This window comes from Drosophila gunungcola, unplaced genomic scaffold (genome assembly GCF_025200985.1).
Source record: "Drosophila gunungcola strain Sukarami unplaced genomic scaffold, Dgunungcola_SK_2 000066F, whole genome shotgun sequence".
Classification (NCBI taxonomy): domain Eukaryota; kingdom Metazoa; phylum Arthropoda; class Insecta; order Diptera; family Drosophilidae; genus Drosophila; species Drosophila gunungcola.
The window spans coordinates 1-279,554 of NW_026453229.1; the positions used below are offsets into that span (position 1 = coordinate 1).

Consider the following 279,554-nt stretch of genomic DNA (forward strand, 5'->3'; position numbering starts at 1 on the left):
CTGGCTCCTTCAAGGGAGATCCCCGCTTCTTCGGCTTGGACGCTGTGAGCGAGGTGGCCATGGCCATGGCACCACCGTAGCCACGATCATGCCCAGCCGGAGGCAGCTGGTGCTGCTCCAGACTCTGCTGCATGGCACTGGCCTTGAGGGCCAGCTTCCTGGCCGCCGAGCTGACCACCGTTGCCGCAGCTGCTGCCGGTGGGGATCCCGCTGTGGCACCCGGTGTGCCCATCACTGCTGTGGTGATTACGGAGGCAGTTGCTCCTGCTGCTGCACTTACTGGTGCTCCCACAGTCGAGGCCATTGGCGAGATGCGCTTCTCGAACTCGAAGGGCTCCGTGTCCTTGAACTCGTAGACATCCGAGGAGAGCAGCTTGCGCATGCTCAATCCTGAGCCCGCCGGAGTTCCTCCACCTCCACCTCCGCCTCCGCCACTGCTGCTGCTGCTGCTGCTGTACTTGGACTCCTTGGCCAGGCTCATGGGCGTGGCATTGCCGGCTGGCTGGGAGGTCGTCTGTGGAGCTGCCACAGTGCCACTGCTGATCTCCAGCTTACTCATGTCGGGCAGCGATCGGGTGGCCGAACTGGAGCTGGCCGCGGATGCACTGGAGCAGAAGGAACTGGAGGACGAGGAGGAGGACGAGGGCGAGCAGGCTGCCGGCAGCTCCACCTTCAGGCTGGCCACCGGCTCGGCAAACTTCTTGGACTCCTGCGCAGAGCCAGCTGTTGCTGCTCCAGCTCCAGCTCCTGCTCCTGCTCCGCCAGCTTGCTTCTTGATTAGCTCCCCCTTTTTGGGCACATGCTGCTCCGCCACAGCCGCTGCCGACTTCTTGCCGCCAATGGTCAGAGGCTTCTCCACAATCACCGACGTGTATTTGGCCGTGGAAGAGCCACCAGCTGATGAGCTGGCTGCCTGGCTGGCTGAGGTGCTGCCAAATCTAGCCGGGGCAATCAGAGCGGTGGGTTTGATGTCCGCCCCCGACAGGAAGGGCTTGCTGCTCTTGGAGCACTCCTCCTCCTTGGGCTCTGCCTTGGGCTCGACTTTCAGTGGCTCCTCTTTGAGCGAGAGCTCCCTCTTGGAGACTGGTTCGTGCTGCAGCTTGGACTGTGGGGGCTCCTTCTTGCCAGCTCCTGCTCCCGCTTTTGGCTGCTTGCGGTAGTCGGAGGACTGCGAGTCCTCGTCCACGTACGACTCCGTTTCCGAGGACAGCTCCGTGGAGCTGCTCTTGGCCGAGGACTCCAGCTTGGGCTCCTTCTTGATGTCCGGTAGCTCGGCGGCCGTCGACTCCTTCTTGGCCGCCGACTCCTTGCGCTCCTCGCCTGCATTCGTTGGGTTGAGCAGCTTCGGCTGGAATCCCTTCAGCTCCGAGCGAATCTCGCTGAGATCGTAGTCGCGTCCCTTGGCGGAGGCGGCGCCACTGCTCATGGCGCGATTGCCACCGGCGCGGGAGCCGCGCACTGAGGAGGCCTGCTGTGGCTTGGCCGGAGCAGCTAGCTCATCTTCGTCCTCCTCCTCCTCGGACTCATCGCTGGCATGATGGGGCATGGCTGGGGCCGTGGAGGACGCCCTGCTTGAGACGCGTCCCTTACCCTGCTGCGCCTTGCCCGTCGCCGCCTTCTCCTTGGCACTGCTCTGGCGCTTGGGCCGACGCACTGGCTCATCGGAGTCCGAGTCGGATGCGGAGGCCATCGAGGCGTCGGATACGCGACGCGGCGTGGTGGCTCCCGGAGCAATGCGCGTGGGGCGCTTCTTCATCTGCTGCTGCTGGAGTTGCGACTGCGAGGCAGCTGGGGATTTGGTGCGGCCGGAGTGGGCCACCGCCGCCGCCGCCGGCACCACCACCGACGACGACGACGAGGGTGTGGTGGAGCGCGGCGGCATGGAGTCGCTGCGTCCGCGTCCCCGCTTGGCCCCTCCTCCTCCGCCTCCTGCTCCTCCTGCGCCTGCTCCCGTCGTGGGCGTCTTCACCACACTGGACAGCAGCGAGGGCGTGGAGCTGGCGCCACCCAGCGATCCTCGCGAGGGTTCTCCGGGTCCAGAGTTATGACCCGCCGAGGGCGGTGGTATTTTGGAGCCACCCTGGGGCACTCCTGGCGGCAGCGAGCCCTGTCCCGAATGGGAGCCTCCACCACCGCCTCCTCCGCCGCCGCCACTGCCACTGTTCGCACTGCTGGTGCTTATGGTGCGCGTCTTCTGCTTGGAGCCCTTGGTCAGGTTCTCGGCAATGCGCTCGCGCGGCACCCACTCATCGTAGCGGTTGTTCCAGCCCGTGTAGTGCACCAGGTACATGGGCACGCCCCGCTGCACACTGATCTCGATGACCTTGGCCTCGTACGTGCTGCCATGCGAGCTGGGCGACTTCTTCTCGTGGTAGTTCACCTTCAGCTTGTCCCCGATCCCCACCACAAAGTCGCCCGTGTCGATCTTCTCCACGCTAATCTTCTCCTTCTTGCGCTTCCCGCTGCCCGCTTGCTTCTCCTCCTTCTCCTTATCCTTTTCCTTATCCTTGTCCTTCTCCTTATCTTTGTCCTTATCCTTGTCTTTATCCTTGTCCTTATCCTTGTCCGCCTGCTTGCTGCGCTGGTGCTTCTCCTTCTTGGTGGACACCGGTTGTGTGGCGACTGCTGGAGAGGATGTGCTTGCGGCGCTTGGAGGCGGTACCGCAACTAAAACGATAAAGAAGGCATAATGTTCAGGGGGAGTTGCTTAAATAAGATTGTGAATGATTTCTCTGTTGGGATGCATTTATGTTTCCAATTTAGTTATATTCAAGTTGAAAGGCGATGAGGGTAGTACATTTGGTGACCCCGATTTGCTGAAAAACCCTGATCCCAAAACGATCTATATTGAAATACGATTTTTAAGCGGTACACTCAAATAAGTTTATGAAAGAATTCTCTATTAGGATGCACTCATTTTTTTTGTAATTTAGTTATATTCAAGCTCAGATGCGGAAAGGTAAGAATGTATATTTGGTGACCCCAATTTGCAGAAAGATCCTGACTAAATCGGCCAATATTGTAATTCAATTTTTGAAAGGTATACTTTTATAATTTTGTGTCTCTCTGTTAGTCTGCACTAAATTATTGTTTAAAATTTGATATTTTGTTTTGGTGATACCGATTTGCAGAATGTAGACCCTAACCAAAACTATTCATATTAATATTAGATGTTTAGAAGTTATACTTTTAAAGGAATGATTTCTCTGTTGGTATGCACTTAAAATTTTGAATATTTTGATATTTAAATTTTATGATGCTTTATATATAAAGATTTTGAACTTCTTTTGTATTTCTGTGTTCACCAATAACTTTATTTTAATGACAAACAGAACGGTAACTAAAAAAAAATTCAAAAACCTCAAAAGCAGACAAACAAACACTCAAAAAAATTAATATTTATTTACACATGCTTTTGCGCACTTTTGCATTTTATTTATAATCATTTCAGAGATATCTCGGATCGAAAGAGAAGGTAAACATGAAATTTACGAGAATGAATAACCGAAAAACATAAAAGCATTATCGGCATATACTACTATAGGGAATTTTGAAAAGCTCATCTAATTAGAAAGAGAAGGCATGTTAATTAATAAGAATTTCCTCCATTAGAGAGACTAAAACAAAAGTTCATAATAAACAGGTGGTTATAAGATGAATAAAGTATCTATATAACCTATCTATGTATATAATAAGCAGGAGGTAGCTTATTTGCTTTATCTATATCATTTCAACATAATACCTCGAATTAGAGTGAGAAAGAAAGATAATGTCTTCCCTTATCAAATATATTCATTGTATCTCACACAAAAAAAAATAAAAAAAAAGCAACAAGTGCTTTTGTCAGAGCTTTTTAGCTACAGAACTGAGTAGATTAACGAGCTTAATTCCTTTATTAACTTGCATATTTAGTTAGTTACTCTTGGCCGACTGTTTTTGTTGAGGTATCGATACTTGTATCGATACTTGCGGTTGTGATGCCGTCGTGTGAGTACTTTCTCTACATCATGCATGCTAAACCGAAAGAAAACCGAAAGAAAGTCGAATTTGATATACCCTTGCAGTTATAACAGTAATTTATATTATGATTTATACTTATTTGCTCACTTTTTCTGTTTAAAAAAAAATAATTTTTACTATTAATTAAAAATTAATATGAAATTGTGTAGACGACCTTACAAAAGATTTGATCAGGTAATATTCCAAAATAAGGAATAACAAAGTATTATCCGCAACAATAAATTTAATGTTTTGATTTAAAAATGAGCCAACAATACTAAAATAAAAGCTTAAATAGTTTTGCGGAAGGCGTTGTAGTTTCTTTTGCTTTTAATGTTGAAGAAATGTTTTTTTCCACATAATTTGTAAAGAACTATATTCATCAAAGCCAACATTTTGAAAGCCTCAACTCTTTAAGAGAATTATAAATTACTTCAGAGTAATAAGCTTTTGAACAAAATGTAAAAACCCTAGCACTAAATATCGTATGGGGGATATGGTCTGTTCTGCTGTCAACAAATTTTTGTGTACCCTCTGGAAGGGTATTAAAAACAAACTATAGCAGGGTTGCCAAATTCCCCAAATATCGTATGGGGGCTATGTTCTGTTCTGTTCGGTTGTCAACAAGCGGCTGGTAAACAGTCGAATTAGCGCTTTCTAAGATTGCTTATCAATTAAACCAACGCCGATTTGGGGGGCAGAGGGTGCCGGGGCCAATGTCGCCACTGGACAAATACAAGACACATCAATATAACTAAGGGGGCTACATAAATCAACCGAAAATCAGATTCGCGGGAGCGGCAAGAAGCAGAGAGCAGAGCGAAGAAGCTTGAGATTGGATTGGATTTGGATCTATTTCGAAACGAGTGTTTTGCCGGAGTTCTCGGTTACATAATCATGCGCTTGCTGAGGCGCAGCTGGGCGGGATTGCTCCACCAGAGGCATCGCCTGCTCACAACCACCAGTTCACGGCGGAGCAATGGGGAAAGGGAGAAGGAGAAGGAGCAGCAGCAGCGACAGAAGTGGACCCATACGGGCAGCAGAACCGAGCGAATGCTGTATGCCGCCTTTTGGGCAGGTGGCCTGACTTTGGGCTACCACTGGCTGAGCCATCGGAGCCACCTCACCCAAGTGCTGCTCGAGGAGCAGAAGGAGGAGCAGAAGGAGGAGCAACAGGAGGCAGTGGCTCGACTCTGGCATGCCACCCTCCGCCCGGAACTGCCCACCTACAAGGCCGACCAAGTGGAGCAGCACAACTGCCCGGAGAATCGCATTTGGGTCACATACGGCCTGGGCGTCTACGATGTCACGGACTTTGCCGACAATCATCCGGGTGGCGACAAGATCCTCATGGCCGCCGGCAGTGCCATCGATCCGTTTTGGGCCATCTACCAGCAGCACAACACGCTGGAGGTGCTCGAACTTCTCGAGGGCTTTCGCATTGGCAATCTGGAGGGTCCACTGGTGGCCAGTGTGGACGATGAGCTGGGCTCACCATGGGCACAGGAGCCGCCGCGCCATGCCCTGCTCAAGCCCGCCTCCAAGAGGCCCTTCAACGCGGAGCCACCAATTGGCCTCCTGGCCGAGCAGTTCTACACGCCCAACGAGCTGTTCTATGTGCGCAACCACCTGCCGGTGCCTGTGATTTCGCCCGAGGACTACGAACTGGAGATCGAGGGTGGCGGAAAGGAGCAGACTCTAAGTCTGGAGAGGATCAAGGCCCTGCCCAAGCACTCGGTGACGGCGGCCATCATGTGCGGTGGCAATCGTCGCTCCGAAATGACCAAGGTCAAGGCCGTAAAGGGTGAGTTTGCTTGGGTTGCTCTTGAATGAGTGAACAAAAAAGAGTTGTTCACTTAAGCGAGTAAACTGAACATGTTCACAATAATTGATCTTTTTTGCTCACTTGTTCAGTTAAACAGTTGCTTAAAGAAATTTCTTCATTCAATTGTTTTATTTGCTAACTAGTTTTTTTCCTTATATTCCTTAAATAAATATGTATATGATCTCAAATTATACGCCATTTGAAATTGATTTACTGAACAACTAAAGAAGTCAGCAACTGAACAAGTGAGCAACTGAACAAGTGAGCAACTGAAGAATTGAGTAACTAAACAACTGAACAAGTGAGTGGAACAAAGTTAATGAACAAGTAAGTGAGTTTGTTCACTCAATAAAAAGTGAGCAACTGAACTTGTTCACCAAAGTGAGCGAGTTTACCCAAGACTAATCCATATTGCCCCTTAATTTCAGGACTTTCTTGGGGCGCTGGAGCCGTAGGCAATGCCAAGTGGTCGGGCGCCCGTCTCTGCGATCTTCTGCGGCAGCAGGGTGTCCAGCCGGACGAGGCCAAGCATGTGATCTTCGAGGGCGCCGATCTGGATCCCACCTCGCATCCGTACGGGGCATCCATACCGCTGGCCAAGGCCCTGGATCCACGCGGCGACGTGATCCTGGCCTACGAGATGAACGACGAACCGCTGAGTCGGGACCACGGCTATCCCATCCGGGTGATTGTGCCAGGCACCGTGGGCGCCCGCAATGTCAAGTGGCTGACGAGGATCGTGGTGGCGGACCGGGAATCGGACTCGCACTGGCAGCAGAACGACTACAAGGGCTTCAGTCCCAGCACGGACTGGGACACGGTGGACTTTGGCAAGTCGGAGGCCATCCAGGCCATGCCGGTGACCTCGGCTATCTGCACGCCACAGGCGGGATCAAGGGTGAAGGTGGAGCAGGACGAGGCCAAGGGTGAGGGCGAGGGCCACATCACGGTGCGGGGATACGCGTGGAGCGGCGGCGGCCGGAAGATAGTGCGCGTGGACCTCACCAACGACGAGGGTCTGAGCTGGCACGTGGCCGAGCTGGAGCAGGAGGACAGCCCGGATGGCAGGCACTACGGCTGGTCGCTGTGGACAGCCCGCCTGCCCGTTTCCCAGGCCCAGAGGCGCGCCGGAGATGTGGAGATCTGGGCCAAGGCCGTCGACTCAGCGTACAATGTGCAGCCGGAGAAGTTCGAGCACATATGGAATCTGCGCGGTGTATTGGCCAATGCCTATCACAAAGTCAAAGTGAAGATTGTCTAGACTCAAGGAGGAGCCCGAAGATTGAACAAATAAAGAAAAGACAACCTATCTAGCCTAAGCCTAAACTTTCACTTTGCTGGGACTTACCCGAGGGCGAGGCATCGCGACTGCGCTGCATCTCCGTGGAGTTGGCCTTGCTGGAGGCGGAGGCACTGCTGCCGGAACTGACGTTGCTCTCCTTCTCCATGCTGTGCTGCCTGGTGGAAGCGGCCGCCGCAGCCGCTGCCTTAATCTTGGCCAAAGGTAGATCCGATTCGGCATCCTTGTTGCTTGCAGCAGTTGCCAGGGCAGCAGCAGAACCTCCAGACGTTGCTGAAGACGAGCTGGCCGACGTGGAGAGTGTGGCCACTGCAGTGGTTGGTGTTGCGCCTGCAGATGATGATGCACTGGCTCCCGATCCTCCAGTTGCTGCTGCTGCTGCAGAGCTCTGCGCTGTTGTGGAGCTCTTCTCCTCGTACTTCTCCACCAGACTCTTGACCTTGCCCTGCTGCTGACCGCTGGCCGCCGAGCCCTTGCGCTGCTTCTTGGGTGGCTCCACCATCACGCTGGACTCGCTGGTGTTGCCCGACTCCTCGGCAGCGGACTGCGAGGCGTTGGACACGGCTCTGGCCGGAGTAGTTGTCGCAGCCGCTGCTGCTGCGGCAGAGGTCGAAGTTGAGGCCACCGCCGCCGCATTGGTCTGATTGGGCTGGGCCAGCTTGCTGATGCTCTCCGTCTTCGTGGTCTCCATGGGCTTGGGCGAGGCCACCGAGTTGGCCCGCACCAGGCTGCGGCCCTTGCTGCGATTGGAGTTGCGCGAGGTCATCAGCATGGAGCAGCCCAGTTTGCGGTGGAAGTCGCCGTACGGCTGCAGGAACTTCTTGTACGCCTGCTTCACCAGATTCATTACGCTCACCGTGCAGGGCGTGAAGCCCAGGCGCATGGCAATCAGCTTCCACTGGTTCTGCGAGGTGACGCGGTTGTAGCCGCCGCGCTTCTGCACCGCCCGAAAGAGCCGGTAGAGATCCACGTCCCGGCTCTGGATGGAGGGCACCTTGTTCAGCGGCGTGCCCCGGTCGTCCATGTACTTGTACAGCTGCGCCACAAAGCGATCCTTCTCCTCGTGCGGCTCGTCGTCGGAGGAGTCCGAGTCTATCTCGCCCTCGTCGTCGCTGGAGATGTTCGACAGGCCGAAGAGCGAGTCCCTGTCCCAGTGGGCCGGAAGGATGCTGCTGTCCAGGAACTCGAGGGCCGCCTGCACAGCAGGCACATCTTGTTTGCTGGCCACTTCGCGGGTGAACTCGGTGGCCTCCTTTTTGGGCACCGTGTAGTAGCGGCCGTCCTTGAACGAACGCACCAAGTACTCGTCCTTCACACGAATCCGCACGGTGGCCTGAAAGGTATATACATATACGTATACTAGCAGTTCTTCAGTGATGCTACCCCCAAAAGACAACGCACCTGTGCCGTGGGCGCCACTACGAGGGCGGGAAACCACTTCTCCTTGTCCTTCTTCTTGGACTCCGTCTCCACGCAGACCACCTTGCCGATGTTCTCCTCCTTCTCGTTGACCACCTCCTTGGCATCGCTCTCGTCGTCGTCGTCGGAGCTGTCCTCGTTGAGGTGGCCCCGTCGCCGGCCCCTGCGTCCTCCCACCACGGGATTGCCAAAGTGCTCCGGATGGGTGAGTGGCAGCTGGTCCAGCGTCTCGCTCTCGTTGAAATGGCGACCGCTCTTCAGGCACAGGGCCGTGCGCCTCAGCGTGGTGATGTCCCCGTCGTCGAAGACCACCGTGTATTGGGAGCAGTCCTGGATCTTGGTAATGGTGGCCTCCACGATCTCCTTCCGATCCGGATGGCGCACCTCCACGACGGCACCCACGCGCAGTTGGCCCGTCGGCGCCTTGATGGCGTCATCGGAGACGATGCCAGAGCCCAGTCCCTGCTTGTAGGCCACCTTCACTTTGATGTTGCGCACCACCTTGCTGACCTTCGCCTCGCAGAAGGCGCCCTTGTACTTGGCGCTCACCTCCGTGCCCACGGGCAGCGATGGCGGGTCGTCCATTTGCTGGAAAACAGAATATAGCTTTCGTTAGCTGCTTTCGGCAATGGGTGTTGATCGGGAAAAGCCCAGTCTGCATTGGTAATATGCCAAAAAGGATGGTCATTATTCCATTTCTATAATCACCTTCATTTTGTGGCTCCGCTTATAACGATATAAAGATGATATGATAGTTTAGTGTTTGGTGAATTACTTATCAAAACTTAAGTAAATGAGTTGTCAGATTTCAGAGGATTTTAATGTAAGATCTTAGAAATCTGAGCCTACTATGCTACAATTTGCAATTAAAAATAATAACCTCCAAAGCTTTTATTATAGATTATACCAGAAATAACCTTCTATCTAAAAAATCACCTAAATATTTTTACCTAGTTTATAGTAAAATATATTTATAAATATGTTGATAGTTTATTGTTATTAATTAAGCATTTACATTAACAAATGAATGTCTGACTTAAGTAACTAGATTTCAGAGGAAGATCATACAATTGTCCATAGGCATTGTATAATATTATAAGATATTTCGTTATAATGCTATTAAATATGAATCTTGTATGCGCTGTACTAAATTCAATTAAAATAAAATGAAGTGCAATTGCTAGCAGCTGCCAATGTTTTGTTTTGGTTCCGCCCACTTACCTGCATCTTAATCTCGGGATTCCTGTGTAGCTGGCTCAAGTGCAAAGCTGACTCTCACTTTCTCCAGGTAGACATCCTGTCCAGTGGCCGATGGAATCCTATTTTAATGCGCTTTATATCCTTTGTTTATGAAATTGGACTGCAGCGTTGCAGCTCTTCTTCTTCTTGCGCTGCTGTACCACCACCCACAAGGTGGAAGTTGCGTTTTCCTTTCCACGCCGCCGCCGCGCAGGATGCACCGCCGCAGTTCTGGAATCTGGTGTCCCCGGTCTCAGTTGCGCCTGGCGCTGCACATGGGCAGTTGGGTGTCCTTGAAATCGCAGTAATTCCAATAAAACTCCTTTAGTTTACGTTTTTGGCGCATGAAATTTTCGCTAGAGACGGTAGATGAATAAACATCGATGCCAAAATCTATGTCATCGATGTTTTCAAAATATCGGTCCTATCGATGTTTGACAGGGATTATCGATATTTACCCGTGTTCTCTGTTAGTTCGACGTATCGCTAACATTTCGCTGTTAGTTCGACGTTTTGCTAACATTTCACTGCAAAACACAAACCCACCACAAACACGCAAAGTCACCGTTAGAGGTGGGGAGACATCGATGCCAACATCGGTGTCATCGATGTTTGGCGGGGCAATATCGATGTTTTCCCATCTCTACTCTGCTATCAAAAATGTTAGGAAACGGCTTTACTAACATGGAAATGTTAAGAAAACGATGAACTAACATGAAAATGTTACTGCAGGTATGACTCATAGGTGGCGCTGTCAAAAAGAATTTAAATTGAAAAATGCACTTTACGGATTTTGAAAACACTTTTAATACAAGTCTTAATAAAATGTAGAGAATTATTGATTATTTTTAAAAACTGATTTTTTTTATATATTCTCGAAATCCTTTTCTTATTAATGAAATATATATTTGTCTATTAAACTTTCTCTGCCCAAAGTTTTCGACAAGGAGTATATATAGTTATTTAGTATTATTTATATATAGTATTAGTATAGTAAAAAAAAAACACATCTTTTTGAATTAATAATTCAAAACTTTGTCTGTATTTTCATTACGTAAACTTATATCTAACATTTTATACAAAAAAAAAATGGTTACGCACAAATGAAGTACGGCGAATTGTTGGATAGCATTAAGTTTGTGGACAATTAATTTGGGATAATTTAAAACTTAAACAAGCAGAAATAAACAAATGTGTACAAGGCCGCGAAAAAGTAGATGGCGCTTAAAAATTAATATAAACAAATGAATAAAAATTAATTAACAGGCGTTGCACAGAAATCTCTTGAAAATGTGTCCAAAAGTTCACTTCAATTAAGGCAATAATTTTGGACAATTTTTTAAGTGATAGCAAATCTTTAGAGATTTCGGTGAAACACCTTAAAGTTTTTGACTTTGTGCCGCTTATGCAAAGGGGGAAATACTGTAAGTTAGTTTAAAGGGTACAGTAGTTACAGCCTAGGTTAAATCGACAACTATAAATATTATAAAGTACATAGGCAATACGCTTAGTGCAATTCTTGGGTATTTTCTGTTTATCAGTACTCGGGAATTCCCCTCTAGGAAGCTGGCGTTTCTCCTTCGTACTCCTTGATGTCCCTTAACTGCCCTCACACACTGTACAGGGTGGTGTTATCGGGGTCCACCTGTACGGCCTGGACAATGAAGCGTTTGCGGTCCAAAACATTGATGGGTGCGGCTGGCTAATTTGGGAAAAAATCAATAAATACAATTAATAGACCAATCAATTCAGATATGCAATAATTCAGGCATAACATTACAAGCGGGAAATCGGGAAGGGCGCAATCGAAATAATTACATGTTTAGTTAGCTAAGAGAATGTTAGACATGCAGATATAAGAATTATTAATTCTTTGCGGGTTCAATAAGCATTTAAGCAGGACAAGTACTCACACAATGCAACTCCCATCTCCCTTTTTTTGCCTCAACTCAGCTATAATTTACATTTTTGCTTTTTTTTTTTTATTGTATCCTTAACCAATTGCTAAATAAAATATGCTAATTTTTAGTTAATTTTCCGAGAAAGTTAATTTAACAATATCACAAAAAGTTTAGTTTTCAATCAAATAAATTTGTGTAGTGTGTGCTTTGTTTTGTGGACTCTAAGTATAATACTCGACATTTTTGATCTAAAATGAAACACAAAAGAAACAGAAGTAAAACATATAAAAAGTGAAAAGTGACAAGACGAAGACAAACTTAAATTAAGTGGAATAAATGAAGTGTGGATTGGGTTGTTTACCTTAGTCCATAGACTTTCAACAGTTGGTCGAACAAATGAATTATATAAACAGTCTGAGTTAGATTTAAACACTTGAATAAATACAAACAAAACAGTTGTAACAGTTGCGTATACTAATTGAAACATGCTTAATAATTTACCGAAAAATTACATAATAATAAAATATTATTCAATGGATTTAAACTATTTATTTTTGCATTTAACTACATTAAAATTAAACCTATAATCTACCTCTGAAATTGTAAGAAATGGGTTTCTATACGGTTGAAATCAAGGACTGCTAAATTTTGTATGTACATATATTCTCGAATAGTTTTATTAATATTAAATACAGCTAATTCAACAGAACAACATTTATATGTTTTCAATTTGAAAATAATACTTTTACGAACGAATCGAAACTAATTTAATTGGCAAATAAACTATATGAAAAGTAATTTTAAACCTAGCTTAAGAATTCGCGTTTTATTAAACTTTAATAATATTATTAACTATTCTTGTACTATGTTCAGATTTTCTGATGAATTGACAAAAAAAAAAAGAAGTTGAGTACCATCCTGAATAAAGAAAAATAAATATTCAAGGAACTCGTGGAGCCTGGCTTGGTAGTGTGTAGAGAAAGCTTAAGCTAGAGAGCCACCACCAGGTATCAACCGCAAACCAACCAAGGACGAGTACAACCGATCCCCAGACCAGACCAGACCAGACCAGACCAGGACCAGATCGAAACCAATCCTAATGGAGCCTCAGGGGAGTGGAGTTGGAGTGGAGGTGGAGGTGGAAGTGGAGTCCTATCGGGAGCCACTCACGTCGGTGCACTTGCACTGCGTCTCGTCGAAGACGGTGCCGGTGGTGCAGCTCTGGTTGTAGCGGCACACGCAGGTGCAGTTGTCGTCCACCCAGTACTTGCTGTCCGCCTGCTCCAGGCACTTGTCCCTGGCGTCCGTGTTGTGGCACTCGCAGCGGCACAGGTCCTTGATGTACGACTGGTACACGTTGCAGTCCTCCGCCTTTGTGCGGCAATCGCAGCGGCACGCCGTGTGCTGCTCCACGGTGACGATGGTGAACGGCCTGCGTCCGCTGGTGGCCGCCCGGTCCACCTTGCGCACCCGCAGCTGCACCTGCTCCACCTCCGTGGGCTGGCAGGAGATCAGCGTGGAGCCGCAGCAGCCGTTGCACCGGCTGATCCGCGTGCAGGCGGGCATGTAGTAGTAGTTCGCCCTGTCCTCCGCCGGCGGCATCAGCTCCACGATCGTCGGTTGCGGTGAGCAGCTCGCCGGCGTCGCGTTTCTCACGGCGGCTAAAGAAGAAAAATATAAAATCAGTTTAAATATGTTTAAAATTGATTTTCATTTATTAGATTATAAAGGATTACTCATCAGCTAAAGAACCTGCGTTTTGGGTACTGTTTTAACACAACATTATAAAATCAGTTTAGATATATTTAAAAAATTGGACTTTCTATAATTAGTTTATAAAATTCAAAGTACAATTTAGCTGTCGAATGAATTCCTCTAGTGCTAAAGAATTCGCGTTTTTGGTGTTGTTTTAACACAAGGACGAATAATCAAATTTGGCAACAGAAACGATTAAAGAAAAGTAATATAACTTTGTACTAGTTCAACAAAAATCTATACAAGTTAGGCCTCTGTTTTATAACACCACAATGAAGCTGAAGAATTCGCGCTTGCAACTTAGTTCATAGGTAAAGTAAAAATTATAAGGTTTTCACTAGTCAGTGCCAAATGAAGCTTAAGAATTCGAGGTTGCAACTTTGTTGATTTGTAAAGGTAAAAATACAAAATAAGAAATTATTGTATAGGTAAATATATAAAGGTTTTCATAAGCTACATTATCCCCGCTACATAAAATTGTTCAACAGGGCTGAAGAATACGCAATTATTAAATATTTCAATCTGTTAAATATTTGTGTTGTTTGCTTACATTTCGTGATGCTGCGCTTGAAGTTTTCTGCAAATAAGAAAGATAACAAATTACAATATTTATCTGTTGGCAAAGACTCCAATCCATTATCAATATACCTTTGGAGGACGGCATCTCGCCGGACACATCGTAATCGGCGGTCACGTTGCTCAACTCGGCGGACACGGCCAGTGGAAGCTGTAAGACAAATTATCGATGGTTAAGCTTCCACCAAAACATTCATTTGAACTTAGTCATAGGCTACTTCTATTCCCCCTTTTATATCGAATTCCGAATCGGACGTCAACTGCATAGAAATGGTTTAAATAAATATATATATCAACGCCATCGTGCGTCACCTATGTAGGTATTTGAACCGTTTATAAATGTGATTTTGTTGGCCAATTCCAAGCGGAAGAGGAGCAAGTGAATCGTGCCCACGTGCCGAGTTCCCGGCGCCGTCGCTTTGGTTTCGGCCAATTTGCACGTAGATGTGACGGTAGCCACATATCCATGTTCTGGCCATGATTCATTAGCGGCATTTGCGACTCAAAGCCGTTAATTGTCCGATCTGGGGAATCAGGCTTATAATAACAGCAACAACTGCGTCACAAAACGGAGAAAGTTCAAGCGCAAATGACAAACGATCGCCGAGGAAATGGCATATTTTATAAGTTAATTAGCTTCAGTGATAATATTAATCACAAAAAAGAAGCTAAGATATGTACATATGTGTGCGTATTATAACCTGTCTGTATCGTTAGTTGGTTTACAAAAATATTTGGAGAACAAATTCATGGAAAATATTAATGCTCCATGCAACTTCCTATTTTATATTCATTCAAACCATGATATGAGAGTTTTAGATACATAAGTACTTTTATGTATCGCTGAAAGAGTAATTATAATTTATTGTATATTTCTATAGCTAAAATTGATATTACAAGAATATGAGTACCCGAATTTATAGATATGTACATATTTATAGAACCCATCTGTTTCTCAACTGATAATCGTAATCGTAATCGAGTTTTCTGTTCCAGGAAGCGAATCGCATTTCTGTGAAACAACAATTGGCCCAACACTAATTGCCATCCGGTATCGAAACTGTTATTGTTTTGACTTCTGTGCAGCTATTTGCCGAGTACCCACAAACAGATCCCGATTTTGATCCCCCCACTTGTTTACCCAGCCAATATGACTCCGTCGTAATGCCGAAACCCTTCCGCCGCAATTTTTCTTCGCTTTCTTTGCCGGCAAAGGAAATCTTGTGTTTATTTTGGCACTGACGCAAACAAATCTTCTGGTCGGTGGGTTAGAAAGTACTGCATGTGGATGCGGGGGCCGCTGAGTAACGCCCAATTAAAAACGTAATGCGAACTATTTGTTTTGGAATCAAGGCGATCACCGCTATCAATGCCAAAGACGCAGACAGAAGCACAAAAAGGCACTGGGAGAAAATTATTACTATTTTAAAATACAAAATAAAATAAAAAGGAAATCAAAGAGTTCTAAAATGTTTATCATTTTAATTAATCAACAAATTAGTATTGCATAATACAATTTTTTTTTTAAGATATCTTGATATTCAGAAGTGACACATAAATCTCTTCAGTTGAAATTCGTTTTGAATGTACACACAGTGAGTCACAAAATTATTCGTTGCCTCTTAGGATTTCAGAAAAACTCAACATTTAATCAATGAAAATCCAAAAAAATTGTATTTTAGTATACTGCATAAAAGAAAAATATCAAAATATGCTACCATTTTGAAACTACAGATATAACTACAAGGCAAACAAGATTTTAATTCATTATTTTGATCATTTGTTTGTATTGTGCATCATTTGATTTTGTATACTTCAGCGAATTTTAAGCAGATATTTCTGTTTATTTGCCAAGACCAAGTTTAAATCAAAAATTAAATTAATAAACGTTTTCTAAGGCATAGATTTGCTGATATTTTCGACATCAGTGTTTTAGATGTGCAACCTTTTTTCGTTACGTGAGAAGAGGCTGAGACAACGGCGTCTGTCCACGGGCTGCTCCCGATCTTGGGTGGGGGATTGGGGATTGGGGTTTGGGGGCTGGGGTCTGGGATCGGGCCACGAGTTGGGGTTGTGCAGTGAGACTGCGCCTTATCAAACTGCAAACAAAACAGCGGCGATGACGCTGACCCAAATATGCAATGTCTCTAGGCGGCACAGTGGCGCCATCTGGATGCAGCATGAGATGGGATCGCGTTAGATATTATAAGAAATATTTTGTAAATAAAAGTCTTCAAAGGGTTTTCTCAAAATTTAACGTAAGCCAACATTTAAAAAGAGGTTTTGGTAATGGCATCATATTTTTTTGTTGGAGCGAAATTCATGTATTAACAATATTTCAATAGGTTTGAAATGATTTGATTCATAGAGTATTTTTTATTGTAATGCACCTCTAATACAGAATTCTGTATTCAACCACGAGTCATGTTTCTATTATTTCGTTCAAACTTTGAAAAACCATTTCCTAGTTAATACTGTAAGGATCTTTTTTATCCATTCTTTCAAAGACTTAAAAAAAAAAAAAATTATTTAATAGATGCACTTATTCCAGGAATTTTGCTTAGTTGCTTTAAGTAAGATTGGCCCGTATTCCCACTTACCGCCAGTGGTTTTCCGGCTTCGGCGGCTGCTCCTTGACAGCAGCTGCCCTCCACTGCATCCGGCGCCGTATTGGGGTCGTCCGCCTGGCGGAGCAGACGTACCTTGGTCTGCGAGGAGGAGGTGGAGACTGGGGCGGCGGCGTAGAAGAAGCGCTGCGACGGGAGCCTATTGTTGGGGGATACGAGAGCCACGCCCACTGCTCTGCCGACGAACAGGATTAGGAGCAGCAGCGGCAGGAGGAGCAGGGGCTGTTGGACAAGTTCGTGAATTCGTTTTCGGGACATGGTGAAGCGGTCCTTTACAAAACTGACTCCCAAATACGGTTGATGTCACAGAATCAATTAACTATTGTCTGCAAATAAATAAAAACGATTAGAAATTGCTGGATACACACATATGCATATCTTTTAAAACGTATTACAAATTTAAAATCTATTAATTATAAGACAGCTTTTTGTTATAAAAACAAAAGTTAAAACAGAAACAGAATATTTTAAGCCTTTTTCATATTCTAAGAATTTTGTATCATTAATAACTACTAAAATATGTATGAATGTTTTAAACTTAGGAGTAAACTATGAACTAAATTATAGCTTCTTGTTTCAAATCATTTTTTTTTTTTGGGAAAAAAGTATTTCTGGCATTTGTTATTTCAAGATTAACAATTGTTCTACATCATCACGATATAAGTTATCAAATGCGGAAGTTACAATTTGCGAAAGTAAACAGCAATGAGTCAGTGAATAAGAATTTATGTTTATAATTAAACTACAGTTTAATTTAATTTTACCAAATTCTTTTCAGAACTGAATATTTAAAAGGCAGGTAAACTTTTTATCAGGCTATATTACCCTTTAGAACTATAAAAACATTTTATGGTTTTTCCGAGTGTAAAAAGTGTGAAAACGCATCTTTTTTTTGACTACCCACCGAATGATTTACGACTTGAGTTGATTTACAGGGCAAGTTGGAAAATGTCAGTGTCAGAGATTTGTATTGTTTTCCTAGGCTTTCATCTCATTTGTGTGGTGGTTAATTTGCTTTTCTTCTTCTGGTCTCTCGATTTACAATGTCAATTCTTAGGTGTAGGTGTACAGTGTACACAGGTGGAGGTGGCAGGTGGGCGGGCACGTTTACCATTCGAATTGGGGTCAGTTCGGTTATGAATGCGATGTTGACCAACGAGGCAACAAAACCTCTTTATGGCTAACTTGACATTGATACAAAAAGTCTTATCAAAGCATACACACCACTCGAGGGTACAAAATCGTGCGTCAGGCATATCAATGAGACAATCAGTCGGCCGATTGCATGACAATAATGCGCTTAAGGACAGGAAGCCACACGTTAGTCATGACCAACTAGATAAACATCCTCTTAGCACTATCAAAATCATCAAAGGAAATCAACAATGTAACTGTGGCTGTAAAGGGCCTTTGGCTCAAAGGGGTTACTAATTAAACCAATATTTTATAGCGATAAAACCATATTATTTCACAATAATAAAGAAAAGAACTTAGAACAATATAACTATATGAACAGGTTAACAGGAAGGCACACGTTATTCATAATCACCTAGATAAACATCCTCTTAGCACTATCAAAATCATAAATAAGTCAGCAGTATAACTTGACTTATCTAAGGGCCATTAAATGACTTACTCAACGCGGTTACTAATTTAATAAGCATTTGATACTTACATATTAAAACAACCTTATTCATAATTATAAAAGAAAAAACTTAAAAAACAATATAACTATCCTAACAGTTAACAAATTTAAGAAATTTTTTAAACTCAAGGCGGCTAAAAAAATATATATAAAATATTAAAGCTAGTCATTTATAATATAAATAATCAAAATCTTAAACCATTATAACAGTATATGGGCTTGCAAATGGAAAAGTCTAAAAAATTATTAGTAAGGTATGATGTGTGCCACAAAGTGCATAGGCCAACCAAAATGCCTCACATTTTTAGATGTTTACACGGTATTGAACAATGCACTGCCACTGCCACTGCCACTTTTGGCTATGAATGAACCGCGTTTGTTCGCCGGCTGTTTGCCCGTTTCTTTTATTACGGCCATGCTTTGACTCATAAATCAGAAACAATTGTGGCCAATAAAGCCCACAAAGTCGGCAAAAGGCGACAGACAGGATTCTCGTATAATCAGCGGCAATCAAGGAGTTTCGATTCGGAATTCTTTGGCCAAAGACTTTAGCCGATTTCCTGTCTGCATGAAAAATCTTTGGTTCTTCATTTTGTATGCAGAATGCGTACGAAGTTTAATATTTCCTGTACATACATATGTATGTACATATGGGTTTGAACTTCAGTTACTGATCGTGCACTTGAAATAAAATACGACTGTAATGATTAAAATAAACATTTCAAACTATAAAGGTGAGTCGTCCTCAACTGAAGAATTCGCGGCTATTGTAAAAAATAAAGATGAGTAAAAAAGACAGTCCTAGAAAATTCTAGCTTTAAGTTCTAAAAACATTTTTAAAGGCTCAATTTTTAATCTGAGTGCAGGTTCCACTGTGGCTGTGGCTGTGGCATTTAATGCATTTTATTATTTGTTTTATATTCACTGCATTCCCTTGCGTCGCCCTGTTTCTTATTCTTTTTTGCGTACTGCTTTAATACGAAAAGTCTTATTATAGGTCAGTTCGCATTTCCCTTTCAGCTGCTCAACTTGTTGTTGGGCCGTCGATAACGAAACGCACGCCCAGTTGATAGTGATAGACCCCAGTAGTTGTTGTTCAATATGTACATATGTATATAGCATGGCTATAGCTAGGCCACAAGTGATCAAGGCGCTTTATCAGCTTAGCATAGCTAGCAATAGCAACAATCAACAAAAAACGCAAGAGTAAAATCGCAATTCATTCATAAAAATGCAAAACAAAAAATAGAAGATCAGGAAGCAGAGGAAGAAGCAAACATAGGAATTGTGCTCCCCCATGGAGCAGAAAATAAATAAAGATTGGGGATGAGAAGAAAGGTCTGATTGCGAATCAGAAGGTTAGCATACCCTTGGTTGCAAGTTTAATAACGCGGTTGTAAACTGTTTCTTCTAACATTGCCGGCATGAGTAGCCTTTCTCAGAGGCTAAACAAATTGGTTTGGGGTCACCAAACTCCATATTTACACATTTAACTTGATACGTGTTCTATCACTATTAATCTCAATATAAAATTTATTATCACTAAAAACCGAAGTCGAGGTCACCAAAGTACTATTATTTACTAATCTAGGCTTTAACATAGGCTATTTTTCGAAGCTTATTTCATTGGAATAAAATTTAACAAATTATCACCAACTACACCAAAAGTATTAAAATGTCTTGACTGGATCCATCTGTGGAACACTTTAGCTAAAGAATTCGCGGTTTCAAATTGAACTTTACCAATTTAATGGTAAAATTTTTCTAATTTCTTTCTGTGCTTAAGGGGTAACCGAATAAGAGTAAAGTGAAAAGGGAGTAGTGCAAGCAACAACACAGGAAAGAGGCAAGAGAGAAAGATCGGATGGTGTTAAAAATAGCTTTAAGCTCGCCTTGTAACGGGAACCGAGGAGTTTGCGCTTGTTTTTAAATTGTGTATGTTTCTGCACTTGTGTTTTAGGTGTAATGGGTATAAATACGTACATATTGAGCAGACATGTGTTTATTTGTTGGGTGCAATCAACACACACCCACACTCACGCCTGCTATCATTGTTTTCCTTTCTGTTTTTCTTATTTTTTCCCCCCTTTTTTCTTGGCTCTTTTTAACAGTTAAGCAAATGCCGATTGATATGACAGACCAACAGTTGTTATTGTTTATCTTATTGTTATTATTATGTATGTATTTCTCCCACTGTTTGCCTCTCTCTTTCTCTCTGTTGCCAGGTGTCACGCACACCTGTATGATTCATCTTGACATTCCTTTGCCCTCCTCTTGTTGTTGTGTTTTTTTTTTTTGGGGGTGCTGCACAAGCTTTAATGCCAAATAGCAGCTGTTAACTTAACAGTGGGGAATTTGGATAATTGATTTCCACAAAGAGATCACGTTATTATCCAATTCAGAAACGGGGTTAAAACATTTATAATTTGTCACTGTGCTTTATATACGACTCAGGACTTGCGATATCGTTAAACATATTGTTTAAAAATTAATAATACAAATAGAGTATAATGCTATTGATATTATTGATAACATATACTGCTATATGAAATTTTCAAACTTTTATAAAATCGGTTAAAAATGTATCGATTTTCAAAAAGTAGGTTACACAATATTTCTAAATCAGGATCGGTGGCTAGCTATACTGTCAGGCTAACGATTACACAACCTGTCACATCGAAGGTCTCTTTAACCCGCTTATCAGGGGCTGTTGCTATTCAAGCATTTCGTCAGCCAATACAGATCGACAGAGGGAGACAGGAACAGAGGGAGCGAAAAGGAGAGCGCGAGACATTAACTGCGTACAGATTACAAAATTCAGCACGTTTTTAAATTATAAATACTTATTGCGAAAGCGACAGGCTTTTGTTACTGGTCTTGCTGATTGTTTTAAGTACCCATTACTTTTTGCAGGAAAGGGGTATCTTAACTAATTTAAAATCATATCTACATTGGGCAAAACAATTTTACAAGCATTTTATATGAAAAGTGTACTTAAAATTGTTTTGCCCACGGTATGTTATTTCCATAGACATTTATTTTTTTAGGGTTATAGTTCTCGTTACACTACTAAAGACTGCTTTTTAAAATATTCTACACTTTTACCCATTAAAACCAAGTTTTAAAGCTCGCTTATTAGGTATCATTGAATCGATAAAACTGTCCTTAATGATATAAATTAAGATTGTGCAGGTGACAGGGTGTTTTATTCTCCAAGTTTCAAGGCATTGTTTTCCAGTGCGTCACCCAAAGATGTCGAAAAAGATATGAATAATAATATCAAGGAAGAAAAAGCGAGAAATCGAAAGGAATCATCTCGGGATTTAGATCCCACCACTTGGGCGGTCCACAATTATACGAAGGGAGTGCCCCGACCAGGCAATTGCTCCCTGCGAAAGAATTCCAAAACAAAAGGAAAACTCGAATGCTAATGATAAGCCTGCGACGAGGGGCGGTGGCGGTGGCGGGGGCGTGGCAGATCAGGAAACAGGCCCAGTGGTTGTCTCCTCGTCTGGCTATTCGCTCAGGCAAATCAATTACAATATAGACATGATGATAATTCCACCGCATCCATGGAAAGATGTTGATGGGGAGCATCATCACAACAAACAACAGAAGGCAGAAGTGGGGGCGACAGGAGGGCATTGGGTTCTACAAGATAAATTATGGATTTGAGGCCCCCCAAAGGGATCGGGTTAACAGAGACGTCTGGAATGCGAGTTAAAGATCAACCGATTTCAACTTTCAGTTGGAGAAAGTATTTACAAAAAGTTATATTACCATGCTGCAACGCATATGTTTAGTATAATTGTAAAGGTAACTCGTAGTCAAATCCCCTGCTAAAAGTAGAACTTAATAATGGAAACATTATGAACTTATCTCGTTTCAATTAACTTATTGTACATTGTTTTTTTTACTCAGGCAAAGTAACAAACAAGTTAAATGAACTGTCCGGAATGTGAGTTTAAGATAAAACGACTTAAAATTTCAACACGTTGGAGTCACTTAATTAAAATTGTTTTTTGAAAGCTATTAGAATTATTGAAACGTGATTCGCTTATTGATCTACATGTAACAATTAACTTGAAAACTATAAAACCAATTGACATTCTCAGCCCCGTTTTCATTTGTTTCTACTCTACAATATAGTCGAAATTTAACACGTTCAGTATGAAATCAGAATTGTATAGAAATTTATAGAGCATTTTCTTGCTGTCGAACGTGATTGTTTTACAAAATTAAACCTGATATAAATCTTTATATAATAATCCAATATTGTACTAGATGTGACTTTTTTGAATAAATGGTTTAATAAATCGTAATTAAAAAATAATAAAGAATACACACATACATACAAGCAATAGCGTTCCTTAAAATCATTTAATAATCAATCAGAATAGATAGTTTTAAAATGGTACTAATGAACATTGATTGTCTTTAAATTAAATATTTGTATATTTAAGTACTGATTATTGTAAACTAAAACCGACTGCTTTAATGTACGATTTTATAGGTCAATAGATTTTTGAACTTTATTGGCAGGTTATCCATAATTATTAGTCCATAAGCAAGTTGATATATTGTAATTTAAAGCAGCGAATACATTTTCAGTTAAATTCACTTGGATTAATTAGCGAATGCAATAGTGATTCAGTAATCCCCAACTCGCACGCGATTTGACGTACTTTGATTTGAATATCGATTAAAGCCAGGCTTAGACTTTGTTAATTATCTGTGGGGCGAACTCAAGCGCAACAATTTTCACAGGGGGTTTTTCACAGACCCACTGGAATAACTCAACAGTCACATCAAAAACGTTAATTGCAATTGTACTTTTCTGTATTTTTGTTTTTGTTTTTTTCATTAGTTAATGATAAAACTTTGTTCTGGTTTTGGTCGAAAGCTATTTTAAAAAAAACAAGAGGCTAAACGTATAGAGAGCTTTATAAAAGGCCCGGCTTCAATGGGGCAGAAGTGGAAAAACATATAAACAATAACAAAAAGCAGTTTTAGTTTAAATGTTAGCCGAACTTTAAGGTCGCTGGCTTTTTTTTGTTATTGCTACTAACTTTTGTTTATTGCACGCGCTTCAATAACTTACTGTATGCAAACACGGCTCGAAAATCAAGAAATCACTTAACGATATGCTGAATTAAATTATTTTGGGATCACCAGCACAAAAATCAGTTAATACGTAACGAAAAAACAGGAAAAAAATAAACACACAGAATAATGTTTTTTGTATTTTGTGATAAATATTTGAGCGCGACGGTATATTATGGAGTTAACTTCGCGGAGATCGGCCGCACTGCCTTCCAAGCACCAGCAAGTTCCGTTCAAAACTGTCGTCGCAACGGTGTGGGCCAAGTTACTGTGCCCCTATCACAATCACGATCCCAAATAACAAATAACAATAGCAGTAGCAGTACCGATCGCAGTAGCTTCGCGCTCTCCCACTCTCCCGCTCTCAGCGCTCTCTTCTGATCTGGGGCTGCTGCTGTGGGCCGAATCAGCTGTTAACTAACAGAGATGGGATCCACTGTAAACTATTGGGGCCTACGGTACCGACTTTTCCATACCCTTCTAGAGTTTAAATTTCCCTTGGGCTCCACGAAATTTTAATTATGTTTAAATTTAGAGCTAAGGTAATTCCCAACTACCAATATAAATGACTCTATCGATTTCTCAAGCTTGTTTCAATTCTTAACTACATATAAACAGTTAAGTTAAGAACTTTTAGCTTTAGCAATACCCTACAATAGGTTTATCATGCAGTAGAGGAAAAATGCCTTTCATATCTGTTAACCCATTCATAGTTAAATGATGCAATCTAATCTACAATTAGAAATATCCATCGGATTCGAAGGAAGTTACTAAGTTAGTTTAAATTAAGAGGTAAGGAAAGAAATCGTTAATCTTCTACAAAGCACTTATATTCATAACTGCCGTTAAAAAATCTTATTGCTTGAACCCTAAAAAAAGTTGTATTCTTGTTAAAAAAATAAAAACTTTTTTTTTTCATTAATAAACAGAAGCAGCAGTTTATTTTGTATTTTAAAAATTATTTTTTATCGGTTGTCTTTTGCTTGATATTATCAGTCAGGTTGAGGTAGTTTTAATTTTGTCATAAGCATTATCTTAAATGAATTATAAACGTACTTATGTAATTCGAGCTGATGTATTTTGAAGTGATAATTATTGCTAGTTTAAATGATTAAAGACTTATAAATAAAAAAAAGTTTTTCACAGCTCTTAATTTTTAAAAAGTAACTTTAACTCTATTACGTGAACAGTCATAGAACCGAACATACCTTCAATGTCCGATCGAATGACTGTCTTCTCAATCCTTCTACGGATGCTTCTCGTTGACGTGCCGCTCGAGATCGATGGCCCGGAAGAAGGGCCACAGGCAGAGCTGGCAGACGAACTTGCCGTGCCCGTGGCCGCGATCCGTGGCCATGTGCTGGGTGAGATGGCAACGCTGGGCGAAGCCCTTGCCGCAGGTGGGACACACATGCGGCCGATGGTCCAGGTGCTGGCTGTTCACGTGCTTCTTCAGGTGATCGGCGGTGGCGAAGTCCGCCTGGCAAACGCCGCACACATGGGCGCGCAACAGCACGTGGACACGTTGCAGGTGGGACCGCAGGGCATCCCGGCTGCCATGGCTCTTGTCGCAGTAGCAGCAGTCCAGCGGACTCTTCTCGTGAACCCGCTCCAGGTGCCGCACCAGGCCCAAGCTGCCCGAAAACCCGTTGGCGCAGAAGGGGCACACAAAGACGTTCGGCTTGGTCTCGTCCACAATGCACGACTCCTTGTCCAGGCCCATGGGCCAGCCGAAGGTGAGGTCGTCGTCCCAGTCGACGCTGGGCAGCAGGTCCTCGAGATTCTCCTCCAGCATCTCCAGGTCCTCGGTTTCGTCGACCTGGCTGCCTGCCGCAATTAGGTTGGGATAGTCAATGAGGTATTATAGTTTAGTATTTAACTTGTGTTTAAATATAAGTTTTAAGAAAATTAATTGCAATGGAACTAAGGTTCATCTTCGTTTTGAAAACAATATCATACATATATCACATATACAAACTAAGCTACCCAACTTGTATATCTATTTATTTAAACAATCCTAACTTATAGTTAAAACTAAGAGCTGACAAAAATAGTGGTTAGAGCTATAGCTGCAAGAGGCCTTCAGCTCTTAGAGTCCCTAGGGTCCCTACTTGTATAACTTTAACCTAATCCTGATTTATTCCATAACAAAATATAATGATTTGGCCCGGCCCACCTGTTTCGCTGGCCGTGGACTCCAGGAAGCGCAGGTGGTGCACCTCGTCGGCGTGCTCCTGCAGCTCCCGCATCCCGCTGAAGGTCTTCACGTCGCTGCAGTTGTCGGCGCACATGGCGCAGTAGAAGAGCGACTGCTCGCCGTGCCAGCTGACCACATGGCGGTACAGGAAGGTGGCCGATTTGTAGCGCTTGGCGCACTGCAGGCACAGGAACTGGCCGTCGGCGTGCTTGCGCTGCCGGGTGCCGCTCCAGCCGGGCCTCGTCGCCGTACAGCGTCAGGCAGTGGCAGCAGATGAACAGGCGCCGCAGCCTGGCCGCGCACTGCTCCTCGTGCCGCTTGGTGGCCAGATGACGCGGGAATCCCGCCAAGCAGACGCCGCAGTGGTAGATCCGTTTCTGACCGACCCTCTTTGCAGCCGGACGCAGGGCTCTGCGGTTGCCGGAGCCTGGCGGCTTCGGGCGGATGGCCACCGACTTCATGGATCAACACAAATAGTTATATTTCATTTAAATTTAATTTACCACAACACACTCGCTGCTTATCGATATCGATAGAGGCGTGATATCGATCAACCGCAGGCAAGGCGCCTAAAAATACCAAAAAGCTAGACATTTGTCGCCAAAAATACGGCCACTCTAACGGAAAGTTATCCAAGACTCTAACCCAATTAATCAGTTTTTGAATATCACTAAAATTACTTTTTAAAGCTTATAATTTCAAATAAAATAAAATAATAAAATGATTTTTTTTCCTTCTTTTGTGTAATATACAAAATTTTTAAAAGCAATCATTAAAAACAATTTTAATTTAAGTGTATTAAGATATTTGAGTTGATTTGTAATCACTAAATAGCCTCTGTAGTTACTTTTAAGTACCAATGAAATAAAAAATCTGTATTTGAAGGATTTGAACCCTGTTGAAGCTACACTTTCTGATCGACTTTGATGGTTATATTAATCTAGTAGATAGGGTTTAAAATTGTGGCCAACTATATAATACAAACCCTATCTTGAGTAATTTATCACTTTGTCTATAGGGGAAATCTGCTACATATTAAAATCTAGCGTTACAAATATTTATAATTTTTAAAATATTTTAATTTAGCAAAAAAATTCAATATCTAAAAAAAATTATAACTTTAAAGCAGATAAGTCGAGTATAAACTACAAAAGTTTTAGACAACATATCCCATATCCTTGAGCACATTAAAAATAAGATTTTCCGAATGAATAGAACCACACGTACATTTTCGTCACTTGAATATTTATTGTACTTCATTTAAATCATTTGTATTTGAATTTTTTTTTACATACTTTTATGGTTTTTAATTTCATCAGCATAATTCAATAATATATATTTTTTGTATAGTATAATAATTTTATAACACGTTTTTCTGCACTGTGCAAATAATTTGTCCATCAACTTCTATTCAATTTGCGAATTTCCTTTTAGTTATTTGCGTGATGGAGTGTTGATATTCAATTTTCCTTGAATTCTTTAGTACAGTCTACATTAAATGGTTTTACATTTGATTTTTTTTACCGACTAACATTTTTGTTGTATATTCATTTTTTTTTTTGGGTTTTTCTCAAAATAATTCATGTTTTTAACACTTTTGTAATAGTATAAGCTGTATACACTTATAGTAAATGACTTGAATACATAATAACAAACGCCTCGGTTACACTCTTCACAACTGTATTCATGACCCAGAATTTACATGGCGTTACTAAAAGCTCTGGAATCTTATGTATTAAGCATATTGTTTTGCGCATTCCTGTTCGCTAATCAGTGATATGAGCACTAATTATCCAGAAATTAAAGTAAATACTTGTAGGGCAAATGCCACCCACCTGTCGCGTGATGTAGTACGTACTTATGTAATTCTTTAAACATTAGTTATCGAATTATTTTCTGTTTTGTTTTTATTATCAAAATGACGCTGTGGCGGCTCAATCAATCCATCGGACCCTTTATGGCATTTTAGTTCTATGTTTACCCGGTACTCAAAGAAGCAAATATGGCACAACTAAACACACATTCAACATTCTTGGTTTTTATTCCAGCCACTGTCGGCTCAACTTTTATTTTTTACTTTAAAATGTTGTCCTAAGTTCACTCTAAGCATCAGAAATACATTTATTCTTTTCAGAACCATTTTCTGAATTTTAGAAAGATATTTCTGAAATTTAGGAAGCATACTCTAAATTTAAATTTTTATATTCAGAATTAAATTCTATAAAAAAAATGAAAGTGGTTTTCAAAACATACAAATTGTACCCTAAAAAAATATATGAAAAATATTTTCCATTTATTTGACAAAAAACTTTTTTTTAATAACAAAATAAAAAAATAGTTTAAAAAAACAATGTATTTTAAAAAAGGCAATTTAATTCAAAATTTTAAAAATTACGAACTTCTTATTTATGGCGAATTTCTAATAACTAGGACGATTTTTCAAAGTGCAATAGGTTAGAAAATTGGTAAATGCACATAAAAAGTTCATAAATTAGCCATCGATTTGTAAAGCCACGAATTAACTCGTATAATTTATAATTGCCTAAGTCAACACATATAAAATCAGGTAACAATTGAATACGATCTAATAACAGGTAATTTTCATTAGCTAAACTTGTGATATTATTAAATCAATGAATGATTTGTAGTTTTTTGAGTACCGGGAAAAGTAAAGTAGACAGCCGCTCTTGTTTTATTTGTTAAAGATTTCTGTTTCTGTTTTTGTTTCTGTTTTATGTTTTTGTTTCGGCAAGGATCCCATAAATATGTATGGGAACACTTAGTATAAGCAAGTAGAAGATATTCACCATTGACTACTCAAAACATTCGGAACTTTTCTTGCGATTTGCGTTAAAGTAATTCATATCTTGCCTGCATTTTAATTTTGTTGTAAACTCTTAATAAACTATTCATGTTTGGCATATTTGACTTACAACAACGGTAATACAAAAAAGTAAATGTACATAAAAAACAACAACAATACAATTTTCCTCCGCATATTTACTACAACTTCTTTGGTGTTGTTCTAAAAGCTGCTATTATATTTTGACAACAATTTGGAACTATTGCTGCTGCTGATTTACTTGTTATTTGATTTTTTTTTGTATTTTTTTTTAAATTTTTTGTTGGATTTTTTTTTTATTTGGTTTTAACTCTTTAATTGCTCGGCTCGCATTAAGCAAAGTTAACGGTGGTTTCATGTACATATTTTGTACGCACGCCCTACACTCGGCACATCGTCCCTATTTCTCTAAGTGTACGCCTCGTTTCGTAATATCTATGCAACATTTACTTGGATTTGCTTAGGTTTTCGGCATTTAACTCTCATCTTCTTTGGTACATTTGGTACATATCGTTTTACAGTTTACAGTTTACAGTTTTTGTTTAGCTTTGTTAATTGAAGTAGTTGAAAAATGTTTTTTTGGTTTTTTTGGTTTTGTTTTGTTTTGTTTAGAAAGCACAAAGAGAATTCAGATATCCCATATAAAGATTGTTTACCAGCAAAACGGGTTTCGACAGTAAGTAGCTAATTCATATGCACAATGAAAATATAAATATACTTAGATTGTAATAGTTCTTCGATAAGTTATATCATCTTTCGATTCATATAAAGGTATTAGTCGCGAACAACCAGGATTTCATCTTAATTTGATTTTCTAATCATTTTGTTGTGTGTGTTGTGTGTGTGTTGTGTGTGTGTCTAAGGTAAACACGTTCGAATGGAACAGTACTCTATGTGTAATTTGATCTTAAAGATGCGGGCCATGGCCATCACGGTTCACTCCCATCGATGTTGGCTTTGGGTTGTTAGTGTTCTATGTAGTACAGCATAGCTCGATTTCTGCGATTGTTTGGGCGGGCAGCTCAATACATTTCTAATCAAATAGAGAAAATTACTAGGTAGTCAGTAGGACAGTATATAATTTAAAACGCACAAGTTAAGCGCGCAAGTCAGTTTGGGTTTGAAATAACTCAGGGGCTGGTTTTTTGGCGGCGTATCTATTACGGAAATGAGGGGATTTCTCATAAATATCTAAAATTTCCAACTGTGTGTTTCATTTGCACTGCACATTTGATTGGGGCTCGTGAGTTCTGGCATGTACCCGTGAAATGAAACGGATTTCAATCAAATAAAACATCTACTTGCGCAGCAACTTGTGCATTTAATTAGCCAAGGGACTTTTCGGTATAATTCATAGTGAGTATATGGGCCATTTCACATCTGGTTTAACGCTTTGTACTATTATTTAAATATGTATGTCAGGGGCTTGCAAGTTGGCAAAGGGCAATATAAGTGCTCAAAACACATGATCATCACATTTTCAAATAGTATATGTAGTTCTACTGACCGCCAATCGCAGGTATTTGCAGTCCAATTCAGGTGCTCTAAACAAGAATTCGCCCTTTACCAGCCCCGCTCAATGCCCTTTAGGATTAATTTGCACAGTTTGGCTGGGATAACTATGACTTTTCTTGGCCAAGAATAAGCCATGGCTATCGCTGACAAGTGTGCAAATTAAATATTTAACCTAAACTTTATCATACACTTTTTGGGTCTATTATACTCGATCTTGGCTATAACTTGCTGTGTTTAACTGTTTAGACTTTGAACGGGTCTCTATACAGATAGCTTTGATTAAAGAATGGAAAATGGTTTCTTATGCGCAGAAAGATCATATACATTGTATACATTAAAGTATGTCTGCCGCCGAATCTAAGCTCCGTATGTTTTTCCCTTTTTACAACTGATCAGAAGGCGTTAGTTTTAACATTTCATTTGATTTCATTTAAGTAGCCTCTGCCACTCTGTCGCCGTTTGTTTCGTAATTCTAATTAGCCACCTTAGCCACTTCGGTTTGTAAATAAGTATGTACGTCTCTGTAGATAAAGTATATATTTCTTTTTGTGTGTGTCATTCATAGACCGTTTTTTCTGTTCTGTTAATTATAGTTTGAAGTATTCAGCAATAAACCCACACTGTGCCTCGGAGTTTGGTGGAGTTTGAGTTTCAAGAACATGAGAAGCATTTAACATTTACATATACACTCGATTATAGAAATACTTACATTTACATATAATATGTTTGCATGTACGTATTATAATAGATACTCCGTATAATAAACTACCCAGCTATCCAGCTATCCAGCTACCCAGGCCTTACTTCTTGTACGGCTTCTTCCTTTTCAGCAACTTGTTGACCACCGTCTTGAACAGATTTGGCTTTATTCATAAGTATCCCAGTGTGGCGTATGTCTTCACAAAGGTGCCATCGTTGGTGCTGACATTCCTGGCGAGGATTATGAAAAGTTAATAGGGGGTAATGCATACATACATGTAGTGATAACCTAATGAGTGGAGTCATATTTAAAAAAGGTATGCTTGATCTGATCTAAAACTCGTTTAACTCAAGATCAGTTACGCCTTGCAAAAAATAGCAAAGCGAAAAGAACTCGATTCTCACAAAAGTAACGTTTTAGTGCCCGAAATATTGGGTTAAAATTAATGTCTTCCGTTAAGTCAAGCCCCAAACCGCGAATTCTTTAGAGCAAGGGGCTTACTAATTTGTTTGTAAGTTGCAGTTCATCTTATTTAAAAGACTATACTTTTAACAATTGTTAAATAATAGAATGCCGTATCACAACTATTTTATTTTAACATCTTACCCAGTGAAACCTACTCCACATAATTACTTTATGAGCTTATCTGATTTCTAAAGAATCAAGTATATGAGCTATGAATCATAAGAGTCATGAGTTAAAGGAGTTTCTGTTATAAATCAGATCGCGTATAGATCATGTTAACTGGCCGTGAGGTGAACCTATTCATGGTTAAATACTAACTCGTCTTCCCAGGGACACACTGCATTGTGATCGGCAGCATCCATACTGCTGCTGCCGCCAGCCTTGTCCTTTTCGTCCTGCGAGCTTAGCTTCTTGTTCTCCGAGTTGCGCTTCTTGCGCCGCTTGCGCGCCTCCTCGTTGCTGGATGTGGGCGTGGCCGTGGCCGAGGTCGTGCTGACCACCACCATTTCCCGACTGCTAGTGGCGGTGGGTGGCGGTTCGCATGGCTCACATGGCTCACATGGCTCATCGTCCACCGTGTCCACGTCGAGTTCGGCCAGGGGCGCCATGGAGGGAGCCGGGGTGGGTGCTGGTGGTATGTAGCCAACGTCTATGCTGTCAAAGTCGTCCACTGCGTCCTTGGTATCGCTGCCAAACTGCAGCCCCTCCTGGTACTCATCGGTGGTGGGTGAGAGCTCGTCCAGGATCGGCGGTTCCATCTCGACGAGCTTTTCGGCTTCTCCTTCTGCTTCTGCCTCTTCCGCCAACACGGGATCCTCGGTGGTCTGTGCTCGATCCTGACCTGGATCGGCTGCTGCTCCTGCTGCTGCTGTCGGCTCGAAATTTACTTCCAGCTCCAGGACTTTGATGGTGGGCGGAGTTCCTGCTTCGATCTGCTCGATCAGTTCGATCTGGACCTCCTTGACCGCGGCCTGCGCCTCCTTCGGTTGGGTTTGCGGCGTGTCCAGGGCCTCTGTCGAACCCATGGCCACTGCCACCAGCACCTCGCTCTCGCCAGGCGGCGGCGTGACCTTGGTAACGGGCGGCGGGGTCTGCGTGGGGGTGGGCACTACCAGCAGCGGCAGCTCCGTGGTCGAGGACCCGCCAAGTGACAGCTTGTTGAGCTCCTCCAGCTCCAGTTCCGCATCCGCATCTGAGCCCGACGGCGGATCCTTGGCGATGGCACTGCCGCTGCCGTAGACGGCACTGCGAGCCTGCAGCGGCGCTGTGGAGCTGCTGCTGGTGACCACTGTGGGCGAGGATGTCGTCGTGGGAGTGTGGCCTAGCTGGAAGTCCGGAGTACGGCTGCAAAGGCACACATTATCAGATACAGCCTACTAGAGTAGAAGCCTTACACTAATAAGTAAATGTAGTTAACTCAAGTAAACTCGCTTTGATGTACATTAATTGGGGTTTTTAGTTTTTTTTTTTAGTATTGAAATATTAAATTTTTTCTCAAAAGGTTATTTGACTATTTGTTCAATGTAAAATAAATATTTAATAATAATTGATTGAAATATAAGCCCTATTAAAGTGGCAAATCTTTCAATACATTTATTTCTGTTAAAATTGGTTTTTTTTTTGTGTATAAAATATATAGATATATCGTTAATTAAAAACCATTACCAAACAAAAGTCTTCTTTAAGCAATTGAATAATGCTCTTATATAACACTCATTTCATTTCGATTTTTACTAAATCACTTATAATGATAATGGTCTCTGCCATTGTGATATTCTTTTTTGTTGATTTCAATATTTGAAATCATTAATTAATTGTTAAACTAATATACATTGCGACCGTTCTTAATTGATTCACTAAGATATACAGCTCTGAATGAGAAGCAAAGCTATCTATTGCAATGTGAAACTTTGGTTTTAATATGATTTTTGTTTAATTTGTGTAGAAGACTTACCTGGGAGTAAATGAGACTGATGCCCGACGCTGCTCTGAAAAGTTGGGAATCAGACGCTTAATGCCTGCTTCGCCACTGTCCACGGTGTTCTGATGGCGAATGCCCAAATTGCGCTGCATTCGGTCATTTACGTCGCTGTTGTCCGAGGAAGTGCTGCGCATAAAATGTAATTACTTGCTGGCGGAACTTCCGGTGCTGCCGGTGCTTCCGGATCGGAGCCCCTACCTATTCAACCGCTGTGGCTGCACGGCGGCACTTGAGATCTTCGAAGACGATCCTCCTCCTCCTCCTCCTCCTGATCCACCTCCTCCTCCTCCTCCTCCACCTGCAACGACAGCAGGAGTAGGTTCTATGGCACTGTCCACATCCCAGGGACACACCGATAGCTTCACCTGTGCCGCCGGCGGAGGGGGATCTGGCTCGGCTGGCTCATCCCAGGGGCAGACGGCGCTGCTGGACGCCGGCGCCACCACCAGAGCTGTGGACGACGACGTGGACTCCGTGGGCTCCAGGGCGGTGTTCTTCGTCTTTGGCGTTTCTCTGCGGGTCAATATACACACACATTATGGCAGTTTCCCCAAGCCATGGTCATCCATACACTTAGACGGTGGTTAAAAGGAATGCTGGTGTTCAACACGTAGACTTACATCTAAGCATATGTACAATTGGTAACAGAAAAGGGGTAAGAGGCGCATTGGGAAGAAGCATCCGTAACCATGGTTTTTATTTGTATTTGTATTTGGTTTTTTTTTTTTTTCTTTTTCTTTTTTTGACGAAATAGTACAGAACACACAATATATAACAACAGCAAACATTCGAGCATAGGAACGTTAGAAACTATGTATATGTTCGGAGACAGTTGATGAAGTCAAGAAAAGAGGCGAGGCGAGGCGAGGCGAACAGGATCGCAGCAGTAAAAGTGGTGACACATAGAATATCCGAGGGCAACAAGGAACTCGCTCGACAGATCAAACAGGAAACGACAGGTGGGAAGGGCAAGGTCGAGGGTCCGACCTTTCAGATACCCGGTACTCGATTCGGTTTACACTGCCAAAGTTAAAGCTAACTCTCATTTATAATTATTAATTATATCTTTGAAACAAAATTCAAACTTATAAAGATCTTCTGGCACTCTTGTTTTAAATCAGATGAGGTATTGATCTACTGTTTTAAGGGTAATTCTACAGATATCACTAAGATTTGGAAATAATTTATATGAAACAAAATAACAGAGACGTTGTCGTTTGTAACTAATCTAGACTAAAAGTACATTGAATATTTATATTGCATACTTTTTCGACACCTTTATGATTGTGCAGCACCCACCATATATTATATATGTCTTAAAAGTAAAAAACAAGGAAAACCACCGAAGTACCGGGTTAAGTATAGGATTTGCGGTGAAGTTACACAACAAGTAAATTTTCACGAGAATTTCTTGTCGCCCATTCCACCAGCAATTGAATGACATAACTCTCATGTTGAACATAATTGTTAAAGTTCTCCAGTTACTGTAATAAATTATGTTGTTTGTGGTATAACAATATTCATTGTAACTATTTTTATTCAACTGTTTACATTTTTTCTTTTTAACTTAAAATCAATCAAATCAAAGGTTCAAGGACCTTGTCAAAACAATTGCTCGAAATTGGGTAGAAAAGGCGACAAGGTTGAAAGAAACGGAGGGAAAACGTAAACGTAAATATCAAATGGTTGGAAACAAAAACAAAAACAAATGGAAGGAAAGCAAAAAACTAGCAATACGTTTTAGGATTGGAAAGATTGTAGTTGGTAGAGGTGGTAAGCGTTTCGCAAAACCAATCAATAAACATGTCTTACGGAAGTGCCTGCAAACTACTTTCGCGATTCCCGTAAGCCGCATAGATCCCAATATCCATGATCGCCATGTGGCGCTGTGGCATATCGCCTCGATAAATTGAATCGCTACTGCGGTGCGTGTGTGACGTATGATATACATGATATATAGTAATCAAATCAAATCAAATCAATTGTTATTGTATCAATTGTTCAACTGGGTATCAAATTTCTTTGTTGTTTTCGCTTCAAAATGTCTCGTGCGCATTGTGAGAGATTGAGTAAATTGCAATGCATATACGGATATGTTGAATGTTAACCGAAAATCAAAACGATGTTTTTTTTTTTTAGCTTGGCTCTTTCACTTTCAGGCAAATCAAAACTTGGCGAAAAATCAGCAAAAAATTAGCTCGCTCCAAAATATGAAATCATATATATGAAGCATCTGCGAGAGATCTGCATGAGATCTGCATGAGATCGGCATGAGATGTGCACTTACCTGAAGGGCATTTCGCTGAGATTGCTCTGGGAATGAGAGTGCGGTACCTTGGAGCCGGCATCCTTGTTCACACCGATGACGGCCAGTTCGTGGGCCGATCCGGTGAGGCTGCGATCGCTGCCACGTCGCCGGGAGAGATTGCCGGGCGGCGGGGCCTGCATCATGGAGCTGCCGCCGGAGGTGCCGCCGCCGCCGGAGCCACCAGATCCCTTGGCCGCATCCCCCAGATTTGGCTGGCTGCTCAATGCGGCTGTCATTTTCTTCTTCGCACCGCTGACGCCGCCAAAGTTGAAGAAACGCTTCTTGTACGACGGCTGGATGCCGGTGTCCAGCAGGCGCTTGTAGTGCTCCGATCGTATGAACCGGGGGTAGCAGTCCTTCTTCAGCAGCAGCATGTATATGTGCTCCGACGCCGAATCGAAGGTGAACCGCGATGGATTTTTCAGGCCGCGCAGCACGCTCTCCATTGTCTTGCCGTCAATGTTTATCTCGCAGGGTGCTCCCGGCTTCAAAAACTCCCTGCATCAAGTAGACACACATTTATAGATTGGGTAATAAAATACACTGCAACACGGCAAAGGTAACTGCAATTTGTATTAAAGACCCTGAAAGCTTTTATCAAATTTTGGCTTATCACGCTTTTGAAAGTGAATCAAATTAAACCTTTTTAAGATATATTTAGCGTTTGGTATTAACATACCAAATACGGTTTGGTATATTTTGCTTTGCATGTTTTTAACCATTATCTCCATTAAAATGATGTATAGGCAATTTTTACTTAGAATCTTTACATCTCTATAAAATAAAACGGCGAGCTAAGCCAGAAATAGAACTTTCAGAATCCGAAAGCCACAAAGCAGTTACAAAAAAAACCTAACAATGCAGCAGAGTGTAATGATGAAAAGGTTACGCACTCGTAGATTTCGTTGACCTTTCGCGCCACTTGCGAGTGAGCGGATCGGCGCAAGCGATTGACCGCTATCCAGAAGCGGATGTTCTCGTGCGAGTACTCCTTCTCCAGGAAGCCCGTGAACTCCTGCAGGCCAGTGGGATCGGAGACGAGCTCCTCGATGGAAATGGCCCAGCGCTTCACCCGCTTCTCCGTGGGTATGTCCACGAAGGTGTTGTTCAGCTGCCAGAAGGCGATGTCCTCGGTGACCCACGGATTGGAGGGCAGTGCCGGCTGGAGAAAGAAGTCGTATTCGGTGAAGGTCTCCGAATAGCAGACGAGCGACTCGCACGCCTGCGACATCTTCATCCGCGTCCGGTTGAGCGACTTGCTCAAGTAGTCAACGTCGCGCTGCATGTCATCGACAGTCTTTTTCTTGTTGGGCTTGAGCCCCTGACGATCGCGCGAAGGCACTGGACACGGCTCCAGCGGAGTGAACTGGCCAGGCGGTGGACGGTGAACCCTCCAGTAGGCTCGTTCCTGCGAGTCCCCCACGATCTTGTCGCCCTTCTTGCGCTCCTTGGCCAGGCGCACCTGCTCCTCGGCCTGCATCGAGATGAAGTCCCACTTGCCCTTGAGGTTCTTGTGCAGCGAGGCCAGCGCCTCGGCCTCGTAGTCCTCCAGGGCATGGCGCTGCTTGTTCCGCAGCGAGCGCTTGGCCAGGTAGATGGCGTACTCCACGTTGTCCGGCGCCTTGTGCTGCCAGGGCCAGTAGTAGGGCGTCTGGAACCGGTACAGCGACGAGTCGTCCTTCACGGTCAGCGTCTTTGAGTCGTTCACCGGAAAGAAGTAGCCGTGCAGACACAGCTGGTTGGCAATGTTCAGGGCCTCCGACTCCTCGATTTGCAGGCGGTCCATCAGCCATTCAATCAAATCGTATCCTGAAAGCCAGGCGAAATATTTATGAGTAATGGGCTATTAAGTGTGCTTGCATATACGCTATTTATTTTTTTTTTGCTATACTCCTGTTTTATTTTGCTATTGCAAAAACTAATTGCAAAAAATGAATGACATTTTAAGCAAATTAAATAAGATACTTTCATATAAAATCTTGTTATTTTCTTTTTTTGTATTACCTGCACTTTTTTTTTGTTATTTTTTGGAAACTTATAAAACATAAATCGCGAATTCTTCAGCACATTATGGTCATAAAAACCAGCTCGATCTGGAGGTTTTTATGTAGCTAAGCTGAAGACCTACTTTTATTCAATTCAATTGCAAAAAGTATTTAAACAAAGAAGTATTTGCAAAATTAAATTAAATTTAGCTTGAAAAATATGAATCGCGAATTCTTCAGCTCAATATGTTCGAACCAATCAAATAGGTTTCTATTTGAAGTATAACCAAATCGATCTGAAGGTTTCCCGGAATCTAACTAATAGACAACCTACCCATAAACGCATATGGTATGGATGTGAGGAACATTTTCTGTTGCCGCACGGGCACGCCATGTTCCTGATCCTGCATCTCGCGCACCAGCATTTCCATCTGTGTGTAGAAGAAATGAAAATTATATAGACAATTGGGATTCGCAATCGGTTGACCCACCTTATCGAAGGCCATAGGTCGCGATAGCTTCTCGATGGCCTGCTGCGGATGGGCACTGCCGCCACTGGAGCCGATGAGTCCACCGGCGGATCCAGTGCCGGAAATGGAGCCGTGATGTTGCGTCTGTGACGCTGCAGTGGGCGCCGGATGCGGTTGCGTGGGCTGAAGTTGTGGCGGATGCGGATGCTGGTGGTGGTGCTGCAAGTGGTGGTGCCCCACCGAGCTGCCGCTGAAGGCAGTGGCCGCCTGGGTGGTGGCCGAAATGGCCGTGGCGGTGGAGGCCAGGGCGGGACTGCTGCCGCTGTTGGCATTCCCGCTGCTGCTGCTGGTGGCCATGGCCACTGTGGCATTGTTGTTGCCTCCTCCTCCTCCGCCTCCACCTCCTCCGGCGGAGGGAGACAACTGTTGCATAGCGTGGAGCACGGCATGCGGCTGGAGACTCAGACTAGTTGGCTTGCTGGGCAGCAGTGACGTGGCCGGTGGCTGCGGACTGGCCGCACTGATGGTTGCCCCCGGTGCAGTGGGTGCGGATGCGGGTGCGGGTGCCGATACCACCACGGGCACAAGGGCAGCCGGCTGATTCTGATGACGGAGCACCAGCTGCCTATCCCTGTCCGGCGGCACTCCGCCCGGTGGTTCCATGACCGCTGTGCCGGCTGCTCCTCCTGGTTCTCCTCCTCCTCCTCCTCCTGCTCGTTAATGAACCTCTGGTACCAGTTTGTGGGTAAGATGATTGTTCTATATATTCAAGAGTTGCTTTATCCGGAAGTTGGCATTCATTTACGCGCTCTCCCGTCACTGTAAATAGCTGCTCGCTTCATGATCCTTAACGCGCTTTGATAACCGCCAAATGAGTTATTCGGTGAAAGTGTCCTGTACTTAATTCTCGGTTGCAGTTATCCGAATTCCATCATGTCCTTGTGAATGGAAATATTTGCTGAAACAAAATTGCAGGTTCAAGCTAAAATGCTTAAAGAGTTCACACAAATAAATATATTGCGAAAGTTTCGCATGTAAGCACATTTCAAGAATAAGGCAATGCTAATGTATTTTATTTCCTTATCATTGACAAAAGAGTGATTCCAAGAAAAAGTGCTTTCATTGGAATTTACTCTTTGAATCAAAGCTAAATTATATTTCTTTTATTAGAATTACTGGGTGATGTCAACACATGTCACAAACTAGCCATGTCCCACCTCAAAAGCAATTGAAAAATCATTCCATAGACTAAAAACCCCATAAAACCCCTTAAATAGTGCATAGATATAGCTGTGTATTTTGTTAACTCTTAAATGGCAAACTTACAATGTTTCATGATTCGGTCGTTTTGGCTGCTCCTTTTCTTCCGTCGAAGGCGAAGCCCTTCACGTCCAGCTTCCTTTAGTTTAGCACCCTCCGCAAGATGTTGGGCCGATGTTTGAATGGATTGTTCCTTCTTTTGTCCATATATAGCACGCTTTCATGGCCTCCAAGTGTCGGTTGTTCATCAGCGCCAGCAGGTCTTTAAAGGTGGAGTGTGCAGGTGAAGACCTACAAAAAGGCTAAGTGCCGATTGCAAAAGTTCATCAATTTAAATGCACTTCCTCTTATTACGCATGTTGTTTTTAATCATGTTTGCCTGACTAGTTACACAATTTGCCTTCAACGTTGGTTTTAAATGGAACTCATCTGTATTTAACTCAAAAGCAAATAATTGTATCTTCCAGTTTCGGTGGAAAGAGGTCTTATTGCGCCGAAAACAAATAGTTTAGATTCTAGGAAAGCTTGCAAGGGGATTTTTTAATTTAATAAGGGAGAGTGAAAATGCAGTTCACTGTTTTCAACGCTAAAGGGCGCATATTTGACCTTTTCAATTTTGTGTTTTTTGATGTGAACAATGTAAGTTAATATCAACAGTATCGTGGATATCGTCTGAGTTTCAACAAAATTTCACGAAAATCAAAAGTCAAATGAAGCTTCGGACTAAATTTACGAGAATATAGAACGCAAGGATAAATATTTAAGTGAAAAGGTTAAACAGAATGAAAATATTTTTTTAATTTTTAAAGTTTTTTCACATGAAAAGCTAATTTTTAGTTTTTTTTTTTTATATTATTCCCAAACAACTCAAGGTTATAGTTTTGTATTTAAAACTTTACCAGGATATTTGGGAACGAATAGAAATTGGACTAAAGCAGCAAGGTTCTTTAAAACTTAATAAAATAGCTTCCAGGGTATTTAATCTTTTGCTTGCTTGAAGTTTGCTTGCTTTCTCGTTACTTGTTTGTGCGTGCCCACCGCGAACTTGTGTAACCATTTTGTCATTAACACACGCACTTTGCCCTATCGACCTCTTTCCGCTCCAGTCAAGTATAAGAATAAGTTGCGTGCGACTGCGATGTGCCAGCTTTACTGGGCCGGGGCGTCCTTTAATGACAGCATTTAAAAATAACAACAAAGACTGGCTGAAATTGGCAGAAATAAGGGCTTTGACACCAATATGGACCTATAAATTGCAAAGAACAACGCCCCTAACAACTAGGTAATAGTGCCATAGTAAGGAGATTAAGGGGCTTAGGACCCTGCTCGATGGTTAGATATTGGCTATTTCCAAGTTCGAAATAGAATTTTTAAAGCAAAACTCCTGCTGAGTGGCCCCACCGCAGGGCAATCCAATCCAATCAATAGTGCACTCTATCCGCGCCGCTTTTCCGCTTTTCCGCATCGCATCGATTCATTTGTCAATCAAACGGAGCTGGGGTCGCATGGAAAGCATTAGAAGAGGCACCTTGCGCAAAGAGTTTTTGCTTCTAGCAAATTAAAAAGGATTTAATTGAATTATGTAATATGTGCGCTGTGTGCGTACTTAGCGAGGGCGAAGGCAAACCACTCAACGGACTGGACAGAGTGCACGTACTCGTAAATACATTTGCATACACCAATTTACCGGGAAACCGTGGGAGGTCTTTCCGGAAAATGTGGACCCTTAAAATTGATTATCTTGTCGTTCCGCAAAATATGTACATACTTCCACTTAAAAGTTATTTTATCTTATGTAAGATCAGGTTAAGCAAAAACTGTAACCGGGGCAAATATTGTTATCTTTTTAATTAAATAACTTCAAAACAAAACAAAAGAGTATAAACACTTTCTACAACCATCTGACATAAACAAACAACCATCTGACTTAAACAAAGCTAAGCTAGGTATTTATGTACTAAAATATTTATATTTATTTTAGTTCTCGGAATTGGTTATTGATGGCATCGCAAATGCACGTTATAATTATAATCCTTTTTTTTTAATCTCTATCTCTATCTCTACCTATAAAAAATGACATAATTCAATTGGAAATGGAAAGTAAAGCTTGTTCACTAACAGATAAGTTTGTTGTAGATTTTTGTACCATTTACTTTACTTAAATACCTTGTACCTTAGGTCCAAAAAAACTAGTACCCTTCCCAACACTGCCAACAATGATGGTATTTAAAGGGATTTACGAATTTCCTGTGCCAGGCCATCTAAAACTAAAGAACGATGAAAAACGTTCACTGTTCGCTTTGCCATATTTAATTTGTTTGGCGAAATTTGCTGTTCTAATTTTGATAAGGGCTTTGTTCAAGCTGCTCCCGATACGTTTTCAGCAAAACCACCCACCTTCCACCTCCCACCTCCCACACACCCCACCCACTCGAACGTCCTTTGACGCCCGCCCCCTGCGTTGCCCACTTTTACTCTCTTTTAAATGTGACTTTTGTCATGCATTTGTCGCAGGCGGCTGCCCTTGTCGTTGTCGTCGTTACTGGGCCGGAAGTTGGTTTCAAACTGTTGGCAAATGAGTTTCCGTTTGCGAGGGAGGTTTCCTGCCTTCGTTATTGTTGTTGTTGTTGTTGTTGAATCTTTGGCTGCCCTTAGGATTTTTTTTGTCCCTGTTCATCGGCTCTTACATACTCGCACAGAAGTTTATTAATTTGCTGCATATCGGTTTTGTTCACATTTATTATATATGAGTTTAAAGTATAGCTTTTCAGTTCCTACTATATTTTATTTATTGATGAAGTTTTCAACTACCAAGCCCGCCCATCCATATTGCTTTGTCTGAATTCTGACCTTTATAATTCGGCAATGAGAATTTTATTCAAGTTTTGCAACAGACCTGATAAATTGCCTAAAAACAATAAACAAATATACGTTCCGTTTGCCTGTCTACACCTGTGAACCTTTAATAACTGACTAAACAAATAAATAAAGACTTAATGAGCTGGACGTTATGCATAGCAATTATTGGAGCAGAGAGTTTGCCGTTTTACAGATTTATTCCACGTGTCACTGTACCATGACCTCATATAAATAAGCATCATAAGTATCATCTCCATGCAATCTTAGCCAACTTAAGAAACGGGTAAACAAGGTAAGTCGGAATTAACTATGAAAAAGTACCATTTTCTTGTAGTCCTAGGTCACACACACAGCACACAGCACACAGTTAGGCATGCGATGCAAATCGACATTGAAGACGCATTTAGCTGTGAAGCCTACAATACTGTGTATTCCGAACACCGAACACCAAACACCAAACACCGAATACTGAGAACTGAGAACTGAGAACTGAGGTAGGTTCGTGGTAGGAGCTTATCTTTGCATTGATATTGATTACCATCCTGTGCAATGCAGTGCGCACGGCGTAGTTGATGCGATTACAGCTGGCTGCTGTGCCGTGCTCTTGAGTTGCCATAAGCAGGGGGCTTTGTTAAAGGATTACTTTAAGATGCCCCATTGTTTACGTTCTTTTGAGGATTTAATCCTCCCACACATTACTTTGGTCAAGGCCACCGAAACACTGACGCCACCGCAACGAATCGCATAGCATAGCATCGCATCGCATCGCATCGCAACGCCCACCTTGTTCTTCAAAGTGCATCAGTGCACTAAAACAATGCTGGAACGTTCTCCTAATAACCGATTAATTAGGCTATTTAGACGTTAATCTCTGAACTACCTGGATAACAAAAGAGCAGATACTGGCAGGTCAAATTGATGTTTGTACACATTTTGGGTGCCTATTAAAGTAAGTGCGTTATTGAAACTACATATATGTACATATGTATGTATATGTTGGAACTTTTCATCATAGCGCATGTGAAATATTTTTCGTTTTACTGCAAACTGTGTTTTCTACTATAGGGGTCATACCTAAGCACCTATTTCGAGGTTTGATAAGAAATTAATTTACACTTATATATACAAAATCTATAACAAAAACTATTTTATTACTATTGTTTTCAAAGCTTTTAAGTTTCGGATATTTATTTTAAACGACACATATGTGCCTCAATAAATGATGCTATATAAGAATACAGCTTTAAAGATTTAAATTTCTCGTGGTACATATAATGAAATTTCCTTAAAAACACTACATTCAGAGATTTTTAAATGATTTCAAATATACAAAATATAGATTTCAAATTTCAACCGATACAATTTTGGGGAACAAGTTTAGAAACAATGTGTATTTCATTTAGGGCCCCACTTGTCATATGATATGGGCGGCAGGGCACTATTTTAGTGAACACGGCTGTCTACACATGAATATGTAGTGGCGATCGCTCCACCGCCTTCCATCATTATCCGGCTGAGTAATTACGCCGTAAATGCGAAAATAACAGTGTGCAGCGTACACTTGGGCATCAACACTTTCAAGTTTGTATTTGGAATGTATGTACACTTGCCGCTGAAGCCAAATTTGTTTGTACTCTTTCGATTTGGATATAATTAGGAAGGACTGTGCCATCAAACATATTGGTTATATTTCAAAAAGATAGTTTAGAAGTTCATAAACAACAAAATAAAAAAGGTAATGTACCTCGACAACATATTTCAGTAATATAGCTATAAGTTTTGGCATTCGTTTGGGATTTAACTTAAAATAAAGAGCAGTTCATATTTCGACTAGACGTCTAAATGATTTTACCAGGAGAGAGTAATTGGCTGTTTCCTATAACTTATGACTACGCACATCATGCACTCACACAACTCAGAATCTGCTGAAAAATATTTCACGTGCGTACAAAGAATAAAAGATAAACAATACCCGATGTGGATCAGAGTGGGATATGGCTAAAAGAAGCGCTACGGGAATGTGATGAGAATTGTTGCTAAAAGTCGAAAATGTCAATGGGAGCTGGCCAATATGAATTTTTTAGGTGATATATAAAATAAGAAATGTTAGATTTTATAATCTATAACAATAAACACACCATGTACCTCAAAAAATGTTTAATAAATTATAGATAAGCACGATAGATAAGCCGATGTATGTACACAAATGTCAGAAATACGATTGACCAATTTGCAGACCACACAGATTATTTTAATTTTTAATATGAACTGCAGTTTATATGCAGAGATAGAATAAAGTTTCTACTTTACTCTCAAAGAGGAAATTCAAACAAAGATTTTTTTAAATATCCTTCAAAATAAATTATCATGCTAACAGGGCTCCACTGCAGATCGAGTCAATAAACATACCGAACTATAAGAAGGTTTATTAAAGCTTCTTAGATTTGAACCTTCGAGACCAGCTGTCTCTTGAAATCCTTAACGCAGGCTTGTTTGGTTTCAGCTGACGTAAGCCGAAAGTCTTTTGTACCATTGACGAGGCTCCACTGTAGATCGAGTCAACAAACATACCGCCGCTCAATTTTACAGACTTTCTGGCCAACTAACACCACTGTCGAAGGGGCATACGAATACAAGCTAATAAACTAAAACGGTACAGTATCAGAGAAAGTATGCCTACAGGAGGACTATATGTGTGTTTGTGTGCGGTTGCGGGTGCCCCTTGCATGTGTATGTGTGTGTGTGTGGGCGAAAAGAGAGCTTTGATAGGCGCAAAGATAGCACACGTACACACACACACTCTCTATGGAGGGGGCGTAATTGATGATGATTTTGAGAGGGTGTGCGTTTGTGTGCAACAAAATATCAACAACCAGCACAACAACAAAGACAGAAAACTATGCGCAAAGCAGTTACTTCACATTGGAAGTTACAGTGGGCCTAATGTTCTTTTAGCTTTGTTTTGTGACTCTCAGACGATTCGAAATTGAGTTTGCAATAATATACAATAAACAAAATCACCATGTACACACATTTCCGTACTTTTATACAACTGTATGTACATATGTACATATTTATATCCAGTGGGCAATTAAATATTTACGTCCACCGAGCAGCTGGTTCGCAACTTCTCCCGGAACTCTCACTCTCTTCTTCTTCTCCACACCATATTGTGTGTTGGTGTGCACACACACGCAAAGACACACACACACACACAAAAGCGTCTGGGTCAAGTGAAAATGTATTATTTGCCACTTTTCATATTTTCCACTAGCAGATATGTAGCTCGACTTTTTCTCTTCATATTTTGCACATTTTCACTGTCAATGTTAGCATAACTAACGGTGTTCGCACTTTCGCACACAAACAAATACATTTTTTTTTTTGCTACCTTATTGCGCTGCCTTTCCTTCGTTTTCGCCTTTCCTTTTCGTTTCGATGGCCTTCTCCTTCGGGGACTCTCGCGATTTTCTAAAAAAATCGTTTCTGCGTATTCCCTTTCGTTGCACAGCACTCTCACCGAAATTGATGGAAAAAATATGAAAAAATCTCACTGAAAAAAAAATGCAAATGCAAATGCATCTTTTCTAATGCACCACTACCACTCTATATCGATTGGACTACGAAAGTGAAGTGTTTAGAGGTGTTCTAGCTGGGGTTTCTTGTTATTCCGCCCCGCCAGTTATGTTTCCATGTTGCTCGATTCGATTCCCTGAACTCAAAAAAACACCGTCAGCGCGAGCAAACGACGCACGCACGACAAGGACGTCCGCAGCACACGGTACTTTGAGCCAGTGTCCGCGTGTAGGAAAATGGAAAATGGATTTTCCTGCGCCAGCAGCAGAAGTTTTCGAGCAGCGACGAGAGAGTGGCGACGACGACGAAAGAGTGCCGACGAGAGAGTGGCGCCAAGCAAGAGAGCAAGTTTTCGCCAGCGCGCACTTGGGTGGAAAAGCTGCGGTCAGCCCTAGAGCATCGCGGCCCGCTGGAAAGCGATGGAGCTCGAATTTTGGCACTGGAAGAAGAAAATTTCCGCCCATCCCTATGGCGACTGATGTACTCGCTACATTACTTCCGTCGAGTTATTACTTATCCTTTAACTTGGCCGTTGAAAATTTGAATGCCGCATTTTTAAACTACTCCTAATGTATAAGAAGTGATAATACTTCTAATTTCATTTCCGGCGATTTGATAAAATTCCTTAGCCACGAAATTGAGTTATTAAAATTGTTATTATACCTAAAAAACCAAAATTTATGCGAAACACGTCTGTGAACTTAAAAATACAGTTCACAGCTCTTTACTAAACCCTCTGCAATCTATTACAAGCTATATCTCTAAGCTTGACCGTTGAAAATTGAATTATTGGTAATCATAAAAAAAACATGTTGACATCTCTATGTTATCTCTAAAGTTAGAGTCGATTTATAGCGAGAGTAGATCTCGTTTCTTTACTCCTGGCGATTTGTTACATATTTCAAACTTTGACCGTTGACAATTTGAACAGTGCTGGGAAACAGGGAAAACCCGCTTTTTCATGGAATGTACGCACAAAGTTTGTAACTAAATTAATTTCAAGCTTTGTTCTTTCATAATGATTGTATTTGGGCTAAGACAAGTAGTAGAAAATGGTTTTATTTTTTTGAAAACACAGCAAAATAAGAAAAAAAAGCGACCATCAAGAGTTGGGAGCAATCAACTTTTCAAACAACTTTGTCTTTCACTTCCGTTACTTACACACGTATATTTTATTATCGGTATCTAATAAAAAGAGTTAATTTGTGATATGTTTTAAAAAGACAACAAGAAATGTATTGAATTAGTACAATAATATAATTTACACATAACATTTGTACATATATTTTGTTAATTTGATACGCTTTCAAAACGAATGAAAAAATACGCTGCTGTCGTTACTTAAAATCCGCCCCTAACCCATAAGACTATGTGAGGATAGGTCTCGCGGTTAATAGTCTAATGTTAAATTGAATATGTTTCTATATGTCAAAATACACTAGTTAGTTTACAATAGTGTGTAGCACATAATCTTCGGTGGACCGAAGTTTCGTTGTTAATTATGCGTTCGCCGAATACAAAACAATTATTCACTTTGGCTTTTCCAAAGGACTAAATTCTACCTACCCGTCAGACTACAAGTGTACAATTAACCTACTTCACAAGTGGACCACAAAATGAAAAACATGGAAATAAATGAGTGGTTTTGCGAAACGCCTTTCTATACTAATCATTTGTGTATTTACATAACGTAACTGCCAATTGTTTGTTACTATCCTTTTTGTCTAAATCTATTCGATCTTTTGAGTTGCGATTTTAGTTGTCCGTATATAATACCAAAGTATTCCAGTGGTTTTCTAACACCCACAGTTGTCTTGGGGAAACAGGATTCCTACATAAATCAATTAATTAGAGAGAAATTTAAATGTAAGTCATGCACGCCGAATTCCTATCTATCTACTAGTGAACTAAGTAAAACTCATTAAAATCAGGTCATGTTTGCCTTTTGCTATTTGGCTTGATATTGTGGTTAGTCTGCTCTAAGGCAGAGACGAGAGCTAGAGTCCCGGTCATTCCTGTAACTTATTTCGACAATATCCTCCTCATCCTCCTCGCTATCGTCCTTTGCCTTTGTCTTTGCCTTTGCCTATCGTACCATGCTCCATGCTCTCCTCCGTTCCCTGCTCCTTACTGACTATTTTATCCGGTTCTGGATTGCGAAGTCTTCTAAAATTATCACAAGAAGTTGGCATTCGTGTGTTCAATGGCGCTTTGTCGGCGTCACATATAGGAGGGCGAGGACTTGCGGGATCGCGAGCGCGGCTTCGAAGGACTCTTGAGGCTGTGGCGCGAGCTGCTGCGCGGCTTGAAGCCCCTTGAATCGTTCCATGGCTCGGAGACACGTCCAAACCAATGTATCAAATCCATAACCTCTAGCTGGAAGGGTAACAGCATGGTTTAAGTAGTATCGATATAGGGAAAGTCTATTATGTGATGCTCACCTGAAGTGTCTGGGGCAATTCCTTGAATATTTCACACTTGGTCAGTTGCGCATGCTGCGAGAGAAAGGAAAGACATTTGGACTTCAGGGCCGTGGCCATATAGCGATCCGCAATGCCCAGTAGGCAGACCACGGAGTCCTCGTCGATTAAAGAGTATAGGGTATTTTCGCACAATTCCTGTTTTGATGAGATGTCTCGATTAGTGATTGCTTAATGGTGCTGTAGCCAATCTCACCTTAAGATCATCTATGGAGTAACGATCGGCCAAGAGCATTAGCTCGCACACCTGCTCGGCGCCAACTGTACGATCGATGGGAGCGCCGTAGAGGTAGAGCAGCAGGCGTCGAAAGATCACGGGCGAGGTGTCCGTGATGATGACCTTTCGATTGATGGACTCCTGCATGCCCGACATCAGGGCCTTTTTGAACCACTCGCAGCGGGCGGCGACTATCACGCGATGCGCCTTGAAGCTGTGCACCTGAAGGACTTTCGCCGCCGAATCTCCACTGGCGGCCTGCTCCGCCTTGCCAGCGGCATGGGTGTGCACCTCGAACTCCATGTCGGCCAGTTGTGTGGAGTGCAGCAAGCGCAAGGCATTCTTCGAGAGATTGCTACTGGCCGCAATGGGTGGCTCACAGAGATGTCGAATGAGATTTAACTTGGGGTGTACAAGACATGTCAATAAGCCTATTAACAAAAACAAAAAACAAATTACCTTAACGCTATTGTAATCGTAATATTGTTTGCGATCCAGATACATCTCCTCCCTATCGCTTAGCCCCTGATTCAGGTTGTTCTCATGATCAGCCACTTTTGAATTGCTTGACAGCAGACTGGAGTCCTCCAACAAGCCCAGCTCAATTACGGACTGTGTGAACTCCTGTTTGCGCACCAGCAAACATATCTGACTTATGGCATCTCGCAGGGCGTCCTTGTGATCTAACAGTTTTGCAATCACTCCATTCTGTAAGGAACACTCTTTGGACAAATTCAGGACAACCAATTACTTAGGCACTCACTATCTGACTGGTGGCCAGCTTGAAACAGAACTTGAACTCCTTCCAGCCCAGTTTGTCGTCCAGCCGATCGGACAGGTTCTCCACGATGAAGATGTAAGCGGGAATGTCCATAATCAGTTGTTCGAGGTTCTGGTTGATTGTGCTGCTTTTGCTCAGAAAATCCATTTCGCAGAATGTACTCCTGCAGAAAAGATGATGATTGATTAGAGCATGATATGTGGTATATGTGGCCACATTCACTCACTTCTTGTCCTTGATTATTTCAAGGGCCGCCACAATCCGGCCGTAGATGTCGCGCATTTTCCGTACCTCGTACATGTACAGCACGAACTTTAGGTCATTCTCCGCCGAACTCAGGCGCTGCTTGTCCGTGAGGTTGTCATAGAGCGTTAGACCCACGGGAGCACCGCGACGAGGTCGTGGCGAGGGTTCGCCCCCGTCCGCTATCTGCAATTGCATGACAATCGCATCGTCTGCCTGCTGTTGTTGTAGGGGGAGATCCAAGTGGGAACACTTAAGGTCCTATAAGATAACAAAAAGTTGTATATTTGTTTGTAAACAAAATATACCAAATACACCAACTCACCTTGCACATGATTTCCAATGAGTTTTTGATTTCCTCTATCACAGCGGTCAATACAAATAAGGTTGATTCGATCTGTAGTGGGGACAAGATATATTAATTCTCACAAGTTCTTCACAATCAGTTGGAGTTGCCCTACTTCAGGTACAAGATAGTTCACCAACTCGGCTTTTTCATCGACACTCAGACCGACAAAGACTCCGAGTACGTTCCGTAGCAGCTGTTGAACTTGGGACATGAAAATGGGTATGCGGGTTCGTATGTACTTGACGATCTCGTTCTTTTGATATCGTGTCATGTGCGTGGCATCCGTAATGAAGATATTACAGAATTGCAGCACCTTGGCGCAGCCTGCAGCGATAAGTACAATCCAATATAGGAGCTTGGAAACTGAGTAAACAATTGACTGATCTCACCAATGGCACATTCACGCAAGGCATCCTGAAAGGTGGCATAGAGCTGGGCTGGATCGCGGGTAATGTTGCCGGGATTTATGCACTGTATAACCCGGTTGAGAATGCCGTGCAGGTCCATGGTAACGTTGACCACAACTACAACGATTTGGGGCTAGGTTACATGCCATACGATTGTAGACCATACTGAATGCTTACACTTTTTGAGTCGTATTAGTCGCAGGTACTTGCGGGTCGGCTCCACCAGTTTGGTCAGCGAGGGCTGCGATTCGGCAAAGCCGATCAGCTTCTCGCACACATCCTCGTCCAGATCGGGGAGCAGGGACTCCGTGTACAGCCAGTGCAGGATGGGGCCCAGCAGGAAGGTGGGCAGGTTGCACAGAACGCCGACGGGCGTGAGCGGCGACGACGGCGGCGTGTCCATGGAGCTGGGAAAGGGCGAGGGACTGCGGGCGCGATACGGCGACAACGGCGGCCTCCGGATGCTGCAGATGGCCAGCCCCGCACTTGGCGGCAGCGGCGTGGGCGTCGGCTGCAGCATCAGGTCCTGGCAAAAGTTGAAAATGTTCTTGCAATGCGACTGCGACGTCTCCAGATGCGAATCCGAGTGCGAGGTGAGTGGCAGGCGGTACATGCCTGCTCCGCCACTGCCGCACTCCAGGCTCAGCAGCCCCGTGGTCCTGACGACCGACGCCTCCGAATCGCCGGCATTGCCGTTGCTCAGGCAATTGAAGCTGCTGCTAAACTGATGCATCCGCTGACCGCCCAAGCCGGCTGACGGCAGGGTCTGGAAGTCACAGGGCGGCTGCAGGTAAATGGGCGAGAGATTGAGGCGCGGCAGGGACTTCTCATGCCCCTCATCGTTGGCCGGCGCCACGGAGATGCGTATGGGATTCGGCGTATTCGGGCCACTGTGACAGCTCCTGGCCGGGGAGCAGACGAGGGCCGCCGATGGCGGGGCACTGTTCACGCACATGCTGCAGTCGAACCCGTTCAGTCGCAGTATGGAGGCATGCAGGGCATACTCCAGGCCGCCGGAGCTCTTCACCACCACATCGCTGAAGTAGGACTCCTGCAGGGCCTCACCGAAACTCAGTTGCTTCTCCTGGCCAGCTGCCTGGCCATCCTGCAGCCGCTTGCACTCCACAGCATACCAGTTCTCGCAGCTGAGCACTAGGGTATCGGTCGGCGTTAAGGTGTTGGTCTGGAAGAAGGGGGGGTTGGGGTTGAAAGATTAGAGTTCTGGAGGAGATCTCCTACTAGGATACTCACGCTAAACTCAATGCTGTGACCGGCAAAGGCTCCGAAGACGAGGCGTGGATTGATCTCGTGGACGTCGAAGGTCTCGCAGCTGAAGAGCACACTGGCCGATTCGCAGAAGGAGCCACAGTCCTTGGACTCGGGCAGCGGACTGACCAGGTCATTGTACCAGGTAATGTCGCTGGTGTCATCCAATCTGAATTTAATACTAAGTGGGGGGAGTAGGAGGGTGGAGGTCAGGCGGTCGGGAGGTGTTTCATGTTTAATGGGTAGACCAACTTACCCCTCCAGGCCGGACAGCTCCCGCTTTCCCTCGAAGGTGCAGCACACAATCTAAGATGTACAGCGGGTAGATACATAGATACATCAGGGTGTAGGTGTATTGGCAAACAAACTCACCTCCCAGGTGCCCAGGAATGTGTGCACCAGTGCCATGGCGGTTTTCAGTGTCCTGGCAGTTGCCTAATCCCGAGCAGAGCCATCCATGTATCCTGGGTCGAGTGGGCGAGTAGTGAGTGTGTCAGTGTGTGCGTGTGTGCTTTTGTGGGTTCTTGCGGCTGCACTGCAATTTCCTGCCCTTGGCTCCTAGCTCCGGCGAGAAGTCACTGGGCCAGCGGGGAACCGCAAGTGACAAATTTCCATGCTCCAGCCCGATCCGACAAGGAGTCGCTTCCACTTTTTCCTCTGCCTCTAGAAAGGACCTCTTCTGGATACGGATATCGATAGCGATGTGCGAGTGTTGTGCATGTGTATGTATTTGTTGTTGCCAATAACTGTAACTGCGCTGCCGCTGTTGCTGCTGCTTCTGCTTCTGCCTTCTCCGCACCTCCCTCTCCACTCACCACTGCCGATTCCAGCGAGTTCACCAGCGAGTCCTCTCTCGCTGCCTTCTCGTTCTCGCTCCTTTCGGCGGTTCTCACATCCTTACGTCCAAACAAAAAGCTTTGCTCCAGCTGACAAAGCTTCGAGGGAAAGCTTCGGGAAAAGCGGTTAATGTGCGTGGGTAGTGGTGGCCACCCACACACGGCATAACTTTAATTTACTCTTTCATGAATTGTTTGGCCTAACACCACGCACGCACCTTATGACGTTCGACGGAAAAATCACTGGCCGTTAGCCATTGACGTAACTGACACCATATTTGATATGAACAAATTTGGCTTCTTTCATTTAGCAGTCCTAATATCAATTAATAATAACCATGCAATTTAGAAGGCATTTATTTATTGAAACTTCCCAAATTAAAAGTCTTACTAAAAGTAACTTCCTTTGATATATGTACACCTTTAATTAATAATCTTTTAGAGGCAGAATTGGTTTAAATATTTTAATTTTGAGTTTTTAACCTATGCCGATAGTGTTGAAGATGTTTGACTGCGACAAGGAATTCCAAAGCCTTAGCCATTTTTTTGTGTAGCCTTTAAAGTTTTAATACAATAAAATTTTTTTAGATTTCCGATCTATACCCATTTAGTTACTACGTATTATTAAATTAAAAATCACGTTTTACTTCAAGTACAATAACAACATTTAATTTTGGACTTTTAGATTAAAGTTTTAATTTTTAAAAACATAACTTCTCAAGCTCGAATATATAAAAGACAAAATCACACTACACGCTCTATAAAAATATTTTGCTTAAAGATTGCATTTACCCTAACCATTTTTTAAAAAATCTGATTTCTATCACCATAAGCTTCTGAATTTATTGCGTTTTTAGCGTTACCATGGAGAAGAGCATTAATTATTTTAACAATTATTAAACAATTTTTTTTTAACGAGCGTGGCGTAAAATGTAAAATTTAAGGCATTTGCTAATCGAGTCGAGAGTATAACGTTTTTAAGCAAATTGTTCGTTGGAATATTTCTAATAATGTTAATGGAAAGATACAGTTTAGGTAATACCAAAATAAGGGGAAACTGTTCATGTTTAATATGGCTGAACTTGAAGTCCTTGTGATTTTGTTTGGTTGGCTCTTCTGAGGCGGTTGCTAGAAGTCCAGGAATGCATTGATGGCACACTGGCTGGTTGACTGATCGAACTGCCTGTCCTCGTAGACCCGAATTCCGTCTCTGGCTATTATGTCTTGGGGCGAAAGCTGGAAAGCAAGGAGTGGGAACAGTAAAGGGCATGCCCACATAAAGCGAAACTTACGCTTAGAAGCTGCTTGGGGCTCAGATTGTAGCCCTTGTAGAGGGCAATCCTTTGGAGCGCCATCACACTGCGGATTCGCTGACGTGGCTCAATGGTTAGGAGCTTGCGAAGGACATCCTTGCCCTCGTGCGGAAGGTCCTTCACCTCGTCCGGCAGAAAATCCTCGCTGTCACTGTCACTGTCCTGCAGACAACCATTGATTTGGGCAATGGAGGGGGCATTGGACAAGCCGTCCTCCGGTTCCAAGCTTTCCCGGCGTCGCAAAAGATGCCGCTTAATGTTTGGGGACTGAAATTGAAATGAGGCATAATAATAGTAAGAATTCACGTAGATTTGACAAAGGCTTAGATCTAGCTAGAGCATACTTTCATGCGGCTCTGGAAATAGTCAAGTCGCAAACCCGGCTACAAGAAACCTTTTGCTAGTGTATACCACAATATAGAAGGTACACAACGTATAGAACCTAAGATCATCGGAAACGTATGGCCTGCATAAAATAGCTGAATACCCAAGGCATCCAACGCGATGAGCCACCTCTGTTTGTTTTCACCGCATGTCAGTTATTCCACAAAAATAATAATTAGCGTCCGGTGACAACACGACCAACCGAACAATGCTAATGCCGGCGCCCTGAATCATATCTAAATAACCAAACAATTTGGGACAGACGCATGAACACGCAAATACGCAAATCACAAACGTCAGCTCATTGACAGAGTTAACCGCATGATGGTCTGAGTTTTTTTTTGCCATGGAACTCAATAAACTAGAATAAACAGAAATGGGAAACGACACTCGGTATACCCTTGTGTATACAAGTTATTTCCCTGTGAGAAATAATTGATTATAGAATGAAATTAAAATACTTGTACACATTAACAATAAAACTATAAGTTTTAAAACAAACTAATACCTAAGATATTCTTCAATTGTAAGTTGAGTTTATGGGTAAACTGTATTATACGAATTAAGCAGTATTCATAAATATATTTCATTGAATTTCTTATAGCATTAAAATCACCATTTTGGGGTTTAAATACTTCTATTTACAAAGTATTAATAATTACAAAAGACTTATATTACAAGTTAATTGCCTTGTTCCAAATCAAAAATAAACAGAAATTGTGCGGGTATTTCTTAAAATTGACACTAAAATTGACTAGCACACAGCTCTAAATAATTTTATAAATTTGAAAAACATGTTATAACACACACTTTACAAAACATGTTATTGCCATGGCTTTTTTTTTAAATTTGAAACAAAAAATTAATATTTAAAACCCAAAAACCGTGATTTTAAATCTATAATTAATTGATATGAATAGTGCCTAAACCGAAATTAAAACATTCCAAGGGAAATTAAAATGGGTTTAATTGAAGTTATATTTTTTAGAGGCACTTTAAAAAATTAGGTTACTCCAGTTATATGGGCTATATAACTAAAAAAGAGCTAAACACCGGATTTTGTTATTTTGAAATTAATTTGTATGGGACTTTTACTCGGTTAATTACTCTCTTATATTTCAAATGACAAGAAATGTACTAAAAATGTTACCAAAATGTGAACCAAATATTTAAATACAGTTTGATGGAGAATAAACCCATTAACTTTAGAACAGGTTAAGTGAAAGCTTTTGGTTTCTTTTCTAATGACCATAACGGTAACTGTTCGGTATCACCGAAACATAATTTAACTTGAAACATATACCGTTAAGCTTTTGGTGTTTTCCCCTGGGAAATCCGGTTTTACAGGGTCTCAATAAATGTCACCTTTCTGATAAGCTTAAGAATAAATGGGAGTCCCCAATTTTCGATTAGTTAATTATTACTTGGCTATATATACATTTCTCAATACTTTTTATCTGCAAATTAGAGAGATTTTAGAGCACTGCCACATAAGACATCCAAAGGGAAGATAACTATAGCACACAACAATCAACTTATTTAGTAATAGAATTCAGAATCACTTATAATGCTCTATCTCAGTCAATGCCTGCAATGAGTCTGCAAAGAAGCTGCAATTACGCTGATTACGAAATGATCCATGGCGGTTGGAAATCTGGATACCTAACTTGGATATTGGATAAGAGCTATGTATGCCTATGTCTTAGATCGGCTTTGCTCAACTAGCCGGGCAAATCTCAGCTCAGCTCGGCTCCACGAACGCTAATGCATGCAAATTGGATTCAATTAGCGGCCGACTACTTTTAAAATAGAAATAGACAATTTTTGTTGAGTTGAGTTGACGTTGCTGAATGCTGAATGCTGGACTTATACTTATTGTCGTTGTCGCCATGCAGAGTGCTGTAATACTCGCACTCTCACTTGCCGAGTACGTTTTTGGTCCTCCAGTCGCATATGTGGATGGAAAATGCGGGAAAGTGGGCGGATGGTTATGGTAAATCGACGGCTAAATACTTATCAAGGCACTTTATAAGAAAATTCTAGAAAGTTGCTTGGTGTAATATAATCTATAGATTATAACCCATTAAAGGGGCGTTTTCAAATGTGTTTTCAAATATATTCAAAGTTTATCATTCTCATTGGTAATGTAATCATTGTATATCATTGAAATCTATAAATAATCACCCATTAAAAGGTAATTTTTCGAATGTGTTTTCTAACATATTCAACGTTTTTCATTGGTTTGGGCAATACCCAAAGTTTTCGTTTGGAATTTCCTTTTTGAAAGCACACGGTATGGGCCACTTCGATAAACAATTTCTGGTGGCTGAATCTACAGCAACTCTCCATTGAATAGAATAGAAAAAATCATGCAAATCTAATTTGACAAACGCAATTGTCATGTAAAAGCCACTTACTGACACTGACTAGCTGCTAATTACAGCGGCTGCACTTGAATACTCGTACACGATTGATGGGTAAGGGGTTGGGAATGATGATGGTGGGATGGATGGATGATGGGATGCCCCAAGTCCGAGTTCGAGCAATGCACGCACTTGAACTTAACATGCACTGCGCTTGCTGAAGTGGGTGTCTCCCCAGGCATGACCCAAAAATGTGGCATTTATGATTCGAGACTGGCACTTTCACGAGCAGGTGGCATTCGGGAAATGTCAGCGAATGCCCCTTAGTCATCCCAGATCCATTCTGGATTCAAGGTGGCCTGCCTGGCCATATATGTAGTATAGGCGGTGTACACAGCATATATCAGACGCAAAGGTTCATCGCAGCCACTAGATACATGTTGGATAGAGAAACCACTTGTGTTTTTTTTAGGATGCATTGACTAGCTGGCTAGCTGGCCTAATGTCGAGAGATTTCGAAAGGTTTGACCTGCATTTGGAGCAACAAATTAAGCTTAATCAATGCGGCTGCGGCCGCCAACTGACAAACAACGAAAAAAGTTGACAAAGTGAAACAGTTTGGGTTGTGCTTAGAAAAATTAAATTAAATCAGTGACTAGACGAGACGAGACGAGTGAGAGGAGCAGAAGTCGGCGGGCAGAGGTCAGAGGGCAGAGGTAATGATCATCGGTACAGCAGGGATGGCGACTGCGATGATGGCCATGCCACCTTCCTGGTTCGTTGATTCGAAAACAAGTTGCGAAATGAGATGAGCGCTCCACTGATTCTGCTCTGGTTCCCGCAGACGCTGCCCATCTCTATCTCTATCTCTATCTCTGCCCCATCCCGTCCATATTACTATATATCTGCTTTATCGCTGACAATGTGACGCATGCTAATTGTAATTGCCGGCACGTGAGCTATACCGACTATACTGGCCTGACCGTCAGAAGGGACTGCCACTGTCACTCCACTAAAAACTACACACAAAAGAATTCCAATTCAAGAGACCATTCGAAAAGGTGACTGAAACGTTCAGAAGCTGTTACTAATGTTATTGTTGGTATCGATATTACGCTTCAAGCTTTATTAACACATTGAAATTATTTTATATAATTTATAGATCACTTGTGCAGATTCACTATAACTCATATAAGTCAAACTTAAAGAGATGACTACTGCACATAATTTTAAACTTGTCCTTCAATGCATTCACTCAAAACTACACACAAAATAATTCCAAAAGGTGACTAAAAAGTGTACCTCTAATTTCTTATGTTCAGATGTAATACTTGATTTTATAGATAGATATCTAACTTTTATATTTACCTTAAAAAGGTGACTAAAAGATGTACCTTTTCTACTTGATATTATGAATATCAATCTAAGTACAATTTTAGCACCTGACATATGTAGACCATACAACTTTTTACAAAAACCCAAATACAATTATTAGTACCCACCTAGAACTAATATTTATGATTAATATTCACATTAGTTCCTTTCTCGCTGTGTATGCAAATAGTTTCGATTTGATTTCTGCGTTTGATTTGGCCAACTAGCTAACTAGACCATAGAATCATGAGTTTTGGTTGGCCCTGGCCCAGTCATGGGTTGCTGGAATCCATCTTTCGTTTGAACCACAATATCATAGGTCATCAACCGAATACCTCATACCTCTTACCTTCTACCTCCTACCACATACCACATACCTCCATTTGCCAGTTGAATGTTGAATGTTTAGCTGGTTGGCCAATTATCGCGGCGACAAAGTTTAGTGCGGGCAAAAAACTTGATAGTGATTATTATTTTTATATTTCCTAGAATTAATGTCCAGAGATAATTGTCTTAATCGACTGTACATCGCATATTGCACAGTCAGCCGAAAAAAAAAAATGAGAAACAATAGTAAGAACCGAAAGATTGACAGCGGTTAAAAAAAACCGAAAACAATCTGCAAGATTTCAATTCAGATGACCATTGCGGTTTTATGAGGGAGCTGCTAAGCAAAATCGTGGCAGGAAGTGCCCTGGATGATGAGCTCTGGACAAGATGAGTTGGCTTTAAAATCATTATCCAATGGCGTAATACCAACGTTGCCCAAGTCCAGCCAACCACCGACTGGCCATTTATTTAAATGCAGTTTTAAGATATGCACATGCACATGCACATCTATTCAAGCAGGCAGTAGCTAAAGGTTTTTCTTTGATCCCAGCCTCCAGAATCCCAGTCTCCAAACCATGATGGGCTAGGCCCTTTTCAATTACAGTCATTAAAATGCGTGTCTACTTTAATTACAAATTTCAAAACAGAAAAGGCGAACATCGCCGAGGTGGAGGATATAAAAGTGCGCATAGATTTTGCAACTCCCCTTAGGGGAATGAAAATGGGAATAAAAATGGAGATGGGCATGGGTATGGGTATGGGTATGGGTATGGGTTGGAATCGCCACTGTCATTGTCCACCAGTTGGCAAAAGCGCTGGACAGGCGGCGTATTATGCGACAATGACCTCTTTTCCGTGCTTAGGACATTCAAGGCCAATAACAAAGAGTTATGTATCCATGAGATACTCGTACAAAGGCAACGCTGCCGCTGCCGCTGCTTCTTCATTGCTGATCGCAGGTCTAGTACTGGTACTGGTACTGGTACTGGCATTGGCACTGGCACTGGTACTGGCACTGGTATTGGGACCAAAAAGAGCCACGAGTATGTATGCGCCACGATCGTGGATGTGGCATGCAGCACACTGGGCTTTGCAGCAAACACTAGGCAACAAGGGAAAGAGTTTGGCAAACTAAGAGGGAATTTACTATTGGCTGTTCTGATCAACTTCAAGTTTGATGGAACATCAAACTTCCCTTTGATACTTTGTTGAAGATTTAAGAATTTTTTATAATAAAACCCATGTTGTCCTGTGAAGATACCATTCCGCATAATAATGACTATAGCTTTGATGGAACATCCAACTTGCTTTTAGTTCTTTCTTCAATACTCCAATATAATGCTCAATAAAAGCCATGTTGTTATGTGTAATTACCTTTCGGGATAATAATAATTAAATTTCGTTAAACTACAGCTTTGATAAAAACCATGTTGTTATGTGTTATTAGCTTTACCGGTGTCGATAATAATAATGCTCCTGCCTCGATCTACGCTAGCTGTCTTTGATACAACTTCCAACATTCCTTTAGTTCTTTCTTAAGGACTCCAATTTAATACAAAATAAAACCCATGTTGTCCTGTGCAATTACTTTTCCAGATGATAATGATAGTTGACTTCCGATTAGCTATAGCTTTAATAAAACATCCAACTTCCCTTTAGTTTTTCCTTAAAGCCTCCAACATAATACAAAATAAATGCCATGTTGTCCTGTGTAATTACCTCTCCGGATGATAATGATAATGATGACGATAATGCTCCTGCCCCGATCTATGCTAGCTCGCCACCAGAGCTCTCCCTTTCGCTTTTGTGTTGACGACCAGGACAATGTTGATTGCAACGCATGTGCATTTTATATTATATGATAGCAGACCAGTATAGCCTGGCCATTCCCCGCACCAAAGCAAAGTAAAACCCAAACCCAAACCCCAACCCGAACCCGAACCCACTCCAACCATATCCACATCCACATTCACATCCACGTCCACGTCCATATCCACAAGCCAACGAGAAGAAGTCGTGTCCACGGCGCACAAATTTATTGCCTTAGTTGTGCTGCCTGCAGAAAATCTACGTCCATATGAGGCTCCCTTTTGAGGGCTGGGGGCTTCGCAAATATTTATGCAAGTCAAGAGCATAAAAATGTCGCAAGAAAATGAGCAGAGACCAGTGCAGCCAAACCATTAACCGACCGACCACTTGGCCCGGCAGGCAAGTGCTGCATGTCACCCCTGGTCCCCCCCCCCCCCCCCCCCCCCCCCCAATTCGGTGCAATTTGGGTCCACTCTGCGATCGCGACACGCGAGGACCGCCGACCAGCAGCCCTCAAAGCAATCGCAGCCCATTTGCCGGCCAATTTTCCACCGTCGACCAAAATGTTGCATTTGATTTGGCGCTGCAATGGAGGTTTCCCCTGAGGATGCCCTTCCGGAACCCGTTCAGTGGGTTTATGGCTGCATTGGCAACTCAGCGGAATAGAATATTCTAGCTTGGGTAGCTTGGGCAGCTTGGATATTCCATTCACAGTTTAAATTTATAAATAACCTATATTACATCTGCCAAAATAGCACTAGCTTAATAAATAAAACATAACATAAATCTTTTGGTTTACAACTATAACTATAGTGGATACAAAATAAGCGGTAATTAATGAGAATAAAAAGAAGGGTATACAAATTTCGGAGGGAAGTTTATGACTACTCTGGCAATTCGTTTGTAATTAATTAATTAATTAATTAAATATTAGGAATTATTGCAAGAGTATACAAAGTTGGGCTTACTATTTTAATTTCTCATTAATTTAATGACATTGCCCACTTTGGCTGGGTTTCAGTGGTCCAAGTCCAGGTGTTCTTCTAGCTTGGTAGCAATCCAGCAGTGTGGTTTTTTTTGAAATGGCTAGTGGGGGATCTGCTGCTGAGTGTGTAAATGGTGGGACTGAGAATATCTATCCAAGGACTTAATGATAGTTTAAAAGTTGCCGAAGTTTGATAAACAAAGATATTAACAGAACATTTTAAGTAAATGAAGATCCGGTTTCGAATTAAACAAAAATAAAAGTAAAGTTTGAGTTAGGAGCACTGTAGCTGCAAAACCATTAAAGTACGTCATCTTTTTCCATGAACACATACCTACATAGTTCACATAGGCCGTGCTGTTGTTGTTTCTCAGCCGTTCATCCATGGAAATCATTGAGCAACTTAATAATTGCAATTATGCATGATTTTTCTAAACGTAAATAACTAAAGATTATGAGATTTATTTTCGTGACGAGATCTACAGCGCCGTAGATCGACCTTCAAAATTGGCAAACGACTGCGGTGGTTATGCCGGTGGGTTGGGTCATAAAGGTTTTCGGGTTCTGGGTATTTGGGCTATGGGTTTTGCATAGAGTGTAGTAGGTACCCGTCGTTGGATCGATACCGATCCTGCCCAAATATAGACACGGAACAGGTAGAACGAACACCGGACAGTCCGATAATCCATAGGCTCATAAAACCGAAAAGACCGAACCCAAAAACTGGTCGTAAATAAACAGATGGGTCGCGTCGCCTTTCGTTGCGTTGCGCTCAAATATACATATTGTTCGACAGCGGACTTAAAGTGCCTTTCCCTTTGCCTATCATTTCCATCTCTGTTACTATCTCGCATTTCACCATTAGTAGTATCATGCCCATTGCCCATTCTCAAATCGTAGTGTTTCCAAATTCAATCAGAGCACGTTTAACTTAAGAGCCCTCCCAGAACTTTTCCGCTAAACGATTGTCTGACCTTAGAGATGTCGACGCAGTCGTATCTTCTATAAGACATACGCTTGTATATGGGTACACCCAAAGAAAAATTATATGAGATGATATATAATATTACAAAATATAACCGAAAAATGAGGTCTATTGAGGTCTAATGATACGAAATTATCTATTAAGATCAAAACTATATTTTATGTTATAGAAGGATGAAAACTATATTTATTGATCTCATTAGATCATATAGTCAAGATCTTTAGCAAGAGACCAATAATTTTTTTTTGCCGGGTGTATAAGTATCTTGGTGGCTGTTTCGCTTGTAGTTGCCCAATTTGGAGGAACCAAAAATGCGGTGCAAGTGGATTTTGTAAGCGGCAATTTAGCCCCTGCTTTCTGCCTTCCGATTTCTAATTTTTGCCGACAGGGAGTGGAAATTTCCACGGGATACGCATCTAAAACGATCCTTTTTGCTGGCACCGAACTACTATATTTTATATCGCATTCTATAAAAGAATCGGCTGGCCTGTTCGGGAGGGGGTGGGGGAGCAGGGGAGCATCGTATCGTATCTGCCTGTCCAAAGGCATTTATCATTCTAAGATAATCAACGATCGGAAACCCCCTGCTTTGATTATGTTAATGATGTTCCTTGGGCCGGATCGAATGCAGACTTGGCTCTTGTCTCTTGCTCTTGGTCTTGGTCTGGGTATTGGTATTGGTATTGGTCTTGGTCCTCGACTTGGCTTAGTCCGTCTATGGTTTTGCTTTTGGCTTTTGGCTTTGGTGTTCCTTTCGATTCGATTGCAAAAGTTCTTGGTGGTGGTGGCGTATGCTGGTTTGCAGCTAGCTGATAGGCAGGCATGTTGGCTTGCATACCGGTTTTGAGCCAACTTCTCCTCCTCCAGCCGCTCCTCCTCCCTCGCCAATTGCAATGAACCACAATTAAGCATTTTTCTTTGGCCCTGGCTGATTGCTGATATTATCGTCCCCACAACTGCATTTGAAAATCGTGCTGCGTTTAATGACGCTTATGGCAATCGATCAGCAGCGATCCTGGCTGGCTAGCTGGCTAGCTAGCTGACTAGCTAGCTGGGAGTTTATAAATAGATATCCATAGGGTCTGCAATGCGGTCTTGGTCTGGGTTTTGGTCTGCACAGGTCTGTGGAAGACTTACAAATTGCATTCGCTTTAAAAATAGACAGCGCCGGTGAACAATTTGCCGTCTATTTATGGAGAAAGGGTTCTTAGAACGTTGTTTCGCTGCGGATGGGTTGACTAAAAATAGGGATCCTTGCGAGCTTCACTCACGTACGCGCATTCCCCATCCGCTGATGCGGATTGGGATTCTGTTGATGCCGCTGCTACTGCTTCTGCTGCTGCTGTTGCTGCTGCTGTTGCTGCTGCGACGTTCGTGCCTAGCACGCTGTCTATGGCAATGGCTATACCTACAATACCTACGATACTTACAATACCTACTATATCTACAATACCTACTATACCTATACCCATACCGCTCTGCCGACGTTGACGTCGACGTCGAGTGTCGACTGTCGGCCGTCGGCGGTCGAGCATTCGTGATCCGTCGCCGAGTGTATATAAACGCCCCGGCGCACTGGCATCCACTCAAAGTGTTTCTTGAAACTGACCGGTGAGAACACGCGGCAGGCCAAGCCAGCAGTGGATTAAGAATACCATACTATCCAAAATAATATTATATATAAATAATATAACCCATATATATATATATATTTTTTTTAAACCTATTTTTTTTGTGCGTGTGTTGCAGGGCGCGAAACGAAATCCCAGAATATTTCTGCATCAAAAACAAAAAAAAACAAAAACAAAAAGAAACCCCAAAACCGTAAAACGATAATAACAAGTGTATCTTTGAGATACACCGCAGTGCAAAACACACAGTTTCTTTAAACCGACGATTTAGCTGCTTCAATCTGAGGTGAGTGGTGGCCAAGGCCAAGGTATCTGGGGTACAACATATATCCTTAAGGCAAGGTCCTAAACCTGCCTTATCTTCATCTGTGGCCCATCAAATGCCGGGCAAAGGAAGGAAGAAAAAAAAAAAAAAAAAAAAAAAACACACACATACACATACACAAAACAAACGGGTGTGTTTCGCAAATCCAGCAGCATAGCATTTCTTAACGAGTTTCGATTGGCAAGTCTCTCTTGGAGGTACCTAAATGCAGTTTTTGGCCAACAAGAGCTGTGCTCGTAAATTATAAAGATCGTATCTTGACTTGTGGGGAGGGGGAGCCGGCTTCTTGGCCACAGATACAAAAACGTTACGCAACACCCACGAATAGTGCAATAGTCGTTTGGCGGCAGTTCAATACAATAGGCTATTTAAATCAATTCATGCATAATACACATATAGATATTATTTATGGGGCTTAAGAACCCCAATTTTTGCTATTCTGGGAAACCATTTAACCGTTAGGCACAAGCTTTGACTTTGACTAAATAAATTAGGGTTTATCGATGCGATGGCCATTAAACGGCCGAATTAATTAGCATAAGGAAATAGCCAGCAGATGGCCGCTATGAAGAGCTAAATTTGCAAATCAGCGGTTTGGTTCTGGTTTCTTATCAGATGGATCGAATGACTTAAGTGATCTTGATGATCATCGCTTAAGTGCCGACACATTTGAATAATTAAGTGGGCCACTTGGGCAGGGAGAAATGAAGAGGAGGAGGAGGCCAGGATGGGCATTATATGCCAGGGTCTACGAACTGCGAGCCACAGCCACGGGTACAGGCACAGCCAATTCAATTCAGAGGTAGAATTCCATTTAATCGAATCACAAAAGAACGTAATTCCGCGGAAGACGAAATGGTAATTGGGGAAATTAGCACGGGAATAGAAAGTCCAGCTTAAAATTACTTTATCACATAGCCCTACTAATTCGGAGACCCTCCCTTCTTGTTGCTTGATTTCCCCCCGTCCGCAGAATGAAGTGCCAACTGCTTTTCGTGGCCACCGTGTGCCTGGCCAGCGTCTGGGCGCTCCCCGTTCCGGACGAGGAGGTGGCCATTCAGCCGGATGGCGGCTCCAAGGCCGAACTGCTGACCAAGACCGTGCTGACCACCGTTGCGGAGCCCGCCTCCCTCAAGCCGGAGTTGGAGAAGGTGCCGGAGGTCAAGGCCGCCGCTCCCGCCGAGATCACTCCCTCGCAAGCCACCGAGCCGGCCAAGGAGATCATTGCCAGCGGCGTGGAGCTCAAGGCGAGTGCTCCGGACGTAGAGACCGCCCCGGCCATTCCGGAGAAGAAGACGCTGCCCGAGTTGGAGGTGCCCAAGCCGCAGGAGATCCCCGTGGAGGCCGAGAAGAAGCAGGAGAAGACCGCCCGCACGGAGACGGAAGTGAAGCCCACTGAGACTCAGTCCCAGTCGCAGGCCATCAAGGCCATTGAGCTGGCCCCCGAGGCCCCGGCCGCCAATGCCGAGGTCCAGAAGCAAGTGGTCGATGAGGTGAAGCCCCAGGAGCCCAAGATCGATGCCAAGTCCGCCGAGGAGCCAGCCGTGGTGCCCGTTGAAAAGGAGACAGCCGCCGTGCCGGAGCAGCCTGCCCGCCAGGAGAGGATCAACGAGATCGAGCAGAAGGAGGCCAAGAAGGAGACTATTGCCACGGAGGAGCCAGCCAAGCCCATCGAAGCCGCTGCCACCCCGGAGCCAGCCAAGTCGGAGACCAACATTCAGGTGATTGCCCCCGAGAAGAAGTCTATTGAATCGGTTCCAGCTGCCGCTGCTCCCGCTTCCGCTCCCGCGGCTTCTCCCGCCGCCCAGGCTGCCCAGGCCAAGTCGGGTGAAGCCCCCAAGCCCGTGGAGCAGCAGAAGAACACCGAGATTGTAGCCGAGAGCGCTCCCGTCCTGAAGACCAATGCCCCACTGGCACCGGCTGGCGCCACCAAGGTCACGGAGCCCCTGAAGGAGCAGCCAGCTGTGGAGACCATTCCGGCCAAGTCCCTGCCCGAGGAGAAGAAGACGGAGGAGGAGGTGGTGGCGCCAATTGCAGTACCAGAGCCAACTGCTGCCGTGCCCGAGGCCAAGAAGATCGATGAGGAACCCATTGCCGAGCAGTCCAATGCCCCAGCAGCTGCTCCATTGGCTGAGCAGCCGAAAAAGTCATCGGAGGAGAAGGGTGACAAGTCGGAGTCCAAGGCCGATGACTCCTCGGAGTCCAAGGAGTCGGAGGAGAGCAGCGAATCGAAGGAGAACTAGGGATAGTCAGAGCTTTACACCCGACACCTTCAACCTACCAACTTGCCCCAAACCCTACCTATAACCAGCACCACTAAAACCCCTTCCGACCATCGCAATCGCAGCAGCGTCTTAATATTACGATCGTAGTTAGTGGTATCCTTAGTTGTAAATGGAGCAGAACGGAATGACACAACACAGCACACACATAAACATGAATATGAAAGGCATGAGATCAAAAAAATAAAATAAGAAGATGCCCGGAACAATAGAACCAAGTGGCGGATCGAAAGGAACCCACGCGTAGGCATAACAATTCCACATAACACACACACACACACACAACAACAACAACAACAACAAACAGGACAAACCGCTAAGATGGCATAAAGTAATACTTATAATTATAATTTAATTAATGTAATTTTAATTAAATCTTAGTCATTGCAAGACAACACACCACATCATACCCCTACCACAATCCTCAATCCAACCCAATGTGTCCATCTTAAACAATCCCCGAAAAAAGCCAGCACTCGAGTATCGCCTACGATGCATTATAAATGAAAATCCTTTTTTTTATTTGAGTTCTAACATAATGAAACTACATTTAATAACGATAGTGTTATAACGTATATATGAGAAGAAGTATATATGATTTTATATAGACTGAGAAAATTCTTAAATAAAAATCGAAAAAACTAAATTATGGTGCTGTGATGGCGGTATGGCTATCAACAATTTCTGGGGGGGATGAATCAGAAACAAATATAGCCCAAAGAATCTCGACTTGGTGGTCGGGTAAAGCAGAAAAACAAAAGAAAAGGTAATGTACAAAATGTATGATAATTCCTTAATTAAGAACTGGGGAGATCTTAACAAGAGACAAACAATCATTGGGTATATTATCCAGTTCCCAAGCTGACAATAGACATGAAACCTTTAACGATGATTTTGCAACAACCTCAACTTAGGAGATTGTAACATCAATTGAGCTGTCACACAATGTCGAGTGTCTGGTCCAATTATCTAAATAGCACCCGATCTTGGCTTGGATTATAGAACTTCATTGTTGACTGGCCAATACCAAGAATCCCCTTCCCATAGATGCAGTGAAGCAAACCAGTTCCAGATCTAGCTAATTCGATTGCCGAGACGGCGCATGCTCGCATTCTGAACGGTTAGATTAGGTTGATTATTACCGATAGCATTACCGACTACTAGACTACTAGACTACCGACTACCGGCTTTGGTCGCTTACCTTCTGCGTCAGCATCTGGCAGGCAATAACGCCCAAGGCCCACCAGTCCACTGCATGGCCATAAGGTTCGCCGCACAGAATCTCCGGGGCTGAAACGAGACGAGAGGGGGAGAACGTTTTACCCACCCGCAAAACAAATGGTGAAGATAGCTCTAGACTCAGAATGGTTGCTTCGGCTTTGGCCGAATTCGGATGATACGGATCCGGGGTATATAGAATATAAATGGTATACCGTATATAGTATAAAGTATATAGTATATGGTATATAGTATATAGAGGTAAATGGAAAACACGGACAACTTGGGATTAGATGGCTGGTCGAAATGATTTGATGGTTTATTGGAGATAATGCTCGAAAGGCCAATTACATTTCTACTTTGAACGTGTGATTCAAAGGATTTATTCTGCTTAATTCGATTTTACAATATTAGTTAAGTCGTAAAGTACATTTATCGATTACTTTTATAGCTTGGACATACAGATAAACATTGATTTACATACATACACATCTATATATTGGATCTCTATGGATACATAGAGTCGGTACTATCGTTTAATCACTACAAGTACAATCACAATCTTTTATACATACATCTCTACCGCTTCACCGCTACGTGCCACGATCTCATAATTAGATGGTTGGTTCATTATGGTTGTTTTTCTCATCGTTCCTCTCTCTTCCCCTCGCACACCGCATATATTCTTAGCTTTCATCTACTTCTTTTCCATTATCTACACTGGCGATTAGGATTAGGATTAGGATTAACACGATATATTTGCTCTGCTGACAGGTAATTGCTTGCTAGTGGAGCTCCAAGCTTGCTTTTGGAACGTTTTGCATGGATAATCGAAATGATACAGCGTTTGTATAGTAGTTACACATGAAGGCTAGTGCTTCACCTTTGACTTGGAGCAAGGAAAGTTTGGTGGGGTCACAAATGGTAGCCTAAATTGACAATTGAACATCCATGGACTGTGTATCCATCTGCCTCTGTCTATACACGGCTATCTACACATCTTTTCGTCCTGCTTTAAATCCTGCATTGGTCCGAGTGTCCAGGACTTAAATTACTATGCCATAACAACTGAACAACAGAATATAGAAATAAAGAGCCTTTGCATATAACATTCTAGTTCAGCAGGGACATGCTATAAATCTTTGACTACTTGGTATGTTATCTTATCACCCTTGTAAATGATAGAGAAATCGCCAATGAAGCTCTAAGTAGCAGTAACTACATTATGCGAAAACGATTGAAAAAAAATTCAAATAAATAAACTCGCTGATGATCCTTTCTCCGCCAGCCCGTCACATTGCGAGCGTCTCCTTGATGATCTTTTTCATGGCATTGCCCATGGACGGAGCAGCCGAGCCCGAAGTGGAGTAGTCGAATTTGAACAGATACGGCTGCACGTCCGGAAAAGATGTGTCGAAGATCAGGTCCAGTTCACTCTGGCTGGGCGTCTTGGGCACGTAGTCGTGTCGGTTCATCAGCTCGGTGATGTAAATGACCTTTTCGGTGAGGAGATCGGAGACATTCTCGCGGCACAGCTGCCGCTCGTCCTCGTTCTCGTGCTTGATCAGGTCCAGGTGTACCGTCCACACCTCCCACGGGATTGATTCCTGCGGGAAGGGCCAGCGGTTCTTCTTCTTTTGGAAGAACTCCAGGCTGATCTGGCCGGAGCCGCAGCTTTCGTTGGAGCGTAACTTCTCGCTGAACGAGTTGATGGCCCGCTTCACCTTGTGCGTGAGGCTGTCCGAGGTGCAGCACACGTAGGTGAAGTCGATGAAGTTGCAGTCGACGTCCGTGTAGCCTACCGTGCCGATCGAGTACTGGGCGTCGCCCGTGTACATGTACTTGCCCAGGCAGCGGTGGAAGAGGACGGTGTGGAAGATGGTGGCCACCGCCTCGTCCACCTGACGACCCTCCATGGTCAGATCGAAGACCTGCGAGCGCGCGTTCATCGCGATAACTTCTTTCGGCTTGTGACAAGGATTGGATTTGGATTTGGGTTCGGTTTGTGTAATCTAGCTATGTACAGTGTTACGTCGGTATTGCGACTCTGTGCCACTTTAGTTCCCCCCACCTGCCTGCTATATAATGCCTCTTTAGTCTGATTTAGGTTCTCTTTCCTCTCTAGTTTACTGATTTTCACGGCTCACAGTTGCTTGCGTAGTTAGATAATCTTTCTCTTTTCAAATGTACATAGTTTTACAGCTTAAATGGTAGTATCCTAGCGTTAACAGGAGGTTATATATATATATATGGACTACTTCCCTATACTGCTCTGTTCCCGTTGCTTCTAAGTTGCTTCTGCTGGGCTTTCTTTTCGAAATGCCTTTGAACGATTTGGATTGCAATGGATCGGCGCGCCGCTTAACAGCTTATTCTATTACTTAAGTGTTTTTGTTATGTTTAAGTTGGATTAGATCGTACCCATGTATTTGAAAGTGCCACACATGGTGCGCGTGTTGGCCCCCAGTTTGAGCCACTTGCTAAGGCCGAAGTCGGTCAGCTTAATGTGAAACTGTTGCGTTAGCAGGATGTTTTCCGGCTTGGCATCGCGATAAATAATGCCGGCGTTGTGCAGGAAATCTGTATAGAAAGCAAAACATTTAGATTACATTTTTAAAAATACTATAAAAGACTGCATTACCAACTGGCTATCAACTCACCCAGAGCAAGTGCTATTTCGCCAATGTACAATCGCACCAGATCAATGGAGAAGTGGGTTATTTTTGAGAACAACTCGCCGTTGGGCACGTACTCCGATACTGCAATGGATGGAAGTGTTTAGTACAGATTCGGAAGGGTCAATGGAATTTCTGCTCAACCTACGTATGTGGAGGTTGTGGCGATTCTGCCACAGATCAATTTGCTTCACGATAAACGGATGATGACCGCAGACCTTCTGTATGTCCGCCTCGTCTTTTATCTGCCGCACGCTGTTATCCTCGATGAGCTGCAATGAACGTTGGACTGTTACTAAATATCCGACAAATGTGTCAAAATATATATCTCTTAACAACCTTTGATTTCTTTAGCACTTTCAGGGCGTAGCACTGACTGTTGTCGCTCTTATTGCAGACCTTGAAGACCACGCCGAAGGCTCCCTTGGCCACCAGATGCTCGATTTGGTACAGATCGTTCCGGCTGGACTCCTTGAAGTGTGAGTTGAAGATTGAGTTGGTCAGAGGCCGGTGCCACTGCGTCTTGCTTCTGCGAGAGCCATGAAGCGAGGTCAGGCTGTAAAAAAACGTAGTTGGTTTAATAATTGTCATTTCAGGGCACTTTCAAGCAATTCTACCTTTTTCGCGTGGCCTTGTTACGATGACGAAACGAGTTGCGAGCCCCGGAGAAGCTCCAGTTGAGTCGTCCTCCGCTCAGGCTGCCAAGACTCCAGGTGGAGAGCTGCTAAAACAAGACGGATTATGAGGATTTGGGATAATTGTGTTTCCCCATATATTCAAGCAAAGCGCAATATTACAAACTAAACACGCGGCGGACTATCTACTAAATGGTCGAAGACGAAGCCAACAAATACAGCCTGAATACGGATTTATTGCGGCTTACCTGCGTCGTCGTTTTTGACGGTTTCGACCCAACCCGACCCGTTTTCGCCGGGAAATTCAGCCAATGAGTTCGCAGAACTATCTATCTTTCTGTCTATCTATTAACGAATTTCTACGGAGGCGTAGAGGCGGATCTGCGATGTTCGCTGGGCGACGACACGTGCGCTATGGCCAGTGAATATTTGCAAACAAATAACGCCATCGATGATCGAACAGCTGGGATCGGATCGCAAAAGAGAGCGAGAGAGCGAATCGTAATCAGCCCATACAGTGGCTACCACAAAAAGTGAGTAGCATGGCGATTTTATTTATTCTATTCATTGGAGCTTTTCAAGAAGAACATCTTTTTTTAAATCAAATTCCTAATTTAGAGTTTTAGTTTTTTTAATGCATTAGTTTTTCTAATATGTATATTTCACATAGGATAGGGCTAGAAAGCCTATTCGCTCATTTACTACTACTACTACTACAACTACTACTACTATATGGAAAAACCTCCTCCCTTAATGGGAAATAATTATATATACCCACAGTTGATAAACTATACATACATCATTGAAAAGCCCTTGTTGATCTGTTAGCCCTGAACATGTTTATCAACATTTATGTCTTCAGCACTGATGCAGGAAGATGATTTTTATATTATATAAATATATAACATCATATACAATTTTGTATTCCACAAAATGCGGTTATGTATAGTAATATACAATTTTAGTCATAATAAGTCATCGATATTAAAAGTTTTAGGTTGTGAAACAGCTTGTCTTATCTCATTAAGAGTGTTGTTATTTGTGGGCATTTGTTTTGGCGGACCTTGTACCAATATTTTCGCCCGCGACTGTGGTCAGTGTTTCTTCGCTTGAGGGTCACCATTCCGTATGGTTACACACACGCGTATGTACAGATGATAGCTCTTTGGATCTGGATCTCCATGTGGGCTATGCGACCCAAAGACTCCGATGCTGCTGGAGGAGCACGCGGGAGGGCGGATTTGATAGCGCCTCTGGTTTGTCATGTGCGTTTTGTGTGCGGGGCGCCAGAATTTGCGCAGCGGGAGGCTCAATTGGCATGGCCATGAAACTATGAAACCCGCACGCGAATGCGGAAATACTTGGGGCATTTGAAAAGTGCGGAAAAGAGCGCCCACACACGTGCTGTTTTTTTTTGGGGAGGGGAGGGGATTGGTGTGAGGCGGGGGGTCAGGGGTCAAGAGCCGCGACGTAATTGGATGGGGAAGAAAATGCGAACCCAACACTAACACCCAATGACGCAGTATTTATTTGTGCTGACAGTGCGGGAAAACATGGCCAACTCTACTGCCTCGATATATACATGTGAACTAATGTGGCTGCCTTATCAGCCTGTCTTATTTACGCCGCCCACCCACCACCCATTCCACTCGTTTCTTCATTTACCTGCTGCGTTTGTAGTGCCTGCTGCTCCGGCTGCGATTGCTGCTCCTCTGGCGGGGATTGGCTTGGATTGGGGTGAATGGGTTGATGCTGCTGCTGTTCCGCCTCCTCCTGATGATCGGCGGTGGCGCCTAGTTGCGCTGCTGGTGCTGCTCCTTGGGGCCACTGCGATGTCCTTCTGCTTCTGCTCGCATTCCGCGGTTGCGAGTTGCCCATCAAAAGCTCCACTAGTTCCAGTCGATTCCCGTTGTTTCGACCGTTTGTTGTTTGTTGTTTAGGCACACACACACACTCACACACCACACCGCACACACCACTCCACTCCACTCTCTCGATCCACTGGAATTGCGCAATCACCGTGTGTGTGGTTGTCTGCGTGTGTGAGTAAAAGCAATAAAAGCGCGCACTTCTCCGCCGGAAAGTGAAAATTCTAATATAAATATTTGGTAGCTGGCTCTATTTCGCTGTTTTCTTGTTCGATATGTTACGCTTTGTTGTTGTTGGCGGGTGCGAATGAGGTAGCAGTGTAGTGTTTGGCAGCACCAATTGTTATCGATATCGTTTAGATATCGTTGAGAGCTGCATCGAGTGTTCCAACACTGAAACGCCTGCGCTCTAGAGATAGAAAAATATCGATGTTTTTGAATTGGCGGACCAAACGATGTTTCGAATAAAATTAACAATTAAAATAAACATAAGAATATTTAAATGTTTTTCATTCCCGCTAATAAATATATACATATTAAGTTAAAATTTTTTTTTATTCTGGATAAATAAATGGATGGATCATTAATAAAATTATATGTGGTGTAGTTGAATTCAGGGGCCGTAAATAATGATCGTTTATTATATTGAAAATAAAATAATTACAATTTAATAGTTATTTTTTGAGTATGATTTAATTGCTTAAAACCAATTATTTATGTTTTGAAGTCCCTGGATTAAATAAAAAACAGAAAACAATAATATTAGATAGTATCAATATTTTCAAAACATCGATAACATAAATGCTTCTTCATCTCTTTCCAACACTGAAACGCCTGCACTCCCAAAATTTCTTTTTGTTACAAACTAAGTAAGAATTAGTCTTATTTAAATAGTATTTTTTAAAGTTGAATATCTCGAGAAAATTAAAGTAATCATTTGAACAATCAACCGGTAACCAAACAAAAAGCCTACCAACGGCCAAATAAGTCCACGGCACTAACGGGTGTTGCGGCAAAATAAACCACAAACTGAAAAAAATAATAGCGTTTCTATTCTCACGGCGTTGATCAGAACGCGCGTTTCAGCAAAAGGCGGGTACCATGGACATCGAGCTGAGTCTGGACGAGATCATAGAGCGGAAGCGCGGACATGGCGGCCGCCCCATTGACAAGAAATTGTAAGTGTCCCTAAAGCGTCAAAGCGTCCATAACATTCTGGAACGGAGTCAATATGTTGATATTGGAATGGATAAGGAATTCCACTGGAAACTGCGCGTCCTACTGGTTCCAGCTGAATTAACACGGCATTTTTCTTCGTTCTTGGCCAAAGAAAATGACACTTCTTACGGACAGCGTGGTAATTCGAAACTATAAAAAAATGCGTTTTCTATTGCAGCAATGCCAACTACACCAAGCCGCGCCGGCTGCTCAACAAGCCCGCCTTCAAGCCCTCCGGAAGCGGAGGCAGAGGAGTAGGTGGCTCCCAGTCGGATCCGCCCGCACAGCGCTCCTTCGACGCCCGCAACAAGATCATCCAGAAGACACGTGCCAAGATTGCCGACGCCCGGGATCTGCTCAACCAGAGCATGCGCGACTCGGGCATCGATGCCCGCCAGTTGCTGCTGAAGCGGAAGAAGGATCGTCCGCTGGGCCCCACAACCAGTGCCTCCGGAGAGCCACTGCTCACGTCGCGCCATGCCCACGGTTCGGTGCACATGGGCCACTTTGGACAGCGCACCATCACCATGTCGAATCGCCCGGGCGGCACTATTGAAACGGAGTGGGACTCGGACGAGGAGCTCGTGGGTCTAGGTGGTCCCAAGCCAACGGGACTGCGTCGCCAATACACCAATTCAAGGCCCAACCAGCCGGGCAAACCATTTGCACCACGTGGCTATGTTGACCATGACAATATGCAGGACCTCGAGGATGGTAAGCGCGTTGATCTGCAACTGTTTTCATCCTTGCATCCTCATTTCTCTTCCTCTGCCCCTTCCACCAGAGGAGATCACGCGCACACTGCACTTTGGCAACTTCACCAGCCAGCAGCCGCCGCCGCCGCGCTACACCTTCGGTGGCTTCGACCTGAACCGCGACGACGACGTGGAGATGTCCACGGCTCCGCTGAAGAACAACATAGCCAGCGATCCGTTTGCCATCTACGAGGTGGCCCGCAATCGCATCGAGCGTCCATCGCTGCCCACCCCGCTGGTGGTTGGGCGCACGGACACCAGCGAGAAGCTCTTCGAGCGCCGGCAGCGCAACATAGTGAACACCACCAATCTGCCGGAATCGCTGCGTGCCCGTCTGTTTGGCGGTGAGCCGGATCGTCGCGTTTCCCATGGGATCTATGCCAACGAGAACAGGGGAGGAGGACAGGCCTTCGGCTCTGGCGGTGCTCTGGCTGGCGTTGGAGGTGGCGGAGGTGGTGGTGTTGGTGGTGTTGGTGCTGTTGGTGCTGGCGGTGGTGTAGCTCACTCGATGGCCCACCCGATGACCATGCGCCGTTCGCCGCCCACTCTGCCGCTAGGGGCGTCGAACAGCAAGGCCGGCTATCGGCTGTTGGTGAGCAACCTGCACGCCAACGTGACCACTGCTGACATTCGCGAGCTCTTCAGCGACATCGGACCGATGTACGATGCCCATGTGGTGCGCCCCGGCACCGCCGAGGTCATTTACAAGTCCCTCGAACACGCGGAGATGGCCGTGGATGCGTATCACCATCGCGAGTTCGATGACCAGCCGATGCACTGTGTGCTGGTCAATCCGCACTCCTCCCACCGCTCGGCGCACTCCGCCAGGTGAGTTGGCTTAGAGACACTTTCAAAACCCTGTAACTAACGTTTTTTGTTCCGTAGCTCTCGCACCGTGACCACCAATTCGTCCGGTGTGGAGGTGGACATCGATGCGCTCCATTCGGTGCTCTTCAGGGATCGCTAGGAGGCGCCAGGAAACTAGGAAATTTTCCAGCTACCGTAGACACCGTGTTTTCTACACATCCTAATCTATGTTCGTCATCTCTTTAGTATTAAGCTCAACAATTTACACTTTGGGCGCGCTTTTGTTCCCTAGAACTCAATCCAACCGTCGTTTTTTTTTTCTTAAACTAGACAAGTTCAAACCGTTTTTCTTTTTTTTTATTTTTGCAACGATGTAAATCCTGCATTGGACGACTTTGAATCCAAATGAATGGAAAAGAGAGTGAAAAAAAGGAAATATTTGTGTAATCTTTAAGGAGATCCCTATTTCCTATAATTTATATTAAATTGAGAAATTCTGAGCAGATCTGCTTGTTTATCTGTCTACACTGAATGTTAATGTGTAAATCTACCAATACTGAACTTTACCCACATTAAGAGTTACACCCCAGTTTCTAAATTCAATATACTGATTCATAAGGGAAGTAGAGTTTTCTATTCCCCTATCCCACTATTCTTCTATTCCTACTGTTCTCCATAGTGCCAAAATAAGCATTGATTAAAAAGTAAGTGAGAATGGAAAGTAATGTTACAATTGCTTGTATAATATTACATAAAATGTACAGTTTTTAAATTTCATAAAATTAATTCATAATAATTAAAGAGAAAGGATCAGAGTGTTTGGTAAGCGGTTGAGAGATGCAAAAAAAAAAAATGTATATAAAGTAACTTGTAGGCCGTTAGTTAGTTATCCCGGATGCCCGTGCCGTAGTTGGCACCGCCGGCCCGGTTCAACGCCTCCCGGAACAGCTCAATGTCCAGCTCGGCCTCCACGCCCGCCTGCAGTTCCACGGCGAAGTTCTGCAAGGGAATATAGGATTGAGTATGGGATTGGATTGGTTTGGATTGAATGGGATTCCCTGGCCACCACTCACATTAAGCACATCCTTGATCAGCGCCTTGTCCGTGGACATCTTGGCCCGCTGGATGACGCCCACCTCCTGGCCGATCCACGTGAGGAAGATGAACTTCTTGCGTTTGGACATCTCGTCGCCCATCTGGATGCGTATGTAGCCGAAGGCACGTTCCGAGTCGCCGAACTGCTGCCGGAACTCCTCGAAGCACTGGCCGCGTCCATGGACGATGATCTGGGCCCCATCGAACTTGAACACCGCCCACTCGGTGTCCGTGAGATCAGAGCGCACATCCTCGTAGGCCTCGCGGATCGAGTCCTTCTCCAGCGACGTGGCCAGCGGCATCTGTGGGTGGGTAAGGAAGCGATCGATGAGTTATGGGCAGACCAACAGGATTACCATATCCCACCCTCCAAGACGGACAGACGGAAGTCATGCATTCCGCTCCGCCAAAGCGAATCGCCATCGCCCATCGCGCATCGCCTTGGCCAGCGATAATGAACGACCATGAATGTGTTTTATGTACTCAGGCAGCAACCAAGTGCTCTCCATCTATATGAGTCAGATCGGAAATCTTGGGGCTTTCGCTTTCAATTTTATATTTTATTCAATTCAATTCAATTTCATTCGATTCGTTTCGTTTCCGTGTCAGGCAACCACAAAAAGGCTAAAATAAAACACGCCATTGCATCGCCCACTTCCATTACGAAAGCAATTTGTTTCGAAAACAGAGAAGTGCCTATACATATATTTCAAATTAGCAATATCCCAGTAATTTTCTTTCATGAAAACCTTCTGGCAATTACAAACAAGTGTTAAAAACTTTATCCAAATCGATTGTATTTAAATATGTGCATAGATAAGTGTCTATGTTGCATTGTAAAGGGGTTGGTTGCTGTGGATTTTTAACGATTATATCAATTTCATATGCATACCCGCATTTGATATTGTTACAATGTTTGTGATAATCATGTTGAAATGGTAGCCAACGCAAAAGCCTTAAAATTATGAGGGTTCCGGTTGGAAAACCAGGAACTAACAGAATGAATGTTTTTTGGGTAACGAAATAAATAAATAAAAGAGTTTTTATTTTGCCAATGAAATATATAAAATAAAAATATATATAGTTTATTTTTATTTATGTTTCTTTTATTTGCCATAACTTGTATATTATTTCATATGTTTTAAAAAAAAGGTTCTTAAAGAAAAGTGTTCTTTTGGGTTATGAAATAAATAAAATAAAAACATATGAATTTAGATGGTCAAAAAATAAAGATTATATTTTGTTAGTGTTTCATCATGAGTTTTAATATAATAAATAATAATAATAAAGATAGTTTTAGGCTTGATCTTATATCAAGTTAAGTAATAAGTTAATAAATAAATAGAACTGGAAAGTAGGAAAATGTATGATGCATTTTTTTTTTATGAAGAGATCAAATAAAAAAATGTTACTAAGACCCCCAGCTTTAAAACTTGGAAAGCGTGGAAAGGGATCGATGCCCTCGATACAATACTATATATTAAACCTACATATGGGTCGGAAAACGCCCCCCTTTCCAATGCCTTCGTTATCTTATTGTCTTAAGCGGATCGTTGTATTAAAAGCAATTTAAGCGTGACAATTTTCAATCAGTAGCCGACAGAAAACAGGTCAGAGATTTGATAAGTGACTTGGTTTCGGAACGGGATGACAACAAACAAAGAGAACAGCAGCCATAACTGGCCACAAAAACGCGCGGGTTTGAAGCCAGGAACAACTGTCTCGACACAAATAAAAATAGACATTGAAGCTGGACCAGAAGATACAGATACATTTACAGCTGCAGATGGAGATGGAGATACAATTAGAAATACAGATACAGATAGAGATACAGATACAGATACAGATACAGATAGAGATAGAGATCGGGTTGGAGTCCGCTCCATAATGCGTTCAATGACCGGAGAGTACGGCGTCTGGTGAGAAAAATCAATTAGAAAAGCGACCGTCGGTTGCCGAAAATCTCTAAAGCCAAACAATTAAAGCCCAAAAGATGATGATTCGGGCGACGACTTTCACAATTTGGGAACTTGGCTATGTCAACTATATAACCACATAGAACTATGGAGCAACTCGGAGCAGCTCCCGTTTCGTGGCTCTGAATTAATTAGTCAAAAGCAATGCGGACGCGAGAACTGTGCCAAAAAGTAATATGCAAAATAAAAGAGCGGATGGTCGACGGAGAAGAAACCGTTGCAGCAAATGACCAAGTCCGACCAAGTGAAATCTCCAAAAAGCCCCTCAGATAGTAGATACTGTATGTAGGTGCTCCTGTGGCCCCCCTCCTGTATGTGTGTTGTACGTGAGCCAATTTGTTGGCTAAAATTAGCTGAAATTAAGTTTCCAACCGATAAGCTTGATAACGGGCGCACCATCAGCACACCAGCACACCAGTACACCAGTACACCAGTACACTAGCCATATCTCTGCTATTCTGGGGACAACGACAAACATGGCAAATTAGATCACACCATCTGTCGGTGGGACGACGACTGCACCCTGAAGATCCGTACGGATTGGCCTGGGATGGCCACAGTTGTGGCCCTGGCCATGGCTGAGATAAGCGAAGAGCCACACTGCTCGAAATTGAAGTATAATGGAAAGTTTATGGACCCAGAACCCAGCCCATACTGTGGAGTAAATCTGGGGCTCGGTTGTTTGGCTGTTCCAATTTTACACACCATAAAAATCCACTAGACGTTGGCTTGGCTCACTTAGTCATTGGCAAAAGGGGTTTGTTTTCAGCGTTAAAAGGGACTAATTCCAAGGAAAACTCAGGTGAGTCATGTTCTAGAGATCTATAAACTGTATCACTGCCACCAAGATTGAGTCAGTCAGCTGATAACCTTGTTTCAATATCGGGTATTTGTTTTTTTTTTTTTTTTAAATATGATAAACGACTATATTCCCAACTTATTAGCCACCTTCTCAGCAGGAAAGCCATCTGCCAGCCAGCTCAGTCGACTGAATTGGCATGCGACCATGTCCGATAGCTACGCAATGAGCCATATATGCCCATATGTGCATCCATACAGCACATTGCATTGCATCGCATATATATTATACATATACATTATATATCCATCAATACTTCATTGCCAGTATGGGGCTAAAACTTCAGCTAAACGTAGCCAAGCATAATACAACTGCGAATAAAAATTGCAAACGAAAACGAAACTGAAACTGAATCCCCGAGCCAGGTGCTCAAAACTGATTTGCCGTGTAATTCATATGTCGATACCCTTGCCGAAGGTATCAAAGTTCTGGGAAATGCATTGCAAACATTGAGTTGAGGTATTTTTAATCAAAATTAAGTCACACTTGGTAAAGCAATTATCCTAAATACAAAAGTATGGTATAGAAAAAATCAAAAAGAAATAGCTAAGGTTTAAAAAATCGAGCAGCTTTATCTACCCTTTTACGCTATTATCTTTTGCTGTGCGCAATGCATCATAATATTGTGCGGTAATATGTCAAAATAACTTTGATTGTTAGCTCATAAACCAAATAAAGCAACTAATGAGGTATGAACCATCAAAGTTAGAGCATTCGGTTGGTCTTCACTGCTCTTTTTTTTTGTTGTTGTTTCGCTTTAGTTATGTACTCGTATATATTGCACATGTGGAATGAAATTGTTTTATGTTGACTAATGAATTTCAGATAAGAGACAGGAAAAATTCCAACTAATGCGATTGAATCAGGGGGCAACACAAAAAAAAAGGAAAAGGAAAAAGAAAAGAAGAAGAAGGAAATAAAGGAGAGGCGATGCAGATACAGTATCTGCATAATGCGGGGAGATATTTTTGGCTGAAAACAGTGACCAAGCGACTGACTCACAGATGCTTTAAATCAAAAGGGGTAATTAGAAAATAACCAATAAATGGCTTCGTATCGGTTAATAACCGCTTCGCCTTGGCCAGACCGAAAAAAAAACAAAAAAACAATAACGATGTAGTGACAAATTGCCAGTTGTCGCAGTTGGCGCAGTCGCAATGACGTACGCTACGGGTCTGGGACCGCCGATATGTCAATGCCTGCTGCTGCTGCGGGTGTTCTTTTTTCTTTTTTATTATTTTTTTTTTTCTTTGTTATTTTTATTTTTTTTTTCTTTTTTTTTAGTTTTAAATACCGATTTGCCTCTCCACAACGCAGGAAACAAAGGAGCAAACTGTTTTGTCGCTGCTCACGCCCCAGTCGGCGTCGGATTTTGAAAAAAAAAATGGAGGGGGAGGCTTTTGAATGAGTGATTCATACCGCCCGAAGGTGACCACTCGGGGTTTGGATGACCAAAATTGGCGCGCCAGGAAGTTGAGGGTGTGTATGTTGCCTACTTCAAGTCCTACCACCTTCAAAAGCCATGGCTCCCACTAACAAATAACCGAGGGAGATTAGGTTTACGAACCGAACTGAAGTGCACATAAAGTCACATGAATTGGCGAGATCAGGTGAAACACAAAGATAAAGCGCTGCAATTGCTTTATGTCTTATTTCCCCCGACTGTTTTTGTCCGCTGAACTGAACGCCGTAATCTTGGGGGGGGAAAAGTATACGTGTTTGCCAGGGAGACGAAGTGGCCGCAAATACCACAGGGCAACGGTGCTGGGTATCGATGGTGTCGGGCAACAAGTGCACCGCACTAACGCACTTGAACTTGATATGCATCGAGTGCGTCGAAGGCGTCGGAGTCGCCCCCGCAATCACCATCTCCATCTCCATCTGCATCGGCATCTTTATCCGCCCCCGCAGTTGTTTTTAAGTTGAGATGATGTCTCTTAAATAAAAAAAAAACAACCCTGCCCCTTCTGCCCCCCATCCATTTCTGGCCCTGCTCCTCTGGGCCGGTTCTTGTGGAGTCGCCGGCCAGCCAATGTCAGAGTTATTTACAGACACTCACGCATGCCCAGAGAGAGATACACACACGCCTGGGCTCCAGCAACTCCAGTCTGTCTCTGTACACAGAGAAAAAAGGATGAGGCATTTTCTATACCAAAAGTTGTCCTTATAGGCTGAGGCCCGAGTTCAATTCCATTGCTGGTCATTGAGTTTTTTTATATTATTTCAGTTTCAGGTAATTCATTTTATTTAATATACCAAGAAATGATTCTATAGGGTAAAGTCCGAGTTCAATCTGGCCACCAGTTATTGAATTTTTTATAATTTTTAGATTTTAAATAACGTAGACAATTAAAAGTCCCAAAATATGACCCAATGGGGTATAGCACAAGCTAAATCCCACCCTTGCTCCTTGTATATTATTTTCATTTTTAAGATTCTTAAATGTTTCAGTTAATTGTTAAGACAAATATTTTTAAAAGGTTAAATTTGAAGGTAATAAATTATAGGGACCATTAGCAATCAAAAGGTTTCAACAAATACGTATAAGATAAAACGAATGGTATGATCTGATGATCCATTTGTTTTACCTATTTACATATTTTCTTTCTGTGTATTTGAAGAGATCTCTCTGGCCGGCTCTCCCAGTCTCCCTGGCTCTCTGACTGCCCCCATCCAATCTTTTATAATTCTTAATTTTCGGTCGTCCCCTGCCTGTATACACACACATTTCGTGGACCCTGGAGCAGGACCCATACCATACCATACCATACCATACTATACCATACTTATATACCCATACCCATACCCATACCCACCCCACTACTCACCCTTCTCGGCTTGCTCTCCACCATTTGCTCGACCTCAATGCCGTCCGACATGCTGGTGTTCGGGGTTCTGTGTTCTGTGATCAGAGTTTGGAGTTCTGGATGTGGATGTGCAACTGGGATGCTCTAAGATCTTCGGATCGCGAGTGGAGTCTCGTAGGAAGAGGAGGCGTTTGGCGGATTATAAGGGGGGGAAACGGCGTAAGTGGTAGTCCGGCGGGGTGGTGGCAAAGTGGCAAAGTGGCAGAGTGACAAAACAACGAAAACAAAAATACACAGCGCCAAAAATCGAAAAAAAAAACAAGCACAAAGACAGGGGGGAAACGGAACCAGCACAGTTCCAGATATCAGAGCAGCCGCTGAACTTCGTCCGACCACCACGAGTTGTATCTCACGAATGCGGCTTTGCCGGCGTCTGCAACTCCAACGAAGTGGCGACCGCCGAACGTCGAAGTCGACGGCGCAGTCGCTGTGGGTGCGAGCGAGAGGTAGCTGATAAAAATCCAGAAGGCGCGACAGGGACAGCTGAATGGGGAGCGAGCGAGAGAGGGAGGGCGAAACTGCGACGACGTCGCCGCATTTGGATTTATTTTCAGTTTCATTTTCAGTGCAGGCCATTCCCGGGAGCGCCAAAAAAAGCCAGATATTTGGCTAGTGTTTTATTCATACACACAAAGAAAGTTTGGGTATGATATGCTGGTTTTGTCATTTTATATGATGGCTTGATTGGGGTCACCAAACCTTAAGTTTGGTAATCATAACTTGGCCAAAAAAGAATCGAGATTGTTGGAACGTTATACACCCCGCATCTCAGCTCATCGAGTGCAATCATCATACTTCCAACCTGTATCGTGTAACTTAAAAATATCAAAATACCCGAATCTATACCCGAATCTATCTCAGCAAGCGTTTAACTGTAAGGCTATATACCCCAAGTACATGCAACGCATGGAATTAGCACAGAACATTTGTACAAATAGCAAACCGCGTTATCCGGGAAGAGTGTTTTTTTTTTTTTTTTTTTTTTGATTTGGATTTAACTGGCGTAGGAATGCGGCTGAATCAATGATTAGCTGGAGCGTGGGCTTGGCAGCGGCAGAAGCATGGGCATAGGCACATGCACAGGCAGAGGCAGAGGCAGAGGCAGAGGCAGAGGCTAAGTTGCAGCCAGCAACATGCTGCTGGCCACAAGTTGCCGAGTTTGGTGAGTTTGCGCCACTCGCCACCCGACACTCACCCACGCAACATGTTGCGGCATCTGCGGATGCCTCCGCCAGTCGTCAGTTGCCCACGACGCGTTACTCGCAACGGTAGCAGGCAAGCCATCTCCTGCCAGCCGCCACCTTGGGTCCTTCGAAACCCACGAATCCTACGAATCCGCGGACTCCTCGGAGCAATCCTCGCCAGCCTGCGCGCAAGCGTCGCCGGTTTTCAACTTCAATTAAGTTACTTTATTTACTAGTGATTAGTTGAAAGTGTTTTTTTTTTTTTTTTTTTTTTTTTGGGTGATCCAAAGTTGGGACATGACAGACTGATTGGTAGGGGTACCGGCTCCCAATTCCGGGATGTTTAGCCAAGAGGAGGGGGACCAGGTGGACCAGGCGGCCAATGCCATTTCGGCTGCCTACCGGGCACTGCTCGACTACTATGCCAATGCACCCAGTGCCTCGGGTCACATAGTGTCCCTCACTGTGGGACAACCATACAACGATACTGGATTTGGATCTGGATCTGTATCTGGATCTGGATATGGATACAGTGGCTTAAGCAATAGCACTCCCTATGCCGAGGACTATTTTGCCACCCAGCAACTGGAAAGCGAGCTGGTCACCGAGGCGGCCAACCTCTACTTCGGCACCAGTTTCAGTTCCGTACCCAGTCCAAGTGCAAGTCCAAGTCCCAGCTCCAGCTCCAGCTCCACCAGCACCACTGGGATGCCCGTCTGGCTGATCCCCAGCTACAGCGTGATCCTGCTCTTCGCTGTGCTGGGCAACCTGCTGGTCATCTCCACTCTTGTCCAGAACCGTCGCATGCGCACCATCACCAACGTTTTCCTGCTCAACCTGGCCATCTCGGACATGCTGCTCGGAGTGCTCTGCATGCCGGTGACCCTGGTGGGCACCCTGCTCCGCCACTTCATCTTCGGCGAGTTCCTCTGCAAGCTCTTCCAGTTCTCGCAAGGTGAGTTCTGGCCCCCTTCCCCAATCCCCGCCAGCGTTAAACGCGCTTAAGGCGCTGGGCTTATGTAACGACCTGTTCCTCTGGAGCACGCTTATATTTGCTTACACACAAAAAGAAAAAACTAGTAAAATCAAGCATTTAATAGTTGATTTATTTCGTAGTTCAAATCAAGAAAGTGACATAGGCTCATTTGATGAAAAGCCATATCTTGTAACCTTACTACAAGTGTAAAAAATCAAAACAGAAAAAAAACCCAAAAAAATATATTCTTTAATTTCCGGTTTCTATCAAATAAAAAAACCTTACATAGAGCTTAAATAGGTAATCTACAATTCAGAGTGGTACTTTTTTAAACAACAATATATGTACATTAAAAACAAATCAAATAATCATAACTTTCGCAAGAAATAGGCCAACAAAATATTTGCACCAAAAAGTAAAACAAAATTATACAAATTTCATAAAATAGAAAAGTAACCATTGTTCCATGTTAATTTTACATATTTTTTTTTGGCGTGTTGTTGGCCCAATTATTGAGCCCCCATCTTCTCCCAACTCTGGTCTTCAATTAGCCGAAATTACTAATATATAAGTTACGACTCCTGTTTATGTCGCATGAGGATTCGTGGATTCGGGGGTTCCTGGATTTTTTTTTTTTGTGGGGCGGGAATCGAGCTCGGTTCCATGTTAGGTGGAGCATTAAAATAATTTTTTACGATTATCGTCGCATGTGTATCGTTTTATTGGCTCTGTCCTAGGGGGAGCTCATAAAAAAGGCCGCAGGAGAACAACAACAAGTTGGTAGGGGGATGGGTACACATTGTCCTGGTTACCCCTTTTCTTTTCGGTGGCCTATTGTATAGCTTTGTGTTGTGCGTGTCGCATTTTCCTGGAAAATAACCAACCTAGTAACGCTCATCACCCACATAAATTCAAATCATAATATTGACGAAGTGCGGACAGGATAGGATACTTTGCATTCAAAAGAGACTTTGATTACGGCCATTACATAACATAACTTCAAATCAGATACGTTGGTAGGACAACAGTTGGACGTGATTAAAAAGACATTTGCAACAGGATATTTTGATGGTAGATGGAGGCGTATTTACAGGCAACAGACAATTAAATGGCCTTTGAAAGCCGTTGGGCAGCTCCACCGCATTGTTTATGTTTATAGGGAAGGCGCATTAGCATCAAGTCCTCTTCATATATATAGTATATGTATATACATATATAGTATAGAGTGTTTTAGGAAATTTTACTTACGCACTGCAAACAAGAAATTGTGGACCATTGCGTAATGTGTAAACTTCCGAGCTCAATGTAATTCTGCACAGCATGGGATGTAGATGTAGATGTGGATGTGGATGTGGCTCTCGAATGGCAAAGGCAACTATGGAATGGAGAAAAAATGTTAACGCAAATGCGTAGCATACTTGGCTGGGCAATTTAAGGCGCAAAAAGCGTAGCATACTTTTGCGCCCAATCGCCACAGTCACAGGCTGGAAATTGAATAACCATTTCCATAGCCACCACAAGGAGGTACTTTTTTTTTTAGCGATGGCAGAGCACTGGTACCCACTGGGGAACATGCAACATGCTGGGGTCGTAGGCGTGGCAAAGCGTGTGCAATTAAAGGTGGAACAAAGCACAACACAACAGAACGGAACAGTGCACAACACAGAATGGTATAGTATGGCATAGTGTAGTTTAGTACAGTATAGTATAGTATAGTACCCGTATCCTAATGGCACCCGGTACCCTTGGGACATGTGGGCCACCAAGTAAACGAGAGTCATTGGGCCGCAAACGATGCGTGGGCATCACTTTTCCGTACCTTTTCTTAAATTGCTGTGCTTAAAAGTCATGGTGGCTTGAGGACAATGTCACATCTACATAAGGTCCGCCTTTAAAGTGGTCCGCTTCGCAATCAGAGCTGCATGTTTTTTATATAAGAATATTTCTAATTCTATATTATTTTAATTCAATGAAACATTAGAGTTTGTGTCTAACACAATTCTAACATCAAAATAAATAAATGAAAACATAAAATATTTACAACCAAATAATAAATGTCATGAAGCAAAATCCAAGTAGATTTCCAATAAAAATATTTATTTATATAAAATAAGCTTTCAAATATGTCTTCTTGAATAGAAGACATTGTCCTTTTCCGTTGTTCCAAATAATGCAATTTTCCTCTCCTTTATTGTCCTGATTTTCCAGTTAGTTAGTCGACAGCACTGTTTGGAACAGTTGTCAGAGGCAATAACATCTGTAAATACTTAAACGAGTTGAAGTTTAACTTCTGGCCAGGACCCATTTGCTATATCAAGGGCGATCGGCAAGGAATACAGATGTATACATATTGGTTTAGCTTGAAGGTGGGGTCACAAAAAGGACACTGGCTGGCCACGTTCACCCCCGAATCGGAGTCAAATTTAATGTTAAGAGCAAAAACCAATTTCGGCGCAACTCGTTGTTTTTATTTTTATGTTTGCCTCAATTTGTGGCCGGTTCACAGGAAACATGTGTTCGACAGCAGTTTTTGTGTACAAAATGCAAAAAGTGTCGTGCGAGCATACGGCATGTGTACAGAAAATAGTGGGCCTCCAGCTGGCCACCTGTCCGCAAAAAGTGTTTGCTGGCCGAAAAGAAAAAATGGGTGGGGTGCCTCCTTATGTCCGGGCCAGCCTGCACCATTTGCCTGATGAGTTTTTAGCCAAGCGGCAAGGGACTCCTGCTCCGTAGTTGGCTAATTTGTCTGATCTGGCACAGGGATGAGTGTTTTCCATGAACAAGGCAGAGAAAACTCCGTTTGGCCTTTGGGCTATGTCTAAAACTTACTGCCTCCACTTTGTCGCTTTCAACGGCTTTGTTGGGGAAAACTTTGCCGCTTCCTTTGGGATTTGTTAAGCATGAAGTTTTTTAATTAATGCACATTTGGCTGCGGCAACAACTTTCATGCCATGTGCACGTGAAGTGGCCCGCAGAGCGGCAAAGATTCGGAATGAATCACTTGAAAACAATATTAATATCACTGAGCTGTTCGCTCGGCTGAATCTGCTCCAGACATGTGAAATTGGACTAAGAAAATGAAATTCTCCAGGATGGGGCTTAGCTAAGTTCAGCCGCCCAACCGCCCAACCGCCCAACCACCTATCCACTTTGGAGTACTTAATTCGATAAAAAGCAAGCGCCGGGCGTTTTACCAACTTTGTTTCTCTTTCAACTTAAATAGAATTTTGGGCAAACTCTGATTTCGTTTTTCGGCAAACTTTGCCATTGACAGACTTTTCAGATAGACCCCCCTTTAGACCATCATTTCACGTGTGGAAATCCCCGCATTAAAACGAATGCATTCGTGAGTAGCCTGAATCATTGAATTTAAATGAGTTTCGCCTTTAACTTGTTAATTAATTCGCTGACAGCGTGCACAATTTGCAAGGGAAATTTGTATGCCCTTTACTCGAAATTGAGCGTTTAAACACCAGGACTCACTTTTCGGTCGGAGTGTGGTCATGTCACAGCCCCGAAATTTCTGCCGTACATTTTTCCGCCTGTCACTCCTCCATCAGCGACCGCATCTGGTTGTCAGTCATTCGAAATGGCGCCATACTAATTTAAAGACTTGGCGGGGAGGGGAATTTAAAATTTACGTAGGCGATTTGAGTTATTGTGGGCGGATTTGTTACATCCCCTAAAGAAGCACTCAATCTGCCAAGTCGAGCGACAGGTGACAGAAGACCGACGACAGGAAGCTGGATCGCCTGCAGCCATCATCACTGAAGCAGCTTCCTTTTTCAAGTGACAAGCACGAAATCGTCCTCTGCACCAGTGTACTATAAATATACGCGTCTCCATATTTACTCCACTGCAATACTTGGTCAAAGCAACATTTTGCGGTCTTGTCAATGTTTTTGCACACCGAAAAAAAAGTATTTTAAAATGTTAAAAACTAATTATACAAATTTAATTTACTTATAAGTTTAAGCGTTCCTTTTTATATAATTGAAAATATGTACCTATCAAGAAATGAAATACAAATTTTTAGTTTTTTATTTTCTTTTTAAAGGAAATATATTAAACAAATTGAAAATTTGTACCTTTAACATTATTTCACAAATATTTATCTTGTAATTTTTATGTATATATTATCTCGTCAAGGATATACCAGCTTTTTTGGCAGCTGGTTGAATTGAAAGAAATTATACTTCTCAAAATAGTTCAAGTATTTAGCTATTAAGCCTTAATAACAATAACCAATTCCATTTGACAACGAATACGGCTTTGTTAAAGAAGGGAAAACCTATTGACTGAATACGTGGGGAAAAAGCCCTGTTACCAGAAATGAAGACAAGAGTATAAGAATATTTTTTGGTGAGTGTGCCCCTTTTATTTGCGGCAATCAAATTTTATCACCCAACTGACGCTTATAAATTCCGGCCTGTCAGAGTCGCATATTTATGCGGGGCTCGGGGACTGCGAGTCGTATGCGTAATATGCTCAACACGTCTGGTCCCCTCGTTCCACATCCTCATTCCCCACGTCCTTTTTCTGGCCTTAAAGGCGTGCTGCTGCCCGTTCTCCGCACAAATCAAATTCAATCAGTTGCCAAAAGAAAACCAGCTCGGACGTGAGCAGGGGGGTGGCATTGAATTCAATTTGGGTTCGTCATTTGCCGTCAGTTTTGCATTTGCCAATTGAATTACGCACTCAATGGAGGGGTATGTGAAGTATGCCAGCCCAGGCAAAGCTCTTGCGGATTGTATTGGCATCTTCAAATGATTTAGTTGGCGAGACGTTTCGCGGCAGGCGGCAAATCAATCAAAATGCTTACCAGAAAAGCCTCAAAGTTGACTAGAAATCTGAATTTGTGTTGTTTATTTTAAGGTAAAAGCGTGCAAATCCAAGTATATCTGGCTTTATGTGTTACACACTGACGTTAATCGAAAGTACATTGCAATTTCAGGGGGTTAAGTCAACCAATCCGCAAGTCAATTGTGGCAAGGCTCTTTGGGGTGGACCTTAGTTGGATCAATAAAAAAATAGATTTTAGTTCCTGACATTTCATTAAGCTTTCACAGTTTTTTAACTAATATATCTTATACATCTACAGAATTTTCAGAAATCCATCACTATATTTTGGAACCAAATTTAATGGATATTTTATCATAGTTAAATTGGTCTTCTATGGCAAACTGATTTTATTTTATAAGATTTAAAATTTGCAAATTTTAATTTTTAAAATTTAATTAACAGTTTGTTTTTTTTTTTTTGAATATGAGATACAAAATCTTGCACTTCAGAAGTATAATTACTTAGTATATCAGTTATCTATGTACATATCTATTATTTTAAAAAACAAAAATATTTTCTTGTAGAGGTTAACCCTATTGCACTTGCATATACAAACGCACTTGTTTACGCATCATACCATTAATACTTGCCAGTTGAAATCACACCCAGAGGACCTTTAAATGTGGGTGTAAATTGCTTTATGATAGGGTATACCCTAATAGATATATATATATATATATATATATATATATTTATATATAAGTATATATATATATATATATATAGTAGATGGTAGAACATGAGAAGCAGACTGGGCAGGAAGAAAGGGAGTGCCGAGGGAATTGTTTAATTGCTGTTTCCGCAAATTGCATCGTGTTGTGTTTGCCACACTCTCCAGCCGAGGAACGCAGAAGTGTGGAGGTGGGCCACTTGTCTGGTCTTAATATGCAAATTGTGTAATTAAAATGCAACGAGTGCGGGTGCAAGGACTTGCTAATGAAGGCGATTTGACGTGAAGCTTGTCTGAGTGTTTTCCTTGTTCCTTATCCTGTTTTTTTTTTTCTATTTATATGTTCTTTTAGCCGCCTCAGTGGCCGTTTCTTCGTGGACCTTGGTGGCCATCTCCTGCGAGCGCTACTATGCCATATGCCATCCGCTCCGCTCCAGATCCTGGCAGACGATCAGCCACGCCTACAAGATAATCGGATTCATATGGCTGGGCGGCATCCTGTGCATGACTCCCATAGCGATCTTCAGTCAATTGTTACCCACCAGTCGACCAGGTGAGCTCTTAGGCTGGGCAACCTTAGAATTAAAATTGTTGTTATCCTGTAACCCCCATTTATAGGCTACTGTAAGTGCCGCGAAACCTGGCCAGACCAAGGGTACGAGCTCTGCTACACCATCCTGCTGGACTTCCTGCTGCTCGTCCTGCCGCTGCTGGTGCTCTGCGTGGCCTACATCCTGATCACAAGGACCCTCTACGTGGGCATGGCCAAGAATAATGGAAGGATTCTGCAGCAGTCGGCGCCCGCAGTTGGTGGAAATGGAGGAGGAGGAGGTGGTGCAACCACTCCCGGCACAAGTGGCAGTAACAACTGCATCCTCGTCCTGACCGCCACCGCAGTCTTTAATGGTGGGTCTTTTGCTATTATCCTTGGACTTTCCTTGCCATGTCTTTGCAGAGGGTGTTTTAATGTCATTCATAAGTTGGCAGTGAAAAAAATATACTTATATTATATTCATGTATTCTGAACCAGCATATCTTTGTCCGTTTGTTCGCTTGTCCGTTTGCTATCTGAATGAAACCTTCGTTGTTTTCAAATTTTAACCAACATACTCCAAGATACCATTTTATAATTTTAGTTTTAGTTGTAATCGTTCCTGTTTACGATCAAAAAATTCTGCAATACTTTCTAAGAAAACTTGAGCTTACCTAAATTTGCTTACTTTCTGGTTTTAAATCCCATCAACCACAAAACAGAGAATAGTAACAACAACAATGGGAATGCAGAGGGCTCCACGAATACAGCAACGACAACTTTGACAACGAGAGCGGCGGCACCAACTGTGATCACCACCACGACCACGACCACGGTGACGCTGGCCAAGACCTCCTCGCCAAGCATCCGTGTCCACGATGCGGCCCTTCGCAGGTGAAGAGCCTGGATCAGTCCCAATTCCGGACTGCCAATGACCATGCCTTTTCATCCGCAGATCCAACGAGGCCAAGACTCTGGAGAGCAAGAAGCGGGTGGTCAAGATGCTGTTCGTCCTGGTGCTGGAGTTCTTCATCTGCTGGACCCCACTGTACGTGATCAACACGATGAGCATGCTGATTGGGCCGGTGATGTACCAGTACGTGGACTACACGGCCATCAGTTTCCTGCAGCTGCTGGCCTACTCCTCCAGCTGCTGTAATCCGATCACCTACTGCTTCATGAACGCCAGCTTCCGACGGGCCTTTGTGGACACCTTCAAGGGTCTGCCCTGGCGTCGCGGCGGAGGAGGAGGAGGTGGTGCGGGTGCTGGTGCCGGTGCCGGAGGACTCTCCGTCAGCCAGGCGGCTGGCTATCCGACCTATCCGAATGCCACCAACATCAGTCTCAATCCCGGCCTGGCCATGGGTAAGGGCACCTGGCGGACGCGGTCGCGCCACGAGTTCCTCAATTCGGTGGTGCACACTACAAACGCCGCCGCCGCCACCTCCACCGACAGTCCTCAGCTATAACCTGTAAAGGATTCACCAAGGTTCACCATGTAAATATGTACCATATACACGAATTGTGTTTCACGGGAAACATGCATTTTTTTTTTACCTACTTGTGATTATCATCGTACTCGTAATTGTTTTAATTGAACTTCCTAAGGTTGCCGCAAATAAACAGAGTCAAAACTTAAAGAGTTTCGCTGGTTGTATAACTATGTACTTTGTACCATAAACGAAATGTGTGTTTTTGCTACTTACTTGTGATTATGAACTTCCTTGGGAAGCCACAAACAAGAACATAGTCAAAACTTATAATGTTTTGCTGGTTAAGGCTGGAGTGTTTATTCTGGAGGTTAAGTGGTTGTGTACCATAAACTAAGTGAGTGTATTTGTAACCTAGTTCTGATGATAATTATAAGTCTATCGGTGTTTCAATTAAACTTCCTAAGGTTGCCGCCATTAAACAGAGTCAAAACTTAAAGAGTTTCACTGGTTAAGGCTGGAATGTCTTATCTGGAGGTTAAGGTAAATGCAGTTCGTTTCAACAGAGCAAAACTTATATAGTTTCGCTGATTAAGGGATACTGGAGGTTAAGTGGATCTTGCTCAAGGCTTTGCCATCCACTCCACTTAAAGTGCTTTTCCACTCGCAATTTATAGGGCTCAAGTGTGTATTTTAATTGCAGGCTGGACGACAGCACCGAAAAGGCGACAGTCAAGATGAGCACAAGCCGCTTATGTCCTGGCCACCCGCTCGTAATTATGGAACTGCCCTGCATGGGGAGGTGGTCTCGGTTCGACGCCTTCTCGAGTACTCACTGAGTACAAACTGAGTCGACAATTAAGGCCCAAAACCACCAAAAAAGAAAGTGTTGGCCATCATGATGGTTATTTAAAAGTGAACTTACTGGCGAACCTTTTTGTCCCTTACAGGGAAAAACTGTCCTTTTAGTAATCCCCCACCTAATGAGTAGTAAATTTGGTTGCTAATAGCAGTAACCATTTTACCCTATATATAAACATTTTTTTTATTAAGTTACCCTTATTTAACTAAATAATATCTGAAGTTTCCTTAAATTTGTTTGTATTTATTTATTTTATGTTTTTAGCATAACAAGTTTGATAGCTTATAAATTGTAATGCTAGTCAAGATTTATTAAAATATTCTAACATTCTAGTAATACAACCACTGGTAAAAAAACTTAGTAAATCCAAATATTAGTACTCAATTTAAATTTAATTTTCATCCATTGCTGCTTAGATTTATTTCAAATATGAAAATGGTTAGTAAAATATGCTTAAATATAAAATAACAGTGTACAAAGATTTTTTAATACCAACTGACAACTAGATTTTTATAGACACTTAAAGCTAACTTCGATATTTCTTTTTATAATTATTAAGTTGCTCTTTTTAGCCAATTAAGTTAACAAACAATTAAAATAAGCTTTTGATTTCAGTTCCTTTAACACTTAGATACAAGTTCATCAAATTCTTTCTTATTTATATTATTTAAATTGCATTTTCCTTATATTATAGTTGCTCTTTTAAAATGTTCCTAATTAAGACAGAGATACGAAATGGACTTCCTAATTAATATCGCATTAAGCAGAGACGTGCGTTAGTATATTCCGGCCAATTTCTCATGATGAAAAGCTGGCAGCCAAGCTAAGAAATTGGCCGAAAACGTAGGCGAAGAGTAATGAAGCGTGGCGAAAAGCTGCAATTTGTTTTATTCATGCACATAACTTTAACTTTGGCAAGGCAAATGTGCACTGACAGTCGGCCAAAGTGCCGTCGTATGCAGAAAAGTCCCCCCAAAGACGACTTCTGCCCATTGCCCCCCCCCCCCAACTTCCCCATCCGCTCTCGTGAAATCCGGATGGCCCCGAAGTTCCGGAAGATGTATGGCCCTAAACGAGCTGTTGTCAGCCAAGTCGTAGGAAATCTGCTTTGGGTTTTTGGGTAATTTAATTTATGGCAAAGGCTGGCTGGCTGGTCTGGCCCGCCAGCCCAGAAAACATGCGAGACACATCCTTATAATCAAGGCGCATCCCTACAAATGTCCAGCCGAACGACTCGAATCTTGGATACCTAGGAGAGAGCTGTATCGTACAACTTGGCGGACTTTTCCTATGCCTGGGTAACACTGCTGACCAGATACGTATGATTATGTTACCGGACCTCGCGTCTAGCCTGGCTTTTATTTAATTTATTTTATATTCTTGTGCGGCGACTTTGACATGAACCAATCTCATCTGATGACGACGATGTGGATGTGGATGTGGATGTGGATGTGGAAATGCTTCATGACTTCTTGTGCCAGAGCGGCGTAAACTTCCAGAGCTCAAAGGGATGTGTGTGTGTGTGTGTGTGTGAGTGTCAAACTGAAACTGGCAGCCTCCAAGAGTTTTGACAGAGGATTAATCAGTCAGCAAACTTTGAGGTGAGTAGCTGGTCTTGACTCTTGCCAAAAAAAAAAAAAAAAAGAGCATATAAGATGACACTCCAAGCGACATTCGCCAAGTTGAGTCTCCCCAATTATAGTGTCCGTTAAACGATAAATTTTGTGTGTTTCGCCAGCAGCCAGGGAGTTGATCCAATCAAACTTGCAGATGTTCGGACATCCAAACTCCTCCTGCGAGACTCTAATCAAATACGTATAAATATTCACGACACGCTCTTGACCTGCCCGGATGGATGGCATTTGTCCGGGGCACAGACAAACACTATGGGCGTCCATAAAGTGGCTCGGCCGCTTGTTTTGATGATCCATGTGGGAGGAGGAGGCGAACACGAGACAGCAAGCGGAATGGAAGTGGCCCACCCACCCACGGCGATGAAGGTGATGATGATGATGATGACCAAGGGGTCAAGGGGTCAAGGGGTGCAAACAATCAAAACCGCACGCAAATTTCACTTTCGATGGGGCAGATGTGTTCGTGGAGACCCTGGGGATCCGGAATTCTCGACTATAAAGAGCTGATTAGGCCCCGCCAGGCGGAAAATGGCAATGGCAACTCGTGCTGGAGGAGATGGTCATTAAACTAGTGACAAGGCTCGACAAGTGACGGCCATTCATTGCCCATGAGAGCTTGGGGAGTGTACATCTACCCCACCCCCCCCCCCCCCCATCTCTCGACTAGTTGTGCGTGGAACATTCGTTATCATCTTCCTGACTGGCATCATTACCATTCCTCATTCTGGCTACCCCACACTACTACAACTTATCTTGTTTGAGGAAATAATGACGGGATAATCGTTGACGTTGCCATAATGAACTAAGCAAATGATTGAATATTCATTAACAACTCCGAAGACAAATGATTGGGGACCTCTGGCCCAACGAATCTCACAGCAGCAGTTGCAAATCGATGAATTTATCATAAGGACTTGAAGACTTCTCTTGCTGATTGCTTTGCCCAATAACGCCCACTTCATAATTCGTCTCTCAATGAGGCGACAACCAGTTCTATGGGCATTTCTCCTCAAACGCGCTATCTGGCCTGTTAATTTATCCTGAAGGGGGGGTCGCAGGAGGTCCTTGGCGGTCCTTGGCGGTCCCACGTCCGTCTGTTTGCCGGCTCATTGTTCCGGATGTGGTGGCTCTCGGCTGCTTATGGCATTGACGTGTTTGTGTTTGTCTTCCCGGCACAGCACGCACATTTCTTCTAACCCCCTCTAGCACCTCTGCCCACTATTCCCATACAGGAATCCTCCGAGGAGCCACAGCTGACAGCCTATGGCCAATTTGAAAGGCAATGGCAAAGACGAAGGCGACACAGACAAGCGGGGATTATGTAAAGCCAAAGCCTAAATAATGCGGCCTAATGTCTTTGGGCTGACACCACGACCGTCACAATTGTCGGCCTCGAAACTGTCTCATATCTAATAATAAATAGAATAAACTCAATAAAATAAAATGGAATAACTATAGGGCTGCGGGCGGGGACAGATGATTGAATTCAATTGGAACAGATGTGCCACATCCTGCTGATCATTTCACGTCGGGTACCGATTAATTGCTCTAACCTTCCTGGCAAAAGGACTCTGACCTAGGGACAGTCAGTTTGTTGAACCGATGCCGCTGATGAACTCCAATTGTTGTCGCACTCCACCACATTGTCCTGGCTGACCAAAATCGACCATGTGCCCCGTGGCCGCTCCTCGGGCATCGACGTCCATGCAATTTGATTCGCATTTGTTGATTGTGCACTCGACTCCCGGCCCGCCCATAATGAGGGGGTTTTCCACTTGAGAGGTCACGCCAGACATTGGTTTTTAATTTACAATCTCAAACAGCAGCGGCATCCTTTCTTTAATTTTGTCAGCAACACGCGACGCTGTCACTTGGCAATAAAAAACAAAATTACCCACTTTTGAATCTCATTTATTTCGGCTTAACCAGATTGTCAACACGGCATGAATATTTCATATCAACAATTTAATAAGGCCTACAATTGGATCAAACCTTCACAAGTTTGGGCCAAATAATGCGATTTTATTCAAAGTTTGCAACTCTGTGTCAAAGCTTCCGGTCTGAGCATAACCTGCCGATTCCAAATAGTTTAGCCCCCGGCACTTTTCGTTAGTTTTTTGGGATTCTGCCTGGCTAGCATGTTGGTATGAGGAGGCCCACAGCCACAACAAAGTAGAAGTCAACAGAATAAATGAAATTCCAGTGCGAGAAATTTATACCAAGATTGAGTTGCTGTGGGCGGTCTAGAGATGATGGGTGCTTTTATATCTCCACTTGAGCATATATGTCTACACATATGTGTATGCACAAAGGGAAAGTAACCTGGGCTTGGTGAAAATTGTATTCGATTGAATTGCCTTTGTTTTGTGGCGCCACATGTGACTGCAGATTAAATAAAGGTTATTGGCCATGTTATTCACCATAGGAGACATTTCTATACGTAAGTAGACTAAGTGATGGTAAAATAATTGTAATTATGAAGCTCAAACTTGATAAATGTGACTAGTGAATGAAAAAGTAAATAAACCGTAATTAAAATGTTCGCCCTTTATACTTACACATGTGGGAAAGTGAACTGAACTATTTAGTCACACATCTTCCAGAGAACATGACTTCCGGATATGTGGCTATGTGGCTAAGTGGCACGTGATATATTTGACAATCTAGTGGTCATATCATTTCTAGATAACTTTTACCAAGTGGTCATATTATAAACGAAGTTATCGATCCGACAAATTAAGACGAGTTCAACAAGGTAAGCCGACTATTATTTCTTTGAGTTTTCTTGACATTTGAATAAAAAGTTCTGATGGACTTGACAAGATGGAACGCAATCTCTTCCAAGTCTTTGCTCATTGATTAATGATTATTAAGGAATGTTATAGCTTCCAAATCTCTGCTCATTGACATCAATTATGTGACTTGGTAAAGGCAATTGCAGACTTTTAGAAATTAGAGCCACAAACTTTTAAAGGCACACCCATTTAAGACTTGAGACTTAACTTGGCCAAGTTAGGGCCTAAATTCCGCTATCGCTGGGATGGAAGTCCGTTTGTCATGCTTATGTCACGTTGAACGAATTTAGTTGACGTTTCCTTCCGGAGGACACCCACTCACACACACACACACACATAGGGTTTTCGGTTGGCCGCTTTGTTTTACAACATTTTTATGTGCGTGGCCGAAAATATATATTTCACACAGTCGAAGCGCAGAGTGAAAAGCAGCGATGCGGAAAGGGAATTGGCCAAACAAAGTCGGCACACTTGGCCAAATCCAGCGAAATAGTTGTACTTCGGTACTTATTCGCACACTTTGTACTGGTTTGTGTGCGCCCCATTTGCAAGCAGATACAGGATGTGGTGTTATATCCTGATTTGTGTTAACTTGGCAGTTTGTTTTCGGGGTTTTATATGACATGTTTATGTATTTCCTGGGGGGGGCTGAACCAATGTGCGGCTTCCTGGGACATTGACCAGGGGAAGTCGCCGACGCGGCCGCTTTGGGCATTTGACACAGTCCAGCGGATGCTTTGTGTGCCCCGGGACGGGACCAAGGCGATAAATCAACATCAGGACCATCATCGGCCTGCCTGGGCAACATCACCATCTCCATCAACCAACAACCAACGACCAACAACCAACAGCCAACAACCATCAACCATCAGCCTCAACATCATCGTTAACATTGTCTGCAAAATCAAATGGTGTCGATATTTCTCATTTGCCTATCGCCAGTCGCTCGGCTTTTCCTCAGCTTTTTGTTTCTGGTAGCAAGGAGGTTTCCATTCACATTCCCATTTCTGTTCGTTTTCATTTTCACTTGGCAAAACTTAAATGCCAAAATGTGTTGTATAGCATGGCAGCAGGACTTTCAACGAGTTCTTCGCGGGCAACAATTTATTTTCATTTATTGCGAGCAAATGGTCGGGCAGCCTGCGGCTACAAAAAACAACAAGAACGGAGAGCTGCACTCTCTGGCAAATATTTTTTATAAATTTATTGAATTTTTAATGAGATTCGCACACAGCAGCCGCACGAATCCGAGATAAATGGATTGCGAACCACTCTCACTTGGCCATCCACAACTTTTTGGCGGATGGAAAGCCGTTTAATTGTGCGGCTTTCTTAATTGCTACAGTCCTTTGGCAGTCGTTATATTCAATGCTGGGGTCATAAAGAGATTGAACTCCGGGTATTGGACCTGTCACCTCACATTTCACTCACTCGGAGCGCAATTAGTTTTGAAAATTCCCTGCAAATCCGCACAATAACATATCAAATTCAACATGTGCCACACAAGAACAACAGAAAATACCTTTTATGTTTAGATATACTCGCACATTCATACATATATACATTGTGCACGTTGCCCTTGGGAATGTCGACTTTGATTTTGCCATATAGGCCTTTCTATTTATTATATTTACAATATAATAAATATTTCTGGCAACTGCCCACGGCTGAAAGTGTGCTTTGCTTTTCCTTTTGATTTTGCTTTTTTCGTTTTATTTAGCTATTCAAGCAGAAGCGGTAAGACCAATAGAGAAAGAAAAGTATATCCGTCAAGAAAAAACCGGGGTCAAGGAATGTTTATTGCCATGTTTGTCTAGCTGTCGATGGCGACAGTTTCATTAAAGTTTTTAATGAAATCGAGAGAGATCCCGAACGCACTGGAATGGAAATTAACTGACTTGAGTGGGCGACACGGGGAATAAACTCTTTAAAATAATTCAATTTAAGACAACATTTAAATGACTGAAAAACTGAAAATCGAAGACACTCAAGTTTCAAATTAAACTACACACAAATCTAAATCATAGCCACACAATCAAAAAGAAAAGCCAATTTAAATTAAATCGAAAAGCGTTTATTGGATACTCTTTGCTGCGTATCAAATTTCAATTGGCAAATGGCAAATGGCGAATATGCGCACTTCAGTGTCCAAGTTGTGTGAAATATCAAATATTCCAGAATGTGGCAATTCTATCAGCATGCCGGCTTAAATCGCTGTTTTGAGTCAGACATTCGCTTAATTGGCTTGTTGTTGTCAGCACGTGTGTGAGCTTGTTGCTTCCGGATCCATGACCCCATGACCCCGGAGCCCCCAACCCCGGAACACCACCCACACGCATAAAAGCAAGAAAAACAAACTTTTTGGCAATTGTGTGCAGAGCAGCAGCAGCAGCAGCAGCAGCAGTCAGCGACAGATAAAAATATGCGATTTTGATTTTAATATTATTAATACAGCAGCCCCACAATTTCAATTTCCAAAAAATAAGTGGAATGTGCTCTGCTCATCCCACCCAGAAGCCCACAATTATGCCGAAATTACAAACTTGTTATCTCATATTTAAGGCGCCAGCTGTGAGTATTTTTGATTTCCTGCCCCTGGATTTGGATCCCTTATTAAGTCCCTCCTCCCTTTTTTTCCCCCAGGATAGTCAACACTTGCGGGTGAGCTTTGTTACATATTTATTATATATATATATATATATATATATATATATATATATGTATACATTTATATAGATGATTATGTATGGTAAATATAAATACATTTTAATTTGAGTGGTACCGATAAATATAAAACTTAAGCTACTTTCCAAATCATTGTTAATCTCTTAGTTAATATTCGCACACATGCTGTACGTTCTAGAAAATAAATTATTAAATTCCAGCCAGCAGTTTTGCGAAGTATTATGAAAAGTGTCATTTTTGATTGTCGCAAAGCAAATTTTGTCCTTGTTATGTTTGCTCAAATTGCAACGAGAGTCGAACGGAAAAACACATTGGCAACACCAAATAAGGCACTGAACAAAAAAAAAAACATTAAAATAAAAAAAACTCAATATATGGATCTTAAAAGTAGCATTATTTTGAACATAACTAAATGAAAGTAATAAAGTAATATTTCTACTTTATTAACCTTATATTTCATTCTATAAATAATATGGTTACAGGACTTTAAGTCTTAGTTGCATCTCCAATTATCAATTACATGTTTGTTTCTCTGAGTGTAGGCAGTCGATGAGCATTCATGTGGCCTATGCCCCGTTAGCCCTGCAAATCTTTTCACATGGGCTGTTAATGAAATTGGAACCAATGCAATCGAATGGATGAATTTCTGGATTTCCGGCCAAATGCTTTCGCAATGGCAGCCAAATTTCCTGCGAGCATGCAACTAGATTAAACACCATTTGCTGTGAGTAAACATTTCGCAAGCCCTTCGCCAGCTACACTCGAAAAAACAATTTTTTTCTTTTTTAAAAATTTATTCTGTTCTTGAATTAATAGTTTTATAATTATATCACTAAGTCTGTCTGCTCTTTAAATTTGAGTATTAAAACTAAGATGCTTAATATATATAAAGGGGAATCACAGAATTCACTGGGGTCTTAAACTAGTTAAAACATTTATAAAAGTTTGCAAAAATATATTTTATGTTTAGAAGTTCTTTGAATTTATTTCGAAAGACGAAGTGATTTCAACGTTATATAAATTACTAAGGCACATCACTTTAATATTTGTTTTATTTCTTTCTTATCGAATATTATTTGCTTAATTAATATAATTTTGAAACGTTGTGCTTTTATTGTGGGTTTTATTTTTGCTGGCTGTACCTGTGTTTTCCCCAGCGTTTTGCCTTTTTCCCCACCATGAGATCAGATGCCCAGGATCGGAGGCCCTTTCTCCACTTCCCTTCTGAACGGAATCGCAATAAGTGTGGCCACGTGCGGGGCGAAAGGGACCCCACTCCCCACCCCCCAATGATGAGTCGAATATTGCCACCCGATGGCAACAAATGGTGGTCGTTAGGCCAACTGGGTACTGGGATTCTGTTTGGCTACTTGTGGGCAGGACCTTATTTACATGCTGGGCCAACAGATGTGGCCGGACGAGTCGCCTGACATTCGACCATCAAAACTCAATTACCGGACTGGGCACTTGCTCCAGCTTCAGCCTGACTTTATTAAATTTGCGTTTGTCTATTCGGAATTCGGGGGCAACAAAAAAAAAAAAGGGAACAGTATGCGCAAAACCTGGCGGTCAAATTATTAACCAAAGTTGTAGCTGAAAACTCGAGAAAACAAAAATAGAGAAGTAAAAGTTTTCCAGCGCTTAATAAAAAGGCCAAGACTAAATGTCGCTTGTCAAACTGGAATTTCCTAATAAAACGCTACTTAACTGCGTAACAGGACTAATGAACAAGAGCATAGTTTTTGGCTTAAAAGTAATTTGTTTCACTTGCTGGGGTTTCATAATATTGTATTTCATAGTTTAGATTAATGGTTTTTGAAGTCTGTTAGCTTTGTTAAAAAGGTATTTTTGTATCATAATTTCAATAAACCCTTCTCAAGTTGAATGTCTGTGGATTTTTGCAATGCCCTTCCTCATTTTATTTTCATTTAAATTTAAAGAACAATATTTTCTGTTGTTGTTATTGTGCATACTGAAGTACATAATAAGGGGAAGTAATTTTATGCATTGAATTTACAGCGCTCAAAGATTCAGTAAATAACAATTTTGATTGCCGCTCTTGTTATTTAATCTTCTCAGTCATAAAATTGTTAATTTTCTAACGAGGTGAACGGTCTATAAAAATAAAAATAAATGAACATGGTGGTGCTGGTGACGGTGATGTAAGACTGCCTTAAAGATCATGCTTAGGCGTCGTTGTCGTCCGTTTCTCTGTCATAGGATGGCGGCGAGGGATCGGGCTCCAAGTCGCCAACAAAGACGCCCGATTCTTCGGCACTGCAGGTCGATGGAGTCAGAGGTCGTTCGTTGTCCCCTCCCTTGCTCTCAATGGATGGACTGCACAAAAAATGGAATAGTTAAAATAAATATGTGGTTGTTGAATCCCGAATTTTATACTTCATATTAAAATATCAAAAAGTATTGTAATATATTTCATATATAAATTAAATTTTAAAGTATAATATTATGCATAACGCTTATTAAATTGCATAAGTTTATATTTAAATATTTGAATTAATATGGAATATATTCTATTTTTAATGGGTTCTTTATGTCCTAAATTTAATATGGTTTAAATTTAAACTAAAATCTATTCCAAATGTAGTACACTGAAAAATTAAAAAAAACTGTAAGTTTCCATATTTAATAAAGCGACAAATACTTAATGATTTTAATTTAAACGAAATACTTTTGATATTAAATGTAAATCAAATGCATTGAATGAAATCAAAAGCGAAAAATATTTAAATTGATTATTAATCACTTCAATTTAATATATTGTTTACCTGCGGCTGTACAGCGACGTCGTCTCATCTTCTTCATTGAGCGGCACAACGTCCTTGAAGCTATAATCAGGCGGCACCGCCGTCAGCATGTTGACGGAGATGATCAGTGGATAAACCAGCTTTGGATCGAGCTCCATCAGCGGCACCTCCGCGTTTTCGTCGCAGCTGAGCGAACAGATTTGGGACGACTGGGTGAACACTACTTTGCCCTGGGCGTTCAGTGAGGTCACCGTGGCGCGGATCATGAACTGGTTCGTCTTGCGAAGGTTGAGCATATGCTTGTAATCGGGCCAATGTTGGCGACGAACCTTCAGTACCCTTGAGTCTATGGCCATGACCAGATCCATGCCGTAGTTAAAGTCCACCCATCGCCATCTTTGGCCGCAAAGCTCGCGCAAAATGAGCCCGTAGCGCATACAGTTGTCAAGGAACTGTTCTTCGTCCAGGTGCTGGGCACGGCTGTGAATCAAAATATATAAAATAATATTTTTCGACCATTGCAGAGAGTGTTACAAATAGGAGCGACCCAATGAAGTATCACTGGGAGAGTCGGCATGGCCATGTCCGTTTGTCCGTTTTTCTGTCCGTTTCTGCGCTAACTAGTCCCTCAATTTTAGAACCTTTTCAGAATTCTTGCTTTTATAGCATGTAACTGTATAAGTATCGTTCAACTATATCATAAAGCTCCCTTGGGAACCATCGGAAAAATAAATGTAATCTATCTATAACTATGCTGTTTCTTAGTTTATACAAACATACTTTGAGATGCTGTAATGGAATACTGCTTACCTTTGAATCTTATTATAATTTTTATGCTTTTTAATTTTTCTAAATACACTTCGGAAATTAGAAATAAAGTTTATTTTTGTATATGTAGTAGCAGCAAAGGGTATGCAAACTTCGGTTTATTATTACTGCTCAGTAGCTTCAAAAGGACTCACTCTTCGCTTGACCCTTCATCGAACCGCAGCAGGGAATGCCAGTGGCTACTGATGTGGCGATCGACCCACTCCCTGGGTATGATGTTGTCATCGTAGATGGCCATCAGATTGCGATAGCTGTTGGTCAGGTACTGGGTGCGTAGCTTCTGGAAGACCCCCACATACGGCTGCCCCATGGGCGTGGCCAGAAACGAGCACTCCTCGTCGCGGCCCTTGAAGTACGCTGAGCTCGCCATATGGAGACCTTCCCTGGCCTGGGGCAGTTGATGGTCGGCATCGTCGTCGGGGCGCAGCCGAAGGAACATCCAGTCCCGCAGCAGTCTGTACAGCGTGAACTCCGCCTGGATCACGTACAAATCCGGACTGGCGGTCAGCTCACACATCAGCTCGATTGGGATGGGCTTTAGGAAGTCCGAGACAGCCTGACTGCTGGTCAGCACAGTGTAGGTGATCAGCAGATTGATCTCGAGCCACTGGATGGTGGACATCTTGACGGGCATCAGGCCGTATTGCGAGGCGGCCTCGTAGTACTCGACAACTGTTGTCACACTGAGATTTTCCACCATCAGCGCGGCACACTTATCGATGATGTCGTCCAAGTGGAGCAGCGTGCCCGTGGCCAGGTATGAGATCACATCATCCGGCACAATCTCAATCTCGTGGCAGTACAAGGACCCGAGGACGGCATCCAGGCATTCAACAGTGACCCGTTCGTCGGGTATCCCAATCTTGATGAGATCCTGATGCGCCTCCACCCACGGCCCATTGAACATGGCCTTGAAGTAGGGACTCTGGCTGAGGTAGATCTTGTGCAAATGCCACACTCTCTCCAGGGCCATGATGGCCACATCCGAGCCCTTCTGCTCCAGGAACAGCGTCTGGTATACGTACTGTGCGGTGGTCAGGCGCTTCATCTTATTCCTGGGCTGACCGTCTTTGGTGTCCAGCTCCTCATCCTCGCGCTGCCGCTTCAGCCGGTTGCCAAACATCTCGGCCACTTTGCCCTGCATAGAGCTCACAATCTGACCCATTACTCAGCAAAAAAAAAAGGGTTTTCACTTGTGTGTAAGTGTGCAGTCACAGTTCCGATTTCGGTTTTGTCTAACAATTGCAATTGGCACTTCACGTTAAGCGGCTAGGTATGTTACAAGCAAATCGAAAATCCACACGGAAATGCTCAATTTAAATGATTTTTCTTGCCGACAAATTTAACTCAAGTGACTTGAATTAATGTGACATCTCATGGAATTTCGATTTTTCTATCGGAAATTGACAAGCGATTAGTCTAATTGATTTTGACAACTGAATTTCTCCAAACGATATTCTCCTTTTAATCCGCTTATAGAGTTGCAACCGCAAAATTCAAAAATCGCTTTGAATTTACATGTATGGTAATTAATTGGAAAAACTAAATCTGATGTTACTATTTACGCTTGTTTGTTATCAATGAGTTTTCCTTGTTTCTCCTTACCAATTCCAATCGAATTTTCAGTGGGCGGAGTGGGTGGTGCGCAGCCACAGGTGGCCAATTAAGACAACTTCACGCTCCAAAGGAAGCTACATTAATGCATTTTGAAAAACCACGCAACATTTTAAATCCATAACAAAAATGCTGTTGTATTTTATAATTTTAATTTATTTGAACTCAAATTAAAAAAATCTACTTTTATCACATCGACAAGAAATTTTAATTTTCTTACAAATATTTGTTTAATTACTTTATGTTTTTAGTGCCCAGCTTTTGTTTAGGTGTATTATTTCGAAAAGCTGTGCGTCAAATTTTCTTAGAGCTGTGGCCAATAAGCGGAGCGATGAAATCAAATGCTGTGAGTTTTCTCCGCCTCATCGGCTTCCATTTCCGGACTGTTGTTTGGCCAATATTCATCGTTGAATTATGCAAACGTGCGAGGACCAACGCCAATTAGTCCTGATTACTCACGTTCGTTAGGCGGCACAATTGCAAAATTCGAAATTCTCCTAAACAAGTTCGCTCTTTCCATTGCTTTTCTGTGTGTCTAATTGGCAAGCACACACACGCACAGTTTGTTTATTTAAATTTGCCATTAAGAGCGTAGCATTTGCATTTGACGAACGACATGGTGCGGATCGAAATGCCTCAACCCCTGCCATTTCGTGGGTGTCGGGGAGCCACTGCGACACGGAATTAATTAAATGCCGGGCTCACACCCACGAGACATCGACCAGTTACCGGACACGGATACGGACGCGGATACGGACAGGGAAACGGACACGGACACGGACACGGACACGGACAGGGACACAGACTCGTATCCTGTCCACGTCAATGGAAGAAGGACAGCTGGGCGTTGACGGATTTGGCCTGGACAGCGATTTAATTTGACTAGAGTTGCCAAATCCTGTGAGCCGTAGAGATGCGGGAGTTTCTAATTCAAAAGTTTCAGCCATACAAAATAGCATCTATGTTTGAATGTTTTTGTTTCTTTGTTTCTTCTTTAGGACAAGCCTTTTCAAAGCGTAATTAACTTTTAAGGATTTTTCAATTAACCTTTTGACTTTCAGGTACAGTCACACTAGCGACTATCGAGTTTTGGCAGCAGCAACTAGAGATGGGCAAAAGTAGAGTTACCAAGGTGTGAAGTTTCAGCCAATTTATTTAAGAGAATAATCGATATTTTGGACATTCATCGAATTTGAGTTTTCAAAAAATTTAAATTAATTTTAAATTTCTCTCGTAGAATTACAAATTTGATCCCTAAGATGAGAATTGTATAATTCTGTGCATAGTTTATAAAACAGCAAGAAAATCATCACGGACTATAAAAGTTTTATATATTTGAATTTGATTCTTCCAAGAAGCCGAAAATCAAGCAAACTTCACACGTATATGCGCTTTACACATACTCGTGCCACTGAGTTCTATATTTAGAATTCATTGACCTTGCATTTTCGACAAACGTCGAAATGCCTTCTGGATTTCCGTTTTTGTCAACTTGATATACGAGGAACAATACTAAGAGGTGCATTGTGCGCGTAGAATGCAATTGGTTGGTGGCGCATCGCCTAAGTTGATTGGGTCTTGGGTGAAAAAAGGGCCCGAGTTCGACTTCTGCTTGAATGCATTACTTATTCTATATATATAAATTTTTATACCCTTGCAGAGGGTATTATAATTTCTGTCAGAAGTTTGCAACGCAGTGAAGGAGACATCTCCGACCCTATAAAGTATATATATTTTGATCAGCATCACTAGGAGAGTCGATCTAGCCATGTCCGTCTGTCCGTCCGTCTGTCCGTCCGTTTCTACGCAAACTAGTCTCTCAGTTTTAAAGCTATCTGCATGAAACTTTCCCAAAAGTTGTCTTTCTATTGCAGGTAGTATATAAGTCGGATAGAGCCGGGTCGGACGACTATAGCATATAGCTCCCATAGGAACAATCATAAAAATAAATAAAAAAAAATTATAACTTTTGTGTTTTTTAATTTTTTTTTTGTTCTTCGAGATATAGTAATGGTTAAATATTTCAAAATTACGGTTTAAATTTCATCTAAATCGGACGACTATAGCTTATAGCTCCCATAGGAACAATCATAAAATAAATAAAAAAAAATTATAACTTTGGTGTTTTTTAATTTTTTTTTTAGTTCTTCGAGATATAGTAATGGTTAAATATTTCAGAGTTACGGTTTAAATTTCATCATCATCTCCCATAGGAACAATCGGAAAAAATAAATGAAAAAAAATTATAACTTTGCTGTTTTTTAATTTTTTGTTTAGTTCTTCGAGATATAGTAATGGTTTAATATTTCAGAATTACGGTTTCAATTTCATCAAAATCGGACGACTATAGCATATAGCTCCATAGGAACAATCGGAAAAATAAATGAAAAAAATTATAACTTTTCTGTTTTTTAATTTTTTGTTTAGTTCTTCGACATATAGCAATGTTTAATTATTTCAGAATTATGGTATAAATTTTATCAAAATCGGACGTCTATAGCATATAGCTCCCATAGAAATAATAAAATATATAAAATAACTATCTAATAATTGAGCTGCAAATAATCATAGTTTCAATGTTTTTTTTTAGCACATACTCAAGTAAATCATAATTTAAATGTTTTCAAAAGTATTTAATTAATGCAATAGCTGCAAGGGTATATGAACTTCGGCTTGCCGAAGTTTGCTTTCCTTCTTGTCGTAATTGATTTAAAAATCCAAAAATTTTATTTTTATTTAAGCAATAACTAAACCACTGTTTAGTTTCTTTGTCAACGAAACAGTCGGGAATCTTAGCAACTTCCTTCTGGGCGTTGTTGCCACTTTCGTGCCATGTCCTTCCGTTCCTGCCCCGTTGGTTTTGTGGCAACTTTCATGAGACGCACTTGCTTCCTTTTCCTGACTGCCGGGTAAAGTATGCGGTTGCCACATTCTGATGTCTTTGAGCCGCCCGTTCCGTTGCACTATGCGAATGCACTGAGGCATGTGAGTGATGGCATTTCAGCCTCCTTCACTTTGTCTTGCCGCCTTTCCTTTTCCTCCCTTTTTATATACCTACCAGCCAATTTGCACTCTTCGAACATTCGAACAATGACAGTAAGAGCAGACATACTTTCAAACTTAATGTTATTAGATGGTTTCGGTCAGGGTTTGGAAATGCTTTCAATGCTTTTCATTTTTTATTGTGCTGTGCTGTTGCTTTGAGCATTTTGAAAGCCGAAAGCAAAGCTACAGCAATATCAAAAAAAGCAGATGCATGTTTCTGAATTTGCTGTAGAAGAAACAGTTGATTTTTGCTATTGCTGCGAAAGAAATTTAACAAAAACATATAAAATTTCAAAAAAAGGTTACTTTTATGTTTAATTTTAATTTTAAATTTGCCTACAGCAACATGAAAGCTTTTTTTTTCGCTTTTTTCTTGAAATGCTGCTTTTCTATGAAATGCTGTTAATAGCTTTACTTTCCAAAATCTAAGCAAAATATGCTCTTACAGCTAAAAAAAAACAAATAATACATTATATTTCATGTAAATTTGTTGGCTTTTGCTTTGCTTTCACAGCAACAGAACAGCATAGTTTAAGGTGATGTTCCTTACTAGATAACAGTTGTTCGAAGAGGCTCTGGAATACACTTCCTTTCAAAGGACCCTCACTCAAACCGACAGCTCCGAAATGATGGAGGGACGACGTCTTGAACAGCAGCGCCGCTTATTGGCCATGCGCGCAGCCGAATCCTCACTGCCCTCCAGCCAGGAGGATGACTTCAATCTGCGCCTGGTGAACCTGTACAAGGAGCAGCCCTGCCTGTGGAACACCTCGTTGCCGGAGCACTTGGATGCGGAGCTGAAGGGCAGTGCCTGGGAGAAGATCGCCGCTCAGATGGGCAGCCACCTGACTCCCGAGTTCGTCCGCTGCCGAGTGCGCAATATGCGCTACCATCTCAATGTCTACAAGCTGCAGAAGATCGAGTACGACATGGCCCCCGGAGTGGGAAAGGAACCGAAGAAGCCCTTCTACGTTGACCTCTTTACCTTCTTGGACTCCAACAATAACAATGGCAATGCAGGGGAAGAGAAACCGAAAGCTAATCAAAAGACCGAAGCAGAAACTGATAAGTATACCAAGCTCTGGTCGGGATCGAAGCTGACATCCATGGCCAAGAGGGAGTCGGGCGCTGGGAATCCAGAGGAACGTCGCCCGGGACCGAGCATCTTTGGAATGGTGAAGAAGCGTTTGGAGGAGCAGATGAAGCCACTCGAGTTCAGCATGCCGCGTCTGGCCATTCCGAAAAGGCAGAGGGGCATGGTTAGAGATCGGGTGCTGGACCAGAGCACTTCGGCCAGTTCTCTGGGGTTTCTTTCCGAGGCACCGCCAGCATTGCAGGCTCGTCCGGGTGACTCCGTGTCCAAGACAAAGTTGGCTCAGAAGAAGCCACCTGGGGAGCGGGAAAGCGAGAGGCCCACAACCTCGAAGATGGCTCAGGTTACCCACGATGATGATAACCAGTCGGAGGATGAGGAGCTGTACAGAATGCACTGGAGTGTTCGCAAGGAGCAGCGTTCGCGTCGTCCTGGACAGGATCAGCGCCAGAAGTTGCCCTTGAGCCTGCGCTCCTTCAGCTCCAACGAACCCACTCCACATATTTTTTAGGAATTCTAGTTATGGATCTTGGGATAGGGAACCTAAACCTACAGGAGGAGCAAATCTATCAATAAATAAAATCATTGTTTAAAATTTTAGTTCTTAAGTTACAACAAAATTGTTTAATTAATATATGACAACGATATGCAGCTCTCTTCAGTCGTTGATGTTTATTCGTTTTTCAATATTGTTCTTCAAGAAAATCGAACATAAATCAAGCCATTAGCAAAATGTTAGGTCTTAAGCTACAACTAAATTCAAAACTAATACAAAATTCTGTCAATGATGTTTATTTCAACACTATTGTCCATGAAGAATATTTAGCATAAGCCAAAAAGCCAAACATAGACTACATAGCAAACATATCTACTAAACTCACCTAATGGAACTTAATCACATCCAACATTTGCAAATTTCAACTAAATTGTTTAAATCAAATATTATTATTGTCATTTATGTTTATTTTAACATTATTGTCCATCAAGAGAATCAAACATAAATCCAAAAGCAAAACATTGACTTATTTTATATAAGTTGTGTTTTATTATGTTCTATTTACGTTGCTGTATAAGCAAACATATCTACTTAACTCAAATCATACATTATTATACAAAACTGCAGTTCCCTTCTCTCAATAATGTTTATTTTAACATTATTGTCCATTAAGTAAATCGAACATAAATCAATTGGCCAACCATAGACTTGTTTTATTTCAGTTGTATTTATGATGCAAACATATCTACCTAACTCACCTTATGTACTTCAAGCATCTCAAGCATCTCGAACATCTTCGGAGGACATCCCTTTGGCCCCAATGGGTGCTGAGAGCTCCTTTCAACTTTGATTAATTCCTGGACCTGGCCAAATGAGGCGGAAAGATACGGGAGAAGCGCCCCGAGTCCGGTCATGATTTATGAATAAGCCAGGATGATGATAAAAAGTCGATGCGCCAAAAACGTCCCGAATTTGCGAACTCTTGCCGCAAATCCGAAATTAGTTCCTTGCTGCCAGAACGAATTACGAAATTACACCCGAAACTAACACACGCACCCAGGTTTGGGGAACAGATTAGCCCCACAACCGCAGAACCCACCCACTACCAACCACCACTCCCCCTTTTGCGATGCTCATTAGCGTGAAATTGTAATTTAATTTCCTCCAATAAGCCCTTAAGTGTTTCCCTTATCTTTTCAATCGACTTGCCCCACGGCTTTCGCTTAATACTTTTGATTAATTGATTGATTAAATGAGTGACGAGTATCGGCAAAAAGGACACGCAGCCACAGGACCTCCGATTTGCGGTCAGGTCGAGTCGCTTCGATACCAGTAATTACTATTTAGACGACGGCCCACTTTGGTTAATACTGTGCTGTAGTTAAAATGGCAGTTCTTCTCGAATTTGCTGGTGTAATGGTCCTGCAATTGGGCGATTGTCCTTCACGCCACGCCCACTCACAGCCCACTCGGTGTGTCCTTAATGAAATGCAAAATGGTGTGAAAATATGCAAACTGCGTGCGCGTTGTCAAAAACTGTGAGCACGTCCTGTCGTCCTGTATCCCATATTCCATATCCCAGTATCCCATATCCCATATCCCAGTATCCTCCCACTCGAAAAGCAGCATTACCATTTCCACCTGTCTTTCGCAAAAGGTCGTTAGCATTCAACTAGCATTTGGCGAGTGGGCGGACCCACCACCCTCGATTGGCCCTCGTCCTGCCAGGCAGACATTGCCATTAAGACTTAATTAAAAAATAATATTTTTGCATTTTATTATTTCCGCCTTTTTATGGTAAACATCCAGAGAATCATGGGGCATTTAAGACAATAGATAAAATACAGGAAATGCAATCTATTAATCTGATTAATAACAAAGATAAACTATTACTTGCTGACTTGCTTTTATTTCAATTTGTTGTATAATTACAAACTAACAATACACACATTTCAAAGTGTTTAAGTATGGGTACGATAAATTTAAAATTAAATTTATTTAAATTGGTTTTAATATTCCAAAATGCAGTGATTTAAACAAATTTGCACATCATGTTAATAAACCCAAACTTAAAGCACAAACTAAACAAACACAAGGCTTATTTTCATTTATTTTACTTTCATTTATAAACATACACAACCTGAGAACAAACATATTCAAGTTTATGCACCATGGATTTATAAACCTAAGTTTAAAGCATGAACAAATCTTTAACAGGGCATGTTCTATTCGAATATGCTACATAACTATTTGACTACGTTTTTATTTAAATTATTAAGAGCTTATATTAAAATTAAATGCATATACCTATAATATCGTAATAAACGTATTAAAGTATTAGTACTACATATTTCAAGGCATACAAAATACCAAAACAGCGTGTTTCTCATTCGTATATTCCATCGGTACTTTCTTTTTTGTGCCTGGCATGTAGATGACTGCAAAAGTGGGCAACTGTCGCAGAAATTTGACGACGAAAGAGACTATTTCATATGAAAATGGCAAGGATGTGCGGAGGAGGGTACCCACTATGTGCACACATACATGTAGTGGATAATGTCATGCTTATGATGACTGTAGTTGTTCCGTCTGCGGCAGTCACTAAACTTGCCGTGTCATCAGCATGTCATTCATTTGCATACCAGCAAAAGTTGGCAACGGCACAGAGCACCTATCCCAAGTTGAGAAAATGATGTGCCAAAAAAAAAACCAAAAAAAAATGGGAGCGAATAGTTCGGCACATATTCGGATGATATTCATGAATACAAATGAAAAACGGCTGCCGTCTTTTTTCAGCCATGTTGCGCCTTTAATTGCTCCACTGCCATTACATTTTGATAAGCCTCGCTGGAAGTTGGCTTGCGAAAAGCCCAATGAACTCTATAAATGGACCAAATAGCTGCATAAACTGAAGGACCACTCGAATATCGACAGCCATCTGTTGAGTCCTTGTTGATTCGTTGCAGTTGATGGCTTATTTCAGGGCGATTAATGTATTTAGTGGCAGCGAGTACGCAATAATCACCGCTTGTGTTAATGCGCTTGTGATACACTTAATCGCATCCGCAGGCAATGCGACACTTATAGAAAAAAAGTTAAGTTTAAAATAAATTTCTTACATGGTGTTATTATTTAAATTGATTGGTTATTAATAATTATATTATTATTATTATTATATATAATAATTATAAAAGCACAAATTTTAAAAATTTTCTGACACGTTGCTACAAGTTTATTCTGAACTGTATCTTTTTTGTTTCAAACTTTTTTGATTCTTTAATTGTCGTAAAAATCTTTTTCCCTTTTGCTATATGAAACTACAAATCCTTGAGTAGCTCTCAAAAAATTTTACCATCTTACCTTATGATAGGAAAATTGTGAAGTACCCAAAAAAGTACCCAACGTTTTTCTGAGTGCATAACCTGGCCTGCAGTTCGTCCTTTGCTCCTTGGGCGTTTGTGGAAATGGGAAACGGTAAACGGATGCAGCCACGTGTGATGGCGGAGGTGCAACTTAAAAGTGCAATCGATCGAAGGAATGTCAATTATAGAATGCCCCAGTTGGGCAGTAATTTGCATTGCCGGCCAAAAGTGAAAGCTGCAGCTTTAAGTAGTGGCAACCGGATGGGGCATCAATTTGGGTGTGCGAAAGTAGCAGTTGCCATTTGGTCGGAAACTTTTCAAGGACCAAATAGTTGGTACACATATGCCAAACTCTTCAATTCTCTGTGGCAAATGAGTGCTTCTACTTAGATGGCCATGCCACGTGTTTGCTTGTGAAACTATTTTGGAATTGCTCATAAGCACTGTTGCCCAGAGGACATGTTGCCCCTTCTCTTTCAGATCTTTAAAGGCATTCTTCTTGTTCTTAGGTAATCGACTGTATCCCAGGCCCATCCATCCAACTGTCGACTGGCATTATATCTGTGGAGCATATGGCTCCTTTTCACCATGCATTTCGTGAATCGCTAATTGCCGTTCCTCATTTCCCGTGCATCAATTTTCGCACAGACACAGACAACCTTAGGCAAATTTGAATTTCTCGCTTCGCGGAAACGGAAAACCGAAAACGGAAACCGGCGGTAGTCGCGCAAAATAATGGCCAAAGAGCATGTGGATTTTGGCAATCGCAATGGCAATCGCATATATTCGCCTCGCACATCTTGAATTTGAATGCCCGCACCATTTGTGCTGGGAATTTATGAGTTCTAGGTCATTTCAACTAGGGCTTTGATGTCGCAAAACGGCTTCCCATTCGGCATTACGGCTGATGAATACACGAGCGCAGTCAGCGCAGGTCTGATCTAGGTCTGGCCCCCATTCATCGACCCGTGACTTTTATTGTTCTTGCTTCTCCGGTAAGTCTTCAGAAGGTGCAAAATGCTGGCAGCGTTTTCCACGTCGACTGGCGCGGCCAGGGGAGCTTAAAGTGGGTAAATAGCCCAGTGTCGACAAGTTTAGTGAGTTACGTGGGTGGGTAGTGGACTACTACAAGTACCATCAATGCCCAGGTTTTTCACTTATACCTATATACCATACATATAGACAACTTTCCCCGTAAACTTTGCTCTTTTGCCATGCAGCTGGCACAAGTTTTGTGCAGCACCCGTGCCATTTATGCGATCCCGGCCATAAAAAACTCTTCACTTGGTAACGCCCCAAGTGGCAACATGTTGCGGCATCATGTTTCCGCAGGACTGTGTTACCGTTTTTACAACAAATTGGATCGAAATCAGCATTGGCAACTAGCAGGAGCATTACGGTCCTTGAGACAAACAGAAATCATAACCCCTACTTCTTACCGACATTTTGCATACCCTTACTTTCGCGTCGACCAACAAACAAATAGACAAACAATGATATAAATAAAGAAACACACACAAACGAACAATCAACGGCATGCAAAAGTAAAACACTTTAAATAAATGGAAACGGCTGATGGGGGGTGTGCTTTGTTCAGCACAGAAATAATTAAATCAAAAATGTGCTTTTCATTTCGGGGCTCGATCCATTAAAATAGTTTTATGGGGTGGCGGCGTGGGCGTCATGACCTCAGCTCCCTCGTGATTGCTTCGATTGCTTGTTAATCATTCGCATGTTGGTCAACAATGTATGTTTGTCCATAAAGGACGAAAAGGACGAGGCGCGTGAAACGTCGCCTGCCAGCCGTAAAGCGATTTTTATCGCCCAGCTAAGCAGGAGCCTTGGCGGACCTATGCAAAGTACACACAGAAAAAAAATAGTTCCTTCAAATACTGTTTTTTTTTTAAATACTTGAGAACGTTTTCTTCTCTTGTTGATAAGCGAAGGCTTCTTTTTAATAGCCTTTAATGAGACCTAAATGAGGTTTTATGACAGAGGGTTTACCAATGGAAACGAAAAAAAGGGCCTAAAATTGGTTTTAAAACTGTACATTTTTATACGATTTTTAAATTAAAACCAATTTTTCAATTTCCGTGGGGCCGGAAAAACCGGTCAAAAAGTAGTCATAAATTTAAGTTTTAAAGCTATAAAATTTCATAGAGTATCTCAATTAAAAATCTACTTTTTGTACAGTGGGGACGAGAAAACGAACCAAAAGGTCTAGGTTTAAAAACAGTAAATTTCCCAATTTAATGAGTTAAAACCTATTTTTAGCTTATCATGAAGACGAGAAATGAGTCTTAAACTTTTGCAAAGAAATTTTTTTTATTTTGATATTTATTTGTTAACATTTAATATTTAGCTTTTTATTTCTTTTTTTTTTTTGTTATTATATTCATAACCTCCTTAATCACTTTTACCAAACCATTTTAATATGACTTTACGAGTTAAGACTTACTTGCAATTACCGCATAAACAAATTTTAAACAAAATTAATAATAACTTAAGTTGCCATTTTTCTCTGGGTGCTTGGGGTGGATGATATCCTCCTTTCATCAAGGGGGCCCCCAGTTGGGCGACATCCAACGACAAATGTCTTTCATTTACGCGTAATAAAAGGAAATCTCCGTTGAACAATGGCCGCCGGGCGGCTTTAGCAGTGCCAGAAAAGTGGGTGTACATGGGTGTAGACGGGTGTACCATGTACCACCATAGCCCACCCATAACTTGTTGTTCTGCCCGTATACTTTGCGGCTGCCTCAAGTGTGTTTTACATTATTTTTGTATTTAATTTGCAGCACAACCTACCCCAGGGACCTGCCTGCCTTGCCTTCTATTTTCCCGCTGCAAAGAGACTGGAGTGTGGCTCTTAATGGCATAAAAGTATAAGCCATACATGTTGATTACAAGGCGAAAGCGCTTAAATATGCATGAGCCCAGGCCGAAAGCGCATTGAATTTGAAACGCATAGAATGTCTTTGAGGATGCGAAAGGGAGTGTGCTGGATCCTGGGGGCAGGATCTAATCCCCAGAAGTTTTCGAGTGTCTGTAAGTGGAGCAGAGCGGTTGACAACGCGGCTTTGTGAGGGCAAAGTGAATAAGTTAAATACATTTCCACTCAAGACGGATACTCATTCGATGGCGGCACATACCAACCAATATACCGCGGCCACAAGCCACAAGCCACAAGCCACTCACTCAAGGCCCTCAATGTTTAGCCGGATGCCACTTCCGCAGATTAATTAGGAAATTAAGTGCAAGGCAAACGCAGCACTTGAGCATACGAGAGCATGGAATCTTGTGACATTTTCAGACTTAATCGATGGGGAGAGTGTTAAATTATTATTACAAACTGAGTGTAACGAGGTAAAATAATTTAAAGAGTGAAAAAATGTGTCCCTAAGTCTGGGTAACTGGACGGTTGATGTTTTCCGCTCTAATGGACATTTATGTCCTTATTCGTGAGCGCCCCCATTAATACTCATTGCCAGTGGGTGCTGTAGTTGGCTCAAGGCCTGCCCCCCATCCTCCGGATGGACATCCTTTGTGTGCCTGTCAGTCAGCATGTCGTAACTACTTGCCAGCCACACACATGCGCGCACATGTCCTTCTGCTCCTTCGACTGCTCCTCCCCTCAAGCAGTTGGAATAAAATGCAGCATTAATTTTCCCACGAGGGGATCCGATTTCCCCACTCTCTAATGGGCATTGGGCCGCAAAAGGCATTTAACAGCTTTGCATGCAGAAACACGCGCTGCATCCACAGGATGTGCAGGATCCTTCACTCCCCATCGAGCAAAGTGCCAGCAAACAGTTCTAAATTTATCTGTATTTGATTAGCCAGCCCGCAAGTTGGGGCCACGAACAGAAGGCGCTGAAGTCATAAATATTCATGGACCAGTTGCATTGCACTGCGAAAAAATGCAACTCGACGTCTAGTTGACAAAGTTTTATTGTATCACAAAATTTGCAAAAGTTTGAAAATCTTTTGACGTGTCCAACGATGTATGATTTTTTTAATTTATGACCATAACTTCCCAGTGGGTTGATATTGAAACGAATTTTTTAAGGAATGTTTTTGAGTTTCTCGACATAAAAAAAGAACAGATTTCTTCAGTTCCTCAGAGTTTTTTTTTGTTCTAACTTGGTGAATAAGAAAGATTTTTCTAATAACAAATTTTTGTATTTTATCCTTGAAATGAGAGATTTGTTTTTGTGTAACTGGAATAGCATCTATTTGTGCCACACAATATTTTTTTTAAATATAAATAAATATAATCTAAAATCAAATTAAAAAGCTTTACATCATATTAAAGTGCTGAAAATGAACTGGTTCAAACTAATAGGTAATATCATCAGGTGCATTTCTTTTCTTTTCATGGCAAATATGTACTTCCAGTTGGCTGAGCCAGTGGCAATTTAGCGCTTGGGACTTCATAACTAAATTTAAGCATATTCTAGTATAGGTTGCTATTGCTGACTTTTAAGAAATGTATAAAAATGTAAGAAATCTGATAAAAAACTAAGAATAAACTGGTTAAACATGAAGTAGTACCATCAGGTTTATCATTTCATTACGTGGAAAAATAGGAACATTTGCGTTGCTCAAACGGAAATTTGACGACGTTTAGAAGTGCATTCGTTGAATAGAAAGTAAATCCCCCTTCTCCTCCTAACCTTCTGACCCCCTGAAATGTAGTACGGCTTACCACTCAGCCGCCCCATTTAAAATCCTGCTTTGGTGTCGGATTTTTCAGTGTGGCGCCTCCAAAGTCTTACAGTGTCCATCGTGCAGCTCGTCTTTCGTTGCCAAGGGGCTCCGATTTAATTTGATTTCGGCTCGCTTCTAATGAGCCCATTTGGCATATGGATGCCTCTTGAAGCTTGCCACGGGTATCAGCCGTAATTTGTTTTGTCCCCAGCTTTCGGTCCTCCTACTCCGCACATTACTCCATGCCCGGCTAAAAATACTTTCGCCCCAGTTTGCTGCGAGGGAAAAAAGTTTTGGCATTCAGACTTTTATATCTCGTCCATAAATCACGGCCAAGTTGAAAAACGCCATCGCCCCACCAATCGCCCAGCCTCGCGGCTTTCCATATCAATTGACCGTGAAGTCTGGGATTTAATCAAATTGACGAGGACGAGCACGTCACAAGCCTCAATTGCTACACTTCAAACAAGATCTTCGATTGAATGTGCGCCGCGTATTGATTTGGCGAGTTCAATTGGACGGGATTCTGAACCGATTCAGTGGTTTTCCATCTTCTGCTCTCGCCATAAGCTGCAACCGATGTGCAACGTTTGCAGGACATGCATCGTCCTTGGCAGTTGTGCCACCCTGAAAAAAGAGGGGGCAATGCGAGCTAAGTATTTTATAACAAAACTTTCTTCTTTGTTTTTTCCAACCCATTGGTTTTTTGTGTGTTTGCATTTTTTTCAAGTTCTAGAAATTGATTTTCATTTAAAAACAATATAAAATGATATATTTTATATATATATCTAGCAATATAACATGATATTTTTAAACAATCACTTACTAATTTTTTAACAATTAATGAAATTAAATTGAGAAATTTGAAAAAAATTATAAAAAATTATTAAATATATTAAATAAGGAGACTCACAAGAAATTCAAAATCGAAAACATGTTGTCATAAAATTACTCATACGACATGTATAACAGTAAGAACATTGTACAAAAGAAATCGAACTCCCATATCTATCACTGTCAATAAGTTTTTGATGTGGTTTAAATTTTAAATAAAAGTCGTAATTCACCTGGATGAAAATAAATTATTTTATGGGAGGTAACAGTGCGTATGTGTAATAAAGTAAGGCCAATGTTCAGGCGCTTAAAATAATTTTTTGCAAAAAAAATGTTCCGGTTAGCTTTGAATAAAAAGCGTTGAAGAGTAAGGACCTCAACATATCCATTCAAATTTGTACCGCTCTAATTTAAACATTTTTAAAATGGAGACCATTTAAAACAGGACATTTTCCGGTTTCCGAAAAGGGACAAAGGGGCATCACTTGCCTGCTAATGTTATTGCCGTACCCGAACTGTCGTTGCTGCGACTACGAAAATCCGTCATATGCCTGGTAAAAATGTGAAAATATAACGGAAGAGCTGATATCACTTGGCAGGATGGTGGCATGGCTAGATGGCTGGATGGCTGGATGGCAGGATGGCAGGGGAACAGGACTTTGAGAAGGACGTGGCTGGAACAGAAGGGGCTGAACTGGCAACACGGAAAAGCGAGCCAGAGTAAAGTTTTTCAAAAGAGGCGAGCGAAACGCAAACAGAAAGATACAAACAAAAAAATAACAAAAAAAAGAAGCCTCAAAGAGATGTAGTCATAAATTTGGCGCCTCATTTTTGTCCTTTTTCAACACCCGCTTACATACAAAAAATGTGGCAAAATCAAAGCAAAGCGAAGCGAGAGGCAAGGAATCCAAGAAAATCCACGCAAATCTAGTGGAAAATTAAAATTTTTCCAATTTATGCGAGCGTCAGAAGAGGAAGCGTTGAGAAGTGACAGCAAAAGGCATATATATATATATGTATGGTAGTATATAGAATACTAGTAGACGACACGAAGGCGCCTCAGAATGGCTAAAACTCTTCCGTTTTGGCCGAAAAGATTCGCGGCAAATTCGCACGAACGCAGCGGAAATGACTTTACCTTTGAGCCTGGACGGAAATGAAGCTTTTAGTCTGGATATGCATGCAACTACTGTTGAGTTTTAGCTTTTGGCCCTTATATGTTGCAACTCGCAAGTTGCAGAGCGACAAAAGTCCATTAAAAACTGTCATAGCTTTTTCACCTCTTTTATTTTTTGTGGTTTAGTAACCAGCTTATCCCTTGGCCAAAAATCAACACTCCGACCACCATTTGGGTATTACCAGCTCAGCGACTACGCTGATTGAAGCGAATGTGCGACATCTTGTTGGCAATGTAATTAGCCATTGGATGTTGAATGTTGGATGTAGCTGAGCCATTTGCTGGGAGGATCAGTGGGATGCCAAAAACGTCGGCGATTTAACTCTTAATGCGTTTGTCAATGGCCAAAAACTTTACCGTTTTCCGTTTTCCTTTGCAATTTGCTCCGAATCACCACCATGACAAGTCCACTCTCAGCCAGCTAAGCGGATTAGATGCTGGCCAAATCCGAGACAGATGTCGTCGACTGGATCCCGAACCCATTCCCATTCCCATTCCCGTGCCCATTCCCATTCCTGTGCCCATTCCCATTCCCATTCCCACTTTCACCAACTCACCCGCCGTGTTCTATTTAATTATGCTTGTTGTGCCAATGAAATTGAATTTGTTAAGCCAAGTCGAAGTTTGCTGTCAAACTTTGTTGCTTTCGCCCAGTCATCGCTGTGCAAACTTACAAGGCTGTTCGCTGTTCAGTCATTTATGGCTGGTTCCTCATCATTCTCCACTTGTAATATCCTTCCATTTCAAGTAGTTATACACGCAATGGTTGTTTTCCTTGAGGGGCTAAAGGTGGGCTTTACAGTTGGAGCGGCTTTGTGGCAATTTTGTTTTCCTCGCTGGCATTGGAATGGCACCCAAACTGGGCCAGCACATGTCCAAAAACTGCGAGTTGTGCAAGTTTTCTAATTTGAAATGCAAACAACAGCGAGGCTGCGCATTTTGGCACTGCCAATGGGTTTTCGTTTCCGGTAGAACACCACTTTAAATAGTTTGTTTCAGCATATGCCCAACTTAAAGAAGAAGTTAATATGTAGCAATCATAGCTAATAGAAACATAAAGTCTTGTATACCTACAAATATCTACAAGTTCTCTCATTATTAAAAAAAAAAAACCCTGACTTAAATAACTATTAACTTCTTGTGTCTTCACCTAAGATGCCGAGTTTTGTGATATGGATATATGGATATGGGCCAACAGCGCCGCTCAATTACACTTAAATTGGCTCCCCTGCCGAAGTTTCAACTCCTGTCTAACAACGCCAACTCCCTGACAGGATCAAATTGTGTCCGTGGTCCGTCGGGCCATCGAAGATACGCAACAGAAAACGATTACGATTACGAATACGAATATGCTAAGTGTATGCAAAGAGCAGTGACAGGCAGATACGGAATTGTTTTCGTGGGAGGATGCTGCAGGTTTGGGGCCACACTGGGCACAAGCCCGAGTAAATGTGAAAAATATATGGTCGTTGTTTTGCAGTCTTGATTTCTAGGGGTACATCAACTTTTTGAGTGGTAATAGTAAACTAATAAGCCAAAATATGGTGGAAATATTTGAATGCAGACTAGGTTACTTTTCTGGATTTTCGGATATTTTTAAAGGGTTACATCATAAAAATTACAAAAAATGCAGATGTTTAGATAATATAGTCACAAGACTTTAAAGATGTACCACATCCAAATCGGATGTCTGTAGGAAAGGTTATGGACTTAAAACAGAAGGTTTTTGGTCACTTTTCTGCAAGGACGATTTTTTTTTGAGATTAAGAAATCACATCATAAAAATTTCAAAAAAATCGGCCCGAAATTACAAACCAAGTTTTAAATGCAGATTTGTAAAGCACTAAGGCAGAAGACTTTTAAGATATTCCACTGCGAAATTGCATGCTTGAAAGTAAAGTTATGGATTTAGAATTTGTAGGTTTTTGGTTACCTTTCTGCAAAGTTTTTTTCGGCAATTAATTAAGGAGTTATATCGTAAAAACAAAAACTCAAAATTTCAAAACAAAATTTAAATGCAGATTGTTAGACGCTTAAGCCACAAGACTTTCAAGATATAGCGCTTTGAAATCGGAACCCTGAAAAAAAAGTATTAAATATAAAATTATAGGTTTAGGTATACCGAAAATTATAATTTATGTACGGAATGTTTGGTTATGCAGAAAAAGGTTCTTTGCTGTTGGGTTCTTGGGTGGCCCAAGAAAGTGGCAAGTCAGCCCAATGTGCACTGCACGCCGTTGGGGAATTCGGGCGGATGGGGCACCCTTGGTCCGCCAAACAGCCAGACCCGGGATGTCCAGGCCCAGACACTCGTCTGCTCGCCGACACACAAATCGGGGGAGCTGCGGGAGCTGCTTCGAGCTTAATTTGAATTGCAAAGCGATGCCAGATGAAAATGCTACAAAAAACCAAGGCCGAAATCGCCTTCTCCATATGTTTTTGCCATGTGACTAGGTGGCTGCACATGCCATTGGCATTTTAACGGCTTGACGCTTAAATATTTAATATGCTGCCCAATTTTTGAAATTGGGAGACCGCTCCTCTAAATACGTAAGCCCAAAAATGCGGTCACGGCTCTGATACACAGCGATTGGGGGCATGTGCCTGAAGTGGAGCCTTTGGGTCTGTGAACCTTGGTGGTTCTTGGGATCACTGAACTGTCTGCCATGTACCCACGCCGGCCATGTGGCGCCCTCGGGGACTCCAGGTCCGACCGCAGGCGCAATCGAGTGAAAACAAAATGGAAATCCCCGATTGTTAAATACCCTTTATTTAGTTAAGAAATTTCAAAATAAATATGCCACCAGAAAAGGTGGCGCCATCTGCCGAACTGGGTCATCACTACAAGGTAAGAAAGAGCAGGAGCAGCACCCCCGCCCACGAAGCAACTCTATAGGGTTGTCCTATCAGCTCTCTCTCTCCCCTGTCACAGTAATAGCAATTGTTTTACTTTTGCATATTTGACAAACGACTGGCAAAAATAACGTCCTCAAAAGAGATGAGCTCTGGCGTTGAGAGCACCTTATATATAGTTGCATCATGAGAGCGAGCAGCATTACCGTCCCTCGCTTACAGTTCTTTCGCTCTTTTCCGCTCTCTCAACTATATGAACTGTGATTTTCAAAATCTGCTTATAGCTACTAAAAAAAAATTGGTTGATTTGTATACCCTCCTACTTTTCATGTAACTGGTATAATAATGATTGCTGGAGAATGGCTTTAAGGAACAGAAACCTCCGAAATCCATTGCCTGCGGCAGATCGCCTATAGTTGTCTCTGGGGATCCTTCAGCAATTAAACTTTTGTGGTCTTCATACCCATTCCAGCATATGTATGTACATATGTATGTATGTGGCGTTTATTCAACATATCAGCATGCAACAAAATTTCTGCAAACAAACTTTGTTTAGCCGACGAGCCAAAAGTTCAAGGGGCACTCGTCACGTGGTTTTGGGGCAAATTTACATGAGGGTACACAAGATTAATGAGTCATGAAGCTGCCATGCGGAGCGGTGGCTCAGAAACACACACACACACACACACACACACACACACACACACACACACACATAACTAGATTGCCAAATGGAATTGTTGCGTGTCCATGGGTCGGTCAGTGGGCCTCCGTGCCCAGAAATACAAATATACCATCATTGGAGGCGATTTGAGTAATGCTTTGCGGACGCGCCCGCTCCCCTGACCCACACTTTGAACTCCGGACTTGGCATTCCGGATTCCGACTCGGTGCCCCAGTCATGAACTTCAATGCACTCGAAGTAATGCCCAGCACTTGGCGGATAGCCGTCATACAAGTCATCACAGAGCGAAGTCCTGATGGACACCACATCATCATGTTGTGTGAGAGCTTTAAAGTTGAGCAATTTCATTTGATCTATATTCTTCAAAAGCAGAACTAGGGCTTCCTTCCTGGGCAATGCAATTATTCTAACAGGAATTTAATTAAACTTTAACAAATTACCGGCCCAGAAGGCTTCCCCGGCATTTGGCATTCGGCATTTGGCATTCGGCATTTGGCATTCGGCATTCGGCATTCGGCATCCGGCAGCCGGAATTTATCTTGACGGACGGGCATACATGCTCAGGGGAGAATGGGTAACTTGTCTGCTGTCTCTGCAATTAGCAAGGAAGTCAACAACTAATTAACTTTGTAAGGCAACCAGAAATCTCAGACTTTTGGTATCTCCGCGCAGAAGGCACTGGGATTGCCACTGAAACTGAAACTGAAACTGAAACTGAAACTGAAACTGAAACTGAAACTGAGCCGGTGACACGTGCCAATCGGATGTATAACTCGAAGGAAACCCCATAAGCCGCTTACCGATTTAATTATACGCACCGAAGCTAAGTCGGAATATGGATGCCGTAACCCACCCACCAGCAGGATGATCAATCGATGGCAGGAATCATGCAATGTCTGGCTGGTGTCAAAGTGCAAGGGTCGCGATGAAAATGTTGACACGAGGTTTCAGGCGACAGGATTGCAACCAAAGCGCAGCCAAGGTTACTCGAATGGGGACTAATTGGAATCGGAGGGGGACGGGGATGAGGTCAAAGCCACTAATTAGCTCAAAGGACACAATGCACAAAGTCAAATGTTAATTAATTAAAAGCCGATTGGTGGCGGGGGGCTCACTCGGCAAAACAATGTTTAAGGAAAACAACCTAAAAAGTGGCCTTACATGTCCTTAAGTCATTTTGCAGGTAATGTTTTTCTTAATATTTATGGCAGGCTCAACTATAGTCCATTATTTCTTAAATTAAGGAAGGATTTTTTTTTCTGTGCATTGATGTGTGAGTCCTGGCACCTACGAATATTGCCTATTATGCATTCAATTAACCGTAGACTGGGCTCTTTAGAATATTAAAAAATTTCCTACTTTGCAATAATAAAATTTGGTCCTAAAAAAGATTTAATTCCGCTACACGGCAGTTGTTCTTATGCCTGTTGTTTTGCGCTGTTGTGCAGCTCTGTTTAAACATTGATAAGCCGTCGTCGCAGGAGCTGTAGGCGTAGCCGGAAAACGAAGGAAATGGCGGCACTTGGTCAGACTTTTATTGCGCTCCTTATGTACAGACATAAATTTAATGTTGCCAAATATTGCACTTGAGTTTCCAGCCCCATTTCCCCATTGTTTGCCTTTGCGCGAAGGCTCCTGGTGCGCTTAACTTTGAAAGAGTATGCCGGATAATGATAAGGATAATGCAGATAACGATGGAGGTGGTGGGTGGTTCAAGAAGTGCTCCTTGTTTGTTCCAGCTCTGAGCTCTGAGCACTGAGCTCTGTGTGTTCGCCGGCCTTGATTGTCTTCGCCAGACACGCTTCGTGTTGGTGTCGAACGGCTTCATTTTTTGACGAGATAAAAACTTATGAATCGAATCTCAAACACATGCCGGAAGAGACTTGGAAATGATGCGTTAACGTGTCGACACAGAAGAAATTTTGGACTGCATTTTCAGGGATGTTAAGATGCTCTGCATGGATGTTGACTGTTTAAAACGATTTAAAAATCTCCCGGCAAGTCTCTTGTGCTGCCAGCACTCACACTAATCGCATTAGCGAGCAGGGTCCTCCAACGACGACTCTTCCTTGGCTCAGGATTATGAGGGGAGCTATGCGGGATTGGCAAACTCTAGCGCCATGGAATAAATAAATACACAGACACGGAGTACACACATATTTTACTACTTGTGGATTACACTTCAAGGTTTAATAAAACCACAGCAATTGCAATTATTATTATATTTATAAGCAATTTGTTCATGGTATTTTATACCCTCCCAGTCTCAGCTCATCTGCTATCATACTTTCCATAGTCTTACCGGTCGAGGACATCATTCAGCGGAGCTAACATTTTGTAGTACTTGTTGATTCACTTAAAATACAATATAAAACGATTGGGGTCACCAAATACAAATATAGTCTGTATACAAACAATTAGTTCCAGGAATATCGTACCTGTCGAGCTTTAGCTCATCTGCTATCATTACCGATTCTTTATTTAGTTATCTTCCCCAAGCCTCAGTGGTCAACCCCCTTATATTTTATTGCTTGTACTACTTTGAAAGCTGTTAAAAGCCGACTCGCCAATTACAATTATAGCTTGTTTAATAAACAATTTGTTAATTTTCTCAAAAATGTTCTTTAGTTTCCGTAGTTCAAGCAGCGCTAGTTGGGGTCACCAATTCAAAATTTAGTTATTCTCCCGAAACCTGTGCCGTTAAGCCCCTGATGCTGCGTTTCCTGGCAACCTAAACCTCGGTGATGGCACAGGTTGTTTACTGGCCATCCATACAACAATTTCATCAATCAAAATTAGAATCAAAGCACACTTAGATGACACGCGCAAATGGCTGTTGTTTGTTTGTTTGTTTTGGGCGTGGGCCTGAGCATGAGCATGAGCATGAGCCCGGGCTACTGCGGCGTCGATGGGCTTTTGATGAGCTGTCATTTCTCCGGTGACACCTGAGTGGGCCTTTGTCTTTGTGGTGCACCACCTTTCCCGCCTAGCCGGCACCTTTTTCCAGCCGTATCGAATCGAAAGATTCCTCTGGCCCTTCGGCCGCCATTCACGACCTCTGCTCGCATAAATTGCTTGCTTTTTCATTAATTTTGAGCCCGAAATTTATGACATTTGCCTGGCAAGCTTCAAGCTAATGGCCACAAATCAGAGCGTCGCATAAATTTGGGGGGGGGGGGGGGGGGGGGGGCGACTGCTTTGATTTATTTCAGCCACATGTCGCACACATTGTAATTTTTCACCAAAAATATGAAAGCGAAATGCAAATGACTGCCATCACACATGAACTGTGGAGCAGTGGAACAGTGGGCGGAATGCCAGCAATCCGTATTCATGTGTTGGCCCACATACCGATTCGGCCCATTCGATTCCATCCCATCCACGGTGCGGCCCATTCATAAAGATTTCAGTGCGTGTCGGCTAACAGGGCGGATGCGTAACGTCAATTTAAAGGGCTCACAGCAAACAAAGTGGGCTGCATGTGTGAGTGGGCCGATGGGAGGATATCACTCCACATTCAGCCCCACGCAGAGTGGGCCAACGGACGTGCCACGCCTACCAAGTCGGCAGCCGGATGCAGAGACAGTGCTGATTTGTTGGCCAAGAAAAAGCGGGTATATCCGTCGCTCAACAAGTCACACAAATGGACTTGCCAGGCAACTCAGAATGCCACCTAAAAGGAGTAGACTCAAAGGTGCTACTCAACGGATCTTCATTCTAGGAACGTTTACAAAGAATATTCATTAAATAAAATTAAACCTTTGGCTATATATATATAATATAAATAATGTAAATATTATACAATATAATGAAGTTTTAAGTATATAATCCAAAAAAAAATTTAATAAGTAATGTACATCCCAGTGACAAATTTTTGTTTCAACCCCAATTTAAATCAAGCTGCCCAAAAATAGCAGAAAACTTATTTAAGCAGTATAACCTATAATAAAAGCAACGAAAAAAGAAAAAGAAAAAGCGGAATAAGAACAATATTGTTAAAATATAGACATTTGCATCTCTTAATTTTAAAGAAACCCCTTTTTTTATTACCACCAATTCATCAGCCACTTTTTTAAGTTAGCATATTAAGCCCGTTAATTCTTAAGATATTTTTGGGTAAAATAGTTATCGCATTTAAGAAACTTATTTAGCACTGCAAATATTGGGTTGGAATATATAAGAAATATAAGAAACTCAGATAAAAATATAACACTGTCTTAAGAAGGTTTTAGCCATGAAAAACAAATAAATTCCTCATAACTTTGCTGAAAATGGGATGCTTTAAAATTTGTTTCGGTCAAATCTATTCAAAAAAGGACAGATGTGTCCAAAAAAAAAAAAGGGACCAACTGGCTGCACAGCCAGGCAAAAGTACCAAATACCAAATACCGAATTCGATGATGCCGGGGATGTTGATGTTGAAGGCTGAGTGCTGGAATTGGAATCTGAATTAGAATGGCTCCCTCCTGATTTCGAGTGGGGCGTGCACAAATATTAATCATTCCACCGCAAAAAGCTGGCTAAACAGTAAACACCAAAAAGCGATGGGAAAAACAACAGAGCCTCAAAACCAAAGTAATGGGATGAGGAGGAGGTGGGTGGGCCACTGGACCGACATTTACCTTGGCCTGGCCAAAAATAAATCCTGAGAAAAAGAAAACAGTTTACAAATGGCAGCCATGTCGCAGGTATTAATACCTTTTGCCAACAGGCCGTCCCTATATTTATAGAAAGAAGGGGATCGGCAAAGAGGGTTTCGCTTTTGGTTTTTGTTTTCGTGGGTATGGATGGGACCAGTGGCCAGTGGACCACTTGCTGAGCAGGGTCAATTTATATTTCCTGGGGAACACGAGTCCTGATTGACAGTCCGGCTGAGCGCTTGGGGGCATCCTGATTGCTCAATTAATATCTATGGGGGCTACATTCTCCTTCGTTCGATTCGATTCGGCTGCCAGCCGTTTAGCAGATGCTTTGAATTATTAAAACGGACTCCTTCTTGAACTCCGGCATGTCCTGCTGGTATTTGCATGGGAATGCTGTTAAGAAACGCTCGTGGACTTTCGCCTTGGAATCAATCGACGGCGGGCAACTCAGCTAATTAACTGGCTAAGTAAGTGGTTTTTGTTTCCCCGGGCGGACTGCAGATTGCCTTTCAGCTGGTCTCTTCGCTTTGTTTTTCTTGCGAAGCTTGACTCGATTTATGTCTTTACAAAGAAAACAACTCGGCGATTGCTCATTTCAACGTAATTCGAGTTTAGAGCAACAAAGGCTCGTAAAATATGGCAGCAAGAACAAGAACAGCCAGCAACAATGGGGCCAAGTTAAATAAAAGTTTTTTTTTTTGGCGTTAAGCTGGAATTTCGAGCGAAAACCAAAAAGGATTTTGGGCTAAGTCAATAAACCAAAGGTCTGTGAAAAAGGATGACGACAAGGACAGCCGCTTTTTTCTGTTGTCTGTCGAAGAATTCACTTGTATTGACTTGGGTCTCAAGCTTTTTAGAGTCGAGTGCCTAATTTCCAGCATAAATATATATAAAATTAACTGCTTAATGATATTTATTCAGCGAGAGAGCGAAATTAAAATGCCATGTCATTAACGTGGCTGTGTGCTTGGAGTCATTTAAACACCTTTAAACCTTTTGCAGGACCCTCGCCCAGATGTGCACTCCATTAGCCCGGGCAGCAAGAATTTAATATCCATTTGTGTGCGCTGTAGAAAATCCATAGCATTCGCCATAATTATCTTGCTCCACACTCCGGAGAAGTGCGTGTCCCTAAGCCGCCTTTTCGCCTGCCAGGACCTCTGTGTCCGGCTCCTAATGCTGATTGCGATGCTGAGCATAAGCAGAGGGGGCGCAGCTGTCATGCCCCCACAGCTGGGACACAATACAACGGAACACACCACACAACACACCGCTCAGTACAACAGAATGCCCGCAATTGAAGCCCCTACCCAAGGACCAACCTTTGGCCCAGTTACCCTGCCCTTTCCTCATCGCAGTATATATTCCTTAGGCCTGCTGGGTCATCTTTTATGCCGGCTGGAGTCTAATTATGGTCGCGTGCTTTTGCAACTCGGCTGGGGCACTTTTCACTTACCATTTCCTTCATTGGCCGGCGAACTTAAAAAAAAACCGCGAATTCTTCAGCAATCATCTTCTTACCAATATAAGCTCACTGGATTTGAAACTCGAAATTAGAAGTTATTTTAATACATTTTGTTATATTGATTAGTATTTCTTTAAATATATTAATTTTATATTGTTTGGATTTATTAAAGAGGTTCATTTTCATGTAACTGAAACATGGTTAGATAATTTTTCTCTGCTAAATTTACAAAAATTGCATTTTCCAAAGATTCACTTTTGAGACTATATTTCCAAGTACCTTGAATTAGTTTATGATACTTTCCTTAGCCATTCCCATTACTGATTGATTTATTGCCAATTTAAAACGCGAATTCTTAAGCACTGCTTCTAATTCAATTCGTTTTGCTAAAATCAAGTTTCCACATTCTTAAGCTATTAAAAAAAAGCTTATATATACTAGCATTGATATATAGCAGTTTGTTTGGACTTACTTTTGAGAGTCCATTTCCAGGTAACTGAAACTAGTTTGAAGCACTTTTCACTTGCCATTCTTTTTTGACATTTGTAGATGCTGTCAATTGGGCGGAGCATTCAGCTTTGTCATGACCCATGGCCAAAACTTTTGTGCCGGCGAAGAATCAATTTACAAATGGCAAACTCCGGGTGCCTCGTTTATTACATGTTTGTCCTCTGACTATTACAACGTAACTTAAGACAGGGCAGTGTCCCGGAGTGCCGGAGTGGATTGGGTGTTTTGGACTGGACTGGATGGATAGGGTGGCCAGAATGGAGCCTTGGCAAACGTACTCCGTAATTAATGGCTTCGGATCGCGGGAACGAGCAGCTGAATTGGGCGATTAATTCATTATTCAGTCGCGTTCGCCGTCGTGCTCATTATGAATTCACAATGTATATCTGTTGCTCCTGTTTTTATGGGATTCACTGGCATTACCCATATCCTTATCCCAATCTGTATCTGAATCGGGCCATTAGCAACTGTAATTTTCGACTGCCCGACAATCGGGACATAAAGTTTTAAAACAACAAATGCAAATACAATAATTGAAATTAATTAAAGCCCAAGGTAAATAAAAATAAATGGAGTGTTGGTTTGCCGAACTCGCCGACACCCCCCTGAAAAACCCCGCTTTTCAAAGAGCCCACCGCTTTTGGGCACTTTAATTAATGTTGCAGCATTATTTGTATTTGTCTTTTGCGAGGCCAACGGAATTAATCAATTTAGGAAGTCAGTTCCATCTTCCGTCCGAAGACCTACAGATAAAGTGATTTCGTGGAAACTTATCTTCTGCAGTTAATTGAGCCAAAATAATGTTTGCAGCCTGCAACCAGTTGTTCCGCCGCCTCTAAAAAAAACACTCGAATTTCACTTAATGGTTTCTCCAGTGGCGCTGCGATTTATTAACTCGGTTCACAGGGCAAACAAACGGCGGCAAAGCCTTTAAGTAATGAGCAAAAGGTGTAAGCCGGTGAAGGGCGATGCCGGTGTGCCAAAGTCCCGAGGTCCCGGATTGCCGGAGGTGCGCTAATTAAGTTGACAAATGTGGCCTTTCGTTGCCTTTTCCGCTCTTGTCGGCGGCACTGATTCCGCACTTTCCCTGGGGAGACAAATGCAAATAACTCAGCCAGCGACTTTTACTCCCACTGATGGCCCAAACATTGTAGGCCCTCAATCATCTCGTTTGCCTCTAAATGTATGCCATGTAGGCTATATTTGCTCTTTTCAAAGACAGATCTGTCGGTTTATAACCCCACTTGGCTGGAAAATTATAGATTGTAAAGAAATCTTGAATAGAAAACTCTACAACATACAGCTGGGAAATTTTGTTTATAGAAAACATCCTTTTTTTTTTGTTGTCCAAAATTTGGTTTTTGTTTTAAATTCCAGTTAAATAATGATCGAAATTTAACATGCTATACTTCGTCGAATTAAATTAAATTTAATCAAATTCCCATTCGATTGGGAATATTTTCTTTTTGGGGAATTTTCGCTAAATTTCATTATGTTACCCCTTGTGAAAAATGCGATAATTGGCCAACAAATTAGTTTTTGGAAATCAAGCGGTTATCGATTGTTTGGGACATCGTTTGCACAAAATAATCAGTCGTTTGGCTGTGCATCTTTTTAAAGCCAAGTTTCCAGGAAAAGCTTTTTTGAGATGGATTTATTTTTGAATCTAAATCTCATTTAATATATCTTTAGTTTGCTTTTGTTAGAAGATTTGAAATTTATATCAATAATGATATTAATAACTATTTCAAAAAGTTTTTAAGATGGCACTTAAACAATGTAGATAAATAATATATGTACCATTTATATTTATGTGGTTTCGCTATGGTCTAATCTCCTTTTTCCTTCGCTCTTTCATAGCCAATTGCTTAGCACTGGCGTTTCTTGGTAATGATAATGCTTATCAGCCAACATGCTGTCCTGACAAATGGTACTTTAATGTAATCAAACTTCGGCTTTTTTGTGTTACCAGAGTTGAGCTTGCCTTTTGCGGATGATGAATGCACATTAAGCCATCTAATATAAGGAATCAATCTGTAAAAAGGCTTCGATCGAGATCTAGTTGAAAGGATAACCAAACAGTTCTGGTTTTCTTCTGCCCTAATCAACTAACCGAAGTACTGGAAGTATCAACAAGTCCCCTGGCAACATGTTGCCACATGGTCCGTGGTGAGTTGTGACTGGCTGACTGGATGGCCTCCTTTGGCAGCATGTTGCGGCTGTTCGACGCCGGCTGGTGGCCACAAATGGCAGAAAAGGCACAAAAGTCGCCGACGAGTGCCGTCAGTGCTTCGCGAAGATTGCGAGGCGCGACACACAACGCGGAACGCGAATTCCACACCGCTGTGACACACATCCATATCCTGCGTTTGCGTTACGCACACACTTTTTTTATTTGCGTGCAGTTGACGAAGTGCCGCGAGTGCGGGTGCGATTCGAGGGATCCGAGTGGACCCCGTTCGGCCTCACCATTGACGCCTTCTACCGCTTCCTGCGCCAGGCGCTGCCGCTGGCCAAGGAGGCAGTGATCCAGCTGAATGCCACCAGCGCCGAGATCCAAGGGGTGACCACTATAAGTGGCTTGCCGCCCGGTGATCTCTTCAACTACAACCACAACTACAACTACAATTACAGTGGGCTGGAGCTGGACCTGGGTCTGGATCTGGATCTGGATCTGGGCGGGACCACCACCACTGTGGCCTCCACAGTCACGGTCAAATCGAACAGGAGTGTGCCGCGCGTGAGTGCCGATGTGCCCATCTGGGTGGTGCCCTGCTACTCGGCCATCCTCCTCTGCGCCGTCGTGGGCAATCTGCTGGTGGTGCTCACCCTGGTCCAGAACCGTCGCATGCGCACCATCACCAACGTTTTCCTGCTCAACCTGGCCATCTCGGACATCCTGCTGGGGGTCTTCTGCATGCCGGTGACCCTGGTGGGCACCCTGCTGCGCCACTTCATCTTCGGCGAGCTGCTCTGCAAGCTCATTCAGTTTGCACAGGGTAAGTTTAGTTGTAAGGCAGGCCATTTCATTTATGTCAGGCCCAACGTGTCCAAATTAAAAGGTGTTCCCTTGTTCCCTCTGTCAACTGTGTGTTCGACATCTGACATATCTAACTCCCATAATCGAATCCTCGAATCGAATGGCGCCCAACCAAAAACACCATAACCTCGAGCGTATCCGCCAGCAGATCGTGCTGGCCAACATCCAGGAGCTGATCCGGAAGATGACGCGTCGCTGCTTCAACACCTGCATTCCGCGGCCGGGACTGGAGTTGCGGTCCGAGGAGCGCGACTGCGTGGACAACTGCATGGATCGGTTCTTGGACTCAGTGCAGATGGTGTCGCGCCAGTACTTCCGGCGCCGGAGCCGAAAGGCTACCCTCTCCTCACCATCCGCCACCAAATCCGCATCTAGTCCAACTGGGCCAAAGGACAAGGAAAAGTGCGTATGATGATTGCCTCCAGGGGAGAAACAGATGTTCATTTTGGTCCTCCCAACCAGTCCTGCCCATCCTTCAAGTCCACAGCCCACCTGGGAACTGGATAAGGTCACTTATCTTATGGCAGCATTTCAGCCCTTTGCCCCTCGGAAATGAATACGAAATGGAGGAAGAGGGTTTTCTGCTGGCGGGACCGCTTATGATGTCTTCGTGTTGGTCGTCCAACAAGTCCTGGTAGAGTCATCGGTCAATGAAGATTGACAAAAAATAAAGTTGTCGTTTTTGTACTTTCTTTGGTCTTGAGACTCCATTTTATTTTTGAGTTTGAAAACTGTTGCCAGCTCATGAGACTTCCTTTTTATGCCCTTGCAGAGGGTTTTATAATCGAAGGGAAAAGTTTGCCGCGCAGTAAAGGAGTCATAAAACATTCACACAAGTTTGTTGTTTTTTAAATTGCTGATGGTATATAGGTCGAATTGACGGATCGGACGACTATACTATAAAGCTCCCATAGAAGCAATAAGAAAGGCATTGTTTTAGCATTATAACTTTGCTGTTTTTCAAATTGTTTTTCTTTTTAATATATATTTAATATATAATACGAACTTGAAATTTCAGAAATACATTTTTAATTTTATCCAAATTCTAATAGGAACAATCGAAAACTTAAGATAATAAATGAAAAAAAAATTATAATTTCGCTGTTAATAAATTTTTTCTTTGATATATAATAGGAAAAGTTGTATTATTATTTTATTAAAATTCATATAACTTCTATAGGAGCGACTGGATAATTTAGTTTAATGTTTGCAATTGCTGCAAGGGTATATAAACCTCGGATGGTCTTGGCTAGAGCTTGACAACCCTTTGGCTTAACTAAATTTAATAGACAAACTTTACCCCATAACTTTTAGATGACCAAGTGACAAAGTATTTTTGCTTACGCACTTATGCACATCGGTTTTCCACTTAAGGAAACTGTCTTCCATCGATTTTACGCACAATTTCCGCTCTTATTTATGGCTTAAATCATATTTGGTTGGCAAGTAGAACGAACACACTACCACTTCTATTTGCGATGGCATCCCAGAGCATCCGCTGCTGAATGGCCGTAGCCGTATTTTATGGTGGCCCGCATCTGCGTAACGACAGTCGAGGTTCCTCAGGGGTTCAAAAGATTAAATGGGCCACCCTCGCACACCACACACACACACACACACACACTGTGTACACAGTGTACACATGTATGCGGAGGCTGTTTAAAGTCATTTTAACTCATTGACTGAACCCCAAGTTCAAGTTTGGACCTTGAGCAGAGCAGACATTAATTCGAGTCGCCAGCATGATAAGTCCTGATGGGTGAAACTACTATATATCTATCTGTTTATCTATCTATCTATCTATAGTAGCTGGACCCGGGATTCAGCCATCTGTGACACAGTTTGCCGTGGGCCTTTAAAGGGAAATGCTTCTGACACCTGCCTGTCATGTCGGTTTTGGGGCAGTTAATACGGGTAAGCGAAGCGCTTTGAGTGGCATTCATATGATTAATTAATCAAAGTGCATGCCGAAGTATTTTCTAGTTATTCGTATCCTGGAGAGAAGCCAAGGAAGAGTGCAGTGCCAAATTCCGGCTGATCCACCCCTCCTCCCCATTACCAAGGCAAATTACTCCAAAACAACATTGCTCAACATTCTGGCCAATTTTCATATGCACACAGCTTTACCATAATCGATCCAAAGCCAGAGCACTCAAGTTGCTGCCTAAGCAGCCGGGGAATTGCCTGTTACCATGGCAATGTTGCGAAAATCATTCCGCCATGCAGCGTCACGTCGCATTTTCCTGGTGCAGCTCTTGAACAACCCCGTGCATTTTCATAACTTGTTTCCTGTTTCCTGCGCCGTCTTAGGCGTCGTGCTGCTGGTAATGTTGTCTGTCAAGTTGCTGCAAGCTTGTTTTCGGTACTGCCGGAACCGCTGCTCCCCCAACCTCCCCCCACTAACTTATTAACAACATAATAACAATGGCAGGCAAACAAGTTGAGCGCTCACGCACATGCACACAAGCCAATTTGTTGAGCAAGCACTCGGCACTGGGTTGTTCCCAGCATGTCGCCCAATCCTTCCAAAGGAAACAGGATATTTCCACCACCACCAACAACCAGCATCTGTTGCATGAGGGCGTCAACTGGTTCGTAAATCTGAAAACGTCGAGCTGGCCGAGCTGTGCCACCGATTTATGGCCATCATCACGTCAAGGTGCAGCGCAAAGTTCTGCAATATCCTGGCATTCCGGCATTCCGGCATTCCGACTTCCTTTGTGGGCGTGACCATGCCCTATGATTTATCGTCGCCATTATGCATTTGTGGCCAATGGCATTTCCTCGTATTGCTCGCTTTACGCAACTCCATCCACTGTCCACTGTCATTTGATTTCCGCCTCCGCAGGTAATGTCCATTATTTATGCAAATCCCAATCGAGGGACAGCCTTTCGCAAATCCAATTTGGCACTAATCATTGCCCAACGAACTATTTCACATTATTCGAAAACGTTTTTGTATAAAGAGGACATCATTTGAACAAAAACATCAAAGTGACTTTTTCCAATAAAAATCGTTAAAGCAAGTTTTTCCAAACGAACAACAGAAATATTTAATCATATATGCATATTTTCAAACATTTCTCACGAAATGCTGATCATTGAAACCATGTAAATTTATGTTTGTTCTACTAGTTAAATTTTATAAAAAATATTTACAAGGTATAACAACATGAAATAATCCCAATCGACAGCTTTTCGCAGAATTTGACACTTATCATTGCACAACTAACTATTTTTTCAAGCGAATTTCATCAATTTTTTCCAATAGAATAGTTTTTCCAAATAAAAATTACTAAGTAATACAACAGTAATAAATCAATCAAAACTTTACCCAAAAAATCAACTTGAATGATACCTCATTTAATAATTCTTATTAAGCATTCTGAGGCGAACTTAAATATATTTTTTAAACAAAAGTTTGTGCCATAAAAAGGTTGCAATTATGTACTATAACAGATTCTCATTAGCTGTTGTTAAGTTTTTTCATTAAAAAAAAAAAAACAATTCTAAGATTTGTATCGCCCTAAAAAGAATTCGCTTCGCAAAGGTCAGCCCAATTTAAAATGACAAAGGAAAAAGGTCAGATTGGTGGCATAGACTTCAGTTTATGGCCTGAAGCCCTTTCATTTCGCCTTTTATTGCGGAAAGCAGAGGCCGTGTTCCTTCGAAGGGCTCGACCTGGCTGCACTTGTTGCCACCAAAGCCGCGGCCTTGAACCCTGACCTGTGGACGGACCGCCCAGTGGGCTAGTCTCTCCATTTTATTTTTTTCCAAGTCGCTGACAGCTCAGCAAATGAATGATTAATTGAATTTCTTGTCGAATGCCGTGCTAGGTTTTTGCCATTTGTTTTTATTTCGTCGCTTTTGTTGGCCACACAAATCAGCGGCTACGTCGACGTAATTATTAATTAGGCGAGCTGAAATCTGCCACAGATGCCAAAGTTTTCCGACTTGCATTTCTGTCCACCTCCTTCAAGGTCGCCAGTAATGAGCAGAATTATGCACACACATTTAGGAGGCAGATGGCATAAGTAGAAAAGCGTATTGAAATAAAAACTAACCACGCTGCTCTTGAGTCGCAGCTTTAACGAGTGGGGTGGAAATGTTATTTACGCTTTCTTCTCATGACCTCCTGACCTCCCACGCCCACTCTCCACTCTCCACGCTCCACGCCCCACGCCCACTTGGCTACAAAGTTTGCACAGAAAGTGCAAAGAAACGGGCTTATTTGACTGGGGTCGCAATTACTCGAACTTATGTGTGTGCTCTCCACGTTGTTTTCCCCTTTTAATGAGACTTAACTGGGCGCAAGCTCGAAACTCTTGGCCATCCGATATGAATGTGAATGTAACTGTAAGTGAATGCCACTCAACTTTATCCTACTTAATCATTATGAATCTGCATTCATGAGTCGGCAATGGTCCTCAGTTTGCCCACATCTTCCAACTTTTTGCCCATCTGCTCCATTCACAGTCGCCATCTCAATTTGAATGTGGAAATCGACACTTTATTGCCCACAGTAAATTGTTTCGAAACGAAATAATGGCGAGTTATATTTTTATTTTAGTTTAATAAGTTTTCATTCAATTATAGCCCCCTGTTTTATTTCTATACCAAAGAAACTTAAACTGTTAAATATGGCCTTAAATTTAAACCACATAAATTTAAATTTTTTGCTTCATTCAACGATACAATATATATTATTGATATGTTTTTCAAACCCAATAGCTTAAAACTCATGTAACAATAGTTTAGTTTCTTTGGCCATTTTTTTTGGGTGTATACAATTGGCATGGTTATTGATTTTCAATTATTTAAATATTTGCCACTAAGGAAAAAAGCCTATGCTGCCATTGATGGCCCATGTGTACTTCATCTCTGTTCCTGGCAGCATAAAAAAAATTGAAAAAAAAACCAAAACACATTAAAACATTGTTTTCATCAGCAATCTGTGTTTTCCAATTCCAATTTGCATACCTGTGTGGAGAGGCAAAAGTGAAGCGTAAAAGGGAAATGTGTTCCTTATAAAGTATTTCCACCATCATATAATTGATCCTTTATCCAGAACATTAAGACCATATAAAGTGGGTGGCCCATTTTATTTTCAACTTTTAAAACGCAATCTTATTGATTTCCAGAAAAATGCATTTATTTGTCAAGATCATAATCAAAGCTGTCGTCCATTAAATGAAATGCACATAAAACCCATTTAAAAGAGGGCATATTAAAACGATATTTAATGCCACTTTTTGCGTGCGAGCATTATTTGCTTGGAGATGGCGGGAAATGAAATTCACTTTTGAGCTGAATTAATGAGTGGGGGCGGAATGGAAATGGTGGGTCGGCATATTACGGGCACATGCCACACAAAGGGAATACAAATGAAAGGTGATTTTTCAGCTCCTTTTCGCCTTTTGAGGATTTCCAGTGGCACCTTTGTCTCCCTTCTTTTTACCACAAAGTGCGGTTGACAGGTTCTAATGCGAAATTAACATGGCTTATATGAAACACATAGTGGAATGTATTGTATTTGTATTGTATTTGGGATTTGTTTGTGGATGGGGTCTTGTAGCTTTAGAATAAGCATTGTGTGGAATTATTTTTCGAATACCAAATGTTCTATCATTCTATGCTTTTTGAAGGGGAGGTCTTAACCCAGAAGAAACGCATGCATTGATGTCAGCCACATCAGCTTTGTTGCGTGTCACAAGATTTAAACCCCTGCTTTCCTTACTCAACCTACTTTCCCCACTTTCTCCACCACCTGACAGACATTTCTTTGCACTCAATTTATTAAGCAATTTATCGCTGTGCGAAGAAAAATTGTCTACGCAAGCCGTTTTAAAGTGAAGAAGCTGGAGATAGAGAAAACACTGCCATGTCAACAATTAGGGCGTGTTTAAATAGCCTTTAAGCAGGAACTTTCACTTTGCCCAGCGATGCAAATCTTTTTTCCGTTGGCCAGCACAAAGCTTTATTTATACTATGCTTCTACGGAGAATATTTCCAGAATATTTCACGCAAATTGAATGATTGCTAACAGAAAATCGCCTTCAAATTATTGTCAATATTTTTTGCTATTTTAAAACGTAGCTCAATGAAAACTAGTTATTGAAAGCTTAAAAATATAAACCAAAAATAAACTTATTTGCAAGTTTATGATATATTGCAATTATAATTAAAACACAAACATTTAAGTTTAAAACTGTTTTATTAAAATTGTAAAAAAATTTTAAACAAAAAAAAAATTGGTACTCCTTTAAGAAGCTTCTGCGAACTGCGGTGTGTTGGCTCGTTGCACTCCAATTGCATTATTCAATTTTATGTCTTTTTCCTGCACTTTACCGGCAGGCCAAGTGGCAATCTCAGGGCAAAAGTTTTACGTCGTCCCTCTGGAACTGCACCGTGATGCAGTGCAGCGACAATTTGGCCGTCCGTAAACCGAGCGACATAAACAGGTCACCAACAATGGGCAGCACCTGCCACTGTGACTAAACTTTCCACTTTCACCCCATTCTCGCACAGCCAGCTCATGCATGCGAAATGCAGTTTTCAAGGAGTGCACCGCTTAAATCTTTAATGAAGTTAAATTTCCTAGCTTCGGCAAGCCGTAGACTTAATACCCTAACAGGATTAGGCAAAAAGTATTAGCATTGCATTGTATAATACTCTATTCAAATTTTGTAGGCTTTTAAACCAATCCAGATAGTATTTAAGATAATATAATTTAACAAAAGATTATTGTAGACTGATACAAATTGAATTCAAAATTAAATATTTAAATTTAAATTAAATACTATATCATAATATTATATACAACGCATATTAAATTCCATGACTTAACATTAATATATATGATTAAATATTTAAATTATTGTGTAAAATATTCGATTTAAAATAGGTATAATTTGATTTAAATGCTGTTTTGAAGTTTTATATGGTTTAAAAGAAAAATTTAAAAAAAGTAATATATATATATATATATATATATATATATATATATATATACTTAAAATGTACTAAAGTTGAGTACAAAGTATTTGGAATTTTTTGAATCGAGTCACACTCCATCTGATTAAAGTTTTAAAAACCTCTTGCAAGGGTATGAAAACACCTTAAAACCGTACATTTTCACAGCATACTAGTTCTGTAAAGCGAGTTTCAAGATTAATTTGGCATAAAAGTATTGTGTAGTTCTTTTGCCCAATCATCCTAGAAATATGCAACAGCAGCTATGTCCCAGTCTCTGCTGGTCTTCCAATTAAAATGCAAAGCCCTAGTGCTTTTCCACCAGTAAAAACCCCTTTGAGCAACACTCCAGCTAACAAGATCTGCCAATGGCTGTCTAGGACACTTTAATTTGTTGTGTTTTCCAATTTTCCCTTGCAAATTCATTTCGCTTGAGTCCGCTCAGTTTATGGCACTTTTATAACTGGCAAAAAGACATACGCAGAGTGAGCCCGCCGGCGGAAAAGTTGATCAGCTCCTCATAACTTTTCGTATCAATACGGGTAAACAATCGGAAGCAATTTCTTATATATACTATACGTACTGAATATATATATTTATATAAATATAATTTCACAATTTTGCAAAGCGAGCGCTGCAGCGCGCTGGGAGAAATGAAAAGGAAAAAGTCCGTAAAAATAACAATAATCAGCAAATCGACCATCTGATACTCCTTGTCTCACAATTTGCCTGATTCCCTTTGTAGGATATAATTGTAGAGGGTAGGGATGCTTTTATACACCATGGCGAATGCTTTTCTCAATCTGGCCAGCGTCGACAGGCCAAACTTTTGCCCAACCGTTCTTTATTGTTGTCTACAATTTGGAATTATTTTTATTGACGACTCTGGCACGCACAAGGCTCACATTCGAGTTGAGTTGAGTTGAGTCCATAAAAATCCACTTTCAGTTGTATCTGCGAGCTGTGTGTTGGGCAAAATCAAAAAATGGAAATGGCAAAGATGGACTTATTGTCATTGTGTAGCGAATGGGGCGCTAAATCAAAAACAACGACCAGGGGGCAATCCGGAATTGGATTGGATTCGAGAACGGCGCGTGGCGAAGACTGGGAAATTGAAAATGGGCCATGTTCGGTTTTTACATTTGCCCGCTTAAAGTCATTTCCAATTTGATAACCATCATTTATGAAGCTGTTCCTTATTTACCAATATTCGCATATATGTATAAATAACATTAAATATTTACTTGAGCCGCAGAAAATAGAGTGCGCGCGCTTATCAAGCTGATATCCTCATCCTGTTCAAACAAAATCTGCAAATATTTGCGCACCAAATGAAAAGCGTTTAAAACCAGCACGGAAAGCGCTTAAGCGTGGCTAGTTTTTAAGCCTCACTAGGGAGGCAACCCCTTGCAATTAGTTGATAGCACTATTTACTTTGAATTACACCCATTAAAAAGGCTTAATATGAATGCAGTGCCCTGCAGTCTTGCATTATAGTTTTCATTTAAATCCCTTGGCAGGTGGCAGCACTTTTAATTAATGCTCAACTTTCTTCTTTGACCTCTCCACTCGGGCGTAAATTACAGATCTGGACTCTGGACTCTGGACTTTGGGGAACCTCAAAGGCTTAACAGACTTTTCCCCAGAACCACACTCGACGGTTTCGTTTATTTATCTTGAAACATCAAGGTGAGCAAGTGAGCTGTGGGTGTGGATGTGGATGTGGATGTGGATGTGGATGTGGTTCGGGATGTAGAAGAGGATAAATTGCCCGTGGCAGGAAAGTAAAGCCTGATGAACTGCAGCTCTCCTGGGCCAGTTATACTTTTGCGGTTGTTAGCTTATTTTATTGCAACTTTCAAGTTAGCACAATGGAGTCGGCAGATGGAGAAGATCGAAAAGCAAATAACCGGCAGGAAAATGTTTGGCCACAGCCCTCAGAGCAGCCACTTGGCCTTCCGAGTGATTAATGCTGAGCCACCTGACCGGAGAACGCAAGGCGCAATTACAAAACTATGAAAATTTGGAAGTTCATTTTACGCACACACAAACTTCTCTTTACCAGAGTTCTCGAAATTTAATATAACCAGTAGCCATAGGCACCAATAAAAAGATGAAGAATGAGACATGGACATGCCATTTTCACTGCAGCCCTCAAAAATGGGACAGGTGCAGCAATGACCACAAGCTGTAGAGAAAACTATCTCAACTCGATGCTAGATTGTGGGTTCACAACAGTTTGACCAACTTTCCGATGGAAAGTGCAGGCAGAATGGCAATTTTTTTTGGCCTTCCCACAATTTTGCAGCATGCATCAATTTGTGGAGCCACTCGCATCCACCCATGACAGTATATTTCTGCATGGCAAAATCATTTCAAGTTTGTCACACGAACACGCACCGAAATAGTGTGAAAATAGGCGGAGGAGGAGGAGGTGGTGGCCTGACCACCAGGGAAACGGAAACGGGAGTCCGGCGCATTGTGATTTGCTGACCCCAGTTGGCTTTGAGCATCTGAGAATGTGGACACTGGCCTTGGCCAAACTCATTTCGGCTTAATTCGAGATTGCCAACCGTCAGTGCCACCAATTTCTCATTTTTCCGTTTGCCTATTGCGACTTTTACTAGCCAGGAACAATGGAGCTTTTTCATATAAACCAAATTGAATTCGTAAAAAGAGCTTATAACATTTTACACTAGGCAAGTAAAATGTGATTTGTTATACCTTAAAAAGGTTTATTTAAAAAGAAATCATTTAATCAAATAACCTTTTTATTTCAGAGTGAAGAATATTTGTTTGACAAAAAAAAAAAAACCCATTTTCTAAGGACCAACTGCCGCGTTAGGGATATCTAATACATTGTCTAATATTATATAAAACAATTTTGAATTCATAAATCCTCTTAATAAACGCTGGCATTTAGCAACAAGCATTAATTTATAATGCTTTTAAAAGGAATTTTCACACTACGACATCTTAAGTTAAATACCCTACATTATTAGGCTTGAAGAATAAGCTGCGCATTAAACAAATCCAAATCATTGTATCAAAATAAAATCATAGGTTTTATCGCAAAATATAACTATTTAAAAAATACAATTGGAAGGGAAAAGAAAAGAAAAGCGTGGAGGATAAGCTTGCCATTTTCTAAAGTGTTTCTTTCTGTCCGATCTGTCATGATTTTGAAATAGGTCGTTGACAGCATCGTCTGCCGGATAGGAAATGCATATTTAATAATATTATTCTTCCACTCAGCAGGGTCCCTGGGAGCTTAGCTTGTTTTATGACTGGCTCGACAACATAATCCTGAGAAAATGTAAGCAAAAGGAAGCCAGTTTGTTACGGGCGATTATCGGAGATATCCGAAAACAGATGTGTGTGTGTGTTTTTTTAGGGACTTGAAGGACTCAACTCATGTCCGAGAAAAAATTAGCCAAGTCAAAGTTCCCGATGCCTGCTTGTTTGCGTTCAATCAGCAGTTCTATTTACGACTACCATCTACACAGTTTTCCGCTTGGCCATTTTCCCACCCTTTTTTTTTTTTGGAAATGTGAGTGTGCGTGCGAGCATTTGCGTTTCATTCGATTCATTGTTGGCCCATGTTGCGGTCCGACTTCTATTTTCAGCATTTCCATAAAATTTACATTTTTCCTGCGAACTGCGGACTGCCGAAATCATTGGGCCGTGGTCCATTTTGCCAGGGTAATGGGTGCGAATGGAATCGAGGCGCTACGCGACGGAGCTAAATTTAATTTTTGTTAATGAGCTCTGCCCGTTTCATCAACTCGCCAATGTGGCCACACCCGCATCCACATCCTCTAAAAAACCCGCCTCAACCCATTTTCGAGGAGTCCCCATTTTGAGGCCCAGCATCCACTTACCAAGTTATGTGTTACTGTGTTTACACGATGGCCAGTTCAAGCACTCATTTCATGAAATGGGGAAATTCGTTTCAAAGTTGACTATGAATATAAATGAAATGGTGAAGCACAACCAACTTAACTCGTTATAAATAAGGTGGCAACGCTGGACGTAAAATTAAACTCTCTTATCCTATCAAAGCCGTTTATTATATTTGTCTTTTTTGTGGCTTTATTGCTTATCAGTTTTCGTATTCGCTTTGGCAATGTTAAAACTACTAATAATCAGCTAAAATAAGAATACTAGCAGATCTGTCAGACATTTAAATAAAGTTAGGACTTAATTGTCCACCTCTGGCATCTCTGCTTATAATATTTCATGCTATTTTCATACTAATTAGATTTCATGCATTAAAGAACTCATGAAATTTATAGCATAAACGTAGTATGTGTGTGTGCGTTTTTGGCCTTTATTGCGTTGTTGATGCCTACCAGGATTAGGATGGGGATTGGGATAAGGATTGCGATTGCGATTGCGACTGTGACTGTGATGGCGACCAGGACGAACGATAGCCCATTGCCGGGAACACTTCAAAAACAAACTGTTTGTAGGCCGGGGACTCTTTGGGGTCCATTGCCGCTATCATAGCGCCAAAAAAAAAAAACAAGTTGTGCCGACAAAGACATTAACATTTTAATTGTTCCTGGGACGCAATGGAGTTGTGGTCTAAGGGACGCAATGGAGTCGTGTTCCAAGCGGAACAATTGCCAATGAGTGCTCGAATAAAACTTAATGGGGGCAACGAAGGGCGGCCAGAGAAAAGGCCATTAATATTGGAACCATTAAAGTCGAAAATTTACGGAGGGTGGACGTAGAATGGCAATGGCAGGCCTAGATAAGCAATATTTTTGATTCCGCCTTGCAAAGATAATCATCTTTCATTTGTTCACCAAAAAATAAAAAAGAGTTAATTACTGTTAAAACTTTTTTAATCTATTAGGTTTTTTACAATTTAAGCAGTTGTCTTAAAAATGATCAACACTATTATTGCTTTGTTGGATGCGGGATAGGAAGTTGCTTTTAAAATGTACGGTATAATAATAAAAAAATCTAGGTTTGAATGCAATCGGCATTTGGAAATTTAAGTACGTATTCATCGAGGTATAACAATCCATTACTACACCATTATTTACTTTGTTGTGGGCAAAGTAACACATTTTTGAACGAAAATAAAAAAATTTTAACCAAAATCGAGATTAAGAATAAAATACAATTTTTAAGCTTTTTAATGTGATTTGGTCAAAACTTTTTTGTGCAGCTTTGGCTGTGGATGAATTAATTTATAATATTTTTTATTAACAGTGGTAAATTGTTGGTGAATGTTCCTGTAATTTTCTGTTTTGCAGCTGCCTCCGTGGCGGTCTCCTCCTGGACCCTGGTGGCCATCTCCTGCGAACGCTACTACGCCATCTGCCACCCGTTGAGGTCGCGCACCTGGCAGACGATCAACCACGCCAACAAGATCATCGCCATCATCTGGCTGGGCAGTCTGGTGTGCATGACGCCCATCGCCGCCTTCAGCCAGCTGATGCCGACCAGCCGACCAGGTGGGTGCAAAACCATTATTTAAAGCCATACGTTTTTCATTTTTTGCCTTTAAGGGCATGGCAATTAAACTTTTTTCCGAGAAATTGCTGCCATTGTTGGTCGTAATTTTTTTTGTATTTGGTCGTGAAAATTGCAGAGAATATTCTGTAAATGACATGCCATAATAAACCATTGGCATTTAAGATTAATCCAGGTTTTTTTTTTTTTTTTTTGGTTTGTTTAAGGACTGCGCAAGTGCCGCGAGCAATGGCCGGCGCACAGCCTCAACTACGAGCGGGCCTACAACCTGTTCCTGCTCCTGGCCCTCCTGGTCCTGCCCCTGTTGGCCCTCAGCTTCACCTACCTGTTCATCACGCGCACGCTGTACGTGAGCATGCGCAACGAGCGGGCCATGAACTTTGGCAGCAGTGGTCCGGAGGTGGCCACCGCCTCTGGAGGAGGAGCAGGAGGAGGAGGAGGAGGAGGAGGAGGAGGAGGAGGACCCGGCAGCCAGAGGCGCTCCATCGGAGGCCACTGTCACCAGTCCCTTGACACGATGCCGCCGCACCAGCAGCAGCAGCAGCAGCATCCAAGCCAGCCACACCATTCGCAGTATTACTACGGTGAGAGGTTTTCTGTTAAAATTTTTGACATTTTTGTCCCCCTTTTTGCAGCCACAGGGGTCAAAGGGTTTTTGTGGGCTCGTGGGTGGGTGTGGGCGTTGGCGTGGGCGTGGCCGTGGGTGCCTCTCGTGGGAGGTGCCATTCGAGATTAGTCCAACGGCTGCGCTTCACCAACTGCGTCACACACAATTTGCACGGCAAAGTTTACCACGCACGAAAAGCTTGCCGCTAAAATCGAGGAAGTGAATTGGATGGGTATGGGTGCTTGGAGGAGGAATGCTGGAATAAAGGGGGATTAAGGTTGGAGGTACACCCTAAAAAAAAAATGAACTACAGAGGGAAAAAATAACATAACATTTTATGTTTATTTATAGCCCTAAAAGTACAAAAATTGCCCATATTTTTGTTATTTTCGTTTTGATTTTCATATTTTTTTTTTATATTTGGATTCAGTATGAAAATTTAAATTCAATAGCTTTTTTAAGATTTAATTTATTGTTTTTTGTGGCTTACATAAAAATGAATAAACTACCTAAATTTTACTTTTACTTACTTTACTTATGAGTTAGTCTGCAATTTTTCAGAGTGTAGGGGATTTAAGACTGCAATATGAAGGATGAAGATTGGAGTGTTAGCCAAGTGCTCCGAAAAGAGGAGCAAAGCGTTTTTGCTTTCATTTGCATTCGCGTCGACGGCTTTAAGAGCACTCCCCGTGGCTAGATGGCTCTGCTTTCCACAGATGCTGCGATGCTGTGATGCTGTGATGCTGTGAATAATCCCCAGATTAAGTCAGCCCTAGGCAAAATGCTGGGCCAAATCAATTCTCCCGAATCGCCTTCAATGCTGGCTTAAAGTACATTCCTAATGTATTCCAGAATCTGCAGTAAATGTAGGCTGAAGGCTGTAGGCTCTAAAAATATAGCACAGACCCAGTGGAGAGGCTGCTTGAACTTGTGATAACGTGACGTGTACGACAAATGCAAACCCCTTTCACACAGCGAACTCATCCATAGAGTCCCCGTGGAAATCATACTGAGACGCTTTCATCTTCGGAAATATTACTCTTGTCCTTGGTTTATTCAGCCATGGGAATGGGTCCACCTCGATGAAGACGGTGTTGTCCCGGAGCGACTCATTTGCATGAAAGGGTTCCGTGCTAAGACCTTCAAAATCGGCATCCTGAATGGAAATGGTGGAAAGTGAGCATTAGCATAGACTGCCACTTAGAACGTGAAATTATCACGGCACTCGGGGGCAGCCAGTGATTCATTTCCGGCTGCTGGCATTCCATTCTAGGTGGCTGACCCCGGACAGTCCACTACACTGCCACACTACCTCAGCCACTATCTGTCGAGGGCCATGGGAGTACGGCCGGCTGCCAAAAAAGGTCAATTTAAGTGCCGTAAATTATGCACGAGACAAGCATTTAAGCGCTCGTTAAAGGCCGTTATCCCACTCCAAGGATTGGCCATGGAGGCTGCCGCTTCATTTTCACACATACTACTTGTGCTTTCAGCATCGTTGCTCGTTGCTTTTTGACAATAAATTTGATTAAATTTGTAAACTTTTTCGGTTCGTTTACGGCCATCGCTTGACATTACTCTGTCATAAATTTCAGGCCCAGTGCGTAGAGTTTGTATTTAGTATACTATAGCGCAAATGTTCTATTACTGGATATAATGGCAATTGCCATATTATTAGTACTAAGAACTCGTTTGTTATCGACCGCAAACAGCGCTTTAAATTGTTACTACTTTTCAAACCGCTAATGGCAGTGAAATTGCGAAATGATAGGAGGCCTGACGATTAATGGGAACTAAAATTTCTCATTAGGTTTAAACTTACAACCCAAATGAAATTGAATACAAGCTATTTGAGTTCGTGTCGCTCCATATAATTTTAATTGATTTAAATGCACTTTCATCTACCTTATCTAAATAACTTTTAATTAACTGTTTATTAATTGTATACAATAAAAGTAGTTGAACTTATACAAATTTATAATGAATAAACCATGCCACACCTTATAGTTTAAATAGATTCAAGTGCACTTGCTATTTTTTTTTTTTTATTTAAAATAATTTTAATCATCTGTATGTAAAAACTGTGATTTTTTGTATGCAAATTTATAAGTTCATGTCACACCATGTAATTTAAATCGACCTCAAACAATTTTAAAAAGTACTTTATGGGTATATTTCTAATACTTAATTCCCGAACAATTAATTATTGGGTAAAATTCCTAGCACTAGACATTTATGAGGGCTTATCTAAAAAAAAAAAAAACCAGATCTATTGGTGAATTGGAGCCAAGAACTTGTTCAATTTCTCGGATTAAACGATGCTCCCTATTGGTGTGCCCTCCTTTCTAAGCGCAACCAAATGCCTCGCTTGCTGGCGGTGAGGAATGTGAGCGGAGACACCTCCATCCTAGCCTGATCCTGGTCCGCCAGATGGACGCAGTGGTCCTGCAGGAGTGTAGCCAGGGCAGCCTTAGTCTGGAGCAGTCCCAGTCGCATGCCCGGACACATCCGAGCTCCAGCGCCAAAGCCCAGGAATCGGCAGCCTGTTGGTGCCTGGTTAAAGAATCGCTCTGGACGAAACTGCCTGGGTTCGGGATACAATTCAGGATCTCTAAAACGATGGCCATTAAAGGTACTCCCATACAAAGTCGGTTGTAAGAGGTAGCTCACAGATGAATAGCTTGAACGGGCAGAACCAGAACGGTACCCAAATCCACCTTGAGTTGGCCACTGCAACCAGATTTCTGCGGAGGCAGGGTAAATGATTTGGTGCAGCGCTTCTGCAAGGCCTGCATGGCCGGATGAAGACGCAGTGCCTCCAGGAGGGCCGCTTCAGTATAGCGAAGTTCGCCCAGGGCCGATTGTCCCAGCAAATCTCGGTCGTGGCCTTGGCCCACCCCATCCAATTCCAAGTGCAGATGTCCTTGTACATCCTGATTAATGGCCAGTTCGTAAAGGGTGAAGGCCAGGAGCATGGCCGAGGTCTCATAGCCCTCCAGCAGAAGCGTGGTGGCCTGTCCGGCCAGCTCGTCCTGTGCCAAACTCCTCTTGCTCTCCGCCAGCCACTGAAGCAGGTTGTTACCGCTTGTACTTCTGGCTGCCACCAATTCCCTGAACCAATGCTGTAGGCTAAGGGGTACGTATCTATAAGGGAACTATAGCTTGGAAATTAGAAAAACAAAAAAGGGGGGATTTGTTCACCAACCGATGGCCTATGAGCCTACCCAACCGGGGTGAGTGCAGTAAGGCAATGGTTTCCAGCAAACTCCAGCCATTTGGCTGGAAAAGTGGGGCCAGCCACTCCAGCCAGCGACTGGGTTGCTCCGACTTTTGCTGGCCACCCAGGCAATGGGCATCCAAGCCAAAGACCACGGAGGCAATCACCTGCAGCGTGTAGCGAGTGGACAGCTCTTTGGCCTCAAAGCATCCCACACTCACTTGATCCCGGAGCAACCGGCAGGCTGAGTCCACATGGGGCAGCATCTGACGCACTCGAAGGGGCGTAAAGAGGGGCACCAGGTCGGCGCGAAAGATGCGCCACCGGTCGCCACTGGCTATGAATGGATTATGGCTAGCCAGGACATCACGTCGATGGTCCACATAAGCAACATTGTCTGCACAGTCGGCAAAGTTAGTGCCCACCAGGATCTGGCGCAGCAAATCCTGATCCCTGACCAGAAGGGCGGGTTCATTGAACAGGCGATAGAAGCCCACGTATTTCAGGCCGGGATTTGTCCTATCAAAAACAGATTATCATCTGTCATTGGGCAATTAATCGGACAACATCGCTCACCTGTATATCCACTCGTAAACCTCTCCATACGATTGCCTTGCCAGGGCAAAGTTCAGCATATTGCCAACCAGTGGCCAGCCAAAGGGTCCTTCCAATCCCAGGCGTCGCCAGTGTCGACCATGCCACACAAAACGCACCACAGTGGCCACCAAAAGCAGGCTCAAACACAGTGGCAGCAGCATCGAGTAGGCTTATGCGATTGAGTTGGGTAAATTGATTGCACTACCTTTGCCCCAAAACAGCCGAGAGTTGCGTGACTCCAAGCCATTAGCCTCGTGATGGCTGCACTTTAACCTAATGTTTCAATCACGCAAGATTAAAGCTAACCAGCGACCGTTAACATTCTAAGCTTTATTTTAAAAATCAATCTTCACAATGCTCTTAAAGAACAATGGCTATCTTTAAGCAAAAATGTATTATATGACAAATAAATTAAAGAAATAATAATTAACAAAAAAATAACTCTGAAAAAATCTGTTTTGCTATAATGTCAAGAAACCCAAAAACATATTCACAAAATTGGTTCTTATACAAAAACCCTGGGAAGTAATGGGCTTAAGTTACAATGCCATACACCGTTGAATTCGTCATAAATTTCCAATCGAATGGCATTCACAGTTATTTTTTTCAGATTTTCAAATTTCTGCAAAATATGATGATGTACCCCCTTACAAAAAATTCAGAAATTTGGACAAAAATTCGGTTTGTTTGTCAAAACTAAATTAATGGTTTTCAATCGATCAGGGATGGATGGCATAGGTTGCTAGCTGTTCAAAATAGCAACTCTTTTGACTTTGGGTCTTATTTTGGCAAAGTTACAACAAAAAGACTCTTCAGAAATAATTTTGTTTGAAAAATCGGCAAAAAAACCCAAAAAAACACATTAAAAACTTGGTTTTTGTGTCAAAACCCTGGGAAATAATGGTCAAATGTTGGAATGTCATACACCGCTGAAATCGTTATAAAATTTCCAATCGAATGGCATTCACAGTTAAAATGTTTTCAGATTTTTAAATTTCTGCAAAAAATGATGATGTACCCCCTTACAAAAAATTCAGAAATTTGGACAAAACTAAATTTTTCAAATAACGTTTTTCAAAATTCGGTTTTTTTGTCAAAACTAAATTAATGGTTTTCAATCGATCAGGGGTGGATGGCATAGGTTGCTAGCTGTTCTAAATAGCAACTCTTTTGCCTTTGGGTCTTATTTTGGCAAAGTTACAACAAAAAGACTCTGCAGAAATAATTTTGTTTGAAAAATCGGCAAAAAACCCAAAAAACACATTAAAAACTTGGTTTTTGTGTCAAAACCCTGGGAAATAATGGTCAAATGTTGGAATGTCATACACCGTTGAATTCGTTATAAAATTTCCAATCGAATGGCATTCACAGTTAAAATTTTTTCAGATTTTCAAATTTCAGCAAAAAATGATGATGTACCCCCTTACAAAAAATTCAGAAATTTGGACAAAACTAAATTTTTCAAATAACGTTTTTCAAAATTCGGTTTTTTTGTCAAAACTAAATTAATGGTTTTCAATCGATCAGGGATGGATGGCATAGGTTGCCAGCTCTTCAAAATAGCAAAATTTTTTGACTTTGGGTCTTATTTTGGCAAAGTTACAACAAAAAGACTCTTCAGAAATAATTTTGTTTGAAAAATCGGCAAAAAACCCAAAAAACACATTAAAAACACATTAAAAACTTGGTTTTTGTGTCAAAACCCTGGGAAATAATGGTCAAATGTTGGAATGTCATACACCGTTGAGTTCGTTATAAAATTTCCAATCGAATGGCATTCACAGTTAAAATTTTTTCAGATTTTCAAATTTCTGCAAAAAATGATGATATACCCCCTTACAAAAAATTCAGAAATTTGGACAACACTAAATTTTTCAAATAACGTTTTTCAAAATTCGGTTTTTTTGTCAAAACTAAATTAATGGTTTTCAATCGATCAGGGATGGATGGCATAGGTTGCCAGCTGTTCAAAATAGCAACTCTCTTGACTTTGGGTCTTACTTTGGCAAAGTTACAACAAACAGACTCTTCAGAAATAATTTTGTTTGAAAAATCGGCTAAAAACCCAAAAAACACATTAAAAACTTGGTTTTTGTGTCAAAACCCTGGGAAATAATGGTCAAATGTTGGAATGTCATACACCGTTGAATTCGTTATAAAATTTCCAATCGAATGGCATTCACAGTTAAAATTTTTTCAGATTTTCAAATTTCTGCAAAAAATGATGATGTACCCCCTTACAAAAATTCAGAAATTTGGACAAAACTAAATTTTTCAAATAACGTTTTTCAAAATTCGGTTTTTTTGTCAAAACTAAATTAATGGTTTTCAATCGATCAGGGATGGATGGCATAGGTTGCCAGCTGTTCAAAATAGCAACTCTCTTGACTTTGGGTCTTATTTTGGCAAAGTTACAACAAACAGACTCTTCAGAAATAATTTTGTTTGAAAAATCGGCAAAAAACCCAAAAACACATTAAAAACTTGGTTTTTGTGTCAAAACCCTGGGAAATAATGGTCAAATGTTGGAATGTCATACACCGTTGAATTCGTTATAAAATTTCCAATCGAATGGCATTCACAGTTAAAATTTTTTCAGATTTTCAAATTTCTGCAAAAAATGATGATGTACCCCCTTACAAAAAATTCAGAAATTTGGACAAAACTAAATTTTTCAAATAACGTTTTTCAAAATTCGGTTTTTTTGTCAAAACTAAATTAATGGTTTTCAATCGATCAGGGATGGATGGCATAGGTTGCCAGCTGTTCAAATAGCAACTCTCTTGACTTTGGGTCTTATTTTGGCAAAGTTACAACAAACAGACTCTTCAGAAATAATTTTGTTTGAAAAATCGGCTAAAAACCCAAAAAACACATTAAAAACTTGGTTTTTGTGTCAAAACCCTGGGAAATAATGGTCAAATGTTGGAATGTCATACACCGTTGAATTCGTTATAAAATTTCCAATCGAATGGCATTCACAGTTAAAATTTTTTCAGATTTTTCAAATTTCTGCAAAAAATGATGATGTACCCCCTTACAAAAATTCAGAAATTTGGACAAAACTAAATTTTTCAAATAACGTTTTTCAAAATTCGGTTTTTTTGTCAAAACTAAATTAATGGTTTTCAATCGATCAGGGATGGATGGCATAGGTTGCCAGCTGTTCAAAATAGAAACTCTCTTGACTTTGGGTCTTATTTTGGCAAAGTTACAACAAACAGACTCTTCAGAAATAATTTTGTTTGAAAAATCGGCAAAAAACCCAAAAAACACATTAAAAACTTGGTTTTTGTGTCAAAACCCTGGGAAATAATGGTCAAATGTTGGAATGTCATACACCGTTGAATTCGTTATAAAATTTCCAATCGAATAGCATTCACAGTTAAAATTTTTTTCAGATTTTCAAATTTCTGCAAAAAATGATGATGTACCCCCCTTACAAAAAATTCAGAAATTTGGACAAAACTAAATTTTTCAAATAACGTTTTTCAAATTGGGTTTTTTTGTCAAAACTAAATTAATGGTTTTCAATCGATCAGGGATGGATGGCATAGGTTGCCAGCTGTTCAAAATAGCAACTCTTTTGACTTTGGGTCTTATTTTGGCAAAGTTACAACAAAAAGACTCTTCAGAAATAATTTTGTTTGAAAAATCGGCAAAAAACCCAAAGAACACATTAAAAACTTGGTTTTTGTGTCAAAACCCTGGGAAACAATGGTCAAATGTTGGAATGTCATACACCGTTGAATTCGTTATAAAATTTCCAATCGAATGGCATTCACAGTTAAAATTTTTTCAGATTTTCAAATTTCAGCAAAAATGATGATGTACCCCCTTACAAAAAATTCAGAAATTTGGACAAAACTAAATTTTTCAAATAACGTTTTTCAAATTGGGTTTTTTTGTCAAAACTAAATTAATGGTTTTCAATCGATCAGGGATGGATGGCATAGGTTGCCAGCTGTTCAAAATAGCAACTCTCTTGACTTTGGGTCTTATTTTGGCAAAGTTACAACAAACAGACTCTTCAGAAATAATTTTGTTTGAAAAATCGGCAAAAAAACCCAAAAAACACATTAAAAACTTGGTTTTTGTGTCAAAACCCTGGGAAATAATGGTCAAATGTTGGAATGTCATACACCGTTGAATTCGTTATAAAATTTCCAATCGAATGGCATTCACAGTTAAAATTTTTTCAGATTTTCAAATTTCTTCAAAAAATGATGATGTACCCCCTTACAAAAAATTCAGAAATTTGGACAAAACTAAATTTTTCAAATAACGTTTTTCAAAATTCGGTTTTTTTGTCAAAACTAAATTAATGGTTTTCAATCGATCAGGGATGGATGGCATAGGTTGCCAGCTCTTCAAAATAGCAAATTTTTTGACTTTGGGTCTTATTTTGGCAAAGTTACAACAAAAAGGACTCTTCAGAAATAATTTTGTTTGAAAAATCGGCAAAAAACCCAAAAAACACATTAAAAACACATTAAAAACTTGGTTTTTGTGTGTCAAAACCCCTGGGAAATAATGGTCAAATGTTGGAATGTCATACACCGTTGAGTTCGTTATAAAATTTCCAATCGAATGGCATTCACAGTTAAAATTTTTTCAGATTTTCAAATTTCTGCAAAAAATGATGATATACCCCCTTACAAAAAATTCAGAAATTTGGACAACACTAAATTTTTCAAATAACGTTTTTCAAAATTCGGTTTTTTTGTCAAAACTAAATTAATGGTTTTCAATCGATCAGGGATGGATGGCATAGGTTGCCAGCTGTTCAAAATAGCAACTCTCTTGACTTTGGGTCTTATTTTGGCAAAGTTACAACAAACAGACTCTTCAGAAATAATTTTGTTTGAAAAATCGGCTAAAAACCCAAAAAACACATTAAAAACTTGGTTTTTGTGTCAAAACCCTGGGAAATAATGGTCAAATGTTGGAATGTCATACACCGTTGAATTCGTTATAAAATTTCCAATCGAAGGCATTCACAGTTAAAATTTTTTCAGATTTTCAAATTTCTGCAAAAATGATGATGTACCCCCTTACAAAAATTCAGAAATTTGGACAAACTAAATTTTTCAAATAACGTTTTTCAAATTCGGTTTTTTTGTCAAAACTAAATTAATGGTTTTCAATCGATCAGGGATGGATGGCATAGGTTGCCAGCTGTTCAAAATAGCAACTCTTGACTTTGGGTCTTATTTTGGCAAAGTTACAACAAACAGACTCTTCAGAAATAATTTGTTTGAAAAATCGGCAAAAACCCAAAAACACATTAAAAAACTTGGTTTTTGTGTCAAAACCCTGGGAAATAATGGTCAAATGTTGGAATGTCATACACCGTTGAATTCGTTATAAAATTTCCAATCGAATGGCATTCACAGTTAAAATTTTTTCAGATTTTCAAATTTCTGCAAAAAATGATGATGTACCCCCTTACAAAAAATTCAGAAATTTGGACAAAACTAAATTTTTCAAATAACGTTTTTCAAAATTCGGTTTTTTTGTCAAAACTAAATTAATGGTTTTCAATCGATCAGGGATGGATGGCATAGGTTGCCAGCTGTTCAAATAGCAACTCTTTGACTTTGGGTCTTATTTTGGCAAAGTTACAACAAACAGACTCTTCAGAAATAATTTTGTTTGAAAAATCGGCAAAAAACCCAAAAAACACATTAAAAACTTGGTTTTTGTGTCAAAACCCTGGGAAATAATGGTCAAATGTTGGAATGTCATACACCGTTGAATTCGTTATAAAATTTCCAATCGAATGGCATTCACAGTTAAAATTTTTTCAGATTTTCAAATTTCTGCAAAAATGATGATGTACCCCCTTACAAAAAATTCAGAAATTTGGACAAAACTAAATTTTTCAAATAACGTTTTTCAAAATTCGGTTTTTTTGTCAAACTAAATTAATGGTTTTCAATCGATCAGGGATGGATGGCATAGGTTGCCAGCTGTTCAAAATAGCAACTCTTTTGACTTTGGGTCTTATTTTGGCAAAGTTACAACAAAAGACTCTTCAGAAATAATTTTGTTTGAAAAATCGGCAAAAAACCCAAAGAACACATTAAAAACTTGGTTTTTGTGTCAAAACCCTGGGAAATAATGGTCAAATGTTGGAATGTCATACACCGTTGAATTCGTTATAAAATTTCCAATCGAATGGCATTCACAGTTAAAATTTTTTCAGATTTTCAAATTTCTGCAAAAAATGATGATGTACCCCCTTACAAAAATTCAGAAATTTGGACAAAACTAAATTTTTCAAATAACGTTTTTCAAAATTCGGTTTTTTTGTCAAAACTAAATTAATGGTTTTCAATCGATCAGGGATGGATGGCATAGGTTGCCAGCTGTTCAAAATAGCAACTCTCTTGACTTTGGGTCTTATTTTGGCAAAGTTACAACAAACAGACTCTTCAGAAATAATTTTGTTTGAAAAATCGGCAAAAAACCCAAAAAACACATTAAAAACTTGGTTTTTGTGTCAAAACCCTGGGAAATAATGGTCAAATGTTGGAATGTCATACACCGTTGAATTCGTTATAAAATTTCCAATCGAATGGCATTCACAGTTAAAATTTTTTCAGATTTTCAAATTTCTGCAAAAAATGATGATGTACCCCCTTACAAAAAATTCAGAAATTTGGACAAAACTAAATTTTTCAAATAACGTTTTTCAAAATTCGGTTTTTTTGTCAAAACTAAATTAATGGTTTTCAATCGATCAGGGATGGATGGCATAGGTTGCCAGCTGTTCAAAATAGCAACTCTCTTGACTTTGGGTCTTATTTTGGCAAAGTTACAACAAACAGACTCTTCAGAAATAATTTTGTTTGAAAAATCGGCAAAAAACCCAAAAAACACATTAAAAACTTGGTTTTTGTGTCAAAACCCTGGGAAATAATGGTCAAATGTTGGAATGTCATACACCGTTGAATTCGTTATAAAATTTCCAATCGAATGGCATTCACAGTTAAAATTTTTTCAGATTTTCAAATTTCTGCAAAAAATGATGATGTACCCCCTTACAAAAAATTCAGAAATTTGGACAAAACTAAATTTTTCAAATAACGTTTTTCAAAATTCGGTTTTTTTGTCAAAACTAAATTAATGGTTTTCAATCGATCAGGGATGGATGGCATAGGTTGCCAGCTGTTCAAAATAGCAACTCTCTTGACTTTGGGTCTTATTTTGGCAAAGTTACAACAAACAGACTCTTCAGAAATAATTTTGTTTGAAAAATCGGCAAAAAACCCAAAGAACACATTAAAAACTTGGTTTTTGTGTCAAAACCCTGGGAAATAATGGTCAAATGTTGGAATGTCATACACCGTTGAATTCGTTATAAAATTTCCAATCGAATGGCATTCACAGTTAAAATTTTTTCAGATTTTCAAATTTCTGCAAAAAATGATGATGTACCCCCTTACAAAAAATTCAGAAATTTGGACAAAACTAAATTTTTCAAATAACGTTTTTCAAAATTCGGTTTTTTTGTCAAAACTAAATTAATGGTTTTCAATCGATCAGGGATGGATGGCATAGGTTGCCAGCTGTTCAAAATAGCAACTCTCTTGACTTTGGGTCTTATTTTGGCAAAGTTACAACAAACAGACTCTTCAGAAATAATTTTGTTTGAAAAATCGGCAAAAAACCCAAAGAACACATTAAAAACTTGGTTTTTGTGTCAAAACCCTGGGAAACTAATGGTCAAATGTTGGAATGTCATACACCGTTGAATTCGTTATAAAATTTCCAATCGAATGGCATTCACAGTTAAAATTTTTTCAGATTTTCAAATTTCTGCAAAAAATGATGATGTACCCCCTTACAAAAAATTCAGAAATTTGGACAAAACTAAATTTTTCAAATAACGTTTTTTCAAAATTCGGTTTTTTTGTCAAAACTAAATTAATGGTTTTCAATCGATCAGGGATGGATGGCATAGGTTGCCAGCTGTTCAAAATAGCAACTCTCTTGACTTTGGGTCTTATTTTGGCAAAGTTACAACAAACAGACTCTTCAGAAATAATTTTGTTTGAAAAATCGGCAAAAAACCCAAAAAACACATTAAAAACTTGGTTTTTGTGTCAAAACCCTGGGAAATAATGGTCAAATGTTGGAATGTCATACACCGTTGAATTCGTTATAAAATTTCCAATCGAATGGCATTCACAGTTAAAATTTTTTCAGATTTTCAAATTTCTGCAAAAAATGATGATGTACCCCCTTACAAAAAATTCAGAAATTTGGACAAAACTAAATTTTTCAAATAACGTTTTTCAAAATTCGGTTTTTTTGTCAAAACTAAATTAATGGTTTTCAATCGATCAGGGATGGATGGCATAGGTTGCCAGCTGTTCAAAATAGCAACTCTTTTGACTTTGGGTCTTATTTTGGCAAAGTTACAACAAAAAGACTCTTCAGAAATAATTTTGTTTGAAAAATCGGCAAAAAACCCAAAGAACACATTAAAAACTTGGTTTTTGTGTCAAAACCCTGGGAAATAATGGTCAAATGTTGGAATGTCATACACCGTTGAATTCGTTATAAAATTTCCAATCGAATGGCATTCACAGTTAAAATTTTTTCAGATTTTCAAATTTCTGCAAAAAATGATGATGTACCCCCTTACAAAAAATTCAGAAATTTGGACAAAACTAAATTTTTCAAATAACGTTTTTCAAAATTCGGTTTTTTTGTCAAAACTAAATTAATGGTTTTCAATCGATCAGGGATGGATGGCATAGGTTGCCAGCTGTTCAAAATAGCAACTCTCTTGACTTTGGGTCTTATTTTGGCAAAGTTACAACAAACAGACTCTTCAGAAATAATTTTGTTTGAAAAATCGGCAAAAAACCCAAAAAACACATTAAAAACTTGGTTTTTGTGTCAAAACCCTGGGAAATAATGGTCAAATGTTGGAATGTCATACACCGTTGAATTCGTTATAAAATTTCCAATCGAATGGCATTCACAGTTAAAATTTTTTCAGATTTTCAAATTTCTGCAAAAAATGATGATGTACCCCCTTACAAAAAATTCAGAAATTTGGACAAAACTAAATTTTTCAAATAACGTTTTTCAAAATTCGGTTTTTTTGTCAAAACTAAATTAATGGTTTTCAATCGATCAGGGATGGATGGCATAGGTTGCCAGCTGTTCAAAATAGCAACTCTTTTGACTTTGGGTCTTATTTTGGCAAAGTTACAACAAAAAGACTCTTCAGAAATAATTTTGTTTGAAAAATCGGCAAAAAACCCAAAGAACACATTAAAAACTTGGTTTTTGTGTCAAAACCCTGGGAAACAATGGTCAAATGTTGGAATGTCATACACCGTTGAATTCGTTATAAAATTTCCAATCGAATGGCATTCACAGTTAAAATTTTTTCAGATTTTCAAATTTCTGCAAAAAATGATGATGTACCCCCTTACAAAAAATTCAGAAATTTGGACAAAACTAAATTTTTCAAATAACGTTTTTCAAAATTCGGTTTTTTTGTCAAAACTAAATTAATGGTTTTCAATCGATCAGGGATGGATGGCATAGGTTGCCAGCTGTTCAAAATAGCAACTCTTTTGACTTTGGGTCTTATTTTGGCAAAGTTACAACAAAAAGACTCTTCAGAAATAATTTTGTTTGAAAAATCGGCAAAAAACCCAAAGAACACATTAAAAACTTGGTTTTTGTGTCAAAACCCTGGGAAATAATGGTCAAATGTTGGAATGTCATACACCGTTGAATTCGTTATAAAATTTCCAATCGAATGGCATTCACAATTAAAATTTTTTCAGATTTTCAAATTTCTGCAAAAATGATGATGTACCCCCTTACAAAAAATTCAGAAATTTGGACAAAACTAAATTTTTCAAATAACGTTTTTCAAAATTCGGTTTTTTTGTCAAAACTAAATTAATGGTTTTCAATCGATCAGGGATGGATGGCATAGGTTGCCAGCTGTTCAAAATAGCAACTCTCTTGACTTTGGGTCTTATTTTGGCAAAGTTACAACAAACAGACTCTTCAGAAATAATTTTGTTTGAAAAATCGGCAAAAAACCCAAAAAACACATTAAAAACTTGGTTTTTGTGTCAAAACCCTGGGAAATAATGGTCAAATGTTGGAATGTCATACACCGTTGAATTCGTTATAAAATTTCCAATCGAATGGCATTCACAGTTAAAATTTTATCAGATTTTCAAATTTCTGCAAAAAATGATGATGTACCCCCTTACAAAAAATTCAGAAATTTGGACAAAACTAAATTTTTCAAATAACGTTTTTCAAAATTCGGTTTTTTTGTCAAAACTAAATTAATGGTTTTCAATCGATCAGGGATGGATGGCATAGGTTGCCAGCTGTTCAAAATAGCAACTCTTTTGACTTTGGGTCTTATTTTGGCAAAGTTACAACAAAAAGACTCTTCAGAAATAATTTTGTTTGAAAAATCGGCAAAAAACCCAAAGAACACATTAAAAACTTGGTTTTTGTGTCAAAACCCTGGGAAACAATGGTCAAATGTTGGAATGTCATACACCGTTGAATTCGTTATAAAATTTCCAATCGAATGGCATTCACAGTTAAAATTTTTTCAGATTTTCAAATTTCTGCAAAAAATGATGATGTACCCCCTTACAAAAAATTCAGAAATTTGGACAAAACTAAATTTTTCAAATAACGTTTTTCAAAATTCGGTTTTTTTGTCAAAACTAAATTAATGGTTTTCAATCGATCAGGGATGGATGGCATAGGTTGCCAGCTGTTCAAAATAGCAACTCTCTTGACTTTGGGTCTTATTTTGGCAAAGTTACAACAAAAAGACTCTTCAGAAATAATTTTGTTTGAAAAATCGGCAAAAAACCCAAAGAACACATTAAAAACTTGGTTTTTGTGTCAAAACCCTGGGAAATAATGGTCAAATGTTGGAATGTCATACACCGTTGAATTCGTTATAAAATTTCCAATCGAATGGCATTCACAGTTAAAATTTTTTCAGATTTTCAAATTTCTGCAAAAAATGATGATGTACCCCCTTACAAAAAATTCAGAAATTTGGACAAAACTAAATTTTTCAAATAACGTTTTTCAAAATTCGGTTTTTTTGTCAAAACTAAATTAATGGTTTTCAATCGATCAGGGATGGATGGCATAGGTTGCCAGCTGTTCAAAATAGCAACTCTCTTGACTTTGGGTCTTATTTTGGCAAAGTTACAACAAAAAGACTCTTCAGAAATAATTTTGTTTGAAAAATCGGCAAAAAACCCAAAGAACACATTAAAAACTTGGTTTTTGTGTCAAAACCCTGGGAAATAATGGTCAAATGTTGGAATGTCATACACCGTTGAATTCGTTATAAAATTTCCAATCGAATGGCATTCACAGTTAAAATTTTTTCAGATTTTCAAATTTCTGCAAAAAATGATGATGTACCCCCTTACAAAAAATTCAGAAATTTGGACAAAACTAAATTTTTCAAATAACGTTTTTCAAAATTCGGTTTTTTTGTCAAAACTAAATTAATGGTTTTCAATCGATCAGGGATGGATGGCATAGGTTGCCAGCTGTTCAAAATAGCAACTCTTTTGACTTTGGGTCTTATTTTGGCAAAGTTACAACAAAAAGACTCTTCAGAAATAATTTTGTTTGAAAAATCGGCAAAAAACCCAAAGAACACATTAAAAACTTGGTTTTTGTGTCAAAACCCTGGGAAACAATGGTCAAATGTTGGAATGTCATACACCGTTGAATTCGTTATAAAATTTCCAATCGAATGGCATTCACAGTTAAAATTTTTTCAGATTTTCAAATTTCTGCAAAAAATGATGATGTACCCCCTTACAAAAAATTCAGAAATTTGGACAAAACTAAATTTTTCAAATAACGTTTTTCAAAATTCGGTTTTTTTAGTCAAAACTAAATTAATGGTTTTCAATCGATCAGGGATGGATGGCATAGGTTGCCAGCTGTTCAAAATAGCAACTCTTTTGACTTTGGGTCTTATTTTGGCAAAGTTACAACAAAAAGACTCTTCAGAAATAATTTTGTTTGAAAAATCGGCAAAAAACCCAAAGAACACATTAAAAACTTGGTTTTTGTGTCAAAACCCTGGGAAACAATGGTCAAATGTTGGAATGTCATACACCGTTGAATTCGTTATAAAATTTCCAATCGAATGGCATTCACAGTTAAAATTTTTTCAGATTTTCAAATTTCTGCAAAAAATGATGATGTACCCCCTTACAAAAAATTCAGAAATTTGGACAAAACTAAATTTTTCAAATAACGTTTTTCAAAATTCGGTTTTTTTGTCAAAACTAAATTAATGGTTTTCAATCGATCAGGGATGGATGGCATAGGTTGCCAGCTGTTCAAAATAGCAACTCTCTTGACTTTGGGTCTTATTTTGGCAAAGTTACAACAAACAGACTCTTCAGAAATAATTTTGTTTGAAAAATCGGCAAAAAACCCAAAAAACACATTAAAAACTTGGTTTTTGTGTCAAAACCCTGGGAAATAATGGTCAAATGTTGGAATGTCATACACCGTTGAATTCGTTATAAAATTTCCAATCGAATGGCATTCACAGTTAAAATTTTATCAGATTTTCAAATTTCTGCAAAAAATGATGATGTACCCCCTTACAAAAAATTCAGAAATTTGGACAAAACTAAATTTTTCAAATAACGTTTTTCAAAATTCGGTTTTTTTGTCAAAACTAAATTAATGGTTTTCAATCGATCAGGGATGGATGGCATAGGTTGCCAGCTGTTCAAAATAGCAACTCTTTTGACTTTGGGTCTTATTTTGGCAAAGTTACAACAAAAGACTCTTCAGAAATAATTTTGTTTGAAAAATCGGCAAAAAACCCAAAGAACACATTAAAAACTTGGTTTTTGTGTCAAAACCCTGGGAAATAATGGTCAAATGTTGGAATGTCATACACCGTTGAATTCGTTATAAAATTTCCAATCGAATGGCATTCACAGTTAAAATTTTTCAGATTTTCAAATTTCTGCAAAAAATGATGATGTACCCCCTTACAAAAAATTCAGAAATTTGGACAAAACTAAATTTTTCAAATAACGTTTTTCAAAATTCGGTTTTTTTAGTCAAAACTAAATTAATGGTTTTCAATCGATCAGGGATGGATGGCATAGGTTGCCAGCTGTTCAAAATAGCAACTCTTTTGACTTTGGGTCTTATTTTGGCAAAGTTACAACAAAAAGACTCTTCAGAAATAATTTTGTTTGAAAAATCGGCAAAAAAACCAAAGAACACATTAAAAACTTGGTTTTTGTGTCAAAACCCTGGGAAATAATGGTCAAATGTTGGAATGTCATACACCGTTGAATTCGTTATAAAATTTCCAATCGAATGGCATTCACAGTTAAAATTTTTTCAGATTTTCAAATTTCTGCAAAAAATGATGATGTACCCCCTTACAAAAAATTCAGAAATTTGGACAAAACTAAATTTTTCAAATAACGTTTTTCAAAATTCGGTTTTTTTATCAAAACTAAATTAATGGTTTTCAATCGATCAGGGATGGATGGCATAGGTTGCCAGCTGTTCAAAATAGCAACTCTTTTGACTTTGGGTCTTATTTTGGCAAAGTTACAACAAAAAGACTCTTCAGAAATAATTTTGTTTGAAAAATCGGCAAAAAACCCAAAGAACACATTAAAAACTTGGTTTTTGTGTCAAAACCCTGGGAAATAATGGTCAAATGTTGGAATGTCATACACCGTTGAATTCGTTATAAAATTTCCAATCGAATGGCATTCACAGTTAAAATTTTTTCAGATTTTCAAATTTCTGCAAAAAATGATGATGGACCCCCTTACAAAAAAGTCAGAAAATTTGAGTGATTTTGAATCATCATGTGCAGTCCATGAATCTAACTTATTTGCTGAATACCCTTTCTATTCTGCAGCGGACTACGGCCATTGCGGCAGCAAGCGCCGGCTTATCGGTGGAGGAGGTGGTGCCTGTGAAGGACGGAGGCATCTCTACTGCATGCGCAGTGCCTCGGTGAAGTCCCTGCGCCAGCATCAGATCAACGGAGTGGGAGGAGGTGCAGCCGGAGGAAGTGCACCCACTGACTGCTGCAGTCGGGTGCAGAGAATGCGCCTCCAGCAGCAGCAGCAGCAGGGATACACCAGCGACAACGAATCCCGGCGAAAGTCCCTGTCCCAGCCCAGTCTGCGCATCACAGAGGCGGGTCTGCGAAGGTGAGTGTCCTCCAGAAGATATATTTTTTCGATCCTCTAATTTTGCTCTGCAGGTCCAATGAGAGCAAGAGCCTGGAGAGCAAGAAACGGGTGGTGAAGATGCTGTTCGTCCTGGTGCTGGAGTTCTTCATCTGCTGGACCCCGCTGTACGTGATCAACACGATGACCATGCTTCTGGGGCCGGCTGTGTACGAGTATGTGGGCTACACGTCCATCAGCTTCCTGCAGCTGCTGGCCTACTCCTCCAGCTGCTGCAACCCGATCACCTACTGCTTCATGAACGCCAGCTTCCGGCGGGCCTTCGTGGACACCTTCAAGGGGATGCGGGTGTGCGAGCGAGTGTGTGCCCCCTGCTGCTTCTGGCGCCGCAGGTCCAAGAACGAGACCAACTTGTCCGTGGCCGGCAACTCCATTGCGCTGGCCAACTCGGTCATGTCCAGCCACACGATCCTGGAGAGCCCGCGGCTCTGAAACAGCAGCCGCCGGCGCAGGCAGCAGCCACAATTGGCGGAGACGGAGTCGCTCTAGTGGCACACTTGTGATGCAATGCAATGTAACTGCAATCGAAACTGTGTGGTTGTCAACCGATCTGCCGCGTTCTGAATGTGTGTGGACAAATGCTCTTACCCTCTTAGCAATAAGTGTTTTAATAGCTACTACTCTTGTGTGTTATTAGCGTTGCGCCAATGCGAGTTATTCAGTGTGAGTTATTTGACTTTGACCTCGCGTTCCAGTGTTTACACCTATGTATAAAAGAAGTGGGTGCAATCAGCGACCCAAGCCGTTGCAAATTGAGATCAGCACACGCTATGGAAAAAAAGGGGTGGACCTTAGTGGGTTGAATACTTAAGGGGCTGTCCATATTTCACGTCATCATATTTCTAACGATTTTTCCAAAAGTTATTGATTCAAAATATACAACAAAATCTAGTTTTTAGGAGTAATCAAATTACTACGCATTCAATGATTTCGTAATATATGGACTGCCCAAAAATTAAAAGGTTATGTTTTAAAATGTGGATTTCAGAGCATCCACAATGGTTTTAAGGTCTATCGACTTTGTAAGGAATATTTGCCCTTTACAAAATGGTATTTTTCATTACAAAATTTTGTTATGGTTTAAATAAATATAAGGATTTATTTCATTTAACAGAAAGTAAAAATTATTTACAAACCAAATAAATAGTAATTATTTATTATTTTTTAAACTGAACGTGTTTAAAAACTTCAAATAGTAGTTGTAGATAGTTTGTTAAAGTTAATTTTGAACTGTTCAACATGTCGTATGAATAATATTTACTGAATCATTTTGAGACCATTGTGCTACGTTTAAAACAAAGAAAGTCAGAACTCTGTTTGCTATTTTACCTTCTAGAGGTCAACCCCTAGAGTAGAAATTCCACTGATCACGCAAAAGTGGAAGGTTTCAACGAATCAAGTAGCATTTGACAGTAGGCTGATTTTACAGGGTAGACAGGGATTCCGGTCGGATTCCTCTCATTCAAAAAAGGTTGTCAAACGGAGCTTACGGAGTGCCCACCACTCTAAGGTCCAGATTAAATAAACTAAGAAACCCGTATGCTAATCGAAATCACCCAAATTTTAAGTAGTTTTAATGTAGCTGACAAAGCATCACATGTAAATTGGGAATTGTTAATGTGAAAATAAATAAATGTTTTATTATCAGCTCCCAAACACACACACACACACACACACACACCCACACACACACACTTCAACGAACTTGGCAATTGCAATTATTATGATATTTATATATGAATAAATCTCAATGTTTTTTATGTAAATAAGATGAATGAAAATGAAGGCCAAATAAAACGATATCTAAATTGGGGTTCAGCAGCAAAGCGTTGTATACTTTTGGGCATTTGTCTACAGTTTGGCCATCCCAAAGCCAAGGTTCGTAGTAGATGTCAGAGGCTAATTGATTGCCTGCCAACTTGGCTTCACCTCGGCATTAACTCCTGCGGTCGGACATTTGGGTTTCCAGGCTGGGATATGGGATTCTGGCAGGAGAGTGCTGCTGGAGCTGCAAGCCCCCCACACTGTTTACCTCTTTCTGCTAATGAGTTGGGCATTAGTTTCGCTGCTGCATGCAAGGCTTCGTTTCAACTGGTGGTGGCTACCAAAGTGGGCCAATTATTGAGCTGTCAGCCGCACGACTGTGAGTTCGGCACAATGGATCTGTCCAGGAACGAGAGAAGGTAACCATTTGAGGCCCCAAGGCGGCGCCATAAATAACAATAATGATGTCCTGTGTTGTGTGAGATTGGGTGCCGAATACCCATATACATCGGCTGGGATAAATCAATTGCCGCTTCGAGGACAGCAAATGAAGTGCTCTGTGGCCAAGTCGGCACTGATTGATGAACCCCATGTTCTGCGCTGAAGTGAAATTCCGAAGCAAAATCCAGCTCCGTTTCAGGTGCGCCGTGTGGTTTTGGTTTTTCCGGGGCAATCACTCATGATTGGATGAATGCCCAACTGCAATGGGCCAACTGCATATGTAATTTCAAGGATGGGTAGCGAACAGCACATGGCCTATTCCCACGAAAGTGCCCTTTGTTCTGCTCCTGCGGTACGTGACAATTACCACAGCCACTACACGCCATAAACGCAGCTCCCAAGGAGCAGCATTTGGTGTGTGTCCCAGTCCATTGAAAGCCCTAACCAGATCATGGCCAACTGGCTATGCCTTTCGGGTCACGTATGCCAACTCCGGCGATCGGCTGTCCAACAACTAGTCCTCAGTTGGAAATTCCCAAGCAATAGGTCAATTTATAAAGTATTTATTGTTTAGCCAAATGCCAGGAGGGGACTGGGGGGCCACTGATGGGGCTGTAAATTGCAGATGACTACGCTCCATTTCCCTTTGCTAGGCATGGAAATACCGACTGTGGAATATTTTATTGATGTCTTCAGTTTGTGAAATGAATGTCTCCAGTGGAAAGCGAATTTATCCTGGAACTACGTGCCCAACATAAACCGATTTATTAAACGAATCAACATATTGACAGTATGACCCACCAATGCTTCTTTTATTTAATAATTTAAGTTGGCCTTTCGGCTATTTGTCCACAATTCGAAGTAAATAAAAATGTACATTTAAATAAGGTTTTAATAGGTCAAGCTATGGAACCTTATTGAAATAAGACATATTTTTTAGTACAGCTTTAAAATGAAATAAATCATAATTAAACCACAATGTTATACTAGCTTACAACTATAAATAAATAAATCGAGCACAGTTTTTTAATCATTTGTTTCCTTTCTTTCTTTTAATGCCACTATTATTGACCAAATTTCAACTACATTTTGGCTGCTGGAATAATTCGAGCCTCACGTAAGTCACTCTACATTGTACATAAGTAATTTTAAAAAATCCTTTTAAGCTCTGACTTCAACTGCCGTTTCTCATAATTATGGCCGTGTAAATTTGTCCTTTTTTTTGGGTAGGCAGTGCCATCCCTCCAGCTTTGCATATCCCATAGCCTATTGGTCAACCCAGCAAAGTAGCACTGCGGCGACACACGTGCCGGCCCGAAATACAAAACCCAAATGAAATCATGAGCATATGAAGCCAAAGAGCTCCGCATGGATGTGGATGTGGATGTGAATGTGCTTATGCAAGCAAATCGCAATCCCCAACGATATGTACTATATAGTGAGTGTCGAGGGCATGGGTGTAGATTGAATTTCGACATTTCCGAAAATCCATCCCGTGCCAGGTCATTGCATGCAATGATTACAATGTGTGCATTGTAAACAAAAAAATGCAAATGTAAAAAAAATAGTAAGCTGCCATGAAAAACATTGCGACTTAAAATAAACATTTTATATAGGTAAAAAACAAAAAATTGCTACAAAAGCGACCCACAGGTTACTTACCACTGAGCCGTTTAAGAATTCGAGGATTTGGTAAAAACATGAAACAAAGTTAATAGGATTGTTTCGATTTTAATTGTGTATACTATTCAATGGCCCACAAAAAGAAACCAACAAAAAGGCTCAGCCAAAAAAACAATGACAAAAGCATGAACAAAAATAAAATAGGTTTATTACGATTTAAATTGTATAATACTATTCAATAGACAAACGAATTGAGCAACCAAATTTTGAACAATTGTCAAGTACAAATTGTTCTATGTTGGCTTGCCATATGATTTTTTATAAGTGTTAGAGGGGAATGAGCTCACGATGGAACTGCAGATGGGTCCAGGATTTGGCCATTTCATGGGATAGGGATAGGGGTAGGGCACTTGGCCTTCGACTCGTCCATAGGTGCTCCATGCAGACACTAATCGCCAAAGACGACCACAATATCGAACTGAAGTTAATTGAGTCGCTGAGCTTTGAGCTTAGCTGTCTGGTATTTGATATTAGGGGTCTGGTGTCTGGTGTTTGGTGTCTGGTGTCTAGTGTCTGATGTTTTGGTGGGTCGCACTGCATGGTAGGGCTGCACGAAGCCAGACCGACCTTGACCAGATTTCGATTGTGGCCTTTTTTTCGATTTCATTTTCTTGTTAACGGTGAAGGCGAGTGCAAATACCACATGGAGGCGGATTTGCGCAATGCACACAACACACACATCACACTCCCTTTTTGCCCCAAAATTATACAATTGTCGGCGGGCGGGCGGTTTCGAGCCGAGCCGAGCTGAATTGAGCTGAGCCGTTTACTTAACGGATCCCAGTTGAAACGGGTTTCGAATTGTATATTAATTATGCTGTTTATCTGGCTAAATTTCGAAACGCTGCGCGAGTATCGCTTTGGTTTATTTCATTTTTTTTGGGAGAAGTTTCGCGACAGCGTACATCTGACCTTCGGACGAGCGAAATTGTCGACGGCTTCTTTTTTTTTTTGTCATACTATATATACGTAGGTACTACCCATTATTTGTCGTCTTTGATTCATGAATTCCGAGTGCTTGTCACTTGAAAAATTCGGTGAAAGTTTTGTAAGCCTACATGAAGTTGGCCTACAAGTATTCGGCCAGATGCCCAGCTACCTGCCAGGTGTGGCCCATTGCGTAAAGGTCCAAAAAAAAGAGTAGAGCAGCGATCGAATCGAAACAGATGGGGAAACCGATTTCAGGCCAAGAATCCCAGCCACAGCGCCCCTGGTGGCCAACTGGCGCAACCAATGACAAAGTGCACCCAAGATCAGAACCTGTAGAACACCAAACAGCTACGTATAACAAGTACCAAGTCCATATTGAAATCATATACCTTATAGGGCCTGATATGTATGTTAGTGCATTGCTAAGTTCTGTTAAAAAAGAATGCTGTAAGTTGTCAGTTTTGTAAAAGTAAGACTTAGCAAACCTATTACTTATTGTACACAATATCGTAGTCTGGTTTTATATATAATTATTTGTATATGTTTTAACTTGTTGTATGGCATTCTAACATTTAACCATTAGATCCCAGGATTCTGAACCATATTTTTAAAGTCTTTCTTTTTTGTGGTTTTTGGAGATATGTAAAAGAAAAATACGTTTCTTAAGAGTTTTTCTTGTTGGGTTTTGGGTTTTGTATCAAAAGATTGGGGAAGAAAAAGTCAAAAGTTGGAATGTCATACCTTGCTGAACACTTTATAAAATGTTCACTCTATTGGCATTGACAGATCAACATTTTTTTATTTTCCAAATTTTTTGCAAAAGCTGCACAAAGCATTCTATCATATGACTGTGGTCCTTATTTTACTATTTATGACTTACTTCTAAGTCCCACAAATGTCTTATCCTCTCATATAGTCTAACTACACAGATCAATGAAAACTTAAACATAATTTCTGAAGTCATTTATAAAATCTTAAAAGATAATATTTATTAAATTTTGCTATATTACTTAATAAGGTAAACTTAACTGGTTGACCATTTTCTTTCAATTAGTTACTTGAGAAACACAAATTAGCAAAACCAAACAGATTCCTTAATTTGCAATATTAAAGTCTTTAAATTTGTAATGGGCAAGTGTTTTCTTTAGCGCTGCTGAATTCTTGTAAAGCCCAAGGTGTAAGAAAACATTCGAGAACATCAGGGCATTGAGCCTTCTTACCAGATTCTTAATAAAGAAAAACAAGAAGCCCTTAAAATCAACACAAAGCTGCCCAAAATCAATTGAACCATTTGGAATTGCATTGTTTAACCCTTAAACAATATTTGCCCAGGAAAGTACAGCCAATTTAAATACAGAATGCATAATAAATGATTTTGGTTGAAGGGCGCCCTTTTAGTTGATTTTGTGTAAGACAATTAACATTTTGCCTACAGTGCGTATGATTTACACCTACACACAGTGGCTATTCATTTTACAAAAACAGAAAATTAGAGTGCAAAGATTTTATAAATGTGGGGATAAAGTTGGCAATTCATTTTTACACATAACGCACCACACCACAATACCCGCATACACCTCCGCATTCTCAGCTAACCGCTGGTCACCATTGCGTATGAGTAATGTTGATGGACAAACCTTTCTCGAGCTGATAAAAGTGCAATGTCAATTAAAGCCACACGTCATTTGCCATCAGGAGCACAAATTAAACGAGTATTAACGGGTCCTTGTGTGTCCACTGTTGATGCTCCCGGGGGCACTGGTAAAATGTCTGCAATAGAAATTAAATTAAATCGCCAGCCACCGACTGCGCATTGTGGGCATTGTGTGCACATGTCGATTTAATCCGATTACGAGAAGCAAACACAACAATCTGCAGATTTGACATTTTCAGCCGGACAAAAGGCTAAATTCTCGTTGGTTACTTATTTATTTGGCCAACTCAAGAGCAGGCACTCCATTAGTCTTTGGCTACACTGGGATAAAAACGTAGTAAATCCAAGTAATTTGTACCCAATTTAAATATTTTTCCTTGATATTATTTTATAGCGGTTTTTAGTTATTTATTAAATCTTAAATCTAATTTTTTTCAGCTTAGCACAAATAATTTAAAGATAAATTAGGTAATTTAATATGCATTTTATTTAATATAAAAATTTTATTCTAAACTTAAATAAGAAATATTAAATTTTGAGTTCAATCGAGAGATATTTATTTGTACTTTTCCATTTTGTGATCAGTGTAGGGATATTTAATTAAATCTCTGATTTTGTTGTGCCACTAAGAATGTCAGCAACTGTATAAATATATTATATATATATATAACTATATGACGCACTTTCCAAGTTGTTTTTCAGCAATGGGTAGATAATGGCCGTGAACCTGATAGCTTATTGGGAGCAGCCCGATTGCATCTATATGTGCTGTATATGTTGCAGCAGGTGAGAATTTGTGGCACGGGTCCAAGTACTGATGCGTAATGGACGTGCCGAAAACACAGGTTTGCAAGTTCAAAAGCTAAAAATACTCACACTGCCCATGACCACGACAAGTGCAATCAGACACTTTTGCGCTGAGCCCAGCACTTTTTCGCAGTGACTAAGGGCCTATTTTGCCAGAACTCCACAATGCAACTGCGTCATCCTAGTACTATAGACTATGACTCATTTGCCGCTTCTCTTCCTCAAGAAGTTACTCCTTTTTTGTTCGTACTCCCAGAGCCCACAACCCAGCAACCAAGAAAAACAAGCCAAAAGCTCATTTGCATGCCTGTAAAACCAAATAGGTCAATGGACATGAAAACAAGAGTAACCTTGAATGCCGAAAATCAGACAAAAACTATCAGACTCAGTCTCAGACTGAGAATTAGAATCAGAATCAGAATCAGAACCAAAACGTAAACAGTCGATATTGATCGGTAACCCGTTCGTTCGGCCACCATCGATTGATCGTCCACGCGGTTTCTGTTCTGTTTTGGTCTCCCCACGGATAGCTAAATTTTTCTGTTTTTTTTTTGTTGTATTTTTTACAACCCAATACGAGAGGTTTCCAAGCGGATGATCAATGGGTAGAGTTGGGGATACGAGCGCCATTCAAAGAATATGGCAAAAAACCCAGAGCACCTTTCAGTCATCTATATTTTTTTGGCGGGCTCACCGAATGATCACCATTTGGCAGGTCGCAGTCCGGAAATCTACGAACGAGCAGGCCCATTCACAGGTGCCTTTGAAATCAGGTATGCCTTGTTTTGGCTGGGAAACAGGAATGCGCGGTATTGGAAATTGGATGTCATTTGTTTTGGCCAAAAATGAATTCGCATTATATATTCGATTGGACTATAACACCCCGTCATTATCCGTTCGCTGCCTTTGATGATCTTGCCGGGGTGTGTTTTTTGTTCAGTTCCATTTACGCAAATCGTCGGCTTCTTACAGATTCGATTCTGCGGAATAAATAAATAAAACGCGTGAGAAGGGGATGGGGGATTTAAGCCACCCCAAAGGTGCTTGAACCCCTGGGTTCATAGCTCCAGACACCACCACCTATAGACCTAGCCACCACCCAAACCCATGGCCCATAGCCCATAGCCCATAGTCAGCCCGTTATGGCGCAATAGCCAGAACCACGGCAAGAATGCTAAACAAACCGCTTGAGATTGAGACTGAGATTGGGCATTGACGTGTTGCCAACTCTGGTCACCGGCGCAGCTCAAGCTCATGCTCAAAAACACAAGCTCGGGCCGGTGATGCCTGGTCCGGCTCCGTTTGGAGGTGTCAGCGTCCGCGCTCAAGGCCGTGCCCATACTATAGTAGCTCTATGTCTATGTCTATGGCTATGGCTAAGTCTTATGGAGTGGCGCATCGCTTGTCATTATATAATCGGCAGCAGTTCATTTGGTAATTATAATGAGTCTTTCGACTCGGAGCGCGGGAATGCGCGGCCAACCCGTTTGAATAATTACGGCAGGGCCTCCCCCTCGCAGAGGTCATTGCCACCCAGGCCCACATCTGGGGATCTTCCAGGGTTTGCCCTTAGTAACATGATAACATTCTTCAGGGGGCTCTGAGTGTCAACACACAAACCCTTTTAATGAACAAAACTTTTTGGTTCCAAAGAGGTTCCCGAAGAAGGTAAAAGAATTATATTACCTAGTGAAAGTCCAGTATATCTTGCACTTTTTTTGGGACTCTTTCAGCTTTACTCAAATTTTTTTTATGCCATGAAATCAGGATACCTTTTTTACAATCTTATCACATTAATACTGCTTAATTTTCTAAACAATTTGTTATTTTACCCTAATCTACTTATATTATTTTATTTGATTTAATTTATTTGCTTTTGTTTATTGATATTTACATTAGTTTTAGGTTCTTAAAGCAAATACATCTGGGACTTTCAATAAAGTAATTTCTTTGGGGTAAGATTATTTCATACGCCATGATAACAGGATAATATCCATAACAAATAAAATTTGTGTATAATCTATTCACATAAATACTCCTCAATTTCTATATGTTAATATGCTTTTATCTTCTTATACTATCATTTATTTAAATTATGTTTTTATTTAAATACATTTTTGCATAATCATATCACACAAACTCCTTAATTTCTAAATGTTTTATTTTTTATTTATTTATTTTTGGTTTATTGATATTTATATATATTTTGACTTGTACAAATATTATAGTTTATTTTAATATGTTTTTTATTTTAAATGTGATTTAAAAAAAATAAATATAGGTATATAAACATGCCCAAATACAGCAAATGTCAGTTGTTCTTGAAATTATCTGCAAGCACCCTTACTTTCTTTGAAGGTTTCCCCCAATAAGTCTGATCTTGAAATGCTGAGGCTTTGAGTGGGTTTAAAGACAAAATATATGGACTGGCCTTTCTCCCAGCAGCATTTTCACTTTCTTTGGGGCTACCTTTATGTTTATTTATTCATTTTGACCCTGGGTCTGCTTCTAACAGATGCGCAGATACGCGGAGATACAAGGGCTGTGGGCAGGCAGCCCTCATGAGTCACGAGTCATGAGACCACGAGTCAACAACAGGTTGAATGACGTCTAGAAACAACCATATATATGTATATATGGTATACCCGTACCCCACAGCCTCCGAACGTGCCCTTCTACCACCGGCTTGCCAGATCTACAGATTGTCAGATCATCAGATTGTCAGATCATCAGATTGTCAGATCATCAGATCGTCAGATCATCACATCGTCAGATCGAAATGTCGCAGTTTTGTTTACGGTTTCAGCCGGGCCCTTAAAGCTGATCAACAAGCCAGCCGCCGCTGACAGTTTAATGAACCGCATATTCTGTGCATATTTACGAGCGGACCGCACTGTTTGGTTGTTTTCGTTTTTGTTAATTTGTATTTTGTATTTTGTATTTTTTTTTTGGCCGCGAATTGTGGACGACGCAGTGGGTCCCACCCCCACCACCAGAAGTTTTAGTTGCATAATGCAGCGCATACAGTTTTTGTGTTTTTGTTGTTGCTTAGTTTGTTTCCCGCCCCAGACGGGTTCAATGAATTGCAGGCATTTTCACACGTATATTCCTAGTTTGTTTCACAAAACGAAAAAAAAAAACACAAAAAAAGCAAAAAAAAAAGGGAAATGAAAAACCAGACTTTTGCAAAAGTGCAAAAGGAAAAAAAGGAGGGGACTCTGATGATCGTGCGTTTTTTTTAGGGTTCTTTCACGCCCGGCATGAATGACTTGGCTTACGTAAAACAACAATTTACAGTGTAGTACGGGCAAAACTTCGTTTTGTTTTGGCCATCAAATCCAGAAGGAGCGTCCAATTTCGTTTGACTTGGGTGACAGCTTGGGAAGTGGTCATAAAACGCCTAGTGTTTGCTTGAAAGGATATACCCAGAGGGTAAAGAACTTCCGCAGAGTCATATTTGTTTTGGTGACAAGGTGATAATATGAGCCCTGGTATTCATTTAAAAATATATACCTTCTTAACATTATTTTTTTTGCTGCGATTTCACTCGATAATCAAGACCTCTAGAATTAATATAACGATACCCCAATGGGAAAATAATCTTCACAGAATCGTATCCTATCTTTTAACTTGTTTGTTAATAAAGTATGATATACCTAATGATAATAAATCTCTGTAGAGATGAATAGATATATATAGTTTTAAAATATCGTATTTTTTCCGTTGATAGGATCATTCTTTCTTCCTGGAATTTTAATGAAGGAATATATCTTGGGTAAAATGACTTCAAAATTATATCTCATTAGATGGTAAGATGGTATTTCGCAATCAGAGGAAAAAACATTTCTTATCTGGTGGTATTTGGTAATATTTTAACGTGATATTATTTGTTCATGTGTTTATATGAATGATTTAACTGAAGGAGTTTTATTTACGAAAAATGTCATAAAACCTGAAGAATGTATGTATATGCCTGAAGATTTCCTTATATGCACCACAGAATCATGTAAAATGATAATTGCTATATAAAGGTTTAAAGTTTAAATTTGTATTATTTAAATTTATAAAGTGTTTACATTTAAAATCTTTAAGAATGGAGTCACATATCCCATCTGGTGACAATATGATCATATGAACTCTGGCAATTAAATAAAATGCTATTTCAAAGGGAAAGTAATCTCGCCGAGTTAAGTTCTTATCTCGTGGCAATTGGCATTATTCGACGTGAGTTGTGGCGATTGTATAATCGCGGCTTGGTGGCGCACCTGACCGCATACCAGCACGAAGCTCTTCACATCTTTTGTCCGCTCAATTGCCGTGAAATTCTCAAGACGTCTCGAGTGGCGGCGTTTTTAGATTCTGCTTCTGGCCCGGCTTCGCGACATCGTGATATAGTGGTGTTGATGGTGTTGATGGTGTTGATGGTGTGGATGGTGCTGATGGTGAATGGAAACTAATGAATGCTCAAGGCCACAAGGATGAACTGGGGGGCGGGGGTTCAGTGAGAGCGAGGGGTGCGAGGAATATGCAGATGAGGCGCAAAGCGATTCGATTCGATCCGAATCGATTCGAATCGATTCGATCAGACGGACTGATTTATTTTTGTTATTGTCGCGAATTTCATAATATTCCACTCGATTCCCGTTCCACAAAGTCCAGATCAGATGAGATCCGATCAGATCCGATCAGAAGATCGAACGCCTGCGACATCTTCGTCTTCGTTGTCATGAGCGTCTCGCATTTATTTCTGTATTTATTTGTATTTTTCTCTTTAATTCTTCGCTGTTGTTTATGATTCTGTTGCTTTGGTTACCAGGAATTCGAATCGCTTTTCAAGTTCAAGAGCACCTCGATAATGAGGTGCTGCTGGTTATGGTTGTGCTGGTGGTGCTGGTGGTGCTGGTGGTGCTTCTGCTGCTTAGCATATTTCGCGCCACTATGGAATGGTGTGTTTGGTGCTTAGTGTCATTAGCCATTAGGACTATTTATATGGGCCTTATTCTTCTGCGCAGAACTTTCGGGAAGAAGTGGGCAAAAAATTGTTTACACTTGCTTACAAATTCCATCGAAGGGTCATCGTCATCCCATTCTCATATACAATAAACAATGGGTCCGGGTTCAAGGTGAACCAACAGGATTCTTAGATGTTTGGTTTCGGGTGTGGAATAATGGCTACGTTTTGCCATAATGGCTTTCGCACGCATTTCAAACTACATTAATCTTCAATGAAATGTGATAAAAAAAGACCCATTAAGTGGAAATATTGCTCTGTTGAATGCAAACATATGTTGTTTTTTGCAGGTCGATAAGCTGCTTATGTTTGCGTTCATTATTTTCACAATATTTCGACAAATTAATAGTTCAGTATTAACATTTTTCTGTATGCAAGTATATATTTTTAATTAGCCATAATAAGGCATAAGCCTATTGTATTGAAACACATTGTATTGTATATATGTGACTCAATAATCTTTTATTTATTTATCTTTACCAATTAGATTAAAGCTTTCCTCCAAGTCCTTAATAATGATACAACAAAACGAATGGCAAGTTATAAAATAATAAAATTTGTCTATATTTAGACCGAAATTTAGTTTGCCTCATTTGATTCGAAACACTAGACAGTTGTGAATCGTATTGAAAATGCTATTAGCGCACATGGAAACAATTGGCCAAAAGTATCAGTAGCAATCGATGATTGTTTTTGCCTTTGTCTCTGTGTTCTGTGGAACTGCACGTATTTTGGGAATGTTGAAGGCGTGCAAAACTTTATGCGTTCATTCAAGACCTCTTTCCATTCCACTCCTCTCCACTCCACTCCACTCCACTCCACTCCACTCCACTCGATTCGATTCGATTCCATTTGATACCGAGTATCCCCATACCCATCCCATTTCAATATACGCTTGTGGTAGTTAATTCCGAGTGTGTGTGTGTGTGCCTTTTTTTTTGGCAGTGGCAAATTTGTTATTTATTGCGTTTTGTGTTTAAGTATAGAATGGTGCTTTGTTCGGTTTGCCAAGGTCGTGCCGCGCATTAAAGCATCGCCGTCAGCATCAGAAAACAATTCTAAATATTGCATCACGAGCCAAGGTGCAAAGCGACATCGAAGATGCTATACTCTTACTTCCCGCAGAGAGTACTCAATATCGCAGAGCAGAAAATACACCCGGCCATAGAAATTGACGCATTCTAAATTCCCACATACCACATACCTTAGATAGGGTGCTTGCAAGATAATACGCATTAGAATATGTTGATAGAATTGCGTTCGCAATCGCTGGCGGGCCTTACTTGCGCATTAATTCAATGTTTCCCCACATACTATATACTGTATACTATATGTACCATATACGCGATGTGAAATCATGTTACTCACTATACTATATGCCATATATATGGTATTTACTGGTAGTGTGCATAAATCGCACCGAGAGATATGAGAGCGTGTGGCGAAAACACGTTATCAAATCGGACGTGTCGGTCCACAATTAATGACAATCGTAGATGAGCTCTGTTGCCACGTGGGAATCACCGGCAATTCCTGGAATCGCCACTATCCTTTGGCCCCTTTCCCACATCGCTTTTCGCATATCCAATGGACAATGTCCAGCAACCAGCTCTTCACATTCCAGCAAAGTCTTGGCCCGTCTACAGATTTCCTGATTTGATGCATACCTCGACTGTGAGTCATCCAGCTGAGTGGCCCAGCGGCATCCTTGAAGGCCCTTCGTGACTGTACGCCTACACTGAGGAAAATGTTCGTTCCCTTTGGGAATAATTACCTAAACAAGGTCTGGAATATGTTACTTTAAATTGGATAACTTAATCATTCTATCCTTGGTTTATTTTAAAGGTAATGTTTTCCTTAGTAAATATAATTACCATTTAATATTATTGTTTACAAGCTCACAATGTTTTATATCTCGTAGTATATATCAATTATATATATCAAATATGTTTTGTGTTTTGTTTGTTTCCCCTTTTAAAAAATAATTTAATTATTTCATTTGAATTTATAATACATTTTATTATGTCATTTTGGCTTAGGGAGCAATTTGTGGAAAGGTTTCTATCCAGATAGTGTTGGTCCACTTGATATGACCAAGTCTTAATCGAGTTACTGAGTTCTTCTATTACCTAAATGTATATTCCCAAAATTAAGAAACATGTTCCCAAAATCTCCCCAAAGATATCTTGTTTTTTGAGTGTAGAGTCGATTGGGTTCCATTGGAGTCTGGATCTGTTACCAGTTGCCTGTTTCTGTTTCTGTTCGCAAGTTGCCTGTTTCCAAGTTGCCTGTTTCCAAGTTGCCTGTTTCCAAGTTGCCTGTTTCTGTTCTGCTCGCAGCGACTAGCGACTGACTAGCAGTCATTAGCCTTTTGGCAGCAGTTCCTGGAAACTTCTGCAACGCAATGACCGCACTCAAGGCCATTTAGATGAGAGCGTTGAAACAGTTTTCCTGTTCTCGTTTTTCATTTCTCTGCTTCGCTAATCCTTAGCATAGCCATAGCTGCGCCTGCGATGTGCATGTGGACAGGTCCTGCTCTGGAGTCATTGACCCCCGGGGCCATTGTCTCATCTCAAGTGACTTGTTCTTTCTGTTTCTGTTTCGGTTTCTGTGTCTGTGTCTGTGTCTGTGCCCCTGCCTATGCCTGTTTCATTTCCTAGGCAGTATAGTGTTTTAGTAGCCTAAGGGTCCTAGGCTGCAGCCGACGATCGGTAGTCGGGTTCAATGACTACTCACTGCTACACTGTGTCCCAATCCCGGCCATCTGAAATCTTTACCTGCCTCCAGGGCAAAGGGATCGAGATCGAGATTGAGATCGATATTCCCTAGCTGTGTTACTCATCGAGTTTCTCTGGCGCGTGTTGGCCTTGATATTTGCATCTTCACATTTGGCATTTTGCATATCGAATCGGGAATTGGAGATTGGGCATGGGATATTTTGTGTTTTGGGTACTGTGTGCTGGCTACCCCATCTACTCCTCTGGCTCGTGCCATCTCAGCTTTAATGGAATCTAAATCGAGACAAAAGCTGAACAATTGCCTAACAACACAGAGATGCAAAAGATCGTAAGATCCAAACATCGAAAGATCCAAAGATCCCCAGATCTCGGGTCATTCGTATTTTGCGGTATTCTAATGGCGATTAAACAGAGTCGAATCGAAATTGAGCAGATGCAAATTAGTTCATTGGCCGCAGAACAGTATATAAATTGTTCACAAAGCAAAAAGTTTAACCAGCTGCAATTTGCATAAATATTTGTTAATTGTTTCTGGACACAACCGGATCATAGCTTTTTGTCATGGCACCCACCATGCATACCCACCATCTTAGGGCCAAAAAAAAAACCATCATATAACAAAATAAAAAACAAAGCCCTGAGCGATTCCAGGTAGAAGAACTGGGTCAAAGGCATCGAAATTTCTAGGGTTTTCCACTGCGACGACCTTCGACGACTTAGGTTTTGCTCAACCTATAGTAAATCCAAAGCGATTCCAATGACAACATTTTCATATGCATATGAATATTGTATTTCGAAATGTCTTTTGACTGTGCGTATTTTCCGTATTCGACGTCAGCTCAGACGAGCGTTCGAGGGTCGAACCTTGTCCTTAAGCCAAAAGAACCGGCATAACAGATGAATATTAAAGACCAAAACAGCCGAAAACAAACAAAAGCCAAAACGAATTGAAACAAAACAGAAACTTCTGCAGAATTGATTACAGATGCATTTGAATTTAAATTTTGAATTCCGAATTTCGAAAATGAGCTCAAATGGGTGTCTGTTATTGTTATTTGATGGTTTATTTCGTTATGTTGATTGTTAATATCGATTCTGAACTTGAATACACGCTGCAAGCCGTTGACGTCACGCCAAAAAGCTTAAAATTGAGATCCAGAAACCCGTTGAACGGCCTGTGGGAGTTCCAGTGTCCAGTCTCCAGTGTCCAGTCTCCGGGCTCCGAACCCCCCTCTGCCTTTCCATCATTCCAGCTTAATTTCGAGCCCCCACTCTAGATCTAGATCGGCGATTACTCGCCGAAGGCTTCGCTATTGACCCAAAATGCAAATTTGCATTGGATTTCGGTCTTTCGATTCCGCGTGGCCCGAGCTGCAGATGATGATCCGCGGATGAGGTCTCCGTCTCCGGTGCAGCAGCTTCCGCTTTGCGGCTCTTCGGGTGCTCTTTATAAAGCCGCCATTTACCTATCGATTCGAGTCCATTACCATATCATATCACTGTAGTTCTCCGGTCGGCGTGGCAATATGTGAGGAAATCACTTTCACAGACTTGCAACCTTTTCAAATCAGTTCAGAAAGCTTAAAGTAATTCAACTGAAGCACGAATACATGTAAGCACAAAAATGTATTAACTTTAAACAAAACTTATATTCTACTTAATGCATAAAACTTAAGGTATAGGCTTCTTAATGAGTACTACTTTTTAATTGGGCTTTAAAGATCAAATGCATTTTTGTACATGGACAAATATGGTTAAAAGAAAAATATGTATTCCTTTTCTTTAATAAAAAATGTTTGACTAGTAAACTTTTTTTTTATTTTTGTCAAAATGTGAATCGCAGTAAGAACGAAAGATTGGATGTACTTATGTTGTTTAGATATTTTTATACAAATTCAATAATTCGGTTATTTTGTTGTGGCGCTAAAGAAATACTCAATTAAGAAAGTATGAGGTCTTAACTACGTTAGAAATCTTAAGTCTAATGTTTTGAAAAGTAATAAAATCGTTTTTAATTCCCAATAAGAAGCAAACTTCTAGACTAGTAAAACAGAAAATCAGATTTTGACTTGGTAGTAAGTAATTAGATATATTATTAAATCAGTGCGGAAATAAAATTAGGAAAAACTAAAAACTCTTTTAAATAAAACTTAATAATAATTAAGAAACACAATTTCAGAATGTTAACGCGGAAGAAAGAGAATAAAGATGACTAAAGTCAGAGTGTGAAAGTAGCAAGTCTTGAAAGGCTAAATACTTATTTAAATACCCATAAGGAAGCATACTTCTTAAACACAAAATCAGAAAGAAGAATTTGGAGTTTTTAAAGGGGTATATATTTGGTTAATAATAAGAAATGACAATTGCAATTGAAGCTAGGACTTTAAACTCATTTAAACCAATTTGAATACCTATAAGGAGGATTTTGGGGTGATTTTATTATTAGTTTTTAAAAAAATAATTAAATTAGTCTCTAAATTCATTGAATTTCTACCTGGCTAGCTAAGAGAAAGAGAGAGTGAGAGTTGTTGGCTGTGCGATCTCTTGAGTGCCTCTCTGTTTCGTTCCACTCAAACCGAATGGAGCGCTCGAACATGTTGCGCTTGGTTTGATGTTGGCTTGTTTGCCGTGCGCTGCTCGATGCAACCGAGTGATTGTGGAGGAGTATGGTATAAAAAAGGGGGAGGGGGGGCGAGGGGTGTTTTCGGTTGTAGGTTGGAGCTTGTTGAACTGTTTGGCGCTGCTTCGTCTAGAGAGCTTGTGCTCCATGGGCGGAGGGCGGTGTCAGCGGTGGCAGAGGGCAGAGGGCAACCATCCCCCACCCCCCCTCCACATCATCCGCCCCCTTACTCTCGCAAGATTCTGGGACGGCGGGCTGAGCGTAGTGGGCCTCTGCCGGCGTCGAGCCAAAGTCAGAGGCAACAGCCAGAGCGTACAGACCCCAAAACAGACGTGGAGCTGAAGAGCTGAGGTTGAGGCTTACGCTGAAGCTCTGGAGCACTGAAGCACTGAGGCTGAAGCTGAAGCTGAAGCTAAAGCTAAAGCTGAAACTGAAGCTGAAGCTGAAGAGCTGCGGCGGCGAGGTGAGGCGGTTTCGGCGGCTTCGGCGGCTTCGGCGGCTTCGGCGGCTTCGGCGGCATCGACGGCTTCGGCGGTTTCGACGTCTGAGGCGGCGGTCGTGGTGGTTCCGCCGAGAAGCCGAAGCCGAGCGCGCTTCGATCGCCGTCGATCACGATCACTCGTTTGGCTTTGGCGCTCTGCTCGCTCGCTCAATCGCGCGCTCGAAGCGGGCTCGAGTTGTTATAAAAGTGGCAAGGACATACGGTCGAGCCATTAGTCGAAAACTATAAACGCTCGACGCGAAATCGTCTCCGGGTCTCCGTCTCCGACATCGACTTCGACTTCGACTTCGCCTTCGATTTCGACTCCGTAACCCGCACAAAAAGCGTCAACCAACAAACAGTTTTCGTTGCGTTTCGTTTCGTTTCGTTACGCCACAAATAAATATAAATATATATTTTATTTGTTATATTTTTTTTTTGTTTTGTATTTTTGTTGGCGCCTATACCCAAACATTTTTTGTTCAAGTGCCAGTCAAAAGCGAGTAAAAGCAAAAGTGACCAATGGCCGAGGAGTGCAGTAAATAAGAGACAACAGCACTTAAGCGCAGGGGAAATTAGCGAGCTAAAAGCCCAACTAAGCCCAAAAACCCAAAAGCCCCAAGATCGGCTGAAGCCCAGTTAAAAGCGAAAGAAAAGGATCCAACGATCACCATGCTGGCCGACTCGTACCTGATCAAGTTCGTGCTGCGGCAGCTGCAGGTGCAGCAGGATGGCGATGCCCAGCACCTGTTGATGGTCTTCCTGGGCCTGCTGGCCCTGGTCAGTCTGCTCCAGTGGCTGGTGAGGAACTACCGCGAACTGCGCAAGCTGCCGCCGGGTCCGTGGGGACTGCCCGTCATCGGCTACCTGCTGTTCATGGGCAACGAGAAGCACACCCGCTTCATGGAGCTGGCCAAGCGCTACGGATCGCTCTTCTCCACGCGACTGGGCAGCCAGCTGACCGTCGTGATGAGCGACTACAAGATGATCCGCGAGTGCTTCCGGCGCGAGGAGTTCACCGGCCGCCCGGACACTCCCTTCATGCAGACCCTCAACGGATACGGTAAGTTTGGCCCAAATAGCAGACGGTTGTGATATAACCAGCCACCTGATAACCCACCCATCTATTATTTATGACAAATTAGTTTTTACTACTCTGTTTACTACGTGCTACCCGTAAATAATTTCCCTTCAAAACGCTGCCAAGGCAAAAAGTTATCAAGGCATCACGGCGGCGGGAGCCAAGTCCAGATATATAGTATGCATATACATATATATAGTATGCAGTACCTGTAGTGAGATTGTAGTGAGATTGCACAGAATAATCATGCCTTAAAAGCCCCCAATTAAGTGAAGAAATTCCGCTGGCATTTCTTTGTCGGCGGTTTATTTTCTTTCCGCACTCTCTTTGATTTTGATTTTCGATTTTCGATTTTATTTTCATTTTTTTTTTTTCACCCGTCTTAATTTTATTTCGATTTCGATTGCCTTTAGCTGCACTTGTTAAATTTATATATATAAAAATGTACTGAATGATAAGGCATTCCAGGCTTTTGTTTCGCTTTGTTTTTTTTTTTTTTGCTGGGATTTCTTCTCTGGTATTTCGTTTGCAAACAATTGGCAAAGTGGGGCAGCCTACCTCAATTAAATGCCACAAATAGCGACATAAAAAATCAGAAATAAAGATAAGATCCCTATCCGCTTGCAGGCATTATCAACAGCACTGGCAAACTGTGGAAGGATCAGCGCCGCTTTCTGCACGACAAGCTGCGCCAGTTTGGGATGACCTACATGGGCAACGGCAAGCAGCAGATGCAGAAGCGCATCATGGTGAGTTCAGCTAATCCCGACCAGCAGTCCGTGGAGCAGCCAGTAACCCCCTGTTCCCCCCTTCCTTCCTTCTTCCCGAAACAGACGGAAGTGCACGAGTTCATCGGCCATCTGCATGCCAGCGATGGCCAGCCCGTGGACATGTCGCCCGTCATCTCGGTGGCCGTCAGCAATGTGATCTGCAGCCTGATGATGTCCACCCGGTTCAGCATCGATGACCCCAAGTTCCGGCGCTTTAACTTCCTGATCGAGGAGGGCATGCGGCTCTTTGGCGAGATCCACACCGTGGATTACATACCCACCATGCAGTGCTTCCCCAGCATTTCGACGGCCAAGAACAAGATTGCCCAGAACAGGGCCGAGATGCAGCGATTCTACCAGGACGTGATCGATGACCATAAGCGCAGCTTTGATCCCAGCAATATTCGTGATCTGGTGGACTTCTATCTCTGTGAAATTGAGAAGGCCAAGGCCGAGGGCACCGATGCCGAGCTCTTCGATGGCAAAAATCATGGTAAGTTGAAGTCTTTCTATCTTTTTCTATCTTTCTATTTTTTTTTTCTAAATGCTTAAGCAACTTTAAATTTGAGTCTCACATACCTCTAAATCCTTGTCTTGCTTTGGCTTTTTGCAGAGGAGCAAATGGTCCAAGTGATCATCGATCTGTTCTCCGCCGGCATGGAGACCATCAAGACCACGCTGCTGTGGATCAATGTGTTCATGCTGCGCAATCCCAAGGAGATGCGCCGCGTCCAGGACGAACTGGACCAGGTGGTGGGACGCCATCGCCTGCCCACCATCGAGGATCTGCAGTACCTGCCCATTACCGAGTCCACCATTCTGGAATCGATGCGTAGATCCAGCATTGTTCCCCTGGCCACCACTCACTCGCCCACAAGGTAAGCAGCGATCGAGATTACGGGATTGGGATTGGGATTGGGATTGAGATTAGAGCAGTGGGGAAGCTGGAGGAGCTATCAGCAGATGATGTGCTTACGCACTGGCTCGTAAAGATCTACGCAAATGCCGCGAGGTCCGTTCATTCACACCAGATCTCGGCGATTGCCATTCATTGTCGTGGCTGCCCAGCTTGCAGCTCCCCATTCAACTGGCTCACCCAGTGCGTGGCCCACTTTTCATTTTAGTAGATTAGTAGCAGTGCGCAGTGGGCAGTGGGCAGTGGGCAGTGGGCAGTGGGCCCAGCCCCTAGCTGATAATCGGCGATGCACAAAAACGTGGATCACAAAACTAATCACAGCTTTCCCCTTCCTGCCTCTCGTTTGTACAGGGATGTGGAGCTCAATGGGTACACCATACCGGCCGGCTCGCATGTCATCCCGCTGATCAACAGCGTGCACATGGACCCCAATCTGTGGGAGAAGCCCGAAGAGTTCCGGCCATCGCGGTTCATCGACACCGAGGGCAAGGTGCGCAAGCCGGAGTATTTCATCCCCTTCGGCGTGGGCAGGCGGATGTGCCTGGGTGATGTGCTGGCGCGGATGGAGCTCTTCCTGTTCTTCGCCTCCTTCATGCACTGCTTCGACATTGCCCTGCCCGAGGGTCAGCCGCTGCCCAGCCTGAAGGGCAACGTGGGGGCCACCATCACGCCGGAGGCCTTCAAGGTCTGCCTTAAGCGCCGCCCACTGGCGCCCACCGCCGCCGATCCGCACCACATGCGCAATGTGGGCGCCAACTGAGGCGGTCCAATCGATCCGCTCCAGATCCAGAGCACGGTTTTGTTCCTACACCAAAATACACACAAAAAGCACACAAAACACACAAAAACAGAAACACATTTGAGGAAGGAGACAAAGGGAGAGAGGCCCATGCTATCCATTTAGCCATTTAAGTTAGTAGTTATCCGCCCGCGGGAGGAGCAGATCCTGTTCTGGCCAGATCCCGGCCAGACAGGGAGCAGAGCAGCCAGAAGCTGTGACCAACCCACACAGAGGACTGCAACCAATTCTATTCTTTCACCCCCAAGAAGCTGTGTTCAACTAATTGTAATTACAAAACAACCCCTAGTTATATGCACCCTAGTTACGTTCGATTCTATTGCTAATGTTAATGTTTTTTATTATTATTAATATTATTATTATTATTATTATTATTATTATTATTATTGCCGCTAATATTAGGATACATATTGCTATGTGTTAAGCCAGCAGGCCGATTAAGTGTAGTTAGCTAACGTTCTTGTTTATTCCTAGTATTAGTGCTAGCTTAATTTCCAAACAACAAACAACAAAACAAACTGTGGTTTAGTCTTAAAAGCACACATCAAAAAATAGGCAAACGATTCGCAATAAAGAGAAACGTGTGAAAAAAACTTGAAAACAAAAACTGGGCCAAAACCCTTTTGAAATATTTTATTGAAGGGCACACAACTGATATTTCTAGTTACCGGAATGTAAGCCACTACGAGTCGGGAAAATTTAGGTTTTATAAGCAACGAAACTCTCTAAAAAGGTATATGGCCAAGCCTTCTTATTATTTTGGCAACCTAGCTCAAAACAACCCAAACTTTTTAAGCCACTGGAATTTCAAAATATGGATATTATTTGAAACACATTGATTCACACGATTTAGCTAAATAATGGATTTTGCTTTCATTTTTAAACTTCATGAAAACTATTGACTGTTTTATTGTCACTAAAATCTAAAAATCTTATTAAACTTTACAAGGTAAATACAATTTTTGCGACTCTGTGAAATACAGCCCTACCTTTAGATTTTAAATATCTCATACACTACGGTTTTTTTAATTTTTCATTTGACTATATTCCAAAAAGATTTTAATATTTGAAAATTAAATTTCAATTTAAATCATAATAAACTGAAATTTAATGCGTTTAAATAAAAATTAATATTTTTCTCATTTATTTAACATGCATTGTATTTAAAATTTTATATATAAATTTATATATATATATATGATCAAAAACCAGATATTAATTTTTGATTATTCCACACTTTGTATAAGTATTAGGAAATGTTTTCTTGCACACCCAAATAAAAGACCCAATCTATAGTCCATCATACATAAAAGATTATAATATACTGTCGTTACAGAATTAAAAAAAAATAGGGATAAAATAGAGGCTTGTCCAACCTAGTTCTCCTCCACTTTGCCGTCGGGTGCTTCGCGCAAGTAGATTGCCGGCAGCTTGGTGAATCGCAAGTTGTGGGGTGCGGGGGTCAGGGTGATGCCACTCTCGCCCTCCATGTCCACCTCGCCCTCGCGGGGCAGCTCCAGGTGGAACCGCCTGAGGATGCGACCCGCGAAGAGCGTTAGGATCATGCGGGCCATCTCGTCGCCGGGGCACATCCTTTGGCCCGTCGAAAAGGGGATGAACTGCGGCGGCGCCGAGTACGCGCCCTCGGGGCTAAGGAATCGTTCCGGACGAAACTGCTCCGGTTCGGGAAAGGCCACCGGATCCATGTGAATGGCCCACTGCAGGGGCACAATCATCGATCCGCCCTTGATGTGGTAGTCGCCAATGGTGAAGTCCTGTTTGCTGCCGTGCGGAATGCCCAGGGGCACCACACTGCGGATGCGCTGCGTCTCCGAAATGCAGGCCTTCAGGTAGGTCAGCGGCTCCAGTTCCTCGAGACTGGGTGCCAGTTGCAGCGGCAGCAGCTCCTCGTGCAGGCGCCGCTGGCAGCGCTGCTCCCTGGCCAAGTAGAGCAGGAACCATCGCAATGTGGCCAGCGAGGTGTCCACTCCGGCCCCAAAGAGATCGGCCAGCAAGTGGCGCAGCTGATCGTCACAGTAGAGCTGCGAGTCCGGGTCCCGGTGGATGAGGAAGTGCTCCAGTATGCACCGCGGTCCATACTCCTCCTCTTCCTCATCTTCGTCACTCTCCTCTGGCTCCTCTTCTGGCTTTCCAGCGGGCTCCCCTTTTGTCTCCCCTTCTGTCTCCCCTTCTGGCCTCTCTCCTGGGTTTCCTACACTGTTGAAAAAAGGAATGTTAAAAATCAAAATCTTATTAAAGCCAAAATCGTATATCTGATGTTTCATATTTAACATAACATTGTGTTAAATACTCTGCTTATTAATTTGATAAAAATATTTAAAACTATGTGTCAAATATAAGATTTAAATATAGCTTTAAACACATTATAATTTAGATTAATATGTTTAAAATTTAAAACACATTATCAATAATAATATTTGCATAATTAAAATATATTAAAGAAACAAATGAAAATCAAAACGAAAAAAAAACTTATATGATACATATTTTAAACAAATATATTACAGATATTGATTACTAATGGACTCATAACCGCAATGAACAAAAATCAAAGCGAAATATATTTTAAGTAGTTAAAATTTATATTCAGTGTTTTAGACATTAACATACGATCCGCAGATAAAAAAACTGTAGTGGATAAAACTCAAAGCGAAAATAAATATTTTAGATATTAAAATCTATGAGGAGTTAAATAATAACCGCAATGGATCAATTATCAAAGCGGACAAATACTTTGTGTAGTTTAAAAGTAATTTAAATATTTCAAAAATTTAAATCGAATCCAAAACTAAAAAAAAACTGTTGTAGATGAAAATTAAAGAGAAAATTAAGTTTGGAATGCTTAAACTTAGTATGTTTTCATACCAGTGTAGGGGCTCCTCCTCCGACCTCTTCTCCTCTGGCTCCCCTTCCCGACCAGACTCCTCTGCCTCCGCCTTCTCCTCCCTCTCCAGCTCTCTCTCCAGCCGCCTCTGCTGCCGCCTCAGCTCCTGCTGCTCCTGGTGCAACTTCAGCTGCACCTTGAGCCGATTGTCGCAGGCCTCCACTATGCGGTCGTAGATGGCGTGTGTCTTGGCCTTGCCCTCCAGCAGGAAGCGGATGTTGCGTTCGCTGGCGGGCAGGTGCCGCAGCCAGGGTAGGAAGTTGACCACGCCCGAGACGCCGATCAGCTTGACGCCCTCCTCCTGCAGCCGCTGCAGGTACAGCCAGTCGGGGTCGTCCCGCTTGTAGGTGACCCCGAACACCAGGTCGTTGATGATGTTGCCCAGCGAGTGGTGCAGATTCGGTTGCGGATTGAACTCCGACGAACTGCTGTTCTTCGCCTCGGCCTCATAGAGCTGCAGGGGCAAAAGAGTGGGAAATTGAAACATGGTTTCCCTAGAGTATAGGTACTATACAATTTAAGATTATATTGTAAACATATCTTGCCTCAACAGCTCATAAAATACATACTATCATCTAACATTAAAAAATTTAAAAATCTTATTCATTTTCCAAAAATTGTAAATTTAAAATAAGTAAATATTTAAACAAATTAAAGAAAAATTTAAATGCAGATTAATAATGAAGTAGTCGTTGTAATGTTAGAAATCCTTTCTGCAAGATATATCTTTTGTCTGTACAAACAGCAAAATATAGTAGTTGTCTTAAACAAATATAAGCTTAACTCATCATTTATTGATAGATGGTTAAATTAGGGCTACCGTTATTTTATTGATATACCATCTAGCACTCCTTTGTTTAAAGCACTTGAATACTTTCTTATGACTTTCCGAATCTTAAAATTGTGACGTTACAAAAATTGTGGCTCAATCCGTAAGTGATTGGTCAGCAAAGAGTGGACGGAGGGGATCCACTTACCCGGACGCACTCGTCGACGCCCCGAGAGATGCGCTGCTCCAGCCCGGCACGCAGTTCCCCCGGACGACGGGTCATTCCCAAGGCCTTGAGCCAGTCGATCACCTCGCGCCGCGCATGTCGCCAGATGTCGCGCTGGGCGCAGATGATGCCTGCGGATCCGGAGGATGAGAGAGGTATAGAAGTGAGCTAGGACAGTGCTCACCATATCCGCCCATGATGCCGTGCGTGAGGTAGAGCGGTGCCCGGTCCGTCATCACATCGCGGCGAAAGAAGTCCCGCACCAAAGTGGCATCCGACAGGATGACGGTCCGCACACTGCCCATTTTCAGCTCGAAGATGCCCCCGTAGCGTTTGGCCAGTGCCTGCAGCGATTTGTGCGGGGCACGGCGGCTCAGAAAGGGCAGATAGCCCAGAATGGGCAGACCCCAGGGTCCCGGTGGCGAGACGCCCAGTATGTCATCGTACTGGTGCTCGCACAGATAGAGAATCACCAGGATGAGCAGCGAGGGCACCACCAGCACACTGAGGCACTGCACCGAGGGCATCCAACCGGTGTAGTTAATGTCAACGATGATGGCCGACATCACTTTCGCTTTCCGCTTTCCGCTTTCCGCTCGCCGTCACTCTCACTCTCACTTTTACCCTGTTCTTTTCCTGTTTTCCTGTTTGCTTGCCTGGTTGCCTGGTTGCCTGGTTGCCTGGTTGCCTGTTTTTTTTTTTGCTGTTTGCCTGTTATTAGAGCCTCTCGAGTCCCGACGTCCAGTCGCCAGCAGAGCTCTGCGATTACTGGAATTTCTTTAGAATTTGAAACGAGTCTCTCCTCGCGGCCAGAAATGCAAACAGGGCAGCGGCGACGTCTGTCTACGTCAGCGGGTCAATGGAGGAACAAGAACGGCAACGGGAACGGAGGAAGGCCGTCAGACAATGGTAGAATCAGCAATATCATCGGCCATACCCTGGCAGAGCCTGGTATTTTTGGGTTTTTCAACAGCGATTGCCACTGCGACTGCGAAGAAGGAGAGTGCGAAAGTAAAAATTTGAAAATGAAATCATTCCCGACCATTATCATATGCACATTCATTACACCCACTCAAAAACAATCTTGACTAGCTGAGTTTGAAACACTGAGTTACCTTTTGGAACTTACGCTCAGAAGACAAAGCTCCTTAAAGTTAAAAAAAATTCCAAAAATTCTGAGGAGTAATATAACCTAAACATGGTCTAAATAGATATGAGCTTATATATTTACATATAAGCAATTATCCATAAAAACCTAATTCTACATGCACTTTAGTTAGGTAATTATTACTATTATTTTAATAACTAATGAATTAATTTGTAAATAAATACATTTTCTGTCAGATTATATACCATACATATATGCCTGGACAAATCCAGGGTATCCAGCTACCCTGCTGGCCCATTCAGACTACTACCTAACATCGCATACATTTATTCAATCGACTACCTTTCCATTTCTATTTCTGCCACATTTGCACTTTTTTTGTGTATTCCTTAATTTCGTGGCTGCTGAATTGGTTTCAATTTGGCTTTACCTAAGCCACTGGCAACCAGAAGGAGGCCTAAGAAAATGGCTGGGTTTATCCCAGCAGATAAAGAAAAATGTTTGTGATATAAATCGGATATGAGCAGCTAGATATAAATATGAAGAGAATATATACAAAGATATGGTTAAGTACTAAATGGGCTTTACCATTAAATAGGGTTCGTATGGATCATAAGAGAAACCGTTAATTTAAGACAAGAGCAGTTAGAGTTTTATTGGAGTTTTTAATTTATAAAAATCCCAACGAACGATTATTTAAGATGGAAAATTAAAACTCACATGTAATTTTTATCAGAGATTATTCATAATAAGATCTAAAATAACAATAACTTCAGATTTATTTAAATCAAAATCTCGAATAAGAGTTTTTAAAATACAAATCTAAACTAAAGATTATTTGTGCGTTTTACTTAAGAACATTACCATAGTTACGATCCCCGATTAAATATTATTAAAACATATTTTTCTTCCACGAATATTACATTGTAATCCACCTTGTTTTTTTTTCTGTGTGGGAAATACAATGAGCTTCTTGGATAGGTCCCTTTGGCCTGGGGATTTCCAGCAGGGCCTTCTGACTCATGTCATGTGCTGCAACTTCTGAAATGAAATGGCGAATTGCGAGCTGCGAGTTGCGAATGGATTGAGTATGAGAAATAAGAAATAAGAAAGGAAGTGGAAGTGGAAAGGGCTCGCGAGGCTGGACAAACAAGTTCAGGGCCAATGGCATGCGCTAAAATAGATCCGCCGGCCATTGACTCCTCGGACAGGGCCGGACAAAGGAGCAGGGCATCGAGATCTACGATCAGTGGGATCGCCGCCCCAGCCGTGGCATTAACTTAAAATTTACCTGTACGTTTTAATGACCCGCCAGTGGCAACGGGGCGAAAGAGAGATCTGGCTGCGTGCAGCGGTCGCCGAACCTTTCCATTGTCCAGACACTTGGGTCCAGTCCAGTCCAGCGCTCCTGTCCACCAGTCCAGCAGTTCTTGAGTGGCAGACGGTTCAACAGACGCCAAGATCATTGGCCTGTCGGGGCAACATCCTATGGCAAAGGGAAAGGACATGAACCTGAACCTCAACCAGAACCTCAAACCCGAAGACGGCGAGCGGATGCTGGCTGTCAACGCGGCCTGAATTATTTTTAAACCCTTTTGACTGCCTTTTGACTGGGCAGTCTGGGTAAAAAAAAAAAAGAAGATCCAAGATCCAAGCCAAACTTGACTATAAAAATGAAATCATGAAATGATATGTAACATATAATTGATCAAAATTAAAAAAAAACGAACTAGAAACAGCATGTTTTGCTTAAAGTTTAAAACATTTATCAGGATGTATTTTATAATTGAATAAAATTTAAAAACAACAATTTTAATGAGAGCTATGCGTTTATAAAATATATGCTAGTCTAGGTCACCTTTTATCAATGAATTGTATTTGTTTAAAAACTTTTACCGGCATGTAACTTATAATTGAGTAAAAATTGAACACAACAATTTCATCTTTTATCAATAATTCGAAAGATTTGTAATGTCTTTCCAAATAGCCCTGTTAGTTAAATTGCATTAATTTTAAATCAACTTATATTTAGACTGATCTGCTTTAAGAATTAGTTTGAATTGCTGGGAAACTCTTTCGGTTTTTTCAAGTTCGTGGTGTGGTAAATGGAACCCCCAAGGATGGAGCCTCGAAGATCGAAGAAGCCACTGAGACTGTGTGTTGAGTTGGCCACATTCAGCCAAAGAGATAGCGCTCGACGCGTATTTCCACACACTCATTCACTCATGCTGATATATAATGCGTCTAATCAGCGCATTGCGCACGAAATTTCGGAGTGTGCTGGAACTGGAACTGGAAATCGAAATCGAAATCGAATTGAATCGAATCGGGGTCACCTCATGGCACCCAGCTCACGTGGCGTATTCGCGTTCTCTTATCAGGCACACACAGTGCGACACACGGGTTTCGTCAAGCGTTTTATTACAGTTGCAACAGCATATAGTATATTGATACTCGGGGGGTTGGGTTGGGTTGGGTTGTACTATATATGGCTGGATGACCACCCCCTCAAAACCCCCTCAACCCCCCCATCCTTTGTCTCTTTTCCTTCTGTATGACCGCATCCCATTTATGTTATGTTTGCCCTTTGCACACCCAATATTTTTTCAAAAGCAAACAACTGCTGCTGCTGCTGCTGCGGCTGCAGTGCAAAAATATATGTCAAGGTAGTTTGCATGCTTTATTTTTTAACCCAATTCCAATGTTTGTACACTCATCCAGCATATGTGTGTGTGTGTGTGCTTCTATGCGACGAGGCTTTTTGGCACGCGGCGCGAATGGAATGGTAATCCAAGCCCATCCAAATGTGCTACGTCCGATGGTTTTGCGACATTAATGGAGCATCTCTCGCAATTGGTTGGCAAAGTCCAAGGTTGAGCCCCCAGAGCCGCTGGCCAGGCCCTCGTCTGCTCTTTCATCGACTGTCAGCGCTTTTCCACTTTTCCACTTAGACTCCGACTTGGAGTTGGACACCCCAGCTGACTAAGCGCTATGCGACATGTGGAGGCAGTGCATCCGGCAGTCGGCGCTGGAATTCGCCGACGCATCAAGTTAAATCAAGCTGCCCATATGGTCATCCGATCCAGATTTTCATAAGGGGGCGGGGCAGGGCAGAGCGCATCTGGCGTCTCCCAAAAAAAACTGCGACTTCGGCAATTAGTGGGCTTTGTTCGCTGCGATTCGTGTGATTTACATTTGTGGCTCGACTGCGAGCACGACGGAATGGATGTGATTGGCGTACGAAATCGAATACGAATTTTACAGATACCTTGACATCTTTCATAGGCCAAGCGAGCGTTCGTTTAACCCATCCGACCGACCGACCGTCCGATCGACCGACGGCCAAAGAACGTGCCAGCGGATTCCAGCGACTGCATTCAGTCGGCTCTTAGATCGGCCAGCAGCCAACAGCCAACGTTGGCAATAAAATTAAAAGAATTTACATTCGGTCACATTTTCACTTCATTCTCGGTTTCAATCGCAATCCGCAGCTTGGGAATCGAATTCGAATGCGAACTCAAGCTATCACTCAGATGCCTTTGGTCGATTGGTAGGACAGTGTTACCTTTATGCGTGTTGCTTGATCAGTTTAATAGTATAAAGATCAAAATACTGCAGTTTTTGGGCGAAATATGGGTACTTATTAATGGTAAATCAGGATTTGTACTTTTGGAAAAATAAGGGAGATCATCGAAGCGTTTTTGGTTGTTACTTGGCCAAAATAAGCCGCACACCTAAAAGACAAACTGTTTGGTATGATTTTGTATCCAATTTTTCAATTTTTCATAGGGGCAAGATTTTTGGCGAAAATTCATCAAAAATAAAAATTTCAAGGGTCTTGGGCCAATCGAATGGGAATTCAAATACGAGTATAACGAGTATTAGACCATTGGTTTTATTGTTCTTACCAAAATACTGATATATCTGAGACTTTTGGGGAAACCAAAAATGCCCAGCTAAAAAACTAACTAATGTATCTGTCTTCATCACTCATTAAACAAATTTTTGTAAATTAAATTATGCATTTATCATAACATCATGTTTATTTTGCGAAAACTAATAAAAAATAAAAATTTTTAACTGTAACTGCCAATGGAAATTTTATGCCGGATCCAAAAAAGTATATTGAGCATTATTTTCCGGGTCTTAGAAAAAATAACAAATTTTTGAGAGCTTGGAAAAAAAAATGTGTTACCTGTGTATGCCAATTGATTGGAATTTTAATGACGAATTCAACAAGGTATGGCAATAAAATGTCATAATTTATATTTATCTGATAGATTGCGTTTAGGCAAATGGAGGGTACCTGCCATCTAGCATTGCAAAAGTTGGCATATTACTTATGAGAATAAGTTCTGTGTTCTGTTCTGTTCAGTTCGGTTCTGTTCTGTCCGATCAGATCCGCTCCGATCCGAGTCGATCCAAGCCAAGTCAGAGCCACTGCCACAGCCAAGCTGAGCCAAGTCGAGCCAAGCCAAGACAGAGGCTCAGCCAGAGGCACAGCCAGAGCCAGAGCCAGAGCCAGAGCCAGAGCCAGAGCGACTGCAGCAGTTCAATGGCTTTTGAGCCATTTTGAGGTCAATGCACCCGGTGCAGTGCCAGTGGGCTGCTGGGGTGGCGGGTGGCCAATGGCCAATGGCCAAAGATCGGGCCCCACAGCCGAAAACCTTGCGCATGAACGGATCCATGGACATGGACACTCACTGGCCGGGCCAACAAGTTGCCGAATCAGAAAATGAGAGCTGGCGGATATGTGTTCGTATCTGTATCTGTATCTGTATCTGCATCTGTATATCCATCTGTATCTGCATCTGTATCTGTATCTGCATCTGTAAATGCGTCGTATGCAAAAAAATGCATTTCGAATGTAAAGTGGGGACTTGGCCGCATGTCTAGTTGGTTGCCGCTGCTGCCGGTGGACAAATTGCCGCCTCAACTTGTTCTGACACTTTTATTCAGGCGCATTTTGCTGCTGCTGCTGCTGCTGCTGCTGCTGGTGGTGGCGTTTTGCTCTACCTACCAATGTGGCAACATTCTAATTAAGCTGCGCGCCACACATTGTTTCGACACGACACCTGCGCCCGCCCAACAAACAAAAACAAAAATAAAAAAACATCAACAAAAAACAAACGCATGCACGTGCCGCTCACAAACACAAATAGCCGATACGCTCGATCTTTAATGAAGTCATCGTGGAAAATAGTTGGGGGTTTTCTGGCCGCGTGCCGGGGAAGCACCGCCAATCTTGGCCAGCACCTCAGTCAATTTGTCCTTCCAGCTTACAAATCTGTACTCATTTCAACTGACTTGGCCGGAAGAATTGGGGGTTCCTACCTCAAATACCTCAACATATCTTTTCAATACTAATTCAAAGTTTATAATTAAACTAAAGCTATTTGCTTAACAACCTAACGAAATAATCAAATGCATGTATGTTAATTTACCAATCTAACAAAAATAAGATATTGTTCTGAAAAATATTAAAATTATTTATTTCATATTATTTTTCTTGTTGTTCGCTTTTGCTTATACCTTTAATATAAATTGAAACAAGAATCCTTAAATGAAAAAAATATAAAGTTAATGAGTAACAATTTTCACCGAGATCTTCTACATTCAAGTGACCAATTCAAAGATATGTCTTTGGAATTTGGAATGGTCACTTAACAGTCCTACTGTCCTCCTCATCCGGGGAGTCTGCATATTGGCATTAGAGGAGTGCCCGAGAGTCGGACCTACATATGTGGAGCAGCAGCGACTTATGTTAATTCCAAGGTTCTGCATCGGCGGGGTCAACGAATCGCAGCGTTTCGATGCTGAATCTGAATCTGAAACTGAATCTGAAACTGAAGCAGTTCCAATTCCAATTTCAATTCGAAGCCACATCGAATCGACGCTGCTTAATCGCTCATAACCAGCCCACTAATCCGCTAATCATCGCATATATTAGTGGCAGAATCGAAAGAAAACAGCGCGAACGACGACAGAAATCAATATGTTGGAGACAAAGAAAAAGGCGGATTGTATAGTATTCATTTCGTTTTTAGATTTCGATTTCAATTTCAATTTCCTATTGAAAGCGTTCGTTGATCTCGACCAGGCATTCTTGGCCCATCTTGCAGAGTTGGTCTCACAAAGAGCTACAAAGCCGAAGTTTATATACCCTTGAAGGTTTCACAAAAATAAAATAGTCTGTAAAACGACTATATTTCGATTATTATGCATAATTTTTAAAAAACAGAGAAGCTTTGTCGGTTGTTCAATGCATTTTTCGATCTTTAGAAGAGATTTCCTCGTTAAATTGCTGATTCTGTTGTCAGGTTTAAAAAAATTTAAAGCGAAATTCTATTTTTGAGTATATATATTTAAAAACAACTAAGTTATAATTTGATTGTTTTTATAGAGCTATATGAAAAGTACCTGCCACAAAAAGAAGACTTTGGAATCCATCGTAGAGACTAGACAAACGGACATGGCTAGATCGACTGGTAATCAGGAATTAATGGGGTCGAAAATGCGTTACAAACTTGTTAACTAAAATTATAATACCCTCTGCAAGAGAATAAAATGAGCCAAGGTTGTGGTTCAGCTTTTGGAAATTCATGGGTACACAGTTTGGGTATACACTCATGGGTATATTCCACAAGGGCAAGGGCTGCAGCTTCCTCAACCTGGCCAAGATCATCTCCCAGCGCGCCAGTGATTACGCACTACGCGCGTCTAAGGCGTTCGCTTCAATAATAATATGATAATTTCGACTGGGCCTTGGACTAGGCATTGGATAATGCCAGTGCCATTGCTAGTGCCAGTTCCAGTGGCATTAGCAGTGCCAGAGCCAGTGCCAGTGCCAGGATCGATCGATGAAGCGATCGAGTGATCGATCAGCGACTAGCAGCTCCACTGACAAGCTCAATGAAACGCGGCGATCCATTCTGATTGTGCAACGCTCCACGGACTCGCATTGAATATGCTGAAAATAGGATAGGGGGTGATGGAGGGGTCCAATCAGGGGACGAGATTAGCACATCTCATCTTGAGCGCTTCCATTTCCATTTTTCCCATTTGCATGAATTGTTGCGCTCTCTGTCAATTACAATTACAATTACAATTACAATGTCAGCGATTGACAACTGGCAATTGGCAATTCAATTACGGCGACAAATGTGAATGCAAATGCTTTGACACTTGCGGCTGCTACCCTGTAACCACATGGTGTAGTATAGTAACTAGAATGCGAGGGTGTCTCTAACGATTCGAGGCCCTGAACTAGGGGAAGCACCAGGTGCACTGGTGCACTGGATTATATGCATTATATAAAGTGACAAAGTGACAAACATCGACGGCCGGAGCATGCTAATCCGCATCAGCATGCAATTGCGACTCGCGATTCATGCGCCGCATGCAAATGCATTGGGCCCCAAAACATGGTATCCATGGCATCCAAACAGCTGAGGCTGAGAAAGTATCTCAACGAATTTCTGTGCCCATACATTAAAAATTATAGGCGAAATAAAAAATGTATACTTGTTCTTTAAATAGATACACTACTTATGTTAAGACTACTTAAATAGAGGGTCAACGTTTTTAGATAATAGTAATGGGGCCTTAAATTGATCTTTGCAACACAAATTATTGATTTAAATGCAATTTGAACAATGTTTTATGATATTAAAAAGGATGTATAAAGTAATTATAATTTTGAAGCTTATATTTTATTTATGTCAATAATTTATTTCATTTAAATTATGCAAACTCCATGCTTAAAAAACCTAATAATTAAATTTAAAATATTTCAAGGATACAAATCTTAACCTATGTTACGGTTAAACAAAAAGTTAAAAGAAAGTGCCAATAAGTCTGTTAAATCCTTAGAAACCAGTCATATAAAGATCGATAATAAGACTTAATAAGCTTATACTTATACTTAAAACAAATTCGTAAAACAAACTATATAGTTAAGCTAAATAAAGGTATAGATCTGTCCGAAAAAAAAAAATCTCTGAAAAAAAGGTGATGGTAATTGATGCACTTGGGGACCAGCTTTCATCCTGCAACAATGTTGCACGGCACGAATGCCGCATTTACGCCTCTGACCCCAGCGGACATTTATTGATGCTGACCCGCGCTAAAGATTGTGGCAGCCACTCCAGGTTTTCTCCTCGCTCGGCTGCTGCGTGGCGGCTTTTTTGAGGCCAAATTTAATTGCAACAACTGCAGCAGCATCAGTTGGAGCAGCAGCATCAGTTGAGGCAGCAGCAGCAGTTGTAGCATCATCAGCGGGAACAGGAACCACAACCAGTGCCTCGTGAAACTCAGAAAATTGACGCTGCTTCAATAATAAGTAATTGCCAAATTCTGTGCCTTTTCGTGCTGCTTTTCTCATTATGGTTTTATTATTGCTTCATATCCGCAGCGGCGACTTTCGCAAGGTAATTGACATGGATTGAGAGCACCGTGCACCGAGCACCGATCACTGAGTACTCAAGGGATCTGGATCTGGATCTGAATCTGGGATAACCATACCCCGGGAGGTATGCTACATTGACAAATGGGTGAAATGCCGAAGTCTGGACCCTGGAGTGTGGAGTCTGCGTGTACAATTACCCCATTAGGGCGCGAGATAATTACCGCCAGGCAGGACGTCGGCCACTTCTCTTCTGGGGCGACTTTAATGCTTTAATGCTGCGGTGCAGCAGCTTGGCGACATGGTCAAATGACAAGTTGGTTCAGTGGGTCGTTCAACTGGTTGAGCTGCCGCTGCCGCTGCCGAGCGGCGGCGACTCTGCGGCTGCTTTTTGTCGTCGGTTTGCTGGCGGTCGTTGACCGCTGGCCTACAACCGTAGGCTATTGCTACGGCTATGGCTATGGTTATGGCTGTGGGTATGGTTGTGGCTAAAGCTTTAACTATGAGTATAGCAATGGGTATGGTTATGGCTACGGGTATAGCTTTAGGTATAGCTAGGGTTATGACTATGACTGTGGATATAGCTGTGGGTATAGCTATGGATATCGCTATGGATATCGCTATGGATATTGATATGAATATAGCTATGTATATAGCTTTGGATATAGCTATGGATATATGTATGGATATAGGTATGGATACAGCTATGTAAATAGGTGTGGATATAGGTATGGATATAGCTATTGATAAAGTTATAGATATAGTTGTAGATATAGCTATGAATATAGCTATGGATATAGCTTTGACTATCGGTATGTGAGTAAACCTATGGGTATACATATTTCTATGACTGTGGGTATAGTTATTGGTATGACTAGAGTTACAGCTATGGCTATGGATGTGGGTATACCAATAGATTTAGCTACCCATATCTATCACTGTTGGTATGGATATGGGTATATGGCTATGGTTGTGGCTGTAGCTTTGACTATGAGTATAGAAATGGGTATGGTTGTTGGTATAGATAAATCTATGTCTATTACTGTGGATATAGCTTCGACTAGGGGTTTGATTATGTATGTAGCTATGGTTTTATCTATTTCTTTGGCTATAGGTATAACTATGCTTATAACTACGTTATTTGCCTATGCCAGCCGGGTACCTTAACACTCACTCACTCACTCGACGAACCATCAAATAATACAGAAGCTGAAAAAGGGGCTTGGCCTGCATTCTAATTCCCCAGAGTATTGATTTTGAAAAAAGCGAAAGACTCTCGACTCAGTCATTAAGTCAATCTGTTTTCCGGTCACTGTGTCATGCAATCCCCATTCCCCATTACCCATTACCCATTCCCCATTCCCCATTCCCCATTAACAGATCCCCAATCGCAGTCCCATTACCATTACCATCGCCATCATTCATACCGACCATTCCCAAGCTAAACACGCACTACTGCCAAATGGAGCCAAACACTCGCACTCAATGGCGAGATCAATGCACTCCGCCAAGTGTTGACAGTGAGTCGGTTGCCTAATGCATTGCAAAAAGGTTAGAAACAACAACAAGTGGCTTACCTACATTCCCATTCCACAGCGCAAAGCGGTATGTGTGCGAATTCCATGCTGCACACGCTTGCTTTGGCAGCACAGAGCACACAGCACAGAGCACACAGCACAGAGCACAGATCACACGGCACAAGACGCCCCCACTGCTGCAGTGGGAGTTCATTGACTTTTGCGCAAACGCAAACGCACAAGCCTCCAATTCCCCTCGCATGCCACAATCCCCCCCCCCCCCCCGAAACCCCCCCTCCACAATCCCCCAATCCCAATCAATGCAATGCACACTCGCGTAGGCCGTCAACTTGTCCAACAAGTTGGGTAGACGACAACACTGCCAGCCAGCAGCAGCAGCCAGCAGCTACCAGCTAATGTTGTCGTCATCAGAGCCGCCGATCTCTGGGTATCCGCGTCTCACTCTGGCCTCTTGGCCACCAGTTAGATGGCAGGATAACACTGCGGCGTCGCAGTTGCCTCAGTTGCCGCAGTTGCTGCAGTTGCCGCAGCCACCGCGTCGGCCATGCCAATGGCAGCGGCGTCATTGCGTCTCAGCCGCAACGGTCAATGACCGACCGACTAAAAAACAGCATTGCTAGCACCACCACACATCACACACCACAACACCATACAAAAACACACACTCGCACACCGACGAACACACACACTCACCAATGCGACAACTTCCGAGGCGAGTGCTTTTGGCGGGGGCAAAATCCTTGCTTCAATGTCAAGGAAGTCGAAGCGCCGCGAAGGCGACTTCCTTGTGCAGAGCAGTGGGAGTGGGAGTGGGAGCGGGAGTGGGCCACGGGGCAGTCGGAGAAGGGGGCGAGGATCTCATACCCATACCGAAAGACTCCTCCCCCCCCCCCCCCACCACCTCTGCAAGTGAGCAGCATTTGAAATGTGCGCTGCACAGAAAAAAAATTTATTACAAGCCACGTTAAATTTTTTACTTTACTTGCATTTTAAGCCCAAAACCAGCATAATAATAGGATATGCATAAAACAGAACCAATATTTTTTTTTGACAAGCAACACTAGCTTATAAAGCAGCTGTGGTAGTCGAACTCTGTACATCACAGGTTCAAAAAGGTTTTGACCTGCATATTAATGAGATGTATTCAAAAATAACTATATTACTTGATTGTAAACGAACTCGTGCCTATTACAGCGTTACAGCATGTTTGTTTTGTGGCAATACTTCAAATGTATTTGCTTTTCCCCACACAGATCTATATAATAATGTTTTAAATATGTTAAAATAATATTAAAAAAATCAAATAAGTGAAAATGAATAATTTTTTGTTAATAGGCGTTTCTAAAGAATCACAAATAGAGTTTAAAAATCACATAAATCTGATCATTGCATACCCTCCAATTGATACTATAAAGACATAAGCAAGTTAAGTATCAATTTACGCTGTGAATATTATTAACCACTTGGCGATTCGTTTTTTTCCCGGTGTACGTTGTCTTCGGCGACGCTGACGTCGTCGTCAAAGTTGGCGCTGCTGCTGACAAAGCCGGCAGCAGCGTTGACTTGTAAACAGAAAAGTTCGTAAACCTTTAAAAGTGAAAGTAAAATCGGACGTAGACCTACATATACCACTGCGACGAGCGTGTGCCGGTGAGCCAAAGTCGTGCGTGTGTGCTTTGCTTGCGTGTGTGTGCATGTGTGAGCGTGAGTGTTCCCAAGAAGCAGCTGCCAAACCAGAAAACATGGCAACACGCTGGAGAGCTGGAACACTGGAGATCTGGAGAGCTGAAGTCGAGGTGGAGGTGGAGCAGGGGGAAGCGTTTGCGGCCGAGCTGTGTTGGCAACCAAACAGAACAGAACAGAGCAGAGCAGAGCAGAGCAGAGCAGAGCACAACAGAACACACAGCACGCGCCGTCTCTTTCGCGCCCAGCACTCCAGAATATTTTGCGTTCTCTTGGGCATGCAAACGAAAGACTTCAATGGCACGAACTTGGTGGCAAATCGAATCGAAGTTTCTAAAGCGTTAACCATTTTTGAGGGCTGGTTCTTGCAAACCAAATATTTCAATGAATCTATGACTTCTCTGAGCGCTTTAAGTTGCATCCTAAGCGTAATTAAACAAAAGACTTCAATGACACGAACTTGGTGGCAAATGGAATTCAAGTTTCAAAAGCATTGCGATTTTCCGAGGGCTTGTACTTGCCACCGAATCTCAGACATTTTTTAAGCCTTGTATGTTGCAGCCTTAGCGCAATCAAAAGACTTCAATGACAAAAGACTTTAATGACTTTACGAAAGTAAACCTCTTAATTTAAAGGAAGCATGGGTGCTAGTACTTTGATCAACTTCCCCTTGGAAACGAAAGACTTCAATGACACGAACTTGCCATCTAGTGTGTAAATCTATTTATTTAAAGGAAGTGATGACGCAAAGACACAGCTTTACTCTCTAATCCCTTCATCAACTTCCACCCAGCAAACGAAAGACTTCAATGACACGAACTTGCTGGCCAAGATCCATTTGCTCATGGAAAGTAAATCCCTGGCAAACGTGAGGACTCTACCCCCTAACCTAATCGACTTCCTCGAGTGACTGACCAACCTTGGGCATTCCGGGCAAGTGCAGCACGTGCTCCACGAGCAGTCACAACACACATGCGACAACGACCCCGGCTCCGGCTTCAACATCGGCATCGGCATCGGCTTCGGCTCCAGCTCTAAAACTGGAACCCACCGTCTGCCGGCATTGAATGAACTCCTGCGGCAAATAAACCGCATCCACATCCACAACTTCCTGTCGATACCGTTACGTATGCATTATGAGTCCAGTCAAAACAACAACAACCATAACAACAACAACAACAGTGGCAGCGGATTGCGCAAACAGCGGGGCCAACTGGCGAAAAAGTAACAAAAACAACCATTACCCACCCCAACAATAATGCGTTGGGATCAAAAGTCAATAAACTTTATGCGAATTTTTTTTTTTTGCTTTTTTTTTATTAATTTTTATTTTTTTTGGCAATCGTTTTGTTGTGTGTTGTTACCCTAACTGTGGTTATTTTGGGCAACTTTCTCGATCAGGCGTCACACCCTTTCGCCGCCAGAAAAACTTTCATCATCAATGTGGCGCAGCATCCTAAAAACCAAAAAAAAAAAAAAAAAACAAAAAAAAACAAACGAAAAAAACTTAAACTGTACAGTCAATAAACTCAAAAATTGCGTTGACTTTTCGTGTTACATAATAAGCGGAGCCACACAGCTGATCTCGGCTGGCAGAAAAGCCACCGAAAAGTTTGTCAACCCCGGGCGGCGCAGCGATCGAAAAACAAAACAAATCGAATACAAATCACCACGATTTGTGGGTGGCTTGGCGGCTGGAGATTCCGTATCCCATTTCAATTTCAATTCCAAAAGGTCGACGACGTCTCGAGTGACCGGAAGAAGCGTGCCAAAAATATCTAAGCGCCGTGCCCGAAATAGAAGCCACTTGATTTTCAATTTGCCCCGTTCGTTGATCCGTCCGGTCCGGAGATGATCAAGTCCGGTCCGGTCTGTGCGAGAGTTTGCTCAACCAACGACCAACCACCAACGATGAGCGGGCGAAAGAGAAGGCAATGAACGCGTCGGCCGAAAAGCGGAAGCGCTTTTGGCTAGAACAGCTGGCCGAAACAGCTGACCCAGGAGGGTTTTTTTTTTGGAAGGTAGGAGTACTCTTCACGGAGTTGACTCCGCTCTAGGTTCCTGGTTGCGTTGCATATTTGGCTTACTGAAAGCGGGGCCAATGGACAGGCAGCAGCAGCAGCAGCAGCAGCAGCGCAGCAATAAACTTCAAAAACTTAGCCGGTCAACGAACCCGCATCTGTATTCAAGCCAGGTTAAGACAAACCCAGTCCGCTGCCTCCGTTGGCGTCGCTGCCTCACAATTTCGAAGCTAAAGTCGCAGCCAGAGTCGAAGTTAAAGTCGCTGCCTCGGCCTCTGCCTCCGTTTCCGTCTCAGTCGGCTATATGGCCAAGTGGTTTTGCCAATCGAATCGCCATGGCCGAGGCTGCGGCTGCTGCTGCGGGAACTTCTAATCAGCTGCTCGGCCGCTGAGCTCTCAGCTGGCAAACAGCAACAACAATTAGAAAGCCACCTCAAGAGCCATCGCCATCGCCATCCCCATTGCCATCCAACGTCATCATGCGCCAACTCTCGCTTCTTCACTTTTTAGTGGGTCTCCAGCTACAGGTACAGATACAAATACATTTACAGATACCGATACAGATACCGATACAGATACAGATACCGATACAGATACCGATACAGATACCGATATAGCTACAGATAAAAATAAATTTACAGACACTTTGAATATGAAAGCATTTCGAATGCCCTCAGCTTTGGGTCATTGAAATTGGAGCATAGGACTGGCATACATAAGAGCATATATATCATACATATCAATAGCAGGCAAAGCCAAAGCCAAAGCCAAAGCCAAAGCAGCCAAAGCCAAAGCCAATGACTTACTTAGAATCAACGAACATCATCAGCTGGCCGACAAAAACGAAAGCTCTAAAGTTCAAAAACCCCAAGCAGCCAAGATTCTTTGTGGCACAATAAAGGTTGATGGCTGTAGATTTCTGATTGCCGGCCACTCACTTCACTCGCAGCCATTTCACTTGGCGAGAGCGAGAAAGTTTCGGCCCGATCGGAATCGGAATCGGAATTGGTATAGGTATTCGAATTGGAATTGGATGTGGATGTGGATGTGGAATTGGAATTGAACTCGGAATCGTAATCGTAATCGAGTGTATGTGCACTTGGCCAAGACAAATGATCTGACAGGCGAATAAATGGGGTCTCGTTCATCACCATCGCCATCGCCATCCATATCCATATCCATCCGAGCGGAACTGGAACTCAACCAGATTTCAATCTCAATCTCAATATCGATCTCGATTTGGGTGCTGCGGATCCTGGACAGGAAGTGGCGGAGCTGGCCAAACGGGTCGGGTAATCTCCGCCAGGCTTTTCGCATACTTTCAAAATCGCGCTTAACTGCGAGCAAGCGGGTGGACTAGGAGTCACTGACCGCTGCCTCGAGACACATCAATGAGTTCTTCTTGATTTCACACTACTTTTATACAGGTTTCCCGTTCCTGATGCAATTTCTCCCATGATTTATAACCCCAAACATCTTCATCTACGAAAACTAAACTTAACTTAAACTAGATTTTAGGAGTGGAGGCTAAAAATCTGTTTTTGTTTGCATTTATTTCTTTAAATATTTATTTTTTTGTTTATTGTTAATATAAACATAATTAAAAGTTGTATAGCTCTGTTGTGTTGTGTTTGAAATTTTTTTTTTGTTTATTATTAGTTAAAGCATAATTTAAAGCCATTATAAATATTTATAATGTTTTTTTAAAAAATGTTTAAAAGTGGGTGCTTTATAGAGCTTTCAACAAGTATGCCAATAATAATATGTTTTGTGGTGTAGTTTTGAAACTTAGGCAGCTATAATTCAGTTTGATTTACCCTACATATAGTATATGGTACATGCTTCAGTGAACCGCAACTGCTTCCCTTAGCATATCACTCATACGCACTGTTGGTATCATTTGGACTGGGAGCCGCAGTCTGGTTGGATTCTGTTTGGGATCGGATACGCCAGCTATATATTCTGATTGGCGGTGGTGACTGGTGGATGGTGGTTGGTGGTTGGCGGATGGTGGTGCAGCAGCTTGCTTGACAAGAACTGCATTTCGCTTCACAACTCAACTGCAGGCAGCAACAATGTACACATGGTAAACATACTACACATACCGGGCTGTGTTTTTGTGTGTGTTTACCTGTTTTAAAAGACACTTTTGTAGTTTATTGAACTTTTGTGCACTTTGAGCGTCACCTCGCAACGCCCCCTATATCCCCCCTTCCCCCTCCCCCAGCACCGACTTCCACTTCCCAACAAACGCTGGTGCGTTGGCGGTGGGGCGAGCGTTCGATCCGATCCGCTCCGCTCCAGCTTCTGGTCTGGTCTGATCTGGTCCATTTGGATAGGAGGGGTAGGAGGGGTAGGTCGGTAGGTAGGGGTAGGAAGGGGGCTCTCCACTATTGCGCATGCCTAGCCTCGTTCGCCGATCATTTTCATACCGCGATGGCCTTCAAAACGATAATTCAAGCGCTTAATTTTTATCCACGCTCTTTGCAAAGTTTGTTCAACTTGCTGCGCTCCATTGGATGGACTTCTGTCGCGAAAACGAAACTTAAACTGGGATCCCTTGGAACCCTTTGTTCTATATTACAAATTAGCATAGAAGCTACCAAGTTAATAGATATTACTCATTTTAATTTATAATATCAAAAACAGATATATTTGAATGAGATAAGAAAATGTATTACCACATAAATTGTAAAAGTCTCAAAAAAGTACCTCACTAAGCAATATATTTACATATTATATATTTGAACATGCTTCTTTAAAAAATCATTGATAATAAAAATCAATTGTGGCTCTAATAACGTTTCCAAAAAAAAAACTTTAAAAGGTAACATTTTTTTTAATGGCCGAATGCAGAATCCGTATTAAATATTCCCTGGCTATTCAATGTAAGAGCGCCAAAACTTGAAACGATTATTTAATTTAATTTTAATTGGAGAAAGTGCAAAGCCCCTTAATACATACAGAAAATAAAAATAAAATCATAAAGGCACACGCACACAGAAACTAAAATTAAGTCGGCTGAAAACCAAAAATTAAAAACCCAACCAAAGCAAACCAAAGCAAACAAAAAAAAACGACAAAACGACGTATACGAAAACAAAAATGCTTAATCACTTTAAATTACAAACGCATTCGATGACAAATTATGAATGTTGACAACGAAGCCCAGTTTCAAGCCCAAACTTAAGTCCATGACAACGGCAAACAACAGCAAACAATCGGAGTGTACAACCAGTTTTGATTTAAAAACGAAAATAAATAAAATTAATGACCGCAATGGCAACGAAATGCAAATAAATACAAAGCCAAACCAATCCAATTCGAGTCAAAAACCAAACCAAACTTAAACTCAAACTCAAACCCAAAACCAAAACCAAAGTCGAACAAAAATTTCTACTTATGCAAAGTGGAAATATTGCCTAAAGAGCCACCGGGGGCGACCCTAAAAGCATGTCACAATCTGTCCAAAGCTGGTAATTAGCCAACCCGATCTGCGAGTACCCTGTATATTAGCAAGTGATTTGCATAACGGATTAGATGAATATCTGAAACAATGTGGCCTGGAAAATAGTTGAGCTAAGCCATTTTTAGTGGCAATTTTGGGAGGACAAACTCACTGATTATTCGCACATACCCTTTACACTTTTAAGGTAGCAAGCACAGGCGCATTCAAGCGCCAGTTACATTAATTTTCAAATGATTTTTTCATCGATCTTTCTTGTCTTTTTTTTTTTTTTTGGTAGGCATTTGTATTATGCAAAACATGGAAAACACTGAATTTTAAATTGACCAACTATAGTATAATATAAGTTAAGCTGCGGCCGTTGATCTGGGCCTCATCTCTGTCTGGCTAACTGGCTAGCTGGCTATCTGGATCTGGGTTTGCCACTGGGGGCGTGTGTTGGACGACATTGGACAATACTACTTTTATGCGACTATGACTACCAAATTAATTTCATGCGCATTGTGCATAAAGGGCCAAAGACTTAATGCGATTGGATTGTATCGGATTGGATCAACTTGGGCTTTACGTAAGGCCCTTGAACGTGCAGCGATCGTTAACTTACAAAAAAGCGGTGAAATTTTTTCTACTCTCTGTATTGGAGTGTGTGTGTGCGTGTGCGTGTGTATTTCTCTTTGTTTTATTCGACTGTAACGACACTTGAGTGTCTGTCCGTGGGTCTATATAAGTCACATAACCACCGAAAGACTGACTGACTGACTGACTGACTGACTGAATGACCCACCAGGGGAGGCCCACTGCGGTTGCAGCATCATTCAAAAGTTTCGATCATTGCCCTTTATTTGGGTGATCGTGCTCACCGTCGTATCTCTAGTCACGTGGGGTTGTATAACCTTCGTTATCGGGTTGGACAAAAGGGCTTAAGTATATCAACCGCACCTCAAATATTTGCCCTGAACATTTTGACCGACTTTTCGGCAACTGAGAGATACAGATATAGATATAGATATAGATACAGATACAGATACAGATAGTGGTTCAGTTATAGAGGGGTACTTCTGCTGATAACAATGGCCGGCAAACATGGAATTCCACAAGGGCGCCAGGCGCACTCGACTCGGCTGCCCACTCCCATCTCCCAACTCCCAACTCCCAACTCCCACTTCCACTCCCACAAATTAATGAGATGAGCACGCCGGAGAAAGTCTCGTGAGGCGCGTAGAGCGATGATCGCAACGAGAATGAGAATGGTAATGATGAATGGCGCCCAGCTGAGAACACCCGTCCAAGGGTTCAATAAACTGTGTGTGCCAGAGTTGGCCAAAATAAAAAAAGATAAATAAAAATCAAAATACCCAGCGTCGACTGCGGCGCCATGGAGCAAACTTGCAACGTTTTTGTGAAAGCCATGCAAAACCAGGCGCAAAAAAAGGCAACCCAAAAGCCGAAAAACCGAACCGAACTGGTAAGTGCGTTTGCATTGCACTCTGGCCATATGACATCGTCCCAAGTTTCCACCACCACCCCCCCTCCCCTTTCCACCCCGTTCCACCCCTCCTTGTCACTGCCCCTGCCTCAGACTCTGCTGCCGCCGACGTCACTGCCAACAGCTCAGCCAACGTCTGCGCGACTGCGTTCGTTGACTTAACGCACTACTAACTCAGTGCCACAGTCACCGACTTTTGAAATGTGTGTTGTAAACACAGACACAGATACAAATACACGGTACACAGGTAGAGCCACAGATACAGATACAGATACAGATACGGATACACAGGTACAGATACAGATACAGAGATACACAGGTAGAGCTACGAGTGTGTGTTCATTTTTTCACCATTATTTATGCTAATGATCATATTCACGTTATTGCCTTCGTTTTGGCCCCGTCTTCCTTCTCCGCCTCTTTGGTTGCCACACCATACCCATATCCATATCCATATCCATATCCAAATCCCATTCAGATCTAGAGATTCGCCCAGGATTCAGTGCAATGCGATCTGATCCGGGCTTTCCACACTTTCGATGATGATGATGATAGCCATTCGATGGGTAATGCGGATGCAGTATGCAAATCGCACACGGAAGAAGTCGCCGAGCAGCAGCAGCTGCCTGCCAAATTGTTGGCATGGAAGTTGGAAGAAGTGAAAGCATCTCCGAAAGTTGTTAAATATGAAATGTGCAGACTTAAGCCAGTGGCTTGCGGTTTTGGCCAAGAAGAAAGCTCATCTAGGCGGTGGGTTCTTCGGCAAGAGGTCCTGAAAATGCGAAAAGAGAGTCGCAGAATCATGTTCAGATTGGTTTTGGATTGGGCACTATATATATATATATATATAGTATGATGCCTTCTGAAGGTAGGTCATGATGTTTGGAGAAATACAAGGAAGAGAAATTTTGCAGCACCCTCTTTCTCTTTCTCTCTCTCTCTCTCTCTCTTTTTCTCCCTCTCTTCTCGCTTTTTCCCTCGGCTGCTGATTGTTTGTGTTGGCCAAATAAAAGCTGGCAAACAGAAAATGTTCAATCAAATCAAACAAACCCCTCCTCTCTAGGCCACGCCCACCCGCATGGGCGGCTGCCGTATTAGTGCAAACAATTTGCCGCAGTTTTTAATGCAAATTGCTGGGAACTAAAAGCAAACACTGCGGCACTGCGTGGATTTTTGCATGGCTCGAAAAACGAGAGAAGAAGAAAGCAGATTTAGGCCTACACAAATCGGGCCCAAAAAAAAAAGCCCCAAGAAGACGACAACGGTACATTTTTGGCCAAACAGCCGTAATACAACAGGCAAACAGACAAACGGACAACAGACAATCGACAACGCAGCTCGACAACTTTTTAATTGCCCTCAAAAAAAAAAACAAAAAAAAAGCGACTCCAAAACTCAAAAAAAAAAAGGTAGGTACTTTTAGAGGGGGCAACGGAAGCGGATCGTAGACGGGGCCTCAGCGGCAGCGGCACCGCCAACAACCACACCAACAACCACACCAACAACCACACCAACAACCATACCAACAACCATACCAACAACCATACAACCAACAAAGACAACACCAAACCATCTCTTCAGATAGGCCGTAAAAATTTCTTTCTGCCGTTGCCATAGCGTTGCGGCTGCAGATTCTGCGCGCAGCAGCAGCAGCAGCAGTTCTTGTTTAATTTTAATGTTTCTTATTTCTTTTCACACTTTAGAAAGTTTGGTTATAAATTTGCTTTTAGGCAGCAGCAGCTAGCGGGGATCTTCGATTGTCCAATGCCTCATTGTCTCTGCATTTCTTCGTTTCCTGCTGCCCCAGCTAAAAGTGTCCTGAAAGTAAAAGTGAACCAATACAGAATGTTTGAACAACCACTTGGCTAAGCGGCCACCAACACTTGCATATTTTTATTTTTCAGGTAGTTTTTATAATGTTTGCTTACTACAATTTAAATTTCGTCCGAGCTAGAGTTTGCTTACAAGATGAAGAAATATGGATTGTTGAATTAGATCTTTTCTCAAATTTACCTTTTCAATTCTGCAATTTAAAACTAAAATAGTAAGCAAATGGTTATAAATCGTTTGCAGGCTTATTAAATAAACGGTTAAATTTTAGTATTCAATTGTTTTATCATGAAAAAATATATGCCTCTTCAAAACCAAAACTATCTTATTTCGGAAGCTAAAATTAAACACTTTATTAAATGTTAAGCTTTGTTAAATTGAACTATTAATTAAAAGTGGCAAAAAAACGTATTAAATGTAAACTTAATTTGTTATTAAAGTTCCCAAAATGTGTTAAATAATAATATTCTTATTTAATAAATGGATCATGTTTAGTTTTTAATAAAATATTTAATAAAAACTGCCCATTACTGTTGGCTAAAACATATAAATTGTAAAGCAAATTTGTAATAAATGTTCCTGATCATAAAAATATGTTAATTTGTTATATTTTTAAATAATGAATGGACTGTGATTAGTGTTTGTAAAAATGTTTCATAAAAATTGCCTATTTATTTGACCTTACGGGTTGACTTTTCGAATTGAAATATAAGTAGGTGAAGTGTCATTGAACTCGCCAGCTGCAGATGCAGAAAAAGCTGTGAAAATCAGCAGGATTAATGGCAGGATATAAGGCAAGTGACACCGCTGCCGCTGTCGACGTTGCTGTCGCAGTCTCAGTCTCAGTCGACGTCGCTGTCAACGTCTTAGTCGCTGTCGCAGTCGCAGTCGCGGTGGCCCCGCTCGAGTTCAATGCACTTGATTTGGCATACATTTGGCATTCGGCTTGTTATCAGACATCAGACGCAACTGGCTGCAGTTGTAGTTGCAGTTGCCAGTTGTCGAAGCTGTCCATGCTGTCCAAGCTGTCCAAGCTGCCAAGTTGCCAAGTTGCCGCGATGCCAAGTTGCGCAGCTGCTCCGTTGGAGCTGCGTCTTATCAACGCCGCGGCGCGTTGCCGAATGGCTGGCTCAATTCGCGCGCCAAGTGATAACAGCGGCGGCATCGAGCCAAGTCGGCGGCTCAAACATGTTCGAGCCAAAGCACTCAAACCGCCAGGGAAAGAGTAAGATGCGGCGGCCAAAGAGTTGGGCCAAAGAGAGCTGGCCAGCTGAGGATCGGTGGCGTATGCGCAATGTGGCACAAACCTGGACCTGCACTTTCAATGGCAGCACTTTGTGTGGCATGTGCCGCATTTTCGGGGATTCGGAGTCGGATTCGGATTCGGCACAAGCGGATGTGCTGATTCCTGCAATTTATGCACGCAAAGTTCATTAGCATTTGATGGAGCAGATGGCGGTGCAATGTTCTGCTTTCGCTCTGTCTCTAATTGCAGGCCCCCCACCCTCCTGCACCTGCCCGCTCCCCTCGTTCAGAATCATCTCAAATTGCACATATTATAATTTCTCTGGGAGTAGAAAGTTGGTAATCAATCAATTGCAAGATAACTTTCGCTCTGCTTGCAAATTGCAGCAACTTTTCTAGCAAGTTCGTTGTCTAAGTCTTTCGTTTCGTTTTGGATCCCCTTGGAAAAGTCTGGCCAAGTCAGCGGAACCAAAGGCCTTAGTTTGATAGCAATAAGGGATGTGGAGCATTTTGGAGTGCTTTAGTCTACACTCGCAGAAAAATCATAATTAAAAAAAATAGTTTTTAAAACCTTTTAGAAATAAATGTAATGCGCAAATTATGATCAAAGAACGATGTTTGTAAATAATGAAACAAATATATTTAATAATATCACATAAGGCTTAAACTATTTACCTTTTAATTATCATTCAACTCAAAGCCTTAGAAACTTAATGAGTGATTTTAAAAATAGATTTCAAACAGGGATTCAATTTAAATAAAATTGTAAATAGCTGTCTATTGAGTTAGTTTATATTTGGTTTTTAAGCTAAATATATTTTATAAACAACGCGTATTAGATTGCATATCTAAATATTTATTAATATTTGAATTGGTTTTAAATGCATTTAGCATTATGAATAAATAAGTGCTACATTTTAAATGGCTTTAAAGTTATAAACGATTTGATTTTTTTTGATTTGGTAATTACTTAGCTAAGATAATGTACAATTTGCTTTGGCAGTCAAAGCTTATATGTATACCATTACTGCTTTGGTAGAGTCAATATGTTGTAAAGCATAGATTTTTCCTTTTGGCCTCTAAGGAATTTTGTAGAATTAAAAGGTTTTTTATTTTCGACGACAAATAAGACTTAAAAGCTTGTGCGGCACTGGAAACATGTAATTTCATATCAAGTTTTACATAATAATGCTACAAGCCAAAGTATTTTTTAAAAAACTGTTTACCCTAAGCTTATACTTAAGATTGACAAATAACTTAGCAAATAATACCAAGTAAAAAGGTGGCTTAGGAAGTTTACAAGTATTTGCACACATTTTTAGTTAAATGTACCTACTTTTCTCTTTAAATGTGTGGCGAAAAGTTGGCCAAAGGGACTACAACACAGATGATGAGCAGCCGCTGGGCTTAGCCCTTTTGGCCATAATCGTTGAAAAGGGGCGTCGCTAAATAAAGTCTCATTAATCAGGCTCCTCTGGATGACCGAATTTGGCTAGCCGATACTTTCGCCCAATGCGTTGTGCAAAGCGCCACAAATATCCAAAGTCAATTTCACCAATTAAACTAATGTCGAGTTGGCGATAGAAATTTCTTGGAAAAGTCCACCAGTCCAGTTCGTCACTCGGCCACCGAGCCACTCAGCTACTCAGCTCCTCAGCTACTCACTCGACCAAATGTCGCTAACGCAAAATGGGAAGCGATGCTGTCGGAAAAGCACTCGAAAAGCCAGGCCAAAAGGCGGCATCAGCCAAAATCAGGCAAAAGCACACACAAAATACAAGCTACAAACTACTGGCCACTTTTGCACACTGAGCAAACAACAAACAGCAAACAACAAACACAACAAACTACAAAATACAAAATACAACATACAAAACAAGGCAGTCAGTCGTGACTTTTTTTTGCCGGCCTGACTGCCACTATTGCCACTACTGGCCCACTGCCGCTGTGGCACGTTCGTTGCAACGTTGCTGTTGTTGCTGCACATTTGTGACCATGAACGTGAAAAATCAGCAAAGTGAAAAATAATTGATTCCGGAAGGAAACTGCCGCAACTGGTTTCGGTTTCGGCTTTGGATTTTTTGTTTTTATTTGGCCAGTTGCTGTGGCGAAGGCGGTTTTGTGTGCGTTTTTGGTGCCGTAACAGGGGAAGCGGTGGAAAGCCAAGTCGACGCTTTTCCGACGGGTGAAATCCGAACGCATTTCTGGTCTATTAAGCAGTGGAACCCTTCAGTTCCATTCCATTCCCCTCGAGCCCCCTCGATTTTCGTCGAGATGACAGTTCTGTGTCAGCCAAAAGTGGTGGCCAAAAGGAAGTGGAGAAATCTGATCTCTGGAGCTCCTAGCTCTCGATGGCTGAGCAAACAAGGCCCGTTTGTGGGCCAGTGGCGCAGAAAGTGACTGCCGCCAAAAGTGAAAAACAACAAACAACAAAAGGCCAAGAACGAACCCAAGCAAACCATCCGTATCCACATCCATATCCACTTCGACGTCCATCCACGATGCACTGCAGCCGAGTTCTCAGCGCCATGCAGGAAGTCAATTACCGCCTGGAGCCAAAGACTCTGAAACTCTGCATCTATGCATCCATATATCTTTGCATCTGCGGCCCCGCTTGTCGCAAATTCACAATCTCTGTGCGCTAAACTTTCTCAATTTAAAATTGCATTTGAAACGATGCTGATGACGCGACTGCCAGTTAGCCAGCTAACCATCTAGCCTGCTAGCTAGCTACACTGATACAACAAATGGCAAAGTACAAAAAAATATATTTGGTTATGCATAATAAAAGCATGTCTTAATATTAAAATTTTTTAATTTGCTTTAAATGCCATATTCAAATTAATATATAATCATAATATAACAAACAATGCGTATTAAATTGATAACTTATATATTAGTATTAGGCACTTAAGTTATTACTTAAGTTTAACATGGATTAAATTTAAATTAAATTTGTAATTTAATTTAAATTAAATTTTAAACAACTGACTATTAAATCAAAAATTGTATATTTCATATTTAAATTAAATATAAACTCATAATATTGTAAACAATGCGTATTGAATTGCATATTTAAATTTTTAAATTTCAAATGTATTAAACAAGGGTAATATTTTCTACCAGTGTAGCGATTTCCCTCGAATTTTCCGCTGTCGAGAGCTGGAAGTCGTTGCCATTTGCCGCCAGTTGCCGCCTGCCGTTGACCGAAAAAAGTGTGTCAAGTTTTCGACAAAGATCAAGTACATCGCAGATAGTACGTCAAATGTGTTTTGCTGTCGTTGCCCCTGATTTTGGGGCCCGGTGCCGGGAGTTGCTGCATCCGCTGCTGTTGGCTGGCTGGCTGGCTGGCTGGATGGCTAGGCATTTCCAGTTGCCATGACCAAAATGTTCTCAAAATCCATTGCAATGTGGCTTAGATTTCGGTGCAATTTCGTAGTGAAAGTGCAGCGGCAGCGGCAGAAACTCGTTAGAAAGAAATGTGTTGGTAATTGGTGAGCCAAGAAAGCTGCCGTGGATCTAGATTGTGGCTCACAGATTGGCCAAAATGGATGCTGGTGGCCTGTGGGCTGTGCTCTGTGGGCTGGCGAATAAATCGCATTCTGATCTTGTGGGTGCCCCTGCGACCCACTTGCCACTAATCCACTACTCCAGAGTGACCCACTCATCCGGGTTTGGGTTTGGGTCTGGGTCAGAGAAAGGGAGAAGATGCCTGGTAGATGGCGTTCACTTTTCCCACCGACAGATGCCAACTGTCATTGGCCATCATCCATCGACAGTCGACATGGGGGTCAAAGAACCGACGGCTTTCCATTGCGGACGTGAGCGATGACGATGGCGATGGCGATGACGATGACGATGAGATCGCGTTAAGCGTTAAGCGTTAAGATAGGATAAAAGACAGGAAGGGAAATGACTTTGAGTGCTATTTTCATATGCGCACATCGTCGCTGCCGCTGATAACCCAATATCCCAGTTTAATTTGAAATCAAAAGCCGTAAATGCCGAGGCGGGGGAATTTGAATGCGCGTCGAAAGAGAGAGCCAATAAGTCCGTTATGTTATGCATAAATCCGTCGGCGTGGGCGTCAGTCGCGCTCAGTCCGCTGTACATAGTACTCAGTACTCAGTACTCGGTACACAGTGCCCAGTACTCACTCGTACTTTCAATTGAAATTGCCACGCCCTATATTTAGGCAGTCCCATATAAAAGCGTTGACGCGGCCCAGCCGGCGTTTCTTTTGCCCCAAACAATGGCGAGGAGTGCGCTCATCGTTCCCGCTCTCATTTGGCTGGCGGCCTTGGCCCTGGGCGCCACTTTGCAGGAGACATTTACGGAATCGGGGTCACCAGCCAAGAGGAGGGGCCAACTGCGCAGTCAAGCGGTGCCGCCCACTCCGAGGTGGGGCGCCAACATGCAGATGCTGCGCCGGCACAACAGTAGGTACCCAATTAGATACCGGATACTAAATAACAATCAAATTACAACCAAAGTACAACCAAAAACTACCAAAATACTACCAAAACACAACAAAATTAAAACCAAATTTAAAAAAAAATTCCAAACAAATTTCAAAAAAAACCTTTCAACACAATTGCTGCCAAATACAATAGTAATCTAACCATTTTTCATTAAATTCCAACCATATTGCAAGCAAATGCCAACCAAATATCAATATATCAATATTTTCAACCATCTGTTTAAAATCAAAAACTCGCTATTAGTTTTATGGTTGCCATATTGTTTGTACATATTTCAGCTATTTAAAAAGTATTACAAAATAATAAGTATTTCAAAGGTGATTAAAAGTCATTATTAGTTTTATGGTTGGCAAATTGTTTGTGTTCATTAAAAATATGAAAATAAAAATGTATTTCTAATTTGTTGACTTTTAAGATGAAAATAAAAGTATATTTATGTTGAAAAGCCAATTATGAAATTATAATATAATTCAGTAAGTGAGTTATGCAGAGAAAACATTGTCTTTAAACTATGGTTGATCTAGCCCATACTCACCCCATTGCCACGCCCACCAGGTCCCGCCTTCGACTTCTGGACAGAGGAGAGCGAGACGAACATCTGGGAGCACTGCGGCCTCTTCGAGGGCGACATCATGCTGCACCGCGAGCTCCTGAGGAACGGGCTGCTCAACGAGCGACTCACCTGGCCCGAGGCCGCCGTGCCCTTCTACATAGATCCGCAGGACTTCAGTGAGTAATCCCCACCGGCCAATCCTCCTCCGCTTTTGAAATCCTTCAAACTTGGACTCCACAAGCAGCCGCCAACCAGACCATGGTGATACTGAAGGCCTTCAAGGAGTACCACGACCGCACCTGCATCCGCTTCCGGCCGTACGAGCAGGGCGACAAGCACTGGCTGCTCATCAAGGGCAACTACTCGGGCTGCTGGTCGAGCGTGGGCAGGCGCTCCGGCGGACAGGTGCTCAACCTGAACACGCCCAAGTGCGTCACGCACGGCGTGGTGGTGCACGAGCTGCTCCACGCGCTGGGGTTCTACCACCAGCAGAGCGCCACGGAGCGCGATGAGTACGTCAAGATCAATTGGGAGAACATCCTCGACGGGCACGGGCACAACTTCAACAAGTACGCCCGCACGCACATCACCAACTTCGGCGTGGAGTACGACTACCAGAGCGTCATGCACTACAGCTCCCGGGCGTTCAGCAAGAATGGCAAGGCCACCATCGAGCCACTGGTGAGTGTGTAGTCCCTAGAATTTGTTTGGAAATAGGTTACAATATCTGCTTAAAGAACATATACTTAATTGAGCATTTATTGCTGATACACATTCAATAATTGTAATACTGCTCATTGTTGGAGATATTTCATTGACATTCAGTGAATTTGCCTATTCTTATTTTAACAAGGAAACTCTTACATTAACATGTTTGGACAAAATCATCCATTATAAATGTTAACATTGATTCCAGATGATCATTTCAGTGTCTAAAAAAGCATATTATTAAACTTATATATTATTAGAAACCAGTAAGAGTTCTCAAACATTTAAAAAAAGTAGAATGCTAAGATGCAGATAAATTCCTTGTTAAGTTAAATGAATTCTTAAAGAAAGTATTATAGTTTAGAACCTAATATTAGTTTCGAAGGGAGGAAAATGCCTTTCAGATGTATTCCCAAAGGGGAGTCAGATTCTTTAGGAGTTCTAATAGATGTTCTTAATGATATCATTCCTATTCCTATCTCTCACTGGCAGGATCCGTACGCCTCGCTGGGCCAGAGACGCGGCCTCTCGGACAAGGATGTGTCCAAGTTGAACGAGATGTACGAACAGGACTGCAGCGAGGACTACCTGCTCAACTTCGACCGCTTCGGTAGCTACTTGGACGAGCTGCTCGACTACTTCCAGGGCAACATTCAGGATCTGCTCGGGTAGAGCCGTCGGAGGCCAATAAACGAGAGTGCCGGCTAGGTAACGAAAAAGGTGAAGTGGCTGATCTCGTCGAGGGTCTGGGCGGCCTCGCCGCGGAGGGCCGGGTACGAATGATGCTCGGACAGCTGCTGCAGCGCGAACCGCAGCTCGCCGCTCCAGATGCGCTGCACGCCGCGCAGGCTGAAGCGGGCCAGCAGGCGCAGCAGCTGGCAGGAGCGCTGCCGCAGCAGATGGTGGCGGCTCTGCAGCAGCGAGGCGAAGTTCAGCCGCGCACTAAAGACGATCCGCTCCACCAGCTCGGCGTTTTCGGGCAGCTCGCGCAGCACGCAGCCCATGAGGGCCAGCATGCAGCCAGCCAGACGCACGGAGGCGGAGTCCGAGTCCGAGTGTCTGAAGTCTGTGGGCGAACGGGAAGGGTTAAGTCACATTGCTTAGCAGGCTGGGTTAAGAATAGCCGGATTACCATGCGTTAGGAAGTTCAGGAAGAGATCGCTGGCCGCCAGAATGGCCACGGCATCGCAGAACTGAGTGAGGAACTGCTGCTGCAGGTGCACCAGGTGGCTGACCAGCTCGTACAGGCTGCAGGCCGTCTCCAGCTCCTCGACCGTGAGCTCCGGAATGCTGCGCAGCGTGCGGCTGAGCGAGCCAGCCGTGAGTGGGGCCGAGGCGGCCGAGTCCGAGAGCTGCTTGTGCGACAGCAGCAGCTTGCAAGCGTACATGAGATTGGGCACCAGCTTCACGTCCACGTACACGTTGCGTATGAGCTCGAGGTCGACGAGCAGCACGGGATCCACCAGCACGAAGGGCAGCGACAGCAGCTGGGCCACGCTCTTGAGCACCCGCGGAATGGCCTTGGAGTTGCGCAACGGCGCCACAATGATGCTCACCAGGTTGTGCTGCTTCAGTGAGTCCAGTTCGCCGTCGAGCAGCTCCTGCACCGACCGGTTCAGGAAGGCCAGCCACTCGTCGTTCTCGATGGGCGGGCTCTGGGACTCATCGCAGCTGTCCCAGCCGGGCAGCAGGCATGGCGGTGTGTTGCTATGAAGGGAGAACAGAGAGCGGGAAAGTAAGTTTAAGATCTGGGAACGCTATGCTTTAAGCACTCACTCGCTGCTCAGCTTTTCCTCGTTGGTGGAGTGCATGGAGTGCTTCAATTGCTGGGGCTGCTGCTGCTGCTGCTGCGGATTCAGTTGGGTAGCAGGCGCCTTCTCCGGGCTAGGCTTCTCCTTTTCCTTCTCCTTCTCCTTCGCCTCCGTGTCCATGCTGTGGCCCAGGCGCACCGAAAAGTTCTCCAGATTCTGGCTGAGCTTGCGCTTCTCCAGATCCTTGCTGCGCGACTGACGCACGGCGGTCACGGCCTTCGGCTTGGCCGCCGCCGCCCGCAAAGAGGCCTGGAAGTCAAAGTTGTCGTTCATGTGGTTGAGGATCATGTTCGAGTTGCCGCTCACGAAGCAGGTGTTCGAGTTGACCAGCGGCTGGTGGTGGACCGCCGCCGGCATGCCTCGCACACTGCTCAGATCCCTGAAGGAGAGCTCCGCGAACGGCACCACGACGCGTTGCATGTTGTCCTCCACATCCGTCTCCAGATGCTCCACATCGCTGGGCGCAATGGCATTGATGCTGTCGCGCGAGGTGCTCAAGTTCTCCTTAAGTGCCTCCTCGTCAAAGTTTAGGGCGGCCAGGGCCTCGTCCAGGTCGCCTCCTGCCTCCTGGCTGGAGGAAGTGTGCTTGGTCGCCGCCGGCTTCGCCTTGGCCACCGCCGGGTTTGTGAAAGGCGACTCCTTGGCCGCCTCCGCCTGCAGCTCGGCGATGAAGATGCGGCCCTCGATGAAGGGGTGGCACAGCAGCTGCGTCCACGAGATGCGCATGCCGGGGTCCTTCTCGAGCAGGCCCTGCAGGAAGGAGCGGCACTCGCTGGTCAGCGTGCTCGGCCACTTGACGTCCTCGTGCTTGATCATCTTGACGAGGTGCAGGATGGAGCTGGCGCAGAACGGCGGCTGCCCGGCCATGCTCTCGTAGGCGATGCAGCCCAGCGACCACATGTCCGCGTGGTGGTCGTACGGCTGCTCCGCCAGCAGCTCGGGCGCCATGTACAGCGGCGTGCCCTTGATCGAGGTGAGCACGTGGGTGCCCATGGTCATGTTGCGGGCCAGCCCGAAGTCGCAGAGCTTAGCGTGCATGTTCTTGTCCAGCAGCACGTTCTGCGGCTTGAGGTCGCGGTGCAGGATGCGGTTGGAATGCAGGTAGTAGAGGGCGGACACCAAATGCCCGGTCACCCGTCGGGCCGGCTCCTCGCCCATGGCGCCATTGTAGGACAGGTAGCGGTGCAGGTCCATCAGGGCGAACTCGGTGACCACGTAGAGGTCCGTCTTCGACTCGAACGACTCGATCATCTCGATGACGTGCGGGTGCTTCAGCCGCGCCTGGATGTCGCACTCCCTGCGCAGGTTCTTCAGCTCCTTGGTGGATCTTCCGCGCTGCAGGACATGAACACGGATCACCTGAGTACTTGTACTTGTTGCATTTGCATCGCCACCACTGGGCAACCACTCACCTTCGAGATCACTTTGATGGCCACCACCTTGCTGTCGTCCTTGCGCGTCGCCTTGTAGACGCACCCAAAGGATCCCTGGCCCACCAGCGAGCTTACCGCGTAGCGGTTCATGGCGAATTCGTGATTTTTCCGGGCTTTTTCCTTCCCCTTGCTGGAAATAATATTGTACCTCAGTGCGACCGTAGCGGGCTGTCCCAAAAATACCACTGCCTGCGGGCAGTGTTTCAGTATTTAAGGACATGAAATACTATAAGTGCCAATGGGAATACCTTTCTATTGAAATAAGTTATTGCCTGAACAATATACAAAGTAAATTTCGTCCTCATGTCAAGCTAAAAGTAAATTCCATACATTTTCTCATTTTAAAACCAACTTTTAGCTTACTTAGCGAACCAGAAATCGGACCTTAAGATACTCCATCATTCTTGATAAATATGTTTGTTGTTAAAAAGCTTATAAGCTTATAGTTGCGAAAAGTAGTACCTGTTAATGGCTAAAGTTCGTTAGCATATGTAATTGGATAATACATACAATGGTTAATACTCAAAAACTAATACAATAAAATTGTCCAACCACCTATCCTTTTGTAAATTCTTTTTAAAGTTATAATAGTCTGAAGACCATCAAAAGTACCCAATAATTTTAAATCGTTTAAAATTTGAATAGGTCTCAAGTACAAATATGTATATCGAGGGATTTACCTGAGTAAGGTACAAACTACTGTGAAATTGTACCTAGGTACTTGGAAGAACGTACAAATTCCGCCAGTGTGACCGACTAGCCCGAATTCAGGTATTCCAACAGCGGTCCGATACGGTCACACAGCACTGTCACGGCCAAAAACAGCTGATCGGTGTGTCTGTTTTTTTTATTGTCCAAAGGGAGCAATAATCTTTGTGAAATAAATAATGATTGCCACTTCAAACAAATCCACCCAGTGAGACGAGTCCAGAGAACGCCACAAAGCACAGGCAGCACGATGCGCGAGCCCAATCTGTATGTGATCCTGTCGCACGCGCTAATCGGTGAGTGTGCCAACCGGCAGGCGCCCCTGCCACGCCCCCTCCGCCTTTGTGGGGGGAATTACATATGTACACAGTCTAATCTGGAGCACCCAATTGGCCATGCAATCGACAGGCTCCGGCTTCTTCTTCCTGTACGTGCAGCATGTGCGCGTGATCTTCGAGACGCGCACCAACATCCAGCAGCTGAACCAGCTGGAACGGGAGGCGCTACTGCGGCGCGAGGATGCCCTGTACTACGCCTTCTACAAGCGGCTGGCCGACGGTCCGGACTTCTGGCACGGCTACGAGCAGCTGAAGAACGTCACGGACATCGAGTATCCGCACAGCGTCAATGTGCTGCAGCGGTTCTACGTGCTGCCGGAGTTGGTCACGGCGTAAGTGGACTAGACTCACTGGAACTTGCTTATATAAACACTATTTCCCCCCCCCCCCCAAAAAAAGGTACTTCTTCCATGTGGTGCGCGCCGGCTTTAATCCCATGGTGCAGCCCATGCAGTTCTACCTGGAGTTCGTGTGGCTCATGGGCGGGATGACCCTGCTGGTCCTCTATCTCTACGGAACGCTGCTCAGCGAGAACGTGTTTGGCGGCATATACGGCGTGGTCTCGTACCTGATGTTCCACAGCTTCGTGGCCAAGATCTACGAGCGACCGCTGGCGCGGGAAAATTTTGCCTTCCCGTTCATATTCCTGCAGATGTTCTATCTGTGCATCTGCATTGGCAGGATCATACACCGTCAGCGGCACACCTCGCGTCTGTTTATGGTAATCTAGTAATTCAGCATCATAGGCAAAGAGCATTTAGTGATAACTGACCCCTTGCAGATCTTCGCCATGTCGCTGTTCACCGCCTGCGCCCTGCTCTCCTGGCAGTTCTCCACCTTCATCTTCACCACCCAGATCCTGATCGTGATGACGTCGTGGAACGTGTGCGCCCTGCCTACGGGCCTGGCCAACGCCTTCGCGCTGGACTACTCGCTGTCGCATCTGCTGGGCCACGCCCTGGCCTTTGTGATGTCGCACGGCAACAGCCAGTTGCTCTTCACCTGGCAGCTGAGCGTCTCGCTGTCGCTCTTCCTGATCACGGTGGTGCGCCAGCTGCGGCAGGTGCGTAGCCGGAGGCTGGGCCACGCCCACGATCCGCTGCAGGGCGACTACTTCTCGCTGAAGTTCATCCTGCTGGCGCAGCTCTTCGCCAGCAGCATGCAGGGCAAGCTGCTGGAGCTGCTCAACCGGGCGGGCGTCGTGAGTGCGCCGGATGGCGCCCATACGCACTACTGCGACCTGTTGGCCCACTGGGCGCTGCAGGTCAACGTGGGCTTCGTGGCCCACGTGTCCGCCTGCAACCCGCTGTACGCGCGCATCGCCTGGTCGGAGCTGTGGCAGCTGGTCAAGACGATGATCGTGAAGCCATACTGCATGTACGGCGTGGTCATGCTGGCCATGTTCTTCCGCCGCTGGCGCAAGAGTGGCGCCCCCCCCAGCGCCGCCAGCGAGGAGCAGCGCGAACGGGCCCGCAACTACGTGCTGGAGGACTTCCTCGAGGAGCACCGCGTCTCCATGGGCGACATGTCCAACCGACAGACGGAGCAGCAGCTGCAGCAGTGCTTCAAGCTGCTCGAGAGCTGCGACCACGACTACGAGCGGTACAAGCGCGCCCAGGCCCGCCTGCGCCAGGAGCAGCCACCCGCCCGCGACGACTTCATGCAGGACATACGCCGGCTGCGGGCCCAGATCCATCGCAACAGCGACAAGCAGCGCAAGGAGCGGGCGCAGGGAACCAAAGACGAGGAGGAGAAGCAGCCAGAACTGCACGAGGATGAGGCTGAGGAGGAGGCTAAGGAGAAGGAGAAGCAAGAGACTGCAGCAGATCCCACAGAAACTCTGCCGTCCAAGTCCCCCGAAAAGGAGGAGAAGCAAAAAGAGCAGGAGGAGCCCAAGCCCAAGCCCGAGGCAGACTCCAGCTCCAGTTCCAGTGGCCAGCGACGTCGCAAGCGCAGCGGCTCCAGGCGCAGCTCCGTGGTGCCCACGGCCAACGCGCAGATCCTCAACCTGCACTACATGTACAGCTTCCTGCAAATGCTAGTCTTCACTGTCATCGGCCTCACCGTGCGCAAGCTCTTCTTCCTCAGCTTCACGCAGGGCTGCGTGATTGCGCCCACCATCTGCTCGAAGGTGTGGTACCACCGCCAGCGCAACATCTTCTGGTCCGTCTCGCTGGCCGTCTTCCTGCTCAGCATGTTCGATCCGGGCATGGTGGTAAGTTCTGGACAATGCCTAATGCTATATATATGCCAAACCTTATGATGTGTACTCCTTCATCCTGCCAAGAACATACGCGAGGAGTATTTCCCCACGCGTTATACCCAGAGCGGCGACGACCTGGATAGCATGCTCGAGTGGATCAAGCTGAACACGGAGCGGGATGCGGTCTTCGCCGGACCCGTGGAGATCATCGGCACCGTGCACCTGACCACCAAGCGGCCCATAGTCAACCATGCGCACCTGGAGATGCGTCAGATGGCGTGAGTAGACGTGGTGGTCCCGATAAGAACGAGATAGCTTATCTTTCCCGCTCTCTTTGGCGTCCGCACCCATCTCCATGTCCATGTGCATGCCCATTCACTAACGGACCCTTCTTCCGCCTTTGCAGGGACCGCACGGAGCACGTGTACTCGGTGTACAGTCGCCAGCAGTCGTCGGACATCTACAACCAGTGCGCCCAGCTGAAGATCCAGTACTTGATCATATCGCTGGACGAGTGTACCAACGAAGTGCGGTGAGTAGGTAGATGTAGATGATGAGCAGACGAAGTCATCGAGATGTGCACTTGGAGTGAACGATGGGCGGGCAAAGTAAAGACTCTTAATTAATTTGCTTATACAAATGTTTGACTAAGAGGTTACCCCTAGTTTAGTAGAAAAAATAAACTGTTTTCGCATTTTGTTTAACAAAAACTACTGAACGGTTAGAAACAATCAATATTTACTCTAACATCACTTATACTAAATTCAATTTGGTCAATTTTGTATGGCAAAACATTGAATAATTATGTATGTTTTAATGCTAAATGTCCTTTCTCTGATTTTATTTGATCGGTGATCGTCTAAAACCAAAAAATTTTGAATGTCAATATTTATCAGTAAAACAAAGGATCGAGTTAAAATTTTAAGGACGCATTATAGGAAAGCTATACTTTTAAAATATGCAAAAAATAACATTTATTTAAAGTTAAAAATTCTAAAACAAGCACTTAAACTCATAAAAACATATCAATTAATGTTACGAATTTCCATTGCAGCGACGATTGCGATCTGCTGGCCATTTGGGATGACAAGCAGCCGGCGTACCAGAAGTACCCCCAGTTCTGCCACGAGCTGCTCCACAAGAACGTGCCCAGCTTCCTGAAGGTGTACGCCAACGAGCACTACGGCATCATCAAGATGTTCTCGCAGAGCGTGCAGATCAACCTCAAGCACAACAAGATGCCCGAGATGTCCATATAGTAGTGGCTGGAGGCGGGATAGTGGGACGGGAGGATGGAGGATGGAGGAACCGACTGTGTTGTGTTGTGCGTAGCTGTGTGACTAGGGACTAGCATTTTACGATGTCTGTGTATTATGATTACGTTTAGTATTGCTGTTCCCCGTCCCACGATTTCCGCCCAACTCCTGCTCCATATATAGGATAAAGGATAGCAGGAGGAGGCCCTTCCGCTAGATAGCTAGATAGCAAACTGAATTGGATGCGTTTAGCAGCTTGACTTGTTTCTGTTCCGCTCGACCTCGTTTGGATTTCGATTTGGATCATTCCCCGCGCCCCTCGCATTTGAATAAGTTAATCTAGCCGTACGGACCGACTCTAAACTCTAAAATCTAATTACTTTCGTTAAGTTTAAGCTAAGCTTTTTACATTTATGTAGTATATATTATGACGTGTGGTCGGGGAAGTGGCAGGAAGTGGATGTATCTGAGCATGTGTCCCCGGAAACCACGATACCAGGCCGAAAAATTAAACTGGGCGAAGCGCATTTGCCAGGCAATAAGTGAAATAAAATGATAAAGTTGAACAGTCAGGTGTGTTTTTGTTACCCTACCGTTTAGTTTTTCCCGTTTTGTTTATAAAATTTTATTTATGCTTTATTCTAAAAAGTTTTATTTTTAAATAAGCATATTAAAATTATAGTTTTTCCTTAATATTTAATCACTATATTATTTAAATTGTGTATGTAAAGACTAGTTTTGCTTACCAATAAAACGGTGTTTTATTTTAATATATTTTTCTAGAAGTATATTTTATAATATATATTTATTTTAAGTAAGTTTACAATTTTTATATCAAAATTTTATAAATCAAATAGTAGATATTGTAACGGTATTTTGGATGGATGGATGATGGATTTTCAAACTGTTAGCATGCGGTCACACTAACGTTTACCAACACTGGACAAAAACAGACGCATTTTCGCAATCACACAAATATAAATTATTGTGAATTTTCCGCAATTAAAGCGGCCCAGCACCCATTGCCAAGATGCTTTACCTGGAGGACTACCTGGAGATGATCGAGCACCTGCCGCAGGAGCTGCGCGACCGCTTCACGGAGATGCGCGAACTGGATCTCGCCGTTCAGAGTGAGTAATCCTGACCAGCTTCCATCTACCTGTACCATTGCACATCTGAATCTGTCAACAGACAACATGGACTCTCTGGACAAGAAGGCGCACCTATTCTTCAAACAGTGCAAGCGCGATGAGCTGCAGCACGAGTCCATGGACACGGAGTTTCACAGCCTGCGCGGCGAGTACTTCAAGGTGATGGAGGACGCGGACGAGAAGGTGGCCATTGCCACCCAGATCCACGAGCTAGTGGAGCGCTACCTGCGCCGCCTGGACAGCGAGCTCTTCAAGTTCAAGTGCGAGCTGGAGGCGGACAACAACGGCATTACCGAGATCCTCGAGCGTCGCTCCCTGGAGCTGGACGGCAACTCCACGGCCGCCACCGCCCTGCTGCTCAGCATGAACCAGAAGGAGAATCGCTACTTCGGCGCCAGTTCGGCCAACAGTCTGGTCAACAGCTCGGCCGGCGGCCATGGTGTCCCATCCGGCCCATCCGCCACCGGCTCCTCCTCGGCCATTGCCCTGGTCAGCGGAGCCACTGGATCAGGATCGGGAGCCCTGGCCAGCATCTCCACGGCCCAGCTCAGCTCCAGCCAGCGGCACCGCAAGCTGGAGAAGCGGCGCGAGACTATCTGCACCGTGCCCGTGCAGGAGAAGCGCGCCAATCTCAACCAATCGCTGCCCGTGGTCACCACTGCCCCGGTGCTGGCCTCCTCCTCCTCTTCTGCCTCTGCGGCTCCTGGTGCCCTGGCCAGCGTCACAGCCGCCCAGTCGCAGGCCTCCAATCACATTGGCAGCCTGGCCACCACACATCTTAGCCTGTCCGTATCCGTGGGCGTCAGTGTGGGCGTGGCCGGCGGCAGTGGCAACCTGCCCGGCAGCAGCAGCTCAATGGCAGCCGGAACGGGCTCCCTGGTGCGCCAGCTGCCCACAAACCTGGCGCACAGCGTGCTAAGCAGCACAGGCGGAGCCGTAACGGCAGCGGGCGGAGTGGCAGGCGGCACTGGAGCCACACCGGTGGTCACAGGAGCAACCGCGGGCCATGGACATGGCGGCGGAGCCACAGTCACCTACAACCTGCAGCAACTGGGCGGAGGAGCGGCCGCCTCCAGTGCCATTGCGGCGGCAGCCAGCCAGGCGATTGTGGCCACGCAGCAGATGCAGCAGGGTCGGCGCACGGCCAGCCTGAAGGCCAGCTACGAGGCCATCCACGGCACGGCGGGCACCACGGCGGAGTTCTGGTCGCAGGCGGGCCAGGGCGGTGGCCTGCCGCAGTCCGCGGGCGGAGCGGTTGCAGTGGCGGCCGGCACGGCACTAACCACCAGCGGAGCAGCTGGAGGAGGAGCTGGCACCGGCGGATCACACCACTCGCACCACTCACAGTCGCACCACAGCAGCAGCAGCAGCAGCCATGGCCACGGACACGGACATGGTCACGGCCATGGACATGGGCATGGCCATGGGCACCACAGCAGCGGCAGCGGACATGGCAGCGGTCACCACCACCAGGAGAAGAAGCAGAAGAAGAAGCTGACCACTGCGCTGGCGGTGCCCTCGTCGCTGGCCGTTCAGCCGCTGGCCGGCTCCTCGTCCGGCAACTCCATTGGCTCCGCCTCCTCCTCGATGAGCGTGGAGTCGGTGGACATGCTCTCCACGGCTATGGCTGCAGCGGCTGCAGCGGCCTCAACAAATCTTTCAACTGGTGGCCTGCCCCATGGAACGCTGACCATGGCTGGCGGTGGAGCAGCCCCAGGAGCTGGCTTGACGACGGCCAATGCCGCTGGCAGTGTCACCGGCGTGGCTGCCATGACCCTGCCCACCAACAACAGCAGCACCGCCAGCGCCACCGCCACAATGCCGCCCGGCACCAGTCTGATCATCAACGAGAACGGACTCATGGTGGAGCAGACCAACGAGGGCGAGTGGTCGTACGATCCCAACGAGCCGCGCTACTGCACCTGCAACCAGGTGTCCTACGGCGACATGGTGGCCTGCGACAACGACGCCTGTCCCTACGAGTGGTTCCACTACCCCTGCGTGGGCATCACGCAGCCGCCGAAGGGCAAGTGGTTCTGTCCCAAGTGCACCGCCTCCATGCGACGGCGCGGCAACAGGAAGAACTGAGGATTGGATGCGCTGCTGGGCAAACTGGAATCGTTGGCTTAATGGCTGGGGTCCTCTTCAAAAAACAAATCGGTATTCTTTCAAAACCATATTGATAGACCTTAAAATGGAACAGGAATGAAAAAGGTTACTTAAATAAAACATTCAGGGCTGGTTTCTCCACTGCCCTTCTCAGCGAAATAAAAACACTTTGTTGTCATTTAAATGTAATTAAGGCAGAAAGATAAATACTAGATAAATAGTACTTAAAATGCTCGATTCTAAATATATATTTAAATCTTACATATTTGTGCGCACTCCGAAAACTATCGCATAAAGTGCGCGCAATCAATAGGAGCTTCGGAAATCATCGGATGAGTGCACTCCGAAAATGGTAAATACGTCGGCGTTTCGCCACCACGACTGGTCACACTGGCAAGAAAAAAGCATCGAAAGAAAGAAAATTCCCAGCGTCATTTGTGCAGCAATTTTGGTAAACAATAAACAGAGCTCGAGGAAAACGGGAAACTGCGATTTGGAGCCCACAATTCGACGCAGATCGGTTCGAGAAACGGCCTCAAGATTGGCAAGATACGCAAGAGCAAGAAAATGAGCTACAACGAGAAATCGGAGGCCATCACCAAGGAGGAGTGGCTGCAGCGCCTGGAGCAGTTTCCCTTCAAGCAGGCGGACATGAATCGCCTGATCATGAACTACTTGGTCACAGGTGAGCAGAGTCCCATCTAGTGTGCCCTGACAATCAGCTAAATCCGTGTGGAAATCTCTTTAACAGAGGGCTTCAAAGAGGCCGCCGAAAAGTTCCAGCACGAGGCGGATCTGGAGCCCAGTGTGGAGCTGAGCAGTTTGGACGAGCGCATACTCATCCGCGAGGCGGTCCAGGCCGGGCGCATTGAGGAGGCCACCCAGCTGGTCAATCAGCTGCATCCGGAGCTCCTCGGCAGCGATCGCTATCTGTTCTTCCACCTGCAGCAGCTGCAGCTCATCGAGCTGATTCGCGCCGGAAAGGTGGAGGAGGCATTGGCCTTCGCCCAGAGCAAGCTGTCGGAGTCCGGCGAGGAGGCCATGTTCGAGCTGGAGCGCACACTGGCCCTGCTCGCCTTCGAGAAGCCGCAGGAGAGCCCCTTCGCCGACCTGCTGGAGCAGTCGTACCGCCAGAAGATCGCCAGCGAGCTTAATTCGGCCATTCTGCGGTGCGAGCACAGCGAGGACTCCACGCCCAAGATGATGTTCCTGCTCAAGCTGATCTTGTGGGCCCAGTCCAAGCTGGACAGCCGCTCCATCAGCTATCCCAAGATGAAGAACCTGGAGACGGCGCACCTGGAGCCGAAGTAAAAGGGAATTGAATGTGGAAGGGACGTAAGGAGGCAGCTGCAGCGCGTTTAAACTCTTGGACCGCCCTTCGACTTCGACTTCGTTTGCTAATGCTATTGCTATTGTATCTCTTTTTAATAAGTATGTATGTATGTATGCTGGATGTTCGCAGTGATTATTAAATAAGTAGCCGGAAAAAGACTGCTTCCCAGCTTCTCAGCCCTCTCACCAGCCGAATATGAGGTCCATGGCCTTGTTCATCAGGCCGGAGCTCTTCTGGGGCACCTCCTTTGAGGGCGAGATGGTGTTTCCGTCGCGGGCCAGCTTGTACGACTGCTGGGCAAACGGACGCACCGCGGTGGGGCTGCTGGCTATTGCGTCCGATGCATTGGCATTGGCCAGGCCGCTGCTGTTCTCTTTGTCGATCACCGAGCGCTCCGTGCAGCGGGCCACGCCCACCATCACATTGCCGGCGATCACCTTGTGGTTGTAGTTCAGCGCCTTGTCGCTCTCGATGCGCGAGGAGAACCGCACGTGCATCCAGTTGCCGTTCTGGGGGGCATGCACCACGTCCACGATGATGCCGCACAGGGTAAAGTGCTGCAGCACCATGGAGCTGGCCCCGGGCGAGAAGCCGAAGATGGTGACCCAGAAGTCGGCTAGGCGGGAGTTGCCCGATGGTGTTGCGCCTGCTCCTCCTACTCCCACTCCTGCTCCTCCTACTGCTCCTGGTGAGGCGATGGAGCCCAGGGGCGAGTACATGGCCCGCATGGAGGCATTGATGCCATTGGGTGGCCCGGGTGCAAACGAATCGTTGGTCTGGTAGCTTTGGTAGCTCTGGTTGGGTGACTGCACCTGCAGCATGCTCAACTGATGGTTGCGCTGCTGCGGCGTGGCGTTCGTTTCCCGCAGCGAATCGAAGAGGCCCTGGGTGGGCGGTCCCGCCTGGTGGTGGCTCAATGTGTGCGCGTGGCTAGGCGTGGCACTGCCTCCGACTGCAGGCTGGGAGAGATTGTGGGCGCCGCCAGCAGCAGCAGCGGCAGATTGGGCGCCAAACAGTGTGCGGGTGTTCAGGGCGGAGCGGTTGAACTCGTGCGGACTGCTGCCGCCGGGGGAAGTGGCTGTGGATGGTATAGACAAGACAATTGAATTCAGACCCTGGCGCACCCAGATTATCCAGTTATCCAGCAGACTCACCAAAACTAACATTATAGCGGCCGGTCTTCGGCGACAGCGTGTTCTTGTGCGGCGTCAGGCCTTGGGGATCGCCCAGGAGGAAGGGCGGCAGGTACTGGCTCTGGTTCGAGCCGGGGCTGTTGACCGGACTGCCCAGCGTCATGGGTTCCATGGTAAAAAGTTGTCTAAAAATGCGCTTTTTAAAAAATAACAAAGGAAACAATTTCAATTTTTAATAAAGACGCCACAGCTGTATGGACTGAGTGTGACCAGGCACTGACTAGTTTAAGTTCCCCCACTCTCGTTATTTTGCCTAGGTATTTGACAGCCCCATATGGGGGCAGGCATATTTCAGCCACCCCGAAACGGTCACTCTAGCGGCCACTTTCAACAACTGCAGTTCGCGTCGCGTCTTTCCCTTTTTTTTTTTTAACTCCTGGCATTTTATATTCCGTAGTTTCGTGTCGCGCGTGATTGACAACCGAGAAAATACCGTGTGCGCGTACGGTGTGTCAACAACAAGAAAAACGTAGTTGGAAATATACTTTGACAACAACAATTCCAAGGGACAAGCAGCAGCAGCGCCAGCGAGTATACGAAAGGCAGGACCTTCGCAACCAGTTAAAAGGATCGAGAGACCTGACCAACGGGATACAGGGTGCCATGTGGAGTCCGACGCACTGCAGTGTAACGGGTGAGTGGGAGCAAGAAGCGGAGAACAGGGGACAACCGTTTTTTACGGCGAATAAATCGCATTAAAACTTAAACTCGTTTGCCGTGTGTGTGTGTTTGTGTGTGGGCCTGCATTGGTGTGTGCTTAAAATATTGTCATGACAGATTTGTTGTTGTATCCGTAGGTAGAGCTATTCGAAATTTCACTTTCTCCCCCGCGCGCTCTCTAACTTTTAGCTCGCTCGCTCTCTTTGTGTTTTCCTGATTTCAGCGATTTTTTATCAGACATTTTACCTGTTCAGGCTGATAAGATAATTCCATTCTTACTCATCGCTAGGAAATTGCTAATGTTTGGTGGGCCGCCCCCCTCCATCTGCGCCGCTGTCTTTTAACTCTGCCCCTCTCGCATTCTTGCACTCGCGCCCATGGTGGCGCTTGTTTTGGGGCCTCTTGTTTTGCCATTGTTTTCGTTTTCTTCAGGGCTGAATGTCAATGAGAAATCGCAAATTCCAATTCGTGACAAAACACAAAGCGCGCTGTTCCCACTTGGGCCCTGCCAATTGGCAATTATGAAAACAAATAACGAGTAATTACTAATTACAGTCAACTTTCCTAAATGTATCGAGGTATCTGGTACTTTATCTTGGTAGATAATGGTTCAATATGTAGAGGATCGACTGTAAGCAAGTCGCTCTCTGTGTGTGTGAGTGGTTTGTTTAAATGGCCAAAGTCAAAATGAGTCACAAATAACGAATCGTGAATCCAAAGCTCTATGGAATGTGCACACAAATCAAGAAGATAAACACAGTGGCTTCAAAGATACCTATATAGAGATGGAGATTGCCCCTTCCACCTTGAACTTGCCCCGCTATCAGCTCGTACGTTCTTTATTCCACTTGTCTCCTCATTTATTTTGCATATTTGCACAGCGCCCAATGTTTTATTCCGGCGATTAAAAGTCAGAGCTAGAGCCAGAGTGTTTACGTCACGGCGAATGAACAAACAAATCATCGCCGTGTCTCTCCCAAATTCGCCTTGTTTGCTTTTTTGTCAATATTTGCCAATTTCTTGATGATAATATATATGTGGAATATGAGGTGAGCGCACACGCTTCGGAAACAGCTGTTTTCGCTGCTGTTCTCAGGTGCTGTCTGTTCCTACCCTTTGGAACGAAACCATGTTCCCATACAGAGTGAAAAATTATTATTATTATATAAACAGAATTCGAATTCGATTCTATATAAATAAAAATATACTTAAATATTGTAAACGTTTAAATTTGATTTTAAAATGTCAAAATAACATGCATCTCAAAAAAAGTAAAAATAATTTGGTAGAAAATTTGGAAAATAAAATATACAAATTATATTTGTTTTGTTAAAAAATGAATTTAGTATTATTGATGTTTGAACTCAGATGTTCTACTCTACGATGCAGAATAAATGTAGAATGCATTAAACATTTTCCCTTATCCACTTTTTTTTTCAATTTAATATCGAACTCTTTTTTTTTGTGTGCAATTCTTAGAGGTTTTTCTGTTCCCCTTTTTTGTCCCTTTTTCGTTTCCAGTATTGAGTCACCCACCACCCACAAACCACCTGGATTTTTACCTTCCTATTTTAGTGGGGTGTTGCTGTTTTGGAAGCATTTTGCTCGGGAAAGTTTCTTATCGACTGTGCTACTCCACCCCAAAGTTGGCCAATTGCGTGCCTTATTTTAGCCGTAAATTCTTGGCGGCCACTCACTCACTCGCACACCTACGGACACACCTGAAATGAAAATTCCGCAGCGGGAAATTGTGCAATGCGCGGCGGGCAGCCAAGCAGACCCAAACAAACAAACGGCTAATTTTCCTTTTCATTTCCATTTCGGTTTTGGTTTTAGTTTTGGTTTTGGCTTTGTGTTTTGTTTGCTTTTGAAACGCATTTTAATGCGGTTGTAGTGAAAATCAGAGCGCACCTCTCCGCCCTTTTTTTGACGATAAAGAAAGGGGCGGCACAGTAAACGCCTGTTAAGGTGGAAATACCCTTAAGACAACTGAAATCGATACAATAACTAAGCCAATATATTTCATTCAGCGTTTGAAGCGTTTCTGGCTAAAGAATGTTATCTTATCGGCGTATAGAATTCAGCCAGACATTTTGTGAGACACATCAAAATCTCGAGGGTTTTTAAATTTCAGAACTAATTAGTTTGACTTTGTCTATTCGAATCACTACTGATGTAAACACATATTCTGATTGACTCAATCTACTGTATTACCGACTGTTCCCACTGCATCGATAAGGAAATCGGTGCGATAAGCGGTAAAGAAGGTGCACTTTGGTCACGGCAGAGATGAGAGATACCCACCTTTTCCGCCTCATCTTCGTAATGCCCATCTGCGCATCTACATCTGTATAGTAATAGAACATCTATGTGGGACCGTTTTAATGCGGCGCTGTCGATGCACTTATGCGAAACAGTTACGTTCCATTGCCCGACCCATTTAAGCTAGAATACTATGGCAGAAGTAGAAGAACGAAACCCAAGCGAATCGGATCGGATCGGATCGGAAAAGGGGAGGGGAAAGGGGGAAAAACAGGTCTGGCATTGGATTGGATCTCCAACCGAAACTCTCTTCGCATCGTGGGTCTCCAATTGATTATTTTCCAGTTCCAGTTGCAGTTGCAGCTCTTCGCTGCAGTGGCCACTGGCCACTGGACACCGGCCACATTCCTCCATGCGCTTCCCAAAACCCACTCCTCCACTCATCCCCTCCTGAATATTCATGCTGGGAATCGGATTCTTTTGCAGCTCCTGCCCGCGCTGCATTCATATTCAAAACATGCCACGATAAACAGAAGTTAAGTTGCCCCCCTTCGCCGCTTTAAATGCTAATTGCCTTTCATTTGGGAAAACTCTGTCGCTCTGCTGCTCTGCTGCTCTATGTTTTCTGTTTTCCATTTTCCATTTCCATTTCAAAATCGCACGGCTTCGTGGGTTCAATGCTTGCAAGAAAGAAATTGTTTATGCATAACAATAAACGGTGGGATATTCATACATAGTGTGGATATTGTAGTGGATCCATTGATAGACTGTTTACTTTGATGGCCGCCTTTTCGCATTTTCGCATTTTCGCACGATCACCGCACACATGACTCGATGTTGCAGTTGCAACATTAATTGTTGCTAATGCTTTTCATCAAACGGGATCTGTATGCTGTAATGCGCGAGGCCATAAAGTTATAGAGTGGTTGTGGCCCCAGTTGTTGGGTGCATAAATTTATAGCACGTGCTGCTGACCCCCGACTGGGGCATAACCTTTAACCTTTTGCTCCTTAGCCCGCTGGCTTTTGATTGAGACATTCAGCCTTTCTTGGGAAAAACAGCCACGAGATCGGGTCGAAAGTGAACCAAAGTCTGTAGAAGAAGTCTCTGAAAAATGGGAACGCCGCGACAGTGGTTGGCAAGTGGCTCATTAGCATGCGTGGTTGGATGCCCATGCCCATTGCCCCAAGGAGCATTGGCCTCTCAGTCGGGCGGCGCACATTTTGTACATTTCTGTATGTTTATTTCGCTCTGGCATTCTGCCACGCCCCCACACCACTCCGCTCCGCCCCGCCCCCGAAAAGAGTGCGAGAGCTGAGGAGTGGAAAGTGGAACATGAAAGTGCGTGCTGGGAATTTCACGTTTCCCATATCGCATAGCAATAACAAGAAGAGCCACAGAAGCTAGATCTTTTTATGATCCCACTGCACTGTATATGACTATAATACTATATCTTGGGCGAGGGCTGGCGGGGATTGGCCACGCCAATTGAGTCTCACACACAATCATTGTCCGGGCATAATCCCCACTGCCCAGTTTCTCTTTGGGAAATGGAGATGGAAACGGTCACCTGTGGTGCATCGTCCACAGAAACCAGAAAAGCAGCCGGAAAATCAAACAAACAACCCGAAAGCACACCGAGAATGATTTCATTGAAATTAATTAACCCAAAAGTTGACCTCTCCTCAAAAACAGACACACACACACACACACACTTGCAGCACACACAGGCAGCACACACAGGCAGCACACACAGGCAGCACACACAGGCACAGAAAAGTCAGTAAGGTCGTCAATATGCGACGGCAGATGTTTATTCTATTGCTGCCGTCTGGGGTCACATTAAACAAAAAGAATAAAGGTGCAGTTGCTTGTTCGACTCTCCATTCCAGCTCCCCCGTGTATTTGAGAAAGCTTTTAGCTATAATTGAGTGCAAACCAGAGGGGGAAAAGCGGTCTGGGGGAAGATTAAATCATTCTAGTCGAGGGTTATTTCTGGATCTGGACTGGTAACTGGCAAATGGTAAATGGTAACTGGGAATCGAATCGGGGCAAACACATTTCGATCGCACTGAGAAATTTCTCTTTTTTGGCATCGAAGCCGACCGTTATTTTCGGCGGCTTATTTGGGCCACGCACAGACGACGAACGACGAGCGACAGGTGACTCATTGTGTAGCCTATCCAAAGCCCAAAACGCATGAGTAATCCCCTCCAGCCGATCCTTAGCTGAGCCCAAAGAGAGCTACATGCTTGTTATAGATAATTGCGTTTGACTTTGTCGATATTAATTGAGTTTCAGACATTGAATCATCCGCCCACCTTCTGTGTGTTTGCCCCCCCCGAAAAACTCTCGATTACGCCCTCCCAATGCACGTGATTAAATCGAAATTGAAATGGGGGAAAAGTGCAAAAGTGTTAAAAGTGCTGGGCTTCTGTTTTGGCAGTGATTTTATCGCCTCTCTATCTGATCGAAGCACTCGGGGGCAGGGGCCCCAGCTCACATGCTGATCCCATCGCCAAGCGAAAAAATCAAATGCGCAGTGGCACAGTGGGCGGAAAACTGATTGATCTCTTGCAAATTGAATGTTGATCTCTTCAAATGTTTTTTAACTAAAAGCGATTATAAACAATTTTGCTTCGAGAGAATATTGCATTAAAATGTTCAATTAATATTTATTCATTAAAAGAAGGTGTACAAATCATTTGGGCAGCTATATTGATACAAAATTATACAAAAATTATATTTGTCTAGCTTAAAATTAATGGTGAGCTTAATGGGTTTTGAACGCGGATTTCTCTATGATTTAGCCTATGTATTTTCCATCTTAACATTTTTCACGTAACCAAATTATATAAAAATTAAGATTTTTTTGTGTGTAATATTACAACGATCTTCTACGTATCGAAATGTTTTAAGTTTAAATTGTCTGAAATGTCTGAAAAATGCGGGAAATAAACACTTTTGGTCCACTGTGGGGGCAGCGTCATTAGTTTCGAGAGGCGGTCATAAAAGCGGACCAACTTAACGGTTTGGCCGTTGGTAGATAGCCGCTCTGGTCGCCCTCCACTTCCATCAGCCATCAGACATTGCTATTTGGTTTTGCTTTTGGTTTTGGTTTTGGCTCTGCTTGCCTTGTGTTTTCCTTGCCTACGATTTGCCATTTAGCATTTGGCATTTCTATTTTGGGTCGCCCCTCCATGCAAAAGCACATACTTACTTGTAAACATCACGTTATGAGGGGGAAATAATGGCAGGGCATTCGCAGAGGAGAGGAGTCCATCGATCTCTGGGCGGATTTGCATGTCTCGCCATCCGCTGAACCGCTGCATGAAATTGCCGGGCGGGTTATTGACAGCCATCGGTATACATAGCCATCCATCCATCTTCCCAACGATCCATCCGTCTGGGCATCTCATCTCGCATCATTTGCCTGAGAAAAACAAAGCTAAGAGCGATTAGAAGTTCGATCCCAGGTGGGCTCTCACTCATTGATCTCTGGATGTCTGGATCTCTGGGGGCAGCCGCTTGGATTATCGATATTAGCCGACGGCTTTGCTCAGTCTTTAGACCCAATTATGGGCCAGTAAAAAGAGGAGAAACGGGAATGCAAACGGCTGATATGCCAAATTGGCTTACAGGCATGCAGGCAAAAGGAAGGACGGGAAAAACTGTTAATGCGATAATAATTACGAGGCGCCCACCCTGGGGAGGAAAAACTAAAAACGACTATGCTACTAGTAGGGTGGCACTCGAACAGAGACAGAGACAGAAACAGAAACAGAAACCGAAACTGAAAATCTGCAGGCCAGGCCCATTGTTTTTGTTAAGCTTTCCCGCTTTTCATCTAGTCGATTTTCACCGCCTTTCGTTGACACCACTTTTCACTTTTTTGCTTTATTGTTTATGCCCGGTAATTGCTTCTTTTCACCACAACTTACTCATATATATGTATGTATATATATTTTTTTTGGCATTACGAAACGCCGCTGGCTGAAGGGAATTGCGATTGCGAAAGCAGACTTCGTGCAAGTGCACAGCCACATTTGAATAATCGAATGTGTGGCAACTGTTTTGGCGGGGGGAGGTTTCCACATGTGGGGTGAACACATGGGCTGTGGATGAATGACCTCTTCCCGGGCCAGCCCAAAAATAGATATGTGGCTCGGGCTCGGGCTCTGGCTTCGATCAGTTCCGTTCTGTTCTGTTCTGGCAATGACTTAATTTTCGTTGTCGTCTTCATTTACATTCCCATTTCCGGCACAGCTGTGGAATCGGAGCTACGCAAAAATACAAATACAGAACGGCAAAGGCAAAGGCAAAGCCAAAGCCAAAGCCAAATAAAACGCGAATCTAAGCCAGCGATTGTCGCCACTCGGTTGAGTGAATCACTTCCCAAATTCGCGGCTGATTCGCCGGGGGTCCAGCCAGCGGACCTAAAAACCAAATTTCGAGTTTCACTCGAGCGCCTCGTGACCTCGAGCTTCACCAGAGAGCATCCGGCAGATATGAAAGCCATATGAAATCACCACGCAACCGCGATTTGGATTCGCATCCCAAATCCGAAATCCCAGCATTGTTTGCCGCCGGCCGACTCCTCCAGATACATTTATGCATGGTCTGTGGACCGGCGGATCTCTTTCTTTTTAGCCGCATTTGTTTTCCCCATAACAACTTGATGCTCTAAACTCTTGGTTCTTAAGTCAATCCCTTTGTCTTATAAAGTTCGAAAGCTGCAAATTGTAAACTCATATACATGTTGTTTATTTATTTATAATGTTATAAACAAAAGCTACAGAGAGGCATAGTGGCCCTAGCTACTTTGGCTTTTGGTTGGCTTTGTTGTGTTTAGATTTTTACATTGTTATCCATAACATTAAACTATCATTCGCAGCTTGGATTATATAGTTCTACAGGGTTAATCATTTAGTCCATATTCATTCACAATCGATTGTGAATATTATATTCATTAGTGTTGGAAAGCTGAAAACATGGAACTCATACACATTTTGTTTATTTATTTATTTACATACTGTAAACTTAATGTTACAAATTAAAGACTTAATTGTTTTTGAATTTTATCATTATTATCGTTACATTCCGTTTTACCATTAGCTTAATTTCATACAGTCCATATTCATTCATATTCAATTGTGAATAATATTATATTTATTAGCTCAAGCCCTATTTAGTTGTTTATTATTTATAGGCTGTAAACATAATTTTACAAATTTAACACTTAATTGTTTTTGCATTTTAACATTATTATCGTTGCTTAATTATGGTTACATTTCGTTTAACCATTAGCTTAGACTTTTAAGTGACACTGATTTGAATGTATTTCATTCATTATGCCAGTCTCAGGGCTTAACATTAATACTTGGTGATCTAAAGTTTTGGCTCTCAAGATAATACTTAGAATATGGGCTTTGTCTTATTACTCTTATTAAGCTGACAAGCTGAAAATGTCAAACTCATATACATTTTAGTGAGAAATAATGATTAAAACATTTAATGGGAAACATGAGCGATATATTTTTCCACATAATATACTACGTTACTCATTTCCTTGCCTGGCTGGTTGTCGCGTTTGGCTGTGAGTCTGTGCGCTGGTCAGCCAGTCAAAGATTACAAATCTCTAATCGTAATCCTTATCCTAATTACAGTGCAGCGGGCGCGTGGACTGCTGACCAAGGGCAAGAATGGCACCAACAACTGCTTCGTCACCATTGCCCTGGGAAAGGAGAAGTACCAGACGTCCGTGAAGGACAAGGCCGAGACGAGCGTCAACTGGAACGAGGAGTGCGAACTGTAAGTATGCACAGCTGTCTATGTTGCACGGCCACTAATATCTATACTATCTCCAGGAAAATCCCCGACCAGGGCAACCGCGCCGAGCTCACGCTGACCTGCCTGCACCGGAACAACCTGGGCATCGATGAGTTCCTCGGGCAGGCCTCGCTGCCGCTCAACGAGATGGACGTGTACGACCGGCCGCGGGCCAAGTGGTTCAAGCTGGAGAGCAAGCCGGGCAAGGAGAAGAAGAACAAGGAGCGCGGCGAGCTGGAGGTGCGCATCGCCTTCGTGGTCAAGTCCGGCTCGCTGACGGACCTCAGCAAGAAGGACAAGCACAAGTCTTCCATTGGCCAGCTGGCCAGTTCCGTGGGCGGCAGTCTGCTGTCCATCGGCAACGGCGAGAAGCGGCGCAGCATCAAGAAGCTGGCCGGTTCGCTTAGCTCCAAGCTGCACATCCGCAGCAAGAAGAAGCAGGAGGCGGGGGGCGGTGCCGACGACAGCAGCTCCTTCGGCGGCTCCTTTGCCAGCCTGGGCACGCCCAACAGCTCCACGGGGCGGGGCCAGAACGGCGGCAGTGGCCGGCGACGCGGTGGCCAGCGGGCGGGCGAGGCCGATCCCGGCGTGATCAGCGAGGACGAGGACGAGTTCGTCTTCGACAATCTCTCGCACAAGAGCTCGGGCAGCTCGCTCAACATCCAGCGCACCGGGTTGCAGCCGCCGCCGTCTGCAGGCGCGCCCAACTTTGCGCCACGCCACCCATCGCCCCTGCTGAGCAATGGAGTGGCACTCGGAGTGGCCGGGAACGGAAGCGGAAGCGGCAGCGGGAAAGGTAAGCCAGCGGTTTTGCCAGCAACGCTCGACGAGGATGCGTCCATCGATGCGGAGATGGAACAGCTTGAGCTCGATTTCAGTGTCCGTGCCCATGCCCGCGCTAATGCTAATGCCAATGGTAATGGTAATGGTAATGGCAATGGCAGCGGTAGCGCCAGCACCCTGCCGCCTCCCTCGAAGCCACCTCGCATACCGCTGTCGCAGGTGGACGAGCAGCCGGCTGCTGGGAACTTGGAGCAGGATAAGCCAAAGGAGCAGCCACATGACAAGGATGAGTGGGCATCAAAGTTGTATGGCGGTGGCAAGTACCTGGAGATCGGCAGCAGTGACTCCTTGAAGCGGCGCAGCTGGGAGGATCGCGTTCCGCTGCCCGCCAGTGTGGAGGAGCCGCCGCCACTGCCGCCGCCAGCAGGGCCCACCACCAGCTCATCCTCATCTAGTTCCAGCTCGGACAGCGATGACGACGATGATCGGCACCCACCGCAAATGGCTCCACCACCAGTGCCAATGTCAGTGCCCGTTCCTGCTTCTTTACCCGTTTCAGCCGCTGCTGCTGCTGCCACTGAGCCAGTGGTGGCCACCATCTCCTCCTCGCTTTTCTCACCAGACGTAGAGCAACGCAACTTTGACACTTTCAATGCCAGCTTCGCGAAGTACGAGCAGCGCAACAGCACCGCCATCTTTGCCGATGAGCCCGAGCTGCTGGAAGACTTGACCATGGAACTGGATAAGCTGGCTACCCAACCAATGCCCACGCCCACGCCCACGCCCACAGCACGTCCCAAGCCACAGCCACGCGTAATGGCGGACCTAAAAGCCGAGGAGGAGGCTGCGCGGCTGCAGCGCGCCGAGGAGGATGCCCGTCTGGAGGCGGAGCTGCGCCTGAATGAGGAGCGCCTGCGCCAGGAGGAGGCGGCCATGCAGCGAGAGTTGGAGGAGGAGGAGGCGAGGGAGAGGGAGAGGGAGCGCCAGAAGCTGGACGAGCAGCAGCGACGCGAGGCCAAGCGCTGGGAGGAAGACCAGAGGCTGCTCAGCTTCGCCAAGCGGTCCACTTCCCTCGAGGAGGAGCAGTTGCCGGGGATTGTGGCCAACCAAGTGGTGGAGGAGGTCGAAGCGGCAGAGCCGGAGCCGGATCACAACTTCCTAACGCCCGAGCAGTCGCCCAAGGAGTTCCAGACCAATGGCAGCGGCCGGGAGAAGCGGCTGGGCAAGTTCAAGTACGGCAACAAGCGAGGTGAGCTGATCAACCCGATCCGAAACGAAATCCTGGGCCACCACAACATACAACTCCTGACCTCTCCAAAAACCAAACAAAATAGAAAGGGAGTGCGGCGGCAAAACGCTGGCGGATCGCAAAGCGCACACGAAACCGAACCAAGCTAACTTCCAGTCAACGCCGTCATCTGTCGCGTCATCCTCCTCCGAAGCGTTTTCCATGCCCCCCTACATTTCCCACTTCATCTTACCTTACCTGTCTGTTTTGTACCTACTGTCTGTACTTCCACCCCACCGACTGTTTTCTGTTGTTTCCGTTGTGTTTTCTGCATCCGCCAGTGAATTTGCATCGGAGCATGAGCTCCTCCCTCATCCGCGCACCTTTTTCGCTGGTAACTTTAACTAAGCAACTCTATTTGGTTTGCTCGCCCAACAGATAAATACAACAACGACAATGAGAGCAGCTCGCCCAGTCCCAAATCCACGGAGCGCATCATAATTGGCCACGAGAAGTCAGGATCGCATGCAGAGCGCCGCTCGGAGATATCCGCCCAGCTGGCCAAGAAATACGAGGGCAAGTCCCGGGAGGTGGGTGTCCTTTTTATAATATTGAATATAGTAAAAGTACTGATCGATTTTTGTATCCCATTGCCATTCAGGAACTAATGCTAATTGCCAATGGAATGGAGAACGAGGCTCTGCTGCAGCGTCAGCGCGTCAAGGAGCTGGAGGATTACCTGGACAACCTGCTGCTGCGCGTGATGGAGACGCATCCGAAGATCCTGCAGAACCCCTATTCGCGCACCACGTCCGCCAAGAGGTACGGCACCTGGTCGTTCTGGTCGCACCCACGGACCACGCGCACCCACTAACAAACTGCATGCCCCTGACCGCCGGTAGGATTGTTGATAGTCGATAGATGAATAGCTGATTAGCTGATGGCAAATAGCCAGCCCCTCGAACAAAATTCGATGCCGCTCTTGATGGAATTTGATGTTGATACATATATTTATTTTTTACATGATGTTTGTTTAGTATGTGCTCATTGCCAGTCCATTCGCCATTCAATATGAACAATCCTACTCCGATCTGAATGCTCTTTTCTCTATTAACCAACCCTGTGTCTTGCCTACCTACACCATTCACTAGCCAACCAACCAACCACCCACCACCCACACTTGCCATTTAACAGCGATGTGCTCCGTTCGTGTTTCTGTGTTCTTGTTTTGTTTGCCTTTCCTTTTTAACCGAATGCATTTTTGTAATTTCTCTTTATTTAGTTATAAAAATTACATCAATATGAATGACTTTCTAAAGTAAGTGCCTACGCATGTTTGCAAGTTGCATTTAAGTAGACACTTAACCAACAATCCCCAACAACAACAACATCACCACCACCACCAACAACAACAACACCACAACCCCCAACAAGAGCAACAACTGTAGCAAGAACTGAGGCAACTCCTCCACCTCCGGCTGAAAATATAAAAAAAGAAGAGAAGAACCCACTGTGGCGGAATTGGGATCGAAGTAAGAAGAACCGATGACCCACTGACTTTTCACCCCATCATCTCCGCTCGCTCGCTCGCTCTGTCTCTGTCTCTGTCTTTATCGAACGGCTAGCCTTCTCTTTTCCTTTCGCTTGCCTGTTGATGTGCCGATGGTTTCCTATTCCCCTAGAGCTTAAGACTTTCCCCCACCTGCACCCACTCACCACTCACCACCTAGCACCTGTAACGCCTGCAAAACTTGGCTGTACTTACTCCCATTCGTTCTGTAATTGCAGTGGTTAAGCAGCCAAACTGGTCAACCGACCGTCGCCAATCAGTTCAACTGTCCAAGAACAAGAATATCTGGAGGAGATCGGCGGAGCCTCCGAGGAGCAGTTATGTGTGAACGAACCATCGTCGTAACCAACTATCGAGAACACCACAAGTTGCCTTTGTCGCGAACAGCGAAATTCAAGTGCTTTCTAAACCGTAATACTGAGAAGCGGGAAACTAAATGTACACGTAAATCATTTAGGCTTAAGGAGTCCTAAATTTGATGTTAAACTGATATTTCCATAGCATTCGTTGTTTTTCGTTTGCCTTCAACTAAACCGAACTAAATTAATTGTACTATACTACTGCTACTGTTTAACAATCGCAAGTTCGATTGATTGAAATTATCTAAAAGTATTTTGTTTATTTTTTTTTTAATGTCAAATTTATTTGTAATATTTTGTGCAAAAAGTGTTTGAGAAGTTTTTGTAAAGGCCGCGAGGGAAGTGGCCTTAGTGGATTAAGTTTTAAATTATTTATGTTTAGCTGTTAAGCAAAAGGGGGGAAAATGGGGCACAACCTGTGTCCCTTGCGAAAACACCACACACAGTTGAAATATGTTGATACCACAATGATTTTACTTATTGATATACACACAAACAGAATAAAAACATTTTTAACCTTATTACACACTTTAATATTTATTTTAAAATCATAAGAATGCATGCTAACTTCGGAAGCTATAAATAAAGTCACCCGGTGTTGTGCTCTTTATTTTGCATTTAAGTATTATTTTTGGTCAATAATTGCAAACCAGGAAAGCAGTAATGTGTGAATAGTTAAAGAAATACTGAATGACAATCGCAGTTTGAGAATTGCACTGATCATTAAACAGCATCAGCACAAAAGTATTGAACAAAATTTATCAGCTTTAAACCTAGCTTTAAATTGATACAATATTTATACATACATTTGTTTAATTTCTCCATCATAGTGTAGATTAGTTTTGTTTTAAGTTTCTGTTTGACGGTTAACTCTAAAATTCTTATACCAGCAAGAATTTTGGCCAACTTACAACAAAAGGACTCTTTTAGGACTTTGTTTTTTGACAAGTCTCCAAAAACCCCAAAAAAAGCATACAAAAGTAGTTTTTCTGTCAAAACGAAGAGAAGTAATAGTCAAAAGATGGAATGTCATACCTCGGTGAATTCGTGATTAAATTCCCAATCAAATGGCGTTCACAGTTAAAAATTTTTCAGATTTTCAAATTTCTGCAAAAAATGATGATGTACCCCCTTACAAAAAAGTCAGAAATTTGGACATAAATAAGTTTTTCAAAAAACACTTTTCAAAATTCGGTTTTTTTGTCAAAACTTAATTAATTGTTTTCAATCGATCTGGGATGGATGGCATAGGTTGCCAGCTGTTCAAAATAGCAACTTTTTTGACTTTGGGTCTTATTTTGGCAAAGTTACAACAAAAAGACTCTTCAGAAATAATTTTGTTTTAAAAATCTCCAAAAACCCAAAAAAAAAACACATTAAAAACTTGGTTTTTGTGTCAAAACCCTGGGAAATAATGGTCAAATGTTGGAATGTCATACACCGTTGAATTCGTAATAAAATTTCCAATTAAATGGCATTCACAGTTAAACATTTTTCAGATTTTCAAATTTTGGAAATAAATGATGATGTACCCTCTTATCAAAAAGGCGAAAATTGGTTCGAAAATGATGTTTTCAAAATTGATCGGGGATGGATAGTATAGGTTTCCAGCTGCACAAAACAGTCAATCTTATGACTGTGCGGTTTATTTTGGCCAAGTTAAAGCAAAAAGACTCTTAATCTTTAAAAGCCCGAAAAAAACTTCAAGAATCGGTTTTTGTAACAAAACCTTGGAAAAATGCTTATTTTGTTAAATGTTCGCTAAAAATACTTTTTGAAATCGACCGGGGATTGATAGATTGGTTTATCTGCTGGCCAGGTTACAACAAATAAGCTCTAAAAATGTTTAATATTTTTGTCAAATTTATTTATTTAGTTTCTACAAAATTAAGGTATTACAGTAAATTGTACAATTTATTTAATATAACACGGCATACTTTTAGGCCCGCGGAGAAAGTGATCGTGAGTGGGATGGGACTTCGGGTTCGAAATCGGAATAGGAATCGGGATCGTCGTTTTTCCCGAGAGAGGAGGAGAGTGGCTCCGAGTTGAGGCACCGGCACCGCGTATAGAGGCACCGCCGCAGTGGGCCGCCCTCAGTCTCTCACAGCCAGCGAATAGCTGCGCATCGCTGCGATCGAGCGCACAAAGAAAATAGAGAAAGAAAAAGAAAAAACCGAGGAAAGCGTATTTCCCACTTGCCCTAACCATTTTCCTGTTGCTGTTCGCAATCGCGACGGCCACAAAGTGCAGTAGTGAACGAATATCTCCACGAATTGCGACATTTTTTTTCCTGTTGTCCCCGGCCAAGTGCGAAACGAAAAGAAAATAAAAGTGCTAATTGTGCAATTGATTGACACAACGATCGATCTAATTTATCGGTGGCAGTGCGAGGATCATTAGATCACTGGGAGTAGTGTTCGCGTTTCAAACATGAAAACATGAAGCCTGCCGCGAATTGAAAGGCATAATAAATAAGAGTCAGCAGCAAAAAAGGCAGAGCAGACGCAGAACGCGCAGATCGCAAACAACAAACGAGTGAAGAAGCGAAAAAGTGAGTGATTTATTTATTGCACAGTCACAGTTCCAGTCAGAGACTCAGATACTCAGATTCTTAGATACTAAGATACAGATAAAGATACAGATACAGACACAAGCTCAGGTTTATTATTTGTGTTGCCCGTCCGCCGGCAAATCGCAGCCAAAGTGAAGCCCACTTGCATCTCCGATCTCCATCCAAATCCACTCACGGCTGCTTATGCTATGTATGCTATATGTGCTATATATGCTATGTATGCTGTGCTGTGTTATGCTGTGTTATGTTTTATGGCTTATGGTTATGCTCGTCCGTCCGTTTGTCCGTTTGTCCGCTCTGTTCTGCTTCAGCTTCAGATTCTGTTGCTGTTTCTTTTTCGGAAGCGGCGGCGATGATCTCCCGACTTTGGGGATCGGGGAAGTGGGGATTTGGGGATGCGGACACGGACGCAGACACACCGAAATGGAATGGAATTGAATTAAATCAAATGATAAAAAATATAAATCGAGCGCAGAAACAGAGGCAGCCCTCTGTGTGTTTTGCGGCAGCAGAAACAAAAAGACACGGCAAAAAAAAAAGAAGCGAAAATCGGAATCGGATTCGCGCGTTAAAATAAAGGGAAGGAACAGAGTCTGGATCCGAATCCAAATCCGAAACAGAAACCGAAACCGAAACAGAATCAGAATCAGAATTCAGAGAGACAATCATAATCACAGAACCCCCATACAGGGCGGACAACTGACGAGATGGATGGACAGATACAGATTGGCTGTGCCATTGGGGGGCTACTACTCCGACATGAATTCAGTTGCACATACAAAGATACAGATACATTTACAGATGCAGATACAGATACAGCAACAGCAACAGCGGAAGGAAAAGATGCAAAGGGTAAACCGGAGGCGGCATCCGCACTTGTTGGCAGCTCCTGTATAATAATACAAAAAATGGGAATAGGATAGACATGCCTAGAACTAATGTTGCGGCTAATGTTGCTTACAAAAATAAGTTATGTGCAGTTGCCAATAAACATATATAGATATATAGCTACATAAGCTACAAATGAACTTTTATCAAACCATGTTTCTAATTTCAAAACTTGCAATTCCATTCTTTTTTCGCTTTGGTATTGCATTTTGCATTTGGAGGAGTTGGTGCTTGTCACGCTGTTGTTGTTGCAGTTGCACACACTGTTGTTGAATGCATACTTGGGTAAACATCATCGTACATTTTCACCGGCCAACTTTATCTCCATGGAGATCCAATTCGGCTGCCAACTGAAAAGCCAAAGCTCTGGGCACTTCCAATTCCACTAAATTGCTGCTCAAATGCCAAATGCCGCTTGATCGGGTTGCGTTGTTGTTCTTCTTCATCGTCATTATCATCATCATCATCATCATCATCATCATCATCATCATCATGATCAGCAGCAGCAGCAGCATCAGTTGTTGTTTCATTAAATTCCCTGCTCGTTGCCCCATGAAAAGTGCTTAATGGTTTTGTCGCGTTTTGGAATTTACACAACGACAGAGAGTGAGAGAGCACACAAAAACAAAAAAATAACAAAAAAAAAAAATAAAAACAACAAAAAAACCAAACAAAAAGCGAAAAAAGCAAATAAAGTCCAACAGCAGATTCAGAATCATAAAATTCGTGAGCGTTCAGCTGACAGTTTAATAAATGCCGCTGCCTCTCGCTCTGGCGCATTCATCAGCCTCCAGCTTTCAGCTTCCATTTGGGGCGATTGTTGGGCATTGCTGGGATTGCTGGGATTGCTGGGCATTACTGGGATTGCTGGGGCTGCCAGTGGGCGGCAGAGGCTGTCAAGATCCAAAACGAGAAGAAGAAGCCCCTGGAATTCCTCACAAAGCTTGAGAATCGCATAACCAGCAGACTAGCTCACTTTTACCCAAAAAATCATCCAAGTCGCAAGCCTTTGTCACAATTTTTATTGGATTGGATACTCCTTTTAATTCAAAATTTTTTCTTTAATAAGTGTTGATCATCATGTAACCGTTTTGAGCTAACTATTTGGACTTTCATTTGTTATTTATTTACTAAGTTCTCGGCTTTTTCTATGGGGTTCCTTAGAGCTTTACATGTTTTATTCATCCTGGAATCAGTACTCCACTTTTCTAAGCTAATAAATGGATTTTCCATTTTTAGCTAAGACTTTGATTTTATAAGCTCTCTTCTCTTTTTTATCTAAAACATTTCCACTACATTTCAATATTTAAATAGAGAATCCCTTTTAACATACCACACAATTTAATTTTTGGTGTGTAGTTCTCTTTCTCTCGAGAATTACTGCCATTTAAAGTTTGTAACATTTATCCAGCTGTTCACTTTAGCTGATTAACATATTGCTTAGCAGAATTAAGTCTTATTTGTTAAGCATTCTTATCTTCTGCCATTTATAAATTCAGAAGAGTGGGCCCAAAGTCATCGCCAAGATCATGACTTCACTTACTGCAGCAGCCACATCTTTGGGTGCAGTTTCATTTCGTTTGATGTTGATGTGCATTTTATTTTAGGTCGCGAGTTAAAAATACGCCAATCTCTCTGGCTGGTGTTTTATTTTCTTTGGCAGCGACAACTGCCAGCAGAAAAGCAGAAAAGCAGAAAAGCGAAGGGATGCCGCCTCCTCTTTCCTTTGGACACGGAATGGCTGTCCAAGATATTGTGTGTGTGTGTGTGTGTGTGTGTATGCCTGCCATTTCCATTACCACCTTTCTTGGTCTTTGGAGACCAGAACAGAAGAATCGTTCGGCTGACCCATTTAGATGGGCACCTCCGTCTCCGTCTCCTTCTCCTTCTACTTCTACTTCTCAGCCTCAATTAGTGCAGCATAAGAGGCAGAAACGCAACATGATTTAAATTGCTGTCACTGTCAGTTGTCAGACAGCGGCGACAACAGCAACAGCAGCACGAGCTACAAAAACAGCAGATAGCAGACGGCAGACAGCAGACAGGCAGAATGTATCTTATAGATACACGGCTGCTGACATAATAATCCACTGCTGCCGCAACCCCTTTTCTTTGCTTTCCTTTCCGTTGCCTCCAAAATCTTGGCCAGAAGTCAGCCACATGGGCTAAAAATGTGCTGCTTCTGGGATACACCATCCACCATCAGCCATTCCGCTGTCACTCAAACTTTGGCTGGCCGAGATCAGTGATCGCTTTGGGTGCCGCAGCCATGATCCACATTCGGTTGAGCAATAGCAATAGCAATAGCAATGGCATTAGCCATTCGAAACGTAAATGTATTCGCAATGAGAAACTACTGAGAAAGATGGTTGACAATTCAGAGCACGATCTGTGCACTGTTTGTAAGGGGAATGGTGGAATCTTAGAACCACGATCACGATCACGATCGCTGGAGAAAGCATTATTTAGCAGTGCTCACACAACCGGAACCATTATGCTATTAGACAGGTTTTGTGGGTTTTCAAAGAAATGGCAGGGAAATAAAATGCAATCAGCATAAACAAACGAGCTTTTAATGACATGGCAGTCGGGGGGCGAGAGGAAGTGCCTTCTGGGGAGTTTCCGATACGAGATGGGGAGTTTCATTTGAAATGAAAACAAATATAAAACACACTTGTCGCCCATGCTAATGAGCTGCTCCTCCACCCCCTCAATCAATTGATCGCCAATTCCAATTTCACCCGATCGATTCGTCTGCTGGCGGGCAACTCAATCCATCCGCTTGAACTCGAGCCGTGCTACAGTGAAGCCCCGGTTTACCCGCCCCGGTATACCCATGGTATACCAGCCTAACCCCACCCGCTGTTATATGGTGACGGTGGCCATAATGGTTGATTTTAATTAAATATTTCTTCTTCCTGTTGTTGTTTCCCTCGTTCGCGTTCGCGTTCGCATTTGCTCTATGGGTTGGCCCTGGATGAGCCCCCTTCCCCACCATCCGCTTCCCAGGGCACGACAAGTGCACGACCCCACCCCATACCATCCGATCCGATCCAATCCGATCCCAACCCATCCGATCCCAACTCATCCGAACCCATACTATACCATACTATCCCCATCCCATCCCATCCCATCCCATTCAGAGTTTGGTGAATGGGCTCTGATTGTGGCAGAGAAAAGTGCAGATTTTCCAGGGAAAAACCACCACATGGCTTCTGGTTTTTCGGGATCTTCAGTTTCCCTGGGGGGACCCTCTCTGCAACGGAAGTGGCCAGTGTAGCCTGGCCTTCTTGTTCTCCACTTGGCTTGGCCGTCGCGTCGCGTTCGCCGCATAAATAATAATCGCTGCCTATAATAGTTTGTCGTTAATGCGCCAAAGGAATCAAAAAACGAATCGAAACATAAACAAACAGAGGAGCAAGAGGATGAGTATGAGTATGAGTATGAGTATGAGGATGAGCATTGAACCCAAGCCGCCGCTTGTTGATAGTTGTGGCAAAGTTGGAAAAAAAAAGAAAAGGGAGTCGGTAATCCGACTGGTCGGTGGTCTTTAGTAGGGAACTGCCGCCCCAGCACCCGCCATCATTAAAGTTGATTGCAAACTGTACGCATTTATGATCGTGATGATCGTGATGATCATAATGATCATCATCATCATCATCATGGCGATGGCGTCGCATTATCAGCAACAGCAACAGCAACTATGACCGTTGGCCGTTTATTAGTTTGCCGTTGCGCGAATTATTTTTATAGAAGATGGCTTCTGGTCTCCAGCTGGCTCCTAAGTGCCTTCTATATCAATAAGCGCGAAGTAGCAGTGGTTCCCATTCAAATTCCCATACCCATACCAATACCCATTCCCATTCCCATTCCCATTCTCATGGGAAATAGTGGCCCTGCAGCTGGTTCCCATCAAATTCGCCCATAAAAGTATCGTTTCTCCTCTTGCTGTTTTTATTGCAGATGATGCCGCCAAGACTGCCAGGCCCTGGTGCCGGCGGCCATGGAGCAGCAACGACGAATCCGGCAGAGAGTGCGAGTACCAGTGGCCACCACTTAACGAGAAGGCCCGCGAACACAACGTTTCACAAGCGGCGACGAAGGCGACAGATCGGTGGCAGCCACATCAGCATCGGCATCAGCTTCAGCTTCAGTTCCAGTGGCTACCTGGCCCTGCTCTTGCTCTCTGCCACCTGCTCCCTGGTGGCCACCACCTCCTCCTCCGCCTCCGCCTCCGCAGACACAGCCATTGCGCCACCGGATCCGAATCCACATTCGCATCCGGATCCGGATGCAGCGGCCAGCCAGCAGCCCGTGGTGACCAGCATCTCCTCCAGCTCGCCCTGTGCCCCGCAGCACTGGTGGGACTCGCAGCGGGACCGCTGCACCCCGTGCACCCGCTGCCAGGGCGAGATGATACCGCTGCGGCCCTGCCAGCTGCACACGGACACCATCTGCGGCTCCATATACGATCTGAAGATCGACTGGGTCGTCCTCGCCAAGACCGAGCCTAATTGGAAGGAGGTGAGTGGGCTTCACTAGTAAAGCAGTACATATGTTTCGAACATGAACATTTTAAACACTCTGTATGCCAAATAGCAAATGTGTTATGCTAGGTTCAACATTCTTTAGCTTCAGAATTCGCGATTTTGTTGTTTGATTGTCCTAAAGCCTTTGAAGTGCGATTTTAGTAAGGCCTCAACTTCATTATATTCACATTGCTAAAAGTTATCGCAAGCTACTTTTAAAATTTAAATTTTTTTTAAAAACAATTTTTTTTTTAAGTTCAAGGGCAATGGCATGTTAGGCATTCAAAATCTTAAGAATTCGCGTTTTTTTTATCATATAGCACTTAAAGTGCAATTTTATTATGGAGTAACTAAAAGCCCCAAACTTTACTATTTCCACAGCGCCGAAAGTCCTCGGAGTACGAGCACTTCGAGCAGAATGCCAAGCTGCAGCACCTGACCCACGAGCAACTGCAGCAGCTGCACGAGGAGGCGGCCGCCGCCTGGGTCCTGGACTGGCAGACAGGAGTGCTCTACGTGGCCGTACTCACCTGCCTGGTCTTCTTCTCGGTGGCCGCCTGCATCCTCATCCACCACATGCGCCAGTGGCGCCGCATGGAGCGTCGCCTGGATCAGGGTGAGTGCGCAAGTCCTAGCCCACTTTAGTCCAAGTGCTTTTCACACGCTCAGTTGGCCACATTTCACCTGCCGAATCGATGCGATCCAACCCCATCCCCTCCTACTACTTGTTAATTCAGAGCGCGTTCATTTGGCCAAGGGCCCGACAGTAGTCCCAAATCCCAGCCAGATCTGCCCGCCTGCTTGGCATTCCCAACGAGTGGACGGTCGACCGCTGAGGGAGAGACATACATATTTATAAGACGACGGGCCCAGAACACGACACTTTGATGTATGGAGGCCCGCCAATTCGAATCTCTCGCCGAGATTTCCAGCGAATTGCTGCACGATCAGCTGGGCCAAGGGGCATATTAACGAGGAGCCATAGGACTAGGCAGAGGCGTAGACACTTTTCGTAAACCAATAGGGTTATTTTGCACTTAAAAATGCTCTCATAATCCCCTACACGAAATTCTGGTTAAGCCACAGGGACTTGGCTTTAGATTTGACCTGCTCCTGTGCCACATTGATATAACATGTGTTGGGGAAAAAGCATGCTTTAAGCTATTTTTTCTTAAACCAAGTCTCTAACCTTACTCAAAAAATTCTAAAAGCACCACAGCCGCTTGCCTTTTTACTTGGATTATAAATGTGGAAGTAAAGTCCCCCTCATTTGGCTATAAAATTGTTAGAAATTGTGGTAGTGAAAAAGCATGCTTTAAGCATTTTTTTCTAAATACCAGACCTCAAACCCCTTGCGCCAAATCCTGAATACGCCATTGAGACTTGGCTTTGGACTTGGATTGCTCTTGCTTATAAATAAAGTATAAATTAAAATTTGGTTTAAAATTTTAAGAAATTGTGCTAGTTAAAAAGCATGCTTTAAGCAAGTTTTTCTAATAATCAGGTTTCGATCCCCTTGCGCCAAACCCTGAACACGCCACTGGCACTTGGCTTTGGACTTGGCCTGCGCCTGCGCCAAAGTAGAACGATATGTCCAAATATTTTTGGCGCATGCGAGTCGCAACTCGCGATTTGCATGCCAAATGCCAAATGGCATGGGCATCGGCATGAGCACAATTAGCAGGCATTGTGGATAGCCGACCATGTATGTAGAACCTGAGCGAAACATGGTACAGTTGCCCTTGGATCACCGCTCAAATGGAGCATGTCAGACATCCCAGCGGGAATGGACGACTGGCTGTCCATTTGGGTATTGTGTGGGAAGTGCTGTGCTGTGCTCCCAAAAAGAGTTCTCTGCGCGCACAGACGCGGACCACATGTTGCCAGAATACAGAATGCTGAATCCAGAATACAGAATCCAGTGTTCAGATGCCATTCTAGCAGTTCGAGGAGCCAGAACAGAAGAGATTTATGCCGTGTTTTGATAGCGCTTTTGTTGATCCAACCCGAGATGTGTTGTTCCTCCGCATGTAATCATAATTCAGGGCGTGTCGACACCACGTCCCACGCGTGTCCAGCGTGGAAAATTTATGGATCTGCGCAGCTGAGGGAAACCCTCGAGAGGCACTTGCAACCGGAAACGAATCTCATGGGGCAGGTAAAAATCTCAGGTCTGCAACCCCTCATTTGCCCCTCAACAAAATGTTCGGCCCCTTCCGCTCAAGGACAAGCGGATGTTTGTCGATACATTTCCGCGGGCATGTGGGGAAATTCGGAAATCATGTCACACAAGCCCGGGAAAAACATGTTTTCCACACGCACAGCAGGCAGGAAACGAAATTAAATGGAGGCAAAGGAAGGCAAAGGAAGGCAAAGGAAGGGAAATGAGAGGAAAGGCAAAGGGAGAATTTTGGTGATCATCGACAGATTTAAAATAGTGTGACATGCGGAGGTAAAGGGGCAGAGATACAGATACAAATGCAAATACAGATACAGATACAAATACAGATACAGATACATATACATATAGTGGCTGCACTTGAAGCGGAGTTTCCCCGCTAATGGTGGTGCCCCCACTCCAGTCGCTTCCGCCTGCAAAGGGATCTATAAATACAGATACTCCCTGCCAAACTAAATGATTGAACCAGCTGCGGGAAACAGTTGCTCTGGCAACTGTGGGAAGTGGGAAGGTGCAACAGCAACGCAACTGCCATTGCAACTGCAACGGCAACACTTCCCGTTCAAGCGCATCATTGACAATTGGGGAGTTCTCTTGCCACGCGCTACTTCGTGGCCTCCTCTTCAACTTGAATAAGGAATCTGCAGACTGCAGCCCAGGGCAGGGCAATAAATTCTCAAGCCATGCAGTTGCCAGCGGATGAATGTTGAACATTTGCACATTTGCCAGAAATAGATCGGTTGTGCGGACTCCAGAAGAAAGCCAGGCACTCCGCCATTCATCGATATTGTCCCACTTTGCGCGAGTCCGGCAATTCATGAAAACTTTTTAGCTTCCTGGTCTTTGATTTTCCACGCTGCCCGTTTTTATGTTCACTAATCTTTTCCGTGGAAAATCTAGCAGCTCAGCAGCTCAGCAGCTCCTCCAAACAATCCCACAAATGAAACGCAACGAAACGAATCGCAGCGAAAGGCACACCTCATTTGGGAGCCTCACATGTGGCCACAAAATGAAAATGGTAAATGGAAGATGGGAAAATTGGGCGGGGGAGAAAAAAAAAATACAAAAATGAAAAGAAAAAAATTCGAACATTCGAATCCAATTGAACTGCGCAAATTTGAAAATTGTGTTTGGCCTCGCTTCGCTTCGCTTTTTTTCCCTGGCGTGTGCTGTGTTGTTTTCTTTTCTATTTCCAAGAGATTTTATTGTTCGCGCTGCCGCTGGCCGATTGTTTATAATAAAAGGCGTTGAACGATGGCCCGAAGGCAAGAAGACCCCTCCCCCTTCTTTCTTGGGCAATGGAACTTAATTTTCGTGTTCAGTTTATAAATAAATGATAAATTATCTGCTGCTGCTGGCCTCGTTCGCCGATGCCGCCCACTGGCCACCGAAATTGGAGGACGGAAAATCAAGGGGGGAAAGGGCAGGGGCGCCGCCTCTTGTTTACAATTTGCAATTCTCTGCGGATTGCGATTTCCTGTGTACTGTGCGCTGTGTGCTGTGTGCCACCTAATAAACATTGAAGATCGATCGAAGGCCCTTTTTTTATCCATCGGGGGTAGTATTTGTTTAACCGCATATATATATATCAGTACTTCAGTAACTTAATGTGCTTCAGCCAGCTTTTCCAATACCTTTTATCCCTATACCCTTTTTCCTCATAATATTAAACTAATTTAAAAGGCTACCCAGTTTAAAATAAAAAGTTTCCCCTTTTTTTTGCACACCACCAAATAAACAAAATAAATATGAACATAAAATCAAAAACATTAAAATTAAAAAAAATTACATAAATCAAATAAGTTTTTGCAAATAAGCAAATAAATTGTCATACAATAATATTATTATATAATAATAAACAAAAGGGCTTTCCACTCATCATCTGCCATCTCCCGTCCTCCCTTGCAGATGTGGAGGAGCTGTCGACCAAGCTGATGGCCAAGCTGGCGGAGGTGCAGAGTCTGGACGGAGGCACCTTCTTCATCGGCAACGCGGACGCCTTGCGAGGACTGCCCGCCTCCGGAGTGGCGACGCATGCAGCTGCGGCGCAGTCGGGAATCTTCCAGCCGCAACACGTGCTGCTGCCTGGTAAGTGTCTTGCCAGTCTAGATTCTAGATGCCTAGATCCCTAGATCCCTAGATCCCTAGATCCTTGATCCTACACCCTATGCACCCGGACCGAGGTCAGCCACTTGAGGAGCCTGGCAGGAGGCGGAACTCTCAGCGGGACTGAAACCAAGGGGGCTAACAAATAGTTGGAATTTCATTCCAGGCATTTGCATAGCACTTAGCTGATTCTAAGCCTAGTACTTTTATTCGGAATATTAGAATATTTGAGTTAGATTCGATCATTAGCAAACTGACCTGCAGAGTCCAAAAAAGGATGATACTTCATGAGAAAGATGATACTACTTTACTTTCACCAATTCGGAATATTACAATATATTACATTAGCAAAAATAAAATAATATTTATTCATACAAAATAAAGCATTTCGAATTTACAAATATATTATGAGATTTGATCGTGAAGTTCTTAGAAACAAATGTTATACATAAGTCTTTTTATTTTTTAGATGTATTACATGTTCTAATACTAAGTTGACAGATTACTTAACATTCCATGTTATGATCAGCTGAAGACCATAACGATGTTTCAAATTGGGTCAGTAACTCATCCATCTACTGTTCTTCCTGATCTTCTTGCAGAGAAACGCGGCAAGCACCAGGAGCGAAGGATCCTGAAGACCCTGCAGCCCGGCAATGTCTACATCGAGGAGAGCAACGCGGGATTGGGCGTGGGTCTGGGCATGCGTCCCAAGGGCTAGGCAAAGGGGTCGGCAGGGGGGTTGGTGGGGGGGGGGGGGGGGACATACTTAAGGAGTGGCGATGGAGGAGCAAGGACGATGCATCAACCGGAAACGAAAACGTAACCGGAAACCGGAGACCGGAAACCAGAAACCGGTTGGAGAGAAGAACTTTGTACAAACAGCCGCTTAAAGGAGAAACGGAAGGGAACCGAAACTATTATTATTTTTTATATTATTAATCTTATTCTTATTATTACGACTTTTTTTGTCCTAATATTTAATTGAATCGTTATGTTGACTTGTTTGTAATGCGGATTCCCGTTGTGGGGGAATCCCGGCAGAATGCGGCAGAATGTTTGTACATAGAGATAGAGTTGAGGAGGCAGTTGTGGTGGCACCCACCCACGAAGTATATAGTATATGATTAACACGATTATGATTAACAAATTTCTACTTAATGTAAATATTAAGGCGATCGAACCCGCGAACCTAACGTAACGAAAACGCAATGGATTGGATTGGTATAGCATCGAAACCAAGCAATATCGGCAACATATCAGCTACTATATAGACCGCATATAGACGCGCGTATTGTTAAACATCATCCATACACAGAAACTCACTCACACACACACACACACACTATAACACTATAACCAAGTTAAAATATCAAACGAGGGCATTTTCCGGCTAGCTGCTACCGAGCTTAATCGAATTAACTGTAACAGTAATGGTAAAGATACAGATATAACTACTTATAATAATGATAATTAACGGATAACTATATCGATAGGGAGAAATGTCTATGTCCTAAGTGCTATCAGTGTGCAAACAGCAATAAAAAGTTCTACGAATATACGAGATGTGTCTGTGTTTTGCTTATTTTTCAGCTCAAACAGCTCTTCATAAATTCATCAGTGATGTATTGTAACTAAAAAAATAAAGAGGAAAACATTAAAATGGAAACTTTGTATTATTTAATTGATCTTTATTTTGTGTTCAGTTTTGTGGGTTTCCAGACAATTAAATGTATAAAATAGTATATTTGCACTTAAGCTTATTGTAAGCATACAAATTAATTGCAACATTTTTGAAGAGACTTTATAGTTCTTCCAAATATAATCAAGATATATCTATTTAACCTAAGACAAACTTTCTTTATTTATTTTATTTATGAGTTAATCTATAAAATCGAATAGATTAGTTATTTATAAATCTGTGATTTATATCATCATTCTGCGGAAGTCCAGCTAGTGGTTTTTTGTGCGAATAATCTATGTAAGTAGGTATTTTGCCAACTAGTAAGTGCTTTCCCGGCCCCAGAGTGTCTACAATCTCAGCATCAGCATAAATGCAACTGTCGCCTTGGAGCCATCGCCATACACAAAATGTGCAGCGGAAAACACATGTGGGTGCAGGCATAATTGCGTGTTTTCAAATGCCAAAGATCTTTTCGGTGAGGGAGGAGTGCCAGGAAACGTCTTTCAGTGGAAATGAAAATGAAAATGGAAATGGAAATAGGCGGCTGCGTTGGGTGCACTTTGCATTTGGCATTTGCATTTCTACAGAATTGTCTCCAAGTTAACATTGAAAATGGTCAGCAAACGACAACGACGACGTCGACAAACGGAATGCCTTTGCATTTATTAATGTTGCTCGATGTGCAGTTACACAATCATAAACGATGGCTGGCTATATGCATATTATTGTCCTATAATATTTGTAAATGAAATTCGTTTAGATGGCGACGGGCCGACTGCGAAACGCGCAAAAAATTTCCAATGAAAAACCTATTCCCATATACTATTGACCATTCAGCGCACGGAACACGAGAGTTTCTGATTGCCCAGAGATTGCCCAGCCATGGGCTTTGATGGCCTGGCCAGCAGAAATTAATTAGCCGCGACGTGGCATAAATTAGCAACGGCCAGCTGAAGAGTTCACAGTCTATGTTAGTTGCGAGCTGGGGGGGGGGGGGGGGGAAGAAAGCCAGTCACTTCACAGATCTTTTTCCACAGGATCTCTTCAAGAGGCGGGGAAAATTCGCTTTCACCCGCAAGTCACACAGGCGCTTCTCCACTTTTCCAGTTTTCCTACTCTCGGAAAAAAACCCTCCACAAAATTTAGGTACGATCATAATTTTATGTTTCAAAATGTTGGTTCCGTTTGCACCTAAGCTATTAAAAAGTGTCAAGCTCTTGAATTAAGAGTAAAAATCTTAAAAAAGGTTTGATTTAAAAAAAAAAAAAAAACATTAGAGATTTTAGAAACTAAAGAGTTATTTCATACTTTAACAAGAAAAAATCTTTTCATAGTTCGAAATTATTATTCAAGTGTCAAGTTTTTAAAATAAAACTAATACTCCTAAAACAGGAACGGTTTGAGGAATTATTGAAAATATACCATCGAAATAGTATAAGATAAAAATCCATTAACAAAGTAAGTTTCATATTTAAACAAGATGACATCTTCGCATTAATCGATAAAAACAATTCAAAATGTAGTTTTCATCGGAGCGTAAGAGACAGTTTAGTAGATTGTTTTATTCTTGTTTTAAGAGTATTTCACACCTAACTGAAGATCACTCACATTTAATTACGAACAAATCAGGCATGGATTATAATTTATATTTTTGCTTGGCTTAAGTAAAAATTTTACTTGGCTTTATTATATTCTTTCTTAGTTTTTCAAAAAAAAAAGCTCCCAAGTTAAAAACTTTAGTTATGAATGAGAAATTCGGAAAAAATTTTAATTTTCTTTTTTCAAGCCCGCTTTTACCTCACCTCAACCAAGCTGAGAATTCCTATACTTTACCCCGAGTGCAGCTGCCGCGGCACATGCCAAACTCATTTGAGATATTTTTAACATGCAACTGGGAGGAGATTTGTCGCAGCTGCTCGAGATGCACTTGAGTTGGATGAGTTGGATGAGTCGGATGATAAGTCGTAAAGAGCAAAAGCGGAAGGAAGTTGGCATTAGCATTAGCATTAGCATTTGCTGGGCGATACTGGGCCTGGTCGCACAAAGCCATTCGGTGTCGGAAATTAATAGCCCATGGCTGCCTCCTCTAACACTGGCAAACATTTGGGAACGTGATTGCCAATTGCTCAATGAATCAAAAATAGCGCCACGAGTGCGGCACTTGAATAGGGAATGGGGATCGGGGATTGGGGGGATCGGGGATCTCGGGTGACTGGAGAGTAGGGCTTTAGCTTCAGTGGGCTTTGGAATGCGCACGTAGATCGCTTTTGGCACTTGGCACTTGGCCATCGGGCGATCGCGTTGGCGATGGCAATGGCACAACCTGTCCAAATGCGGTCAACATGGCATTTGATACGCTTTGCCGGCGCATTTGGGCTTCGATTTCGATTCGATTTTGGCCATAGTGCTGGTGATTGTGTGATTTTTGGCCTGTGTTTCCGTTGGCCGAGAAACGACGATGGCGGCGGAAATGCAAACGCGCGCGCAAAAAAAAAACAAAACGAAAATTGCAAAACGATCGAGTGGCAAAAGGGGGTAGGCGGAAGAGCGGAAAATCGGGTTTATGGGAAAAACAAACGTTGCATATGCGGGAAAACCCGCAGCGGAAAGGCGACAGGAAATGAGTTTTCCCCACCCCCGATGTGTGGCGGGAAAATGAAAGATCTTGTTGTTTTTCCCAGCGACCTAAGCTGATGAGGGAGCTGGAATTGGAATAGCCGCATTTTCGAGGAACTTGAAAGCATCTATGGCGGTTTGTGTCTCCACTAAGCGAGTCCTGCCAGGAAAAGACCCACAGATGGCGCCAGGTGTACTAAAATTGGCATTGTGACAGATGCACCGTTTACAGCCAGCTTTAAAAACTCACTTCTCAGCCATGCTGTTCCTAAAGATCTTCAAGTTCAAACAATGGCACTTCCTGTCATGACCCGAGTCAAGGTCTACCTGTGGCCCCCTTAAACCTCCATCCTCCATGGCTCCTGCCTGTTGTATCCCTCTGTATCCTTTTGTGTAATTGCACGTTGCGGCACGCGAAATTAAACAGAAAGATAGCTCAAGTGGGTGGGAGTCGGAGTTGGGGATGAACAGATAATGAAGCGGTTGGAGGACCCACAGCTCGAGGGGCTGACTAAATGGCGAAAGAATGACAAACGCCTAGAGGGAGCCAAAGTTTGCGCTCACAGCAAAAAGTCCAGGGGGTTTGGGCAACGGGAGTGTCATATCTCCGGCGTCCTCGTTGTCTATTGTTCCCCAAAGTGTTTTTATTTAGCTCGACCAGCTCGGCAGCTCGGCAGCTCAGCAGCTCCAAGAAGTTTCCACGGCCTCCTTCTAGGAGTCCTTGCCATTTGCACAGACTTTACGTTTGTTTCATTATCTTTTATTATTGCCTTTGCTGCTTTTGTCTAATTTCGCTGTTGTCTTTTTCTGGCATCCTCACCACCCCTTGTTGTCGCCTCGCTTTTCCCGGTTTTCCTTGTTTTCCACGCTCCCCACCTTCCTCACTGGTGCTAAATTGGCCGTTAAGATGCTAAAGATGCGGATTTTGGTGATTTACCAACTTGCTGCCATTGTTGTTGTCCTGGCCTTGCAGAGGGTATTATTGTTTTAACCAAGTCCCTGATGATTCTGAGAGGACTGCGATTCCAAGGTTTAAGATCCCGATTTACATTGATTTGTTTTTTACCAGCTGAGGTCGAAATATGAAATTTTATTCAGACATACCTTTTTGCGAAGACTTCTCAAAAATAAATATTTCTAACTGTGAATGCGAGATATGATTTTCCAATTTTAAAGCAATTTTTGAATGGGTTTGATACAAAATTAAATTTGTTTTTTTGTTGCTTGCGTTTTTAAAGACTTGACAAAATATCACTTTTTTTGAGAGATTTTTTGTTGTTACTTGACTAATACAAGACACACAGCCAAGAGTTTGCCATTTTTATGCATGTTTCATAAAGGGCGTAAAACAGAGATATATAATACAGTTATATTATAATACAAGTACGGAGCCCAGAAGTGCAGGGCCAAATCAATGTACTTTGCAAAGGCAATACATGAAGCGGACTTTTAAATACCTATATTTAGACATTTGTTGATAGTTCTAACCTATTTTGATTTAATATTTCAGATGATTTATTTTGATCTTTAATATTATATTTCAATAGCTTTCTTCCCGCTGTTACCCCACATAATTGATGTCCTTATTGTAAGGTATGCCCCCATTCAAGATACGCTTTTGTCCTCGCCAAAAGGATTCTTGGCCCATTCAATGCTTTGTATGCGGCCTCGCCTTGTTTGTCATTGTTTCTAGCTCCTTTTGGCCAAGAAGCTGCGGCGGAAATCGCGCTAATTTCGTCGCCCCTTAGTTTTGGCCACATGACGGTAGTTTGCGGCAAATGGTTTGCCGAGGACAGATGGGATCGGATTGATTGCGGCCAGACGCGGAAGTGGCTGTGCGGATTGCGTTCGATGTTTGGTGTTTAGTGTTTAGTGTTTGGTTTTCGGGCCTAAGTGGTTGTGGGGGGTGTCCTGCACTCCTGCACTCCTGCATACCACTTTTAGCCAATCCTACTCTGGCCGATGGTCTTTTCCCGCTCCCGATTTGCATAGGCTTCATTAGCTGCGTTTTTCTGCGGGCTGCGTCCTTTTTCGATGACCCTTCCATGTGACGGTGTTGATTTTCACACAACGCAGCGTGAAATTAGAAATCAACAACATGTCCTGTCACAGCCACCGCACAACCGACTGTGGGGATTGGGGATTGGAAATGGAGGAGCAAAAGGACGGAGGAGGTCAGGTGTCGCTATTTGGCAAATCAGTTCTGTCTGCCTGCGCTGCAGTTTGCCAGCTCCTGCATTTTGCGGTTTTCCGTTGGACGTCTGCCGCTGACAGACCAAATTAAAATGTCCCCGGCTGCAAGGACCACTCTGCAGGATTGGTTGGATTGGGTGTGGAGGGGAGGGGTCCTGTCTGCGTGTCACTTAATGACCAATTTGCCAGGCGGCCCAGTCGGCTCAGTCGGGCGCCCACAGCTGTCGCATTTCGTATTCCGCATTTCGAATTTCGCGTTCAGTTGACTTTCGCTGCGATAAATCTTCAAGTCACAAAAATTGGCAGGCAAACACACAGAGGACAACAAATCTTAAAATCAAGACAAGGACAACAGCAAGGAGCAACCAGCAGCCACAATCGCTAAGAGAATTACAACATGTCGCAGTTTGTTCGAAATTTGAATAAATTTCAAATTCGTCGGCACACCAATCTCCATGTCGCTCGCCCCTCTGAAAAGTTTGCGCTCGGCTACAATTAACTTTTAAGTATGCCATTTCACAGATACCGCAGATATCGCCGCGATATAAAAAGAGCTGTATGCAAAGTCGGGGTTGAAGTCGCCAGCAGCAGTTGAGGAATAATTTCCAGCAATTTATCATGTCACAGCGAGCACAACAATGGAACAAAGGCCAACAAATGGGGATCAACGAATTGCGAGTACTCTGCAGTTTAGTTTTTAAAACATGTTTGTGAATACATCATAAGGGGGTTCCACTTGTACTTATCCAAAATGTCACAAGTTATACAATTTTAACTATAATGTATTTCAATAATAATTATAAGAATTGAAAACTCATGGCTAGCAACAATATATATATTCGTATATAAATATTTGCCATGCCTCAATAAATAACAATATTAAATATATTGAAAGTAATTATTTTGTTTTATTTTAGTGCCAGTAAAATACCAAGTTTAGAAATATTCGTACTATCTAAACAGTGTGTAAAAAAAAGCAAAATATTGAACAATCAACTTTAGATAGATTTCAATTTTGCCTGCATTTTAATGCTTCCCCTTTGTTGTAGTGTATTTAAACCAAAGTGCGTGCGATTTCCGTTTTCGCTCCTCTGGCAGCCATAACGAATTTTTGCATAAATACCACAGGATGGGAGGACTTAGGCAAAGACAGCTTGTTAATCGCCGGCCATTTATCTAGCTTAATGAAATTTGCGAGAAATCAAAGTCGGCTGGCCGTTTTCTCGGTCGCTATTAGCCACAAGCTGCAACCGATGCCAGTGTCCTTGTGTCACGTGGCGACCCCCCAATGCCACCCATACCCATCCATACCATACCCATCCCTATACCCATTTCCCATTCAGAACCACGTGCGCAATTAAATTGACGCGTTCTTGACGGATTCCTTTCGAGCTGCTAAACACCCAACGGGGAATTGGCCACTTGTCGGCATTTATCAAGACTCCACTGTGGACTGAGTTGTCTTTCGGTTTTGCATGCCATCCAGGTGGGCCTTGAGAATTAGTTTGTAGCGCCTTGACAGTTGGAACGATTCTGGACAGCAGTTCGATTGAAACAAAGCCCGTGTGTGTGTCAGCATTAAAGAAAAAAATTTTTACACAAAAAAAAAAGGAAAAAATCACAAAACAGTTGAAACGAACTACTACACGCAGAAGCCATCTTCATAACTAAGAACCAAGAACCGAAAACCATTTATTGACCAGACAGCATCAGCCAGAGGAGAATCACAACCAGGTGAGTGCTCTATCCACACTATTTCTGCATCGAATCCTTTGTCCTTCCGTGATGTCCTTTGGTCCTTTGGTCGCCACGTTTGGCCACGCGTAACCGTAACTAAACATTTGCATTAGGCGTCGTGCCGCAATAACCGCTAAACAGGCAATGCAAACAGTTTAAATGACAGCTAGCGGCTATTTGGAATTGGGATTGGGACTGGATTGAGATTGGGATTGGACAGAAAAGGGGTTTGCGCCCTGTGTCGCTTAAATAAATTTTGTGGCAAATCGCAAAATCGCAAAATCGGAAAATCGCTAAAAGGGCAAGCCCTGCGCCATGCCGCAATTGGCAATCGAGGCCGCAAATCGCGTTTTAAGCCCTGCGTGCGATTAGTTTAATTGCCAAAATGAATGGGGGGGGGGGAGGAACGTTTGGTGCAACAGGACAATGCAACATTTGCATAGCGGTTGCGGTGGTCCTCGCTTAATGCGAAAATAAGGATTAACCAATGAAATTTATAAATGCGCAGCTCCAACAGCTCCAGCAGCTCCAGCCGGGCAGCACTGCAAATTGAGTGCATAAATTGGCCGCACCGTCCGTTTGGTTGTTATGTAGGGAAATGGATATGGAAACTGGAAACTGGCTACCGATGCCATGGAGACCTGAGACTGGCAATCTATTTTGGATTAAATCAAATCGAAATAAACGATTTTTAATGGCCCGGCCGACTCCGTTGTCCGTGGTGTCTGCTCCGGGTGTCGTCGGCACAGTGGCAAAAACGAGGTCATTAATTATTTCTTCAAAAGCAAAAGATAAGCCCAACCAGGCTGGGGTTCATTTGGTTTGGCTCGGTTTGGTTTGGTTCTGTTCGCATCCTTTTTGGCGTTTTGTGTCATTAGCTTAAAACCGAAACCGAAAAGGACCCAGGACAATGGTCAACAGGGACACACAAACACACAAGCACACACGCATCAGCATTATCCTCGACGGCAGCCGCATGTGGCAGCAAAAGATTAATTAATCTTTAAGGACTCATTGTGCGCTGTTTTTGCTACTGATGCTGCTGCTGCTGCTGCACCCACTCCACTTCACTTCACTCATTAGGACATTTGGACAGGACATTTGCATGTGCAGCGGGCCAAAATGAATTTATGGCCCGGTCAAAACGAGCAGGGATTTGTGGCAGCCAAATGAATGCCCCCTCTCAACTTTTTGCGTCAACCCATTTAAACCTAAGCTCGACATTTGTCACACACACAAACACACACACACTTTCTGCATCCCCCGGCATTTATTTTGATAAGCCATTGGCATTCATTTCTATTTGTTGCTTTCTTATCGTAAGCCCCCATCGCCATCATCATCATCATCTTCTGGGGGCCAGGATGACCATCCAAGTCCGCTTCCTCCATCATGAGCTATTCCTAGATTAGTGTGGCACGCAACTTAGCAAATGCCACACATAGTTGTCTCTGCCACGGGAATTTCGTTTGTCAAAGTTTCACGTATAAAATATTTACAGCTGATTATTTGGCCAGGTTAATGTTTTCCCCGAGGTTGTGGGTGGGCGCATTAAGTGGAGCGCAAAATTTATCCTTTGATGCGCTCGGGCCGCATTCCCTCTAATTTATTAGCTGGCACACGTGAATTATTGCTGCGTCTGAGAGTTTTCAACTCTTCGACTTCCACTTCGACGTCGACTTTGACTTTGACTGGCAACTGGGAATTGTTGTGGCCCAGCTGTGTGCGGCACTAACTATTCGGGTCGGTGGTGGGGTGGGGTTAAGAGACCTCAAATTGGGCTTTGATGGCAGAATTCGACTTTGGGTTTTCAGCTGGGGACATCTCTAGCTTCCCAAGTTCTTGGATTTAATTAGTTTTGGTGGCCAAATACATTATCGATTGCGAAAGTCGGTAGGTAGTAAAGTACTCATTAATTTGGAATTATTTTTGTTAATTATTTTTTCATTATTTATTAAAAATAATAAAACAATTTGCTAACAACAAAGATTTCCAACTCGTACTTTTGTGAACCACTAAAGAGAAAAATCTTAGAACTGGGGATGTATTTTTATTTCCTTAAATTTATATTAAAATAATTTCAAATATTTATCAATGCGCATGAATTAATGGACATGTGTGTCATTATGAAGTCGATAATTACTTAAATTTTTAATTTAAAGAAATATATTCTGTTATTTATTGATATTTAAATCTTTTAATATTTTCTGCTTCTAAATCGAGTTTATATAGGTCTGCTATAAGCTTGAAAGAATTTGTTTTAAAGGTTCTTTAGAGAAAAGTAATTGAATTGAATTCGTTGGGCGGCATGGCGGCCTTAACCGTGAGTTAAATTACTCCGGTTAATCGATTAAAAAAATAAGACACGTTTAAGAAATGAGCTCGAAAAAATGGAACTATTTTTGCGGGTACAATGCAAGTGTTGTTCGCCTCAATAGCCGTTGCATTGCAAGACGCGACCCCCAAAAGTATACAATGGCGACTCGTAACCGTGAGTTACGTTCCTCCGGTTAATGGGAGTTCGGCTTAGTGGCTGCCGGCTTTAATGGCCCAAGTTTACGGAACTGAACGGAACTGAGCGGAAACTAGACAAGCCACACACGTGGAGGAGGCCAACTCCTTTGGCGGGCTGTTAAAATGATTAATGGAGTGTGTGTGGCGGGCACGTTAACGCCCTTGCGAGCGGAGCAAGTTACCGGGACAGATGTTGTCATAAATAAAAAGAAGCTGAAAAGAAGATGAAGATGGCAATGGTGGATGGTGGATGTTGGTTGTTGGATGGATTTTAGGCAGGAGGAGGTACTGGCAACATGTAAATAAACATACATGTGTGCGCAGTTATTTATGCATGTGTGGGCGAGTCTGTTTGGGCCACATTAATGTCAAATCAGCCGCATAAATTGCGTAAAACGCTCAATTTATTTAACGAAGCGTGCTCGACGGGGGCGTGGGCGTGGCCGTGACAAGTGTATTTGCCAGTTAATAAATGTCGCAATCACTGGGGAGCATTTCGCGAATATAGCAGTCCACCAATCCACCAATCCACCAATCCACAAGCCACCTTAGAATGGGGGACAAACTGATTGCATAGTTAAGTGAGGCCTTCAACGCCTTTGCGCATCTATTCGCTGAAGCATCCTCCAGTTGAGGATTTTGGCCCACTCCACTCTACTGCACACCCAACCACTCCACTCGATGCCACCAAGTGGCAATTGTTCAATTCAGAAATTGCCATCAATCGATTTGGCTTATTGTGGCCGGGATCGTGGTGCTCGGCAGGAATAGTGACAAAGGCAATCACAACAGCGAAGATTCAGATATGCCTGGCCAAAGGGCTCATAAAAATTTTAAATCGCTTTCGCCACAAAGTGGCCAGTCAAGTCGACCGAGGAACACTCTGAATGGAATAAGTCTTCAATTTTAGGAATTCAACATGTTCATATAGTTGTATAGCAGTGTTTTCTTTTCCTTCTTAAGCCTCACAAAATCTAATTTGTATTAAATAGGGGTAACAACTTGGCAACCGTGACCCTAAATGACTTCCCTTTGACTTTTCTCAAGAATAATTATATATTTTGCATTTAGTGGATTATTACATCTTTGTCTTTCATTCAAAAGAGCTTTATTTAAAAGCAAGAACTAAATTAACTGTTGCACATAAAAATATAAATTAAGCAAATTATTATTATTTACTAGCAAGTACTAAATTACTTGTTCTATTTGTTTCTATGGCTTAACTCTGTTGCACACAAAAACCAAACTGATTGGGTAAATTTCTTAGTTTTTAAAGCCACATTTGCAGGGCAACCTTAGGTCGTATATTCCCTGGAATTGATTTCACTTGGATTTGCTTGTTTCGCGTTTTGTTTCGCTCTCGTTTTGCAATTGCACGGAGCTGGGAGTTTTGGAGTAGCAGGGACGAAGGACGAAGGACGTGTCGGGCTCTCTGTCTTCGCACGTGTGTGTGTGTGTGTGTGTGTGTGTGTGTGTGTGTGTGTGTAGGTGTCAAGGGTGCTGTCCTGGCCGGGAAACGAAAGCCCCACCACCACCCTGGGTGGGATTGCATATTTTGCTGCCTCACGAACATGAGCGCTCGTTAAACGGATGAGTTAAAAGTCAAAAGCCCTAAAGGATTTTATTTGAATTGCGGTCTGCGCCGCGCCGTTCGACGTCTCTCCTCCGGGAGCCAGAATCCTGAATCCTGTGAATCCTGTGAATCCTCCCGCTCCGCTCCATGCAACCCCTTCCTTTGGCCCTTTGTGTGCCATGTTTTATTTAAAGTTTATCTCCAGTGCCCCTTTTTCTCCTGCCCTGTTTCGTCTTTCTCCCTTCTCCTTTCTCCTTTCTCCTTTCAACTTGCTTCACGCTAATTTCGCGCCAAGGCGAGGCAGTAAAAAATATGCGCAAAATAAAATGTGGAAAAATATTTTGGCGCAAGATGGTGGAGAACAAAAGGGTTTCATCCTCGTCGGCACGTCGCCGTTTCAAAGCCGTGTTGAAAAATATTTGAAATAATTGCAAAAATGTTTTCACAGCAGCCGGGCACAGACAGACAGACATTCACACAGGATCTCCGGCAGGGTGTACGGCTGGTAGCTGGAGAGCATTGTCTTGTCCATGCGAAGCACGTCCTTGAGCTAAAGCTTACGAGTCTGGCATGAGAAGAGCTGAGCCGATCCCTCAGCAACCTTGTCTCGAAACAGCCACAGAAGCGTAAGCGAGTCGTAATCAAATCACACACATCAAATGAGGAGTCACAACAAAATCGGCCTCTTATGCATTTAGGAATCGCTCGTCTTTTTTGAGCATGACGGAACCGGAAGTGCCCACTGTGCTCGAACTGGACAACCCGCCGAACTTGGGCAACTGCTCCGCCAGTAAGGCTTTATCTTTTACCGTTCTAACAGCACACCTATTTTTTGCCTTTTAATCCCAAGCATTAAGCGCAGCAGGCCTTGACCCAGCTCAGGATGCAGAGGTACAACCAGAACAAGGACCTGAGCCATGTCCCGAACTAGCAGCTGAAACAGAACCACTAGAAACCCCCTATGAGGCACTATTGGAAGACCCATCACTAGAACCACCACTAATATCAGTTCTAATGGTGGCTCAGTTGGAACTGCCATTAGAAACACCGTCAGGACCACCAGCAGAATTTCTGTTAGAACCACCACTTGAATTACCACTTGTAGCACCACTAGAATTACCACTAGAATCACCACTAGGATCACCATTAGAAACTCCAATAGATTCACCAATAGTATCACCACCAGGATCACCACTAGAATCACCACCAATATATCCACTAGAATCACCACTAGGATCACCACTAAATTCACCACTAGAATCTCCAATAGATTCACAAATAGAATCACCACTAGGATCACCACTAGAATCACCACTAGAATCATTAATAGAATCACCAACAGAATCACCACTAGGATCACCACTAGAATCACCACCTAAATCACAACTAGAATCACCTCTAGGATCACTTCTAGGATCACCACTTGAATCACCACTTAAATCACAACTAGAATCACCACTAGAATCACCACTACAATCACCACTACAATCACCACTAGAATCACCACCTAAATCACAACTAGAATCACCTCTAGGATCACTTCTAGGATCACCACTTGAATCACCACTTAAATCACAACTAGAATCACCACTAGAATCACCACTACAATCACCACTACAATCACCACTACAATCACCACTACAATCACCACTACAATCACCACTACAATCACCACTAGAATCACCACCTAAATCACAACTAGAATCACCTCTAGGATCACTTCTAGGATCACCACTTGAATCACCACATAAATCACAACTAGAATCACCACTAGAATCACCACTACAATCACCACTACAATCACAACTACAATCACCACTAGAAGCATCAGCACAGTTACCAGAGACGGTGAGCAGCAGTCCCAAGAGCCCAGCCCAGAATGAGCCAGGCCAGATGTCACCATACGCACCCGTCTTCCATCCAAAGCGTTCCCATGAAGCCAAAAGGCGCGAAAATGGGACACCGCAGAGCGCAGAACAACAGTCTGAGTGGCACTTCTTCGACTTGGGTTTCGAGATCGGAACTGGACCATACATTGGACCAGGAGGAGACATACCGCGGCGTTTTCAATTATTGAATGAAGCCCATCGAGAGCGCAACTGCAACAGCTTTGGCCTGGGCATGAATTTGGAGTGCGGCGATCCGGGACTGCTGCCGTCGTCATCAACACCAGTGGCGGAGCGATCTACTCCGTGGGTGGCCTACTTCAGACCGAATGTGGTGAATGAGCGCCAAGCTCAAAAGTCAGGGGCTGCGGGGTCTAGCGGAAACAGCGGACGCAATTGGACTTTAGGAGGCACAGAGACGAGTACGAAACCATTGGTGGTCGAACCGGCGTTCCCGCCCTACGAGGCTTTTGCCAAGCAACTTGGTGAGTTCGGCTTGCCGGCCGACGAGTACATGGGCACACTGCGCAACCTGTTGATACGCGCCAACGATCTGATGAAGCCGCTGGTCCAAGGCCCATTTGAGCACATGTCGCCCGCCCAGATGGCCGAGTACACCACCGCCATTTTGGCGACACCGCCGCTGCACCCGAGCCTCTTCCTGCCGGCGGTAAGATTGACACTCCATTCCTGACGACCACCTGACCATCACCTGACCTCTCCCGCAGAATACGCCACGTCCCTGGTCGGTCGCCACTGAGTTCGGCCTGCCCTTCGACAGCCATCCGCACAGCCTCACGCCCGAGGATCGGGCCCGCATCCAGGTGAGTAGGCTGCGGTTCGAGGACAGCTCTACCTCCTAATCCATTCCCGCAGGCGATTCCCAAGCTGGTGGATGCGACCACCCAAACGGAATTCCGTCCCAGCCCACCGGCGAGCTACTACACGGGGTCACCGCTTGTGTTCGAGATGCCTCTCCACGGACCCCGGCCACCAAGGGTGCCGCAACCATATCCACCCGGACCACCGACTGGACCAACTCCGCAACAGTACGGCTACTGGAACAGGAACATGGGTAAGTTACAATTCGCCAACGAGCGTTTTCTCACTCAAAAAGTTCTATCTCGGCCAAGACAAATGCGAGTTTTACTAAATATAGATTGGGAAAAAACGTAGGAAATACAAGTAGTTTTACTCAACTAAGCTTAGATTTTTATATGCGGTTCTTAGGACTCAAAAATGTGCAGATATTAGACTTTTTTAAATTATTCATTTGAATTTAATATATTTAAAATTGTATTTGTTTTGTATTATTTATTCCAACTTAGATATAATAACTTTTGGTAAAATATGACCCATTTGGAATAATTAATTTTAATAGTTAACTATGCAATTTAATGTGCATTGTATTTTATGTTTTGATTTTAAATTTTAATTAAAATGTTTAATTAAAAGTCAGTTATTCATCTTTGCTGATCCATTTGGTGTCGATTTTGTAAGGCAAATGATCGGTCGTGGACGTTATAGAACTTTTTTGAGCGGTCGTAAATGCATGCACCCCTTCGAGACTTATAACCGAGTCTTCTAAAGCAATGCCAAAGCGGCCACGTTATGTGTCGCATTCCCACGCGCCGCCGCCACAGCATCGAGTGCCCCCTCACCCACAATATCATCGTGCCGCATTCGAGCAACCCAGTCATTGGCATCCGAGAATGCAGTCGGGAATGCAGTCGGTTATGCAGTCCGGTCATCCGATGGCGCTTAGGCTGGGCGGAGCACTGCGCTACCCGGAGGAGGTTCGCTTCGGCAACCAAGTGGGCAACTTCGGTGCGGACAAGCAGTGCCGCTACGGAGCCATCGGAAGCGGACGACCCAGCCAAAACAGGGGCCGGAACGCCGGCAACTCTCCGAACGGGAGCTACGGCAACCGCGGTTATCTTACTGCCGTTAGGTCCACTGGTAATCCCACTGGACCGTCCAGATCTGGCGGAAATCCAGCCCAACCTGGTGAGCTGGACATACAGCTGCGGCTCAACGAGGAGGGAGTCTATACCGCCAGGACGGAGAACGCCATTAGCCCTTTGCGGACCGAGGGCGGTGAGAATGATCCCCAAGGCAGCGAGGAGAGCAGCTACGTCGATGAGGAGGTTTCCGTCGAGGATGACGACGACGGTGACGAAGAGGACGAAGAGGAGCGTGAAGAGGAGGAGCAGGAGGTGAAGGAGGAGGAGGAGGGGGAGGTGGAGGAGGAGCAGGAGGTGGATGGCGAGGAGGGCGAGGAGGAGGAGGAGGAGGAGAAGGAGGGGGAGGAGGATGAGGTGGAGCTGGAGGTGGATGAGGTGGAGCTGGAGGTGGATGATGTGGAGCTGGAGGTGGAGGTTGAGGTTGAGGTTGAGGTTGAGGTTGAGGTTGAGGAGGAGGAGAGGAAGAGGGAGGAGGATGAAGAGCAGGCCGCGGTAACCATTGAGGCACAAGGCGCACCGGCCGTTGCAGGTAGCATAGTGCAGGATCAGCAGTTGGCCGCTCCCGAGCCCTTACTCTTCCAAGAGGGGGAGCTTTTCAACTACAACATATCGGAGACCCCCATTGTGCCCAATTGCTACCAGCCCATCGGCTATGGTGCCATGCCATGCCAGGAGCACGGTGGGCCGCAGACGCCGCGCGGCAATGTGCCCTGCGCCCAGGTGCAGCCGCTTGTGATGCCGCCCACCCATTTCCCCAGCTTTGCCCAGGCTGCTCAAGATCACCCTTCGCAGGCGTCCATGCATCCTGCAATGCCTCCTCCTATGCCCGCTGGTGTGCCCCCTTTCGGCATTGGCATTGGCATTGGCCTCCAGGGCCAAGCCGATTACCAGCGGATGGAGCCCGAGCACCACTACAATGGCAACCACTTTAACTACCGCCACCACCGACCCAATCCCGACTTCAATCCGGCCATGATGAGCCACGAGCCGGGTCCCAGTGGGCTCTACATGATACCACGACCACCACCACCACCGCCACCACCAGCACCAGGCGTTCTTCTGCAGCCGACCATGTACCAATTGCGGAAGGAGAGGGCCAGGGCACATCCGATCATGTTCGAGGCGGGCGGCCATCGCAGCCACAGCGCAGGCTCTAGACCGCCGCTGATGATGCATAACCTGGGTGGCCAAGAACACATGCATGGTCATGGTCGTGGTCACGGTCCGAGTTCCAGTCGGGGACACCATGGCCCGCCCGGCCACCACATGACCCGCCAGCATCCCCAGGGCATGCCCTTCAACGGCCAGCATATGAGGCCCTCGCATGTGCACGGCGGTCATGTGAACCAAATGGGCAGAGGAGGCATGGACAGGGGCATGGGCATGGGCGTGGGCATTGGCGTGGGAATGCTGCCCCTGCCGGTCCACATGCTCAGCACTAACCGAATGCCGCAGTCCAACATGCAACAGGGTATGCCGCAGCCTAATATGAAGCAGGGTATGCCAAAAGTAATGCAATTGGGTATGCCACAAGGAATGCAACAGGGTATGCCACAAGCAATGCTGCCACAGGGTATGCCACAAGCAATGCTGCCACAGGGTATGCCACAAGGAATGCAACAGGGTATGCCACAAGCAATGCTGTCACAGGGTATGCCACAAGGAATGCTGCCACAGGGTATGTCACACGAAATGCATCATGATATGCTACAGAGTATGCTGCAGAGTATGCAACAGGGTATGCCACAAGGAAAGCAACAGGGTATGCCACAAGGTATGCAACAGGGCATGCCACAAGGTATGCATCAGGGTATGCCACAAAGTATGCAACAGGGTATGCCACAAAGTATGCAACAGGGTATGCCACAAGGAATGCTACCACAGGTTATGCCACAAAATATGCAACAGGGTATGCTAAAAGGAATGCTACCACAGGGTATGCCAAAAGGAATGCTACCACAGGGTATGCCACAAGGAGTGCCACAGGGTGTGTCACACGAAATGCCACAGGGTGTGTCACACGAAATGCAACATGGTATGCTACAAAGTATGCAACAGGGTATCCCACAAAGTATGCAACAGGGTATTTCACAAAGTATGCAACAGGGAATGCAACAGGGAATGCCACAAGGAATGCAACAGGGTATGTCACAGGCCATGCGGCAGAGTATGCAACACGGAATGCCACAGGGTATGCAACTGGCAATGCCTCAGACTATGAACCAGGGTATATCCCAGTCTAATATGCAGCAGGGAATGCCCATGAATGTCCCACCGTCCAGTCGCGGCATGAGTCCTTCCGCCAATCTGAATGCGAGGCAAAACTACCCGAATCTGAATGGCAATAACAATAATACGGAGCTGATCCAAATGCCACTGTCACTCATAGAAGAAGGCAGCAACGTGGCCAGCAGAGTGCCAACAGAAATGTCAATCGGTGTCGATCCCAATCCCAATCTTAATCTTAATTTCAGCATGTCGTGGTCGAACAAGTCGTTTGACATGATCACACTTGCTCCGGGATCGCCGACAGTGCCAAGTCAACCAGTAAACACCCAACCTCTTGGAGGCGGTGTTCCTGTCCCAGGAGCAGCAAACGGCGAACAGATCAGCCAGCCGTCTTACGCCTCCCTGCTGCAGTAACAATAAGGCGGAGGAAAGTCCTCGTCAGTTGAATTTCATCTTTACCTACGCACCAGGTTGCTAAATTCCAAATTTAATCTAGTCAGATCGCAATTCAACTACTCCTCCACAAGCGAATCAAATTTCTTTGTTACTTATTCTTTTTGTACTTGGCTTTCATTTGTTGGTTAAATAAAACACGCACACTCCACACACATAAATTCCGGTTCCATTGAAATCCACCCCCTCAGTCGGTGGTCATTCCATATTCATATAACGATGTGCGAATGGCAAATCGCGGCATTAGCCGCAGATATGGATGATGATGCCCCTTCTTGCGAGGCAAAAGAAAAAGAAAGGAGGGAACGACTATTAGATACCCGTTGCTCAGCTTACCAGTTTCAAAATAAATATAATATATTAGCCCCAGAGTAATCGGGTCTTAGGTGGCGCCATCTCTCTTCTTCTCACGCAACTTTAATCTTGTGATTCTATATAAAGGTACACTGGTGAAAACAAAGTAGTAAATCCAAATATTTTGTTCTTTTTTTTGGAGACTTGTCAAAAAACATAGACCTAAAGGGTTATTTTGTTGTAACTTGGCTAAAATTAGACGTATAGCCATAAAAGTGACTGTTTTCTAAAGCTGGCGACCTATACTAACCCTCCACAATCGGTTTAGAAAAATAAATTTTTTTTATGCAAAAATCAATTTCTAAAAATCGGTTTTTGAAAAATTAATTTTTGACCACTTTTTGCATTTTTGATACATCATCATTTTTTGCAGAAATTTGACAATCTGAAAAAATTTTAACTGTTAATGCTATTCGATTGGAAATTTTTTTACGAATTCAACGGTGTATGACATTCTAACATTTGACCATTATTTCCCAGGGTTTTGACACAAAAACCAAGTTTTTAATGTGTTTTTTGGCGATTTTTCAAACAAAAATATTTCTGAAGAGTCTTTTTGTTGTAACTTCGCCAAAATAGGACCCAAAGTCAAAAGAGTTGCTATTTTGAACAGCTGGCAACCTATGCCATCCATTCCTGATCGATTGAAAACAAATAATTTAGTTTTGACAAAAATACCGAATTTTGAAAAACGTTTTGTAAAAAATTTACTTAGGGCCAAATTTCTGATTTTTTTGTAAGGGGGTACATCATCATTTTTTGCAGAAATTTGACAATCTGAACAAATTTTAACTGTGAATGCCATTCGATTGGAAATTTTATTACGAATTCAACGGTGTATGACATTCCAACATTTGACCATTATTTCCCAGGGTTTTGACACAAAAACCAAGTTTTTAATGTGTTTTTTGGGGTTTTTGGCGATTTTTCAAACAAAATTATTTCTAAAGAGTCTTTTTGTTGTAACTTCGCTAAAATAAGACCCAAAGTCAAAAGAGTTGCTATTTTGAACAGTTGGCAACCTATGCCATCCATCCCTGATCGATTGAAAACAATTAATTTAGTTTTGACAAAAAAACCGAATTTTGAAAAACGTTTTTTGAAAGATTTATTTTGTCCAAATTTCTGACTTTTTTGTAAGGGGGTACATCATCATTTTTTGCAGAAATTTGACAATCTGAACAAATTTTAACTGTGAATGCCATTCGATTGGAAATTTTATTACGAATTCAACGGTGTATGACATTCCAACATTTGACCATTATTTCCCAGGGTTTTGACACAAAAACCAAGTTTTTAATGTTTTTTTTGGGGTTTTTGGCGATTTTTCAAACAAAATTATTTCTGAAGTCTTTTTGTTGTAACTTCGCCAAAATAAGACCCAAAGTCAAAAGAGTTGCTATTTTGAACAGTTGGCAAACTATACCATCTATCCCTGATCGATTGAAAACAATTAATTTTGTTTTGATACAAAAACCGAATTTTGAAAAACTTGATTTTTATGTCCCAATTTCTGACTTTTTTGTAAGGGGGTACATCATAATTTTTTGCAGAAATTTGAAAATCTGAAAAATTTAGGCTGTGAACGCCAATGGATTGGGAATTTAATGACGAATTCACCGGGGTTTGGCATTCAATCTTTTGATTTAAACGGGGCTAAGTCAGTGCCAAAAATATTTAATTCAAATTGAATAAAAGTCTAAAATTTTTGGTTTTAGCATGATTTACTCTACTAAGAGCCAGATTTCGAGATTCTGGCTGGTAATCCTGATCAAGAATATGTGTATATTCTTGAGAGGGTCGAACACGCTTCCTTCTGTTACATTGTTTTCAACGAAACAATGTACCCTTTCACTCTTCCCGTAACGGGTATAAAAAATAATGGGGGAAATGTGTTTACGCCGTAGAATTCTCAAGTGGGCCACCAGAAGCAAGGTGGGCTGTGAAGGCTGTGAACCCTTTGAACTAATCGGGCTAATCTTTTACGCTGCCTGCATTTTAAAGCGTCCTTTGGCAGCCGCCTCAAGAGGAAGTCCTGTACCCAGTCTTGCAATTTTCCTGTTTTCCAGTTTCGAAAGTGGGAGTGGGATTCGCATGCATTTCGCATGCATTTCGCATGCATGCTTGAGGCTCTTCTCATGTGAGAGGCAAATGTAATTAAATGCAAGTCGGCGGGCATTATAAACATTTAACATTTAAAGGGCGAGCTCGGTGTTTACCCAACGCCCATAGTTTGACCAGACATTTAACGCTTCTGTGAACCTCAACCGCATTGGCTACATTTTTAATCTACAATTAACCACAGCTGCGGTGCAATTGGAGTGGAAGGCACCGGACTAAGGGCATGCCCTGTGGAGGATCACGGGGGGCAGTATCAATATTGATTCTATTAATTATAAAAACATTAAGTGCCAGCCAACAAATGTAATTAAACGCGTTAAACAATTGCAGTGGGCGGCGGGCAATGGTAATGGCAGAAAAATGCAATCACCCAAAGCCAAAGGCAAAGCCAATACCAATCCGAATCCCAATCCCAATACCAATCGCAATACCAATCCCCCAATACCAGTCCGGACGGAGTCCACTCCGTCCGTTGCTGATGTGCGGCGATAAGCACGTTTTCAATTCATCCGGCCAGGTGGCAGCCGGAGAAGTGGAGAAATGGAGATAGGGAGAAATGGAGATGGGGAGAAAAGGAGATTCGGTGGGGAGGTGATCGGATTGTCGCACATTAATGACGAAATTATTGTTTCAATTGCTTTCAACCGTTGTCAATGCAAATTTTATGCAAATACTTTCACGATTCCGATTCCAATTCCGAGCCGGGTGTGCTGGCCTCTCTTAAATGCTATTGTGGCCAATAAGTCAATAATAATTATGGCCCGCCACTGTCCATTGTTCTGCCCTCCCATCTCCTCTCGCCATTTCGAAATAGGCGTTAATTACTTTTATCTGGCCACGGCCATGGCCAAACAAACCAAAATAATAAAACTGCTGCGCAACGTTTAGCGCCTGTGGCCCCAAAAACTCACCTCGCAAAATAAATGCATATTTATTTATAAACAATTAATATTATGGCCATTGTTGTTGCACGAGCTGCGCATAAATTAAGACCGTCCAATTGTTATGCAAAATCGTCACCGGGGAGCGTTCAGTAGTTAAAGTCAGTCGTCAATTGTCCGAGCCCTTTTTCGTTTTGATTTTATTTGGGTTAAGGCTTGCTCTTCACTTATGGGGAAAAGATTGAGCTGAATAACACAGAAATAAAACAGTGGTTATATGGTTAATTATTCCATGTTCGCAACTACATTTAAAATTCAAAAGAGAAAGTATTTAGTTGTGTTGTGCTCTTAAATGCAAAAAGTTTGATGTTTTGTAGTTTCGTTTCATCTTTCTGCAAGTCATTAAAAGCTAAGAACTAGATACGATGACAATCGACTTAAACGTTGCCAACAAAAAATGGTAAATATAAATATAAATGTTGATGTTTATTTATTTATTTATTGTTGCTCGCCAACGGATATTAAAAAAATCCTTATTTGGCTAGCATATATCTTATTAATTCTATATCTTAACAATAATTCAGATATAATATGCTTTTTAGAGAACTTAACCCATTAAATTCGGAATGCGGTGAGTCAAGCTGTGTTTTCTAAAATTTGAAATTGTAAATATTTATAGATTTCATATGCTTTTATTTATTAATTTTCATTAACTGATTCTTGGTTAACTGCTCAGCATTAGAAATACTTTTCTCTGTTTTTTTGGTAACACCTCATAATATTATTATCGTAACAAATTGATTTATTTGTAATATAAATTGCACCCACTTTAGCAAGAGGTAATGAGTTTTGAGGGGCCATGGCAGAGTGGTGAAGGACTCATCCCCAAAGGGCTGCATATCCACCTCTGCTGGTGACTGGCGAATGGCGACTGGCGACTGGTC

General features: G+C 42.8%; 28 protein-coding genes and 1 long non-coding RNA gene across 53 annotated transcripts; 15 read left to right on the top strand and 14 right to left on the bottom strand.

The window, feature by feature from the left end:
• Positions 1-4: 4 nt before the first annotated feature.
• LOC128264365 (AT-rich interactive domain-containing protein 4B) lies at positions 5-10,162 on the bottom strand (the record flags this gene model as incomplete). The annotated part of the gene is made up of 4 exons (XM_052999807.1): positions 9,765-10,162; positions 8,526-9,131; positions 7,173-8,457; positions 5-2,667 (listed from the first exon to the last, which is right to left on the bottom strand). Coding segments are annotated over exons 1-4 (4,560 nt in total), but the record flags the coding sequence as incomplete, so codon positions are not given.
• LOC128264316 (sulfite oxidase, mitochondrial) lies at positions 4,603-7,143 on the top strand. The gene is made up of 2 exons (XM_052999735.1): positions 4,603-5,803; positions 6,253-7,143. Exons 1-2 carry the CDS (start codon positions 4,897-4,899, stop codon positions 7,083-7,085), a joined length of 1,740 nt encoding a protein of 579 aa, XP_052855695.1. The 5' UTR covers positions 4,603-4,896; the 3' UTR covers positions 7,086-7,143.
• Positions 10,163-10,793: 631 nt separating the features above from the next.
• Positions 10,794-24,739, bottom strand: LOC128264361 (vascular endothelial growth factor C). 5 transcript variants are annotated; one of them, XR_008268713.1, is made up of 7 exons: positions 23,388-23,665; positions 16,615-16,967; positions 14,087-14,165; positions 13,989-14,015; positions 12,854-13,344; positions 11,696-11,931; positions 10,794-11,484 (listed from the first exon to the last, which is right to left on the bottom strand). XR_008268713.1 is itself a non-coding variant. In XM_052999803.1 (6 exons), exons 2-6 carry the CDS (start codon positions 16,897-16,899, stop codon positions 11,392-11,394), a joined length of 975 nt encoding a protein of 324 aa, XP_052855763.1. In that variant the 5' UTR covers positions 16,900-16,967; positions 24,598-24,739; the 3' UTR covers positions 10,794-11,391. The 5 variants fall into 5 exon arrangements, 2 of the variants coding, with proteins under 2 accessions (XP_052855763.1, XP_052855762.1); XR_008268714.1 differs by having other exon boundaries at positions 12,710-13,344; positions 23,388-23,664; XR_008268715.1 differs by lacking the exon at positions 11,696-11,931 and having other exon boundaries at positions 12,710-13,344; positions 23,388-23,664.
• LOC128264360 (zinc finger protein 467) lies at positions 24,636-26,123 on the bottom strand. The gene is given in 3 exon segments (XM_052999801.1): positions 24,636-25,216; positions 25,566-25,806; positions 25,808-26,123. Coding segments are annotated over 3 exon segments (1,062 nt in total). The 5' UTR covers positions 26,048-26,123.
• Positions 26,124-27,485: 1,362 nt separating this feature from the next.
• Positions 27,486-46,078, bottom strand: LOC128264354 (regulator of G-protein signaling 7). Of its 5 annotated transcripts, XR_008268712.1 has the most exons (12): positions 45,363-46,073; positions 39,179-39,414; positions 37,874-38,810; positions 37,717-37,813; positions 36,291-37,206; positions 35,377-35,895; positions 34,902-35,009; positions 33,288-33,602; positions 33,063-33,215; positions 31,427-32,452; positions 30,653-30,873; positions 27,486-29,461 (listed from the first exon to the last, which is right to left on the bottom strand). XR_008268712.1 is itself a non-coding variant. In XM_052999786.1 (11 exons), exons 3-11 carry the CDS (start codon positions 38,513-38,515, stop codon positions 30,813-30,815), a joined length of 3,837 nt encoding a protein of 1,278 aa, XP_052855746.1. In that variant the 5' UTR covers positions 38,516-38,810; positions 39,179-39,414; positions 45,363-46,073; the 3' UTR covers positions 27,486-30,812. The 5 variants fall into 5 exon arrangements, 4 of the variants coding, with proteins under 4 accessions (XP_052855746.1, XP_052855747.1, XP_052855748.1 ...); XM_052999786.1 differs by having other exon boundaries at positions 27,486-30,873; XM_052999787.1 differs by lacking the exon at positions 34,902-35,009 and having other exon boundaries at positions 27,486-30,873; positions 45,363-46,068.
• A 597-nt stretch (positions 46,079-46,675) lies between these two features.
• On the bottom strand, positions 46,676-52,479 carry LOC128264356 (uncharacterized). Of its 2 annotated transcripts, XM_052999790.1 has the most exons (13): positions 51,663-52,479; positions 51,547-51,596; positions 51,276-51,471; positions 50,202-51,207; positions 50,007-50,141; positions 49,730-49,941; positions 49,594-49,665; positions 49,252-49,529; positions 49,008-49,188; positions 48,704-48,952; positions 48,224-48,646; positions 47,989-48,165; positions 46,676-47,923 (listed from the first exon to the last, which is right to left on the bottom strand). In XM_052999790.1, the coding sequence occupies exons 1-13, from the start codon at positions 51,696-51,698 to the stop codon at positions 47,768-47,770; spliced, it is 3,171 nt and encodes a 1,056-aa protein (XP_052855750.1). In that variant the 5' UTR covers positions 51,699-52,479; the 3' UTR covers positions 46,676-47,767. The 2 variants fall into 2 exon arrangements, with proteins under 2 accessions (XP_052855750.1, XP_052855751.1); XM_052999791.1 differs by lacking the exons at positions 51,276-51,471; positions 51,547-51,596; positions 51,663-52,479 and having other exon boundaries at positions 50,204-50,281.
• A 296-nt stretch (positions 52,480-52,775) lies between these two features.
• Positions 52,776-72,661, bottom strand: LOC128264358 (serine/threonine-protein kinase S6KL). 4 transcript variants are annotated; one of them, XM_052999796.1, is made up of 9 exons: positions 72,101-72,661; positions 70,418-70,524; positions 70,140-70,356; positions 69,949-70,072; positions 69,786-69,884; positions 69,547-69,705; positions 67,109-67,197; positions 53,419-53,706; positions 52,776-53,362 (listed from the first exon to the last, which is right to left on the bottom strand). In XM_052999796.1, exons 1-9 carry the CDS (start codon positions 72,311-72,313, stop codon positions 53,255-53,257), a joined length of 1,404 nt encoding a protein of 467 aa, XP_052855756.1. In that variant the 5' UTR covers positions 72,314-72,661; the 3' UTR covers positions 52,776-53,254. The 4 variants fall into 4 exon arrangements, with proteins under 4 accessions (XP_052855756.1, XP_052855757.1, XP_052855758.1 ...); XM_052999797.1 differs by having other exon boundaries at positions 52,778-53,362; positions 70,418-70,521; positions 72,101-72,660; XM_052999798.1 differs by lacking the exons at positions 52,776-53,362; positions 67,109-67,197 and having other exon boundaries at positions 53,556-53,706; positions 72,101-72,658.
• Positions 63,169-66,553, top strand: LOC128264359 (protein bangles and beads). Its single transcript, XM_052999800.1, has 3 exons — positions 63,169-63,280; positions 63,419-63,586; positions 64,599-66,553. The coding sequence occupies exon 3, from the start codon at positions 64,600-64,602 to the stop codon at positions 65,866-65,868; it is 1,269 nt and encodes a 422-aa protein (XP_052855760.1). The 5' UTR covers positions 63,169-63,280; positions 63,419-63,586; position 64,599; the 3' UTR covers positions 65,869-66,553.
• LOC128264363 (autophagy-related protein 101) lies at positions 67,473-69,540 on the bottom strand. The gene has a single exon (XM_052999804.1). The coding sequence runs from the start codon at positions 69,072-69,074 to the stop codon at positions 68,418-68,420; it is 657 nt and encodes a 218-aa protein (XP_052855764.1). The 5' UTR covers positions 69,075-69,540; the 3' UTR covers positions 67,473-68,417.
• A 454-nt stretch (positions 72,662-73,115) lies between the features above and the next one.
• On the top strand, positions 73,116-75,382 carry LOC128264357 (uncharacterized). 3 transcript variants are annotated; one of them, XM_052999793.1, is made up of 5 exons: positions 73,116-73,172; positions 73,376-73,481; positions 73,700-74,235; positions 74,306-75,104; positions 75,162-75,382. In XM_052999793.1, the coding sequence occupies exons 2-5, from the start codon at positions 73,405-73,407 to the stop codon at positions 75,241-75,243; spliced, it is 1,494 nt and encodes a 497-aa protein (XP_052855753.1). In that variant the 5' UTR covers positions 73,116-73,172; positions 73,376-73,404; the 3' UTR covers positions 75,244-75,382. The 3 variants fall into 3 exon arrangements, with proteins under 3 accessions (XP_052855753.1, XP_052855755.1, XP_052855752.1); XM_052999795.1 differs by having other exon boundaries at positions 73,131-73,255; XM_052999792.1 differs by lacking the exon at positions 73,116-73,172 and having other exon boundaries at positions 73,263-73,481.
• Positions 75,383-75,805: 423 nt separating this feature from the next.
• LOC128264364 (coactosin-like protein) lies at positions 75,806-82,039 on the bottom strand. Its single transcript, XM_052999805.1, has 3 exons — positions 81,842-82,039; positions 76,157-76,480; positions 75,806-76,082 (listed from the first exon to the last, which is right to left on the bottom strand). The coding sequence occupies exons 1-3, from the start codon at positions 81,890-81,892 to the stop codon at positions 75,966-75,968; spliced, it is 492 nt and encodes a 163-aa protein (XP_052855765.1). The 5' UTR covers positions 81,893-82,039; the 3' UTR covers positions 75,806-75,965.
• A 1,096-nt stretch (positions 82,040-83,135) lies between these two features.
• LOC128264353 (cholecystokinin receptor type A) lies at positions 83,136-92,482 on the top strand. Of its 2 annotated transcripts, XM_052999785.1 has the most exons (6): positions 83,136-84,019; positions 89,905-90,105; positions 90,171-90,458; positions 90,807-90,978; positions 91,040-91,582; positions 92,218-92,482. In XM_052999785.1, the coding sequence occupies exons 1-5, from the start codon at positions 83,404-83,406 to the stop codon at positions 91,551-91,553; spliced, it is 1,791 nt and encodes a 596-aa protein (XP_052855745.1). In that variant the 5' UTR covers positions 83,136-83,403; the 3' UTR covers positions 91,554-91,582; positions 92,218-92,482. The 2 variants fall into 2 exon arrangements, with proteins under 2 accessions (XP_052855745.1, XP_052855744.1); XM_052999784.1 differs by lacking the exon at positions 92,218-92,482 and having other exon boundaries at positions 91,040-91,944.
• An 8,988-nt stretch (positions 92,483-101,470) lies between these two features.
• On the bottom strand, positions 101,471-104,495 carry LOC128264318 (protein germ cell-less-like). The gene is made up of 3 exons (XM_052999742.1): positions 103,218-104,495; positions 102,277-102,735; positions 101,471-101,827 (listed from the first exon to the last, which is right to left on the bottom strand). The coding sequence occupies exons 1-3, from the start codon at positions 104,246-104,248 to the stop codon at positions 101,677-101,679; spliced, it is 1,641 nt and encodes a 546-aa protein (XP_052855702.1). The 5' UTR covers positions 104,249-104,495; the 3' UTR covers positions 101,471-101,676.
• Positions 104,496-108,253: 3,758 nt separating this feature from the next.
• LOC128264320 (uncharacterized) lies at positions 108,254-109,486 on the top strand. Its single transcript, XM_052999745.1, has one exon. The coding sequence runs from the start codon at positions 108,369-108,371 to the stop codon at positions 109,344-109,346; it is 978 nt and encodes a 325-aa protein (XP_052855705.1). The 5' UTR covers positions 108,254-108,368; the 3' UTR covers positions 109,347-109,486.
• Positions 109,487-130,507: 21,021 nt separating this feature from the next.
• LOC128264321 (cholecystokinin receptor) lies at positions 130,508-164,724 on the top strand. Its single transcript, XM_052999746.1, has 6 exons — positions 130,508-130,579; positions 131,780-132,569; positions 144,850-145,050; positions 145,276-145,653; positions 163,448-163,745; positions 163,799-164,724. Exons 1-6 carry the CDS (start codon positions 130,508-130,510, stop codon positions 164,214-164,216), a joined length of 2,157 nt encoding a protein of 718 aa, XP_052855706.1. The 3' UTR covers positions 164,217-164,724.
• On the top strand, positions 132,580-133,333 carry LOC128264369 (mitochondrial import inner membrane translocase subunit Tim13). The gene is made up of 2 exons (XM_052999813.1): positions 132,580-133,012; positions 133,073-133,333. The coding sequence occupies exons 1-2, from the start codon at positions 132,711-132,713 to the stop codon at positions 133,164-133,166; spliced, it is 396 nt and encodes a 131-aa protein (XP_052855773.1). The 5' UTR covers positions 132,580-132,710; the 3' UTR covers positions 133,167-133,333.
• LOC128264368 (probable cytochrome P450 308a1) lies at positions 147,898-149,790 on the bottom strand. Of its 3 annotated transcripts, none has more exons than XM_052999810.1 (4): positions 149,470-149,790; positions 148,882-149,412; positions 148,347-148,820; positions 147,898-148,287 (listed from the first exon to the last, which is right to left on the bottom strand). In XM_052999810.1, the coding sequence occupies exons 1-4, from the start codon at positions 149,649-149,651 to the stop codon at positions 148,002-148,004; spliced, it is 1,473 nt and encodes a 490-aa protein (XP_052855770.1). In that variant the 5' UTR covers positions 149,652-149,790; the 3' UTR covers positions 147,898-148,001. The 3 variants fall into 3 exon arrangements, with proteins under 3 accessions (XP_052855770.1, XP_052855772.1, XP_052855771.1); XM_052999812.1 differs by having other exon boundaries at positions 148,164-148,287; positions 148,347-148,831; XM_052999811.1 differs by having other exon boundaries at positions 148,184-148,831.
• Positions 164,725-181,783: 17,059 nt separating the features above from the next.
• Positions 181,784-186,086, top strand: LOC128264367 (cytochrome P450 18a1). The gene is made up of 5 exons (XM_052999809.1): positions 181,784-182,976; positions 183,622-183,743; positions 183,828-184,257; positions 184,378-184,642; positions 185,032-186,086. The coding sequence occupies exons 1-5, from the start codon at positions 182,586-182,588 to the stop codon at positions 185,438-185,440; spliced, it is 1,617 nt and encodes a 538-aa protein (XP_052855769.1). The 5' UTR covers positions 181,784-182,585; the 3' UTR covers positions 185,441-186,086.
• A 619-nt stretch (positions 186,087-186,705) lies between these two features.
• On the bottom strand, positions 186,706-190,344 carry LOC128264366 (cytochrome P450 306a1). The gene is made up of 4 exons (XM_052999808.1): positions 189,564-190,344; positions 189,362-189,510; positions 188,366-188,838; positions 186,706-187,696 (listed from the first exon to the last, which is right to left on the bottom strand). Exons 1-4 carry the CDS (start codon positions 189,943-189,945, stop codon positions 186,856-186,858), a joined length of 1,845 nt encoding a protein of 614 aa, XP_052855768.1. The 5' UTR covers positions 189,946-190,344; the 3' UTR covers positions 186,706-186,855.
• Positions 190,345-210,679: 20,335 nt separating this feature from the next.
• On the bottom strand, positions 210,680-212,018 carry LOC128264350 (uncharacterized). The gene is made up of 3 exons (XR_008268711.1): positions 211,848-212,018; positions 211,601-211,673; positions 210,680-210,903 (listed from the first exon to the last, which is right to left on the bottom strand). It is a non-coding gene; the product is annotated as an uncharacterized LOC128264350 (long non-coding RNA).
• A 3,287-nt stretch (positions 212,019-215,305) lies between these two features.
• Positions 215,306-218,574, top strand: LOC128264349 (zinc metalloproteinase nas-14). Its single transcript, XM_052999780.1, has 4 exons — positions 215,306-216,599; positions 217,197-217,370; positions 217,439-217,875; positions 218,395-218,574. The coding sequence occupies exons 1-4, from the start codon at positions 216,413-216,415 to the stop codon at positions 218,572-218,574; spliced, it is 978 nt and encodes a 325-aa protein (XP_052855740.1). The 5' UTR covers positions 215,306-216,412.
• Positions 217,936-221,326, bottom strand: LOC128264348 (serine/threonine-protein kinase fused). Its single transcript, XM_052999779.1, has 4 exons — positions 221,126-221,326; positions 219,679-221,048; positions 219,035-219,609; positions 217,936-218,968 (listed from the first exon to the last, which is right to left on the bottom strand). The coding sequence occupies exons 1-4, from the start codon at positions 221,234-221,236 to the stop codon at positions 218,607-218,609; spliced, it is 2,418 nt and encodes an 805-aa protein (XP_052855739.1). The 5' UTR covers positions 221,237-221,326; the 3' UTR covers positions 217,936-218,606.
• Positions 221,327-221,936: 610 nt separating this feature from the next.
• Positions 221,937-226,217, top strand: LOC128264351 (C-mannosyltransferase dpy-19 homolog). The gene is made up of 7 exons (XM_052999782.1): positions 221,937-222,150; positions 222,263-222,524; positions 222,592-222,913; positions 222,974-224,407; positions 224,480-224,673; positions 224,802-224,927; positions 225,450-226,217. The coding sequence occupies exons 1-7, from the start codon at positions 222,105-222,107 to the stop codon at positions 225,652-225,654; spliced, it is 2,589 nt and encodes an 862-aa protein (XP_052855742.1). The 5' UTR covers positions 221,937-222,104; the 3' UTR covers positions 225,655-226,217.
• Positions 226,218-226,574: 357 nt separating this feature from the next.
• LOC128264352 (inhibitor of growth protein 3) lies at positions 226,575-228,959 on the top strand. Its single transcript, XM_052999783.1, has 2 exons — positions 226,575-226,781; positions 226,843-228,959. Exons 1-2 carry the CDS (start codon positions 226,682-226,684, stop codon positions 228,888-228,890), a joined length of 2,148 nt encoding a protein of 715 aa, XP_052855743.1. The 5' UTR covers positions 226,575-226,681; the 3' UTR covers positions 228,891-228,959.
• A 322-nt stretch (positions 228,960-229,281) lies between these two features.
• LOC128264315 (glucose-induced degradation protein 8-B homolog) lies at positions 229,282-230,403 on the top strand. Its single transcript, XM_052999734.1, has 2 exons — positions 229,282-229,596; positions 229,663-230,403. The coding sequence occupies exons 1-2, from the start codon at positions 229,479-229,481 to the stop codon at positions 230,220-230,222; spliced, it is 678 nt and encodes a 225-aa protein (XP_052855694.1). The 5' UTR covers positions 229,282-229,478; the 3' UTR covers positions 230,223-230,403.
• Positions 230,318-231,669, bottom strand: LOC128264313 (nucleoporin Nup35). Its single transcript, XM_052999733.1, has 2 exons — positions 231,399-231,669; positions 230,318-231,322 (listed from the first exon to the last, which is right to left on the bottom strand). The coding sequence occupies exons 1-2, from the start codon at positions 231,547-231,549 to the stop codon at positions 230,427-230,429; spliced, it is 1,047 nt and encodes a 348-aa protein (XP_052855693.1). The 5' UTR covers positions 231,550-231,669; the 3' UTR covers positions 230,318-230,426.
• Positions 231,670-231,749: 80 nt separating this feature from the next.
• On the top strand, positions 231,750-244,649 carry LOC128264312 (rab11 family-interacting protein 1). 8 transcript variants are annotated; one of them, XM_052999728.1, is made up of 7 exons: positions 231,750-232,071; positions 240,026-240,170; positions 240,227-242,220; positions 242,638-242,789; positions 242,861-243,097; positions 243,482-243,731; positions 243,988-244,649. In XM_052999728.1, the coding sequence occupies exons 1-5, from the start codon at positions 232,041-232,043 to the stop codon at positions 243,071-243,073; spliced, it is 2,535 nt and encodes an 844-aa protein (XP_052855688.1). In that variant the 5' UTR covers positions 231,750-232,040; the 3' UTR covers positions 243,074-243,097; positions 243,482-243,731; positions 243,988-244,649. The 8 variants fall into 8 exon arrangements, with proteins under 8 accessions (XP_052855688.1, XP_052855689.1, XP_052855691.1 ...); XM_052999729.1 differs by having other exon boundaries at positions 231,751-232,071; positions 242,861-243,021; XM_052999731.1 differs by having other exon boundaries at positions 231,755-232,071; positions 240,227-240,984.
• Positions 244,650-246,221: 1,572 nt separating this feature from the next.
• LOC128264325 (tumor necrosis factor receptor superfamily member wengen) lies at positions 246,222-257,971 on the top strand. Its single transcript, XM_052999749.1, has 5 exons — positions 246,222-246,682; positions 251,555-252,115; positions 252,502-252,736; positions 256,208-256,387; positions 257,008-257,971. Exons 2-5 carry the CDS (start codon positions 251,555-251,557, stop codon positions 257,124-257,126), a joined length of 1,095 nt encoding a protein of 364 aa, XP_052855709.1. The 5' UTR covers positions 246,222-246,682; the 3' UTR covers positions 257,127-257,971.
• A 6,505-nt stretch (positions 257,972-264,476) lies between these two features.
• Positions 264,477-275,391, top strand: LOC128264322 (uncharacterized). The gene is made up of 9 exons (XM_052999747.1): positions 264,477-264,632; positions 269,171-269,348; positions 269,421-269,512; positions 269,573-271,278; positions 271,337-271,432; positions 271,485-271,683; positions 272,199-272,833; positions 272,864-274,346; positions 274,521-275,391. The coding sequence occupies exons 2-9, from the start codon at positions 269,293-269,295 to the stop codon at positions 275,213-275,215; spliced, it is 4,962 nt and encodes a 1,653-aa protein (XP_052855707.1). The 5' UTR covers positions 264,477-264,632; positions 269,171-269,292; the 3' UTR covers positions 275,216-275,391.
• Positions 275,392-279,554: the final 4,163 nt, after the last annotated feature.

What these genes read in the sequence shown, in the direction of transcription:
- LOC128264361 (XM_052999803.1), bottom strand. Translation starts at nt 16,899, where the DNA reads ATGTCCCGAAAACGAATTCACGAACTTGTCCAACAGCCCCTGCTCCTC. An exon ending in CGAGATGCCGTCCTCCAAAG is followed by an intron (nt 14,016 to 14,086) that starts GTATATTGATAA and finishes TCTTATTTGCAG; the next exon opens with AAAACTTCAAGCGCAGCATC. An exon ending in CGCAGTGCAAGTGCACCGAC is followed by an intron (nt 11,485 to 12,853) that starts GTGAGTGGCTCC and finishes TTCCCAAATTAG; the next exon opens with CCAGCCGCACCCATCAATGT.
- LOC128264321 (XM_052999746.1), top strand. Translation starts at nt 130,508, where the DNA reads ATGAGCAAAAGGTGTAAGCCGGTGAAGGGCGATGCCGGTGTGCCAAAG. An exon ending in GATGCCGACCAGCCGACCAG is followed by an intron (nt 145,051 to 145,275) that starts GTGGGTGCAAAA and finishes GGTTTGTTTAAG; the next exon opens with GACTGCGCAAGTGCCGCGAG. An exon ending in ACAGAGGCGGGTCTGCGAAG is followed by an intron (nt 163,746 to 163,798) that starts GTGAGTGTCCTC and finishes TTTGCTCTGCAG; the next exon opens with GTCCAATGAGAGCAAGAGCC.
- LOC128264312 (XM_052999725.1), top strand. Translation starts at nt 239,874, where the DNA reads ATGGGAAACATGAGCGATATATTTTTCCACATAATATACTACGTTACT. An exon ending in GCTGGTTGTCGCGTTTGGCT is followed by an intron (nt 239,956 to 240,025) that starts GTGAGTCTGTGC and finishes TCCTAATTACAG; the next exon opens with TGCAGCGGGCGCGTGGACTG. An exon ending in ACGAGGGCAAGTCCCGGGAG is followed by an intron (nt 242,790 to 242,860) that starts GTGGGTGTCCTT and finishes ATTGCCATTCAG; the next exon opens with GAACTAATGCTAATTGCCAA.
- LOC128264320 (XM_052999745.1), top strand. Translation starts at nt 108,369, where the DNA reads ATGATGGAGGGACGACGTCTTGAACAGCAGCGCCGCTTATTGGCCATG.
- LOC128264354 (XM_052999786.1), bottom strand. Translation starts at nt 38,515, where the DNA reads ATGGAACCACCGGGCGGAGTGCCGCCGGACAGGGATAGGCAGCTGGTG. An exon ending in CATACCATATGCGTTTATGG is followed by an intron (nt 37,207 to 37,716) that starts GTAGGTTGTCTA and finishes CCTGGCTTTCAG; the next exon opens with GATACGATTTGATTGAATGG. An exon ending in CTCAGCGAAATGCCCTTCAG is followed by an intron (nt 35,010 to 35,376) that starts GTAAGTGCACAT and finishes CACGCACCGCAG; the next exon opens with TAGCGATTCAATTTATCGAG.
- LOC128264359 (XM_052999800.1), top strand. Translation starts at nt 64,600, where the DNA reads ATGAAGTGCCAACTGCTTTTCGTGGCCACCGTGTGCCTGGCCAGCGTC.
- LOC128264325 (XM_052999749.1), top strand. Translation starts at nt 251,555, where the DNA reads ATGATGCCGCCAAGACTGCCAGGCCCTGGTGCCGGCGGCCATGGAGCA. An exon ending in CCGAGCCTAATTGGAAGGAG is followed by an intron (nt 252,116 to 252,501) that starts GTGAGTGGGCTT and finishes CTATTTCCACAG; the next exon opens with CGCCGAAAGTCCTCGGAGTA. An exon ending in GCAACACGTGCTGCTGCCTG is followed by an intron (nt 256,388 to 257,007) that starts GTAAGTGTCTTG and finishes ATCTTCTTGCAG; the next exon opens with AGAAACGCGGCAAGCACCAG.
- LOC128264356 (XM_052999790.1), bottom strand. Translation starts at nt 51,698, where the DNA reads ATGGCACTGGTGCACACATTCCTGGGCACCTGGGAG. An exon ending in GTCACAGCATTGAGTTTAGC is followed by an intron (nt 51,208 to 51,275) that starts GTGAGTATCCTA and finishes CCCTTCTTCCAG; the next exon opens with ACCAACACCTTAACGCCGAC. An exon ending in CTTGCGTGAATGTGCCATTG is followed by an intron (nt 49,942 to 50,006) that starts GTGAGATCAGTC and finishes TTATCGCTGCAG; the next exon opens with GCTGCGCCAAGGTGCTGCAA.
- LOC128264315 (XM_052999734.1), top strand. Translation starts at nt 229,479, where the DNA reads ATGAGCTACAACGAGAAATCGGAGGCCATCACCAAGGAGGAGTGGCTG. An exon ending in CATGAACTACTTGGTCACAG is followed by an intron (nt 229,597 to 229,662) that starts GTGAGCAGAGTC and finishes TCTCTTTAACAG; the next exon opens with AGGGCTTCAAAGAGGCCGCC.
- LOC128264322 (XM_052999747.1), top strand. Translation starts at nt 269,293, where the DNA reads ATGAGAAGAGCTGAGCCGATCCCTCAGCAACCTTGTCTCGAAACAGCC. An exon ending in CGAGCCTCTTCCTGCCGGCG is followed by an intron (nt 271,279 to 271,336) that starts GTAAGATTGACA and finishes CCTCTCCCGCAG; the next exon opens with AATACGCCACGTCCCTGGTC. An exon ending in AGGATCGGGCCCGCATCCAG is followed by an intron (nt 271,433 to 271,484) that starts GTGAGTAGGCTG and finishes CCATTCCCGCAG; the next exon opens with GCGATTCCCAAGCTGGTGGA.
- LOC128264353 (XM_052999785.1), top strand. Translation starts at nt 83,404, where the DNA reads ATGTTTAGCCAAGAGGAGGGGGACCAGGTGGACCAGGCGGCCAATGCC. An exon ending in GTTACCCACCAGTCGACCAG is followed by an intron (nt 90,106 to 90,170) that starts GTGAGCTCTTAG and finishes CCCCATTTATAG; the next exon opens with GCTACTGTAAGTGCCGCGAA. An exon ending in CACGATGCGGCCCTTCGCAG is followed by an intron (nt 90,979 to 91,039) that starts GTGAAGAGCCTG and finishes TTTCATCCGCAG; the next exon opens with ATCCAACGAGGCCAAGACTC.
- LOC128264349 (XM_052999780.1), top strand. Translation starts at nt 216,413, where the DNA reads ATGGCGAGGAGTGCGCTCATCGTTCCCGCTCTCATTTGGCTGGCGGCC. An exon ending in GATGCTGCGCCGGCACAACA is followed by an intron (nt 216,600 to 217,196) that starts GTAGGTACCCAA and finishes CACGCCCACCAG; the next exon opens with GTCCCGCCTTCGACTTCTGG. An exon ending in CATAGATCCGCAGGACTTCA is followed by an intron (nt 217,371 to 217,438) that starts GTGAGTAATCCC and finishes CTCCACAAGCAG; the next exon opens with CCGCCAACCAGACCATGGTG.
- LOC128264369 (XM_052999813.1), top strand. Translation starts at nt 132,711, where the DNA reads ATGGCGCCCAACCAAAAACACCATAACCTCGAGCGTATCCGCCAGCAG. An exon ending in GGGCCAAAGGACAAGGAAAA is followed by an intron (nt 133,013 to 133,072) that starts GTGCGTATGATG and finishes CCTCCCAACCAG; the next exon opens with TCCTGCCCATCCTTCAAGTC.
- LOC128264348 (XM_052999779.1), bottom strand. Translation starts at nt 221,236, where the DNA reads ATGAACCGCTACGCGGTAAGCTCGCTGGTGGGCCAGGGATCCTTTGGG. An exon ending in GAGGAAAAGCTGAGCAGCGA is followed by an intron (nt 219,610 to 219,678) that starts GTGAGTGCTTAA and finishes CTCCCTTCATAG; the next exon opens with CAACACACCGCCATGCCTGC. An exon ending in CCTGAACTTCCTAACGCATG is followed by an intron (nt 218,969 to 219,034) that starts GTAATCCGGCTA and finishes GTTCGCCCACAG; the next exon opens with ACTTCAGACACTCGGACTCG.
- LOC128264363 (XM_052999804.1), bottom strand. Translation starts at nt 69,074, where the DNA reads ATGAACGCGCGCTCGCAGGTCTTCGATCTGACCATGGAGGGTCGTCAG.
- LOC128264316 (XM_052999735.1), top strand. Translation starts at nt 4,897, where the DNA reads ATGCGCTTGCTGAGGCGCAGCTGGGCGGGATTGCTCCACCAGAGGCAT. An exon ending in CAAGGTCAAGGCCGTAAAGG is followed by an intron (nt 5,804 to 6,252) that starts GTGAGTTTGCTT and finishes CCTTAATTTCAG; the next exon opens with GACTTTCTTGGGGCGCTGGA.
- LOC128264366 (XM_052999808.1), bottom strand. Translation starts at nt 189,945, where the DNA reads ATGTCGGCCATCATCGTTGACATTAACTACACCGGTTGGATGCCCTCG. An exon ending in CGGCATCATGGGCGGATATG is followed by an intron (nt 189,511 to 189,563) that starts GTGAGCACTGTC and finishes CCGGATCCGCAG; the next exon opens with GCATCATCTGCGCCCAGCGC. An exon ending in GCGTCGACGAGTGCGTCCGG is followed by an intron (nt 188,839 to 189,361) that starts GTAAGTGGATCC and finishes TTGCCCCTGCAG; the next exon opens with CTCTATGAGGCCGAGGCGAA.
- LOC128264318 (XM_052999742.1), bottom strand. Translation starts at nt 104,248, where the DNA reads ATGGGTCAGATTGTGAGCTCTATGCAGGGCAAAGTGGCCGAGATGTTT. An exon ending in GATGAAGGGTCAAGCGAAGA is followed by an intron (nt 102,736 to 103,217) that starts GTGAGTCCTTTT and finishes TTTGATTCACAG; the next exon opens with CCGTGCCCAGCACCTGGACG. An exon ending in ACGTCGCTGTACAGCCGCAG is followed by an intron (nt 101,828 to 102,276) that starts GTAAACAATATA and finishes TTTTTTGTGCAG; the next exon opens with TCCATCCATTGAGAGCAAGG.
- LOC128264367 (XM_052999809.1), top strand. Translation starts at nt 182,586, where the DNA reads ATGCTGGCCGACTCGTACCTGATCAAGTTCGTGCTGCGGCAGCTGCAG. An exon ending in GCAGACCCTCAACGGATACG is followed by an intron (nt 182,977 to 183,621) that starts GTAAGTTTGGCC and finishes ATCCGCTTGCAG; the next exon opens with GCATTATCAACAGCACTGGC. An exon ending in AGATGCAGAAGCGCATCATG is followed by an intron (nt 183,744 to 183,827) that starts GTGAGTTCAGCT and finishes TTCCCGAAACAG; the next exon opens with ACGGAAGTGCACGAGTTCAT.
- LOC128264364 (XM_052999805.1), bottom strand. Translation starts at nt 81,892, where the DNA reads ATGTCGGACGGCATTGAGGTCGAGCAAATGGTGGAGAGCAAGCCGAGA. An exon ending in TGGAGAGCAAGCCGAGAAGG is followed by an intron (nt 76,481 to 81,841) that starts GTGAGTAGTGGG and finishes ACCCACCCACAG; the next exon opens with ATGCCGCTGGCCACGTCGCT. An exon ending in TGATCAAGGATGTGCTTAAT is followed by an intron (nt 76,083 to 76,156) that starts GTGAGTGGTGGC and finishes ATTCCCTTGCAG; the next exon opens with AACTTCGCCGTGGAACTGCA.
- LOC128264368 (XM_052999810.1), bottom strand. Translation starts at nt 149,651, where the DNA reads ATGCTGCTGCCACTGTGTTTGAGCCTGCTTTTGGTGGCCACTGTGGTG. An exon ending in GGTAGGCTCATAGGCCATCG is followed by an intron (nt 148,821 to 148,881) that starts GTTGGTGAACAA and finishes GTTCCCTTATAG; the next exon opens with ATACGTACCCCTTAGCCTAC. An exon ending in CCCGTTCAAGCTATTCATCT is followed by an intron (nt 148,288 to 148,346) that starts GTGAGCTACCTC and finishes CCATCGTTTTAG; the next exon opens with AGATCCTGAATTGTATCCCG.
- LOC128264352 (XM_052999783.1), top strand. Translation starts at nt 226,682, where the DNA reads ATGCTTTACCTGGAGGACTACCTGGAGATGATCGAGCACCTGCCGCAG. An exon ending in ACTGGATCTCGCCGTTCAGA is followed by an intron (nt 226,782 to 226,842) that starts GTGAGTAATCCT and finishes ATCTGTCAACAG; the next exon opens with ACAACATGGACTCTCTGGAC.
- LOC128264351 (XM_052999782.1), top strand. Translation starts at nt 222,105, where the DNA reads ATGCGCGAGCCCAATCTGTATGTGATCCTGTCGCACGCGCTAATCG. An exon ending in CTGGAGATGCGTCAGATGGC is followed by an intron (nt 224,674 to 224,801) that starts GTGAGTAGACGT and finishes CCGCCTTTGCAG; the next exon opens with GGACCGCACGGAGCACGTGT. An exon ending in GAGTGTACCAACGAAGTGCG is followed by an intron (nt 224,928 to 225,449) that starts GTGAGTAGGTAG and finishes TTTCCATTGCAG; the next exon opens with CGACGATTGCGATCTGCTGG.
- LOC128264313 (XM_052999733.1), bottom strand. Translation starts at nt 231,549, where the DNA reads ATGGAACCCATGACGCTGGGCAGTCCGGTCAACAGCCCCGGCTCGAAC. An exon ending in CCGCTATAATGTTAGTTTTG is followed by an intron (nt 231,323 to 231,398) that starts GTGAGTCTGCTG and finishes TACCATCCACAG; the next exon opens with CCACTTCCCCCGGCGGCAGC.
- LOC128264358 (XM_052999796.1), bottom strand. Translation starts at nt 72,313, where the DNA reads ATGGGCAACTCGCAACCGCGGAATGCGAGCAGAAGCAGAAGGACATCG. An exon ending in CGAAATAGCACTTGCTCTGG is followed by an intron (nt 69,706 to 69,785) that starts GTGAGTTGATAG and finishes CTTTCTATACAG; the next exon opens with ATTTCCTGCACAACGCCGGC. An exon ending in TGGCACTTTCAAATACATGG is followed by an intron (nt 67,198 to 69,546) that starts GTACGATCTAAT and finishes GTCTCGTTTCAG; the next exon opens with CCCCGGAGATTCTGTGCGGC.
- LOC128264357 (XM_052999793.1), top strand. Translation starts at nt 73,405, where the DNA reads ATGGACATCGAGCTGAGTCTGGACGAGATCATAGAGCGGAAGCGCGGA. An exon ending in CGCCCCATTGACAAGAAATT is followed by an intron (nt 73,482 to 73,699) that starts GTAAGTGTCCCT and finishes TTTCTATTGCAG; the next exon opens with CAATGCCAACTACACCAAGC. An exon ending in TATGCAGGACCTCGAGGATG is followed by an intron (nt 74,236 to 74,305) that starts GTAAGCGCGTTG and finishes CCCTTCCACCAG; the next exon opens with AGGAGATCACGCGCACACTG.